At 35.7% G+C, this 230,877-nt stretch overlaps 20 protein-coding genes across 24 annotated transcripts; 16 read left to right on the forward strand and 4 right to left on the reverse strand.

The window, feature by feature from the left end:
- The first annotated feature begins 383 nt into the window (after positions 1 to 383).
- Positions 384 to 2,677, forward strand: LOC102233369 (adenosine receptor A2b-like). The gene is made up of 2 exons (XM_005814638.2): positions 384 to 1,283; positions 1,839 to 2,677. Exons 1-2 carry the CDS (start codon positions 1,134 to 1,136, stop codon positions 2,604 to 2,606), a joined length of 918 nt encoding a protein of 305 aa, XP_005814695.1. The 5' UTR covers positions 384 to 1,133; the 3' UTR covers positions 2,607 to 2,677.
- Positions 2,678 to 6,787: 4,110 nt separating this feature from the next.
- On the forward strand, positions 6,788 to 8,122 carry LOC102219116 (olfactory receptor 52A5-like). Its single transcript, XM_005797169.1, has 2 exons — positions 6,788 to 6,937; positions 7,355 to 8,122. The coding sequence occupies exons 1-2, from the start codon at positions 6,788 to 6,790 to the stop codon at positions 8,120 to 8,122; spliced, it is 918 nt and encodes a 305-aa protein (XP_005797226.1).
- A 2,403-nt stretch (positions 8,123 to 10,525) lies between these two features.
- Positions 10,526 to 18,034, forward strand: LOC102219377. Its single transcript, XM_023324545.1, has 6 exons — positions 10,526 to 10,708; positions 11,263 to 12,018; positions 13,504 to 13,686; positions 14,257 to 15,012; positions 16,498 to 16,680; positions 17,252 to 18,034. The coding sequence occupies exons 1-6, from the start codon at positions 10,526 to 10,528 to the stop codon at positions 18,032 to 18,034; spliced, it is 2,844 nt and encodes a 947-aa protein (XP_023180313.1).
- Positions 18,035 to 20,241: 2,207 nt separating this feature from the next.
- Positions 20,242 to 21,304, forward strand: LOC102219628 (olfactory receptor 52A5-like). The gene is made up of 2 exons (XM_005797171.1): positions 20,242 to 20,397; positions 20,513 to 21,304. Exons 1-2 carry the CDS (start codon positions 20,242 to 20,244, stop codon positions 21,302 to 21,304), a joined length of 948 nt encoding a protein of 315 aa, XP_005797228.1.
- Positions 21,305 to 24,415: 3,111 nt separating this feature from the next.
- Positions 24,416 to 25,455, forward strand: LOC102219880 (olfactory receptor 51B2-like). Its single transcript, XM_005797172.2, has 2 exons — positions 24,416 to 24,568; positions 24,667 to 25,455. The coding sequence occupies exons 1-2, from the start codon at positions 24,416 to 24,418 to the stop codon at positions 25,453 to 25,455; spliced, it is 942 nt and encodes a 313-aa protein (XP_005797229.2).
- Positions 25,456 to 31,357: 5,902 nt separating this feature from the next.
- LOC102220144 (olfactory receptor 2T1-like) lies at positions 31,358 to 32,887 on the forward strand. Its single transcript, XM_014475996.1, has 2 exons — positions 31,358 to 31,489; positions 32,096 to 32,887. The coding sequence occupies exons 1-2, from the start codon at positions 31,358 to 31,360 to the stop codon at positions 32,885 to 32,887; spliced, it is 924 nt and encodes a 307-aa protein (XP_014331482.1).
- A 2,251-nt stretch (positions 32,888 to 35,138) lies between these two features.
- On the forward strand, positions 35,139 to 37,054 carry LOC102220407 (olfactory receptor 2T1-like). Its single transcript, XM_014475981.1, has 2 exons — positions 35,139 to 35,267; positions 36,257 to 37,054. The coding sequence occupies exons 1-2, from the start codon at positions 35,139 to 35,141 to the stop codon at positions 37,052 to 37,054; spliced, it is 927 nt and encodes a 308-aa protein (XP_014331467.1).
- Positions 37,055 to 39,256: 2,202 nt separating this feature from the next.
- LOC102220671 (olfactory receptor 13C8-like) lies at positions 39,257 to 41,203 on the forward strand. The gene is made up of 2 exons (XM_005797175.1): positions 39,257 to 39,388; positions 40,403 to 41,203. The coding sequence occupies exons 1-2, from the start codon at positions 39,257 to 39,259 to the stop codon at positions 41,201 to 41,203; spliced, it is 933 nt and encodes a 310-aa protein (XP_005797232.1).
- A 2,998-nt stretch (positions 41,204 to 44,201) lies between these two features.
- On the forward strand, positions 44,202 to 45,676 carry LOC102220929 (olfactory receptor 4K15-like). Its single transcript, XM_023324546.1, has 2 exons — positions 44,202 to 44,315; positions 44,858 to 45,676. The coding sequence occupies exons 1-2, from the start codon at positions 44,223 to 44,225 to the stop codon at positions 45,674 to 45,676; spliced, it is 912 nt and encodes a 303-aa protein (XP_023180314.1). The 5' UTR covers positions 44,202 to 44,222.
- Positions 45,677 to 47,544: 1,868 nt separating this feature from the next.
- Positions 47,545 to 49,699, forward strand: LOC102221194 (olfactory receptor 51T1-like). The gene is made up of 4 exons (XM_005797177.2): positions 47,545 to 47,639; positions 47,757 to 47,895; positions 48,367 to 48,792; positions 49,448 to 49,699. The coding sequence occupies exons 1-4, from the start codon at positions 47,578 to 47,580 to the stop codon at positions 49,697 to 49,699; spliced, it is 879 nt and encodes a 292-aa protein (XP_005797234.2). The 5' UTR covers positions 47,545 to 47,577.
- Positions 49,700 to 51,715: 2,016 nt separating this feature from the next.
- Positions 51,716 to 64,042, forward strand: LOC102221457 (potassium voltage-gated channel subfamily S member 2). Of its 4 annotated transcripts, none has more exons than XM_023324482.1 (10): positions 51,716 to 51,957; positions 57,771 to 57,952; positions 58,037 to 58,170; positions 58,633 to 58,797; positions 58,894 to 59,065; positions 59,963 to 60,046; positions 60,132 to 60,293; positions 60,835 to 60,918; positions 62,731 to 62,823; positions 63,281 to 64,042. In XM_023324482.1, the coding sequence occupies exons 2-10, from the start codon at positions 57,782 to 57,784 to the stop codon at positions 63,722 to 63,724; spliced, it is 1,509 nt and encodes a 502-aa protein (XP_023180250.1). In that variant the 5' UTR covers positions 51,716 to 51,957; positions 57,771 to 57,781; the 3' UTR covers positions 63,725 to 64,042. The 4 variants fall into 4 exon arrangements, with proteins under 4 accessions (XP_023180250.1, XP_014331480.1, XP_023180251.1 ...); XM_014475994.2 differs by having other exon boundaries at positions 57,774 to 57,952; XM_023324483.1 differs by lacking the exon at positions 62,731 to 62,823.
- Positions 64,043 to 67,840: 3,798 nt separating this feature from the next.
- On the reverse strand, positions 67,841 to 93,928 carry LOC102225343 (serine/threonine-protein kinase 4-like). Its single transcript, XM_005797111.2, has 11 exons — positions 93,516 to 93,928; positions 88,525 to 88,605; positions 87,463 to 87,591; positions 87,219 to 87,333; positions 86,492 to 86,656; positions 86,078 to 86,245; positions 85,782 to 85,919; positions 85,281 to 85,412; positions 84,994 to 85,189; positions 77,137 to 77,288; positions 67,841 to 71,250 (listed from the first exon to the last, which is right to left on the reverse strand). Exons 1-11 carry the CDS (start codon positions 93,557 to 93,559, stop codon positions 71,092 to 71,094), a joined length of 1,479 nt encoding a protein of 492 aa, XP_005797168.1. The 5' UTR covers positions 93,560 to 93,928; the 3' UTR covers positions 67,841 to 71,091.
- Positions 93,929 to 94,156: 228 nt separating this feature from the next.
- LOC102225603 (cytochrome c oxidase subunit 6C-1) lies at positions 94,157 to 96,906 on the reverse strand. Its single transcript, XM_005797112.2, has 4 exons — positions 96,819 to 96,906; positions 95,563 to 95,677; positions 94,391 to 94,523; positions 94,157 to 94,274 (listed from the first exon to the last, which is right to left on the reverse strand). Exons 2-3 carry the CDS (start codon positions 95,665 to 95,667, stop codon positions 94,398 to 94,400), a joined length of 231 nt encoding a protein of 76 aa, XP_005797169.1. The 5' UTR covers positions 95,668 to 95,677; positions 96,819 to 96,906; the 3' UTR covers positions 94,157 to 94,274; positions 94,391 to 94,397.
- Positions 96,907 to 99,231: 2,325 nt separating this feature from the next.
- LOC102221719 (angiopoietin-1-like) lies at positions 99,232 to 165,354 on the reverse strand. The gene is made up of 10 exons (XM_023353420.1): positions 164,254 to 165,354; positions 112,636 to 112,791; positions 112,437 to 112,558; positions 108,579 to 108,663; positions 107,973 to 108,120; positions 107,772 to 107,884; positions 107,200 to 107,301; positions 106,928 to 107,094; positions 104,367 to 104,500; positions 99,232 to 102,410 (listed from the first exon to the last, which is right to left on the reverse strand). Exons 1-10 carry the CDS (start codon positions 164,650 to 164,652, stop codon positions 102,250 to 102,252), a joined length of 1,587 nt encoding a protein of 528 aa, XP_023209188.1. The 5' UTR covers positions 164,653 to 165,354; the 3' UTR covers positions 99,232 to 102,249.
- Positions 165,355 to 177,644: 12,290 nt separating this feature from the next.
- Positions 177,645 to 182,346, forward strand: LOC106700470 (CMRF35-like molecule 8). Its single transcript, XM_023324685.1, has 8 exons — positions 177,645 to 177,729; positions 178,122 to 178,361; positions 178,493 to 178,756; positions 178,837 to 179,142; positions 179,863 to 179,916; positions 180,185 to 180,280; positions 180,828 to 180,883; positions 181,033 to 182,346. Exons 1-8 carry the CDS (start codon positions 177,693 to 177,695, stop codon positions 181,312 to 181,314), a joined length of 1,335 nt encoding a protein of 444 aa, XP_023180453.1. The 5' UTR covers positions 177,645 to 177,692; the 3' UTR covers positions 181,315 to 182,346.
- Positions 182,347 to 185,715: 3,369 nt separating this feature from the next.
- Positions 185,716 to 187,932, forward strand: LOC111605794. The gene is made up of 6 exons (XM_023324550.1): positions 185,716 to 185,996; positions 186,159 to 186,476; positions 186,547 to 186,849; positions 187,208 to 187,240; positions 187,341 to 187,504; positions 187,810 to 187,932. The coding sequence occupies exons 1-6, from the start codon at positions 185,750 to 185,752 to the stop codon at positions 187,930 to 187,932; spliced, it is 1,188 nt and encodes a 395-aa protein (XP_023180318.1). The 5' UTR covers positions 185,716 to 185,749.
- A 459-nt stretch (positions 187,933 to 188,391) lies between these two features.
- On the reverse strand, positions 188,392 to 207,407 carry LOC102225863 (cullin-associated NEDD8-dissociated protein 1-like). The gene is made up of 24 exons (XM_023353503.1): positions 207,233 to 207,407; positions 206,502 to 206,645; positions 205,969 to 206,123; positions 205,718 to 205,841; positions 205,330 to 205,387; positions 203,329 to 203,527; positions 202,417 to 202,522; positions 201,231 to 201,370; positions 200,621 to 200,931; positions 199,420 to 199,561; positions 199,111 to 199,229; positions 198,758 to 198,913; positions 197,997 to 198,218; positions 197,700 to 197,906; positions 196,928 to 197,115; positions 194,717 to 194,876; positions 194,307 to 194,447; positions 193,900 to 194,039; positions 193,618 to 193,793; positions 192,482 to 192,577; positions 190,855 to 191,024; positions 190,617 to 190,781; positions 190,357 to 190,464; positions 188,392 to 190,223 (listed from the first exon to the last, which is right to left on the reverse strand). Exons 1-24 carry the CDS (start codon positions 207,298 to 207,300, stop codon positions 189,993 to 189,995), a joined length of 3,726 nt encoding a protein of 1,241 aa, XP_023209271.1. The 5' UTR covers positions 207,301 to 207,407; the 3' UTR covers positions 188,392 to 189,992.
- Positions 207,408 to 211,449: 4,042 nt separating this feature from the next.
- Positions 211,450 to 215,940, forward strand: sec13 (SEC13 homolog, nuclear pore and COPII coat complex component). Its single transcript, XM_005797116.2, has 9 exons — positions 211,450 to 211,602; positions 211,782 to 211,826; positions 212,971 to 213,086; positions 213,327 to 213,478; positions 214,086 to 214,219; positions 214,335 to 214,468; positions 214,880 to 215,000; positions 215,376 to 215,522; positions 215,630 to 215,940. Exons 1-9 carry the CDS (start codon positions 211,600 to 211,602, stop codon positions 215,738 to 215,740), a joined length of 963 nt encoding a protein of 320 aa, XP_005797173.1. The 5' UTR covers positions 211,450 to 211,599; the 3' UTR covers positions 215,741 to 215,940.
- Positions 215,941 to 217,512: 1,572 nt separating this feature from the next.
- On the forward strand, positions 217,513 to 224,699 carry LOC102226729 (deoxyribonuclease-1-like). Its single transcript, XM_023324454.1, has 10 exons — positions 217,513 to 217,754; positions 219,127 to 219,213; positions 219,308 to 219,402; positions 219,515 to 219,592; positions 220,666 to 220,778; positions 221,748 to 221,860; positions 222,311 to 222,465; positions 223,175 to 223,271; positions 223,401 to 223,530; positions 224,484 to 224,699. The coding sequence occupies exons 2-10, from the start codon at positions 219,133 to 219,135 to the stop codon at positions 224,585 to 224,587; spliced, it is 966 nt and encodes a 321-aa protein (XP_023180222.1). The 5' UTR covers positions 217,513 to 217,754; positions 219,127 to 219,132; the 3' UTR covers positions 224,588 to 224,699.
- A 228-nt stretch (positions 224,700 to 224,927) lies between these two features.
- LOC102226986 (enkurin-like) lies at positions 224,928 to 228,392 on the forward strand. Of its 2 annotated transcripts, none has more exons than XM_005797117.3 (5): positions 224,928 to 225,529; positions 227,145 to 227,290; positions 227,369 to 227,580; positions 227,874 to 228,011; positions 228,159 to 228,392. In XM_005797117.3, the coding sequence occupies exons 1-5, from the start codon at positions 225,456 to 225,458 to the stop codon at positions 228,348 to 228,350; spliced, it is 762 nt and encodes a 253-aa protein (XP_005797174.1). In that variant the 5' UTR covers positions 224,928 to 225,455; the 3' UTR covers positions 228,351 to 228,392. The 2 variants fall into 2 exon arrangements, with proteins under 2 accessions (XP_005797174.1, XP_023180460.1); XM_023324692.1 differs by having other exon boundaries at positions 225,471 to 226,171.
- The last annotated feature ends 2,485 nt before the right edge of the window (positions 228,393 to 230,877 follow it).

Genomic DNA, 230,877 nt, shown 5'->3' on the forward strand with positions numbered 1-230,877 from the left:
TTTCAACTTATGAATCATAACAGAAAAAGTTAAAACTTGTAGGGCCTACAGGTAGATTTAATAAATTCACTAAATTCAAACAAAAATCTAAACCATATTTCTTTTTCATAAAACTGTTGTTGCACATTCAAAGAGAGTTGGTTAAACTCTCTCTGAAGTCTTAAGCCTTATGGTTACTGAAATGTTATTGGTTGTGTCCTTGCTTAAAATCCAAAACTAACCGTTAGAAACACTAATGGCAAAAATAGCCCATGCAAAAAGTATTATAAGCATGTTCAAAACCCCTTACAACTTCTTTTAACAATACAATTTATTATGTTTTCTTGAAAAATAACATTAAACAGTTTTGAACAATGTAAGCATATTTCCTAAGATGATCAAAATTTACATTCTAAAGCAGGCCTCTGAAAAAAGCTCATAAAAATAAAAGAAACAAACATTTCAGAAAAAAATGCTTTTACATCAGAACTGACATGTTGAAGAAATTCGATGATGTACAGAACTGAGAACAGAAGTATGAAGTTTGAAGTAGAGTCTTATTTCTTCTTTCTATCATACCTAGAACAAGTATTCAGGATTTTTTAAATTGTGTCAGTGACAGATCAGTAAAATATTTAGATAATATATGGTAAGTTTTGTAAGTTTAGACATTTCATCCAGTAAAATATGCACACACACGCCTACACGTGCACACACAGAATAATGAGGGCTGCTAGTTTGTACGTGTGCACATGCACACCAATGAACCCTTAGACTGATGCCATCCAAACTATATAAAGAATAGAATGTCAGTATTAGTGTTATTTTAATCTGTCAAATATCCTGTAGACTTGGCATTAAAACAAGGGAAAACATAATATTCACACACAATAATAGCAAGCTGACTGAGTTGAATTGGATGTCTTTAGCACATTTTAACCTTCCTGAATAAGGTACAGGTGTATAAAAAAGCTAGCCAAAAACAACAACAAAAACAATACAAACAAAAATAATTTTAGCTGATGTGGTGATCCTGAATTCAAGGTTAGTGCTTCTATTTTACCTCTTGAAAATGTTTACATTTTCATGTAAAAGTCTATTATTTGTATAGATATTTAGTGGAATTCTTCTTTTCCCTTTACAGGCTTGAAAAGATGAATATATCCATTGCTAATATGACAGGAGTTCCAGATTATCGGGATTCCTTCACCAAGGCTGTGATTAAGAATGTTATTGTTGTGGTTCTTAGCATTTCCATCAACTACATCAATGCAGGACTCATTCATACTTTCTGCGGAAATCAGGTCATTATTTTAATCATATTTACTGCCTTCAGCATGCAGTTATTTCAGAATTAAGTTGAATATACAACTAATGGCAATGTTCAAAGTTTGTTGTACATTTAAATTGAAGCAGAATATCAAAGGCAGTGCCTTGCAAAAGTATTCACATATTTCAGTTTTACATGTTCTTTCATGTTAAAAACACAATATAGTTGGTTGTGGTTTAATTTGACAGACCAACACAAAGTAGTATAGAAAAGTCATGTGGAAGGAAAATGATACTTAGTGTTTAAAGTTTTTACCATTTAGTATTAGCAATTTATTAGAAAAGCCATCTTTCATTGCAGGGTTTCTAAAAAATGGTTTCTTCAGGCCTCTTTTCCATAAAGACCAGATTTTTGTAGTGTAAAATTAATAGTTGTCGTGCAACACATGCAACAGAAAATTTCTGTCACAACAGTATTGAATAAAACCTCAATTATTTAGTCTATCATTCAACATGAAATGTAAATTCTTGACTACTATAAGCAACACTACAATAATGTGCTGTTTTGCTGTTTTTTTGTTTTTCTCCAGATCTTCAACACAAATCCCCGGTACATCCTGTTTGTTCACTTGGTGATCAATGACATGATCCAAGTAACGCTGACTGTTGCACTTTTCATCATTAGCTACATCCTCTACAAGATCCATGTATTTGTCTGTTGCATCTTAATACTGACTGCCCTCTTCACCACTGAAAACACCCCACTGAACCTGGCCTGCATGGCAGTGGAGTGCTACATTGCCATCTGCATCCCCCTCCGCCACGCTCAGATCTGCACGATCAAGAGAACAAGGGTGCTGATTTCTTTAATCTGGATCACCAGCTTGGTGTCTGTTCTCCCTGATCTCTTCATTACCTTGGCCACGGAGCCACTGGATTATTTTAATACACAAGTGTTTTGCCTAAGGGAAACTGCTTTTCGAAGTCCCAGAATCATAGAGCGGAGAAATATTACCTATATTGTATATCTGGTTCTCGTTTGGTGCATTATTTTTTTCATTTATTTCCGCATACTATTTACGGCAAGAATAGCAAATAGACATGCTAAAAAGGCGAGGAACACAGTCCTCCTTCATGGACTTCAGCTTCTTTTGTGTATGGCAACATATGCAGAACACCTGGTGAAACAGGCTGTGTTGCAATGGCTTCCTAAGTATTACTCAGATTCTCTGTTTGTTTGTTATATAATTTTCCAAATACTACCAAGATCTATTAGTTCACTTATCTATGGCATAAGGGACAAAACCTTCAGGAAACACCTAAAAAGGTATTTATTATGTAAGGTGAACCCACAGTGATATTAATAGAGTATATACTGTATATCTCTCTCCAGTTTTTTCAGTCTTTTCATGTGACCTGTATTAATCTCAAAAATGAATATGGTTTTGTGCTTTCTCTTACTTTTTTTGTTTTTCTCTGCATAAACATATATGTCATTGTGATGTGTAATAGTTTAAACTCCTCAATAAAAAAAGAACGCCATGATCCTTCTAAGCACACTTCAGAATTTTGAGCTATAAGTTTAACACAATATGTAAACATGTCATGTTGAGTCTAGAGCAGGTATCAATAAGGTGACGTTTCTAAAAAATAAAGCTGCAGTGGTAGTAGTAACTTTTATAAAGATATGTTTTTTACATATTTGTTAAAAATGTCACTATGTCATCACAGTATAACATGAGAAAGATAATCTGTGGAAAAATTCAAGCTTCTCTGCCTCCTCCCTGTGGTCCTACTGCTACCTGCAAGACAATGAACCCAAAGCAACCCAAGATCCAGACAGTATCAATCCAATCAAGGAAATTACAAATAATCCAGGAGGTTCACTACTTGCACCTCAATAAATGTGACAATTTGTAAAACATGAGTTGTTTTACAAATTGTTTGATAGGGATGCCATGTAAAAGAACCTTCTCTGCAAAAAGAGAATTATATTTGCAAAGAACCAGAACCAACTTAATTTTGTTTGTACAAGCAGGAATTGTTGCCCTGCGACAAACTGGTGACCTGTCCAGGGTGTACTCCGCCTCTTGCCCGGAACGTTAGCTGGAGATAGGCACCAGCACCCCTCCCAACCCCACTAGGGACAAGAGTGTTAGAAGACGGACGGATGGATGGATGGAAGTGTAACCACTACTTAATTTAATTAGCAATAAATTCAGTAGGAAAGTTACTTTTGTTCTAGGGTCACACAGCAGGATGATGAGCATAAAAGTTTTAACAACTCAAGTTTATTTTTCTTTCCCCACAAAAAAAAAATAATCCAGGTAACACTAATTACCTTAATAAAATTAAGGTATAAAACTTAAATTGTCCACCCTTATATACAAATATCAAATTAATATATAGAAAATTGAGGGTAGTTTTTTTAAACAGTAGCTTTAAAGCTTATTTCAACAAAAGAAATTACATATTCCAGTTAGTCCTTCAATATAACAGTTCAGTCAGTCAGTTCAGTCAATGTGCACATAAGTTGTCCGTTATGAAAATGTTCATGAACAGATAGTTTGTGGAATAAAAAAAAAGATTTGGGGGCCCCCTTTTTGTTCAATAAGCTTATCTGTTGTCCAAGAAAAACATCCAGCTCCAGCAGCACCAGGCCCTCCGTCTTTCCAGGCTTCAGTCCGAGTCACAAAGATGGCGGCGGATCCCTCCTGCTTCTGGAACCACTGGCTCGTTCAGGTATCGGTCGTCCCAAAAAAAAAAATAACCTGCATGCAGAGCGTTAACCGATCATGCAGGTATACGGAAATCATAGAAATCTTTCAATTACTTCTCAGTGAAAATCAAATTAGCGTTTAAAATAAACCAAAAACGCTCAGTAATAAAGAAATTACTTAATAAACATCACTTCATCATAAACAGTCTCATTTCACAGAGCTATGCTACTTACAGAGCGACACTTTATACTCCGGTTGGTTTTTTTTCCCAGTTCGAAAAACACTGAGCAACGTTAGCTCCAGCTAGGTAGCCATTCTGCGTAAGTAAGCAGCTGAAAATAAAACAACAGACTCACCGGAGAACTCTCAGAACAGAATGTACATTATCCAGTTCAAAATAAACAGATTTCTCTCATATCACATCAGCACTTATGCGTAGTAACTTCTCTACTTCTGCTGAAATGTGCTAAGTCTGCCATTTCTTTTTTCTTCTTCCTCTTCTTTACTCTTCTTCTCGTACCGACACAGGAGAAATGTGGGTCTAGTGCCCTCTACAGGACATTCTAAGAACTAACAAACAAACACATTAAACATACAGACAGATCAGCATAGTTTATGGGGGTTACAGAAGCAAGATTTGTTTATGTCTTCTTAAGCAATTGATCAGGTATTAGTGATTTTTAAGTTTTCCGATGTCCAATCAATTACACAATTAGCTATCTATTATAAGTTTTGTGAGTCTGGAAGTTTCGTTCTGTAAAACCTGGACATCCGCTATACACATGCAGCATCCAGAGGATTGCTAATTTCTACTAATGCACAGGCATGAATACTTAGACTGAAGCCATTCAAACTATATAAAGAATGGAACATCAGTATTAGTCTTATTTGAATCTGTCAAAGTTTATGGTCCTCATGTCAGCCGCTTCACACTCGACTGCGAACCGCTCCAAAGTCAATGTTCCTCACATTCCCTGGGATATGTTCAAAGTTCTCCCGGAGGTGGGAGTTAAAGCTCCATGTCACGGAAGACTCTGCCAAACGTTCCCAGCAGACCCTTATAATACGTTTGGGCCTGCCAGGTCTGACCAGCATCCTACCCCATTACTGGAGCCAACTCACTACCAGGTAGTGCTCAATGGATAACTCTGTACCTCTCTTTACCTGAGTGACCAAGACATGTGGCCACGGGTTCAATGAGACTACAACAAAGTGGGTCAATGAACTGCTGCCTAGGGTGTCCTGGACATATGGACACCATAAGGAACATGGTGTTTGTTATGGACAATCCATGACAATAATGGCAAAACATTATTTCAGAGTTTATTTTCAATAAATTTGTAAACATGAACTCATAAGTCATACTAATGAAATATGACAAAGGGGTGTTGAGGCCTGGTTTCCTCCAACTTTTAGTTGTGGCCCTGGTCCAACACAATAGCAATCCAAGAGGTATCCAAGAGGATTGCTAATTTCTACATATCCACGGGCACACCCATAAGCCCTTAGACTCAAGCCATCCAAACTATATAAAACATGGAATATCAGTAGTAGTCTTATTTGAATCCATGATAGTAAATCCTGTATAAAGATCTGTCATTAAAACAACAGCAAAATAGTTAATGAGGAGGGAAACAACATTAGTAAGTCTTTATGAGGTAAATGGATTACTTAATATATTTTAACTGTCCTGCATGAGGAACAAGTTAAAAAAGGTTTGCTGGAAGAAAAAAGATTTTATCCAATGTGAAGATCCTGAACCTGAGGTTGGTGATTCTATTTTATCTTTAGGACATCTGCAACTTTTACTGTCTGCTGTAAATGTCTTTCTGTTTCTCAAAATTACATGGTGATATTTCATAACAGGATTTAAATTGTTTCTCCTCCTGTTTTTCAACTCATATTATTGTGTCTTAAGATTAATGATTCTGAAATCATCAAACTGAAATTGATTTTTTGCCTTACACGACAGGCTCAAAATGTAAAGAGGGAAGAATTTTTGTTACTTTGGTATCAGTTAGAAAGCAATAATGCAGGCACTGGGCAACTTTAACAAGGACTTGTGATTGTTGCAGCATTTAGTGAAGGTTAATGTATTTATAAGCATTCAAAGTGCTTTAGTACACCTAGGCATGTAAATATGCTTTATTCAGTAAATCATAACTATTACAAACGTGAGAAGGAGATGTGAATCTATTACCTCCTTTTTACGCACCCTGCACTGGCTCCCTGTTGCAGTTTGGCTTATTTAAGGTTTTATAGATTGCTTGTGAGTGTTGCCCCATAAACTTTATAGAGCAATTTTACATAAGTGAGCTGTTGAAGCCTTACATTTCATCCAGAGCCCTGAGATCAGCTGACCAGCGTTTGTTTGCTGTCCCTAAAACTAGGTTTGAGAAAAGAGGTGACAGAGCTTTCACTCTGGTAACTTTCACTTTAACAGTCTCTCTCGCTCTCTCTGTCAGTCGATCAGTTTAATTCCAGACTGAAAACATTTTTTTTTCTCTGGCCTTCAACACCAGTTAAAACACAATAGTATATTTTTGAATTTTGGGGAAATTGCTGCAACTGAAATTAAGTATGTCTTGATTTTTATTGATATTGTTACTTTACTGGTATTTTAATTTTGCCATATTTTATTTAACCAACATAATTTTAATTCTTATTTTATAAAATATCCGCGTATGATGTTGTAATTATTATAAAGCTTTTGGTTAGCTGAGGTTGTTGTAAATGTGCAGTGTAAATAAACTTGATTGATAAAGTTCTTCTGTAAAATAAATAATACTTTCTACTTTTCTCTTTACAGGCCTAAAGTAATGAATTTGTCTGCTGCCAATGTGACAGTGGTTGTACAATATGGGGATTCCTTCTCCAAGGCTTTGATTAAGAACCTCATTGTTGTGGTCCTCAGCATTTTCATCAACTACATCAATGCAGGACTCATTTACACCTTCTCTAAACACCAGGTCAGACTTTTTAATGACATTTACTGCCTTAATTTACTGCATTATTTTTGTTATTCAAAGAAGGAAATACAATCAGAAAAGAGGAAGATAGTAATTTAAACATGAGTTGAAGCAGCTCAGCCATCAAAAGTTAGGTTTAGAACACACAAAATATAACAATAATTTCTAGAAAATTTTATATTTTAAATAAAAATACGACTCTAAAACCAATGTCTAACCCAATATTATTTATTAATTACAAGTACTGTTTCAATGAACAGTGCCATACTTTTTAACTTTACCATATTTCAAGTCCCTTTCCATAGGTATTGCATAAAACCTAATTTATTATGTTGTCTGTCACTCAACATTATATATTATTTTTGACTTCTATAACTATTACTACTAACACATGTGCTTTTTGTTGTCTTCCTTTAGATCTTCAACACAAATCCCCGGTACATCCTGTTTGTTCACTTGGTGATTAATGACATGGTCCAAGTAACACTGACTGTGGCACTTTTCATCACTAGCTACATCTTCTTTAGGATTCCAATGACTGTCTGTTGCTTCTTTATACTGATTGCTATCTTCACCACTGAAAACACACCACTGAACCTGGCCTGCATGGCAGTGGAGTGCTACATTGCCATCTGCATCCCTCTACGCCACGTTCAGATTTGCACAGTTAAGAAAACACGGCTGCTGATTCTTTTAATCTGGGCCACCAGCTTGGTGTCTGTTCTCCCTGATCTCTTCATGACTTTGGCTACGGAGTCACAGGACTATTTTAAATTACGTGTGTTTTGCGTCAGGGAACGTGTTTTTCCAAATCCCAGAATTATAGAGAGGAGAAATATTACCTATATTGTATATTTGGTTTTAGTTTGGTGCATTGTCTTTTTCATCTATTTCCGCATAATGTTCACAGCAAGAACAGCAAGTAAAGATGCTAAAAAGGCGAGGAACACAATCCTTCTCCATGGGTTTCAGCTACTGTTGTGTATGGCAACATATGCAGAACACCTTGTAAAAGATATGGTGTGGCAACGGTTTCGTGATTATTATTTAGATGCTCTGTTTGCTTGTTATTTATTGTTCCAAATAATACCAAGATTTATTAGTTCAATTATCTATGGTGTACGAGACAAAGCGTTCAGAAAGCACCTAAAAGGATATTTACTGTATAAGATAAGCCCACAGTAACATTACTGAGGTATGTACTTTTGAATCTTATAATGATGTTTTAAAAAATTGACTATTCTCAAAAAATTATTTTACATGTATTTAAACAATTTATGAGGAAACTGGACTTTTTAGTGACAACAGGATGCAAGAAATTAAATTTATATTCTCCATTTGTACCTTCATTTAAACATAATGTAAACATCAAATTTATTCATACAATCCTTTATAAAAAAGAGCCAAATTGTTATATAGTCAATCCTGAAAGATAATAGATAAAAGATTTCCAGATTTTTGCATGCTTATCATACTTTGGTTTCAGAACATCAAACCAATAAATATTAACCAAAGACAACACAAAAAGTGCAGTTTTTAAAATGAAGATTTATTATTAAAAGAGAAAAATTCAAACCTACATGGTCCTGTGTGAAAAATGATTTCCCCTCTTGTTAGAATATAACTGTAGTTTATCAGCCCTGTGTTTACTGTCTCTACCAACACCAAAGATACAAAGAAATTCAGGAACAAATGAGAAAGAAAGTACAATGAACTTGTCGACCAAAACATCCTGATGGAGAATGTCCAGCTATCCTTTCTTGACCTCAAGCTGAAATGACAGTTGGTTCTGCAGCAGGACAATGATCCAAAACACGGCAGTAAGTTCACCTCTGAATGGCTGAGGAAAAACCCACTTCCACTCTGGCATGGGAGCTCAAACAGAACTCTGCTTCAGCTTTTCTCACTCAACAGTTTGCCTCAATGATTACAACCCACAGTCCACTAGAGATGTCCTCTCAGTAAACTATCCAGGGGAGTTTATTCCCTTACATGAGAAGGAGATGCAAGAAATTTCTAATACAATTAATCCTCCTGAAAATGACAATGATGGTAAAACATTTTTTCAGAGAACACAGCAGATAATTTTCAATAAACTTGTAAACATGAATTCATAAGGAGTACTGTTGTGGAAATTTCTGTCAAAGAAAGAGTTTGTTTCAATAACGAGAGAAAGATTAATCTTTGTCTTTATCTTTATTCGAAGGCAAAAGTACCCGTCTAACTCAACACAGTCAGTAGAAGAGCCCTGAACAACACAGATCACATAATTATATAGTCAGAGCAAAAAATAACACACCCCAAGTCTGAACTTATCTCCATTAGCAGGTGGACAACAGAGTCACATCTTTATCCACTGTCATGAAATTGCCCCTCACCTCATTGGAGGGAACAATTTTTAGTTAAGACTTTGCATTGGAGACCCACACCCTACATGTATGGCAGGAAATGAGAGCTGACAAGGATTCCAATAGAAACTTCTAGTTAATTTTTTATCAGTAACTCATAGTCGCAGGCTCTTTCACACTTACACAGTGGCAAACATTAAAGAAAAACATTCATCTACATAAAACACCATCAATCCTCATTCAGATAAAATTAAAATTAAATAAAGAAATGAAGTTAAGTAAATTAAGATGAAAAAAGGTTCAAAATGAAATTTTCTATTACAGTACTAATGAGTAATGACACACTGAAACAGGGGTTTTATTGTTTAAAACCCAGGTCTTGAGGCCTGGTTTCCTTCAAATTTTAGATCCAACACAATAGGAATCCAAGAGGTATTCTAGAGGATTGCTAATTCTACGTATGCACAGGCACACTCATGAGACCTTAGATTGATGCCATCCAAACTATAGAAAGAATGGAATAACAGTATTAGTCTTATTTGAATCTGTCAAGTAGATCCTGTATGAAGATTTGGCATTAAAACAACTGCAAAAAATAGTTAAAGAGGAGGGAAGCAACAACAGTAAACCTTTAAGAGCTAAATAGATTATTTAATATATTTTATCCTTACTTAATATATTGTATTGTACTGAAAACATATCTATTTTATCTGGGCTTCAACTGCAGTTATAAAAGGGGGAAAATAGTAAGTACATAAATACTGTACTTATGTACTTATGTACTTACTATGTATGTACAGTCAAATAGTACATAAGTACTAAGCACAATGTAAAATAAGCTCTTTAATCATGACTATTTAAAAAGTAATATGCAATCATAAGTGTCTTAGTTATATTAAAATGATCTTTTCCAGTATTGCTTTTTGTTAACTTATTTTCAGTTTACATTGAAAGATCTCTTAGGTAAAACTAAGTCCTTCATCATTGGTCACTTCTGATACATAGGTGTGTATGTTTTAAATACGATGCACAAATACATACTCAGGCTAGTACCCTATTAAATATTACATAGAGAACACCCACATCAACACAGATTACTCTCAACCCTCCTCTTTTAAGGTCTGTATTTTTAATCAAGAGGATTTCTATCTGTTTTTCAGGAACTTAAAACTTGATTTATGCACACATATATTTTTATGATCAGTTAAACTATGCCTTTTGTAATTTTATATTTTATCAGATGTCCTCTTCATCAGCTCCTGGAACAAATTTCACAGTTACTGAGGGCAACCTGACCGGACCTGGAGTTAATCTGGGCATGCTTTCTGTAACTGCTACTATTACCAGTCTGGTTGTTATTTTACTCGGCATCATCACCTGCTCCATTAATACGCTAATGATTCACATATTCAACAAACATCAAGTGTGTATATTCTTTTATATGTGTGTTATTGGTGTGCATTTCTGTTTCTCAGTAGTTAGGTAGAAAGATTACTGTGGAAGAGTGAATTTCTACTAGCAGGAACAGAAAAGGTGTTTTGTGTCCAGTTTCATCATCTTTTTTTCTAACCCACACATCTTTTTTGCTACAGATTGGATCTAACATGATAAAAATGATCCATATCTTTTTCTTTATTTAAAGTATTATTTAATGTTTTCCCTATATTTCAATGCTCAACATTGGACTATAAAAAGTGATTATTGTTGACATTTTAAACTGACATGGTGACAAACGGAGAGAGTTTGTGCATATTCTTTTCCATATTTTATAATTGTTGACAGTACAGCTGTATAATTAAAACAAACTACAGTGGTGTTTAATGTATTGCATAATGTTTAGGTTACTGAATTATTGGTATAGCAAAATAAACTTTTTATTTTAAGTTTTAAATCCAAACTGAAATGTTATACCACTAAGGTGTTTTTCAGTGTTTTCTATCAAATTGCCATTTAACTCTGGACTCATGCACTTCACAGATCTTCAGGGTCAACCCTCGCTACATCCTTTTCATCCACTTGGTGCTAAACGAAACACTCCAGTTGACAGTCAGCGCGTCCCTCTACCTCTTTGGCAATTCCTTCTTCACCATCTATGTCTCACTGTGCGTACTCATCCTCCTGCCGGCTATTCTCACCACCATGAACACTCCATTGAATCTGGCCTGCATGGCAGCAGAATGTTACATCTCCGTCTGCATCCCCCTCCGCCATGGAAACATATGCACAGTTAAGAAAACCTACATTGTCATTGGCATTATGTGGGTAATAAGCTTGCTCACTATTCTGCCTGATATATTTATTCTTTTGATTACCGAAGAGCTGGAATTTTTGAAAACGAGAGTTTTCTGTGAGAGGGACACCGTGTTCAGAAACAGCTACAGTAAAAATAAGAAAGATGCGTCCTATCTATTTTTTCTGGTGGTGGTTTGTCTCACTCTATTCTATACTTATTTCAGAATTCTGTTTGTGGCAAAAGCTGCAAATTCTGATGCTAAAAAAGCAAGAAACACTATTCTGCTTCATGGTTTTCAGATGTTGATGTGCATGATGCTGTATATGCAAAATTTACTAAAGCAGCTCCTCACATACTTGTTTCCTAAACATAGCATTTCCATACGGCATGCTATTTTTATATTAATCCAGATCATTCCTCGCTGTCTAAGTCCCGTTGTTTATGGGATACGAGACAAAACTTTCAGAATGTACTTTAAGAAGTTTTTTATATGTATGCAAGTAAAAGCAATAAGGGTACAAACCTAACAGAGATCCAAAAGTCTTGTGAAATATATTGAACATTTTCAACAAAGCCTGTTACCTTACCTGTGTGAAAATGGGTAGTGAGTAAGTAGTTATACATGAATATAACAAAGTGCAAGTAAACATGTCATTTTCATGTAGCATTTATTAAGGGCAATCTCAACAACCATTTCAATAGGTACACTTGCTAAATTGTTTAACACAAATGACAAATCTGCCAACTAGACAAAGTAAACTGTGCTGTACTAGACATGATGTCATGATCCTTGAGTGTTTGAGTTTTAAGTGTTATTTATGTTTGGAATTCTCTGTTATTGCTCAACTGCTTTTGCCTCACTTATATGGCAAGACTATGTCAGATGATGCCATATAAGTTTATTCCTTCTTATTTAGTCTCTGTATTTAATGCTATTTTAACAGTTGAATGCAACCTACTTCCGATTTTTTGCCCTCATGCCATTTCACTATACTATATATCCAATAGTTTTCAAAGCATCTGCAAACTGAATTGTCATGCTATATCATCTGACTTTTTAACCACTGACGTGCTTCCAAGGTAACCGTAATGTAGCATTAGCCCCTGGATTTTACTTTTTCTTCACTGGATCTTTCCATTTCTCAGTCCATTCTACCTGAGAGCCATAACCTGTCTTCTTCTACATTTACCTGTAGTTTTTCTTATTTGATTAAAACACTTCATTTCTATTACAACGTGTTCTGTGTTTGTGTTCTTTTGCAATCACATGTCATGAGAGACAAACTCTACTTGGCTGAGTTTCAAACTGAGCATCTAGATAAGTAAGAGTTTAAGTAACTTTAAAGGAGGGATGGTTGTTGGTGTGGTGCCAGACAGGCTGGTCTTACTTCAGAATTGACCCACAGAGATTTTTAAACGCTGTCAAACTTATTTGTATAGTAAAAAGGGAGCGTTGCATTTCTGCAGATGGCAGTAGGACCACAAGGAGGAGGCAGAGGAGCTCAATCTTTTCACATTATGTCTCATTATATTGTCAGGACACTGTGACAGCTTTCACAATTATGCAAACAATACATTTTTATAAAAGTTATTACTGTAGCTTTAAAATACAGCTTCATAAAAAGCAATATGCACTCAAAACGAAGTTTTGTTAATATCTCTTGCAATGTTACTTCTTGTTTCTGTTTCCCATTTACCCTGAAAGATATATTTGGTAAAAAGTAAACTCATACATCATTGGTCTGCTGGTACAAAGGAGGGCGTGTTTTAAATAAGGTACACAAATAAATCCTCAGGCTGGTATTCTATTATATAACAGGGAAGAACCACATCAATACAGATTACTTTTGACACTATTCTAAGGTCTGCTTTTTAAGGAAGTTGGAGGATTCAGTCTTATTAGTGTGTAACAAACTTAAAACCAGAGTCATACATTATTTTCTCATGACTTAAACTGTATCTTTTGCTGTTTTATGCCTTATCAGATGTCCTCCTCTTCATCTGCCAGCACAAATTTCACAGTTACTGAGGGTAACCTGACCGGATCTGGAGTTTATCTGGGCATGCTTTCTGTAACTGCTATTATAGGCAATGTGGTTGTTTTTTCACTTAGCATTGTCACCTGCTTCATTAATGCTTCAATGGTTCACATATTCAACAAACAGCAAGTGTGTATTATATTACTGTATGTGTCCTTGATGTGCATTTTTTATAACTCACTTAGGCAAAATGATTACTTTTGTGTCCAACTTACTCATGTGATTTTTCTCACCCACACTTTTCTATTTTTTCAGATTGTACCTAAGATAATGAAAATTATGTTCATATTTATATTCAAAGCTCAAAACCAACTCTATACTGCCCAATATGGCATAGGAACACATGCAAATAAGAAGAGTAATTATTGTTGACATCAAAACTGAGAGTTCAGTAGAATTTTTATTATTTTATGAATGGTAATAGGAAGACATTTTTTGTAATTAAAACAAATCAGTGTGTTGGTTAAATACCTAAAGAAAGTATTTTTAATGTTTAGATATGTGTTTTCTGATTCATTTTTACTCATTTTACAGCATGTAATGTAGGAGAATATTAGGTAAAAAACATGCATAATAAACTAACATGATTATACATTTTAAATCAAAACTAAGAAAATACATCACAGGAGATGATGTTTTACATGGTTTTAGTGTTTTCTATCAAATTGTCATTAAACTCTGAACTCATGCACTTCACAGATCTTCAGGGTCAACCCTCGCTACATCCTTTTCATCCACTTGGTGCTAAACGAAACACTCCAGTTGACACTCAGCGTGTCCCTCTACCTCTTTGGCAATTCCTTCTTCACCATCTATGTCTCACTGTGCGTACTCATCCTCCTGCCGGCTATTCTCACCACCAGAAACACTCCATTGAATCTGGCCTGCATGGCAGCAGAATGTTACATCTCCGTCTGCATCCCCCTCCGCCATGGAAACATATGCACAGTTAAGAAAACCTACATTGTCATTGGCATTATGTGGGTAATAAGCTTGCTCACTATTTTGCCTGATATATTTATTCTTTTGATTACTGAAGAGCTGGAATTTTTGAAAACGAGAGTTTTCTGTGAGAGGGACACCGTGTTCAGAAGCAGCTACAGTAAAAGTAAGAGAGATGCGTCCCACATATTTTTTCTGGTGGTGGTTTGTCTCACTCTATTCTATACTTATTTCAGAATTCTGTTTGTGGCAAAAGCTGCAAATTCTGATGCTAAAAAAGCAAGAAACACTATTCTGCTTCATGGTTTTCAGATGTTGATGTGCATGACACTGTATATGCAATCTTTACTAAAGCAGCTCCTCATATACTTGTTTCCTAAACATAGCATTTCCATACAGCATGCTATTTTTATATTTATCCAGATCATTCCTCGCTGTCTAAGTCCCGTTGTTTATGGGATACGAGACAAAACTTTCAGAATGTACTTTAAGAAGTATTTTATATGTATGCAAGTAAAAGCAATAAGGGTACAAACCTAACAGAGATCCAAAAGTCTTATGAAATACATTGAACATTTTCAACAAAGCCTGTTACCTTACCTGTGTGAAAATGGGTAGTGAGTAAGTAGTTATACATGAATATAACAAAGTGCAAGTAAACATGTCATTTTCATGTAGCATTTATTAAGGGCAATCTCAACAACCATTTCAATAGGTACACTTGCTAAATTGTTTAACACAAACGACAAATCTGCCAACTAGACAAAGTAAACTGTGCTGTACTAGACATGATGTCATGATCCTTGAGTGTTTGAGTTTTAAGTGTTATTTATGTTTGGAATTTTCCGTTATTGCTCAACTGCTTTTGCCTCACTTATATGGCAAGACTATGTCAGATGATGCCATATAAGTTTATTCCTTCTTATTTAGTCTCTGTATTTAATGCTATTTTAACAGTTGAATGCAACCTACTTCCGATTTTTTGCCCTCATGCCATTTCACTATACTATATATCCAATAGTTTTCAAAGCATCTGCAATCTGAATGGTCATGCAATATCATCTGACTTTTTAACCACTGACGTGCTTCCAAGGTAACCGTAATGTAGCATTAGCCCCTGGATTTTCCTTTTTCTTCACTGGATCTTTCCATTTCTCAGTCCATTCTACCTGAGAGCCATAACCTGTCTTCTTCTACATTTACCTGTAGTTTTTCTTATTTGATTAAAAGACTTCATTTCTATTACAACGTGTTCTGTGTTTGTGTTCTTTCGCAATCACATGTCATGACAGACAAACTCTACTTGGCTGAGTTTCAAACTGAGCATCTAGATAAGTAAGAGTTTAAGTAACTTTAAAGGAGGGATGGTTGTTGGTGTGGTGCCAGACAGGCTGGTCGTACTTCAGAATTGACCCACAGAGATTTTTAAACGCTGTCAAACTTATTTGTATAGTAAAAAGGGAGCGTTGCATTTCTGCAGATGGCAGTAGGACCACAAGGAGGAGGCAGAGGAGCTCAATCTTTTCACATTATGTCTCATTATATTGTCAGGACACTGTGACAGCTTTCACAATTATGCAAACAATACATTTTTATAAAAGTTATTACTGTAGCTTTAAAATACAGCTTTATAAAAAGCAATATGCACTCAAAACGAAGTTTTGTTAATATCTCTTGCAATGTTACTTCTTGTTTCTGTTTCCCATTTACCCTGAAAGATATATTTGGTAAAAAGTAAACTCATACATCATTGGTCTGCTGGTACAAAGGAGGGCGTGTTTTAAATAAGGTACACAAATAAATCCTCAGGCTGGTATTCTATTATATAACAGGGAAGAACCACATCAATACATATTACTTTTGACACTATTCTAAGGTCTGCTTTTTAAGGAAGTTGGAGGATTCAGTCTTATTAGTGTGTAACAAACTTAAAACCAGAGTCATACATTATTTTCTCATGACTTAAACTGTATCTTTTGCTGTTTTATGCCTTATCAGATGTCCTCCTCTTCATCTGCCAGCACAAATTTCACAGTTACTGAGGGTAACCTGACCGGATCTGGAGTTTATCTGGGCATGCTTTCTGTAACTGCTATTATAGGCAATGTGGTTGTTTTTTCACTTAGCATTGTCACCTGCTTCATTAATGCTTCAATGGTTCACATATTCAACAAACAGCAAGTGTGTATTATATTACTGTATGTGTCCTTGATGTGCATTTTTTATAACTCACTTAGGCAAAATGATTACTTTTGTGTCCAACTTACTCATGTGATTTTTCTCACCCACACTTTTCTATTTTTTCAGATTGTACCTAAGATAATGAAAATTATGTTCATATTTATATTCAAAGCTCAAAACCAACTCTATACTGCCCAATATGGCATAGGAACACATGCAAATAAGAAGAGTAATTATTGTTGACATCAAAACTGAGAGTTCAGTAGAATTTTTATTATTTTATGAATGGTAATAGGAAGACATTTTTTTGTAATTAAAACAAATCAGTGTGTTGGTTAAATACCTAAAGAAAGTATTTTTAATGTTTAGATATGTGTTTTCTGATTCATTTTCACTCATTTTACAGCATGTAATGTAGGAGAATATTAGGTAAAAAACATGCATAATAAACTAACATGATTATACATTTTAAATCAAAACTAAGAAAATACATCACAGGAGATGATGTTTTACATGGTTTTAGTGTTTTCTATCAAATTGTCATTAAACTCTGAACTCATGCACTTCACAGATCTTCAGGGTCAACCCTCGCTACATCCTTTTCATCCACTTGGTGCTAAACGAAATACTCCAGATGACAGTCAGCGTGTCCCTCTACCTCTTTGGCAATTCCTTCTTCACCATCTATGTCTCACTGTGCGTACTCATCCTCCTGCCGGCTATTCTCACCACCATGAACACTCCATTGAATCTGGCCTGCATGGCAGCAGAATGTTACATCTCCGTCTGCATCCCCCTCCGCCATGGAAACATATGCACAGTTAAGAAAACCTACATCGTCATTGGCATTATGTGGATAATAAGCTTGCTCACTATTCTGCCTGATATATTTATTCTTTTGATTACTGAAGAGCTGGAATTTTTGAAAACGAGAGTTTTCTGTGAGAGGGACAGAGTGTTCAGAAGCAGCTACAGTAAAAATAAGAAAGATGCGTCTCATCTATTTTTTCTGGTGGTGGTTTGTCTCACTCTATTCTATACTTATTTCAGAATTTTGTTTGTGGCAAAAGCAGCAAGTTCACATGCTAAAAAAGCAAGAAACACTATTCTGCTTCATGGTTTTCAGATGTTGATGTGCATGACGCTCTATATGCAAAATTTACTAAAGCAGCTCCTTATATACTTGTTTCCTGGGCAGGCCTTTTACACACAACAGGCTATTTTTGTGTTAATCCAGATCATTCCTCGTTGTCTAAGTCCTGTTGTTTATGGGTTACGAGATAAGACTTTCAGAATGTACTATAAAAAGTACTTCATGTGTTTCCCAGTCAAAGCAATAAGGGTACAAACCTAACAGAACTCCAAAAACTTTGGCTAAAGAAGTTTGTAGTATTTCTGAGTGTTGTTGATATATGACCTTAGCTTCCATGGAAGAGTTTTAACTTGCACTCGTAAATGTAGCGATGAACTGTGTTCACCGATGACAGTTTTCTGAAGTGTTCCTGACTCCATATGGTAAGAACTGTTGCTGTATGTTGATGTTTTTTAATGCAGTGCTGCCTTTGAGCATTCAATATTGATTTTTTTGGCATTTTCACTTACTGACAGAGATTTCTCCAGATTTTCTGAATCTTATTACATTATGAACTGTGCATGACAAAATCCCTAAATTCCTTGAAATTGTACATTCTGAAACTGTTGGACTATTTGCTCATGCAATTGTTCACAAAATGGTGCACCTTGTCTCATCTTTACTTGTGAATGACTGAGACTTTGGGGATGCTCTCGTTATACCTGATCATGACACCTGTTTCCAATTAACCTGCTCACATGTGGATGCCCAAACAAGTGCTGTTTGGGCATTCCTCTACTCTCCCAGTCTCAGTGAAAGTTGTCCCTGTGTCCCAACCTTTTTGGAATGTTCTGCATGTATCAAATTTCAAATGAATTAATATTTGCAAACATACAATAAATTTTATCAAGTTATACATTAAACATATTGTCTTTGAAGTGAATTCAACTTAAAATAGGTTGAGAATGATTAGCAAATTATGATATTCTGTTTTTAGTTATGTTTTACACTTCATTGGAAATGGGGTTGTACCAAATTCTGTTGCACAGAATCAAGAAACATATTTTAAATCAGTCTTGTGGATTAAGTTGGCTAATCTTTGCTCCATGGCTATAAATACAAATTATGCAATTTGCAATTATGCAAGTGTTATTTTTACCCATGAATAATTAGTAAGTTAAAATTAAATAAGTTATTAAAAACATCCCAGATGGTCAGATTAAGTAAAAATGTACAAAATCAAAAGAAAAAAATAAGGATAAATATAAAAATTTGGGGATTTGAAGGCAAAACCCCCAAAAGTTTCTACAGTTCTGTATCCCCCCCCCCTCAGTTTTTATTATATTTGACCTATAGTGTCTGTTGGTGTGCCAGGGAAATGTGCTTTTATAACAAGAAGGTTCAGTTTATAAAGTAAAACACAAAATAACTACTCTACACTGAAAAAGTCCGAGTTCAGTTTCCTCTGAATAACTAATTAATACCCAGAAGAAAATCGTATCTTCATCACATGTTGGGAAGCCTTAAAACGGCCATAAATAACAAAACATCAGCCATATTTCTGACAGTTCCAGACTGGACAAGCTGAAGTCTTGAGTATCCATCAGAGGTAGGATCACCTTTTACGTTTCTCCTCTGAACTATGCTCTTGTTTCACGCTTCATTCTATACTTTGTTAGACCTTAATGTGCTTATTTTACAAAAGACCAGCAGTAGTTCTTTGATAAAAATTGTATATATCATGCACAGCAAGTACATTTAAGAAGCTGTAGTAATTCATTTCATTTTTACATTCACTACATTACCTAGTACATAAATCCAGTGGGCTAATACATAAGTATTCCTCATTTTAGCGCTTATAGAAAACACTAATGTACTCACCATTTTTAGCAACTACAGTATGAAAAACATTTTTCTATGGCATAAAAAAATCTAGGTTAAACAAAGATTTTATATCAAACTACATTTTACTACTACTGTCATGATGCCTTTATTTTCTAAGAAACATTGTGAGTATCCAATGCTCTTATATTTATCTTCTAAAACTTTGTGTATGTCTTCTAAACAAAATATGTTTTTAAAATTGTTTTCTTAAAAGTGAATGGTCTAAGAGGTATTTGATCGTTAGATGACCATAGCTCTTTATATAAATAAAGATATGAAATGAAAAATTTTGAAAGCAGCACAGTTTAATTTCCTACATGTCTATTTTTTAAATGTTAATTATTTCCACTGTTTTCTTTCTTCCTTATTTGTCTTTTTTAGCATCAGAGAAATCTGGCTTCAATGGCTTTTTTCAAGGGAGTGTAATAATTTGAACGCAGAGTTTGAATTGTCATAAATATTTTAAAATTGCATTTAGTTGCGCAAAAATAATCTAAAATTTAAATAGAAAACATCACACAATGAACTTGTAAACATCAAAGCTGAAGAATGGCCATAATTTTTCTTATTAGAAATATCACTGCAGGGTTTTCTGGATCTACCAGATGAATTCCTCATCTTTAAACTTCACTGTGTCAAGCAGCCTGACTTATAGAGACTCTCCCAGCTCTGCTGTGGCTAAAAATGTGATCATCGTGGCTCTTGGCATCACCATCAACTATATCAATGGGACATTGATTCACACCTTCAGAAAACACCAGGTGAGCATTTGTCATCACTGTTTTGTCATGCTGAAATATCATTGTTGCGAAACCAATGGTTATCATCAGCAGCTTAAGGAGAAAATTAAAGGTGCCGTTTTATTCTCTCTTTCAGATTTTTTATTTGAATCCTCGTTACATCCTTTTCATCCATCTGGTGATAAATGACATGATCCAGCTGACTACAACAATCAGCTTATTTGTGTTTAGTTATGTCTTCCAAAAAATTAATGCTTCCTTATGTTGCTTCATTGTTACCTTTGCTGTTTTCACCACTCTTAATACTCCGTTAAATTTAGCTCTGATGGCGGTGGAGTGCTACATCGCTGTCTGTTTCCCACTGCGACATGCTGAACTTTGCACCATAAAACGAACATATTTTCTCATTGGCTGTATTTGGAGTTTAAGCATAGTATCAATTTTGCCAGATATCTTTCTTATCCTTGCAACAGAGCCTCTAAGGCTATTTTACGCTACAATATTTTGTGACAGAGACATTCTGTTCCAACATCCTATAAGTATTCAAAAGAGGGATGCTTCTTACATAATCTTTTTATCTCTTGTATGGCTCACCCTTTTCCTTACTTATTTAAGGATATTTTTTGCTGCTCAAGCTGCTAGTTCAGCTGAAGGAAAGGTGAAACGAGTCAGGAATACTGTCCTACTTCATGGCTTTCAGCTATTTTTGTGCATGCTGACATATGTTGCTCCTATGGCAAAAAACGCCCTGTCATTTCTGTTCCCGAAATATAATGTTCATATCCTTTTTGTCTGGTACATATTGGCCCAGATACTGCCCAGGTTTTTGAATCCTATTGTGTACGGGCTGCGAGATAAAACATTCAAACAGCATTTGAGAAAGTATCTGCTGTGCACCATCAGAACAGCCAACAAACTTTATCCTTGAATCCTTAGAGGTTTAGAGGGTACTTGTGCAGTAATTTAGATGAGATTAAAGAATAATGTTTGTATGTTATCTTCATTGTAAAATTTGTTATAAAAATTACAAACCATAATAACTAAAACTGATTGTTTGCATAATTACAAAATGTGATGTAAATGTGAACCTGCAAAGCACCCCCTAGCGGATACCACCAGGAAATTAGCTTTGTAATGCTTTTATTTTGAAGGCTAGCTTTTCTTTCTTTGAGGTCAACTTCCTGAAGGCCAGCTTCATGTAATGCACAGATGATGGCAGCTTGGAGCTTGGTGATGATTCCCTCCCTTCACTAGGAGGGAATTCCCTAATCATCCATCTCACTGGGATGGACCACCAGGGTTAATGTGGACTGAAAGTTTGGTTGTTGTTTTGTATAATATTTGTATAAGTTGGAAGCAAGTTGTGAGTGAGTGTGTGCTGAATAATTTTCTTTAGTAATTTATATAGATTTATTTGTAACTGTTTGTTTACCTAAACTTTAAATAGTGGTGGTCTTTATGTATGTAAGTAGGGTTGTATTTTGGGGATTTATGACGATGAGTTTGCTTAACAGCTAAATGTCTCCTGATCATTGATGATTTTACCCTGTACCACAACCTATAACTGGTGAGATGTTTGAAAAATAAAAAATAGTAAAAAACATTCAGAGCTCTGGAAAGCAGCTGAAGCCTTTTGATGCCCTTATCTACTTTTTCATGATTCCCATCCTGTTTGAGGGTTTTACATCACAAACTCCCACATGTTTGTTTCATAATTGGTTGCTGTATTGCATTCTTATGGTGTAAAGCACTTTGAAGTGCCTTGTTGCTGAAATGTGCTATACAAATAAACTTGACTTATATCCCAAAAAGCCCATTTGGATGCACCTTAAATCACCTCTGTGTGGACGAAACGTGAGAGCTGTGCCAGAATTTTTTATGTGGAATTTTTTCCACATTTATGGGGCGTGCCGTGGTGGTGTAGGGGGATAGCGCGACACATATTTGGAGGCCTTGAGTCCTCGACGTGGCTGTCGCAGGTTCCACTCCCAGAGCCAGCGATATTTGCCACATGTCTTTCCCCATTTCTTGTCAGCCTACTTTCATATAAGGCATACAAAAGACCCCCTGGAGGGGTAAAAAAAATGATGTGGAAAAATTATTTCTTTATCAAAATAGAGCTGAAGTGCTTGAATGTTTATAAGGAGGGATTTACATTTTTAGACTATTGCATTTCAAAATATGACTACTCCCTTTCATTTAGTTTTCAGGATAACATGAAGACTGAAAATTTATAGATTTGTGTTTTTCTTCCTGTAAAAAGGAATTACAAAAATCCTGGCCTTGATATAGCAAGTAGCAAGTGAATCAACTTGTCTTTTAGACATTTCCTGAGACGTTTCCTTTATCTCAGCATCTATAGCTCATCATACACTTTTGATTAGGTACAAAGAAAGGGAAGTAAAATGATTGAAAAGCTTTTACATTCAAAGAGAAATTTTAGAACCTCCCATGTAATCCTATCTCAGTACTGATCCAGAAAGAAATTACAAGAGAATCATGGATGCTTCTACCACTACATTAGTGAAATAAGTTTGTACAGATTTTGCTTGACTAACTCTGACAACTTAAGTAATACCCAGGAGAATATTATACCTACATTCAATGTTGGAAGGACTGAACCTTCATATAAAGCAATATTTCATACTCAGCTTCTGACTAGCAAAACAGTCAAGAGTGACACATCTAAGGTAGGACATCTTTGCACTTCTCATGTGAGCTCTATTGTTTCAACTTTGTATTTTCTGCACGATGGCTGTGGAATGGAAATTAAAGATATTTAGGGACCTAACAGAAATACTCCAAATATTAATGTTTGTGTTTTCGGCATTAAATCATATTATCAATACTATAGTATATGGGAAATATATTTATGTCTTAAATATTTGTTTCAGATTCAGTTGCTTGATGGTGAAGTGTATGGCATAATATTTTTGTTGTGAATGTGTTGCCATGTTTTTATGTTCAGAAAAAAAGAATAGTATAAATAATTACAAAAGTAAAAAAAAAAAAGGCAAGAATGGATTTTTATTTTGATTAATTTTAAAAACATTCAAGATATTACAAATTCAAATTGCTATGTTTTAATATGGCCAGTAGTAGCCAAGATAGAGAAATTTCTTTAAAGAGTAAAACTCAATTTTAGACTTGTCTTTGATAACAACTGGAATATCATATTTTATAGTCTGTTTTTAACCTTTCATCACTTTTCACATTATATTGCTACAGCAATGTAATTTTTGTCATATTTACAGGATATGATTTTAAATGGTTTAGAAAACCATCTCCTTTAAAAAAATTATTTTCTCTAAAATCTTAGCATACTTTTCTGTATTATTGCTGTCATCAGTGCATTTGTACATGGCATCTCATTATCATATGCCATGACATATGAGGATTAACTGTATGGAGTTGTTGGTCTAATCTGCTTTAATTCATGCTGACTCATGCTTTTAGTTGTGCCGTAATGCCAGGCTGGCCTGTCCTGACTCTGTTGCCCATCAATTACTTAGTGCATTTTCTTAAGTATTATAGGCAATGTTGCATCAAGCAAATGTTTTTCCTAAACGACAAAACAGGCCACAGTGAGGTTTTCATACAATAACCATCTGTTTTGCTACAAGTATCTCCACAAGCAACGAGAAAGTAATTGACAGAGTTAGGCAAGGAGTTCTCTTCTACTGCAATCAAAGCAAAAAAAAAAAAACAACAAAACCCTTAACTCAAAGAATCTACCTAGATGATCTGGTTGCAAAGTTCAGCTTGCTTATTTTTTTTATTTTATTAGTTAAAAAGTCAGAAAAAATACAGAAGAAATAAAAACAACATATACAAAATAGTAAGAACAATAACTAATATGAAGAAAAAAAATATTTATATACAGTAAATACTGTCTAAACCCTTCCAGAGATAACTTGTTCTAAGCACAAGAACAATGTGCCTTTAAAATTCAAACATTTAAAATACTATTGTTGTACTATACTAATGTAAATAATGTTGTTTGATGTCATCTTTTCATAGACATAAGCACAAATTGAAGATGAATTCCTCATCTTTCAGCAACATGTCAAGCAGCTTAACTTATAGAGACTCTCTCGGCACTGCAGTGACCAAAAATGTTCTCATAGTGGCTCTTGGCATCACCATCAACTACATTAATGGAACACTGATTCACACCTTCAGAAAACATGAAGTAAGCATTTTACGTCCTTAGCCATCTTTGTCAATTATTGAATAAAATCATATTAAATGAATAAAATCACTTAAAATATCCTTTTTTTTCTCTTACAGATATTTTACATGAATCCTCGTTACATCCTGTTCATCCATCTGGTGGTTAATGATATGATCCAGCTGACTACATCCATCAGCTTGTTTGTTTTTAGTTACATCTTCTACAGAATTAGCACTTCTTTCTGCTGCTTTATTGTTACCTTTGCCGTTTTCACCACTGTGAACTCTCCTTTAAATTTAGCTTTGATGGCGGTGGAGTGCTATATCGCCGTTTGTTTCCCACTGCGACATGCTGAACTTTGCACCATAAAAAGAACATATTTCCTCATTGGCTGTATTTGGGGTTTAAGCGCAGCAACGGTTTTGCCAGACATCGTTCTTATCCTCGCCACAGAGCCTCTGTGGTTGTTTAACTCTACGGTATTTTGTGAAAGAGACACTGTTTTCCGACACCCAATAAGCATAAAAAAGAGAGATGTTTCTTATATAATTTTTTTATCTGGAGTTTGGCTTACACTTTTATTTACATACCTCAGGATCTTTTGTGCTGCTCATGCTGCTAACTCAGCTGATGGAATGGCAAAGGCCAGAAATACTATCCTGATTCATGGTTTTCAGCTACTTTTGTGTATGCTAACATATGTAACCCCTTTGGCAAAGATGTTTCTGGTGTTTCTGCCTATTGCACAATATGTCCAAGCATATTTTTTTTGGTACATATTGATCCAGATTCTGCCCAGATTAGTGAGTCCTATTGTGTACGGGGTACGAGACAGCACATTTAGACAATATTTGAAAAAGTATCTTTTGTGCAGCATCGGAGAAGTCAACAAACTACATCCGTAAGCGTTTCTTGTGTCGGTGTAGATATCCTAAATTTGATCATTTTAAAATGTACACTGTGCTATCTGTAAAATTAGACAATGCATGTTTCTGATTCAAGCAAACAAAAATGACCTGTAATAAACATTATTGGATGTGTGACAGAAAACAAAATTAGATTCACCTTTGAATTAGTGAAATATTTTCTACTTTCATTCACTGTGCAGTCTTTCACTCAATGCAAATAAGAGACTTAAATTGAACTTTGGTGTATTGCAATGGAGTATATTAATGGTTCACAGATTACTTCTTATGTAGTCTTAGGACCTAGAGATACATGTTTAAGATACAATGTGAATTTTAAAAATATTGAAATAAATGTTGACATTTGTGTTTGTACTGCATTTAGATGAGAATTGTCTTAAATGAAAAAGTGTTCCATGTATACAGAAATGGTACAACTTGTGTATGATTGATGGAAAAACTGAAAAATTATTTGATATTACTCAAGTTAAAATTTTCCCCATTCTTAAAGCTGCATCATTAGGTAACTTGTGTTGAAGTTGTGCTGATGGAGAAAAAAACTCCAGTAAAATCCGTTTCAGGTGTCGGTCTTGCTAACTTAAGCCATAAGTTAGGCCATATAACCAGAGGCCTAAGAATTCACAGCAGACTCCTTTGTGGGAAAGGAGCTGTAGTGCAGCAGAGAACAGGGAGTAAGCAGTGTGCAGCACTAAGACCTTCCTGATTCTAATTGGTCATTTCACGGAAAAGTGTATTTCTGCAGATGGCAGCAGGACCACAAGGAGGTAGAACTCAATTTTTATTTTCACAAATGCCCATTGGGCAGTGAGTTTTCATGTTAAAATGTAAATTACCTACTGCAGCTTTGAATTGCTGTGCTGTTTCCATTAGCTATGTTGCTGAGAGTCAGTGGTAGAAGAAAATCAGAAAGCTTAAAATTTTTAAAAATGCATATGATCCTAATGACATACCCATTGACAAAACAGGATGTATATCCCATGAAACCCATTTCTGAATGCACAATGTTGCTCAGACTCTTTAAACTTCAGTGTGTCTCAAGTGATTTTAGCATATCAATACTTGTGTCTGGAAGGTTCATTCACTGGTTAATCAGTATTACCAGCTACCTTTGCAGCATGAAGATAAACACCAAGCAAATCAGATTACTGGAGAAGATGACTTTAAAAAAAAAGCCACCTTGGAATTTGCACCAGTAAGTGCTTAGGATTAAACACACCAATGAGAGAGACATGTGATTCCATGTGATTTAAAGTTACATTTATTATATCTAGTTTAAAAAATAAATAACTGTAAGGGGAGGAGGAAGTGTGCTGCACAGAGGCCTTCCAGCAGGAGAGGGCAGTCAAAACGAGGAGAACTGATTCCTAAACCAAGACGGAACAGATGAAGCCAAATAGGTCAAGCTAGTGATGTTACGTGATGTGCCGAGGCTTCGAGGAGGGGCGTTTGGAGGGGGCGTTTCCGCGTATCGAAGCTTCATTTAGGGGAGGAGCCGAAAACGATGACGTCCGAAGCCTCGCTGCCCGGCGGTACCACGTGACTGCTTCGGGAAGTGGCTCAGAGTTTGACAGCTTTAGAAACCCCACAGGCTCCATTCAAAATGTGGGTTGTTGTATTTTGCAGAAGAGCCATGAGATACTGCAAGAAGAGAATGAGCAGCTGCTGAAGACTGTGGAAAGTCTCAGGAAAAAACTCGAGCGCCTCATTAGAAATGATAAAGCAAGCAGATGGCAAGCAAAGAGCAACATCCTTGTGGAATCAAACGAATACTACAGGAACCAGATATGAAAACTTAATTCAGAATTGGACAAAGCAAACTCATCAGAACAGCAAATCAAACGTGATTTTGGTGAGCTGTTGAGCTATAGGGTGACACTGGAGCAGAAACAAGTAGCACTGAAAAAAAAAATTAGCGGATGATTTGAAAGAAAATAATAAAAAACTGGACTGGCTTAAAAGACAAAATAAAGAGCTCAATAAAGAAATGGTAGCTCTGCAGATAGAGCACGAGAGAATAAAATCCAGGGTGGCAGAAAAAGACAATGGTGATCCACAAAGAGCAGAGAGCCTCAACCAAAACCCACAGAACATACCGGAAGAGATGGCGAAACCATCATTGTTTCACAGAGTGGGCCGTATTTTTATCGACATGTACCAGTCGAGAACGTTATGCTATTGGGTGCCACCGCGGATTTTTTAAATACAGAAGAGGATCTTTGGGGGTGTAGAGGAATATAATTATATCATTCATTTCATGCAACATTTCATCAGTTCTCAAATTACAAGGATGATAATCAGATGCTCATGAGTTAAACCAAACATTTGGAGGTTCATATGTGAAACTGATTAACACACCTGGACATGTAAGTTTAAAGGACAAATTCTAACATTGATGTAAAAACAGCAGTTATAATGTCATTTTGGTTCAGGCTCAATGATGCTTTTGACATTTTATTTATATGTCTGAATGAATGTGGATTTACTTAATGAAGAGAAACAAGTTAAGACTTAACTGTGTCCCCATGGGTTGAATAAATTGACAATGAAGAAGGAAATCAATGAAACAAAAGGTTGTAATAATGGAAGGAAAGTTAGTGGTATCTGCAATTTGTATCGATTAGTGCTTACACTATAGGTGCACAAGTGGACCTTAATATTCTTAAAAGTTTAAAATAAGGGCAAGTTGTAGACATCAAATTACATGAGTCGACTAGCTGGAGAATTCAGTGTGCGTGGTAATGACATAATAGGTTATAACCTAAGTCTACTGGAAAATTATAAATTTCTTACTTAAAAAGTATGCAAACCAATTGCCCTAACAAAACCATTTACAGCAATATAAATAAAAGAAAGTTACATTATGGATTTATGTATTGCAAACTCAAAATAATTTTTTCTGAGTAGTACATTAACTAAGCAACAAAAACATGTTGATATGAATTAGACGTGATTAATGTACAGTACAGACCAAAAGTTTGGACAGCAGTTATTTCTAATTTCACAAATGAGCTGAAGTAAACAAACAGCCACATCTTACGTGGTTGAAACAGTACTTACTGAAGTTACTGGACCTGTGCACACTGCTGACCAAACAAGCAACAACTCATGCTGAGATGTGACAATGTCTGACCAGGAAAAAGTCTCCCTTTATACCCAGCTGCTGGCAGTTAATTGGATGTACAGCTGTTCTCAATCAATGAGAGCCGGTTTCATTCATTCAGCTACATTTGGGAGACACCAAACACCGCGCCTCACCAAAAACACACCTGGTGGTGGCAGCATCATCCAACTTGGCAGCAGGCCCTGAAAGGCCTTTAAAAATAGAAGGTAAACTGAATGTTTGCCAGATGTGATGACACATCTGTAAAATTAGTCTGGGTGCAAAATAATGTCACATGAGAAGTGTCACTCATTACAGGACTTTCTGTTCCACGTCTAATTTATTTTGTCACATTTAGACCCATCAAAAATGTGCCGTCTATGTCAATGTCCTTTGTCCACAGTTTGTACACCAACTCTGTTTTACGTATTTGTCAGAGCTAAAAATGTTTTACACTTTAGACCATACATAGAGTTACTTATATTTTACATTTTATTTTTGTTAAAAAAAATAGTAGTGGCAATTAACACTTAAAACAAGCTTTAAACAAATACACTAATTTCCATTCTCATCCCAATGCTATTGCAAGTCTAATATGCAGCTGCCCTTTGCCACAAACATACAACATACAAAAAGCAAAGCACATACATGCACCCCCCCCCCCACACACACGCCCCCTTGACTATTTTTTTTTTATCCCGATGACTTTTCTGCATATCAGTTATATATTGAGAAATGTGGAGCAGCCCTGACTTGTTGTCTGCAGCATAACCCCATATAACCATCACCAGGTGAGTTTGTGTGTACAGTTGTTTCTGTTTAAACAGTTGATGAGTCCTTAGTGTTACAGGTCCTGAGTGTCAGAACTGCTGTAACAGTGATGATGCAATCGTTAGGACAAACAGACAGGAGTCAGCAGTGGAACGTAGCGCTGCCTTTAGCATCCAGATTGCTTTTTTTATTATTATTATTTGTTAACACACAAAACCTTTGTATTATAACACAGTAAATCCTTTTACATTGCCACTGGTGTACTTTCATGACAGGCAAAAGTCAACCCCACACTGCTGAAGACAACCGCGGCACATACACCAAACAGGACAAACCAACTGCCGCAAAGCTTCACTGTAATTTTACTGTATTCCTTTTTTAAAAAAAAAAAACAAAACAAATAAAACTTCTCAAACACCAACACGTTAAAATATAACGGTCCTACAAGGAGACGTTATATTTCAACGGCCCCACATGAAGACGTTAAAACATAACGGTCCTCAGAGCGAGCCGGCACATTACCAACTACCCCCGTCCGACAATACTGACAAAACGGTGCATAGAAACCGCGACTCAGTGATACATCACGTCAATCAATATATACACATCTTACAAAGTTGCCTTGGTGGGTTTTTACCACTGTATACTGACCTAAAGGACAAACAGACAGGAGTCAGCAGTGGAACGTGCCGCTGCCTTTAGCATCCAGATTGCTTTTTAGGGCAGACCGGAAGACCATCCCAAAACCTACCTGGAAGCAACGCCCCCCAAACAAAGGTTCCGCTTCGCCACTACCACTCCCTTCGAAGTACACCCAAGTACACCTCGCTGCAGCAAACAGAAAGGGGCGGGGACGGACCACTGTCAGTCTCCTCCCGTCCCCGTCCTCATTTGTTTACATTAGTACTGCTAATGTAAGCAAATGAACTTGCCTAACTGTAAACAAAATGAAATTTGTTAATTTATTATTTTTCTTTTAGAAAATAGAATAAATTTTATCTGAAACTATTTCAAAATTAATAAAAAAAACTAAATACTGTGGTGACATTTTTCTTTTTTAGGTGCACCCTTTGCCACAAACATACAACATACAAAAAGCGAAGCACATACATGCACACCCCTCCTAACCCCCCACCACACACGCCCCCTTGACTATTTTTCTTTATCCCCATGACTTTTCTGCATATCAGTTATATATTGAGAAATGTGGAGCAGCCCTGACTTGTTGTCTGCAGCATAACCCCATATAACCATCACCAGGTGAGTTTGTGTGTACAGTTGTTTCTGTTTAAACAGTTGATGAGTCCTTAGTATTAATGAAATATTCTAGGTAAGAAAAAAATGCAACACGTAGTATATGTAAATTGTCATTTAGTAATTTTGTTATTTTTCTTCTGTGTTAGAATCATTGCATTCAGAAATAACAGTGTATTGTAATATGTGTTTAGATGTTTTTTGGTTTGAAGACTCATCGGTTGCAGCAGAAGAGAAAAAAAAGTAATTGATCAAACATATAAACTTTTACAACATAAGTGTTGTCAAAGATAACAATGTAGTGTGAAAATGCTTGAAATAAAACATATATTGTTGCTGTGATAAGGAATCATTACAAAACACATGCATCTGAAAATGCAAATTGTGAGTAAATGTAATATGTATTTAGGATAAGAACTGCTGCCTGTCATCTTTGATTGATGTGCTTGAAGTGAAAATGTAAATTTGCTTAAAATAATGACATGAATAATTTACAGGAACCATTCAAAAACTAAAATGAACTAAATTACACAATGTGTTAAAAACAAAATAGTATTATTAGTATTTCATAATCATATTTTTTGTTGAATACTTCTTGTATTCCTTTTAATAATTTTAAGTGTGCTAATCATCACTAAAACCTCAGAGTTTAAATGCTGTCTTCCAGCTTTTCTAAATTTTTATCAATAACCTGTTGAATATTTCTCCACAGTTTGGCACATCGTCAGATGATCCTCAAGCCCTCTAAATGTTGGTATGAATACAACCACTACTGTCAATCGGGACCCGCTTCATGTTGCAATCTTAAAGAATGTGATCACTGTGGCCTTCTCCCTCGCTATTATCTACATTAATGGGACTCTGGTTCATATATTCAGAAAACATCAGGTATCAATTTTATGCATTTTAAAAATAGCTGTTGTTCTTAAAATATTAAATTAGTTATTTAATTCAAACCATTTTACAGTATACTTGTTACTTGTAAAAATGTATAGACAGACAGATAGATAGATAGACAAAGAACATGTGTCTACACTGTAATGTCACAATACACCACCTAAGGTTTAAAATGCCTTTCTACAAAAAGTTTTTAAAAACTTCTTTTACTACAGATATTAAAATATTGTAACTCGGTAAGAGTATTAAAAAGGGATTGCTACATTATAATACTTCTATGGAAAATAAACTTAAAATTTACTGACTGATCCTCCGAAAGAAAGATGTATCCTATAAAAACAAAATTTGATTATTGCTTTTTTGCATCATTGCAGACAGGTTAATTAACATCAATAAAGTTCTTAAATTGACCTTGGGAGATATTTACAGAAAACATAGACTTCTGTAAATATGTTGATGAAACAAATACATAATTTAACCAATTGGGATCCATTTCCCATTATGAGTTTTAGAAATCAAAATTTAAAGGTAGACTTGCTAATGTATTGCACATATCTTTTCTTCGCTGTTTCTGAAAAAACTTGTTTTTTGTTACAGGTTCTCAACACAAATTCTCGTTACATCCTGTACATACACCTGGTAATCAATGATATCTTCATGCTCGCATTGATGATCCTCCTCCAAGTTCTTAGTTACATTATATATACACTCAATGTCTCATTTTGCATCATTATGCTAATGCTTGCCATAGCTACAAATCTAAACAACCCCTTAACGCTGGCTGCCATGTCTCTAGAGTGCTACCTGGCCATATGCTTCCCTCTCCGTCACCCTCAGATCTGTACAGTCAGAAAAACTTACATTGTGATCACTGTGATATGGGTCCTTAGTTTATTGACAATCTTACCAGATCTGTTCATAATTATTGCCACAAGACCTGCAGAGTACTTTCATTCCAGGGTCTTCTGCTTGTGGGCTAACATTTTTACAAGTCCGATTCTTGAAAAGAAGAAAGATGTATCCAACATTTTGTTTCTAGTCATTGTTTGGCTCATTCTTTTTTATTCATACTTTAGAATACTTTTCACTGCACAGGCTGCTTCAGTAAATGCAAAGAAAGCAAGGAACACTGTCCTACTTCATGGCTTTCAGCTGTTGTTATGCATGCTAAGCTATATTCACAGTATATCAATAGAGGGCCTGTCAATGTTGTTTCCAAAAGATACTTTAGCCATTCGGTATGTAATTTCTCTACTGATTCAGGTCATGCCAAGGCTCATAAGTCCGATAGTTTATGGCATAAGGGACAAAATGTTCAGACAGTACCTTAAAAGATACTTGCTACCTTTAAATTCAAACATTTATCCAGAAAATGTCCAAAAAAGTTAAACATATGGATATTTATATTTCAAGAACCTTTTTAAAGGCCCAATATGGTCTTTCTCTTTGTTCCTTTGTATTGAACTACATATAATAGTGTAAAATGAGAATACCTCAGTAAAAATCTACCCCCTAAAACAGCCTTTGCAAGGAGATAGCATTTTTGATATTACATCATAAAAGGTGTAAGTGCAAGAATTGTGATTCAGTTAAATTTCTGTTCAGTTCTGCTTCAGTTTTCTGTGACTTTCATTTTTTTGTCATGTTTTTTTCTCCATTTTTTAAAATCATTTCTGTATGAGCCGCACTGAAACTTTACCATTTAAATTCTAATCACAAAATGCAAATGATTAATCACAGATTGTCTAAATAAAAAAAAAATCATGCTGTTCTCACTTGTCATTTGTCTAATTTACTAGAGCTCCCTTTTCATTCACTATACTAAACTGAGTTTTGGTTATGTCAACAGCAGAGTAGATATTTTTGACAAATAAAATGGATTTGAAGAAAAGAAACCACATGGAAATTAGGTGAAACAAATAAAATTTTTAATGACTTTCAAAAACAATGAGGTGGCCTTACTGTTTTGCCTGTTTAGTAATGTAGCTTTACTATAGCAGAGGGCTTTGTTAGGGTGGACTTTAGCTTCAGCTTTACAGATTCAGGTTCGTTTTTGTTAGATTGATGGTGGGCTGCACAACACTGTAATCCTCAAAAATGCAGTAAATAAACAGTAACTCTATTAAACAAATTTGTGTTTTCCAACAGTTATGAGTAAAAACGTTAAGCCAATTAACTCAACCTGATGCAAAATTACAGCTATTGAGGAAATGTCTATAGGAAACCTAATAACTCTCATTAGCAGAAAACCTCTGTCATTCTGCCAGACCCTTTGTCATCTAGTTTAAGAAAAAGCATTGAAGCAAAGTCATTTAAGAGGTTTTGAAATAGTTTTTAGACCGTTGTATACCCTCATACTGGTACCAGCCCACGTAACTGTAACTCTGTAGCACACTTTGATCACCATTTAAACCAACCTGCCAATATTTCTTTAGGTATCTAAAAAAAAATGGTTTGCAGACAATGTATTTTGGCCACATCTTTGATGCTGATGTGCAAAATTAGGCACTTGACAACTTGCTTCTTAAACATATTTAGTACTCTAATAGCTGACAATGTTTTAAACACACTAAGCAAGACATATAGTTGTTTATGTTTTATGTTTCATTTATTTTTTTAAGCAGTCGTTTGGTGAAAGAGGATGGAAGTTAGTGTATTTGTCTAAAGGTTGAGCTTTAGATCTGATGGATGGAGGGATGGATGAAACAAACAAACAAAAACAGACAAATACTCTGACTTCCATCCTCATCCCAATGGACTTGCAATGCTAACATGTGGTTGTCCTTAGCTACATTCACACATTATGCAAAAGGGAAGCACCTACACACACACACCCACACGCATTAACACATGACTATTTTTTGTTCCCTTGACTTTTCTCCACTTTAACTATATATTGGGTTATGTCGAGCAGATCTGACTGATCTGCAGCATAAACCTGGTGAGTTTTTGTGCAGTTGTTCAATTTAAGCATTTAATGATTATTTAGTATTATTTAAAGATTTGTTTTTAAAAAATTGCAATATGTATGTCAGATGTGATTTACTAAATTTCTGTTTGCTTCTAGTGTTGGTACCCTTTGCAAAGAGTATTGTGTTGTGAAATTGTACTGTTTAATTTTTTCAGGTATTTGTTTTTTGTTCTGCTGGATTGATTGCAGCAGGAAAAGAAATATTTTTGATCAAAATGAATATTTTATTCTATTATTTATTGCTGTGATCATTAACCATTACAAAATACATCAATTAGAAAATGTAAAATGTGAGTAAACAAAGGACATTTTTAAGCTAACAACTACTGACTGTCATCTTTGATAAAAAAGCTTGAAGAGAAAAGACACAATTTGCTTTAAATGACTTTAAATTACGTGTGACCATTACAGAACTAAAATGAACAAAGTTGCACTGAGTTTTTTAAATACCGTATTATTGGCATTCTATATTATGCATATTAAAAACTCCTTGTATTTCTTTTAATAATATTAAGCATATTTATAGATACTTAAACCTCACAGTTTAAATTCTGTTTTTCAAACTTGCCTATGACATTAATTTAGTCAGTTTTAACAATAATATGTTGAATATTTCTCCACAGTTCTACACACTTTGTCAGATGACCCCCAAACTCTCTAAATGTTGGTATGAATACCACTACTGTCAACCGGGACCCGCTGTATGTAGCTATCTTAAAGAATGTGATCACTGTTGTCCTCTCTCTTGCTATTATCTACATTAATGGGACTCTGGTTCATACATTCAGAAAACATCAGGTATCAATTTTATACATTTTGAAAATAAGCATTTGTGTTTTTTGTGCAGTAACTGAGGTAACATGGACCCAGTTTTCTGTTGTTGCAAAACGTCCCCTTTCAAATATCATGAAGTTAAGTGGAAATTTTAGAATTGTTGTTTTTTAGCTGTTGTACTTGCAGTTTTAAAGTGACAAAATGAGGCCATTGGAAAATTTAAGGTAAAATTTGAGTTATCTGCCTTCTCTCCAGAAAACATCCAGGTAGGAAATTAGGTTCAACACTGCTGCTTTATTCAAGCAATTACACGGTCTACTTGTTAAATTGCTTTTGTCTTATATTTTTCTGAAAGTTGTATTTTTTATTTACAATTGTCTGTTGTTTTCATTAAGTATTAAAAAATACTTAAAAGTTTTCTGACAATAATGTCTGAATAAAGAACACATGTCCACAATGTACAGCTGCGAGACACCACTTAAAGTTTATAATGCTTAACCAGAAGAAATTCTTGAAAATTAATTTTACTCCAGCTGTTACAATATTGAAATGATAAAACTTGTTGCTATGAAATGTTTCAGGTTACATCTTTTACTAAACCTTTTAATTTGAATGTCTGTTTATCCCTGTATAAATTGTGACTTAGATGATTACATTTGTGAAACTAAAGTGCATGTAAAGTTTCAACTGATCAAGATCATTAATAATTTAAGTCCTTTAACAATTATGGACTGATTATCCTAAAGTAGGAGGTATCAGGTAAAAACATACATTTGATTATATGACTTTCTACTATCATTAGAGAACGGTTACATAGCACCAATAAACTGCTTTTATTGACCTTGGGAGATTGTGATAGTAACGAAAATATTTTTAAATTAAATGTCTGAAAAGAAAAAGAAACAATTTTAGTATTGATATTCAGATCATTTCACACTATGAACTTAGAAAGTCAAAGTAAAAAGGTCTGTCTTTCTATTCCATTTCCTGAAAAATCTTGTCTTTTGTTTCAGGTTTTCAACACAAATTCTCGTTACATCCTGTACATACACCTGGTAATCAACGATATAATCACGCTTTCAATGATGATCCTCCTCCAAGTTCTGAGTTATATTATATATACTCTCAATGTCTCATTTTGCATCATTATGCTAATACTTGTCACATGTGCATGTCTAAACAACCCCTTAACGCTTGCTGCCATGTCTCTAGAGTGCTACCTGGCCATATGCTTCCCTCTCCGTCACCCTCAGATCTGTACAGTCAGAAAAACTTACATTGTGATCACTGTGATATGGGTCCTTAGTTTATTGACAATCTTACCAGATCTGTTCATAATTATTGCCACAAGACCTGCAGAGTACTTTCATTCCAGGGTCTTCTGCTTGTGGACTAACATTGTTACAGATGCAATCCTTGAAAAGAAGAAAGATGTATCCAACATTTTGTTTCTAGTCATTGTTTTTCTCATTCTTTTTTATGCATACTTGAGAATACTTTTCACTGCACAGGCTGCTTCAGTAAATGCAAAGAAAGCAAGGAACACTGTCCTACTTCATGGATTTCAGCTGTTGTTATGCATGCTACACTATATTTATAATATATCAATAGAGGGCCTGTCAATGCTGTTTCCAAAAGATACTTTAGCCATTCGGTATGTAATTGCACTATTTATTCAGATTATGCCAAGGCTCATCAGTCCCATGGTATATGGCATAAGGGACAAAATGTTCAGGGAACACCTAAAACGATACCTGTTACCTTTAAATCCAGCTGTTCATCCAAAAAAGGTACAAAAGAGGAAAATATAAAGATATTTCTAGTTTAAGTACTTTTTTCAAGGCCCAGGATAGTTTTTAGGGAGCCATTCTTTATTCCTTCTTGTTCGATGACATCTAAAAGGGTGAAATTGTGGCTACTTTAGTAGAAGTCTATCCCAAAAAACAGTCCTCGTAGGCAGTACTGTTGAAATGACATCAAAGAACAGTACAGCTTTATAGAGGAAACATGCTAAGCTACTTCCTGGCAGTAAGTCTGAAGCTGCTTTGAAGAAGTTATGGAGTGAGTTCCATAAAAACTGAGCCACAAACCTCATTTAGTTTTGAAATAAATTCTTCCACCTAGTTTTAGTTTAAGTTTTAAACTCAATTTGAATTCATGACATGAATGGCTGTGTTAAACAATGTTTACAAAGAACATTAATCATTCCTGTTTTATAATTTAAGAGTAATGCTACTGTAAATTAGCTTATAATAAAGGTAAGTATAAGCAATATACTGAAATATTCAACCACTAACAGATGATTAGCACAAACATTTTTACATCCAAAATGCACTAACTTCACATCAGGTAATTTTCTGGAATAGATTTCTATCATGGTAACCTTACCTAGCCTTCAGTCCTCACTGGAAACGATGGGAGTGCAAGAATAGTGACAGAAAACTACTCTGGATCCTAAAAATATTTTTGCAGTGTAAGCACACATACATGATCCAGACAAGATTTAGGGTTTAGGACAATCATGTTCTGGGTTATAAAAGTTTATGGTAAGAGGGAGACATATCTTACAGCCCATAATTTTACATTTTCTCCAGTTTATTATTGTTTCTGTTTTGAATGAAACATACATAGATTTCACCTTTTAAGTTTTTACCGCAAAAATAACGTTGGTTGTTATTTGACATTTATTTGGTTGTCTGAATAAAAAATAACATAAATCAAACAGTTCACAGACTTGTAATTTCTTTTACAAGAGTTCATGTTTTCATACACTTTATCACACTAAGCTTTGGTTATGTAAGTCTCTAAAAACTGTAATTTGTTTCACATTTTTGTTTAATACCAGTCATCCATTCCAATGGATTTATGGACTTGTAAAACATTTAAACTCAAGTACATCTACATAGGAATAATTACTTCTTTCCTGTCTGACCTCTCTCAAGTAAAGGACACTAGAGCCAACAAAACCTTCAAAACAAACAAACAAAAAAAAGAATGAACTTTATCCATTATATTGTATTTGCCTATTCATATTCAGGTACATATGTGGGCAGGCCATTGAGGAGGACACTAGAAGATTACTGACCATGTCAACAGAAAACAAGTTGTCATGTTCAAGAAACTAACTTGAGATTATTTGTGCTCTGTGAAATGATCTGTTATCCTTCTGGAAGTAGTCATCAGAAAACTGGCACATTGTGTTAATAAAGGAATGGATGTGGTCACCAAAAATAATAATTGATACTGAGGTCACAAGAACAACAAAATTGTACCTTTGATCTGATATGGAAAATATTCACCTAGTAGTAGCATTTTTGTTGTCTGAATGGTTTTATTAAGGAATGCTATTTATTAAAGTTAATTGTGTGTGAAATCAGGCTTTGAGTCTGTGAGCAAGTGCTACTGCGCAGACAGATGTGGGTGGTTATACACACACAGATACAGAAACACTCGACTATTTTTGATCCCATGACTTTTGCTCAGCCTATATAAATTGAACCGTATCAAGCACAGCTGACTATTTGTCTGAAATATAACTGTGTGTAACCATCACAAGGTGAGTCTCCTTCATCCTGTTCTTGTGTGTAAACTTTGAGACTTCAGGGTAATTGCTGAGCCACAGGTTAGAGATGTTTCTGATTTACCTGATTTGAATCTTGTTGCTGCTGTCATTACCAGAGCTGAAGAGTTAATTTTTCAGCTCTACTATTTTTCAAAAATATTTCTTGTGATTTTAAGATAGATCATCAGTAAATTGGAAAAAAACACACATTTATCAAAGACTTGTTTTTATTAAGTTTTCATTAAGACATGCTTTTTTAAGCTGATGACAAATGAAAGTGTATATTAGTTTAAAGTGAATTATGTTGAACAAAATTCTACTCTTTCTAGCTGTATAAACTTGACATGCTGCTGTGTAAAATTTTGTCACTTTTATGTTATGTCTTTGATAAATATTTCTCTGCAGGTTGCCAGATTATGTCAGATGAGTTGCCAGTCCTTCATGTACTGGCATGAATACCACAGCAACCAGAAATAAGGACCCCCTGCACATTGCAATACTTAAGAGTGGATTCACTGTTGTTTTCTCTCTCTCCATCATCTACATAAATGGGATTCTGATACACATATTCAGAAAACATCAGGTATCAATTCTGTCTTATTCAGAAATTTACCCTGATTGCTTCAGTAAAAGACGATAGGTGACACAAAACATACTTATTTTTGCCGTAAAATAAAAGTTGAACAATAATATGTCATGAAGGATCTGGGTCTTTCAGCATAGAGTTTTTGTTGGTGTTTACAGTTGTAGCATTTATCATTTCAAAGAAACAGAAAGTTGTTTCACCTTGTCATAAATCGTACATGTCTTCAAGTTGCTGATTGAGAATTTGTTCTTTTCCTCATTGCATTTCTTCAGACTATGTGCTGGTCTCAACCAAAGTTGAAAAAGCAATATTTTTGTCAAAAGTGTGTAAGAGTGAGGAACATTTTTTAGATTCATTGTTGCATTTAATTTATCTTTTGACTGCTTTATTATTAGTATTCCTGGCATTTTATTAGAATGCTAAGCAGTGATGCATCAATCTGTGCACCACTGTGATCAAAAGACATTAATTATTACTAATCAATGATTGTTCAAAATAGACTAATGGGAAATCAGATATTAAGAACAAATTTGTTTCTGTTTCTGCTAATTATTGAAATAAATGAATCCCACTCTACTACATAATATTTATTTTAAAAATATGTTACTTCAGCTCAGATTATACAGTTCGAGTCATTTTACCATTTATCATGTGTATGTTTGTTTTTTCAAGCTCAGTGATTAACCTGAACAGTTCATTCTTTTATTGACATGGTTATACAACAGCGATGGATGTTGATATTTAAAAACAAAAAAAATTGAATTAATTGTGTTTTTATTTCTAATCCACACAGGGTCCAAACTATACACACAGACACATAAAAACTTAAAGTAATCTAAATCTTTTATGAAGTTGTGCTGAAGAGTTTGAAATTACATATTATTTTTTCATTCACTTATGAGCCTAAGAAATATAAATTAGTTTACATTATTTTAGATTAGTGTAACCTAATTAGTGATGACGCTAAAATCTTCCCCCCTCATTTCCTCAACGTTTTGTCTTTCCTTTCAGGTTTTCAACATGAACTCTCGTTACATCCTCTACATCCATCTGGTGGTCAATGACATCATCATGTTAGCATTGATGGTCCTCCTCATATTCCTGAGCTACGTCCTGTTCACAATCAATGTATCATTTTGCATTATCACGCTTATTATTGCCATAACTTCAAATCTAAACAACCCCTTAACGCTTGCTGCCATGGCTGTAGAGTGCTACCTGGCCATATGCTTCCCTCTTCGCCATCCTCAGATCTGTACAGTCAAGAAAACTTACATTGTGATCTCTTTGATATGGTTCCTAAACTCTCTTGTAATACTGCCAGATGTGTTTGTAGTTGTGGCAACAAGACCTGCAGAATATTTTAATTCCAAGATTTTCTGCATGTGGACAAATATTTTCACTTATCCACAGCTTGAAACGAAGAGGGACATATTCAACATTACTTATTTGGTGATTGTTTGGCTCACTCTTTTCTATGCATATTTCAGAATACTTTTCACGGCACAAGCTGCTTCTGCAAACGCTAAGAAAGCGAGGAACACCGTCCTGCTGCACGGCTTCCAGCTGCTGCTGTGTATGCTAAGTTATGTTCATAGCATAATGATTGAGGGCATCATAAAGTTTTTCCCAGGAGATGCTCTGATCATTCGCTTTGTGATCTCTTTGCTGATTCAAGTCACGCCTCGACTCATCAGTCCAATAGTTTATGGAATAAGGGACAAATTGTTCAGAAAGTACCTGAAAAGATACTTTTTACCCTCAAATAAGGCAAGCATTGATCCAAAAAAGATGGAAAAGAACCCAACATAAAGGAATGTTCTACTTCCTGCAGAGTTTTTCTTATTTATTTTAAAACATACCTGAGCTTCTTAATATTTTAATATATACTTATATAGAGAGAGAGAGATACAGAGAGATTTGGTTTTCCTCATATGCAATGATGTAATTTTGAAAATCTTATATTTATTTTATGTTCTTCAACATTTTGTAAAACAAATAAAGTCTTGTTTAGTAACATTTTCACACGATATGATGAAATTAGTTTTGTCAAACAAAATAAACTGATTAAAATGCATGTTTCCAGAAAAGTTAATGCTTATTCATGTGTTCCTTCCTTATTGGGAAACATTTTATTTTGTTTAGTTAACGTTTGGTAAAGTCTTACTTTAGCTTTTGTCTCATGCTTTCGTCCAATAATTTATTCCCTCTTATCAGTACATTTTCAACAGTTTTCAATGTTGCTTTTAACTACCTTGTTTTTTTTTATGTGTTTTTACACTTCAAAGAATATTATTGGAACTGTAAATTATTTCAGTAACTCAATTCACTAAGTGAAGCACATTATATTGGCCAATTACACATTGACTGATGTTTTCAGGCCTTTATTTCTGTTACTAATAATGGTTTCAGCTTATAGCAAATTATTATAACATTTATGTTTAGAATATTACATCAGACCAATAAAAATGATTTTTCATCCAGATAGGCAAGCCTAATAAAAAATATCCTTAATATATGCAGAAAGACTTTTTTCAAAAGGCATAAACGCATGACAGCGCATATACTAGTTTGAAGAATATGACTGTAATCTAATTACAGTAGCATGTCACTCATTGTCACTCCAGCTATTTGCAAAACATGTTTCAAGCTAAGACTTTCCATTAAACCATCAAGAGGATACCAATAATTAAAACTACATTTACTCATTTTTATGATAAAATAATATAGATTACATTTGTAACCTACATAATGAGTCTCACAATCAAACAGTAAATGGTAAATGGCCTCTATAGATATTTATCAAGTCCAGGAAACCCCGAAGCACTTTACACTACATTCAGTCATTGTCTCTCATTCACAACAGGTTCTCCTTGGTACTGTAATTCTTTTTTTAGTGCTCAAGTAGCCAACCTTACTTCATCAAAGCCATCTGGCTCTGACTCCACAGGGGATCCACCACTCTCAGGTCTGAAACCGGAGTCCAGACATTTTGTTTACACACGTCTTCCTCCAGAATGCTTCTAATCCACTGAAAAATAGGACAGTACCTCAGTATCACTAAAAGAAGATTAACAAAAACCAGAAATACAAACATCTGAAATCAAATGTCAGGCCCATCCTATATTTAAAGGAATCTCAATCTCAAGAACGATCTGCCCCCATGTCACTTAAACTGGATCTTAAATATAAGATCATTATCAGCTAAAGGTCTATTAGTAAATGACTTCATCACTCTGCATCCCCAGAACCAAACATGGAGAAGTATTATTCAGTTTATATGGACCACAAATCTGGAACAAACTCCCAGAAAACAACAGAACAACCGAAACACTGAGCGCTTTATAATCTAGACTAAAATCCATCTGTTTAGAGTTGCTTTTGAAACATTATTAATGACACATTAATCAACATTTGAGGTGTAACGGCGACACTTGACAATTGTTGTCTACAACTTTGCATTTTTTTTGTGTGAGTAAAACTGATGTAAAACTCTTTAAATTGCCTTGTTGCTGAAATATGGTATACATATAAACTTGTGTAAAATCTACTAACCTGGTAAGTCACCTGCGACAAGGGCATCAGTGACTATGAATCTTTATAATTAAATAGCATATCAGAACTCGGTACAACTCAGGAGGAGCAAGGGAAACAATGTGTTGAACAAAACACATATTTATTACACATTCTGACAAAAACACAAACAGAAAAAAATAGTCATTGTTTTCTTTTAGTAGTCCTAAGTAAAGTCAGTCAAGTTCAAGGGTTTTTTATTCCTTTGATTTGTTTTCAGTCCGGTTCAGTTTTCAGATCTGAATGTTATATTGTAGCTACCTGGGTAGTGTTAATATATATATATATATATATATATATATATATATATATATATATATATATATATATATATATATATATATATATATATATATATATATATATATATATATATATATATATATATATATATTTGTGAAAATAAAAATTAGATGACAGAATAGAGTAAATATATGTAGTAATAGATAACAGGATGAGAAAACTTGGAACTGATATCATTATTGTTGTTTCAATGTGGAATCACATCATTATTCCCATCACATTTTCCAGCTCACCACCAAACACTGCTGTCTTTAAAAGGCTGCTTCTTTTTGTCTGCGTCTCACTTGAGGTCAGGTAAGTATAGGTGAGGAGCTGAGTTTCTCGTTTACATTAGCAGATTTTGAAGAGTTTATATTTTACATCAAAACTTAAAGTTTTAATTAAATCAGTTTGTCACCCTTTAGATTTTTTTCATTTATTTACACTGTAATATTTTTGCCATGCAGTGATTAGTGTACAGTTGATCTTCCAATTCAAACAGATGTGGCTGCTTTCAAGTCTGTGTAATATGCAAAATCATAGAAAAATCTGTCTAGCTCTGTTTAAACACAGGAAAATTTTATCATCTATTTTTTGCTAAAGAAAGCCGTCTTTAGTGACAAATACAGAATGCAAATATTGTAGAAGTTTTTGTGTTTTGAACATGTTTAACTTGAATGTACCTTTCTCAACATTTACTGCCATCTTTCTTTTACTTAGTTTCTCTGTGGTGTTACAGTGAAGCATGAGCTCATTACTGAGCCTCACAAACAACACAACTTCCCCTTATCAGGTGTGTTGACAGAGAATATCACTGAAATATAACCTGTGGAAAACATTTTTCTTGTAATTTTGCTGTTCATTTGGTACAGTCTCCAAAGCTTGAGAGATGACATGTTTGCATAATTTCTGTAATCACTGTGACTTGTTTCCTCCTTTTTCTGATCAGTCTGTGCTATACAGAGATACTTTCACCATGGCCTTGGTGAAGAACCTGATTGTCGTGCTCATCTGGCTTGTCCTCACATATATCAACTGCACCTTGGCTGCCACTTTTTTTAGACATCAGGTACACACATCTACAGCTCAAAGCAATAAACTGTTTTTTAAAAAAAATGTATTTGCAGAATATCTTTGTAACATATTTATCTATAGGTTTCAGACAGGATGAAAAATTTGATGTTATGAAACCTGTGAAATATACATTTTAGATTTATTTTACTATCTAAAAGTCTAAAGCATAATATTGTAGTTCAGGCTGTATGTTGAGGGTCATTTCTCTTTTCTACTCTAATCTCTGACCAGTTTCTTTGTTACTGAAAAGGAAACCAAAAGGTGCATCGGAGTGGAAAAGACCAAATGTATGTGTGAAGCACAACTTTCTATTGTTTATTTGCCAAACATTTTTCAAAACTGATCAAATAGATGGTTGAAGATTTAGAGATTCAAATAAATTCTATTCATTTTCTTTTTCCAGGATGTTGATGTTGATGTTTGGTCATGGTTAGTCCATGATTCATGTTACACTAAATCAAATTTTAGTGTAATGCTAGATGATCTGGTAATGCATAAATACAAATTTAAGCCTCTCTGTTCTTTTTCTTCCAACAGACTTTCTATGCAGATCCTCGTTACATCCTCTTCATCCACATGGTGATCAATGACGGCATTCAACTTACTGTGACCTTCGCACTTTTCATCCTCAGCTACATTTTCTACAAGATCAACGTCTCGCTCTGCTGCTTCTTCGTCCTGGTGGCGGTCTTCACCACCAGAAACACTCCAGTCAGCTTGGCCGGGATGGCCATAGAGCGCTACATTGCCATTTGCAAACCTTTGCATTACTCTCAAATCTGCACAGTGAAGAGGACTTATGCAGTCATCGGATTGATTTGGTTTATATGTGTGGCCCCAGATATAACAGATCTGTTTGTGACTCTGGCAACTGAGCCAATAAGCTTTTTCCAACACAACTCTGTGTTCTGTTTGCGTGAGAGCGTGTTCAAAGATCCTATACTGGCTCAGAAAAGGAAAGCATTTGATATTATTTATTTTTCATGCGTTTTTCTCACTCTGGTCTTTACCTATCTGAAGATCCTGTTTGCAGCCAGGGCGCTCTCCACAGCTGATACATCAGCCCAGAAAGCCAGGAACACCATCCTCCTTCACGGTGTCCAGCTGGCCATGTGCCTGCTCTCCTACATCTCTCCAAGCGTGGAGATTGTTCTACACGTCATCTTCCCGGGTCGAATCCTAGAAATCAGATTTGCAAACTACCTGATTGTCTATATTCTACCTCGGTTCCTGAGCCCGATAATTTATGGTGCCAGAGACAAGAAGTTCAAGAAGTATCTCAGAATGGATGCGCTGAGATGCAGCTGCAAGTATAAAGGAAAGCCAGTGGTCCCACTGAACAAAGACAGAATGTGAAAATATTTTTTGACAATAGCATTAATAGATGTTTGGATTATGGACTTTTGATTATGCTTGCCAAAAATAACACTTTCATTCAGCTAAAAATAATAAATATTTACAATTTAAGTTTTGAAAAATTACAGTTAATTCTACCATTGTTATACAGATAACACTGAAGAAAAACAAGCAAACATTGGGACTTTTTACAGAAATTCAATTTTAATAATATAACACACGTTAATAAAATATGACACATATTGCTGAAACCAGAACTTTATAGACACTGCATTAGGAGATAAATAGCACTACTGCCTAAATCAGATTTTTGTTGTTATTGTTGTTTTAGGTTAAATAGGACTACCAAAAATATTTATATTTGCATAATGTTGCAATATTGAAACAACTTTGCATGTTTTTTCAGTGTCTTTACATTATTTATAGGCTTTTTGATAAACAGTGGAAATGTTCAGCCATCATACTGTTCAGGAAAGAGCCACACACAAACAAATTGAATATTAATGAAATGATCAAAGAAAAGGATGGGTTAAAAAAACATTGTTTTTTTCAAAGAAGGATGTTCTTTGAAAAACATCCTTTTTTCAAAGGAAAGATAAGACATCAAACATCTGTGGCCCCAGATCTGTTATATCTGGGCATACACATGTTTTAAGCAAAATTGTAAGGATTTCAAGAGATATGTTTAATCCTCTGCATTCAATGCATATTAGTTACTGCATCGATTAAATTTAATTCTTATTTCATCATGTTAGATGCTGTAATTATTGTAAAGCACTTTATCACCAAAAGGAGGATGAGAGACATCATAGCCATTTACAACAACTTCAGTTAGACCAAATATCCCATAAACTCTCTGTGGTGTTCTGATCAGGCAAGTTTGGAAAGCTGAACTGTTTAAAACACAAACTGAACCATGTTATGTCTTATTCCTGATTTTTTAATGCTTCAGAAAGCAAATTATGTCCACCTGCTCATCAAAAGGCACTTACAGCGTAACCTATTACATCATAGCCTTCATCCAACCCATATACCTGATTCATACTCAGAGACCAAAACACTGTCAGGTTCTTTATAAATGAGCAAGCAGAAATTTTTGCTTCTCATGAAGTCAGTTCTCTGTCTTCAGTTTATGATCTGTGAGTAAACAACTTTATGTTCCATTTGATAACTTTAGGATTCAGCTGACATTAATAGTACTGATAATTTGCTTATCTGTCATATCTTAAAGCCTTTTATACTTATCTTGTGAGTCTACTGAATTTGTCTATAAACCTTTCTAGTTAAGGTCATTTAAGAGTAGAACCTTTTATTAATTGTGTGAAAATAGTTAAATAACATGAATATTTTATGTTCATTTTGTGTATCTCTAGCAGTAATACTAGAAAACAGTTATATATTCAGATGTTTTATGTGTTTTCTAATACAGCTCTTTTGTGGAGTCTTCAATATGTATTACAGACGCCTTTAAACAAGGTACGTATTTGTGCAAAATCTATCCAATAGATCTTATCAATAGATCTTGTATATTTGTCTTCAGGTGTTTTCTAAAACAGTTCAATAATAATTTCTGAATGACAGCATTATTTTGAACAAGATTAGTTAAAAAACGATTTAGTCAAATTCTAATTACTATTAAAACATGTACCTATAACACACCAGCAATCATCCCATGTATATCTTTATTATTTTCATTAAATAGAACAAGAGTCCAAAAACTAAACACTAGATTGAATCTCTGTACTTCTTTAGTCAGACTGGAGGAGATTTTGGTGATGAATTCCTCCTCCATGCAACTGGCTCTTCTCTTGAGTAACAGCACATCAACAGAGACAGGGGTCAGTGTGGATCTACCTAAAGAGAGTTTCTCCAATGCTTTAGCTAAGAACATTGTTGCCGTTATGGTGTGGCTGGCCCTCAGTGTCATCAACAGCAGCATGGTGTACACCTTTCTACAACACAGGTATGGATGTTTAGTCAGACATAAAATTACAGACAAAAAATGCTGTCATGCTATGTAATGTTTATTATGGACATATAAGTGTCCATTTCTCTCTCAGCTCATTTCCTTTGACCTTAGTGTCTTTTATGAGAACTCCCGGTACATCATGTTCATCTGCATGGTGGTCAATGATGCTCTGCAGCTTACGCTGGTAACAACTCTCTATGTGGTCAGCTATGTCTTCAGGAAGATCCACGTCTCCATCTGTTGTCTTCTGGTAAATTCTGGCTACTTTTTATCACCTCAGCTGCATAGAACCTAGTCTAAAATAAGACAGTAAACTTAAATACTATTTTTTTTCTTTTTTTCACATAAGCTTCACATTTTAACACAAGTAGAGGGACATAAAAACAAAAAGGGAAAAGCAGGCAGGAAAAATAAGACAATTCGGTGTACAAAACTGCATTGTGGTATTGCTTGAATTCAATGTAGTCATTAAATAATAGCCATGAGAGTCAATACACAAATCAAGATCACAAGACAAAACTCAAAAAACACTCATAAAGTTTGTCTTAATAGTTAAAGTACAGAAGTTCCTTTTGACTGTGGCTTTTAATATGTACCAAGGAATATCTAGTTTTAAAATCTGCTGCATGTTTGTAGCCAAAATCAACAATGTAAACCATTAGTATTTTTAACCTTTGTATTATATTTCTAACCACAGCTACAATATTTGTACCATCTTCAGATAATAACGGCAGTCTTCACCACCCGCTCCACCCCTCTCATCTTGGCCGGGATGGCGGTAGAGCGCTTCATCGCCATCTGCTTGCCGCTACACTACAGCCACATGTGCACAGTGCCCCGCACCATCTTCCTCATCGGTGTCATCCTCATCCTCACTGCCACCCCTCCGATCACTGACCTCCTCATCACCATAATCAAGGAGCCTCCAAAGTTCTTCCACAGGGCCATATTTTGTGACCACTCCTTTCTCTTCTCTGATCCTTCCATCTATTACAAGAACTGTGTGTTTGATGGGGTATACCTCTCCTTCGTGGCGCTCACGCTGCTCTACACCTACTGTAAGATCATGCTGACAGCGCAGGCTGCCTCCACCAGCCTGGCGTCAGTGAGGAGAGCCAGGAACACTGTGCTGCTTCATGGAGTGCAGGTGATGTTTCATGGCCATTGAAAACAATACCTGGCATTTACCTGCAATAAAAACAGACATTGTTTGAATATCTATGATTTACAAATACAAACTTCAATACATTTCAGTTTTTAGTTAGTAAGTAATCACAGCTATCTCAGCCATCGCAGACCAATGTATAGGATTCTTCTCCATTTAGATGCTTTCAAGATAAGCATCTGTTTAGTCCAAATATATTTATTCAAACATATTAAAAATAATAGTCAGTGAATGTTGCCTTGTATTTTTTGGTCACTGCCTTTTATAACAATGTTGAAAGAATCAAAAAGTTACACAAGAGATGCAAAAAGTCTTTATGATTTAGATACATCTGAGAGTAACTAATTTGTTTGATAAACATCGGAAATATAAAGCACAGCTTCATAAATTGCTCATTTGTCCACTTTGTTTTACTAAAATCAATAAAGATGTTATTAAGTAAAATCTTTTGTACACAACAGATTGTGATGTGTTTAGTTTGTAATTTCAGGTATTTTGTTAAAGAATTTAGCTATCATTTGATATTAGAAGGATTTTACTGGCTTCAGTTTATTACTTTGTCTCTAACTTTCTTTGCACTTGTTTGAACACATGAACTCAACTTGTAATCTGATTTTTCTTCCTTCCTCCCTTTCAGCTGCTGTTGTGCATGTTGACCTTCGTGGTTCCCTCCCTCCAGGCTGCTCTGATCTCCCTGTTCCCCCAGCTCATCCTGGAGATCCGCTACGTCTTTTTCTTGCTCGTCTACATCATCCCTCGCTTCATGAGCCCAGTTATCTATGGGTTCCGGGACGAGCTTTTCAGGAAGTACTGGACCCAGTATCTGTCCTGGCCCAGACAAAGGGCCAGTGGGGTCAGACCTGGAGCCTTAAAAGACGCCTGCATATGAAATGAAGTCCTGTAGGAGGCATGAAGCCCACCATTTAATCAGTGAATTATGATGTGATTTCAGGATTTAAGACAAATGTGTCTGTTTGTTTCAAATTTCTGACTTTTATGACTTTTTGAACTGCTGGTTGGACATAATCGGAAATGTCAATCAAATTCTCAGAATACAAACTTAAAATCAGCAAATTCAGTGAATGATTAAAATGTACAATTTGTGGCATTAATATGACATTCTAAAAATTAAAGCTACTATTCATTACAAACATGACCACTAGGGAAGCAGCAGGGAATAATTACAACGCCAAACTCTAAGGCAATTAACCCCCCACCCCACAAAAAAAACAAGCATGCACTCACCACTTTCTTTGTTACATACACATTCAATTGTTTGTCTGTATAATGGTAAAGGCAATCACATGTCAGCAACTTTCATGTTATCAGAATGAGAAGAAAATAAACTCTAAATGATTTTGAAAATAGCATGGTTTTGATGACAAAGGCCAATTTTGAGTATATAAAAACTCATGAGTTACTGAGATTTTAAATTTCAAACATGTCTTTGGATTGCAAATAATGGTCCAAAGAAATATCCTGTTTTGTGGATATTGTTTCTCTGCTGACATCTCTAATCATAACAGGAGGAATGGCTCGAATAAAAATGCAGCAGTAATTCAAATAGACACTAATTTCTGATCACATTACAGCAGGAGATGACCAAAGTGGAGAGCAACCAGTTCAGAACAAAAAAATTCAAGCTGTTTTTTTCAACATGGCAGTGAAATTACTGCATTGAGTGGACCACACAGTCACCAGATCTCAATTCAACACAGAGCCCCATTGGACTGTGGTGGATTTTCATATTATGGATGTGAAACCAAGAAATTGGCTGTGACTGAATGCGGCTTATAATATCTCTAAGGACCAAATCTCTGAGAAAAAAGCCTTAGACATCTTATAGAATCCATACCGCGAAAAACTGCAGCAGTTCTGACGACAAATGAGGGTCCAACTGCTAATTTGGTAGCATGGGTGGGAATTATTATTTCTGTGTTTAAATAAAGAACTGAGTAAATATTTTTGTTCAAATATGAACATAAATTGTTATTTTGACCTTCAGCTGTTGAGAAAAGCAACACTTTGGCCACCAGATGGAGCAATCATCTTACTGATACATTAAGTTGCATTAAGGAAGGTCTTCTGTTTTGATGGAGAAATTGAAATAAATGGGCCATTTTTAGTAAATGCACCTACAAAAGAAGAACATATCACTGTTTCTCTGCCTTTAAATTATTTAGAAAAACATAACGGTTCCTCTGTTTTTGTTATATTATAAACAAAATAAAGAATTTTTAAATTAATATTCCAACAGTCCCTAATCATTAAAGTAGGATGTATTAAAACCTTATTTTACAATATGACTTTATTATTATATTGTTACATTCATAGTATTGTGGCCTTTTGGTCTTCTGGATGAAACAAACTAAATGCTTTAATGTATCCTTTATTGCAGCAACAAAAACAACTAAAAAGGACTCAAAATTCCTTGACTATTTTTTAAGCCAATTTGGGATTAAAGAGCCAGAAACCCAAATGAGCTCCTTAACATTTTGAGCTACCTACTGTTTTGCTTTAGATTGCAAGTGAAAATTGGTTAAAAATAAAGCTGGCACCTTTAGCTGTTTAATGAGCGCCAGTGTCAGATGACTAGTATGATGTAAACTTTTATTAAACAATAACAACAACAAAACATGATAATAAACTGATTAGTTTAGCTAACAAAATGATCAGTGCCAACTACTATATACACAAAACAAAACAAAAACTCTAGTTAGGAATAGTTCTATTAAAAACCACTGGGTGTCGCCAATATACCATGAGAAAACCTAAGTATAGCTTAGGAGTTTGGGAGGTAATGCTCTTTGGAAACGGGTCTTTTTTTTCCGGATTGTGACGGAAAAAGCCGAAGATTCCCCACCGAGCGAGACGGGAACGAACCGTAGTTCAGATGGAGGAAACCTGCACCCCTCCAGCTGAATGGGTTCTCTTCACAGGAGTCTTTAGCTGTAGATGAAGGAAAAGGCTCACTTTACTCAGAAGAACAACTCGTCTTGTATTCTTTTTTTTCCCCAACTTGTTTGAGATTTGATTGTTTTTGGATAAGTAAGAATAAAACTTACTAAACCATCATGGGGTGAATCTGACATGTGATGATGAGGACGTTATTCTGGTGATGAAGGAGCGTCGTCAGAAAACTCAGTAGTAAGTAACAAAGACTTTTTCTCAGTGAAACCAGGAGCTTTTTAGACGATCAATTCAAACATTATTAACACGGCTCGGTGATTGCTAAGCACTGATTCACCCGATAATAGTTTGATGTTGCAGCTGCTTTATTTGCACAGTTGAGTTTCAAGCAGAACTGCTGAATTATAGATCAACTTTATTTCTGTTTTCATCATGTTGAGCCCCACTGGGAGCTCAGCATAAGCTCATCATGTCATGCACGCAGGAAGATTCGTACTGCCCCACAGTTAATTGGCTTTGTTGGCTTTCCTGTTACAAATGATGAAACCAATAACATTTTCTTCTCAATTGTTAATAACAATACTGTAACGGTTGTAAAATTAATTGAGTTTTAATGAAAGCAACACAAGTGTAAACACTAATCTTGATGTTTCTCAAGATAAATCCTACTTTGGCACAACATTGGAGTGCTGCAACAAAACGAGCATAATACTGACATAACAGAGAAGGAATTACAAACTCGGGATTTTGGGTAAATTAAGTGATGAAAGGGAAAAGGTCATAATAATTTTTTTTGTTTTTATTTAAACAAGATTTTTTTAGGTTAAATAAAAGATTAATCTCTGCTAAACATTTTTACATGATTGCTTCATTTAGACTGCAATTGTTCAATGACTTTCAGGACATATCCTGACAGTGAGATGTGAACAGAAACAGATAAATACAGTTTTGCCTTGGTTTGTAGCAGACACAGGCTGGTTAACGATATCAAGATTTGAAAATGCAACAGTTTCATAAAGTCATGGGGTTCTTTCAATAAAATTGGCTGGCAAGCTGGCTGAAAAAAAGACTGCAACACTTTTCTCTGTCTTATAGATAATGGAAGTTACATTTATGTAGAGATTAGTAGAGTAGGGGTTCTAACAGAAAGTGAAGAAAAGATTATCCCCACTTACTAAAGCATTTGTTGCAAACCTTTACCTGTTTTTTTATTTATTTATTCTTCATTAAAGAGAAAAAAGAAAATACTTCACCCAACTTGTTGTCAGTTGATATTTGTATGGACCAAAAATGCAGGGAAAAATTGGAAAAACATCAACTTTTTTTCAGAATTCGACTGGCTGATCGCCGATCAGAGCAAAGGAAAATTGAAATTGCTGATCTATTAATTGGTGCAGAAGGTCAAGGTGAATAACTGTTAGGTCAAAAATAAGGAGTAAGTTTCTTTTCACTATATATAAACCAAAAGATTTTATTAAATATTTTAAATTATATTGTTTGAAACTGTTAAATCAAGTGGAATTGAATGTGTACAAAGTAAGTCTTTGCTTTTTTTGTTCTACTTTTACATAGAAACAAATAATTAATAAATATGCACCAAAGTTCTCAAATAGGATACAATACTTTACTGTTGGCAAAACATAAAAGAAATGTAAATGAATTAAAATATATAGATATGGCCACAACTAGCATGTCTACTGGAAGGAACACACTGAAAACTAGAAATTAATGAGCAAAAGGAAAGAAATAAAGGCTGGAAAGAAGAATTATTCAGCAGGGAATTGAACGTTCATAAAGTTCTTTTTACTGATTACAAATGCAACATATTAAAAGTTTACAGCACTCTCGGGACTTTAAATAAAGGGTTCCCAACGGAGGTAAAGAAACCTCAGAAATTTCAAAACAGCATTTGATCCATCAGCCTCTCACATAAGAATTGGGAGAAAAATAAAACACAGCCTAGTGTGGGTCAGATACGCAAAAATGATGAAAACAAAAACATGTATTGCCACAAAAATCTTGACAGGTTGTTCAAGCCTTTCCTAGTGGATCAGTTGAGCAAAATGTCTCACTGGTTCTGGTTGCGTATTTTATCTCTACCTCTCCAAACACACCTCACCTCTCTATGAGCTTCCAGGGAAAGAGTCACCATGAAGAACTTATTGCTAAATCAGAGGCAGAGTTAGGGAAGTGTGCGAAATACTTAATGTCTTTCCCTATAGAAGACAAGGATTTAATGTTTTTGCTTTTGATTTTGCAATTTATTTAGCATAGAGAGAGAGAAAAAAAGTCACCAAACTGTTTTTTGAATAAGACACTATCTATTAGCTGCAGCTGTTTTAAATTCAACATTTCAAGCATGTTATTGTTTTATTGAACAAAAAGATGAGCTCACATTCAGATCAATCAATAGGATGACACTCTGAGGTCAAGCTAGCCAATGGTGTGGGATGAGCGGTTGCTTTGGCTAACTAAACAACAAGGACAAGAAACTTAGAGGAAAGCAGTTATTGTGGGAAAAATGTCAATTCTAACATATTTGTATTAATTCTAAAAGTTAGACAAAGAAGCAAAACTTCACAAAAAATTATACAGTAAACAGAAAGAGAGAAGGCAAAAGAAGATGAAACACATTTAACAGAATAAAAAAATAGACTTAAAAAATGCAAATTAACAAAAATATGCAGAACTGAAACAAATGGACAATTAAAAAAAAAAAGACTAATCCTTTCCAATAAGAAAGAACCAAAAATCAAGTAAGGTGTTAAATTTTTTCAGCCACTGTTCACATCTATCATTTTAAAAACTAATTACGTGTCCCTCAAACAAACACACCGCCCACACAGAATTTTTACACCAACATGCTGATGTCAGTACGGTTAGCTGATGCCAGATCATGTGACCATATAACTCAGGAAGATCTGATTAAATACCAGCAGGAAGAAAGAGAAAGATTCAGGAACGAATTAAGTCAGATCACTGTGGCTAAAATACCATTACGCTCACATTAAACTTGCGCTGGAGTCCTCAGGCTGTTTTCCAAATTCACCAATTAGAGACTTTATAGCATTAGGGGATCACATCTTAGCTGCACTTTACTTGAAACTATGAGCACTCAGTGTGGACTCTGTAAAGCTCTTGTCAGTGCTGGAGTTTGGAGCTGCTCATCAAACATCACTCAGAAGTAATAGAATAAATGTGCAAAATAATACAATAAGTATTTGATATTGACAAGAAATATAAGGCAAGAGTATTGCTCACTTAACTTCACACTATCTTCAACAGATTTCTTTTGTGAAATCTTAGATTGTTTGTAAGAAAGACAGCTACTGAAACAGAGATCCAGAGACTCTCTGAAACTTTACCTGTTGCTAAGCAATGTTGATCGAACTGGATTGAATTACTTTTTTTCTATGGCAGTTTTACCCTTCACATTGTGAAAAGTATTTCAGGCAATAATGGAAGGAGGAAAATCTGCGAGTGAGTGAAAATGTCACAATCCTTTGCACAACTTTAAAGTTTGATATGAACGTTGTAATTAATTCATCTGGTGGGAGATCTCACTGCGTAGTTTTCACTGTCAGAGTGTATTTCACTGTGTGGGTGTTTATACTGGGAGTGCAGTAAATTAGCCTGTGTAGGAGTTATTGATGCATCTACTGTTTTGTAAAATTTTCTTGCAACCTTATCACCTAGAGAAAGTTACACAGTTTTGTTTACAGTAAAATCCTATATTAGCCTATTAATTGTACTGCTGCCATGCAAAGATTCAGCCATTCATCCTTTTTCTACCTGCTTATTCTTGCTGGGTCATGGGGGGTTGCTGGTGTCCATGTCCATAACAGAGCAACATAGAGACACGCCGGACAAACAACCAGACACACAACAACTCATACCTATATGGCAATATAGTGAGAGCAGTTGGAAAAACATTATTCCTTTGGACTGTGGGTGGAAGCTGGAGACAGAACCCATGCCTGCATGGTGAGAACATGCTAATTTCATGCAGAAGAACCCCAGGAAGGGATTAAAACTAAACCTGACTAAGGTTTACCCTAACCCTGACTTGAGTCCCTTTGTAAAAATAAATTAGGAAAAAACAATTGCGCAAATGTGTTGTTGCAAAACTGATGGAAACATTCCCAAAAACCCACAGAAAACTGAAAACACATGCACTCTGCACCTTTCAGATTTCTATCAGTAGTAAGTTTTGAAACACAACAATGTGCTACTCTGTGTTGGTCTATCGCTTAGAATCCCAATAAATTCTTTAATGTTTTTAGTTAAAATGTGAGGAGGCTTACAAGGTATGAACACATTTACAAAGCACCAAACGTTTTAAGAAGACACTTGGCACCTTAGCATACATTGTTGGACAATGTTAATTTAAATTATTTGTAGCATTTTTTATAAATTAAACAGTTCACATTTGACAGTATAATAAAGATGTGATGTGAAGTGGTAAGATTTATATTGTAAGACAAAGTCAAAAAATAATGAAACTTTACATTTGGAAAATTGTTGATAACAGTGAGTAGATTCATGTAGTATCATGTGTATTAAAAGCATCTCCTTGGTAACTGCATCTCCATGGAATAATTATATCAGTATAGTGATACAAATAAGAAGGTTTCTCACAACATAAATATTGTATATGGTATGTGTGTGACTGTTCCTTTTCGATTTTTGTTGTTTTTGATGTAGGTCACCTGGTGAGGTTTGAATTGCAATCCAAATGGTTTTATTTATGTTTATATTTGAAAACCTTTGTGGTGAGCGTTTCAATTTCTGATCTTCCTTTTTCTCTTAGAAAGTAAGATATCTCAAAATACTCTCCTTGGCTTCTTTAGGGCATTCTTATAAATGTGAATGCAAACTTCAAGGCTTATTATCAGACGACAGCAGAAAAAAAAATCCATTATTCAAACTTACTGTGAGGTTTCAGAGGTTTTCAGAGGTAAATAATTTCCTCCACTGAGTTTTTCTCTGAAAGTCCACCCATGCTCGTTTGTTTTGTCCTTCTTTCCTGCTGTGATTTTGAACCCAAGAAAGAAAAACTCCAAGAAAAAAGACAGCTCTTTAAAGTTTCTAGCTCTTTATCACATGCAGTGGAAACGCATCAAAAAAAGATCATTAAATTGCCAGTATGAAAAGAAGCAAAGAAATGACAACAAAGAGACAACCAAAAATATCTCATGGCTACCTCATTATTTTTTAAAGCCAGAAGAAAGACACACAAATGTCTCATCATCACAATGAGATGCTGTACCCATAAATGCAGCAGGAGACCACCATCACATCGGTTCCCTGCTTGTTTTCAGATGTTTTCTCTCTGAAATGAGTGCAGTCAGAGCAATGGGACTCATGATTGGACCGTATAGCAATAGCAAAGTGTTCATTTCTATTTCAGTCACAGCTAATAATCTTTCCAGTTATTACTTTCTTACTTCCCACACTATGCTTTGCTACATTTTGATGAAAATTACAAGCCAAGTCAGTTTTATTTGATCACTTTCAAACTTTCTTTAACCAATGTTGATTTTAAAGTTACTAATGGACCAGGTCTTACTGAGTTTTTACCAAAAAAACACAGTAGAAATGTTCATGTATTTCTTCAGTGCATTTAGCAGAGCTTGTACAAGTAGTATAAATTGGGCTAACTAACTTTTTAAGTATAGAAAAACTTTGAGTTTTGAATATTTTTATAGATTTTTGGTTTAAACTAGCTTATGTAATTTACAGTTAACGTAAATGTGAAACCAGAAGTTAGGTCAGAAATTTCCAACCATTTTTCATAAGATGATTATGCAATATGGCTGCAAAGAAGTCTGCTTTGGCCTTTTCAAAACACAAACCCTCAAACTGGGCAGAACCTGCATTAATGCGGGTTTATTAGTGCGCCCCACTTCACACCTACTCACCAAATCTGCTCTGTGAATCCGAGATAGCAAACAGACATCTGAATTGAAAGTGATAACAGACATCTCTTTATTGTAACTTTAATTTGTTGGCACCACTACTGTTTAATTCTAATCTCTGTTTTGCTTCAGCAGATTTCACCATGGTGAAGGAGTCCTTGCCCAGCTGGATCCATCAGGACTCTGAAGAGGGTCTTGTCCATGTGAATGTCGGTGGTCTGAAGAGGAGCCTCTGCTCCAGCACACTGAAGAAATTCCCAGACACCAGGTTGGGAAAATTACTGGCGTGTGATTCAGAGGAAGACATACTGCAGGTGGGTCCAATTCTTTAACAAATGAAATGACAAAATAATTAGACACAGAACTTAACCTTCATCATAGCCTCTTCGCTCCTCTAGGTGTGTGATGACTATGACGTACAGGAGAAAGAGTTTTACTTTGACAGAAATCCAGGTCTGTTCCCTTATGTCCTCCACTTTTATCAGACTGGCAAACTTCATGTGATGGAGGAACTCTGTGTGTTCTCCTTCAGGTACGTTTGATTTCACTGTGACATCATCCTTAATGTCGCACTAAAAACCTTCATGCTAATTTAATTTGCCTGCAAATTGCTCCACATTTTACCTGTTTTAATGAGGCGCCAAGTAGAGTGGTGCTGCATAAGCAATTTTAGCTACAGTAACTGAGATCTTCTTGCACATGCACAGGATTTGTGGTTTAGTATGGTGCTCTGTAAGCAAATATAGTGGCTGGTATTCTGTTAAGACTCTATTAATGTGTTTATTGTGTAACTGAGTGCCTTTACTTCTTCTTTAAAAACATCAGATTAGAAGTCAAGAAAAGTTACAAATCCCTGTCCTTAGAAACTTTACAAATGAACTAATGTAAATTAACATATTTTTAAAGGGATTCTTCAAGTTTTTTGAGGTTTTCACCTACTATTTCAAATATTTGAGGTATGGAGTTGATTCGGAGTGTTTTTCCCCCCACAAAGTCAAGAGATAGAGTATTGGGGCATCAATGAGTTCTTCCTGGACACCTGCTGTAGTTATCGTTACCATGACCGCAAGCTGGAGAGAGGTCGACACCGCAGTTGGGATGATGAGAGTGACGTCAGCAGTGTCGACACGTCTGTGGACGAGATTTCTGATTTAAACAAGTCAGACATTTGCAGTATATGTAAATTTTCAATCGGGCTCTGAAACTCTCTTTTTGCTGCTAACCTTTTAGTTACTGTCATCTTGTCTCCTCATAGAGACATGCAGCATTTCCAGGAGGTTCGCTACGGGAACATCAAGAAATGTTTGTGGCTTACACTGGAGAACCCGGGATACTCCATCCCGAGCAAGCTCTTCAGTCTGCTCTCCATCGGAGTGGTGCTCACATCTATTGCCACTATGTGCATTAACAGCATCCCAGAGTATCAGGTTGGTATGGAAGAGCGTCAAAGATTATAGGCTGTACCTATGATAAGAAGGCACTTATAGAATCATATCTGTTGACTTACAACTGAAACATTTATGCGGGCAATTGAAAAACGTATGTTCCTCAAAATTCTGAAACCTAAATCAAGTGGTATCTGATATAATCCAATACAAAATTCATACTTCAACTTCTTTCTGTTTCTTGGCGTTAATAAATGTGCATGCTTAAATATTATATTTGCCAACTATCTCAAGTATTCTTGATGCTTATGGTTGTAATGCACTGACAAGTTCTAATATTTAAATTTTCAATCCCCATTTGGTAGCTCTGAAGTGGAAACACACATAGAGGATAGCCTAGGGCAGATTAAGGCTTCATGGTAAATTTGTTCCTGGGGGAAAAGCACAGGATAACATATTGTAAACACATCTTTTGATGTTACTCAGGCCCTTTGAGCTTTAAGACTTCAGACACACTGTGATCTCATTTTCAATAAAAGGTAGGAGTGAGTGTGCAGTCTTCAAAGGGCAGCAAGTATTTTGCAAAGATAAAGCTGAAAATTCCCAATGAGTTCACAAAAGTGTAATTATCAATATTTCAAACAAACTGAAAGCAGCAAGCAATAAGTCCCACTACAGAAATATGGTACAAAGACCAAGAAAAAACAAAACATATATTGCTTTGCTAAGTGTCTGAAGCCAAAGTACACCAATGCAAGTGCTTGCTAAGATAGAAATCAAAGATTTTATTTTGCAAGAATAAAAAGAAAACAGAAAAGCAACAACTGTTTGGTATAATTTATCGAATGCTGTTTATTAGGTAAAATGGTAAATAAAAAAGAAAATTAAATAATATGCTTTAACAAATGGACAAGAGATCTTTCTTTTTTCTTTTAACAGACTTTTGACTCAGATGGAAAGGTGATCGAAGATAAAACTACCCAGGCTCTTGAGGTGTTCTGTACCTGCTGGTTCACCTTTGAGGTCAGGACGCACAAACAAAATGGTTTGTGAAGCAGGCGATGTGTGCTGGTAGAAACCGAAAGCTACAGTCTGTTTCTGATCTCAGGTTGTGACGCGGCTGCTGCTCGCTCCAAACAGGAAGAAGTTCTTCCATCACCCACTCAACATTATCGACCTGGTGTCAGTGGTTCCCATCTACATCACCCTGATCTTTGACTTGACCGTGGGATCTGAGTCTGAACTGGGAGACCTGGGGCGACTAATACAGGTTACTGGTGTACACCCATGCTTACTCTCAAATTACAGTACAGAAAAAAGTCAGTTTTGTGTTGGATTTGATTTCTGTGCAAACAAATTGGATGACTAATGTTAGGAAAACATCCTATTTTGAGCTTAACATTTTTAGACCTGTAAAGAAAAATAAGGTGGCATGTTCCTATCTGTAAAAACATTTCTTCCTTCTGGATCACCAAGGTGACAGAGAGATTGCTTTCACAAAGGTAGGGGAGGTGATCGCAACTCTTCTAATTCAAACCGCATCATTGCTTTTAGATTTCTGTTCATTTCAACCTGTCCAAAAACCAACATGATTTTTTTACCTGTAAAAATGAACTGGACTGTGTAGTACATGACACCAGCCTCCACAGTTGGCTCTAAATGTCCCTTAAGGTCACTGAAAGAAACATCTTAAAAATAGTTGAAACTGTAGGATACTGGAACTTGTAACATGGCCTCATTCTTGTTCATCTCTGCATTAAGTCACAGAAACATTTTCTTTCTATGAGACTCATGGCTTTTATTTCTCCCAGGTGTTCAGGTTAATGAGGATCTTTAGAGTATTGAAGTTGGCCCGACACTCCACAGGTCTGCGCTCTCTGGGAGCAACACTTCGGGTGAGCTTCTTTCATATGTTTGCAGATGCATCTGACAACATCTATTTGGCTCTTAAAGAAGTCTGATACATAATGAGGTCAGTAGATTAAAGTAACATTGAAAAGTTGTTTTTTAGTTAATTGAATTAAGCTTGAAAATCAAAATGGATGTTGCTTGCTCCATTGTTACTGTTATACTAAAATATAGATTTGTTATGTTTCAACCATTTATTTCTGTTCATTTTTAATTATAACTTGTAATAACCTGAAATTATGTTTCCATTTCAACAGCATAAACAAGTAAATACGAAGCTCGATTGTAGTCTTGTGTGGTACTGGACCAGAGGTTTCAGTCCAGCATAATGAGCTAATTTATTTGCGTTACAATAAAAAACCTTGAAATGTTTTTTTTTATTATTCTTGATCGGATTGTAATAAGCTGGAGCCAAATAAATTGGCTGCTATAGCACTTTGTAGTTGCTTTCAGTGTCATTCAGGCAGTCATTCATAGTTAAAACTGGCAGTAGTAATTACTGACTGAGATGAGAGAACCTCACATGCACGCAGTTCTGCAAGTCAAACAAGGCTAGTGCTGCTGCACAGGCTTCCCTGTGTACACAGGTTTAATCATTCACAGATTGGGTGGATTCATCTGACCCCAGCTGTTTGAAAGTCTGCTGCTCTTTCCTCACCCCAATTAGTGGCCAGAGCAGTGGATGATTTTTATGTAAAATTATGCAAGAAATCTTCCGGTTTAATTTGAACCTTCCTGAAACTAAAATATTTCTTATACGATACCACAATTCATATTTAAAGTCACTTTCTCCATATTTATCAACCTAATTGGAAATTCTCTGTGCGAACCATTGACCCCTAATGAAAAAAATGTTCATCTCTGTAAATCAAAGTGTTGTTATGTCTCCTGTCATTCTTCTATATAACCTTAAAGAAAACATCTCAGTAACACTAGAAAACGTACTGTATAGATAGATGCTGACTCTAAAGATGTTTTCAGTAGCTCACATTACAGTCATGATTTCTCCATCCGCATCAGGAAGAGAGGCTCATCACTGCAGGAAAGATCAATATTAAATGCTCTGAGATAACATTTTCTTGCAGAACGCAATCAATTTGGATGCATTCTGGTTTAATTTAAAGAAAGTAAAACTTTATCAGATGTTCTGCTTTATAACCAGCATCAACAGTTGTTGGGAGTTTAATTTAACTCAAATAGTTTTTATTTTCTCAAGCCATCATCACAGGAACAATATAAAGACAATCTAGCCCAGCTTTAGCCTTTTAACTTCAGCTTCCACTCATAGGGAAAATAAGAAAATCCATCAGCTATATTTAGCAGCAAGCGGTGCAACATTACTGCATCAAAGTAATGTACGAGTCCAAGCTGTATTTTATTTTTAGTTTACCAAATTGACTGAGGATGTTCTTCTGTGTTTTCCCAGGAGACAGACTGGATTACATGACAGTTCTAATAAAATGTCAGTGCAGATATCCTCTCATTTAAATGTCACTCCCATCATACTTCCATGATGCACAACATAAAAAATGTATTTCTGCTTTATTAACATACTATATCTGATGAAACGGCATTATGTCCTGTATATCTAAAACATTTCTCAGCTCCAATATTTTTGTCAATGTTGGCAAATTTTGAGTGTGGTTTTATAAACCATATAAAACTTTATCAATCAAAGTGTGTTGAGATAGTGTTACACACATAGAAACAGGAAAACCAACAGATAAACCTCTGCTGAAGTATCTTTTTAAATTATTCTACTGAGGGTCATTTCTAGATTCTGTGTGTTGTATCTGCAGCACAGTTACCGTGAAGTGGGAATACTGCTACTATACCTGGGTGTCGGCGTGTCCGTCTTTTCTGGGATTGCTTACACCGCTGAATGTGAAGAGGTAAAGTTTAAGTGATGCTTAGTAGTTTAGAATCCCTATGTAGCTCTTCTATGAATATACTGTATTTAATTTAGTTTATAAGAAAACTAATTTGTTGTTTAAACCCTTACATCGACAGTTTGTTTTTGCTTTGCTAGCAGGACAATTTATTTTCCTCATCCTCCTTGTTGATCCAGCCTGAAGTGTTTGTGTCATGGGGGTTAATGAGCGTCTCCAAAGGCAATCAGCTTTGTCAGAGTCTGCTATGCTATGACCTCTGATATTTGCAAAGTTGAAACTGGGGACAGAGAACAAAGTTCTAACATCTATGTTCTAATAAGAACTAATAAGCCAGTTCTTATTAGAGAGAACTGGCTCTCTAATAAGAGCCAGTTACAAGCATCATCAAACAGAGGATGATGTTTAAAACATCATCCTCTGTTTTAAACATCCATCTCTACCTTGTACTTTCTTTCAGGATGTAGGCTTGGACACAATCCCGGCCTGTTGGTGGTGGGGAACTGTCAGCATGACCACGGTGGGTTACGGAGACGTAGTGCCTGTCACAGTCGCCGGAAAGCTAGCAGCCAGTGGATGCATCCTGGGTGGCACTCTGGTGGTGGCTCTGCCCATCACTATCATCTTCAACAAGTTCTCCCATTTTTACCGCCGGCAGAAAGCTTTGGAGGCGTCGGTGAGGAACAACAACAACCGCAAGAAGATCAAAGTGAGCTGCGAGAATGAGCTGGAAGAGGATGAGGAATCGGATGGGGACAATCGCTACCTGGACGATGATGATATTGATGACATTGAGGAAGATGACATTGATTTTGAGGATGAAGGAGGGGTGATAAACTACAGCTATGTGGAGCATCTGTCTTACCCATCGACAATGAGAAAGCAGGAGCTGTATCAGCTGTAAGGTCTGAAACTTTATGCCAAATAATGTCAACTTAAACGTAATGGACTTGATACACCATGGGAACATTAACTGACCCTGCTTTGCTTAGATTGAGGTTTCAGGATCAATAAGGTGATGGAGACAGGTTGTAAGAGGGGATCACACAAGCTTTTTGGGTCTTCCATGACTTATTGTACTTTTCTGCCACTGAATGTGCATGTGGGCTGTTTCAGGACTGAACTTTTGTTCATTGGATTTGTAGCTCTGCTTGTGGAAAATTGAAAAAAAAGAAAAACAACAAAACAAAAAAAAAAAAACAAAGGACAATGGCACACAATATCAACGTCAATGCCTACACAGAACTGAATGTATGAGAAAAAGCATGCTGACCTGTAATGTAAATAAAAAATACCATAGAAATCTTTTTTGCTCTTGGCTCTAAAGCTACAGCTAGTAGTCGTTAAATTTGTTAAAGTTAAACCAGCTAACCTCGCCTGAGAGAGAAATTACAGAGCAGAAAATCCAAATAAAGATAGATATACATTAAGAAAACTAAAAAATACTGAATGCACTAAGATTCAACATTTTCAATTATATGCTTTGCACAAAAGCAAGCACAGTTGTTTGATTATTTTTTTGCTGTTGCAAACCTTCTAGACTTTAAATCTTTTACTGCTGTGAAAGCTGTTTATTCAGTTTAAATGGTACCACATTTGTAAGGAAAACACATTGCCTTGAGCAGCAGAGCTGAGAATGTGGGTTGTTCCCATAAAAAAAAAAAGGCAAATCGTTTGTGCTACCAACTCTTATTTTGTACGACTTACTACTTTAAATGAAGAAACAAGACAATTGGCTATTTGACAATTTATTTACTTAAAGGGGGAGTAATGTGTATTTTCTAAGTACATACTGCCATTTTATAGCACAATTAAGTAACTACGTTACCGTCAGGTGTTATAAAAATGCTGTGTATATCAAATAATGTGAAAGAAATTTGACTCTGCAGTTTGATGCCTTGAAATTGTCCTCTCTATAAGAAACTCATGCTGCAGATTTAAGGATTTCTCAAACATGTTGCATGAAAGAATTAAAGCAACACTCCCGGTAAGATTTTTTTTTTAAAAAAAAGAAGGAATAACATTATTACATAATTTTAAGCTAAAAAAATTATCTTACAGAATATCCTCCTTCAAACAGGGGCCACTACGGGGCAGGTTGGTAACACGTTGATCTGGAAAAGGGGTTTTGGCTTTGGGACACACTCAATGTTTCTTATGGGCACAACCTCCATGACACACAATAGACTTTCGTTACACTTGTGACAAAATTTAAGACGAAATGGACAGGAAAACCATCAAATGCAATCTTTTTTTCAAAATGATTCAGCTAATCTCTTTGTGTGAAAACTCTGCATTAAAAGGATTTGACTCTTATTAGGTACTTTATCCACCTGCAGGACACCCTAAATTTACTGCCAGTGCTACACAGACACCACTAAAACAACTTGTGAATGTAAAAGATCACCCAAAATCAGCACTGATAACATATTCTTCAAGTTTGCATGTTAAAAACAAATATTGTTGAACTATGTTATTGTTGCATTTTTATTTTAATTTATGGTGTATAGTTTTACATTTCTAATGCCATACTTCTGTGTATTCTGTGCTATGTAATTAATATATTTCCTGTATGTAATTTTAGGAGGTCATTTTGAAGAGTTTGCGGCATGTTTTTATTAAACTACCTCTTGCGTTATACACAGCAGCTCTCTTTTCACCTCTGCAGAAAATCCTTGTAGCAGAGCAGTGTGTTTTGGGAATAGGGTTATGGAGTGGTAATGCTCTACTCCTGAATGTGCTCTCTCTTCCTTATGCCAACACTCCCTTTTACCCGATGGCAGCTGCTCACCGATAAGCCTGGAAGAAGGTTGTCGTCTTCATTTTAATAAAGTTTTCATGATTTGCTCCTTTTCTGCTGATTTATTTAACTTGGGTAGGTGAGGAGGACACAGTCTCATTGGGGGCTTAGCAGGAATGAATGAAGAGGCAGCATAAAGGACTACAACTATTCCTCTGAGTTTGCCTCTATTAGAAAATCTCTGCCCAGTCTATTGAAAGTTTTCCTTTTGTGTTTATAATAATCATGATTTAGATTTATTTCACCGTACGAAGGCCTGACTACACCAGGAGGGTCATATTATCTTTAATAACAGTGAGAACCTCAGACTTCTGGCCTAGTCTAAGAAAGTTCACCATTTTCTCAAGTGGCATAAGTCCTGAAAGACATGAACAGGTTATGACCTTTTTGGGTTAATGCTAAGAATTGTTGTCTCTTCCTCTGCCATAATTGGGCAATTTAGAAATCAAAAAAGCTTTGAAGCGATACTTCGCAGCAGGTGATTGCGGTTCGTGGATCACGTAAACCCTTTCAACACAGAAAATTCACTTTCCAAAATCCATCCTAAAGACAAATGCTTGTTTGAAAGACTCCAAGATGAAACCTGAGTGAGTCTGAAAAGCAGAAATTAAATTATAGCCGTTCTGCTGCTGAGCTTATGCTTCACTTCATGGATGATTGAGGTTTTTATCCCATGCCGTCGGAGGGAAAATCTCTGCTAGAATATCTGCATGCAGAAAGGAGAAGTGTGGCTGCATCATTCCCAGATGGTTAAACCGTATCATATGCATGCCTGTCACAATAAAATTTTCTGGATGTTAAATTGTCCCAGTAATTTCTGTGATTAAATTATATCGTTTTAAAACTATTTCCAAGTAATAATGCAATTTCAACCTCTCAAAGACCAATAAACCTTAATTTAGTAAAGATTACTTAACACTGGAATGTATTTGAAATACCCAAAATAAGACATGACAGTCAAAAATAAGTAAGACATAAAAACCACACGCAACTGAAAATGTACAGTTGTGTGTGCACAACATTTTTGAAAATTGCCCTTCAAAAATGTTAATCAGAGTGGACAATTGAGCTCAGTATTATTTATCATGCAATTAAATGATTCATTGCTTATTGCAGCAAGCTTAATTCTCATAAGAGTATTTTACCACAAGAGTAATGTAGTGGCATCTCCTTGAGTCTTTGTTCTTCTATATCTGTAATGAATGTTCTCCTAGAAGATACTGTCAGGCATTCTGATCAGACAGCTAAAATCTCCTCAATGTTGCACGAAGACACCCTTCACTGAAATATAACCCAGATGTAAAATTAATCAGAAAGAGAAATTGTTCCCCTGTAAATGTCAGGATATCACCACAAATTGGTCTTGCAAACAAGACTCACTTGGACACAAGTGTTCGTCCTCTAAGCACACACATCTATCTAATTAGGGTTTAGAGAAGCAGTGAGCTTGCCGAACGGCGATGGGGAGTGAGATGAGATTTGTTGACGGCTGATTAAATATTAACTTCAACTATTTTGGCAGATGTAACTCAACATGGTGAGGATAAAAGCAGGAAAGGAAAGAATCTCAAAGGTTCAGCTGGGACAAGAAAAGGCTTTTAGAAAGTCAAGGGGACATGGTGCCTAGTTGCTCTGTCCGCTGTTCAAAGTTGAGCTAAAGTGAGAGGAGAAAATGAACCAACAGAGGCAGGAAAACGCATCCTCATGCAAAGACAAATATATGCTTCCAGCTTTTATTTTATAGTGGAATCTAAAAGGTTTCCTACTCCAATTCTTCAGAGCTGGTGCAGAAGCCTCATAAGTTATTTATTTGATTCAAGTGTTTAGAACCATAGGAGCATCTAAAACATCAGAGACCAAAAAAGGCAATTTTTACATCTTTTTCTCTCAAGTTAAAAGCATAAAAACATTCCAATGTGCGTCCATAGGATGGAAAAAAGTGACCAATTGTTAAAACCCGCACATGCACAGTTAGAAATTTAGGAAATCCAAACAAACAAAAACAAAAACGGTAAAGGTTCAGGTTAATATAATTTATAAACATCTATCTTTGAAGAGAATATGTTAATACATTTATGTTAATATTAAATAAATTTCTGGGTAAAATATACAATGTATTCAATGTTAACTCACACTTCTAAAATTAAACCACAGGTAATTTTACAAGGTAATTATTTCATAACGTTTCTGTTTAGGGGCAGCAAGAAAAACACAATCATGTTTAGTTTGTTTTTTTATTGAAGAAGCAAACAAAATACACAAACCAAATACCACTGACAGAAACATATGCTTGACCTGTACTGCATGCTGTACTTTAAGGCAGATACACCTCAGAGTAACGAGTAAACTCACATGCAGACAAGCTGTTTTGTACTTAGAGGCAGAAAAGGAAATAACTTCTAAACTCCTGATTTACTTATACTAAAAATCTGTCAGATTTTAATTGACTGAGCCACTGACTGAGCCACATACTTTCTAATAAATCCTACATCTATTCACAATTTAGCCTTTTTTTCCAGATGTTTAGTTATGAGGTTTAAACAGTTTCTAAAAACACTGCATTTTCATGAAAAGACATACAAAACTGAAAAAGAAACAATTCCAGCAGAATAGTGGCAACATAACATCAGCAGGATCACATTGTAAATTACAGTAATTAATTCCAATTGTACACGTAAATAATTTAAATAACAAATTAAATGACCCATAAGCTGCTTTAATAAAATTCATTTTCTCTTTCCACAGATCAAAAGTTTACTGCTACTGAAAACTTTTGCAGAAAGTTTTCTTTAAGGTTGTGGAGCTGCAGCTTCCTGCTGAGGTAAAGCCGACCTCCTTGCTGTTGTGAAAGTTAAATTGTTGCTTTTCAAACAAGACAAAAAAAAAAAAAACTTGCAACATTGCAACAAGTTTTATAGCAACCTTTGCCTTCTGTCTGTTCTCCAGTGATTTTGACTTCGCTCAGCAGAACTCATTCTCCAACTAAGTCAATAATATTAAGGCTACATTAATATTCAGGAGTTGCCCTTTTTCTGTGCTGTTGTTAACAAAAAGGTGAGGACTGGTCACAAAAAGAAAAAAAAAACAGTGCATTCAGAGTAATACCACTGGCTAACATAAGAATCCCTTTAGCTTGTAACAAAAACAGAAAATGAGTCTTATCACAGAAAACCATGGCATCCACAGAACAAGCTCAGTTAATTACAGCATATAGTTGAAGGGATTCCCTCCATCATCAAACACCCGAGCTCCTCTGCAGTCTAAAACACAACCACCGCACACGGCCACGTTTTTCTTACAGTACCTACGGACGTCATGCGGAGCATTTCTGAACAACTACAGTAGTTTCTCATCGTCATTATTTTTTCACCCCTGAGGAGTTCCACGACCTGAGAAGCTTGTTTTACTCTGACACAGTTCCTAAAGGTTCTCTTCCTTTCTGACTGTGTCGACTCTAAACCTACGTAACAAAAATATACTCGGTCCCTTTACTTAGTTATTTCTCTTCTGTGCTGGATGAGAAGCAGATATGTACGACATGCTGGCAAATCTTAGGAATGTTACAAGTAAAGCTGGATCAGATCTGGACTGAGGCCCTTTGGCAGCTGCTTAAAAGTTAAGTTGAAGAAAAAAAAAAGAAGCTGTGTTAAATCTGGTCTATATACTTGTCTAGTTGGGGTTGTTTTAAAGGTTAGTTTGGAAATATAAACACCACAGCAAAAAAAAAAAAAACAGAAAAACATTAAAAGGGCACTGGTGGTTAAAAAAAGGCAAAATTATTACAACATTAAACTCCCTTAAAAAAGTTTTTCCGCAAACACAATCATAAAGTTTTGTGATTCGTCACTTAATGACGTTTATAATCCTAGGAGCCACTAATGAAGAGCAAAGAGGGAAAAACAAATGAAACTGTTTTAATTTCTGCCTATTTAACATTTCAATGTGATGCAAAATAATGTGAAAATAATTTCAACCACCACAATGGAATAGGTGTAAGTAAATCTTTGAAGGACATTACTGTACGATGATTTAATTTAAACTAGAATTGTTGAGTTAAAATTGCTCAAAGGCAGTGTAAACATTGGAAAATTCCCCATCTCTGTGCTTTTAAATAGTCATATAACTTTTATGAGTGTTTGTCTTGTCTTAATTGATCCTAAGATCACTCTTTAAAGGAATGTCTACTAAGGCAACAGCAGACAAACACAAACGGTTCAGATACAAAGTTGAAAACCCAGAACATAAATTTAAAGTGAGGAAATCACAGAGGGATGCCAACGCTGCTGTGATAGAAAAGAAGGAAAAAGTGGGCTAATACTAACAGACATCGTCGTAGCAGTCGCATGTTTTCGTAAAATTGTGCAGCTTTAATTCTGGGCAAAACATAAAGCTAAAGATATTTGTGCCATAATCCTATAAGTTAAAACTAATAAATCTGCACAGTAAAAAAAAACCCCAAAAAACTTTTAGGAGAAGGCAACATAGCCAACATTATTCAGGCATGAATCATATTGTGAAAAACAGCAAAATAAATTCCTTAAAATCTCACTGCCTCCTGTCGAATGTTTTTGCATTTTGTCTCTTTAAAGCAACAGATTAGTGGAAAAAACAGTCATGTAATGAGGCACACAATGAAAGGGTTTCAGGTTTTCCTATGTATTATACAAAAACCCAGTTTTACATTCAAAGTTGAGGGTAAAAATTACAAACGAACCGAATTAAAGAAACTGAGGTTTCATTAACTATGTGACCAAGTAAACTACGTTGAGGAATAAAAAATAAGCTTAGCCTGTAAGTTTTAATTCTCAGCATTAATTTAGCTACAGCTGGTTGGGAAGGCCTCAAACTGGTTTGAATCCAAATTAATCTTTAAGATGTAAATTGGTCAAGCTGCATCCAAAGGGAGGCCAGTCGTATGCTGGGTGAAAATTTAAAACTCTGTTCTGCTCCCTAGTTTTTTTTTCTTGCTGAAATGAAGTTATTTGATCTGTTTCTTGGTTTTCACACTCTGAGGGTAGAAACACTAAAACATTTAGCAGCAACAATGTTTTTCCAGCGCTGAGAGCAAACCCTCATTACAAGTACCCACTGACAACAACAAAAAAAAACTTAAAGGGATGGTCTGAGAAAAGTCAGTGTCACTTTAGACAAAAGCGTGCAAGCTTAATATAAGATGAATAAAACCTCCAGATCAGGTGTTGAAATAAAACTCACTTTCTTCAACTGTCTTTTTTTTTAACTAAATGAGCTGTAAGAGTGCAGATTCTCTCAAATCAAACCAACATTTTGTTGCTGGAGGTTTGTTTGAGTTCAAGTTCCAGATCCACCTGATCCACAGCCTCCCAGATGTCACATCCAGCTGAATTAAAGCATGTCCAGCCATCAGGAGGAGACATCTGTTAAAACAGCAGTTAAGAAAAAAAGAAACCATCCTGTTGTGTTCGTCCTGTGACGAGCTCTGCAGATCCTTCTCAGAAGTTCTGGTGAAGTCGCTTTTTGGCCGCGATGGCGTCGAGGATGGGCTGCCGCTTGGCCTGGTACCGCTGGCGGATCTCCTCTATCTCCTGCTCCATCTGAGGATCCAGGGAGGCGAGCCTCACCCGCAGCTCCTCCACTGACCATGTACCGACCTGCACACAGAAAGACCAAACTTCGTCAACTCAATGATTATGTCATCGTCCGCGGGCAGCAACTGTCCAAAACAAATGCTTCCCAACACAAATAAATTTTCTGGTGGTATGTTGTAAATGGTCATAATAAATGTTTTTGTTTTACTTAAAAAGAGAACACTTGTAAACAAAATCTAATATGCTTCTATCTAATTCATAGTTTAGAAGCACCATCTAGTGTGAAGACTTCTTGGTAAAATAATCTGTTTTTTCTAAGATTAGTCTCTACAATATAAGGTGTTCACTGTTACTGATAATCTTGTTACAATATTTACAATATATGTAGAGGAACTCTGCATCATATATCCAGGGTGATCTGTGGTCAAATTGCCATTGAACATGGAATTTTATAACATGCTTTATAATCTAAAATACTCATATTGGCCAAACCCAGGTTGGATTTCTCTACACTAAGCAGAGAGTTAATAAAAACACAGTTTGTGATCTGTTATTTCACTGATAAATTTTGCATTAAAGACACCATAGATGAGGTTCATCAACACTGCAGTACTTACAAAGGTCAACCTGGATTGAACTGTTCTAGACTGGTCACTTATATATATATAAAAAAAAAAAACAGTTTGATTTACGGAATATCTCCCTTCTTTCTTTCTAAAGGCAAAAGAGCAATGAATAAAAAAAATCTTAATATGATTGAGCGTTCCTCAACTCACATTTAGTTGGAACATTAAGTCCCTTAACTCCACGGTGTCTGAGTGTACCCGTTTGAGAAATGGCATTTATTGCCATGAATTCGGCATCTCTTGCTGTTGCAGGTCTGTGACTGGGAACGGTGCCTTCTTTAGCTTTCCCCAGGAGGTTTCCCCTCTTAGCTTTTACCAGCAGCACATCGCTCTCAAGCTATTTATTACCTACGATCAATAGAGCTAAAATTACACTGATGTCCTAGTCCACTACACAGAGTCCAACGAAGAAACACTGGAAGGTCCTGCAACTGCGCGACACTAGGGTTTGAGATTTAGCTGTCACTGAAGGGTCGGTATCTGCATGAGATTTTCCAAGAGCAACCCAGAAGGATTATTAGAGCAACCCTGCAATTATATACAGATAAAATGAAGCAGAGTGTTGGTATACTCAATGAATTGTCACCTAGCGAGCGATTCATTTGTGTTTTCACCTTGAAAACATTCAAGGTTCTTTATCTTTTGATTTATACACAGTTTGGGTATGTCATGTTTTTAATCCAGTTTGAAGTGAGAGTTTAAAGTTTAAAGTAATAGAACAGCATAGTGTCAAGCTGCCATGGATTGTTAACGGTTATAACATAAATGTGCTTTACTAATCTGAATTGGAGCGCAGTGACTTGGCCATGCATCATGCATTGTAATTAAGATTTAAAATATTGGATTAAAGTCAGGCAGACACAAAACCTCGTCTGACAAATTACTTTGAACTGATCATCAAAAAGTAGAAACGCTTAAGTCTTAACTGAATCAGTGCATGCTATGCTATTATAGATGTGTTCATAAAATATTCCTAGAGACAGCTTTAATAATTTTTAATTAGTTTAAATAGAACAGAACTGTTTCAAAGTAAGAATAAGTGTAAATGTAACAATGATTGATTTATATGTATTAGTTAATGCTACTGTTTCAGGCACTTTAAACTCATATTCTCAAATATTTTGCTTATGATTGCCTGAGAAACTTTCACTTTTCTTAAAACTAAAATCATTCCTATTAAGGTGTAGATGATTGCTGTGCTCTTCCCAGCACACATGCCCTTCAAAGAGACACTTCATGGATGGTTTAACTGATCGATGAATTTTTAGCACATAGTCTGAGTCTATTTCCCAACACAGCATTACAAACATTTAAAAATATATATTTTATTTGCTCTTAAATGATTCATCAATTACCCAATCGATTGGGTAATTGCAATATTATGCAAATTGGATATTCATTTTGCATAATATCCAAAATGAAAAATCTTCATGTACAAGCAATCTCGATTGCTTAAATAAATAATCTTGACAAGTCTTAACTTTGATCCTCATATTTACTTTTCTGTCAGAATAATTACAAACAGCTCTGGTTTCACTGAGCCTTAGTTTTAAGGGTTGATCGGACTTTAGAGCAATAATAAAAAGCAGCGAGAGGAGAGGAGGAATGAGGGGCATGAAAGTTGAAGAATAAAAATAGACGTAAAGAGGACAGAACGGAGTGAGACACTGGTTCTTCTACATCTGCTTCTAATGAAATATTTAGGTTATAATGTTCAAAACAAATATTCTGTGCTGCATTGTCTCATCACTAAAGCTGCTAAATCAAAAACCTAAACAGAACCCTAAATAAAGAAAGACTTACCTGTAGATATTATGTAAACTGAAAGTCCTATTTACTATTATTACACATTTTATTACAAAAAATATTGTGATTAGTCAAATTAACATAAAGCAAGTCCTTTCAACCAGAAACCTCTAAACTCAGTTTTAAAATGTTTAAAAATATGCCTGTAAATAAATGATGCTGTTTTCAACCAGTAAGGTAACTACATGAAAAAAAAAGCCTGCAAACAACAAAAACAAGTTGACAAATCTGAAATAAAACGAGGCCAACTGGAAGCCGTCAAACTGTGTTAATGTATTATGGGATGTTTTTTTAATCCCTTCATTTGCAAGTCTAATGGAACAATACGTCTCACCCAGTAGGATTTATGTTAACTAGTAAAGCCTTTTTGATCTTCTAACACACCGACAGTTGTGGTGCTGTAAAAGTGATCGCATTTAATAATTTTCATCCATTTTCATAAGATGTTGACTAAAATAACTACTTTTAACAAAAAATATCACAAAACACTGTAGTAAAGATTATTGTGGTCTCTAATTTGTTTTTGTACTTAAAAACCTGTTCCTTACATGTTCTGTTCAATACATTAAAAAAAGACATTATCAACACCAACGTGTTGAGAATACTTACAAGATTAAGAATTTTAATGACAGGTATAGGACATGATACAAAAATTGGAAAAGCAATAAGTTAAAATCCACAGTAAACAAAAGTCACATAATATCAAGCCAAAGTTCTCCTAAAGAGAAGAAATGAGTTTTTAACCAAGATTTAAAACCGTTGTAGAGGTGGAGTGACCGTGGACATGGAGTTTGCTCTACATCATGGAAAAGGAACGATCACTTTTCCACCTCAAACAGCTGGTTGGAATAGAGAGAAGCAGCTGGTCAGTGATTATGAGGTGATAAGACGACTTAACTGCAATTATTCGCTTTTCAAATTTAAAATGAGGATGAAATAAAACTTTGATTATATAAGAAAATGTCATAACCCCCATTTCAAAGTGCTTTACATCATAACAAACACAGAAACACAAAGTCATCAAGTGCCCCCACTTGCTTTTGCATCCATAAAAGGTTTACTGGTTACACTCCTACTATGTTATATGGAACGAAATACCTATTGGTATTTTTATTCCCACTCACGCTCGCAATCACGCAGTTTAAAACGATGTAAACAGCCTTTCAACGGGCTTCCAGCACGAGGCTCCGAACACCTCTTTCACGGAATTTCGAGCAGGGACTCCGTCGTCCCTCACAGATTTTTGTGCAATGCTATGGTACCTGTTAGTGTCTTGAATTTACAGGGTTTCTGTTACCATCTGTCAGAGAGTAAGAATATCCTGTCACTAAGAGTGTGTTATGTGCAAACAACAGTAAATCTGACAGTAGGTGATACAGTGCATCTATTTAAGAGAATCTATGGGGAAAAACAAAATAAAATCTGGGTCAAGTTACCCATCACTGACAGCAACGGAAACAAAAACAGAAAACCTTCAAGCAGCAGAGACCTAAACCTCCAGAGGTACATGTAACACACAAACCGGCAGCTCATCAAAAAATTATGAAGCCACACATGCATGTTTATACCAGCGCACAAATATAGCTGTTCTGTTTTTAGACACAGACTTATATGGCCTTGAACAGTGAAAAAAAACTATAATTCTTTGTAATCATTAAACAACTACAATTATATATTGTAAAAACAATATCCCTGTATGTTTTCTATGTTTAATTCCACTTTTATTAACATTGTGCTGCTGTAACCCTGTTTTTGTTTACAAAGAAATTTAAGCGAAACTGATTCAAACACAAATATTTACTTATAGTTTCATTAAAGCTGCGCAGAGGAAGAGTGAGAAACAGCATTTGATGAACATGTAAAGGTGAAATGGCAGTCCTGTTAGAGAAACCATCCTATATTTAAAGGTCAAGTATTTAATATTTAATTCGAGTAGCAGCTGCTTGCTCTGTGTAAATGTCTCTGAGCAAGACAAACACCACCTGTATTTTCACAGTAATGTAACTTCTGAAGAGGTATTCATAACGCTGAAATACATTACTTATGTTTCCATCCAAATGTCCAGGAATTTTGAATTAACTTTTAAAATGTTCCAAAATAAAAGAAAAAAAAAGAAAATAAAAAATATGAATTAGATGTATTTCCATACTGATTTGGAGCGAATCAACTAGTATCCGCAAAGCGTAATTTTGCCAAATGTTGACATTAAGCCTGGCTGTGATACATAGGAAGTGGAGATTGTGAACTAGCATGGGCCACACATCTGAGAAAAATTAAGAAGCTGTCAGCAATGTTTGTAAAACTATATAAAAACATTTTAGGTCCTCTGATTTTTTCCTAACTTTTTTTGCCAACTACATATTTTTTTTGCCTGGGACAGTAAGTTGTTTATAAAATACAAAATACAATAAAATAAACAATATTCACATTATATTCCTTACATGTGTAGCGAATAGATTATTCAACTTATAATATTTACATTTTGCAGAAAAGGGTAATGAGTCACGGTAGCTTTACATCCTGCCATCTAATGTTGTACTGAATCTCTAAGCATGGAGCTTTACAATCAAACTAAAAGCTCATTTCCAACATTTTTCTATTTTTTAAATAAGCCTAAAGCTTCTTGTTTTGTCTGGTGCCAGAGAAAACTCCAACCGCATGTGATACTGTAATTAAAATGTGAACATTTCTCTAAGACAAGACAAAGATTTTCATTCTATTAAACTACTGTTTGTATTGCAGTAAATTTATTTCCAGTCTTAATCAGATCAACTCCAACATATTGCTTTCGTTAATTGGACCCAGTGAGAGGCCATCCAAAGGCAGAACGAGTTAACGAGCACTGAAGCAGATGTTCTAGAATCAAAAGCAAAAGAAATACTGACTGACAGGATATGCGGCACATACAGCGGGTGTTGGACCTCAGGTTCAGTTTCACACTATTCTGAACCACAGATGTAACTTAGAAGTTTCCCATTACTGTTGGGCATATTTGCAAACATATTGGTGAGTGATAAATGTGAGATAGCATGTGTTTATTTCTGAAACTGGGCAGAAATGTAGATCTGCTTATAGAAGAGCTTCACCAAGCAAAAATGTTTCTCTGCACATAAAGCTTGCCCACATTTAAATGAGGTATTGTAAAGGAATGCCTGAGCACATTTATTGGTATTTTTGACAATTACAACTTGAGCAAATTTCTTGAGATGCAAAAATAATTCCCTTCATTTTGATGGGTATCTTTGCTCCTACGTGCATTTGGTGCAATATGCTTTGTGAATTCAGAGCAGGCACAAAGCAAATTGTGGAAGCAGAAAACTTCCAAAAATAGAGAAGATTGCACTTTTTGAATTCCTCCCAGAGTGAGTTACAGCGTCATAAAAGCACAACCAGATACCCATCAGCTTGAGAACACTTCTGCCTCACAGGACACCGAGTGCTTGGTAAAGTTACAATAAACACCATGTTTTTCCCCCTTCTCTCTCTCAGCAGTTTGAAGAGTCAGTTTCATACTTACCATTTCAAGATCTCCTTCACCAGGGAGTTTGCGGTTGTCTGCATTGTTTTCTCCACGGCGTCCTCCATCATTGTGATTGTTTACCTCCTTCTCTTTCTGCTCAAAGTACTCCAGAAAGGACGGTTTGGCTGGCTGCATCGTCTCGTCTCTCCCTGTATGGCACATAACCAAGTCAACATTTATTTGACTGTGTAGCAAAGCTCAACATATCACATGCTTTCTGCTTTACATCATTAGCATAATGAAAATCTGGGGGGAAAAAAGTTACAATAGGCAACAGAATTGGTTGGATTTGATTCAAACTTAAAGCACCAGATGCTAATTCAATCATATGATGTGGTTATTGTTGCGTAACAAAGCAAAAAAAAAAAAGAAAATCACATTGTTGTGAAGTTAAAGTGAGAGTGGATTTAACAGTAGGTAAATTTGGGATATCTGGATGCAGCAAAACAAGACAATACTTTCCTGTATTGTCTCATAAACAGAATGAGAAGTTTTTTATTCTCATTCTGTTCCAATAATCATCTTTAAATCTTAATAATTACAGCAGAATTTCTGTTATAAAACAACTTATTTGACTATAGGTTTATATATATATTTTTTTAATCACAGTACATAGCATCCATTTAAGTAATTTCCTACATTGTATTGTTTTTAATGTAGAATGATTATTCCACATCAGCTAGTATTATTAAACTTGATTAAATTAATACTTTTCACAAAGTTTCCCCCCCCCAATCATGTTGAAAAACACGCTTATTCATGGATATAGAAAAAATAGTAATCAACATAAAATAAAACACTATACAGTTACATCCTAGAGCTAGAATCAGCATACAAATGAGGCTAGCACAATGCTCAGAGTTTTGATACTTTTAACTGCATGCATAACTCTTGTATGCAATTCCCCTAATCCCTTGATTAAGGGAACTACTGCAGGATACTGCTCACCAAGCCAGCATTACTGTTCCTACTTACAACAATTTACCTTCACAGGGATCAATTAAATGCTAAATTATTAAAGCAGCGATAAACTGAACCATAAAGCAACACGACAAATGTGATAATGTGGGGAAAAACCTAACCTTTAAGTCTTAAAAACAACAATTATGTTGAACAAACAACAAAACAGATTTTATCACTGCTTCAATAAAAAAAAGAAACATTCTGAGAGTGTAAACCAGATAAAACTAATAAATAATACAACAAAGTGTGCATAGTATGTCCATTATTGAACTGCAGGAAAGAAAAGCCGGCCAGTTATAGCATTTTATCATTATTAATAACATCCTTTTTGCAACATAGCAACTGAACAGTTGTGAACAAAAAGACACAAAAAAGAAGACAGAACATTGTCTGATATCAGTACTGATATGTTAATTAGTGGCCAACATCGACTGGTACCAATGTTAATGCCTATATGTTGTGCATGTTGTGGTGATGTGTGCATTTTAAAGCAACACATTTTTTTTCAAAGAAATTAATTAAAGATGGAGGCAAAAAATTACACTAATGTAGGGAGAAAAATAAGTCTGAGTAAGTGTAAATGTCAATACAATTTGAGTTGAACTTGTAAAAAAGTGTGTAAATGGGTCAAAAATGGGAGGAATCCTATGTAATCGTGCGCTGTATAAAAAAATTAGCAACACAGATGCATATATATTAGTTTCTTTGGTTGTATGGGAGTTGAAACAGCTGCACTAACTGTGTGTCACAAATTTTACTCGTGTGAGTGCACCAGTGGAATAAATCAGTGAGTGTAGTTCAGTGTTGGACTCATGGCTTTAATAAGCTGTGGTGTTATCGAGGGAAAACTCCCACGGCCTGCAAACATCAGAAAGAAACCACAGTGTGAATATTGTGAAAACCGTTCATGTTTCTGCTACTAATTTAGAGTTTTCATCGGAAATCCTTTTCACTTAATGAAATATTTAATTTCACAAAAGCATATTTTATGATGAACCTTTCAACATAGCATTATCCCACTGGAAAGAACAGGAAAACATAAAATTCACAATTGCACATAGGTCGATGTGCATTTAACCAGATTTGTGATCAATAATGCAATTAAAGAAATGGAAAATTAATACTTTGAAAGCCATACTCTTTCTTCAGTTATTTTAATGATTCAACACTCAATTAGCTCATGGCCCACAATGATGCTCAGCTTTTAATTACAAGACTTTAATAATAATATATCAGGGCTTTCTGCTGACTGAATCTAAAATAAATTCTGAAGAATCTCTTGTTTACTCCAGGTTGGACTTTATCATCATGGGAAATGCCAGTCCTTTATCACACAGTGGCAGTCAAGTCTAATTTAAATGTATTAAATAAATATTCACAGTACAAATACTACTAAGGAACCTGGTGCTTTTAAGATGTGTCGCAGAATATGTGTGATCAGAAAACAATGTTGCAAAGATTCTTGCATTACGCTAAAAGCAATCCTTAAAATATAGATGTGATGATCACCATTTGAACCTGAACAATTATTTTCAAAGTGATAGAGCTATCAAAGAGTCACCATGCACAGCTGAAATAAAATGACCATATACAGTATATAATTAATGTTAGTCTATTGATGTGTGAGTGATTTGGTCTCAGGTTGTAAAATGATTTTAATCTAAACTCAGATGTGCAAAACCACACTACAAACATTTATGAAACATTCAAGACAAAATTAAAACTTTAGTTTGGAACAAAAACAAATGCATCTTCTTAGACCCTAGATACCACATGAAAAAAACAAAAAAAGGAGATTAACTTTTAAGGGGTTATGTGTACTTTTTGCAACTTGCTGAAACATGTATTGCAACATTTTATGCATCTGTAAATAATCCTCCATTGGTGAGGAACTCTTAATATTCTAGAAGAGTACCAACAGTGAATTTAAATTGACATAATTAAAAATTTCTTTAAACTTTTTCTGCTTTATGAAATTGTAAATCCTCAGTTCTGTGAGGAACTAATAACAGCAGCTCAATAAATAGCAGACCAGAGTCAATATTATTGCCAAATATACCCAAAGCCTGTTTTTCATGAGAATATATATACATATATATATAAAACAAAAACATCTGAGGTCTTGTTCTGTCTGACAGGAGCTTCTCTCACTTATTCACACTGAGTTTAAAAAGTCCTAAGTTAAGGAAGCTTTCCATAGTTTCCCAATATGAAGATGCCACCCGCCCACCTAAAATAATCAGATAACTGAAGGTCAGCCCTATAAGAAATCATGATCTAATATCTTTTTAACTTTAGTTCACCATCTGCTGCTGTTTGGTAACTTCAGCAATTATCTGACTGTCCAAAATATTTTCAGCCGCAGCTTCATAGCCCTATAAAGTGTGACCTGCTGTGCTTTGTTGCATCTCCGTGCCAACCAAATGTGGAGGGAAGCAAATTAGTGAGCAGTATTAAATGCATCCTTTCTTTTTAAAGTTTTACAGAGACGTTTTGCTCTTATTACTGTTACTGTGAGGAAAACTTGGAACAGTGGCGACATAAGGAGAAAATTCCTCCAGCAAAAACATCAAAACGACTTAAGGACTCTGTTGAGAAAATGTTGTAAAATCAAAGTGGCTTACAGCAATCATGTACAACAAAACGTTTTTCAAAGACTGGCACAATGCCGTGCCTAAACAGCAAAAGAGCTTTTCCCTCTTTCTGCTCATCTGTTGAGCCTTTTTCTGACGCAATAGTTACAGTATGTCAACGTGGATCACCCCTCTGCCCCCCTCCCTTAACTCCTCCATCTTTCTTGCCGTTATAAAATAAGTTCATCATCAACTACTGTAATTACTGCAAAGCATTTAATGAACATTTCAAAAATGTAAGTTCTGCAGTTTAAACAAGTTAAGCCGTAATAAACTTTGCTATCGTCCATTCCAACCTTTTTATACACATTTAAGAATTTTACAGTAAGAAAACCATAGTAATGTTACATATATGACAATAACTTACCATACATTTCTTTAAAAAATTGCTCTATGAAAATTTTTTTAGTGCCCTGGAAAATTTAACTGTCTCCAAAATGTTGATGTAATGCACATGTTACATTGGGCAAAGGCTATGAAGCATTTGTTGTATGAGGCCAGAATGAACCAAGAATAATTCTAAAAATAACATCTACCCAAATTTCAATATGAAGATGAAATATTTTGGATGTACAACACATCAGCAATAACACCAGTATTGGTCAATGTTCGTCACTTATCAACATACTGATATTGGAACAGTAAGTAAAATTGTTAACCGATGTTTATGTCCATCTTGTTGTTTATGTACGCGTCCTGAGGGGGAGGGGATTGGTCGTGTGGTATTAATTCGGGCATGTGATAGTGATGCAGTGCATGACTGTGGTTTTATTTATTTATTTATTTTTTCACAATGGTGTTTAGAGGGTGGGAGAATATAGACATATAGCATATGAGTAATACTGGTAAATATTTGTGTTTGGCCATAACAATGTTGGATATTGATATTAACCCAAATTTTCATATTGGTGCATCTGTAAGAAATATACTTTTCCCAATAAAAACCACAAAAGTCTGAGACCAGAATAAAAATTTGGAAGCAAAGAGACATTTTAGGGGAGCTCTGTTGTAAGGAAGAAATTGATTCCTTTAATCCCAAAGTTCTACAAAGCCTTGCTTTAAACTTTTCGGTCTCTAATTGGGTGAAAAAATTCTCTGTATTACAACATTCTTTGTATAACACAAGAATATAAATACAGGAATGACTGCTTGCTTGAGCCCATCTTCATTATGAAAAAAAGATTTAGCAATGCTAATGCCACGAAAGTAGTACAGCTACAACTGAACTTGAAAATACATTTTATTTTTTCCACTTAAAATTAAGACTATACTTGGAAAGCTGACTGAGACAAAATTACTTTTGTTGATCACACTGGCTTGTAATTTAGATTTGAAATGAAAATACAAATCACAGATCCCTTTTCTGCTTTATAACACAATTTAGCCCTGCGCTAAACAATTGCCATTTAACTTGACATAAAACAAGAAAGATAGTGAATTTACATGTCTTCAACAGATTGATCTCTTTCAGCTTTTCCACTAAAGGGCTGCCACAGCGGATCATCAGTCTCCATTTAGTTCTCTACAAGAGACCAATGCAAATGAAAACAATCAGGAATCTGATCCAATTACTTGTGACAGATTAGAGTCAAATTTAATACAGTATATTTATATAACTAGATTAAATTGTAGTTTCTCTAAACTGAACAAAAATTTATTGAACTAAATTATTCTGTATTTAAACAGATTTAAATTGAAACTATAAAGCATATAGCACCTAAAATAGCACCTCTGGGGTTTGCTTGGCTATTCTTCTTAATGAAAACGTAAAATTATTGAGTTTGAAAAAAAGAATGTCAGATTTTAGGAATTAATTTTTAAGTAATCTGGTATGCAGTAAGCCTAGAGGATGACGAGGTACAACACTTTTTATGAATCAGTCTGAGGGTTAGTAGCTAATCAGTGTAAATAAAAAGGCTTTTTATTTTTTAGTACTATTAGAGGAAAATCGATCTCTGATCTAATCCTCTAAATCCTCCGGGCCCAGCACCATCAAATCAGAGTCATTAGTTTGGTGAACAGGCAGAGACAAACGCACACACAACATTAACACCAAAAATTAAAGAAATATCCTTGATTGCAGATGCAAAAAAAGAGAGATGTACACAGTAAAAGACACAACAGCAGCATGTAGCCTTGTGATGTAATTATGATTTCCTAAATGTTCCTGTGTTAATGCAGTTTAAAGTGCAAGTAGAAGGGATCCATACTAACGCAATGGTAAGAAATCAGATTGGAGAAGCTAGTGTTCGTGTGCTTGTGTGTGTAGAGCTTGCGTGAGTTCAAGATTTGTCATTGTTCATGAAACTTCGATGAGGTAATCCTTAAACATGGGCGTGTGTTCAATGGATTGACATTTTGGTCTCATAAATGATTGTTTCTAAAATGTCTTGCATCAGTAGTGTGTATTATGTGCCTCTAAAAACTCTCCACCACTTGGATAATAAATTATATTGATGTAATAACTTGTTTTTTTGGGGAAAAAAAGCAAAATAAAACAGACTTTGACAAAGTAATATCCATTAATTAAGAATATAAAAATAACTAAATGACAGCAAGTATATTCACCATTTTCTGGTTTGTGCTAAAGCACTTAGTGTAGATATGTCTCAAACAACTTTGCACATGTGAACACTGCATTTTTTTTCTCCATTCCTTCACAAAACAGCTTAAGCTCTGTCTAACAGGTTACTTGGGGACAAAGCATGAAATGTACATCAGACTGATTATCCTCCAGAATTTGGTAATATTTTTCTGTGATCATCTTTGCAAGCCTTTCAGGGACATCAGCTGAGAAGAAGCCCCAGATAATGATGCTACCACCACACTTTCCATTCTGTCTTCATGGTGCAGCAGCAATACTGATGAATTATAAACCAATGTTTTCACAACCACTTCACACACATCAGTTATTCACAGGTAGTGTCTGTTTCACTAAGTGTAAGGCTGCAGCCAATGTAATACCTTTAAGACTGCATAGGAACTCTGATAGAGATTCTTGTAAAAAAATGTTTAAAAAAAAAAATCACATTAACCATGACTATATTATGTGTCCTGATGTCAAAGCTGACTTTATTAATATTTTTAGAGAGGTAGGTTTGTCTGTTATTGACTCATCACACCTCTGAACATTTCTGGCCGTTCTGCAGCTCACATAAAAGAAACGCATTTCTGTTTATAATAGTAAGTGTTACAAAGCTTCTCTGAATTATAAAAAAGTATCATTGGACATAGTGTAGGAGGTTGTTGTATTACAGCATTAAGTTCTACAATAACTTGTATTTTTTTTTCTTTACACCTGAGTTTTTAAGACAACAGCATGCATTGCTCCAGTCATGCTTAGTCAAACTGCACACATTCACATGTGCAATGCTTTCATTGGGGTTAATTTTATGCCTATAAAAACAAATGAAAAGTCCACCCACAGACTCCCAGCACACACAAACAGAATGCAACTCTTATAAAGCCTCCTTGCCAAAAGTACCCAAGAGATCTAATGCTTCTCACTCCCACACCGCAGACTCTAAATTGATGCTGCACAAATATACGGTAATCCAGGCGGAACATGTTAGGATAAAAAGAAAATTGATAATTTAATGGCTGGAATAGCATATTCTTGTGTTTAAATAACTTTGTTCAAGTCTGACTGGAATAGTAATAATTCACAGCTTGCAGGATGATTTTCCAACTGCAAGATGTTAACAAAAAATGAAGGTTCAGGTTCCTGAGAAAACATGTGTTTGTAGTTAGTAAAATAAAAAAGCGCTTAAAAAAACCAACAATTATAAAGCACTAAACTCTAGTATAGAGTACAGTAACCTTCAGGATCATCATCATTCTGGAAACCATTTCCTTGTGAATAAAACATAACAGAAACATTTTTAGAAGTGATTAGATTGTCTTGTGGCAAATGTCTATAATAGACCAATTACCTGTAAGAAGAGTAGCAACTGGGACTATCTTGACGGGTACTTTACGCCCCCTGGTGGATAAATTACCTTAGTTCCACTGCAAAGGGACTCAAATTATGTATGAGAGCCATAGAGAATATCTATGAAAGTGAATATGTGCTGATGTAAGGAAAATGTTTTAATATTTTTATTCTTTGCCTTGTTTCTTGATTAGATTAACTGATGAAATTAAGGTATAATTTAAATTATTTCCAAAAGCTGCTAACTTTTTTTTTTTTTTAAATCAACCACGAAACAAAATAAAACAATTTTATGTATGTTAGTACAACTTGCTTAGAGAAACTTACTTTTCATGGTACCGGCCTCTTCCTCATCATCAGAGTTGATGACCATGGTGCCAAGCTGTGACTGCATGGTTCCTGTGTCCTCGTGTTCAATCATCGTACCGCTAAGCGAACCTGCTAAAGAACCAGCTGCTCGGATGGTCCCTGAATCACCTGTTCCGGCCCGAACCATCGTCCCCTGGTCAACCTCATCCTCATCCTAAAATAAACAGGAACTATGTTCATTTTACTGCATTGAAAAGAACGAACAAGCAAAAACAGTAGGAGTCAAGTTCCTCCAAAGCTACTACCGAATTGTTATCATCTTCAGCATCTTGTTCCGCCTGTTCCGCCTCCTCTTGTCTCTTTAGTTTGATCTCCATGGCATCTTGTATCAAGGCCCTTAAGACGGAATTGGGCTTGGCTGATTTGATAAATGGATGCTGTGGGGAACAAAGATGAAAACAAACATTAAGTCTGAAATTCATCCAATGTTTGTTTTCCTGAAGAATAAAAAGAGCTTATTGTCATTGTAGAAAGCCAAAAGACATTGTTTTTTAATCTTAAAGATGTTTAACAAAAACATTCATGATTACACGCAACAAAATATTTCCAAAAAGTTAAATATAAAATTATATGGACAACTCCATGTAAAGTGGTTGAACATATTTAACTAAGCCACTTCAAGACAACTTAACAAAAAAAAACTATCAGAATTAGGAAAAATACGCATTTTTACTGCTAATGAGCAATGCAACAACTTTAGATAACGTCACCTGGTCCTAGAATGTTGCATTAGTAGATCACTTTACCTGTAACAGCTGTGTTGCTGTTGCCCGGTTTTCAGGGTTTTTTATCAAACACTTTTTGATAAAGTCTAGAAAATCTGGTGACCACTGATCTGGATTTCGAAATGTTGGGGGAGGGTTGGTGGGAATCATGAAGATGGCCTGAAAGAAGAAAGACTATTAAGTATTAAGAAATCTATTCAAAGCCTCATACTAAGTTCAAATGCAAAACAAATATTTAAAAAATGCCTGTGTTCCAATTATTACTGTAGGTTTAAACTTTTTCTTCCTTCACATTTAGAAAACCAACAGACCCTCACCCTCATTGGGTGAATGTCAGCATAGGGCGGTTTGCCCTCAGCCATCTCTATGGCTGTAATTCCCAATGACCAGATGTCAGCCACACAGTTGTAGCCAATCTCCTGTATGACCTCTGGAGCCATCCAGAACGGCGTGCCAATGACTGTGTTTCGCTTTGCCATGGTGTCCTACAGAGGACAAAAACAAGATAGAAAAGATTTACGGTAAAATTAAAATACACTGTTTAAATAAGTTCAGTGACATCAGAGCAATAATTATAATCACCTATGATGTCCAAATACATTGTGTCTAATTACCAACTCTGCATAATCTAAATAGTTTTAAGCTATTATATAATATATTTTTTTTATATATTTTTTCAACTAATGTTAAATATATGACTAATTTGATTATGACTTTGGGTCTCTGCTTACTGTTAGCTGTCCAGCAACTCCAAAGTCAGCCAGTTTGGCTTGACCTTCTGTGTTCAGCAGGATGTTGCCTGCTTTGATGTCTCTGTGGATTTTCCTCATGAAATGAAGATACTCCAGACCCTTCAAAGTTGAATGGAGAACAGTGGCATTCTCATCTTCTGTTAACTGTAAAGCATAAACAAACACAAAGAGTGATTACAAGTAGGCCTGAAACAATTAGATTAATTGTGATGAATCAATTATTGTCAACTAATTTGGTAATTGATTAATTGTTAACTGGAATATACAGACTCAAATTGCTGAAAAGAAAAACAGACAGGGCAATATCTAAGCCAAAACTCTATAATAAATATATCAAAATTATTTTTCATTTACGATTAAAATCATTTTATCTGTAAATATGTTACACCCAAAACTCCTTAAGTGACATAAATTTTGCTTTAACTACCTCAAATTATGCAGAATATACAACATTTTCATAACAACTGATTATGTACCTGGAAAATAAACAATACTGTCCCTTTAAATATTAAAATGGACTTCTGAGGAGATAAAAAAATCTTTCTAAATTAAGTCATTAAAATCTTAATAGAATGAAACATTCATTCTTTGCTCTCCGACACTTGATGCAGACTAGTGCCCACTTTTTGTTGCACAAACAAAACCCAGGCATCTGCAGGTGTGTGTGTTTGTGTGTGTAGGGGTGAACGCTTGAGTGTTACATTACCGTCTTGTTACGTATTCGGATGATGTCAGACACTGATCCACCACCACAATATTCCATGACGATCCACAGGTCACGGTTTTTGAAGTAGCTGCCGTAGTATCGCACCACATGGGGACTGAACACAGAAATGTGGCTGTCAGACTTTTGTCTATCCATATGGACTATCATCTCATTAGGTAGCTCTATGTCACAGAGGTGATGCTGTTACTAATTCAGTGAAACACACAATCCATTATATGTATACCTGTTGCATTGCTGCATGATGGTGATTTCTTTGAGGATCTCCTGAAGATCAGACTCTACAGGAACTTGTTTGATGGCTACAATCTCTCCTGTTTCTTTGTGGTTGGCCTTAAATACACAACCATACGACCTGCAGACAGAGTTTATTCAGGACATTTTCTTTGTTGATCTTATCTGTAAAGATCTTTAAATAACTAGCTGGACAAGTAAACCCACATTATCAGTCAGTAAACAACACTTTCAAATCATCCTACAACATCAGATGATACAATTTGATTAATTCCTCTATTTTTTATATATGAAAACCTCAGAATTTGGCTCAGAAAAATTTGTCATGACATTTAGAGCAGTTAAAGACAGACATTTTTGTGTTTCTTAGTGTGTTCTGCTGCTAAATATTAGCTGTGCTTTGGTTTTTAGGTAGGAGGAACTAACAACTATCAGTTGTCACCATCTGTCACTTTCGAAGATCCGGTTGAACTGCATTATTGTCCACGTCGCTTCAAACACGAGTGTTTTCATTGTCTTTTTTGTCACCTTCTTAACTGATGGAAAATATTTCAAAAGCAAAAGCATAAATACACCACAGATGAACCTAAGTCACATCAACAAAGGTGCTATTAATGATTGATTTATAAAGATGAGGAAACAGAACACTAAATAAAAACTGGATTCCATGGAGATTCATTCAGTTCTGCCCCTCCCTGATGACACGACTGGCATCAGTTGTGACATATGCATACACGGAGTCAATCAGCTGAAAACAGGAAGAGCGTTGAGAAACAGGATATGAAGAGGCGCTGTTTAGACTGACAGGCACAACAGAAGGGAGGAGCTTTCTGGCGAATGAGGAGGGAGAAATAGAGAAATAAATGAGGCAGAAACACTGACAGACCTCGAGCGCGATGGCGTGACTAACAGAGAAAGTATAAAAGAAAATAGGAAACCAAAGCAGATTGCCAGCAGACCTTAGATCCCCTTTAAATGCAGGCAGATTTAGACATCAAGACGGTATCATTTATCAGGCCTGTGCAATCAGTTATCATCTTACTATGTGACTCACCCTTCACCCAGCTTCTCTAGGACATCAAAGACTTCCTCCGGCTGCTTGGTGAGACTGTCCTCACTCAACTTCTTCAGCTGTCTGTAAGGATAAGAGGGAGATAGATAATGGTTTGCTGCTGGCAAATTAAGAGTCAAACAATCAAAGCAGGGGAGCAACTGGAGAATGCTTTCAGCAAGGCAATAAAATATTTGTAAATTGTTCCTCTTAGTCATAAAATATAAGATAAAAATAGTTTTAAAGAATCAGATATCCAAGTTGCCACAAATATCTCTAAATAATTATTTTAAAAATTTGTTTTTGTTTTTTTTAGTTGCTACCCAACAAAAACAGAAATGCTTCTGAATCTATGGTCAAGAATCTGCCTCAGGAATCACACATTTTCAAACTAAAGACCTTCAGAGAAGAGCTGCAGAAAATAAAACTAATTGGTGTTTCATATCTCCAAAAAATAATCAAACTCTCAAAAAAAAATCATTATAAGCGCAATCAAAGTAATTTAAATAAAGGTTCAGTTGTCCTTCTGGCAGATATCTGAAAACTCTTTATCCGAGATAAAAATATCCTCAGCTTAGAGACTAAAATAGATCTGAACACTTCCAAGACACACCATGACGAGTCGATTTTCAGATAAAGCAGAGAGGCAGGAGGAAGTATCAAATTAAAATCAGTGCCAAGATGCTGAGTCGGGGCTCCTGTGATGTTGATGTGGGTGGATTAGACCACCTGCTTAACTCAACGTATCTGACCAGCCTCAGCAGTCTGTTGTGTTGGGGATTAATCAGCCACTGCTAGTTTTCTTCACTGTTCTTGGAGACTCTAAACCAAGAGTGTGAGACCAAAACATTAATGTATGTTTTTGAAGAATTGCAATTTTTTATACTTGTTACAAAATAGTCCTATTTTGAAAATATCATAAGCTACAAAACTCTCTTATTAAAGAGAGATCATTGCTCAGTACGTATTTGGTTGTTCTACGAAACCTCTGCACCATAATTCATACTTTATGAAACCCGTCCCAGGCTGAGGTCAAGCTGCTGTATGAACTCTAAGCCAAATGCAACAGAGAAACAGGAGCCCACAAGAAAATCATAATCTGCTTTTCAAGCGAACCCAGTGAACTCCCACTGAAAAGAGAGGGGACACTAAATGGTTATTTTTCTAAATTTAAAACATCCCCCCTCACCCGTTAGTCATGTCCATTTTCCTCCTAAAAACAAAGCTGTAACACTAAATGGGCCATGTAGCTTCAGCTACACCTTGTTCATGTTCTCTCAAATAAAAAAACAATCAGAAAAAAGGTTTGACAACCATTTTTAAGCTGGATTTCTGTTGGATTCAATAAACATTAATTTGTGCCTTTTGAGAAAGGCTAAATATCTGGCAATAAAATCCTCCCAATTTGGTTCATGGTGTCCTGCATTCTGGGCCTTGTAGTTTTATCGCAGCGTAATAACACTTCATGAACTACAAATCACAGAGCAAATGAATTAATCCAGAACAAAATATGGATGGAAACACAAACTAACTTGAGCATTTAAGATGAAGCTTGACACCTAGTATGGGACTTCTGGATATGTGATATTTTTAAAGGTTTTGTTTCTCTAGTGGCTGTTATTCCAGAGCAGAGAGAGAAAGGGAAGAGATGCAGCAGATGGCCAGGGGCCTGGAACTGAACTGAGGAAGAATCCATTGAAGACTGTAGCTTCTGAATATGGAGCATCTGCTCTACCACTGAACCCTGTGGCTCCCCTGGACATTTTAACATGTCTAAAATTCAGAAAATTAGAACCCTGGCAAACTTAATCATTGACATTGTGAAAAATGACATCCCATAATGTCAATCAGGCATAATGCCTTTTAGTGCAACAATCAATATTACTTTAAAACATTCATATGTACTGGTTCGAATCCTGGACTATTACATCAGGAATATAATAAATCAAACATTTTAAGCAAGTCTTTTTTAAATTATTGTCTTGTCAAACATTTTGTGCAAATTGTAGACTGCAATTGCTATGTAGCTTTACAATTATTTATTTATTTTTTTTAAAAAAGCTGATCAGTCTCAGTTCTAGTTCTTTACTCTTGTCAAAGAGACTCATAATTGCTGAATAACTTCACAAACTTCAAGCTAATACATGTCAAACGTGTTACTTCCAACGCCACTCTTGAATTGACTGGATGAGGAAACAGCTGATGACAGAGAGGACATGATAACCAGAGAGCTGCAGGTTTTTACCAGCATCATCCTGATAAGTGAGTAGAATAGGAACTCCTCAGTTCCTACTGCCAAACACACTCCGCAAACTAAGCTAAAAACTGGTTCCTATTCTAAACAAATTAATGCATCAACAAAAATTGTGTGTTGGTCAAAGAAAGGAACACTTCCATTCCACAGTTTTGTCAAAGGTCACCACCTTGGTTTAAACACTGCTGAGTAACATAAAAAGAAGAAAAAGAAACTGCATAAACCCCGTCAGTCTACTGCACTGCTGTTTGTATCAAGATAGTTTTTAAGCAATAACATTAGCTTAACATTATTCCTAACCATAGGGTGGAATACTTCGAACCTATAAGTGTTTTGTGTTTGGTTCTGTTAACTTCTAATAATACCGAATGCTTTTATAAATAAAGGTTAAGGGAGATCAAGCAAAGGAGGCTGACTTCTTCTGCTTAAAACTACAAAGACACTTTTCTGCAAATCTGAGCCACTCAATGAGAGACATTTGCATTCCTAAGAGGCTCAAAAATGGGAGCCAGAGTTGTGTTTTTATTGGTATCTGTCAGTTAGTCACTATTAAACTCATGTGACCATGTAACAGTGTCAAAGGCACCAGGCATGCCACCAGAACCAAAACCAACCCACATGTACACACAGGCACCAAACAATACAGGATAACAGCTACATTCACACACTGACTCAGTTGTTAATCTTCTGATCATGCTAATAAGTTGGTTGCACAACATTTATATTAACAGAAATAGTATTTGGCTAACAGCAGTATAGACCTAACAGGGTCAGCTGGTGAAAAGAGGAAACATCAACCAGGCCGACAACAAATAACAGAGTAATAACTAGCTAAGGGTGGCTCAGTTTGGTTAATAAATGTGACTACAACTATTTGCGTACATGAAAGTTGTTCATCAACTCATAAACTTAGCTTTGGAACATTTCAGCTGGCTTGTTAGCAGCTTCATATACTTCAGTCTTGAGAGCAATAATCTGAGCACAGCTAGTCTGTCACTTGTCAGATGTGAAGGAAGCTGCAGCAGCAAATACCATCTCTTTTTCATTGTGACATCACTGAAAACAATGAAAAACAAAGATCTACTGTACATGCACTGAAACAAACTAAATTTTTGTAAGTTGTGCACATTTAAACAGGTCAACATTTTTAAAAATTGGATTTCCAAAATGAAGTTGCATGGCAACATATTTACAAAATATGTAAATATGTCTTATTCGGATACCTGAACTAATACGCCTAACAAAAGTTCAGTTGTAGGAGCTAAAACAGTTGAGTCTAAGAGGAAGCTGTGGCAAAGCCCCAATGCTGCTAGCAGATATAATCCAGTTGGAGCACAAGCAAGATTCCAGATAACCTCTGAGTCCCAATCCAAAGCAATTAAAAATTATACAGTAAAAAAGAAAAAAAAAAGTTACCTGATCATGCATTATAGCAGTACATAATATCTGAAGTGATAAAATAATTATTCTGATGGTAGTCAACAATTTATTTCGAAACATTTAAAATATGGAATAATGACAGAAGCCTCATGTAACTCTGATTAATGCATGGACAGATTAATGTAAGTTACTTTTAACTAGAGTCCAGTAAATCTAGAGTCAGAATGAGATGTTCCATTCCTTCAGTGTTGATGTTCCTCATGTTTGAGACGTTTCTGTGCTTTAACACACCTGAGTCAAATAAATGGGTGGTCAGAATGCGCATCTATGCTGAGGAGATGATTACACCTCTTGATTCAAGTTTGTTGGACCAAGGACTTATCTAAAACAAGACTGGCTCTTAAGCACAGAATTTGTCAACCTCTTAAAGTTTGTGAAATTGTTTAATGTTATGGTTTGTAAAACTCTGGAAGTTAGAAGCAAGAGTGACATAATAGTTAATACAAAAAGCAGCATTTAAAAAGTGTAACAAAAAAAAGTCCCAACAGGGACTCAAAACCAGCAGAGATGACCAACTTTAACCCACTATATAAATAAACAGCACGTACTGGCCCCATTTTCTGCCACAAAACCAGTTACGGTATATGTTCTCTTATGCCTGACATAAATTACATTTCTCACCTCAAGTTTCAAATTACAGAACAAATAAATGAATTCTCTTAAACCAGTGCGGATTAAGGCAGCTAGGAAAAGATCCAAATAGAGTTAGGTGATTAAACTGGATTAAAGGGCTTCTGATAGCAGCAAGCCCTGAGATTTAAGACCAAGATCATAACAAGGTTCCTAAGCCAGTTCAAGCAGAGGACTGTGACAGTATTCCCGTTTAAAATGAGAAAATGACAAATTTTGCAACTCTTCTTCATGCGACAAAAGAACACAATTGTAATTCTTGGCTCGTTTAAATTTATCAGTCTATTTTTACTAATCAGCGAATAGTCTAAAATGAAATTAAAAAAATCAACAGCAGCTCATGGCCAGGCTGGTAAGAAACAGACCAAAGGAATAGCGCATTAAATCAATGGATGTTGGTATAAAAGACAACTGAGCAATTATAAATGCACCAGATAATTTGAACTAAAATATACAAAAAATATCTTTTTTCGACATTATACCAAGTTCTAAAGGAGTTGAAATTGATCATTTTACGTTATGAAATACAACTTACTCACAAAGTGTCTGTGGGTGGGTTTTTGGCAACTGATATCTGACCCAGCTTTGAACTTAGGCACACCAGGCTAACGCTTAGAAAGACAAAAATCATAGATACGCCATGTGTTTACGCCGTTATTATTGGCTTTACCTGCGAGGGTTATTCCTCATCTGCACTTTCTCTTTGTTCTCCATGTTGCCTCCTTCAGTTCCCCAGGACTCTTCTGATTCAGGTCTGGAGTCAAACTTGAACCGAGCTGGTCAACGTCAAGTAGATGCTAGCAGTAGAAGGTCGCCGTCTGCTAGTCTGCTAGCAGCGGCAGCTAACGCGCCGTTTCACAGCAGCGTCCCGGGTGACGATCCTCCCGCTGCTGCTCGGTTGCAGTAAAAAACGCCGCGTTGCTTTACCATTCTGTAAGACTGGGTTCACACGATAAAAACGTTTAGTCAGGTTGTGGTATCCTCGCCGCTAGGTACATCCTTTCCCTGTGCCTAGGCAACTTTAGACTTGTTTGGCAGCCGCTCTAACATCCACCTGAGAAAACCAGGAAGTGCTGAGAGGAGTTGGACAGGAAGGCGAAGGCGGCGCAAACAAAGAGTGCAATGCAGAGTTTCATCAGCAGGGGGCAACAATTACACATAAAACATTTACATTTAGACCTCCAGCTTAGCTGCAAGATTTCTCATGTATAGTATATTTTTACAAATGCTACATAATAAATACATAATCTTGGCAGCACTTTGATCTGCGAAAATATTTTGTTTCTCAATAAGTAAAGCACAGAGACAGCATTTCATTAATAGAATAGTTTATTTTGAGGAACAAACAGCAGAACAGTGTTCATATGTAATCAGTAAGCATCAAAGGGAAACCATCTTCAGGCCAGGAATGAATGACGGGACGGTGAAGCTGGAAGAAGGATATGCACAACTATTAGATACAGCTAGTTTCAATTACGATAATTTTGTACCAGCATATTGCTTGTGGTACAAGGCATACGATTCCTTTTCAATATCAAGACTTACATATGTATTACTTTCCAGCAGGACGCACACTCTCAAAGATCCCTGCTTCTCTCATGGCCTTGAACTCTTTGACAGCATCATAATGCTTGTAGAAATTAGCATATGCCTTCTTTCTGGGCTCAGTCACTGCAAACTGTAGCAAACAGAGAATTTCAATTTTGTTTCTATATAATCTAATCAGGGAAATAAACCCTGAGAAGTGGAAGGTAAAGTGCAGGATTTAGGCTAAACATCTGCTAAAATAAGACATTTGTTGGGCAGAAAATACAATGCACAATTTAATTCAACATGTAAGACCTAAACTTCTATACTATTTTATAATATTATAAATAATATTCATTTTTATTTAATAATTAAATATTTTGCAGAGCAAACACATGCAAAATAACTTTAATAAATGTTTTGCAAGTTGTAACATTTTCTTTTGTTGCAAGACTAATTTTGAGATTTAATGCTACAAAGTCAAAGGGGTTACAGACGTAATACTGTGACAGACAATGTGTCCAACACAAAGGTTCCATCAAACTGCTCCCTACTGAGCCAAAAGAAACAGATCACATTGCACAGACAGCAAACTTGTACTGCTACAACTCAACTGCAAGTCCCATGGTCACAAATAACGAGTTTTATGCTCATAGTAAATCTACAAACTTTTCCATCTACTGGGTTCTCACAAAAAAGAATGCTGCACATTTTAAGAAAATGTTAATGTTATTTTTTCTGCTATAAACATGTTATATCTAATGATTTGCAATTATATACGTTTAAAAATGTAAGTTATTGCTGCTGATTATTCCCGCTGTTTGTTTATAAAAATTATTTGTATGGTTGAAACAGACACATTCTCACGCACAAAAAGCATTCCCAATTACTCAGCTTAAATTTTTTAAATGAATGAAAATTTGCTTTTAGTTTAAAAACATGAAACAACCTTTACTATGTTTACCAAATGTTAACTCAAACATGAATGCTTTATGAACCTTTTGAGTTTATATGCTTTTATGATTCCAGGTTTGGTTTCTGTGTAGGGCTTGAACTCACCAAATATAGAGAAATATTTGTCTCCTTTTAAGAGACGCTGTATGTGCATATGGAACATTTTGAATTGTTCTTATTATAGTTTGTATTACAGTACTAGTCAAAGTTGGGTTTTACATGTCCCCTGTTCCCACCTTGTACAATAGAGCTGTTGTTATCGCAACTCCAAACGCGATGGGCAGATGGAACCTGAGGCGCTTCGCCAACAAGCCCCTCATTACCGGCTTTGGCAGCGACATGTTTAACCAGCTAGAAGAAAGAAAAAACAAACACAGAAAGTGACATGTTAACTTTACAAACCGACATAGTATGCCTTATTTTTCTCATAACATGTTTCATGTAATACATATCTACAAATAATCATCTGATATTTTATAGGTACACATACACACACAACACCGGATGATAATGTTTAGGTATTCAGTCCAATTTTGCACAACTGCACTGTGGCACACTTGCTGTACATATACATATCTGCATGTTTTGAATCTTGCAAGGACTGCTCTTAAGTTGCTTTTTATATTAACACCATTTTATATTTTTACAATTTATAGCATTTTATATTTTATTTTTATTTTATCTACAACTACTACTCAGTGGTAGTTGTTATTGTGTCTTGTCTCTATGCTGTAACTGCGAAGTAATTTCCCTGCTGGGATGAATAAAGTACTTCTGTTCTATTCTATTCTATTGATAGAAAAACGTAATGTCACACACTACTTGGAATGAGCTCCTCATAATTCATGTTTTAGTAATTTATTTGTGCAACTGAATATTGACCTTGGATGAGAAATTATCTTTATAAAAACGAAGTGATTATCAAATATGTTAACTTTAGGCAGGTCGCCATGAAGCACTGTTGCTATGTCAGGTCAGCACTCTTACTATGTCAACTGACATCTAGAGCGCCGTCTTTAAACCAGAAATTAATATAATTTTCAACAAGTATTTGAGCAAATTACTCAAAAATAAAAGCTATGCAACTGCTACAATCAAATTACTTAAAAATATAGTGAAACTCATCAGATCTGACTGAGACGCCGAGTCGTGGTAATAGTTGCTTGCGGAGAAACAATGACTTTGCTCACTATAATCAATCCAAGCCCATGCTATTAGGAAATGTCCAGTTGATATGTATGTATAAACATTAAGTAAGCAAATAAACAGTGTTGTTTTAATTTCGAAGCACTTTCTGGTTAGCACTTAGCTAATGGAAGATACGCTAATGATAGCTAGGTCAAAGTAAGCTAACGGCTAACTCAACCGCGTCAAGGAGGAAATTAAATTAAAGCCTGAACAATATTTACGTTTGGCCTCGTTGTTAAGGGCAATTTGGTATAAACTCCAAACAACGAAAAGTATTTAATAAATACATTTTCGAGATACTCACAGTTAGCACAGACGACCTTCAGAGAAACCGCTAACACACCAGAGTGGCGTTTTACTCTATCAGGAAGAGTCTCTACCGGAGCCGCGAGAGAACAGAAAGTAGTAAAGTTAAAAGGCAAAGTGAGCTACTGTTAATAAGAGGACAAACACAAGTAAATAAAATAGAATTTTAAATATTCAATAAAATATTATTTGCAAGCTTTGTTGTTGCCAAGTCTAACATATGTTTTGTTTGTTTGTTGTTTTACAAAATGGGCCATTTTCTTGCCTTTTAATCGTTTTTTTATGATTTGTCTTTATAAAACACTATATTTTGGTGACAGTCATTAAAGGTGCAATAAAAATGCAATTCACTTACCTAATTTCTTGCTTATTCACTATATATTTCACAATACTTTTTTTTCTGTAGGGATTTTATTAACATTAACCTTTTTTTCAGATCTCCATAGGCTGGGCATAAGGTTTGTGATACAAAGTTTGAACCACAAGAGGGCACTCTCAAACTATTGAAGTATTGATCGTAAAGAAACACCAAATCTAATACATGCGGTTACTTTCCTAAAACATTATTTTGTGTTTAAAATAGATGTGTTTGCATTTCCCCTGGTATTCTTGTTTTAATCCATTAAAACCTATAGTTTAAACCCGATATATTGTACGCCGTTAAACAAAATACTTCTTGATTTTGAATCAGACTAAGCTTCCTGTTTTATGTCACTTAGGGGGAAAAAAGGGTATTAATAATTGCTCAGATCTGGAATCATGTGTGAGATATTTTTTTATCATGTTAATTTTTCCAAAATATTGAATTTTACATACATTACCTTAATAGTTGTTAGAGTTATATTTTAAACTAAATGGTCAATCATTCTTCCATAGGCTTGTCTTAATTGTTTGATGCAATGCTGGCAGGCTCCTTCAAACAGACCGTGGGTAACTAAGTGTGAGTTGTAGGAAAACTTTCATGCACAGCCTTTCAGCTCCGGCCACAAACTTGACAGTATAGAGATCAAAGCTTTGTTGTTTATTGTAAAACATAGAGTTTCCTTCATGTCTTATTTGAACTATATACTTATATATAGTTCAAAGACATCCTTAAGCCTATAATTAAAACATGCCAATGATACCAGTAATATGAAATTCTTAAGTTCTGTAATTGTTTTCATAATTGTGGTTTTAAAATGCAGCTATTACTTATATTATCCTTTCATTGTTTCCATTTATATGGTTTTGCAACCTTTCATTTAGGTGTACAATGGCTTGATCAAAACTTGTTTGATCAAGCCCTTGTCTTATCAAGTCTTATCAAGTTTTCTTGATAAGACTTGTTGACTTCTGCACTCCTGGTTAGCTGTCAGCTGCAGACAGATATGCAGAAATGTCATATCCACTGATGCATGATAACTATTTTCCTCACAGCTGGGATTCTCACTTGGGCCAAATACTGCACATTTTGGGTTGGTTATGAAAATATGATTCAGCTACAATTTAGTCATTTTGCAGATGTTTTTATCGAAATCAACTCAAGCATGGAAATTATGCAACCTATAAGCATGCTCATGTCAAAAGGGGGGTTATCATTTTGCCCAGAGGCATATTGAATCCCCACTCTTCCAACTAATGTCAATCATTCTTTTACTAACCTTCCATTGCCCCAGAGTAAAGTGGGTCTTTTTGGCACTTAGATTTGTCCTCTTAACAAACTGACTGAACATTTTTATGAGGCTTTATGAAACCAAAATGAAATATTCCTATTTGAGCAACAAGTTCTTTTTAGGTCCATTACATTTCAGGACTGGGAACCAGAAGGAGCACCACATCCAGTTTTCTTGAAGCACTCATTAGAAACAATTGGTTGTAGAGGACGTGGTTAGCGGGACATGTGAAGGAGACACCAGTAAGCATACAGGGGGCCTCACACCGAGGAAGGAATCCCCAAAATGTAATTTTTTTTGGCTCATATTTCTGCAGCTGTATTAATAATGTCTTCACAGAAACTTAAAAATAATGTTTTGATATCTACAAGAATTCACAGTATCCCCTCTTTGCAAAGGAAAGTGCAGAGTCTAATTGATGTTTGGGAAGAAACTGGTGTTTTTAAAGGTGTTCATCCCAAACCTTACGTCACGGGTCAAAATGTCCTGTCCTATTACTGTTTCTGTTGTGTGTGGTAATCCTTTATTTTAGCTTCAATCTTTTAGTTTTGTCCAGTTTTAAAAATGATAATGCATGCTTACTAAAAACTGACTGCACTGAACTGCTCAGTTTTACACTGATGATCTGTGAGGTACAGTATTTGCTTTACTTTTTAATCATAGAGCCCCAAACTCATGTAATGGAGGTGTACAGATTAAAAGAGCAAAAACCCATCTCTATTGAAGAATTAATAAAACCATTACACTGAATAGAATAAATATGTTCTTCAACTTGTTTATTTTCTGAATGAGTGCCATGAAAGATTAATTCAGAGGCAATAATAAAATGCAGACTTCAACAAGAAACAAGAAAATATCCAGATCGTTTAGATTAGGAAAATAATCAAAGCAACATTTATTTGCTTCAGGATCTGGATGCAATCAAATCCCAACATCTGTCATTTATTTGCTCTTTTCTCATTTCATTGTCCAGATTTTCTACCTAACACAAAACAAGAGAAGAAAAAGATTGATTTGGATTTGACTCGTGTTTGCATTTAGTTAATTAGTTCCTTCCTTCTATCAATGTCCAGTAAGTGTTGCCATATCATTGATAATTGCATTAAAAAACAGCTTGCGTGCCTTTATTTTCTGAACAATAGTGAAAACCATAATACTCAGCATTTTTACAGCTGCAAGACTTACATTAAACCGCCCCTTAATTACTGATCAGTTTCCATTCATTTATAATATGTCTGCAAGTCCTTTTCTTTGCAGGAACTGTACACAATGATCAAAGTTTGAGATGTACTGATATTTGTCCATCAGTGTGTTTTTGGCATCTCAGAAGCAGCTCTCTGCAATTTTTGTTTGAGTCTTAAGAGCAGCAACACACTCCCCCTTTAGTCCTGCTGATTTTCATTTGGCTCTATTTCCAGGGCAATAAGAGCCAGCCACCTTCTGAAAGAAACCAGAGCACATAATGAGAACATCTTTGAAGAATCACTTCCTTCTGCTGGATGATCATCCGTTGCATCCTCCTGAAGTTCTGGCATCAGATCTGCTTGATCCACTTGAGCTTCTCCTCTCCCCTCATTGCTGTGACTCATTTTCTTTGTTACTGATGTGTTAAGCTATTAACTTCCCTCATGCCTCAAGTCTTCTTGTCAGTATTTTTGTACACTTTGTCCACAACTCTCTGGTGCCAATAAATGTGTACTTTTACTGTAGACACAATCACTTGCAGAAAATGCCACGGATTCATGCCACTGTTCACATCTTTTTTCGTCCATTAGTCATTTCTTTTGCTGCAAGATGCTCCTTGATTTTATGAAAGGTTTCTCTTTTAATACATTTAAAGACAATTTGACAAAATCCAATACAGTCTAACAGCATTTGCCAGCACATTATTTTCTCAAGGGATGACACAAACCTTTTAGCATGTACAGATGCATCTCAGTTAAGTATAATATCATTGAAAAGTTAATTTGTTAATTTCAAAAGTGAAACTCATATATGAAATAGATCTATTGCAGACCGAGTAATATATGTCAAGTATTAATTTAATGATTATGGCTTCCATCTAATGAATATTTAAAACTAAATTTAAAAAAAGATGGAAAGGACCAAATAAAAAAAGGATTTTAAATATAGAAATGTAACTTTAAAACCACATTATTGCTTTTCCTTTAATGTTCACCAGACATTCACTGACGGTGAGCCACAAAAGGTCATAGCTAAAGAAGCTGAGTGTTCACACTGTCTTTTTAACAACATAATAGTAAGTGTGGAAAAAGATGAGGTCAAAGAAATTGCACAAGCAACGGGGATAAGCCACAGCCCAGAGAGAATTATCAGGTTCAAGACTTTGGGAACAATTCATTAGACATGAATGCACGTACATACACAGGGCATGTAAATTCAGAGAAACATCAGGTACAGAGACCATGTTAAAAGGGTGTGTTGGAGTGAATGCTACTGTGACAAGACAGTCACAATGATATGTTCAATAGTTATTGTTTTGGGGTTTTATAAACAGATGAGAGGAAAAAAATTAAACTAAAAAAAATAATAATAATTGGTGAAATTTTGTTAAATGAGACCTTAATCCTTTCAGTGTGGTTGTGTTTTATGGATATACTAAGTCAACCTATGCTCAAAAAGGTTACAACATCGAATTACTTTACTTGCAGGATGTTGAGGAAAATGTTTAGATTTTCATTAGCTGTAAGCCATAATCACAAAATTCACAGAAAAAAAGGTTTTACTTTTTGAATTAACTTACACAAATAAATTAACTTTTGATGATATTCTATTGTTTTTTAGATGCATTTGTAGATAACCAACATGATGTTGGACCACATTGTCTATTACAAACAGTTCTCCTAGCATTTTGACACATACACAACAAATTGTTTATGTGTCAGTGATGAAAATACATCGTCCCAATCTCTTAAAAGAAGATTCAGACCACATTTTACATCCTCTCTTTTAACCATCATTATTGCAGTGATTCTTTAATTGGCTTCTCTTAAAAACTCAACTGACTGACCCCAGGCGGTACATAAATTAGCAGCCGAGCTCTTCAATAACATTTAAAAGCTCATAATTTACAAGGTACATGCTGTTTCTGGATTCATTATAGACTAAGGAAGAATTTTGATCAAATTAATGAGGTACATAGTTTCTAAATAAAGTGTTGCTCAGAAGCCATGGAACAAGCAACCAAGATTCTGAAAGAAGTTACTCTGTCTTCCCCAAACCTTTCACACATGGTTAATTTGAGTACATGTACACTGAAAATCTCTTTCCAAATCTGAAATCCAACAAACAGTCCAACCTGTCTTATACGTGTCAGATGTAAAAGACTGATGCCAATTTTTCTCTTAGCACTAAATATCTTATTTATCACAGTTCATGTCTTTGGGAATGTAGACAAACACTTGTTGCTTCAAAGACAACATACAAACATGTCCTGCTCTTATAACATCTAAAACAAGATCTCAAATAAATTGACATGATCTTGACATAGTCACGTTTTTATCTCTCATAGGTCTAGAGCTTGTGAGTTGAAAGCTTAGGCTGCAGAGCTTTTATGGTGGATCAATTGTTGGTCATGAACCATACTTAATCAGATCCCCAGGAGGCACCAGGTTTGCATCATGCGGCAGAAGCTGAGATGCTTTGTTGCAAGTTAAACACTATAAGAAAAGTTGTTTTGTATTTTTTGTAGAATCTAGACATATGTTTGTATGGTTGTTGCCAAACATCAGGAGTCTTGGGTGTGGAGGGGTCTTCTCAGAAGTCGTAGGGTCGGACCATCATTGAAGTGGAACGCAGGGAGTAGCTGGGGCCTCTGAAGTGGTGCCACTTAATGCCGTTGAGCTTCCTGATGTTGTGCCCAACTGTGTAGTAGATCCCATTAAGGTTGGAGAAGCCACAGGCATCAAACCACCAACCTGCATGGAGAAAGAGCACGATGATAAAGAGAATTAGGTACAAAGAGAAAGAAGAAAGATTTTTGCAAAGATTCTAATTTTGATGGCATAAAACAGAAAAAAATATAGATTAGGAGAGAAGGACAATTTTACTTTTTCATTGAGGACCACCGTGCCCTAATGATTACTTCTAACAAAGTCTAGATAGTAGCAATTAAGAGTAATTTATGCTAGGCAGCATAAATTGCCAAGCATAATTTATGGGCACCAATCAATCCAAGACCAAATGCCTAAGACTGAGGGAATTCAGTTCGACTGAATTGTTGTTTTTATTAGGAGAGGACTTTTTTTGTTTCATTGTGGTTCTTTTAGCTGAAACGTTCTGCGGGCACTGGAATCTGCCGGTCCACGTGCAGCACTTTGGCCAAATACAACATGAATACTGTTGCTTCAGCCCTAACATAATTTTGGTTTGGAATATTTGCAGGGGCCTACATGTCTGTCTTCATAATAATTTTAGGTTAGAAAGCAGCTCAGGAGTTGCAGTGGTCCATTAACACGGATGTGAGTGGTTAAATCCAGAGCGTGCCTATGGCATTATTATGTGCTGCTTGGGGGCCTAAACCATTTTCTCCTTAAGGACCCCATAAAAGCTTTGTCTGGCTTTGGTTTATTAAATGGCTCCATCTCAAAGGTTTATTGAATGAAGTACTTTAATAATGGCTGTAATCTCTTAGTGTAAAATAAAATCTTGAATCAATGGGTATGAGCTGAAAAACTTTACTCTTGCATCACTTTTTGCAAATATTGAATCTTTCTGTCTTCCTCTGTTTACATTGCTGTCCTTGTTTCACCCCAGTGATTCAATTTCACAAAGCTTTTCTTTTAAACTGAATGTTTAAAAAACAGATCTTTAATCAAGTGTTCTGCTTTCTGTTTTCCATTCAGGCCTGGTAAAGTTCAAACAACTGCATAAGCCCCACTTACATTTTTTAAAGAGAAGCTGCAACAAAGTTTAAAGAAACCAGACAATACAAGTTTTTGATGCTACATAATGCATCCCTAAAGCCACATTACTTGTCTCTTTGCATTTCTAAAGCAAAGAGTTAACAAATGCCTTACAGAATAGCTGGGAGCTTAAAACATGGAATTAAATCAAGTTTTATACAATCAATATAGAGTTGCAAATAAAAAGAAAATAAACTTTTTAAAAAGTCAGGCAAATTTTGGCTGATCCAGAGAGGCTTTTACTTTACCTTGTGACACGTGTCTGAAATTACACTGACATTTCTAAAAACAACATGTTTTTCTTTTGTTTTGTTTTTCACAAAGAGTACTCATTATTTTCAAATTGGGCGCAAATGTATTTTTTGCCTAAGGGGACTGATGATGGAGCTCTGTTTGTCTTTTTTTCATTTACTTTTCTTTGCTCTTTCCATCTCGGTCACTCTTTTTTTATTTTACTTTGTCTTTCTCTATAAAGTGCTGTGATTTGAAATGACTCACTGACTAACGGTCAGTTCTGGAGTCTTTTCCTTTGAGATCTGGAGGATTGCAGCCGAAACAATTAAGTTAATCTGTGATTACAAGCTATCGAGGGCAGGCTGAGGAGACCCAAAGAGCTGTTTGTGTTGGCGGTTGGTCAAGGTGAAAGTGTATTGACAGAGACAAATGTTTGACTGGCCAGACCTTTTGGCATAATACCAATAATTCTGATTCTTAACTAGTAAAAGGTGTGTCTTTTGAAGCACTTAAACATTTATACTGATTTATGGTAGAGATACACTCTTTGATGGAAATGTAATAAACTGTTATCTGTACTATTCCACCCTAGAAATACCCAATTTAAAACTATTACTTTTCATTTTGTCATTGATATGTCAATAGCTCAATTTTCAAAAAGATAATGTCTCTTACACATAATGACTACTGACCTGGAACCTGTTAACTCTAGTAAAAGGAGAAAAGAAAGTTTACCTCCAGTGAGCATCAAGGCACATTTGCAGTGGTCACAGTTGTCGTTGTCGTGATCTCGGGTGCTGAAGCCGGCACCGTGGGTGATCAGGCTGCTCTGCCTTCCTGCTGTACCACTGTAACCTCTCAGATACAATCTGAGAGAAAAGAGACAATACGATTTATAAAACACGCAAGAACAAGTAAAGCATTTCTCATTTTCTTTACCTTATTCTCTTTTTTTTGCAGACATAAAAAGTTAAATGCATTCCTTTCTACTTTACATACACTAAGCTGATTTGCTTGCTAATCTATTGAAGTTGTTTAAATTAGCTATTCTACAGGTTGTATGAAAGTCTTTCTAAGTTTTCATTCTTGCTGTTTATTTTTTACTGTTTTGTCCTTTTGTCTCTGAACTAAAGGTTATTGTCAAACTAACTCTCATATTTTATTATGAAAATAAAATGAATGAGTGAATGACAGATGCACATGGCAACTAACTAACTAACTAACTAACTAACTAACTAACTAACTAACTAACTAACTAACTAACTAACTAACTAACTAACTAACTAACTAACTAACTAACTAACTAACTAACTAACTAACTTTCCTCTGCAAAAAGAAAATACAGTTTAATTTATATATAAATTGTATGGTAGCTGTAGACATAAAACTTGTTCATCCATTGAGTTCTTGTACCTTCTTTTTCCTTAATGATTAATGATTGATCAATGAGAATAAAGCAGCTTAAAAAAAGCCAACCCTAAAAACACTTTTACTGACTTTCAAAGACTGCAAGAACATCTGGCTTGCAGTAAGGAAACACTGAGTTTGGGATGTTTGTTTTAGCGCTGATCAAAATGAGCATACACTTTGAGCTGCTCTCTGGTTTCAAACTGTTTCACAGGTAGGGAGGATAAAAACTGAGTTTGATTCCATCAGCACTCACTAAAGCTGTCACAGACAATCTGAAGGATCAGAATGTTTTGTAATCTCGAAGTAAATCAGAGATATATTTAGGCCCAAGGCCATTCAGTGCTTTTAAGAGAAGTAATTGTAATTTAAAATCTACCCTTTGACACAGGGGGAGCCGTTGTAGTGATTTAAGAACCGGTGGAATGCGCTCCACCTCAGCGGTGTTAGTGAGTAGTATGACAGCAGCACTTTGGACGAACTGCAGCCGTCCGAGTTATTTTTGTTCAATTGAGACAGATGAGGACACCTTTACCTTTATTTGGCCAGCAGGAAAATGACCTTTTTCCTCTATCTCTTCTGGACAAAAATTGTTTAACTCTTGCTCTGTCTTTTAGGATATCAAATGGCAATTTTTGACTATTGTCTTTAGTTGAGTGTTAAATTCAAATACCAAACTATATAAAGTGAAGATTTTATACTTATAGGTTTGAGGTGAGCCATAACTATAGATTTTCTAGTTGTGGTCTACATTTTAAGTATTTCAAATATATTAATTCTGATTAATATCTCAAAATCACATACCTAACATGTGCACTATATGTGCACTATTACACATTAAGTCAGAGTTGTGTTGCATTTTGTTTTATGTATGTCTAAGGACACAGTTTGTTTGTACATTTTCTTGACAGAAAATAAGCTGGTGACACAGACCAGATAGTTTCCATGTAAAGAATTCAAAGAAATCCAGCCACTGGAATGTGTTACATCGGTTTTTATGAATGATTAAAAGTTTTTGATTTATGGACAAACAAAATCAGAAAAACATTTTTGTGTTTTGGCTTATTAAGATAAAAATACTGTAATTACTAGCGATTGTCATAAATCATTATCTGTTTTCATCTACCAATAAACATGCAATCATTGTAAAAAGAAAGAAAGAACTTTCCAGAATTCTTAATGTGCACAAATCAGTGATCATCAAAACTCTGTCTGGCATTGATTCTTATAAATACTAAAACAAGTGAAAAATTCTAAACTGAGGTCAGACTATTAAAGATGGTATTTCAGATTCAGTGTTTTCTTCACTTTGAATTGGCTTATTAAAAATGAAAAGCTTCTAATCAACAGATACATAGAATTTAGTTATTAGTTTTCTTTACCTGGGTGTTTAGGTACTCCTCAAAAATCACAGATATTTATCAGCTGCATAAAATCTTAACATTTAATGTCGATATACTTTCTTGGGACATTATTAAATGTTTAGCATAAAAAAGATTTACTTTGTTCATTCCTGAAAAATAGCAATGAACATTTGTTTTTACTTACACATTTTGTAAAATCAAACAGCTGGTAAAAAAAAAAAAGAAAAAGAAAAAATATACAAATAAAACAAAAAATGCTTGATTAGGGCTAATAAGCATTTTAGCCAGTACAATGTTATATGGAAAAGTGATAAATTAGCCAACATTTTTAATACCTTTTTATTTTGACTTGATGTATCTGTTGTGTGTTTTATACACTTGGGGTTAGATGTAAATAATTTTGGAACCTCGCAGGCTTACGTTAAGGTACTGAATCTGAATTGAAATGTTAAATTCAAATGTATTTATTTTTTATAATGTAAATATTTCTCTTTCAGTAGGGTGGCATGTGTGCATGTGAGTCACCTGTACTGCTGTCTTTCACTGGCCATTGTAAACCGGTCATACTGGGAATGCGCAGAGATTCCCTCCCAGTCCTGTAGCTCCACTCTCAGAGAGTATTGACCCTGACTGGTTAGCAGGTATAAAACTTCATTACCCAGCCAGTGCTCCCCCGACACATCCCCAAAACCCTGCAGCAGGCCGAGAGGACAAGGAAATTAGGAGTGATGGTGAATGATGGTTTATTTTTAAAATTTCTTTTTTTTAAAACTGCACTCATTCTAAAACATGCTAACCATTTTGTACTCCCTCCAGCTCCTCTGAAAATCCACGCTGCCATTAAAACGCCGTTGGAAGACCGTCCAGCCGCCACCACTTGTCTCCATGTCACAATAAACCTTCAGGAGGAGAAATGAAAAAATTTGACTCTTACACAATGTAATCCAAATAGAAAACAAAACAGAAATTGGCTTAAGTCAAACTCCCATGGCATTCACAACTGCAAATACATTGTATTGTTTGATCATTATTACAAATGTGCTAAAAAATAAAAATGAAAATTGGAGCAAATTGCATATTTTTACCTTGTCCTTGACTCAGTAAACACATACTAAATGTATGTGTTTAGTAATTTATTTGGTTATTTGTCCCAACCAAATAAAAATATTACAAAAAAGATACGAAATATGAATGGCAGAACCTACCAACAGAAGTGGATATTAGTACTTTCTTATTATTATCCCAATACCCAACTTCTCCCTTCCTGCGCATCAAAAAAACACCCATATTTGATATTTTCACACATAAAATCATCTAAATGCTGAAAATTTCTTGAACCTTTTGTAACTCTTGAATATCAAGTGATTACCTGTACAGGCTCTGTCCTGTTACCGATGTAGATGAGATACAGACCACTGGCAGAATGACCAGCTTTGTAAGCATCTGCACAGTCCTTCCACATCTGGCTCCGAGGAGGAGACCCTGAAAGCAAAACACATGACATAATGCAAACCAATATCAAGTGTTAAGATCTTATTTCTAGATAATCTCTTAGTTTTTCTGGACGTACCTGTAGTCGTGGACACCATGTCGATGAGTGTATGGACTGACTCCATCAGCTGAGCCTGCTGCTTCTGTAGAGCCGTGTTGTTGCTAGTGGCGACTCTCAGCTGCCTCTCTAAAGACTCTATGGCCACCATCTGAGTCCTGATAACAGACTGAAGGAAACCAGAAGGTTATTAATGTTTAATTGTTGTCTGTGTATTCTTTGAGCAACTTACTGGTCTTTATTATTGCGAATTATTGTTAAGATATTATGCATTATTTAAAAATTTTTATTCTAACATTAACAACTGAGATTATTGTTCATACATGAATTTTTTTTGAAAAGGAAATCACATGAGGAAAATGGTTATTTGCGTGTTTGTGGATGACTTACATTTACTTCACCAGTTTTTAATGTGTGCATTTAAATTTTAATTTTTCGACTCTAAAGTGTGGTTCTACGGAGTCAAACTCTATGCTAAAATTATGATTAAGAGAATATAAACATCTGAGAGACCTTTCATGATTAATTTTAATTTTAATACATACTCAGACACCTGTCCAAACAGTCCTTTGCCAATGATGTTTCTTTACTATAATAACACACAGATGTTCCATTCATTAACTTTACCTGCAGCCGGTTCTTCTCCAGTCTCATGTCCTCCAGCTCTCCTCTCTGCTGAGACTCCAACAACTGAACTTTGCTCTCTAAATGGCTGAAAGAAACACAGAGAAAAGAAGTGCTGAAAAATCCCTTCACACTAAACATTTAACAGGCTTTTTGCTGTTAAATGTTAAATGTAATGAGAGGAAATCACATCATTTTTCGGTTTTCAGAAACTTTTATATCTCTTAGAAAGTGCTGTTAGGAATTAAAGCACATTACAGCACAAAAACTGTGGTGGTGAAACTTTTAGCAATATACTCAGATCTGTAGTTTTTAATTTTGGATCCCGATGCTACATTTAGTACAATTAATCATAGTTACAAAATATTCCACTGAGTCTGGGTTTCTCCGTCATCAAAAGTTTAAACTATGTGATGATAAAATGGCTGACTTACAAAAAATTAAGTCAACCTTCTAAACCATGAGCAGCCACTGGTACTACATTTTCACCTCAACCGTTAGATTGAGACAATCTTTCATTATGCATGCATCAACAAAATCCACAATTATACATTCACAGAGAAAAAATCTTTTTCTGTGGGTAGAGTAAAGATATTTTATATTCAAATGTTTTCATGGTTAAATCATAATCTCTGTTTGGAAAATCAGATTTTGTTACTGTGGTTTCGTTCCTCAAGAGATCGGCTACAATAGTTTTGTAGAAACTGGATTCTCATTATAGATTAAAAGCGCAGACATCCAAATGAACCTTTCACAGTTCAACAACGTTCCTGATGACTCCTCAGAGGATTTGCCACCAAAGTGAAAATTTATATAGAAATGTTTTCTGTTGAAATATGAGTTATTTATCCTGAATTAATATTCGAAGACACTTTTGGAAGAAATTAGGTTTTGATTGGTGGTATGTGTAGCAAAAGAAGCTCCCAAAGGTAGAGTGAAGGCTTAGCATCTGAACTACAGTTCATGATAATCCATCTGACAACAGCAGAAACACTGATATTAAAGTGATGATTTGGTTGAAAACCATGTGAATTATGGTTTAAAAATGACTAAATACTGTATATCAGCTGTTTAGTGGCATAAAAATACACAGTTTTGTAGCAAGGAAGGAATTTATGTTGTTTATGAAACATTATAAGTCTCTAAAAATCAAAATTGGCTTTCCTAAAGGTTAACTCAAGAAATGAAAGGTAACACCTGGAAAATGTAAACAAAATGCCTCATCATTCTGTGCTTCTGTTGCTCATTTATGAATTGGAATAATATTGTCCTACATGAACGTATGAGACTTTGGGCACTTTAACAGAGTTGAAATCCAGGATCAATCCCTGGCTGTGATCACTTCAACATGCTGAACTGCATGTAAATGTGAAAACAATTTTCACGCTGATGGAGACAGATTGACTGTTTAAATGTGCTGCGGTTTTTGAGGAACGCATAAAGAAACAAGTGTGGATGAATCCTCATTCATTCTGCAAAGTTGCAAAGTTATAGCAATGTTAATTTACTTTATTTACAAAATATAAGAAAGAAAAAGGTTTGGGTCTGTATTTTAAATTTCAAAATTCAAAAGAAAAATTCCTTATTATTTTGCTTAAACAAGTATGTTTTCAAATGTGTCAAATTTTAATTTTATAGAGACAAACCATGGACTTTGTTAGGTGCAGGTTGTTCTTTATTTGACTTTGGATAGGTGGACAAACTATTCTAAACTAGTCTAGCACATTATTGTTGGCAGCATACATTTTATACATAAATTCCCAATTAACAAAGACCATCTGTTTAATTTTCAAAGTCAGTCGAGTTCAAATACGTTTCTTAAACATGGTACAAGCTGTGACACAGCAACTGGTGTGAGAAACAACTCAGTTAACTTAAGCTAACCAGAAAAAACTAGTAACTGTATTTAGAAAACAAAGCAAAATGGAACCTTTTGTTTTTTAAAATGAATGCTAACATTATAATACTAAACAGGTCTAACAAAATATTGTGTACAATTTGTTTGTAAACACATTTAAACTTAGCATATTTGAGAATCTTATATACAACAGAACCAACTTCACCTGAAAACAAACTGAAGGCAGTTCAGACCACATTTAGTCTATAATTGGCATTTGTTGTAAATTATAAGATGCCCAACTGACTCATCTAATTTGAACAAGCTGTATAAAAATATTGTAGGAGGATGTCCAAATATTCAATTTTGGTTTAAAATCAAAGCTGAAAAAAAAAGTAAAAATAAAAGAGTGCTATCTGAAGACTGAAGTGTACAGAATCGTGCTCACACCAATTTTTATATCACATACATTTTGTACATGTCTCTAATGTAGAATCTATGTTTAAGATCTGCCTGAGTTATAGCGATTGCTGTATTTTGACAAAGACTTCAATGCTATGTTATGTTATGGTCTACTATATGGTCCAGGTCATTGAGCTTAACCTGGGATGTTGCAGAAACTTGAGCAGACCTAGGATGTTCTGTCCATTTCTCCACAGCTGGTTGAGAGTGAAGAAGCCTACATGTTTATTTGTACAAAGAAGCAAGATTAATTCACATGTGGTTTGTCAGGACCAATCCTTTTTACCACCAGATGTAATCTGATGCACATGAACTGTTGTCTTGTGATGGGATCTACATTATATGCATGTCAACGCTTCGACAGTCCTCAAATTTACAAAACAGTACAATGTAGGAATCGCAGAAGAAAAAAATACTGGTATGGTACAAGAAGGTATTGTAAAGTTTATTAGGTTATTTTGACCGATTGTTCAGCAAAAACACTTTAACAGGACCTGGAGAAAATATGTTTTTTAGGTAACAGGTCAAATCTGAGCTTCTGTATGTGCTTAACACAATGCATCACTTGGTTTTAATGTCACTTTTATACAGTGACATTAAAACCATGTCACTGGTTTTGACATGATTGCTTTTCACGTGAGACATAATAAATTGCATGGATCACGGGATACCAATCATGGTGAATCATCCGTGTAAATCTGCCATATGTTAGATCTGTGGAATAGTGGTGGTTAAAAAGAATAATAAAAACAAAACAAAATAATACTAGGAATTGTTTATTCTTTTTTAAATGTCTCCTATTGTTCAAATCAAGTGCACTGTTCCACAGGGTAATTGTTGGTAAATTTCTTGTAAAACCTAAGGTCATTTGTTATGCTTGAAATATTTGAGTTCTTTGTACTGATGTTTAATTTTAACATCCACAGTTTATTCAGTTCATTCACTTTTACTTCACTTTGTAAACAAATGTTGCTAATCAGTGCTAGCTACGTATATCACCCACTAAACTTGGATTGCGTGTTTCTGTGTTTATAAGTGTCAGAGTTTAGAAGGTTGCAAAACAAAGGAAATCTCTCACCAGCTTTAAAACTACTGTTTCCTCATCCCTTACATGCTGACACATATGTGTGCAGTCCAAGCCTTTCTGTTTGTGTTATATCGATTACTGTAAACAGAGAACATGCTTGATTATCACTGTGGGTTTCGCCACTTACTGCATTGTCCAAATTTGCTTCATAATGAAAAATACAAAAAATATTGTGAATCCAAATAGTGGTGAGTCTCTCAGCAACAACAGGGGACACATTTCCATTATTTCTCCACAGATTTGCTTAGATTTCAAATATTCTTGCTAATAGGTCAGCAGCAATCACATATTGTTCCCACCTTTTGTGTGTGTATGTGTGTGGGAGTGGGCATGTATGTGGGCGTGTGTTTTAGCATTTCTCACCTTGAATCATTTTTCCAACAAATTCTGACTTGTCACTGTTGCTATTTTATCAACATAACAAGAGTGAGGCAGAAATATGATTCATATGTTTCTGAATACCAACATTTATTACCTGTTCTTATCTCGCAGATGTCTTATCTCAGTGGTCTGGAGTAAGAGCTCCTTTTCCAGTTTATAGGTGGACAATGAATTCTCCTGAAGCTGGATCTCTATCCTAGATGTTTGATTCAGCACCTGGTGGAAGAACATAATCATAAATCACCCAGGAATTGTGAACTGAAGTAAAATCAAGATAAATTAAAACTCCTTACCTTGGCTTCCACCACATTGAGTTTCCGTGTCTGCTCTGCTGTCTGTGACAGGAGGTTCGTTCCAATCTCCAACATTGTGGCTGTTTGGTTGTTAACAACATGTGACTGTATATTAACAGCATCTCGCCTTATACTCTTTTGTATGAAGTTCTCCAACTGCAGAAATATAAAAATTGGAAATGCTCAATAATCTTCTCCTTCAATTTGCTGAGGTAAAAATTAAGCATGTCAAGTACCAGTCAAAATGAAACATTTTTAACATTTCATGTTCTACCACAATTTTGGCAAACACTTCCAAGCTTTTCCAAGCAACCAAAATTTATGTAAGTTTATCCTACTTATAAAAGTTGATTGTTTAAAATGGAATAAATATTAAGTGTGAAAGTTCCCATCAAGACAAACAGTAAAAGGGTTACAGGAAAAAAAAACAGCAGCTAAGCAAAAACACCTCTTACCACCTGCTAGGCATTGTTATGTAGGTATAGTGATTTAGAATTATTTTGACAATAAACTAATCTTCATACCAAAATTTTCTTGAGTGAAATATGAGCCCATCTGTCAGTTGAAGCGAATTGAATCTTCAGCAGAAAAATTCCACAAGCTGCTCAGTGATGTACCTGGTATTTTTTCAACCTATAGCTGCTACTACTCTTTCTACTTTGGCTTCTTGCTGCAATTGTTGCACCGTATAGTTTAGATTTATTTGATTTAATTTCCTTGTGAAGAACAGAACATTTCATATTTTCTTGAAAAGTAAAACACTGGACTTATCAAAGGATATACTTTTTTTCTTTTTCTTTGACAAAGAAAAAGACACAAAAGTATAGTTCTTCAGGAAAAGATGTATTGGACTTGTCAGAACAACCTTGAAGCTATAAAACAGGAATATAATGCAAAAATACTATTAGGTTGAGATTATGTATTTATTTTCTTCCCACAATGAATTTCTGAAAATCTGCAGCCAGTTGATATGATTTATGTATTAAAACACGTCAAATCCAGCAAATCAAACATGCATAATGAAACATATCACAAGGACTGGTATATAAAGAAACAGGTCACAGAATCTCTGGGAATATCAACCAATGCCAGCCCGCTCTGCCATGCTTCGACCTTCAACTGCTCGCAAATAAACAGTCTGTCCATACAGGCATCTATTCATGCCTCTGACTCCACATCCTCAGGATATCAGTGCCACTGAGAAGCACAGAGAGTTGATAAATATACTGCTGCACCAACAAACAGATTGGTCCCACTGGGAGAGCCAGTTAACCAATGAGGCAAAGTTCAGGTCTCAATGCCCTGACCACATTTTCTGGTGCAGATCGCTTTTCTTACAGGGATCCCATTGCAAAAAACTTCACAAGCAGTTTGTTTGACCAAGATCTCGGATGTGTGGACTTTAGATTGGAGGTGGGTGTTGTCTTTTGATTGTTCTTTTCATGGATGAGAGTTAATTGTGTATTTTTTAATGATTATCACGTGCCATCACAAATGTATTTAGATAACTTTGAGACCAATGGTGGGAACAAACTGGTGTTTGGAGCTTAGATTAAATCTAGTCCTCCATTTTTGAAATAAATTCCTATTTTTATATTTCCCAAGAGAATGAGTGCTTACTCAGCCATAAAAGAACTTAGTCATGTCCCTGGGAGGCAACATTTTCAACGATTTCCTCTTAGTCATTTTGGAGTATGTGAAAAAAAAATAAATAAATATTCAGAGCAATGCATTTTATACAGTTCAATTTGATATTAAATATCAGTTACCTTTATATATGATAAATCTTCTGTTTCCACCTGCTTTGCAGAGGTCAGCAGATGTCTTTATACAACAATTTAGGAATATTTGACTAAAATGGGAAATTATCAGCTATTACAATACATTTTCATTTAATTCCTTGCTGTGGTTTTTGGCCATTGCACGTGATTATCTAGTGATCTATCTATCTGATTTATGCAAAAATATCAAATGCAAGAAAGGAAGACTTGTTTAAAAAATATGTTTTAAGTTGGTATTGCTGGGACCATCAAATAGCTTCTTCAGTTTTAATAAATAGGATTTGGATTTTACTTTAGTCAGCACCAAAACCAATCAAAATACATTTAATCCATGCTGAAGTAAATCTTACAATGTTTCCAATTTTCTGGTAGAAAAGACAAACAGTGTAAATATGCAGCTACAGTAAGATTTTGTTCTTCAGGTTTTTTGAATTCCAGATCTTAATCTCACAAAAGAAAGTGTATCCTAAAATATGGCTAGTTTGAACACAGACTTGATTCTTTTATTTTTTCTGCCAAATTCATCACCAAATAAACCACAAATTTGTTTTGCATTTGCTAAAATATGCTGAATACTACAAATTTAACATTCCTGAAAACACAGTCCATCAATTATGGGTGCATATTAATGAAACATTCTTGAAACATAATGTTTGCCTTTAACCTAACAGTAAAACACAGTGCTTTTGGTCAAAAGATAATAAATCCTTCAACAACATTACAGTCCAATTCTTTAAAATAGAGTTTTCAGTGCTGATGGACTTTATCGTGTTCATCTGTACTTCTGCATTTGGACTGCAACCTGCTTTCACTCCCCAATTAAAGTTATTCAATTATTATTATGTTTAGTCTGCTTCAAGTCCAATTTACATTGAGCAAGTATCGCTTAATCAGACAATCATTTTATAAGTGAGGAGATGTGTATCGCAGCGGTCAAAAAAACCAAGAGGCCACTTTGAGGAACGTTGTGTGGGTGAGTAAATTGGGCTGGAAAAAGATCTGATGTTGTGACGCAGCGAGAGGTTATTTAAATAATCAAAAAAGGAGAAAATAGCTTGAGTGAGCTGGTTCATTGCTCCCTCCTGTTCTGCTTCCTGAGATGCTGAAGAGATCAACTTTGATAATAGTCAAAAATCATGACTGTGCATCTGCACTTCTTACCAGCACAGTCAGAGAGGAAGAATTCTGGGCACAAACAAGCTGCATGACAGATCTAAATATACAGCATATACGTATATTTTCAATGTGAATTAATAATGCATTGACTGCATCTGAAGGGATAATTGCGTTTTTACAGAAAAATATTTAAACATTTTTATTTTTTTAATTACAAGATCTTCAGAGACAGTGTATTGATTTTTTAATCTAACCTTACTTCCTAACCCACAACAGAAACACTCCCACGCAATACCTAAAACGTATTCTCTCAATCACAAAAAATTGCACAAAGAACACGCCTAGCTTTAAAAGTGAAATTGTAAACCGCACCAGTTCAGAGACACCAACAAGCTCTGTGAGTATGCGTACAAGCCCACATATAGAAGACGTAATGGAGAGATGCTAACTCAAACCACATGTTGGTTTTGCTGTGATCCAGCCCCTCTGTGTGACTTCTGAAGGGGTCGAAAGAAAAACGGAGGGGGGAGGGGCTAGTCACTCCGCCCCAAGTCCTCCCCCCCTCACAACACCCTAATACACACACAAACAAATGATAACAAGACAGAGGCACTGGCAGAAAGCCCCGATATCAATCTGGGGTAACAAGTGCAGTGTGTGTCACTGGACTGTGTCAGGATCTGAGCCATGGAGCTGGTAAACTACACAGAGAAAAAAAATCTTAATTTTTCAGCTAAAAACAACACATGATTACCAAAATGGAAGTGGAGTAAGAAGTCAGGAATAAAAAAAAAAAAGTATTGTTGCTGCAAATCAAAATATACTAAGTGTAAACAGATGACACTTATATTTGTTGAACTTTATATTTAGAAATTTAATATAGCAATTTTACAGCTGTAGTAGAAGGTAACAGTAATCCTGATATTTGTTCTGACAGTAACCATTGTTGAACTCAGTTTGGCCATTTTCAAATCCCAGACTGCAAACAGCACCAGCAAGCTTTTAGACTCTGAAAACATGTCCATGCTTGCTCCTATTCCATGTGGAGCATGAAATAACAGAAATATGTTTTATAAATCCAATGCAGTGTTAATAAAAGAAGGTTATTTTTGGGTTTATATTTTGTCTCAGTTGCCAGCTTTCATCGGTGTTCTCTTGCAATGTGTTATGCATTATGCAAATAATCTATTTTCTATCTATTTTCTGCCAACAATAGGAAGACTATTTTACAGCCGTTGCATAGGACTGCATAGCAAACAGAATTTATGGTAGTTGATTTTCTGCACTTTCCTTAGTTATAAGACAGCAGAAAATTTATCGTCAAGGGCGCCATTGAAACAGGAACCATTAGTGACACCAGTTGTAAATGCTTCTATAAGAAAAGAGCAGCAGAGTGGGAGCAAAATGACTGGTGCTTTGCAATTTCCCTTCTGTCCTCTGTATCAAAGGCTGAAAACCTGTGTCTTAGGATTCACATAATGGTAAACCTAAACATCTTTCAATGTTTAAAAAACATCCTGACAGATAATGAGCTGCTATTGTAAACCTAGGAGTGTTTGTGCATTTTAGGATATTTGATTATGTCTAGCCATGATAGTAAGTGCATCCTAAACTGGAAGAGTCATAGGATTCTAAAGCCATTTGGCTATAAAATTGTGTAACACTCTATTTTGACCATATTTAACAGGTCAAAAATGGAGTGTGTCAGAAGGGAAAGGAGAGCAATCTTGTTTTGATTAAAGATTAGTGCAGAATCCACTGACAGGCCTAAGCTTTATTTCTGAAAGTTTTTTTAAGTTTTATTCTTAAGGGAAATATCTGTCTGCTTGTTTCCTGACCGTCACTCTCTCTGTCTCACGTGTGAAACTGTCTTCCTACCAGTTTGTGCAGGGGATTGCAAACTGGAATCATAGCATACATCTTTGATTTAAAAAAAAAAACTCCAGCAAATGTGTGTATTTGCATAAACCTTTCTATATATTTGTGAAGATCTGTGTGCTTGAAGGGCTGATGAGTGAAGCTCTTTTTCTGCATGTGTGTGTCTGTGTTCTGACACCTGCTGAACCTCTGCCTGTTTGACACAGATGTGAACCCCTAAAGATCGTCTGGATGGATTTAATTTCCTCATAAAGCTCCACAGCTCCGTTTGTGCATCTGAAAAGAAACATGGTGCAGATAAGGAATAAAATGAGATAGGAATTTACCCCAGGGAGAGAAAGACAATGTCAGAAAAATAACACAGTAGCAGAGAACTGTAAAAAGATGAAAGCTCATCTTTCTCAAGAATATTTGGCTTTCAAACCTATTTCAAGAACATGTTACAATATACAAAGAAATAAAATACCAAATTATTTTTAACCTCATTTGCTGAGTTAGGCATCCCATAAAAAATGTTTGTCAGGAAGTTTCCTGAGCATCTGACAGTCTGTTGAATAAGTGAGTAGACAGACACAGAGGATGGTGGTAAAGCTGTATCACAAGCAGTTTATAGTGTAACAGTAACTGTTCCAATATAAACACTGAATGAGATTTTAGGACCTCATTAATTTAGTGCAGCTTGATTCACCCTGTTCAAGTTCAAGTGGATCAACTATTATTCCTGAAAAAGACCTTGTATGGTATTCTAGTTAAATACGGTGCTGACCTGTGTGCAGTTTTATCTGCGCTTTTCTGATTTGCTACAACATCACTATGAAAGCATGTTCTCTTTTTTAAAGTTCTCAACACAGCCAAGCTACATTACTGTCAAAATGTTTTACTTTAGGACTTTGTCATCCGTTTTTGTTGGTTGCCTTGTTTTTTATTGCTCATTATATAGAAAATTCAGGCTTCTTCCTATTTCTGGACAACTGAAAGGTTGATACTTGACAATCTCACATGTGAAATGTTTCCTGTTTTTACTTAGTTTGTGACAGTATTTGCAGAGTGATTTATAAAGTCACCAAAAAGCATTTGCAGTCTGTAGGAGCTCAAGGTTTTATGGTCATTGTTGGCAGTTTCAAGTAGTTTTACATAAAGTTAGAAACCAGAACCTCCAGGTAGTCAACCTGCCAGATGTTCTCATATTTCGACAATTTTATATTAAAAGACTGCGCTCTTCAATCCAGATCTGTACAAGGCACAGTATTAAACTTTATGAGGGTGAGGCACCTGCACTTGCTTTTACACTTCCAGTAACGGCACTTAATTCATATTTCACATGAATGTTCATCTTTGTAAGGTTTACCATATTCTTACATTTTGCAATCTATTAGTCCAAAACCCAAAAGTGGTGAAATCATTAGTAATTTGACAGAAACTGCAACAAGAAAGTCTTGAGTTTAGTTATAACTAAGATTTTCTTTCCTATTAAAGATGAAATAATGATTACCTTAAAATGAAACAACTCTTATTTTTATAACTGCTGCTCTAAATTACAATTAATTTAGATAAGAGGATTTATTTTCAGTTTTATGAGCCATATCAGTACTTAAATCATCTTTGAAACATAGGAATTTCCCTTTCTGGATAAATCTGAATTTATAATTTCAATTTATCTAGCATTCAATGAAGGGCTGCATAGTGTTCTGATAGATGATGACTGTTTTAATAAAAATATTTTCCTTGCACTTTTTTCTGTTTAATTAAAAACTAAACAAGAGTTAGTATTTTTTCTGCTGAACCAAGAAACCATGATCTGATATAAATTTGTTATGAAAATATTACTGATTAAACTTTAGCTTTAATAAAATAAAGCTACATAATTTTTAAATTTTAATCAGTAATATTTTTATAACAAATTTATGTCAGATCGTGATTTCTTGGTTTATGACAAGTTGTCATAACAAAGACATTTTAAATAATGTCAACATTGTATTAAAAGTGTCATGATTTACCGAATGACACTTTATGACAACAGTTATAAATATTCATGAAGACTTACTCATGTCCATGACAGGTGTTATGTCTTGTTTATGAGTGTCATGACAGTCTTATTCACAACCTGTCAAATAAAGTATTACTTTTTTTTTTTTTTTACAAAATCACAGGTTACATAATTATAGTTATTCCTCCTGTTGATACTTTGAACAAACCCCTGTACTCTTACACTCTGCTCAAGAGCAGAGTACAATGTTATTATTTACACTATTTTTTTCACTCATCGCAGTTTGTTTGGGATTTTGGCATCGAGGCCCAGAAGAGTTTAGTGGGCTTATATTTGATAATTTAAAAAAGTGAAATATGCCAGTGGTTACCTAGACACAAGTCAAAGTAGCAAAAAATGTGTTAGAAAGTAATAACCATCCCAACTACACTGGAACTTTGTATTGTTTGTAACAATCTATACTGATGAGAAATGACAGTTTTGTCATCCATATCAAGTAATGTGTAAGAGGATACGATAAGTTCTGTGATGTATCATACCGGTTTCACTTAATTTTATTTTAATAAAAAATCACAAGGAAACCTTGCAAAATCACATTGTGTGTTGGTGCCAGAAATGGTTACATTGATGGTTTTTTTTTATCAAAGAACAAACAGTGATAGAACAAGGTTGTCCTATTCATTTTCTGTCAGCTGTCATTTGCATGCCTTTTAAAGCCTTCATGGACCCACAAGGTTACTTGTTTTGGTAACACTCAACAGAAAATTTCCATGCGACACCATCCTTTTATTTTTTTTTTCTACAAACCGTTATGTGTTTATATTGGCAGCCTGCACAAACTGCCAAGCCTTCAAGAATCCCTGAGAGCAAACCCGTGTCAACTGCAATTGTGTATGATTTTTAAACGTTTGTGTAATGATGAGGTTTGAAGCTTTTATAGCATCTACTTGTGCATTTGTGCAAACATATTCTCCAATTTAGTGTAAACCATTGCTTCATCATTCTTACCCTTAGTCACAGTGGTTTCAGTGGCTCTGTTTTCACTTTGCTTACATGACTTAAACTTTACTAAGCAATTCCCCACAAATGTTGGAAAAATACTTATTTTGTTCATCAGTAACAAATTTAGAAACAATCTGTACTTTAAGAACAGGTATGCTGTTTACGGATATGTTCTAGTGTCTCTTTCAAGCTTGTGTGGAGAAATAAAAAAAATAAACAACAGATGTAAATTTAACTTTCACTTTTTCGCCTGTAGCTCTAAAGTCTTTAAAATCTTTTTCTGGGAAGTCTAAAATTGTGAAAGAGGTAGGAGTGGGAAAAACAGTGGAGAGGACCCAAGTTAGTTGTGTTATTTTGAAGCTTGTTCCCACAGGATGCCAAGAATCTGCACCAGCCATGGGATAAACACAAATAGTTCCCATTAAAATGAATTTAAACATGTAAGCCTTCAAACTCACAATTAGCAATAAGGGAGTTTCAGCAAATAAAAATACAAATTTTTTTCTTTTTTTTTTTTTGCTAAGTCTGGTAAAGATTTGTAAATGTGCTGTTTGCAAAAGAAGTGAGTTTCGCTCTAGAGGATCAGCATCTCAGGCCAAACCAAATGGAACTAAGGCGGAAATGTATGTCGACTCTTGTCCTATTTCTCTCTTTGTGTGAAGACTTTTCAAGGGAGGAAAATCTGTAAGGTGGTTTTAGCTTTACACTAGAGCCTGGGTCTGAAACTCCAGTCCTCGAGGGCCGATTTCCTGCAGCTTTTAGATGTGCCTCTGCTGCACCACACCTGAATAGAATAATAAGGTCATTAGCAAAGCTCTGGAGAACTGATCAACACAAGGAGGAGGTAATTAAGCCATTTCATTCCAGCTTTTTGTACCTGTGGCACATCTAAAAACTGCAGGACAGCGGCCCTTGAGGACTGGAGTTTCAGACCCCTGCACTAGAGGCACAATGCTGGCATCCAGCTTTCATAATCAATGTAAACCCTGGGGTGGCAAACAATTTGCAAAGAGAATGACTAACATGCAAAAGATGTAAAAGAAGATGAAACAATTACATTTATTGGAGAAGTTCTTATTACTGGACAAACACACACAGAGGATGTAACTTTATATCTTAACACCCCAAAATGCTTATTTTGTTCCTAGAGTGCATTAACATGGAAAACGTTCTACATGTGCACCTCACATTTCTTTGCACATTTTAAATGACTTTTGATGAGCAAATGTCTTCAAAACCACATGTAAAATTTTGACAAATTTTCAAGTAGCACTTTTTGTTTCTGTTTTGTCTGTTTGCTTGAAATTTTTACCTTGTCTAAACACTCACTTAGATATTTGAAAGTGGGAGAATATGAAGTAGTCATAAGTAGTCAGTATCTAACTTACAGGAAAAAAAAGTCAAAGTGAAAAGAACTTGTCTGAAAAAAATAAGATACTGGGATCAGGCAGGTAGCTACTAATTTTCTCAGATATACAGTACATATACACATGCAAACCAATTTGTGTAAGGACTGTTTTAATTCAAAAATGAAATGCAATAAAAGAGAAAAAATATCTGCCAGATTCTTTGATCGAGTTAGAAATATTGAAAATATTTTGATATTTAAAGAATAACCAAATTCTTACATTCATATGCTTCTGAACTTAATCCTAATCTTTATCTGAAAACATAGTTCACAAAAGAGCATGTGTTTATGGTTCAAGTTTTTAATCAATATTTGTCAATGAAAAGTCAAAAGCAATGAAACAATAAATCAAGAAAATCAGTGGACAAATGGTTTGTCATTCATAGTTTCTATGTCTCTCTGTTGAATCAGTTTACTAAAATGTCTTTGTCCTATAGGAACAACACTGATGACTTATAAGTACATCACAAAACCACAGATAAAAGAACCTTTCATCCATCTGCATGTTTGTTTCACACAGCTGTCACATTGTGAAACATATTTACTGTTTATGAAAAGAGTTTCTATAACAGAAGCCTTAGCAACGTACCTTATGGTCAGGGCTGAAACAGTTCCATGGATGATTTAATGAGCTGATCACACAAAAAATAGAGTCTAGGAGAATATCATTTTAGTCAAAAATATTGTAACTTTTAAGGAAACACAATCCAGATAGCTGTCAACCATTTCCTCTATCTAACACAGGTGTGACACAGATGATTAATAACTACCTGACAGAACCCCCTTAATAGAATCTGGGGCATTGTTTCAACTATGCATTCCTATCATCACAGATGCGTGGAAAGAGTAGCAAGTTATAAATATTTGCAGAATGGAGAGCTGGTGAAAATCCAACAATTCCATTAGTATGTATTTAACTTACAAAAACACTTTAAAAATATGCAGCATCTTAGTAGAGAGCACACAATTTCTACATCAAAACTGCACCAGCAGTAAGATCCACATTAAGATGAATTAGGTAATGAATCCACTAACTTGTAGAGTTTTAATGGTGCTTTAAAACATAAAACATAAATATTAGTTACGATATGTTTTATGCTTGCATGTAGGTTCATGTAACAGATCTATGGAATAGCTAAGCTAATGAGACTGTTGGTAGTTTTGGACAAAACAGCAAAAGATGAAAATCCAAATGTTGTAGAGAGGAAGAAAAGTAGATCTTCCTAACAAAAACTTTTGGTAACAATTCATTGGAAATTCTTGTAACTGGGGACTGAGTCACAGTCATGAAAACTCAACATGTAGTCCAGCTGTCACATAAATATGCACATGACAGGAACAGATAGGAAAAGAAAACAACATAAAAGAAACACTTCCTGAATCTGTTTAATATATAATTTTTCAATGCGCTTTATGTCTGTCGAAAACAGTTCTGTGCTGTGTCACTAATCTAAATAATATCCTCTAATGACCTTGTAGCTGTCTAATGCGCAGTGTGCGTATGAGTGGGTGCATGTCACTAAATCCATCTACAGTATGTACTTCTGTGTGTGTTTGTGTCTCAGTTAGCCTGCCGGGTCACCACTACGCCCCCACAAATGAGCCACAACAAATATCTCAATCATCTCATCACAATCAGGACCAGATGGGCTAAGTCAACACAACGCTGTGTGTACGTGTCCCTATGTGTGTGTGTTGATGAAGTTATGCAGATGTAAGGTTTTTAGGTATGAGAGGACGGCGCAGCCTTCAAGAGTAAGCATGGTTGTTCTCTGTTTTATAAAAAGCTTAAGACTTTAGCAGGGCTTTCCAAATAACTCTACAGAGTAAGTAATGGATGGCTGATAAAGAGGTTTTATTTTAAATTATATCCCTGGTTCAAGGCAATAACCTACCCTACTGTGAGTCTGCTTTGAAAAAAAGCCTCTGAAACGTGTCCAGAGGATCTCAACGTTCTTGTATAAAAACATAAGCTGGAGAAAAATGAAAACAGAGAAATTGGCTGATTTGGACCAAACTCACTCGAGCCTCGATTCAGATCTGAGATCAGGCTGTGACGGCTGCAGGAAAGGTGCTGCACAAATAAACAAGCTGGAGCAAAGGATTTTCAGCCCTCAGTGGCCAGGAAAAATCCATCCACTGTTAAATAAATGACAAGGAGAAAACATGCAGGTCTGTGCTGAAAGACCAGTTTTCAACATTTACCTGCACATCCTAAACTGCTTCCAATGACAATAAATAATATCATTGGTGCTGGTCTGTCTTGTGATGATGGGGTCATTCAGTGACAGACAATATGGCTAAAATTAGTTCATTAACTAAAAGAGAAAACAAAGTGATCATGGACTGCAGCACTGTTCAGAGAGCCTGATTTCATCTTTATAGTCACGGAAGCAGGCAATTCAAAGCAAAACTGTCATTAGTTGTCACTCCTTGTTTTCATTGAGGATTTGGGATTTTTAACAAATGCTGATTTTTTGGAACACAAGATGCCAGTTTTTGTGATTGTTGTAAATAAAACAGTTTTTCTTGTTTTGTTTTTTTTTCTTTTCCTTTTGGAAAAGCATTCCAGCCACAACACTGGGCCCACGAGTATTAATTTCACCACAATAAACAAAGTTTGATTTGTGCCTCATTTCTGTGGCAACTCATTTGGTAAACTTACAGCTAAAAATGTAAATCTGGAACAGGTTCAGAGTTTTTTAGTTGTCACCATGATAGGGTAACAAGAATCCAATAAAACTAAAGAAGTGGTGATAGTTTGGGAATGTTTTCACATTGTAGTATACTCAAATCTTCCACCGCAAAGCTGCTGGGCTTTCATCATAAATAAAAAAGCATATTTTTTTATATGAAATGTCTGGCTGTTACTAAGAGTTCCATAGGAAAAAGAAACCCATAGAATATTTGATGGTAAATCTTATTTAGAAGAGCCAGAATGGTATGGAACTGCATTTATATATGACAGAACATCATTATAAGTGACATCTTGGTCTTAAAGGGGGAAAAAAAGTGGTATGTGTGGGGGTTCTTTGCTAATAAAACAAGCACAACGTCCCATATTTGAATATTTTCCAGGGCTCTCCTCTTCCCCTCCAGTTCTCCCATCTTTCCTGTTTCTTGCCAAATGTACTCCCAAAGGTCGTTAGCGAATTTCATATTATATATGTCTGATTATAATCAGGCTTTTGGTTTTGGCTACCTGCTGTCCCTGAAGAACCGTGGAAGGAGAGATGAGTGTAAAGTTCACTCATTTTCGGAGCAATAAAAAGGGGAATGTGTGAGCCCCTCTATGGTTGTGGTGCTTGGCCACACTCCAGCATCACTGACTCTTTGTGTACTTATGCATCCATCCTTGCTGGGATGAGTTTTAGATCCAAGAGCTAAAGAAGGAGAAGAAAAGTTAAAGTGAAGGTTTGGGTTGGATCTCAAAGGACTGTTTCACATCTAATATGTTGCTTAACACTTGTTCTTATTATTTTAGATTTATTTCTAGGGAACAATTAGCTTAACATGCATCTGGCAGATAAATAAGTATGGCATAAGGTTGATATTATTTTATGATTTATATTATTTAAAAACAAATCAACATAAAAACCCAACCAATAACTGAACTGGCATCAAGTATTTTGAAAATACACAAAAATGAAAACAAACAATGAGGCATAGGACTGCACATGATGGTGGTTTCTTTTGTACCATAAACTGATGTCAGAAGTACTTGCTGGTTGACAGTTTAAGTCACTACAGAAAATATGAGCCAATTTGGCCACTGTTTCATTCTTTCAGTTTCAATTTGTTGACATTTTCTCTGAGTTTGTTGAAAAGCAACTGAACACAATGTGTCACCGGCTCATATCATTAACACTGACGAGGCCCCCCTCAGTTTGACAGTTTCTAAATAAATCCAACTTCCAGTGTGACTAGTGTTTTCTATTTGTCACTGATGCAACATTTACTTTAAAGCGTCTTATACTGCAGAAAATGTGGTACATTGTATGAATGATTAAAAATGCCTGAAGTGTGGAGGAAACAGAAATAGAAGCTATAGCTATAAGCTATAGCCATCTCCTGGCTTTTAAAGGATTAGTTAGTCTGGGTATTTCTGAAATGGATATTATTTCCTCTTCTCCAGAGAATTCCTCAAACCTTTAGAGTACATTTTACCAGTAGATGGTAACTTGTGTAAATATCATGTGTATTAAGCATGTGTGTTGTTTTAATCAGCCACTGTTCTAATAATTGCTTGGAGTCTAACTTAGATGCCGATTACATTACCTTACAAATGATACAGTGTAAGGGAAGGAAAGGCAACTCTGGAGCATTATCAACTTAAATCTGCACATCTTCCCAACTTTTCGTTTTTAAAGCAAACACTGATCCTATACTTGACTTTACTGAAACTTTGCTTAACCTTGAAAAGATTTTTGAACCACTTACAAGAGCTTTTACAATAAAAGAAGCACACAATGTACTGAATTTAAACACATATTTTTGAATGTTGTGACTCAACCAGACAGATAAACCAGACTTTGGACACACAGTTCTGGAGCCTAAAACATCAGTGTTAGCAGTGATAGCCATGTGATGAAGTTTGTTGTTGGATGGGCATTACATAAATAGAAAAACATCTAATTGTGAACATGTTTGCTCCAAATGTGTGTGGGAGAATGTGTATAGGAGAACAAGATAAGACTGAGAAAACACAATGAGAAAGTTTGCGTGGTTTCAGCCACACTGGCGCATACCCAGAACTTCCTGGGAATCTTGCTCTCTCATACTCATCCTTTCTCTTCCTCTTCATCACCCCTTTCACTATTCACACTAACTTTCATCTGTTATTCATCCAAAACCATGCCCACCGTCTTTCCAATCATTAAGACACCTACCAAGTTTTATCAGTCCTTCTCGGCATCATTCTCCCTTCTAACCTTTCCATTTCCCCAAAGTATGTCTAAATGTTCTCCTTCTCACCTCCCTCCCCTCCACCCCTGGCTTTCTCTTCATCTCTTTTTGCCCCTCTATCAGACTGTCCTCCCTTTGCCCTTTGCCTGTCAACTTCCATGGCAACTAAAATCTTCAGCTCACAGTTGTAGAGTGACAAATGGGTCTTTAAACTGGGATTTGAAAACAAAATGAGCCACAATTCACTCTCATTCTCTCAGTCTGACTCCCCCGCACATGCACTCATAGACACACACAATTCCACTGGAGGAGTGCTTTATCCACATCGAACTGATAAAAGCCTGTCTGCTGCACTAACAAATTTGGTGGCCTTTTGAACAAGAGATAAATCTCACTTCCAAGCTTTTTTCACAGTTTCCTCTTCTTGCATATTTATCATCGGATGTCCTGACTCTCTGTGTCTGGCTTGGGGCCCTGAACATATATCACAGACACACTAAATTGGGGGTACTTTTACCGAATAGCTAAAACTAGAACAGGAAACATCTAAACTTGTTGCAGGTTCCGCTTTTGATTAGAAGAGCTTTTACTTTTGGCAACGTCTCACTGAACTTCCAGTACCAATTAAGGACAACGCATCAGATTAGACTAAACTTTCCATCTTTTAGGTCAGTAAAGATTACCAAAATGATTTCTATTTGCTAAATTCCAGAATATTGAAATATGATGTTTAAAGATTTTTCTCCGAACACTAAGGTTTTAGGAAAACCGAGATGATGGTATAATAGTATTGTAAAAGCCATATAATTTTATAAAGTTAAAGGGAAAAAAAAACAAATAAAAAGAAATCAGCTATGATATCAGGAAGGGAAATGTGGATCTCCAAAAGTTAGGTTAGCTTGACTTGTAGAGCTTGAAGGACTAACCTGAATTCTCCTCTTCTAAAAACTAACTGTATGTAAACTTCTGAATCTCAAAAAAGCCACAAAAACTATTTATCTCTCACATTTTTCTGACATTATCATTTTGATAAGTCTCACAGACCTTAGGGAGGAAAGGGGCGTTCTGATATTAATGGGAGACAGAGAAAAAAAAAGTTCTGAGTATTTTTATATGAAGTATGTAAACATATGGTTTCAACTGTGGATCACCTCAGCAGTTATCAGTTAGTCTCTTTAGCATAACAAAACAGTATTTTGGATTGTTCAAAGTCAGGTCAGAGAGACAAGAACAGAAAATGATGTGCACTCAGACCACACAGCGCTGACTGATAGTTTTGTCATATGTAGAAATCCAGCTGTGTTAAATTTCTTTTTCAGAACACAGGAAACAAAAACATAAAACCTTCTTCTGAGATCATGAGTCTCAAGTCATTTCTCTACCCTGTGAAATAATGTTTTACTTTCATTTTATGACATTTTAAACAAAATCCTACAAATCTTGCTGACAGCCGCACATATAACCATGTGAGATACAGAGATTTCTGGACACAGTCCATAACATTTAGCGTTACCTCCATGTATTTTCGTTGTTTACTTAATGAGAGTTGTTATGATGACCATGAAAGTCACTCATCAAACTCTGCATGAAAAATGTTAAGAAAAAGCAGCTGTTTTTATGCCACTTGGAAGCTGATCTGCATTTAAGTCCTCACATTAAACATGAGACATGTGTTGATCTAGTCTGGATGTAAAACAGGACTCATGGCTTCATAAAGTACACCATGAAGGATGTTTCTCTGTAGGATCTGTCACACAAACCTGTGAAAAATTACATTTGCTACAGATACAGTAGTAAATATTGCAATGATTTAGTGTTAGGTCAGATTTGAACCACTCAAATGTTTGCAGAGGCACTCAGTTTGACTAGGATTGATAGGGCTGGATTAACTGGGACTGCATGGTAGAGCAGAGGTTAGCATTGTTACTTTGCAGTAAGTTTGAATGCTGGCCATCACATATTGTGTCTTTCTGCACAGACTTTGCATATGCTCTCTCTTCATCTGGACACTTTGGATTGCTGTCAGATTTCAAAGATTTCTGTGGTAGTTTAATTTGTATCACACCTTAAATGTAAGTTTGTGGATGCATAGTCCTGTCCCGAGTATTTTGCCCTATTATTTTGCTGGACAGGACTTGTGACCTGTCCAGCTGCAATGAGCCATATGTTGCCTATTGTCAGCTGAAAATGGGTATCAGACCTCCTGGAATTATGCATAGATAAGTGAGAATAAATAATAGATGCATAGTTTAAATAACTTATTCAAAAAAGTTAGTAGCAAAGTATTTGTTTGAAAATGTGTCTGGTTTAGAGCAGATAAATGATTATGTGTTACAATATCTGTCACCCTCTGAATTTTCTTTGTATTTTTGAGATTTCAAACTGTGACATTTGTCAAAAAAAAACATTGAAAATCAAAGAGGGTTCACTTATTAATTCATGTGATGCTGAGCAACCATGCCAACATGCACTGTATATTTAAAACTAAACTCTTGTTCAGAATAAAAGCTGAAGCTCACTCAGACTAAGATGTTGGAGACTGTACAGAACAGGAGATTAAATGAGTGACTACAATCTCAGTAAATGATGCTTTTAAAAACATCTTTATGACCAGAATATGCAATTATTATTATTTTAGTATTTTACTATGCGACTTAAAGTAACGGGTCAATATATGGTTAGATACTGTTGGTTCTAATTACTGAAGATAGTACCAAACTGGGTCAATTTGGCTCTATTTAGTTCAGTTTACCTCCATTCACTTCAGTTTAATTAATCTAATTCAATTTAATTCAGTACTAGCCAACATAATTCAAGTCGCTTCATGTGACATCTCAAATCACTCTTCACCAAATTAAATTCCCTTTAATCTTATAGAAATTATATTTGAAACCCATCAAAGTCAGGCTAATTATTTACACAAAATATTTGTAAGGAAATCAATTGTAGCAGTGCACATCTATTAGTACATTGCAGAACCAAAAACCTCTAATAGCTGCTGTCATTTGCTCACATTAATTAACATCAGATGACAAGCTTAATTGTGTAACAAAAGCTCCCCTGCTGAGCAATAGATTTCACTTCTGAATCTGAATGAAAGCTCTTTTAGTTGTAAATATCCCTGGTTCAGTTTGCACTGCATCTAACCCATCTGTAGTGGTTTCAGTCTTACAACTTTGTTTATGTAACACAAAACATATGCTACATGTAACTGATTTAAAAAAATGGCAGCTTCCAGAAGCAAGAAGATATGTTGTTGTTTTTTTCAGATAAAAACTAATAAACAGAAAAAAAATATACAGTTTCTTCTCTCTCATGGTTTTAAGAATCTATTGCTGTCATTAAAGGTGCACCAGGACCATTCTCCTGTCCTTGCAACCCAAGGTGGATAAAACATTTTATTTTAGAATTTTTAGGACTCCATTGGTGCTTATCTAATTAAATATGAACCTGACTTCACTGGGTTCTGGAAAATTGGGTATAAACTAAACCTGTTTGTATTATAAAGCATTTGAGAATACACTTATTATAATTCTTAGAACGTTATCTCTGAAGAAACATTATTACAAATAATGTCTAATAAAAAGAACTCTTAAGCAGCTGTGTCTGAGATGTGAAGAAGTAGGTTCTCCAAGAACTGAAGTGGATAGTAGGAAATTTACTGGTCACTTATCCCTTTATTATCTTTGTGCTTCTGCCTCAAACAGCTTTCCTTTGAAGCATCTTGTTTATTCCTGATTTACTCTTTTGATGTTGGTGGTCCTCAAGCCAGTGTAGGGAGAGTTTTATTTGCTTTACCACGATAGCCAATGACAAAGCAACATTTCTGAACCCTCACCTGCTCGGTGGATGCAGATAACATCAGACAACAAATCAAGGTTGGGGACCTGAAGGTTCAAGGATTTGTGAACCCTCAATTATGAAGGTGGTTTCAGGACAAATACTCACCTGTAATACAAAGATGAACTACTGTATATAATAGTAACATTTCATTTAATTGGCAGTTTCAGATTTTCCCATGTGGCAAGGTGAAAAGAAAGCTTAATCATCTGACTCCATGGAAATTTCACAGATACCTCAATCACCTGTGTGTATTGCAATTATTGCATAAAGATGCATTCAGGGCTGTAGTGATGCTTTTCTGTCAGATGAATGCACACATCAATTTGACACATTCTCTCCAGACTTAATCCCCTCAGAGAGGCTCACAGAGTAAAACACAGACACTAGAACTCTACAGTGTTTGTTTCCTCTCAAGACAAAAGCTTTCATTACAGAAAGTGCCACAAGCGAATCAACAAACCAAACATCCTGCAATACGCACAAAAATCCGACACACAATATTCTCCCTCCAGACGTGCTGTAAACACTTCCTCTCAGTTGTTTGTTCATGTGGTGCAACTCTGAGCAGAATCCCTCCCCCACCCCCAATCCTCGAAACATGCTTCATATTCTTTGTCCTTAACTGGTAATTACACAGAGGTGCAGGGTTAAGGCTACAGCTGATTGCGCCAGCAGATTCCAAACAATTAATTATGTGTTATCATAAAGTTAGACCTCAGCCTGAAGTGGATTTTTTGTTTTCTTTGCAATTCAGATGGTGCTGGCTTCCCCAAACTGGGCCTGAGTGCTTTGACCCAGCTGCTCAGAGGGAAAGAGCAGCAGCGGGCCAAAAGGAAAGATTCCTCTCTTGAGTTCACATAAACAAGCTGCGACTGGCCAATGGCAGGGCACAGAGAACTTAAGTGGGACAAATATAAAAGAAATGCCACTTCAGAAAAAGATGAACCAAGGACCAAGAGTAAATATTACACATCAACATGGTTTTTGCTATTTTTTGTTAGGCTTTAATTTATTTCTAATTACATTTTAAATTAAATCACTCTATAAATGTTTGAAAAATCTGGAAAAACTGTTAAATTGTAATTAAAAAACTTTTTTTTTTTACTTTTTAAAATTTTTGTTGCTGTTTTTTGTTCTCTTATCTGGTTATTTTACACTAATTTGTTGATCTGTAGTGTTTGTTCTGTGTGCACTAACTGGTGATTTAAAAGTAGGGAGCATTTACTCTGCTGGCAGCATCTGCCTACTATAAGTAATTACTAATATTAAAAATAATTTGTTCATGCACACATGTACTGTATTTAAAAAGTATGTGACTGCTCACAGCACCGGTGCAGGTGCTTCGGATCATTGTCCTGCTCAAAAAAACCCAAGTGCAGCTGAGCTTAAAGTCTCTAGCTGATGATAAGACACTCTCTTTCCAAATTTTCTGTGAGAAAGTTGAATTTTCTGTCAATTAAGTCAGTTGTTCTGGTCCTGCAGGTGTAAAGCAGCCCCCGGCAATCGCACCACCTTCCACACCTTTGCTCTTGGTACGATGTTTTTTTTTTTTTGTAATTACTCTTAATCAGACATTCTCCTTTCAATAGTTTTCATCTTTGAACTTTTCACTGGACACCAATTATGTCTGACTCCTATTGTTGAGTCATTAGCACTAAAATTAACTGAAGCAAATGAGGCCTGCTGTGCTTTAGACATTGCTCTGGGTTCTTTTGTAATGTCCCTAAGTTAACATGCTCTGGGAGTATTTTGACAAGCTAGTCATTCCTAAGAAAGTTCATCACATTCTGCTCTTTCCATTTGTGGATAACGACTCTCATTGTGGCTTACTGGAGTCCCCAAGCCTTAAAAATGATTTTGTAATCGTTTCCTGACCGATCCATATCAGGGACTTTACCAGACAGCATATGTCCTACATTTCTTTGTTTCTTGTTTGAGATCTTTTAGCCAATGTCATGTTGTCAGAAGGATTCTATTTAAGTGATTTCTTAACAATAAAAGTCTGGCACCAGTCTTGGGTGCAGCTTGGGAAACTTTATATAGCTTTTCAAGAAATGTTACTAATCTCAGTTCATTCATGATTTAAGAAGGGGAGGACATTGCCTTTTAAGAGATGGTCTGTTTAGGTCTGATGAATTACACATCGGTCAGATGAAATCATCCTTTTAAAGCTGCCGTTTTTAGGTTTTATTTGAGTGATAAGAAAATGTGTTTAATTATCTGAAGGATTTGAGTGAAATTGAAAGGCAATAACAGAAGAAATCTATATGGGGCAATTACCTTCTTCTGTACACAGTGTACACTCGTGACTGTGCAGCTATTTGAGGACCATTAGTACAATGTGTGAATTTAATACTTTAATGCGCTGTAAAAGAAAGATTTACGAGCAAATAGATTTTACTTTTGTTGTTCTTAGTAAAATTGGATAGAAAAGTAAAAAAAAAAAATCTGTTCCATCTACAGTATATAAACATTATAGAAGTGTGAATTCACAGCATGTTTATTTCTTCTACAGCAAAGATTTTCTCAGTGTGAATCTTGCTGAGTTGTTGCAATGCTTTAGCTATAAAACTCGGTGTGTTAAACTGTAAAAATAAATATGCAGTCAGTGACGATGTGCAGTCTAAGTGTGCTTTGGATTCAAAAAAGCTGCCCTTCAATAATAACGGAGGAAGAGCAACTGGCTGTAAACTCTTCCCTGCATCTGAGGGAGACATATAATTCTTTCAACCTGCTGAGCAAAATGGTGCATTGTTTCATTTGAGCATAAAATTAATAATACACCCTAAAGCTGCAGAATAACGTTTTAGCAGCTTATCATTGCAACATTCTGCAACAAGGAGACAACTTGAATTGCAACACTTCGGCTAAAGCAGTCATAATAATGTCCTAGTTGATATATTGCTTCTTTGCTTTTGGATTGCTGTAAACTTCCAGTTAAAGCCAGACGCCTCATTATGTTTAAGTGTAGGAGGCTCTCTAATGAATATGACTGTTACTTCCACTACAGGATGCTACTATGACAACTTTGCTTGTGCAGCAACATTAGAGAAATTACAAAGCTATTTAATATCAAGTGACAAGAACCAAAAGAGTTCACAAGCTTCTTTTTAAACTGTATTAAACAATAGATTCAGAGTCCAAAAGAAAAAAACGTAAACTGAAACGACATTAAAAAATAAGGAGTATACAGTATATATTTTATTGCTTTAACTTTTTAGGAATTAAAACGTATGAAACATTTGCAGCTAACACAGTGGCTATTCACTGCAGTCAGCAGGAAACACATCTAACATCATTCTGAACTGCTTCATAGTTGAGTGGGAAATAATTCTGGCATTCCTTACAGAGTGGATCTAACCTGTTCATTCAACACCATATTGTTATTTGACTCAAAAAAACAGTATTATAAGGGCTGCATGAATTAAATATTTGTTTTAGCATTGTTTAGTGAAACAACGAAAGCCGCTAAGATGCAAAGAAAAAGTCACATGTAGCTGCAATTTAGTGTCCCCTCTGACTCCCCCAGCCAAATCCAGTCCTTTAAATGTCTCAGGCTAGACATGGACAGACAATCTAAAAGAACCATGCAATCGATGTTAAATTCAGCTTAACCAAAGCTAAGGCTTTTATTTTGAAGAATTTTATGCTATTTTGAAGACAAGCACTATTGTGTCTCTTTTTGGGTAACTGCATTAGCTTACGGAAAAACTGACAGAGTTTTTAATGAGACATAGAGCTATAGTCCTATACCACCGTTATAGTATTAGTGGGTGCATTAATAATATTGCTCAGGACTGTTTGGAATGCATTATGTGGTAGTTGTTATTGCCAGTTAATATACACACTGCATTCCAGTGAGATATTCAGTCTGATGGATGGAGACTCACTGTAACAGCGCATGTATGATAGTATGATAGTAGCTCCAAACATGTTAAAGGTCACAGAGAGTGTTGGAAGAAGTTTTCTAACGTACAGTCTTACTCTAAAATATTTTTTCACTTAACTTACAAATAAAGCAATAACTGTGAAGAACAGACCTCTTATCTGAGTAATAGCAGTTTTAATTAACAAATCAGACTAAACATGCAATAAAACAATAAGAATAATGGCACATTAAAAAAAAAGCTATTGTTTGATTAAAAGATAAACATTTACAGTATGACAGTACCTTGTTTCAGTTAGTAGTATAACAGATTTTAGTATTCAGGCACACTTACTTGCTGATAAAAAGACTTGTAATTTTATCACATATATTGTGGAATAATCACCTTCAACAACAATCACAATTATACATAAGATCCTTTGGTCATATTTATAAGTTGTCCATCCAGGACAATTGAGTGAAAAGATTATGAACTGTGCCTTTTCTTTGTCTACCAAGTACAAGTGAGATTAAACCTTGCTGTGTTAAATAAGAAACAGTGCAGCGGAGGTGTTGCTTCACTTAAGTAAAAGAAACAAAACAAAAGTGTCTCATTTGTAAAACAAAAACATGAACATGTCATTAGTAATCCCTTAAAACCTATTTTATGAGTCGTGGAGCGCTGGTGCTTATCCCACCTGACATTTTGCAGAAAACAGACGGAGATTATCCCTCCATTATGCAGAAAAACAGAAAGAGACAAACACATTTGCTCATTCCTATGTTGTAAGTTTTAGGTGGCTTTAGATTTAAAAACTAACAGGCATGTATTCTTACTGCATGACAAGTACTATAAAAAAGAACCACACCAGAACCACCATCACACAAACAACAAGGCTGAAAGAAAGAGAAAACACAATAAAACAATCTAAAATTTCAGGAGGATCTTTGAAATCATCTAGACTCAATATCTCGAGGCTCCAATCATGTATAATTTAAAAAAACAGACTGATACACAACCTCTCTTAAGCTTGGAGAATTATTAGCAGTTCAGATGGAAAAAAAGACTAAAGAACTGGCTAATACTTTCCAATGACTTTCACATTGAATAAATAAAATACATTATGTAATATGTGACTAACAGCATTCAATAAACTGACTTTTCCTGTGTGTTCCTCTGTAATATAGTTTGTGGTTTTTATGTGTTCTGCAGCATTTTGAGTCACTTTGATGTTTTTGTGAGAATTAAGAAATTCTTAGAAATTATACTGTTTGCTATAAATGTTTTTTTTTGTGTGTGTGTGTGTGTACAATGCCTGAAATTTATCTGAAAGCAAGGTTCACTGTCCAGAATATCCATCTGAAACCAGGTGGCATTGTCACAGTTTTGACTTGGACCTGGATTAAGTACCCCATTAATGGAGTCTACGTAAATGTACCATCCACTGAAGTTGTGGGAAAATGACCACTTTAACAACTGGAACGTGCAACATGTGAAACTTCCCACTAAATCAACATGACTGAGGTAGCTGAAAGTGGTGGGGTGGGACACTTCAAAGTAAAGGATGGTAAACTCAAACGCAAAGTGCCTGTATAGTGTTTGGAGTTCAATAAACACACGCCCCTTTCGAACTGAGTTTTATCTTTGATTAAAGCATGATTAAAGCCACACATGTAAGCTCCAGCAGTGTGAAAGAAACGCCTGTTCCTGGAAACATTACACCACCTAAAGTCAACAACGGATTACTGTTTATCAATTTATGTAATTACTAAAACCTTATATGTAATCCTAAGGGAAAAGGTGTATTATAAATCATATTTATGAACTCTTAAAAATTGTAGAAATATATTTACATATGATTAAAAATGTATTGCCATTTGCACTCTGTCCCTTTTCAAGTCAGCATAACATTTTCGTTGGATCAGAGAGGTGAAGATATTTTGAAAGCAGTGAATGTTTATCAAAAGACCCCCTGAGAAAACCAGAGTAATGGCAAAATAATGCTTTTCACATCCCACCAGGGTTTGTTTGGATGGTTGTGTGATTATGAGTGAATGGTTGGCTGTGCAAGTACTTTTTTCTTTTGAGTCCGTGTGTGTTCGTTTGTCATTACTGGAGATCCTGAAAGCAACATGACATGGGTTCAGATTTCATGCTTGCCAAACACTACACCCCAAATGCACTGATGGATTCATGATCAATTGAGGAGATATATCAAATTGATGCTTCAAACCGTAAATGTTGTGTTTGTTTTAAATTCCATGCGTTTTTTGTCGCTACTCGAACTGAACACAGAATGCTCTTTAGAAATAACACCCTGGAACGACCAAGAACAAAACTTTTTCACTTGTTGAGTTTGATTTTACCCATAAACTATGTAAATAGTTTTTAAACAAGGCTGTTGTCAGGCTGGTTTGGACCAGGAGTAAAACCTTGAGCTAGTAGTTTGCATTTTGAAATCCAAAGAATTTACTCTGGGACTAAAAACCTGATTCGACAGCTGCATTTATTGTTTGCCAGACTAAAACTGGGGTTGTTTAATGTTAAATTCCGAAGAACAACAGATAAACTGAGTTTTGATTCCATTTTGGTAGCATGGGTAATGTTCAGGACTGTAAAACTTTTAATTTAAATAGTATCCATGTCTTCTTCTTTTCTTTTAAATTGAAGCTGAGCAATAGTTATCTGTGCTTTTGAATCATTTAATATTTTTTTTTACAAATTCAGACCATACTATATACCATGCTATTTACTAAACTGTTTTGTCTGGTATAAGTTCAACTAAAGAAATAGGGGAGAATGAAATGATGTATCTGAGATAAGCTTCAGATAACAAAGTGCCCACATATTTATATCTAAAATTGCTTTTAATGACTTGTCTATTATGCATTGATACTACATCAGTTAATTATTAGAGTTTGGATGATCTTCTAAGGTTTAAAAAGAATAGCTCAGAGTTAATTGGCTCAACAGACAAACAAAAAGTTCTTTACTAATTAAAAAGCAGACAAAGGTTCTGAGAGATTTAGTGACTTTCCTGTACAATTCTTACATTTAAACTAAACTAATGTAAAGAAATCAATGATAACTTAAGGCCTCTTCATTGAACAGAATAACGGCAACATAATTAGATATTTTTGGTCATAGCAACTTCTTTGACAATTACGACAAAAATAAGTCATTAACAATCTTCTCTCTAAATGTAAATGTTAATTTCCGGGGCTTGTATTCTGTGCATGTCGTCTGGCAAACATAATAGGGGCCTCCCGTGACCCCTACTTTGGGAATCACTTGTGTAGAACTAATGTAGTGGGCAGAGGATTAAATTATCATGGCCTACATGACCAACATAAATAGAGCCACTGTAGTGTCTAATTTGTCTGATCACAAAAGGAAGAAATAAATGCAGAGCTTGTGACTGAATAGAGGGCGTAATTCTAAACAAGTTGTCCTTCCAAAAAAAACAATTAAAGAGAAAAAGGGTAAATTTAAATTGTGAAGCTCATCCGTCAAATATTCAGTGGAAAAATATCAGTTTATGTAAGAAAATATCTTCTGGTCTAATTTAGTCAGTGTGTTATTGTAGATGTTTGTACATAAGTGGCTCCAACCAGATGCTGAAAGAAATGCATCCCTACTTATTTTAGTATGGATAACTTGTTAGTAATAGACCCCTTTAGCATTCTGAACTTTCTAAATTGTTCTTAGGTAGAACAAATTAGATATTTTAGTACATATTAAAATAATATCATTCTAAAAATTGCCCATCAAAATGTAAATCACCCTTTTTGCCAGATGCAAAGACTGGCCATTGGAGGCCAGTACAATAAATTCAGGAAATCAGATTGATTTGGTACAGTATCCTCAGCCGTCAGAGGATGGGTAAATTTACATATGAGATATAAAGATACGGGCATGGTCAGCAACAATACTTAGGTAGACTGACAACATGCATTTTGCACTTAGGTGTCTAAATTCAGCCAGAAAAATATCTCTACACCTTGAGACCACCATCTTCTTGGCATGAATCTATCCTGCCATTAACACAAGGCAGGATAGATTCCTGCTTTCATTTACACCAAATGCTGACCTTTAAATCTGAATGTTGTGGCAGAAATAAAGGCTCAGAACAAGGTAACGTTTTGTTCAATCTGCGTTTGGATATTTTAGTGAGTCTCTTCAAGACTATGTGAATTGTAGCCTAGATTTTCTGTTCCCAATTAACAGGACTGCCACCTGTTGTGGTCTTCTGCTGCTGTAGCTTAGAGGTTTGAACCATTATAAGTTCAGGGATGACTGGTTATTTGAACTACTGTTGACTTTTTTCATCTGTTCTACTTCTTCTCATTTGAACTTTGAGAGCAAAAAGACACCCAGATTCAGTTATCTTGGAAAATTCCTTGTAAACTCAAGATTGTTATGTATGATAATACCACTTTATTAATAATTTCTGAAATGCTTACAATTTACCCAGTCTTGTGACACCAAATATGCTAAGATTAAAGTATCTTAAGGCATAGCAGTCTTCACTAGGCATAGTGAAGATGACTTCAGCAAATCTTCTTCCCTACGCTTTACGACCTGAACGCATTGAGTTGTTGCCATGTGAAAGCTTAAAATTTGTCTAAACAAGTAATGAGACAGGTTTAACTAATGAAGTGGCAAGTGTGTTTTGCCATTTGCACATGTGTAATACCGATTGTTTCTCTCAATATATTAACTGTAGTGCCGTACATTCTGTCTTAAGCAGTCCTACATTAAAACACATATACAGAGAAGAAACTGCTGCGAGTCGAATGAAATAGAACTGATTTGCTTTGGCACACCGAAGGTTTATTCAACATGCTTTCGCAAAAGAACATGTAATAAGTTACGTGGGTCCAAACCACAAAGTATTGCACTTTCACAACAAAGACTGAAAAAAATGTATAATGACTACATTTTTCCACGCTCCTTTTCCAATGTAACTGTAACTTCGGTCCAAATGTTTTTGTTTATGTGGCACGTCTTGTGTCGACTGATCATAAGCTTTACATGTAGCCTTTCAGCCTTCTTCACTTGTCCATAATCAAAACACAATTTTTCACAGTGCATTACAGGTGGCCAAGCCAAGTGGCCAGTACAGTGCTTATAGAATATGTTCAGGAATTATGCTGTTTATCCTTGCTGTGAAGACTGAGAACATGGTGGGCCTTTGGAAGAATTTAAAGACTTCAACCAAGCCATCTGCAGCCTTGGAGAAGTCACTTCAAGGTTTTCTAAGAAAACAATTTTCTAAAGTATGTTTGTAATGATCGACTTGCAAACTGTGCTACATTTTGTACACTTCACACTTTTAATCACAGACTTTAGCAAGTTTTTCTCTTTACCTATGGTATAATCTCTGATACTGCCTTCAGAGAATCAGTAAAATTATTATTATCTTTAAAAAAAAAAAACATCATTATCTACTATTCAGATAATTGGGGCTGACAAAAGTTGGAGAAAGTCAGAGTTTGCAGCTGCTGGCATTGTTTTACAGCACGTAGCTCTAAGCGGACTCAACCTATGGCAGTAGCTTAAGCACTCAGTGACAGCTTGAATAATCATTATAAACATGAACGGCTTGTAACATTTTACTCCAACAACATTAACACACTTTTACAAAGACCCCACTGATGAGATATCAGTGTCCATCTCCAGTTTTGGCAGGCAGTGTGTGTTTGATACACTGCCTACATGTAGTGATTGAGTTCCCTTTCTTCAGAGAATATTTGGCCTACGGCATCAAATGAAATGTATTTCACCCAGAGTACTGCTGTAAATCATGACTAATTGACATATTATCTTTGTTTGGCTTGGCCACCTGTCACAGCAGCACAGGGGGATTTGTTTCTAACTGTAATTCTTTATCTAATTTGAAATTAAACTGAGTAATTTAATTCTGACATGAAGTCACAGCACCTCTACCAGAAGAGCTGTTGACCGGCTGATACTCAACAGGTCTATGTTTGGTCAAAGCAGACATCAGTGGGTGAATGCATTGTACAAACAAATCTGGGCTCAAGAATAATAAAACCAATTTTGTGTGTGTTGTGGCAAAAGACAACATGTAATAGTGGAAAATACAACTTGTCAGTTTTGTGTATTAGTGTGAAAAGCCTTTATGAGGTGAGACATTCTCACCAACGCAGTGTGATGGTATGGGATGTCTCTGTGGAGATAGGGAATGAAAGATTTGTAGACTGAGAAAATTATCACAATCAATGCAGTTGTCAAAGCTGCAGCACCAACCAATGCCAGAGGAACCGTTTGAGCCACAATCAAACTGACACATTGTGTCAGTCATACCTACAAATACAATGTGATCTCAGCTTACATGATGTGGTAAAGAAACATGTAAATAAAGAACTAAATTTGTTCCCAGGTTGGAGAAGTGTGTACATGCATTTACTTTCATTGTTTTTGGTTTTGTGACATGTACAAATAAACATTGGCGGTTGTAGAAAGTAGGTTGTTTGTTGAGACTGTTATCAGTGCAAAACTGAGGTGGTATATGTGGGCAAACAGAAGTAACCACCGGAAGTAAAACAACGGATTAAGGACCGCTATACATTGTTACATCTGGTTTTAACTTTTTCTCACTGGAAACTTTATGAAGTGCACTGTGACGGAGGAGCCGTCACGAGCTAAGACTTAATTATAGAGTCGGTATTGGCATGCGCGCACACCCGCACACACATGCACACAATCACTAACTTACTTTTTGTTGCAGTTTAACCTGATGCGGTTCGTCGTGGGTGCACACGCGATGTTCCTGCTTCAGTTAAACATTCATTCTAACCTGTTTTCAGCATTAAACGTTTTCCCGGTTCTGATTTCAAGTAGGGTGTTTCCGGATTGTGGCGTGCAGAAAGGGAGTCACATGAGGTGGTGATGTCATCAGAGCGCACTGGGTGTTGTTTATTAAATTGAGTATTGTATTTTGTTTACAAGTTTATTTTATTTTTCTTTCTTTTATTATTATTATTATTATTATTATTATTATTATTTTGTATACTTTAAGAGTTGATTTGAGTTAGAAGTAATTGCTTAGTATTTTTACTTGTTTGGATTTTCTGTGGGCGGAGCCTGTGGCTTTAAAAGCAGGGCTCTACTCCACAGGAGGTCAGTCTGTGATTAGACTCCTGAAGAAGTCACGCTGGAGGTGATGGACTGTTGCAGTGAAGGTACTGATGATTATTTGATTTCTAACCTGCTCTGGATATCCTTTGTGTGTGGTCTGCACCTGCCATCTTTGTGCGAGCTTAATAAATTCCTCTAAAACGATCTCCGACTTGGACCAGTCATTATGTTTGACTAAATCATAATAGAACCCTGTCACATACACCTTGTTAGTACAGGGGTAGACCTTCCTTTGCCATAGTCCTTTGCGATGAAGCATCAACAAGATGTCAGAATCATTCCTGGGAGATGCTGGTCCATACTGACATGATAGAATTGTTCAGATTTGTGGGCTGCACATTCATGATGATATTCTTCTGCCTTTCTACATCCAGAAGCTGATCAGATTGTACAGGCCTTTGGAATGCAATTATCTCAATGTCTTTATCAAGGAATCAGTTTGAGACTTTTTGTGCTGTGTGAAATGGTACATTATCTTGCTAAAAGCAGGCATCAGGAGACAGGTTTCCTATTGTGATAAGGGGACAGACGTTGTGGCGTAGGGGATAGCGCGACCCATGTTTGGAGGCCTTGAGTCCTTGACGCGGCTGTCGCGGGTTCGACTCCCGGACCTGACGATATTTGCCGCATGTCTTCCCCCTCTCCTTCCCCCTTTCCTGTCAACCTACTTTCATATAAGGGACACTAGAGCCCACAAAAGACCCCCTGGAGGGGTAAAAAAAAAAAAAGGGGGGGGGACAGACATGCTCAGCAACAAGAGTTAGGCATCGGTACTTAACCAATGCACAGTCAGAACTAAGAATTCTAAAGTGTGCCAAGAAAATATCTCTGATAATATGACACCACCCGCATTAACCAGAAACCATTCATACAAGGTAAGATGAACCCATTGATCATGGTGACACTATCATCTAGTTATTACAGTTGAAATTAAGACTTATCAAGTTTTCTAATTTGTTTTTGTCCAAGTTTGGAGAGCCTGTGTGAACTGGCTCTCCAATTTCTTGTTCTTAGCAGACATAAATGTGTTGTCTTCTGTTGCTGTAGTCCATCTGTTTCAAGGTTTAACACATAATTATAAACTGTATTTCACATACCTCAGTATGAAAAGTGCTACTTTTCTGAGACTAGTCTGTCCACACGGCTGTTCAAAGGATATTTTATCATATTTGAACCATTTTCTGTAAAACCTGAGAGGTGGTCATGCATGAAAGAGTTAGTACAGTAAATCTGTGGTTTCTATACTCTGACCAGTCCTTTTTGCTCCAACAGCCATGCCACATTCAGCTTCACATTGATCTCCTTTCTCATTATTTGGATGCTCAGTTTAGACTTTAACAGGTTGTAATCACCAAATATAGATGCCTGAATTTATTGAGTCACTGCCATGTGATGACTTATTCACCAGTTGAGTTCACAAGCGACTTAATAGATGTGCCTAATAAAGTGACTTGTAAGTGTCTGTTGTGTACATGTTCTGTCTTGTAGCTATTTTTGTTTCCAGTATTGGTTTTCTTTATCTTATGTATTTATGTCTGTCTTAAAAGCTTGAATGGGTTAGTACAAAGCAAGTTACTTCTCCTTACCAATAAAACAATAAATAGTTTGTCATTTTTGCAGAAAGTCATTGTCATCAGGACTCCACCCTCAAGCATGGGAAGTTTATGCTCCCTCTTTTGCAAGCACGTACAGCAGAGAGACGTACTAATAATCAAACACATGGTTTTTTCTACTTGGAGCATATCAACCTATGCTCACACAAATAAACATACAGGAGTACAGGCAGCTCTTAAAGCCAAAAATGAGGAAAGTTGCTGACTGTGTTTATTTCTCTCACAGCTGTTCTGCTGACAGCATCTATTCTCTGGGAAAATCTAATTGATAAATGAAGCCATTAAATCAGAAAGTCCAGAGAGAATCACAGCAGCTGATTAGACAAAGATGTTTTCTCTATCTTAGTGTGTGTGTTGTTGTGCACAATTTTTTTTTCAGAAATAAATCTATATTGATATGTTTTCATGTAATTTTCATGAACTGAAGCCTTTTGTCATATCACTGAGCATGTGTGTGTTGTTAGAAACCTTATGTTGAGTGTTTTACCCTGTTTTTATATGGTCATGTAATCACAGTAATTTATTGCACAATAGATCAGCTGATTAGAAAAGTGTGTTTATGTAACAAATCTCAGTATATGGGTTTACTTAAATGTTGTTATAAGGTCTCAGTTATTTGTTTAAAATCATACAAAAAAGGCCCCTGCAACACATAATTATCAGCTATTATTCTTTGCATTAAATTATGAACTTTGTATATTGTAGGCAGTGCACGCACATGCAAAAACATAAAGATTTTACTGTTGGAGCACTTTGCAGTTGAATAATGTATTTTGTTTAAGTTTGTTACCAATTGACCAGAACCAAACCACTAAAAATGAGCTAAAATTTAGGAGATTTTAGCTCCTAAAGTCCTAAGCCAAACATTAGCCCTGAGGCAGCTCTTTACACCAGCGAGCTGCAAATTTTTAGTGAGTGAGTTTTCACCTGAATTGTCTGAGCCAGTGACAGAACTAATGAAACTATTCACCACCACAATTCAGTTTCTGTCCATTCTGACATTATTTTGTCAACCAGTCACCAATATATATTAACTAATCTGCTAAGGGCAGGCACTCAGAGTCCCAGAAATAAAAATTCACCTGCTACCAGTGGAAAACCATCGCCTCTTCAATAAAGAATCAAGCCTCACGAATAAGATTTATAGAACAACAATGCATAACATCAACTCAAAAACAAATTAATACACTGATGCTTCATATATATTTAAGGTTAAAATGTGCATTTGCTGCTTAGGTGATTAGTGGTAAGAGCTGTTGTCTCCTGGCCAGAACTTTTTGAGTTTCAAATAAGGACATGGTCTTTAATTTTATGTTCACCTTGTAGGCTTCAGTGTATTGTATAGATTTTTATCTATAGTTCAAAGACATGCCTGTTAGGTTAATTATGGCCTTTTGGTTTAATAGTTTGTGTTCATTATTAACACGTAATAATGTGGGAAATATGCAAGATGGGTATAAAACCCCGACATGGCAGTGAACAGATGAAGGCATCTTGATCTGTAACCTTCATCCTCCTTATGAGTGAGTGCATCAAGACAAGAAACTAATATTTCCACACTGCCATGAAGTAATACATTAAATATTATGCTATATACATCTATGAAAAAAATCATTCAAATATTGATGTAAACTAAATATCTGCATGTCTGCTGTTCAATATGATTTACTTAACTATAAAGTGTTACAGTATGCCAGCTTGTTTTACCCATCATGGCACATTCCTCTCTGGCTCTGCTTACTCTGTGTTTTGCAGTTAAAAGCAAACACAGTAGGAAAGAAACCAAGTTAAGTGTCTGTTTGAAAATTGCTTAATGCAAACAATAAATACAATCAAGAACCTTTCTGTTTGCTTGTAAGTAAAACTCAGAAGGCTAAATTATTTGACAAGGTAATTAGAAGCTATTGAAAAGGATTTTTGAACTGTAGTAGAGCAAAGCTACCGTCTTTTCATGGCGCATGTACCGCTATTGAGCTTGAGTTCAACAGAATATGACCTTTACTCTCGAGAAAATCTGGATTTTTTTTTTCCAGAACTGTCCTTGTAAGCTTAACGAGTACACTCATTCAGAATTTGTTCCCAGAGAGCTACAATATATAAAGACATATAGACTGCCTCTTGGTCTTACTGTGTCACAGTCTGGTGGAATTTATTGAGCAAAGAAAAGTGGTAAAATCCTCTTTAATAGAAGGTAATAATTTCAGTCTGAGCTGGACTCCTGGGTAATAAAAAGCTCTGTCTCACCTCTTCAGATAGTGAACTGTGTGTGTGTGTGTCACAGCTAAGATGTTAAGCAGCTGCTGCACGGCAGATAAAGAGGCTGTGGTTGATGTGATGTCTTGCAGTAAAGTGCTGCAATCACTAGCTGTCTAACTCTTTGATTGAGAGGGAGAAAGCCCCCATGTTCATTTCCTTTGTGCTCTGTTGAAAAGATCTCATAGTTTTTCTCTTCAGTTCTCCTAATTTAATACATCGGACACACTTTACAAGCTGAAATGTCCCGTAACATTTGTTTAGAGCCAGAACAATTTGATAAAGATACCATTACTCTATGTTTCTGTATTACTTTATTGGTGAGATGTTTCAGCAGCTATGTATATAAAAAAACGTCATTGGTATCTCTTAAAGCTCTTTTAGAGACATTGAGGGTTTTTGTGAACAGATACACCTAGTGCATTAGATACTCGACAGGAAACAGTATAATTTATCTATCCACATTTTATAGAGATCGAAGAAATTGAAGAGAAAAACTTTTATCTTCAGTTGAGTAGTTTTGAAAAGTGGAAATGTTTGAGAAATTAAACTCATTTTTCTACATTAGGGCCTTTTAGTATTTTCTCTCTGCTTCTGTCTTATGTTTCAACATCCATTTGTCTCAGCTTACTCCTGTCTTGTTCTTCCCAGTTTTGCTTCCTTAGGTTCATTGCCCTGATTTATGGGTTAAATGGCCACTTGGACAGATTTGTTGAGCCATGTCTTCCTCTTTATTTAATTCATCTTTGTAATTTTTCCCAGCCTTCCTATGTATTTCTTTGTCTCATTTGTCTTTGCTATGGCAGCCAATACTCTTCTGTTTGCAATAAGTCACTTCAGATTACCCATTCTCAATATGGAAGAATTTTTCTAGGATCTTCTTTTTCTTTTTAGCAAATGTATTCTTATTGTAGAGCTATAAAACTAAATAATTTTTAATGCATGGAACATAAATAAATCAAATTGGATTTTTACAGACACCTACCAAAACCTTTTTCTATGTTAGAAACTATTTTTTTCCCAAGGATTATGAAACTGTTGTATTCTTGGATTTAAAGTAATACGGAAAATATGAAAACACACTACATGCCACAGCTAAAACACATAATAAGACATGGAAGTAATCAGCCAGCTTTCAAAGGTGTGGCTTATTACTCATGTTGATTCCTTCACATTGCTTTAACAAAATTATGCCTATTGTAAGCTCCAAGTCTTATACGTAAAAAAGAAGAGTTACAAAACTTAGATGACGCACCATTTAACTTTTTTGTCATTATTGTCGTCACTGTATCTTTTGGAGAAAAAGTTGCTTCCTTATTTATTATACACAAATTTTCATTTCTTTATTATAAACTTAATTAACCAATAACATAAACCTAAAATCTATTATATATATTGCTTGTTTGCTTGATAATAATATTTATCAAGCAAATGCTGTAAGACGAGCTGATTTTAGAAAACATCTTAAGTATTTAAATATTTCAGCTCATCTTTCAGGGCCTAATCAGTGTGGATCTTAACTGTGTTTTGACAGCTGCAAAATAATTTGCAAACGTGAATATCTGACTCTGTTCTCTTTTCGGACTGTTTTCCTTTTTTTATATCAAAACGGCTGCCAGCCTGTTTGAAGTGTTCCTCTGGCAGGCAGGCAGATTAATTGTGTTGATAACTGTCCAGTAATCAGCCAGAGCAGTTCAGAGGTCCAACCTGGCTCACACTAAAAGGAAACGCTCAAACAGAATGACAGAGAAACAAGTGCATTTCTCTTTCGTTCTTACTCCCTTGACTGGGCTGAAAAATCCTTTTGTAATCAGATCAGAAAACAAGCCACATGTGGTCAGAAAGCACATCCAGTGACTTAGGCATGTAGAGACAAAAGCGATTTTTAAAATGAGTTAGTCATTGGAGTTCACTCTGTCATTTGGTTCCCGTTATTATGGTGTTTGATTTCTGTATTTTAGAATTGTATCAAGTGTTAGGACCATCTTGTTCTAGTTTTTCAACAAGTTGTTTTCCCACAGTTTCTTCTCTACTTAGCTTCAAGGTTTTTACTTTCCTTTCACTCTGAGACTTCACTGCCAAATGAGAACACCTGCCCTTTTGTTAGTTGTTGGCCGCTGTAGTAAATATGTAGTCCAGTCTGTTGGTTGAGGTCTTTCTCTCTAGCTCTGCAGTCAACTGAAGCCACAGAAGCTATCAATTCCTATAAAACCTTGTATTGGAACATAGCAGATCCCGGGTCACACGGCAACATAATTATGGTGATTTGTGACCCAACCTTTCCCTTCCGACAATCCTAATGACACTCTGATTATCATGATGGCTCTAAAGATAATCTTATGAGATATTTCTGCTGTGTGTGGTGTGCTATGAGTGAGCTAGTCCAGTCAGAAGGACATCAGAACCTCTCCAACCTCAAATCGGGGTTATTCAACTTATCGCCGATATTTGGCCAAATATCCCAGCATTGGCCAAATGCCAATGAGCACTTTGTCCTTGTTGGCCATGATTGCTTACTCTGAACTCATGTTTGATTTCTAGAGGTTTTCCGTGTGATGTCTGAATGTTTGTCAGTTAAATCTGTTTGTGTGGTGTGTCATCTTTGATGTGTGGCTCTACACAACATGTTGCAGGGCCTGTGATAGCTATGATTTTTGCAAACTAGTGAAAATAAATAAATAAATGAACAAACTGTAACCTTTGTGGCTATGGGAAGTTTGTAGAAAAGCAGTGATGAGATAAAACATAATGAGTTGTATCATCTGAGTGAAGAATGTCTGGATTTGCAGAAGAGGAAAACAACTGTTAGCAATGGATTTAACATAGATAAAAATTACAACATTCTATACTTAAAAAAAAAAGGAATAACTAAATACATTTTGTTTTATAACATTTATTGCAGCATAAATGTTTAGGTTTATATTCACATTTTTATAATTTATTTTTTATTACAAATTTTCTTTGCTAGTTTTTTCAGTCAGGCGAAAACAGTATTTTGTGCATAAAAAGTATGAAATAATGCATGATACACCCCTTTCTTTGATAACGGTCATTCTTTGTTATCGCTTGGTTGAGTTTTATGTTATGTTGAGTGAGCTAACACAAAGAAAGGCCCAGCTGTGTTTAAATCATTTTCAAACTATACCCTTCGGCACTTTCAAATGTTCTTTGCCAGAGCTTTGTCTCATCTTTGTTCAAGTTTGCTTTATAAGTTCTCTCATGTCAGGTCTTGCTTTTGATCTCTCTTCTTCTTCGCTTTAGTCCATATGATTTTGGCAGCATCTTTTGTTTCTTCTTTGTGTAAAATCTTATATTTTGTTTAATCCACCTGTCAGCTTTTGCAGAACATATCCTATTGGATCCTCTTTCACAGGTTTTGTGACAAAAAATAAATAAAAACTTGAAAATATGTCAACATTAATTACTTCTATAGATAAAACTTTTTTTGTTTTTTGCTGATGAAAAAAATTTCTTCTTCTAACCAAAATTGTAGCTCCCCACACAAACACAAAAGGACCATTGAAAATTAAAACAACGTGACACACGGTGAATATTTAGGTGATTACAAACAAGCTCATACTTCCTTTTTCGTTTGCTCACTGTTCCCTGCAGCTTCACTTGAAAATAGTTCACCACAACAGAAAACAGTTGTTTCCAATGTAAAATGCAGCTGCAGGAAGCATAGAATGTAAAGCATGCTCACTGCAGTTGGTGTTGAATGAGAATTATCAAAAAAGATTGATTAGATTCCTTTATTAAATCATGAACTGAAGTCTTCAACCTTTTTCTTTAATCATATTATGTGCCCCATAAAATCATTGGAATTTTTAACTAATAAGTGTCTGACTTCTTTATTAAATCCATGTGAGTTACTGTAGAACTAACAATAAGTTGTGTTTGTAGGCTGGAAAGGAAGCTGTTCATGAAAAGACAACAAAGAGGAGTCTATCAGTTTCACCAATTATAAAACTCTGACCTTTAAGAAAAAAAATATATATTGGTAACATGTTTAAACACAGTTGGAATTTTTTTCCAACTGTTTTCCCTGAATCTTGTTTACTGATTCAGAGAATCTCAAACTTATTAATCTTCATTTCCTTCCAAACTACTTTCTACCAAAACATGACCTCTAACTTCAACCTAACCTTCATTATTCATGTCTTTGCTTTATTCTCTACAAACAGTGGTCAGAGTCACGTACAGTAATGTCCCAATAGACTGATACAATATAACTGTGTATCTAAATAGACTACAGCATGCAGTTTTGTTGTGCTTATGCAGATCATAATTTTATAAATTCAACTCGCTAAAGTTGTGTAAATAAATGAATCATTTATATTTTTCCTATCTATACAATAAACAGGTGACATAAAATGCAAGGAATATGGAAAAAGTTATTTTTTACTTTAAAATACACTGTCATAATTCAACAACCACACACTACAGTAATGTTGCCAAGGATTATCAGGTGTTTCCATATTTTTCAAGCTTGCTAAGCCTTTGCAGGCTCAACTGAGGTTAATCAGGCCCTTTGCTTGAGCCCCAGCAGCTATTTGCAGATCTGCCCCTTCAACCAGAGCTCACATTTTCTTATCAGTGTCTGCACTATCTCAAGTAACTCTCCCCTTTTCTCTTGTACCACCACTGCTCTGCAAAGCAGCTGGTCAACAAAGTCAACACTTGCATGCCTATTCAAAAACACATTCATAGCATCCAGCTCCTGTTTTTCTACTTTATTTTACTAGTGTTTTGGTATTCAAACGCACTTGTCCAAACCATGACATACAGTACTTATATATTTTAGACCACAGCAAAACATCAGTTCTGGATAAAGCTTAAAACTTATGAAACCTAAAGGAAATTGTAGATACTTCCTTACGTTAACTTTCATGTAAAGTCATTGTAGGGCAAACCAGTTCAGGCGAAGGACTCTGACCTTCAAAGGCTGAAAATCATAGTGGTATGCAAATTTGATCTGTTTTTGATGTCACCAGTCTATGCTGCACTGCTCCAACCACAGAGTGAAGGTAAACTACCAGTATAAGATAATAGAATAAACTTTCCTAACCCTCCCATGGTCTTGAGAAATGGGTCTAATTTAGACCTCAAGTTTTTTTTGTATGTATGTGGTTTCATCCAGAGTGTCGCACAAAACCGTGGGACAGCAATTTTCAGGACAACAATTTTCAGGACAAGTTGCTCATGCTGCAACTGGCCAAGACTGTTTACAGGATTTCACTAGCAGCAGCTCAAGAAGAAAGCATGAACACTTTGTAAACCTTATAGGTTATAAAGGGAATCTAGCTAAATCACCTTGATTCCTGAGGTGTTTTAAACAAGTTAATATTTGTTCAGTAGACATTATTTAAGTCAATATGGACCTAACCTCAAGTTTGTATTTAACTATGCTGACAGACATGCACTCTTCCACTCTTGATTAAAGGCACATCCTCTGTTCTACAATTTCCTTCAGTAGTTTATGTTTTTAATTTATTTTATTTATTGAAGTCATTTGAGATGTTATATGTTGTATTAATCAAATTTGAATTCCATAAAAACAGATACAGGGAAACAATAAAGACAGTAAGACTTGTAATGTGTTTTGAAATTATGGTTGCTGATTCATTTACCATAGTATCTTGATGTAGTGTCAAGAAATGAAAGAGCACATCATTGTCCTTCATTGTCAGTTCATAAACCACAAGCACATTTGCCAGCTGGCAGTCAAATCAGTTTGTTTAACCCGGCTCAATGCACTCCCAGCTCAGTGCTTCATATCTCCATAAAACACTTGGCTGGATTTAAAACATTCCTATCCATGCCTCCAGTTCTCAATAATCATTTCAAAACAAGTCTCAAATGGGGAGTAAACTAACAGAAATCCTTGAAAATAAAAAAAAATTACAGCCTTTAATTTCAAGATTGTGAAGGGCTTCAAAGCATACATGTGGAGATCACCACATACAAAATGTAGACGTTATTCCATGCCATATTATCAAGGACATTTCAGTTGGTATTGTAAAAGTTTTATACAGTTGAAATGTAACAACTTTCTCTACATTCACAAACAGCCTTTCAAATATTAATATCAAAATCTTGCGATTGTGCATCATTTTCTGATAATATAAAACTAACTTTGATTTTGCTTCGCTGGGATAAGGGAGTAAAACTGCAGGTTATTGAAAACAAAAGTAATTTGATGAAGGAATACATTTCGTTAATACATAAGCAAAACTTATCTCAGACAGTAATGACAGTAACGGCATGTACTCCATGTTATGAAGGGACAATGAATAATACAGAATTGAAAAATGAGCATTATCTACTGTACCAAGAGATTAAACTAAAATGGGTGATGTATGATAAATGGGTATGGCAATGTGTTTTTATCTAATGGGAAATAGACTAAATAGGAGTTCTGTCTGCTGTAATGTGAGTCTTGCTGCACTTTGTACTTGTAAAGAAAGAACTGAGCCAAGCAGCTACTGATTTACTGGTCCATTAATATTCCAACTTATCCATGTTTATTAGCTATGGATCATGACCAAAAAATATGATCCCAGATACACCTGGACAAAAGAACTTCCTTTGTTCTGGGCTCATCTTTAGAGAGTGGGATAAGCTCAGTCATCCAGTGGGAATTCAAAGTTAAAGTATTATTAGGATGAAGTTTCCTAAGCTGTTCTGAATGGAGGGGCTTCCTTCTCGTAAAATCAGCAACTTGCCTTGAAAATACCTTGTTAAATTTGACTCAAATCTAAAATAGTGCTTTACTTGGATGTATTTATTTCAGTTTGTCTTTTAGAAAAGACACATGAATTGTAAGACTGTAGGAATGTTTTTTTTAAACAGAATCTATTTCAAATGTTTCTACATTTTAGCAAGAATTTTTCTCTTCTTTGTAAAACTAAATCGGTATTGGAGCCAGAAATACACTAATCATAAAACAAACACATGAATGACCAACTTTTCATAATTAGAGTTAATTGCAGTTTTATCACTGGCCTGTATTTGTCTCTATGTATTCAAAAGTCAGATGTAAGTAAATAGGCGCTGAATTGTCAGCAGTTGTGTCAGCAGACTTGAGGAGGCTGATGGCTAGATAATGGCTGTCATTAGGCTGTTATTACTGCAGTCAGAGCCGTTTGATGTATTACTGTGGCAGTAGAAGGAGAATGGAGCAGCTCACAAACCAGGTGTTTCTATTCTGTTGACTTTACTCCTGGAACATTTAGCATTTTCTTATCCTGAAGCTCTCTTACCTTTCATCACAAGTTGGATTCAGAACACACTGTAATCTGCAAAAAAGCTTGTCATAAATTGCTTTCTGCTGCATGATCAACACCACCTGCTCATAAGCTCCCTGCGAAGTTCTCTGGTGAGATTTCGTTATCAACATGATAAACTTCCCAGCTGTTGTCATGTAGGCATGTTCATTCAAGTCGACTTAAAGTTGAAATCAACTTGTAGTACTTAGTAGAGTTCCCATTTGGGACTTGTAAAATGAAAACCTATGGACAAGATGTCCTTTTATTTGTCCGCTAGATATGAGTTATATCGAAATTGATTAATATACAGTACTAAACTTAAATAATTTAAATATAGAAAATACATATGACCAAAACATTAAATATGCTTTGAAATATTTGTCTTATTAGAACATTTAAAGAACATAACTGATTTTTTTTATCACCAAATTCAGTTCAGTTTTAAGCACTTATGTTAAAAATCTATAAATGTTTTATTCAAGATGAATTAATTAGTTGGTCACATGTCAGTATTGGCCACTTTTTATTCTATGTTATTTTTAATCAACTGGTCCAATACTGAAAAATCAGATTTTTTTTTTTCCACGTTCGCATCAAAATTAGGAAATCCCCCAATGTTGATTGTAGACACACAATTCAACAACAAACACTTTAAAGCTCTTTTTGTTTCTTCTAAATACTAAATGCACCTGGTTGAGGGAAATGTGCTTTCATGTACAAATAGGAATGGGATTGTAAATTATTCCTTTCATGTTGAATTCTAAACTACGTCAATTAAAGAACACCGAGCCTATCTTTTTGTTTTATGTTGTTTATGCCTTGCAAAAAAAATTTAATCAGCACTGTCCAGGGAAAAGTCTTATCATTCAATCGTGAATAACTTATTCTTTAAATCCAGAGATCTAGTCAGCAATTCTATTCAAAGGAATTGTTATTCATTATTTAAGATATTTATTTTAAGCTCAGCCAAGACATCAAGAAAAAAGAGCCTCTAAAAGTTGAGTTCTTATTTCAGTACAATTTCCAGATGCCTGAAGGTGTCAAGTTTACGCACTAAAACAATTATGTGCATGTGCTAAAACCAGTAAGGTTTCTAGTCTTCTCACTGTGTAAGAAGAAAACAACATCTATGTCCAGATATGAATGTGTTTTAGTGCTAAATGTTCATAAAACCCACATAACAGTGAGAAAGAACACTGAGATTCTTAGAACAAATGACTTGTTCAAATGACCATGATCTACAGCCAAGTTTATTGCAGAGGTCAATGTTTTAGAGTGGTCGTCAAAAAGCCTCATTGCTAATTTATGCTGAGGGCTGAAAGGTGTGTGCAAGCAAACTGGGCTACAAATTTGACTTAATTACACCAGCTCTGTCATGTGGAAAGGGCCAGAACTCCAGCAAGCTGTTATGAGAAGCTTGTGGAAGAAAACCCAAAAATGTTTGACTCAGGTCATAAAGTTGAAATCTAATTATACAAACTACTAAAGAAGGGTGTGTTAACTTTTCATCTGAAGCAAGTAAGAAAATAATCTTGGCATTTCTGTCTGGCATTTTGTAAAAAGAAACAGCTTCGATAATCCTAAGTCATTTAGCAAGCGGGAAAGATTAGCTTGACTTAATATTAGACAATAAGAAAAAAAGTTAGGTCTTTGTACAGTGCATGTAAATCTTTGATCTTAATGGTTTATATACAAGTGAATTGTAATTTGTAGATCACTGATAAATTGTTTAACAACATACAAAATGAAACAAACTGATCAGGTTATTTTTCTTCCATTAACGTATCATAATTTTTTTAATTAAAGTTCATATTGAAATCTAAAATATATACCGCTACTGAAATTAAGTTGGTTCATTAGTGTGCAAAATATTTATTCTGATAAAATGAGTTAATGAGTTAAACAAAAGATTAACTTGCAATAAATTTGCCTGTCATACTGATTAATTTCAAGTTCATCTCATATTGAATCACTCAAACAATAATCAAAGTTTGCTTCCTCAGTCAGCTTTATGTCGTCTGAAAATATTCTTAACCTGACACATAATCACAATTTGTATATGTAGTTCTTTTAAATGTTACTGTATGCGTCAGGACAAATGTCAAGCTCCAGCCAAAGAACACAACTTATGATAAGCACCCTGTGATGTGAATAAAAACCCTAAAACACATTTTTCATCTTATTCCTTCAGACTTTCCTCCTTTGTCTCACTCTCTTCAGAGAGGGTTATCGTAAGCACAACCCCTGACCACATCAAAGCACTGTATCAGAGCGGCCTCGGTTGATAGCCAGGCTGTGATCCAACCACAGTGACTTTCCTGTTTCCCTCTTTCAGTCTCTCAGGCACAGGTCCATTTGAAGTCAGTCATTTGGCAGAAAACTAAACAGCCCCCCTGTTAACTACCTCACTTACTGCTGTTTACAGGCAGTCTGTCTTAAAAACCACAAACTGCTGCAGAGACCACAGAGACCAGTGAAGCCAGAAAGAGATTGAGTGGTAAGAGCTGACGGAGACACATTGCCTTTTACTGCTGAGGTTAGAGATAATATGCAAATTACTTTAATTATCTAAAAAAAACAAGACAGAGGCACCTTTGTTTATTAATACAACTGTAAAGGTAATGTTCATGAGGTTTCGTAGTCTTTATAAGTAAGTCGCAATTGATCAAGTTTATTTTAGCAGGAAGCATTACTTTTAGTGGAAAACGTAACTAATGATACTACTTCTGTTTTCCTTCCTGAGCTTGCTGTAGAGTTCAGCACTTTTCGCCCTCTTACTGTTTGTTTTTACTTTAAAGCTTAAAAGCAGTGCGAAGCAACTTCACTAATGCCACAGTCATCTCCATCTAGTTTCAGCCAGACCAAAACTTTGACCCTGGCTTAAATCTTTGATTTGTGATTTCCTGAGCCCTGAGAGAGAGCACATGCCACGGGTGTTCACATGAGAAACAAAAATACTAAAATAAGTTGGAACAAATCAGGATTACTCCACTGGAGCCCTGACTTAGACATGAGACAGCTGTGACTCTTTAGTTTCTAGCGCTGTTTTAGTATTTTAACTAAATCTTTGGTCTACAGTTTGCATTGTGAGCCTGTGTGAATCTTTATTTTTAATAATGCAAAATGTTTTAGTGTGCAGTGTTTATAAGCCTATAGAGTTGGATGATACATATTGACATTAGTTATATTACTGGAAGGATTTTCCAATTTCTTATCTTTCCAGATGTTGTAGCTAGTTACCTTTGCTACAAGTAATTTTAATGCAACCGTGATTTTGAAAATATCCCATCCATCCATTTTCTGTACATCCGTGTTCCTAGTGGGGCTGGGAGGGGTCCTGGTGCCTATCTCCAGCAAACATTTCGTTCGAGAGGTGGGTCACACCCTGGACAGGTCGCCAGTCTGTCGCAGGGCAATTTTGAAAATATTTGTTTCATTAATTAAGATATGTTATTCACCTTTTTATTGTTAACCATTAATAAAAGTTGATGCTTAAAATGGAGAATCTGTTTGGTTTAATTATTTGATCAGATTTGTTTTCTGGTTTGTTTGGTTTAATTTTTTTCACAATTTATAACAATTCACTACATTTTTGTTATAATTCATCTTTGTACTGTTTCTGTGTGTAAATTGTAAACAAAAAATAAGTTCACATTTTTATATTCAGCAGAACCTTTGAATACTAATTTAATTTATATCATGAAAGGCTGTATGCAGAAAAGGGTAAATGGACTGAATGTATATAGTTGTTTTCTATTCCTAACAATCACTCAAAGTCCTTTAAATTAGAGCCACATTCACCCAACACTCACAGACATGCAGAGCAGCATGCAAACAGTGCTTGAGTGCCTTGCTCAGAGGTAACTAGATGTGGCGGGAAAAGTTGGAAACAAACCAGATTTTGAACTGTAAAACCATTATACTTCTCAATGTAACTCCAACAGTTGTTTTGCATTATAAACATAGACAATTTTATTAATACTTATTAACTTCCATCCACATCCCTTCAAAATGTTTATACTCCTTAAAATCAGAAAGTCAAAGTTTTTTTTACCAGATAATAAATATAGTTTGTTTGCATATGAACATGGGAGAATTGGACACTGAAATATTGCTGAAGGTGGGAAATCTAAAAAAAAAAAAAAAATCTACTGATTATGGACATAAACATATCTCTAACAGTGATAAATGCTTATTAAGACTTAGAAGAAATAAAGTTCAAACTCCCAGCTTTATTTGTATGCTTTTTTACAGTGACACTGAGTTTCTGTTTCTGGTTTGTGTTACTTGTATTTATTGTTTTAATACCATTTTCAATGTCGCCGTGGCCTGGCTTCCATTAGAACGGAAATTAAAGTCTTTACAGAGTAAATACAGGCAAAAAAAAATTTAAATATGAGTGATTAACGGCTACTTAAAAGACACTGATACTTTGGCTAACATTCATGGGGATTAATATTTGTGTAGGAAATGTAACCAAACTATAGGAGAGAAAGAGAAACAATGCTAAAGTCAGCAAAGCAAAGCAAAGAAGACAACAACTTTTATCTTTGATCTAAATTGCATTAAAAGTATGTTTAGATGGTGAAGATGTTCTGTAGAAAGACACAATTATCTACTCATAGACTGACCCTGACTAAATGCCAAAGGTGAAAGGTCGCCCTCTGTCTCCTGTTGGGATGCTGCAGACATCAGCTCTGGATCTGATCCACGTCTCCCCTGAGATTTAACAGTGTGGGTGGTAATTACATCCCAGCTCACATTCATGCTCACACACAGACACTTGTATACACATCGCCCCAACACGGACACACAAGCACACTCCTGCACGCCTTGTTAAAAGTGCTGGTAAAATCTCAGTGGTTTAATCCAGCGAAGCACTCTGAGAGATTAAAATCTTTCCAGAGAGTAGCAGAATCCCTCCTTCAGCTACCACAATGAGGAAATCAGCAGGGGTGGGCAGAAGGAATAATGAGAATTTTATACACTCCATTTACACTGGAATGTATCTTAACCCATGTAATGTTGCAAATGGAATCACATTTTACAATGGCATCAAGCCACTGTAAAAAAAAAATGTGGTTCATGGAAGTTTCCTTTTTATTTCCTTCAGCTGCAAAGATGCAGACCTCAGATGCTTTAGAAAGTATTTAATGTGAATGAGGCAGAACAGCACCAACAGATGGAAAAATATACATTTGGTTAAAAAAAATGAAGAAATGAATACAACCGTTTCCAACTCCTGCTTTCCCGAAATGAGAATTGCTCAGAATCTAAATGTGAAGTTATTATTTTTCTCCTACCACAGCTTGCTACACAATCTGATTATCTGGGTGAGTTTACACTTAGGTCTTACCTAAAGGTAGATGAACATCTGTGCATGTGATTTGCTGGAAATACCAAGTAACCTGTTAGTATTTTCACTTTGCTTTAACAACAATTTGTATATGGACTTGGAATGGCAAATATTCTGTATGCTACACAAACGTATCTGCACTTTAAAAAGGTTGGATTTAAATATAATACAAAGATGTGGACACAGTTTTGATACACTAAAGGTTTAGACAGAATATCTGCATGTTATTTTTTGCCAAATGTTTGTCTTGTTTAGCTCAGGAATTGTGGGAATGTATTTGGGGACCTGGGGCATTGCAGAATTAGGGTTGAAGTGATTGCATCATTACCTCAAGCAAGATGTCAACAAGATGACAACAAGAAAATTATTGATTATTATAGTTTTGTTTAAGATTAACATTTTACTTTACTATAAAATTGTGTAAAATTTCAAGTTTGAAGTGTTTTGAGTATAATAAATTCAGGGTAAACTTAATTAGTCCAGTTCCAAGTACCTTTTAGCTTAAAATAGTAGACCAGATGGTTTTACATTTAATTCTTTATGAGTTTCTGTGAAGTTATCAGTACGTTTTTATTTTTTTATCTGGATCTCCTAATCTATCTCCTAATTTAAGCGACTTTGGCCCTTCGAGATAACAGAAAATATTCATATCTGACAATTTTATACTTTATCATATTCACATAGAAAATGTTCTTCTGACAAAACAGCAACAATCTTTATAATATTCCCTCGCAAATTTGCCGATGTTTATCATGTTTTATCCAACGGATTTAAACATTTGCAGTTAAAAGACTTTTAAAACAGTTGCTTGAAATCAGCCAGAACTTGGTACGTCAGTCAAAATGTTCTAAACTGAGATAATTGTGGCTCCTCTACTGTATGTACCTCACACAACCCAACTTCGAAAAAAAGACTCTCTCTGTATGCTTTACATCCATTTACTTTACATACCAAGTAGAACATGTAAGAAAGTGTAAAGAAACTGAGTCAGACAGATTAGGGTTGTTAGAAGATAGTAGAAGATAAGGTGGTCTTTGAAGAGAGGAGTCTTGAAGGTAGAGATGTATGCTCCTGCTATGATAGCACTTGGTAGCTCCCTTTCCCATTAAGGTGCCACAAACAAGAACAGTATGGGCAGAGGGTGACTGAATTGTAAGGCTTGAGCCAGATAACATTCCTGAGAAAATCCCAGGGATTGAGATAAGCTTTTACATCTGAGTTTAAAGAACTGTGTTCAGATATAATTTGTGGACAACATTTTATTTTATTTTTTTTTTAATGATTTCAATATGAGCAGCTATGGGTTGGTAAAGGAGATCAGTAAATAGTTTTGTATCCTTGCAATGGAGGATTTTTTATGATAGATTTGGTAATTTACAGGGGTTAATGTCAAAACTCTAAATGCGTAGTTTTGGTTATTTAGACTCTGCATTTAGTTTCACCAAATATATGGTTATTATATTGTAGACATACGTCCTGCCTACAGAAACATTTGAAAATAGAATGAAAATATCAGAAGAAAAATTTAGACTACAAACAAACAACAGGCAGGTTGAAAAATCTAAGTATCTGAAAGGAGATAAATGTTGAAGGTGAGAACCAGAATGAGAATCACATTTTTTCTTCACACAGTTAACAAAACAATAATAATACGTTTTCATTGTTGAAAGATCTATAGTTTTAGGTGTTCGAATAAGGATTTCTACTTACTTGGCTTAACTGTGGCATTAATTTGACACGTTAACACTTTATAAAGACACCTGATGAAACAACTTGTTTATGACAAGTTTAAGCAATTTAAAAACCCTCCTAAGTAAACAGAGCATCAGACTGTTTAAACTTCATGTGTGTTGTGATAACTTAAGATGCAGAGTTTTCCTTCATCACATAATTAACAGCGGGTGTAAACTTTCTATGAGCTATGACAGGTGCAGCCAGCAAGCTCAGGCCCTTCAGCTGAATAAATCTCTTTAACTCAGAAGAATTATGGTTGTGAAACAGGAGCATTATTCATGCTGCCGCTCTCATCTGCAACACCTAAACGACTCTAATGATGATGAATGGGGGCTCCCTGCCTGTAGATTCCTTTAAAAAATGTTTCCTTTTGCTAATCTCATTTAATGGATCAACAGCACCTGCTGCAACTAAATCATTTCAACCTGCAAATCAGCAGGAGGGGGCTTACTGCAGTTTTCACTGCCGATGTTTAGGTGTGATGGTAATACAGATCTATGAGCTTGATGTGTGTTTGTCTGTCCACTTTGCCTTAAATTTAGTAAGCTTGAATACTGCACATATTTTTGTGTAAATCTAGTGATTACTTGAGTTATATTTCTAATATAAATCAAAGGCTAATAATCACTGTCTCAAAGGTGAAAAAAGGGTTGAGAAATCTGGGGAAGTAAACAATTTTAGGGTATTTTGAAAAGCAAAAAGTTCATTAACTGTGGAATTGTGTCTTGTGATAAATCTAATGTGCTTTGAAAACAGGACAGAGTCAAATTCCACAAGGCAAGTTATTTATTTGTGGTAAAACTGATCTCAGGCTACTGTGACCTTTGGGTTTGTCTTTTGAGGATTATCTAGTTGAAAGTTTTCTTTTCTTAGACTTAAAATTTGTCATATGTTGTTCAATTTGACCCCAAATGTGAGATTGATTTTAATTCTAGTATATTTTAAATGTTTTACTCTTTGGCTGTAACACTAAGACAGCAAATATTCTATAATTTCAAAGATAACTCTACTTTTTACAGTAAAATGATTTCAGTTGGATAGTTAGGGGATCTTTTGAAGCAATCCCATGAATCTTTGGCATCCACAGCCTTTTTTTAAGACTTCAGAGAACTCTTTACATCTTTGTAAGATGGCATCACATCCTTTTGAAGTACAGATAAAGACAGAACCTTGATGTCAAAGGTTTAGATAGGACATAGCTTACCTATCATGCTAAAGCAAATTCTAATCATTGGCACCTAATCTGAAAAAGATTGCTCTGTTTTTACATTTTTGAGGATGGTTAAAAACACAGCAATTCACTCGTTAAACTACTCTGACAAAAGCAACTTTTACAAAATATGCTTTGCTATTAACAAAGACGAGTTGTTCGCTGCGGTGTCTGGTTGCTCACAGATCTCAAATGAAGTTGATGATACTGAAGCCAGCTGTGCAGCTCTGCACATAAAGAGTTACACAGGAAGAAAAAAAGGTCAGAAAGCTCCTGGAAGCTCATTGATGGCATGTGACAACTCCAAATTTTTTCCTGTCAACACCATTACTCCTGTGGACTTGGCTGAAGTCCAGGCATTTGATCTGTCACAGTGTACTTCAGTGTGACTTATTTAAGGTGTATTTGTGGCAAGAAATTATGCGACCCAAAAACATATCACACTGTGCTGATTTCTGTCTGTTTATCCCGTTTAATCCCCTCCAACTGCCGTCACAGGCAGAAATAACAAGAAATAAATGGAAAAGAATGAAAGATAAAACTGATTACTTATGTAGGTCCTATCAATGTAATACATTTTATTTTTGCTGATATTTTAAAGCTTCCACTTGACTCTCCCATGAAAATCTTTACATAATTCTCCAAACCGAGATCACTTCAAATGTGGTTTGCTGTAAGAATTGTTAGATAACATCAACCTCTTTCAGGTCAGATCATATTCGTTTGGGTGAAAATATTGTTGAATTTACATCACTACCCTTCAAACATTTCACAGTGTACTGAATGTCTATCTGCCATCCATTGTGTGCAAAACTTGCATCACACTCCTTCTCTTGAATAGCTCAGCTTTGTCAGGGGAAATGTTTTGACACATATTTACTTAAGACTTCTTAAAAGTTCTACCACCTCACAATAAATCTAGTTTCTGCTGTAACATAATAACATGTTTATTTCACAACATATATATTTCATATTTTTTCAGAGTCCAAATCTTCCATCCACATTGAAGCATTTAAACATATAACCATTCCTTGTGGCCTAGATCAGCCATAGAAAATAAGTGATGGAGATTTCTCATATACTAGTCTGTTTCTCATTGCTCCACACTTTGAAGTAATTTCTTTCTTCAGAAAGATACAGAAAGGAAGAAGGAAAGAAAGAAAGAAATGTATAGCTTTCCATGCAGCAGCTGTGTTACACAAAATACAGCAGTTTGAGGCCATAAATTAATTGTTCATTCTTCTTCTCCTCAAGAAAAAAAAATCGCTTCACCACCCATCAGACAAACTGTATGCATGAGTGTTTCTCGTGGGAGACATTATGACAGGGACGAGACAATGCTGGGGCCAGAATTGAAACAAAGAGTAATCCTTGGAAGAATGGGCTGTCAAATGTCCAGCACTGGAGCAAGTTCACTGTGACCATGCTCTACAACAGTTTAATAGGTAAAGTCCCATAAGGTGGCTTTCGTTCAAAATTTGACCAAGATGTTTGTCTTTCTGACAAGTGTGACACTGGCTTTTGTGTTCTTATTGGTGTTCATTGGTGTTCATTTTTTGTAATTCTTTCATAAATGCTATTTTTTCCTAATCTATTTTGTGTTCTTCAAATTGATCCACTCTTGAAGTAACTTTTGTAGGCTAACCAATCCTGGGAAGGTTCACAATGGTTCCATATGTACTCCTTTTGTGGATTTTGGCTCTCACTGAATGTTCCCCGATGTCCCAAACCTCAGGAATGGCTTTGCAATCCTTTCCACACTGATAGATGTCATTGATTTGTTTTCACCGAAGCTATTAAATTTCCTCAGTCACGACAAGATACTTTTTAAGGTCTTTTTGTCAACTGCATGTTGTCAAACATCCTGTTTGACAACTTAATTGTCATGCAAATGAGTGCACCCGATGAACTCATTTGCATGAGTGCATTGGCGTCATCATGACAGTTAAATGATTAAGAGATATTTTGATTGTACATTTAGCTAGTGCTGAGGGACTCATCTCTCCAAAGAGAGTAATTCATCAAAATTAATTCAACAAAGCAGATTATTATATTTGTACTTGGATTAGGCTAGTTTGGATAGATGTGTTCCCTTATTAAATGAAATAACCATTTATAGTTTAATGGTTATAGCACTGCAACCATTTACAGCACTATAACTCCTATAGGGCACCAGTTTAAAAACTTTTGTTTGCAATTAAGGTAAAGCAGCAGCAAATGTGGAGACTGGAAAATAGTCGGTGATTAAAACACAGGGACTATGTGACTATTTGCTTCAGACACCTACAGTAAAGATAATTTATAAGAGCGTGAATTAATCCACTTCTGCACTTAGAAACAACAAAACTTGTTTCACAATAGCTCATCTGGACTTTATTGCAGGGGATTGTGGGGTCTCCTAAAAAATAACTCCCTGTCAATAAAATTCATAGGTGGCAGATGAGAAGAATTGGCTGTACGTCATAGGTGGAGTATTGGAAGACCTCAGCATTTTAAATTGTAGGAAAAAAATTTTAAAATCAGCCATGAAGTCGGATTGTTAGAGATTCAGATCTGAATTATTTAACAGTGTGAGACTTTTGTGAGTAATGGCTTAGAGGGAAATTATCTTTTGCACAACTTTTATTGCACAGTGCGCAGTCAAGAATCCAGTGAAAATAAGACAGGTTACTTTTGGAAGAATAATAGTTTGCTGAATCAACAGCAGGGGGACACAGTGCTTTTCTCCTGATTGAAACCAGCTGCCAGTCATCTAGAACCATAATTTAAAACTTTGATCCATAACCCACAAATTACCACACAAGAAATCCACAACTGCCTCAGTCCAGATTTGCTCCATCACAGAAACAGAGATGCATTTGATCCGAGTGGAGAAGTGAAGACACATAGTTTCACAAAAAAGCTTTTTTTTTTTTTTTTGGCAGTTTCACTTCTCGGTGTTAAATGGTCCCTGACATGGCTAGACTCAGCTGGATGTTGTAATTCACACCTTTTTCATTTTTAATGAGTAATACACTCACTGATGTACCATCTTTGGCATTCAGCATAATGTGTGATATAATGAGACAGGATTCATGCACAGAATTTTACCTTTTATCTTTGATGAGCATTGCTCTCCCTTAGAAAGATACAAACATCTGTCCAGAGAGCATGCATGCTTTTCTCTGACAGTTCAGTCGGTCGTAAACAATGAGTTTATAGCATACATTTAAGAAAAATGAGTTCATCCCTTACCTTTTGCAGCCACAGTGTGTTGTTCTCCATTATGCTTTCCAGGTGCTGCAGTTTCTGATTCGACCATTCGCCGTCCACGGGCGGTGAGTCTCTCTGCACAACGCTCGCCCCGCCACGAGAACCCCCGTAATGTTCACCCTGCGACATGGACCCTCCGCTCTGACATCCGTCCACCTCTGGAAGGACGAAGGTGTAGCTACACTGACCATGCTGGATGCGATGAAGTCTCTTTCTCTTCTCTGCACCTCCTCCTCCTCCACCACCAGTTCCTCCTTTTCTCTGGCTTCTTCCAGCTCCCGTTCGCTCTGTGCCTCCAACGCCGGCTCCATCACTGACTGTGGACCAGGTCCAAAGCAGCAGCAGCACCAGCAACCACCGGCTGAGATTCAGGCCTTTCATGACAATGCTTTCAATATTTTAAAGCGTTATTCCTTTAACAGGGTCAAGGCAAGATTGTTCACACTTTGACCCCAGTTCACCTTAGGAGGAAGCTTGCATAAGCCTCTGAATGTAACAGTGAAGCCATGAGTTCAGTTTTTCTGTTTCCTTCACAATGGTCTCTTCAGTTTTAAGATTTGTCTTCTCTTGCGGATCAAAAGAGCAGCAGAAAATGACACCTGTTGATCTTGGAGGTAGTTGCTAATTTCCTCCCCCACTGGATGGTGGTACAGATGCCCACCTCTGTTTACTTTTCCAACAGGAATCTTAGTTTGGTTTCTTGTGGTCAGTTTTCTCTCAGATGAATACATCCATCTGAATGATATCAGGTTCCTCAGGTTTTGTCTCCTGCTCTCATGAAAGCAAAAGTTGAATTTTCAGATCCAAACAGGAAGAAAAACAGGAGCTGAAGATAATGAGAAAACTAAGAAAAATTAAGTAGAAATGAAATTTTAAAAATGCAAGATTTAAAAAAATCTCTTAAGCATTCAAATATCCAAAAACTAATCAAAACCTAATAAATGGTAAATATCTGGATTTTACTTCCACTCTTCTCTGGTGGCTGCAGCTTTAGAAGTGACTGAAGAGAATTACTTCTGCCCCCTTCTTATCTGGGAACGGCTGAAAAAAGAAAAGGGGGAAGGAGTGAGTGTCTCGGAGAGCGAGAGAGAAAAAGAGAGAGAGAGGAGGGGGGAGGAGTGAAACGATGGGGGACGTGAGGGAGGTCTATTAGAGTGCCCTCGAATTTGCAAGCCGAGAGGAAAGGAAGAGAAGAAGGAATGGGAAGGAGCCAGAAAAAAAGAGGGAGATTAACAGACTGAGAAGGAGGACAGAGAGAAAAGTAAAGAGAAAGACAGGCCGATAATACAAAGAACTGGAGCCTTAACTGTTGACACACAGAGGAAAGGCAGAGTCATTGATAGGAGAAACAGATCTAAAAGAGGTACTGTGGTTGCTGTAATCTTTCTCCTGTCTGATCTTTCACTTCTGAAGTAAATGCCAAAGCCTTCTATGGTCATTCACACTGACTCAAAGCTGGAGCTTTTGTCCAGCTGTTCTCTGGGGCATCGTGGGGGATCAGCAGCTATGACGAACCATGTAGTCGTCAAAGTTCAGGTGAAAGAAAAAAAAATCTCTGTCGTAGGATGCATCTCCTCGCTGCTTCTCATCCGTCCCGCTGTGCTTCCCTCTGCATGGAAATACATACAAAGATTAGTTCCAGATAGATGGCTCGGTCCCAGCCTTATGAAACCCAAGCTCTACATGTGAAGAGACAATACGGGTTGACAGAGTTTATTTGTGCGGTGATAAAATGTTCTGCAAAAATTAAATGACACAAATACAGAAAAATATCTGATGAAGGCCATGAGAGAAAAGATACTCTCATAGATTTTCACAAGGAGATATAATCCAAAAATGTGCCAGTAGTGACATTTTGAATTAGAGTTATAAAGGACTAAAATGAATGTTTCTGTTTTGAGATTCTGTTACTGGATCATCCTCTTCTGGTCACAGAGGAGTTGAAGATAAAAAGCTTTTCTAATCCTCTCCTCTTATTTATTTTGACAAAATGCCATTTTATTTTCATCTCGACCTGACCTCAGTCTACTGTTACCGCTGCTGCATACATCTTAATTTTTGCTGGACTGGGTCGCTCTCTTAATGTTAGTCAATTGGTCCCTCGGGAGTGAGCAGAAAGGTTACACAGTGGATGGCTTCTGCCCCAAACAGACATCATTCTCATGGGAACGGGCTGGACTGGGAGTCCAGGGTGCAGAGCGTTCTTTTTCTTAACACAGCAAAAGAACGCCGGAGAATACATGGAGTATGCATGTGGGACGCACATCTCCAGATATATAGATAAATCCACAAGATCAGCTTTCTTTTATGGCCATTAGAGGTCTAAGTGATAGAATTAAGCTTTGGGATGAGGTGAAGAGATGGAAGCATAAGAGAGAACCAAGGACTCCGGGTACTTTCTGAAGAAGATTCCTCTAAAAATGATGAATAAATGTGACCCTACACTGGTAACTGTAGTACAGATTATTTAATGTTTAGTACATAGTTTCTATTTTTTTCATTGCTGAACAAATATTATTAAAGGTTTTATTTTCACACTTTCTAATATACCATACATGAGATTATGCTTCTGCAATTTGGCTAAATGTATTTTTGGGCTTCATTTCCTGACCCCCCACGTAGATACACTAAGGAAACTTGGGAAGGGATATGGTAAAAGGTTTATTTACAAAAAGACAAAAAATATTGTTCCATCATCAGTAGTTCGGCAGTTTTGTTCCAGGGTTGAAGCGAGCAAGAAGGGGATAAATTAAGATCCTGTCTTTAGGTTGTGGAGGCATGCAAGAGAAAACTTGCCCAAAACCAGAGCAGAAGATTTGAGATCCTGGACATGAAATAACACAGTATTTGGAGAGCAGGCAACTGCTGGAGATAAAGGAACTAAAATAGACTTCCATGGAGCAGGTGAGTCACCAGGAGAGGAACAACTGAAGGATGTGGGCTTGGTGTGGAAATCAACATAAGATCCAACAACAAAAGCCTGATCATCAGACAAAGACTGACTGTTTGCAGACAGGTGTTTGCAATCTACACCAAGTCAGTCAAGCCCTCCAGCAGAGATCTTCTGTTGGGAAGAGTCTCACACAAACTCACATCCACAAACATGATCATATTTGAGCTCTTAATACAACTACCAGAATTGGTAATAAATGTTTGTTCAGCAATGATTCTGATACAGGTTGCTGTATCAGAATCCTAGCTATCATTGTGTGAATGTTAATGAAATGTAAGATGGTTGGTAAGACTTGATTGACATGCTCTGAGATAGCTGTCCTCATCATTTCTCAGTGTTGGTGGTCTTTGTCATCTCATTTTTATTTCAGGAGTAACAATGTCATGAACCAGCCCTTTCACCTTTCTTCCATGGGAAACAGACAACGGAGATGAGGATATGTTTCTTAATCCAGGATTTAATTTTAACTATGGTTCTTTTTTTCTTCTCCTTTCTAAACTTAATCTCTGCCTTTTTTATCTGAATTCTTGCATCTCTCTTGTTGTTAGTTATAAATATATTTTGTCAAAGGCTGGCAATTTTGGTATCTGGTGCCAGTTTTTCAAATGCAAGTGTTCTGTTTCTTGTGAATAAATGTTTTATCTTCTGCATGAAGCCATGTGTTGGAAAAACAAGCCAAAATCCTACAGTTGATACACATTTTTCATTCTGGGAAAATATACTGACCAAATCTGTGAAGCCAGTGGGAAAAGATAAAGTAGATTTTTGCACGAGTGTTTTGTCTTGATTTACTTGGTCTTCATGATTTACTTTTTTTTTTTAATTTCAAAGGATATTTTACAATAATATTCCTCTCCAATTTAAACAATACAAAAAGGATTACTGCAGAAATCAGGCAAAAGTATTGAGGCACTGTATGATTAGTACGAGAATAAAAATGGAGAAACAAGAGACGAGAGATTTAGTTAAAAGCTTACAGACAAACACGAGAGAGGACAGAAGAGAATCTCCTGTCTCAAGGTTTCCGATGGTAAGTCTCAGAAAGAGAAAAAGACATTTGGCTCAGACGTAGATCAAGTTTGAATACAGCCTGTGGAATCCAACACATCCCCAAAGAGAAAAAAAAGGATGACATTGGAGATGTTCCACATTTCATGTTAACACTGAACATTTCTCTCTTTTGACAAACTTGAAACACAATTCTTAAAATGTGAAGTAAATTTTAGAAATTTATTCCCAGCTCACAGAATCTTACAAATACAGGCATATATTAGTGGTTCTGTGGTGACTGCTGGGTGGTTGGTGGCAAGTGAACCTTCAAATCAAATTCTGCTTTGGGTTTTTTATTCCACACTGAGCTGGCTCAAGCTACCAAAAAAGAGATGCACAACCTTTTTCTCACAGTGTTAGGTGTGCTGCACTTAGATGTTAGTGTTATAAAGGACTTATGTTTTTTTCCACTAATATCCACTGTGCAAAGTCTATTCTGACAGTTGAAATGATATAATACATAACACATATTTTTGTTAAGCAGAATAAAAAAAAAAAATACGGAAAACTTCTGAAATATATATATTGACCAACAAAAATGTTTACAATAAATGTGTTTGTATTGTTCTTTAACCAAACTTTTAAACAAACACATTTAACAAATTGTGCCAGTCTCAGAAATGATATTTGAAGAACATCTGAATTTGTTTAAGAATACAAAATTAATTTCTGTTGTAACATTGTTGTAAAAATAGAGGAAACTGTGTTGCCACCAGCTAATTTTGTAAATATTTACTGACTTTTGTTCCCTTCTGTGTCATAATGTTGTCTTTGTGAGTCCATGTTGATTTTAAAAAAAGTATATTAAGTTAGACTTCTGTTTAAATCTTGCATAAATTGTGAAAATATTTCTTTGTGATAATATCAGGAGAAAGGCATACCAGAATACATGTAATAATGCTAAAACGTTGAGATCTAACATCCCCATTATCCTGACATAAACTGTTCCAAAATGCCAAAGCAGTGAGGCAATTTGACTGTACTATCATTCACCACTATAACACAAGCTGTGTATAAAGACCTGATTACACAACGTAATTAAAAGAAGAAAAATACATAAATAGAAAACATGCAACATAAACATCCTACCTTGCATGAGATGGTTCAGTCCAATAAAAGTTTAGTTCAAGCTGATTTCAGTCATTTTCCTGTAGCATCAAAATTCTGCAACCGATTTTTGCCACCTTATGCAGCCTTTTAGCTGTCTTTCTTCAACTGTTATATAAGTGGGATGGCGTGACCACATAGTATGCAGCCAAAGTCTCAAAGTTGCACAAAACAAGACCTCCAGATGGCTTCGGTTGTTAGGGCAATGCGCAAACGTGGCAACCAGTATAAAAGGAAAAGAGGACACAGCTAACTATCAACTGTATGTTAGAGCCAAGCACCTTTATTTGAAACCTGACTAAAAATAACCCACTAATGGGAAGATTTACCAGACACAGTCATTGTGGCTGAATGCTTGCTCATATCTACAGACCATTCATGCATAAAAAAGCAAACATGGTTGGAGTCTTTCCCAACTTTATAGAAGTTCTGTTCAGTGGAACTGCCACAGGATTTTAAATGTGAAACCTAAAGGTTTTTGTGGGTTCAACATCATATCCTTCAGATCCCTCGGGAAATCTCCATCAGTATGTAGTGTAGGTGAAGTATAGTAAACACTATACGTAAACACAGTCACTGTCAATCACTTTCAGCACCTCTGACATGGAATAAAATCAGAACCTGATGGTGTGACAGCATTTTGATGGATGAGGGCACGACCCTCCTTACACTTTTTAATACTCAGCACCTGCAAAAACACTTGTTTGGTTGTAACCTGAGATTATTTCACATAAACAAACTAAATGAATGGATGAAGGGATGACAGGATTAATGGATATTTTGTGCCTGTGCAGTAATAGACACATTTTTTGGAGGGCAGACACTTGATACTTTAAATAGACACTGTGTTATTTTCAAGGTAATCTTCAATGGATCATCTTGTTAATTTCCTGCAGTTTTGTACTTTTTCTTTTTTGGAAGCCAATGAGGTAACTAACTTTATTAGTATTAATACTGAACATTAAGCTACATAAAGCTGAATGGTAACTTGTGTTAGTTTTAGGTTAATTGGCCTATCAGCACATGTTTAATTGTCTCTTCTTTGGACCCAAATTGTATCTTAATTCGCTCCATTAATGATTGTTTAAACCTCAGTACCCCTAAACAGGACTAAGCAGGTATATAAAATAAAAGAATGAATTACAGGAAATATGCTTGATATGTCACGTCCTATCCATTTGTGGCCACTATGCAGTAGTTTCTCAAATTAACTCTCTAATCCTTTCTTTCTACTTTGAAAGGAGGCTACTGAAAATTCACACAGAAAAGGGATTACAGTAACATGTGAGGTCCACAATCTCTCTTAAATCTGTAGTAGCTTTTTACCCACTGAGGTTGATTAGAAAAAACAATCAAAATAAAATAATGTATTTTGTGTGTGCATGGAAGTTAAATGCTTTTACAGCTTTGAGAATCAAAACATTAAGCTCTGACTTTTGGAGCAATTTTATCCAGGTCAAATGCAGCATGTTTTCTTTCTTTGCCTGGAAACCTTTATTCTGGCACAACTTTATGCTTAAGTTTGAGGGCATCACTAGTATATGCAATATGTTTTTATTTTAACAGCATTATAGATCTGTCATCTCTTAAGGTGATTTCTCCCAAAGGCGGCACACAGCATTTCATCTCCTCCTTCTGGCAACTCATTTATATGAAACTGGAATTCAGACACTGCAGATTTGATTTCCAGCAAGAAAGCTGTTAAAACAGATTGGTTTAAGATTTACTCATTCATTGTTATAGGAAAACAAATAATACTCTGGAGGGTTGTATATTTTTAAACATATAGATTTATTTCTTTTTCAACTTCTAGAAATATAATTTGATATCTTGGCAATATGGCTCTCAGCTGAGTGTGCAGAGTGCCATAAAAAGCCTTCTTTTAAGAAATTGTTTTTCCAGCAGGTATTCCTGCAGGTAGGTTATGAATTCAATTAAGATAGCCAAGTGTGCCAGAGTTCAGTGTGTTAAGACTCCCACAGTGATATGATGGAGGAATTACATTTATAGACAGAAGATCCATGGGAGAGATTAGAGAAATCTCTCAGTCTCAAAAGCAATTTTCAGAGCAGATTCGTACACATAAATGTATATTTGTAACTGTTGAAATGATCATTAAGAAGTAGCAAAGCAAGGAAATGTTTAATCATTAATTCATTACCAAAGTAATTCTCTATAAGAATAAGATGGATTATTCATAATTCTGCTGTGTTTGTCAAACTATATGTGATTTGTTGTGTTGTATTGAAAGGATCCAAAATGCTTCTGGACAAGCAGTCATATCTGTAAGGCTTTTTCCAACTATGGGAACAAGAATAAATAAATAAAACACATGAATTACTGTTCTTAAGGCATCTCAAGGTCAGACAAAGCAAAGCTTTTAAAGAACTGAGCATAAAAAAGAGAACTATAAATTTTCCAACTCCAGTCAAAGAACTCTGCTTACATGAGTATCATATATTAAAGACTTTGATAAGTTCAACGTTTCTTCCTCTAAGAGACTCAAGGAAAGACAAGAATTGTTAAAGGAAATGCACACTGATCTCTGCAGAAATTAACCACTGGGGGTCAGCATTTTAGCATAAAGAGCCGATATGAAATATTAATGACTGTCTACAGCTGAACATGTCCTAATGAATTCAATTTTTGCCCATTTAAACCTTTAAATATTACATTATCTCAGATTACACATTGTTTGTTACCTCTGTGTAATGTATCCGCATTTACAACAACTAAACTAGTTTTAATCAAAAATGTTTTACACATACAAATACAGATTTATTGATAAGCACAGATCTGTAAAGTAATTAGAAAATAAGTGCTTATTTTATTTTATTTTTTATTGCAGACACCTAATATCACACAAATATTTAAAATTCAACTTATTTGAATTTAATTTATTCAAATTTCACTTTCATCTTCAGAAATAGTTTTTAGCAAAGGCTCCATGGGTATGATTACTAGAATCCTTAATAATTTCTTTATATAAAAAAATCTTCAAATTATACTTTAGATTTTAAGATAAATGGGTTTCTAGGAACCTTTAATTAGTACACATGGCTTTATAAACTGCAAAGTAAATAAATAACACAAGAGGTAAATTTTTTGAAGCCACTGGTGTCGATATAGAACAAGGATACATATTTAGCTCACAATGGTGAACTGGATGGTAGTTTAAAAGATTGAATAAAACTTGATCTTGCTCTCTATTAGATAACAGCAGCAATGGGTGTAATGAAGTCTCCAGAAGATCCATCAAAATCTACCAACATGACAGAAGGTGTGTAATAAATAAGTCTTTGGGTTTTTTTTCTATCATTTAACTGTGGTAACTGCTACAGGACCTTAAGAGCACTTCTACTAGGAGATTTCCTAGCACTTTAATTAACTTTGCAATTTAAGTATTAATGTACACATCATTAACAATTTGCACACATAAAGTTTTAATTATACATCTAATATTTGTTGAGGATTTTAACAACTGGCGTGTGTGTGGATATTTTTTGTGTGTTTTTACAACAGTATAAGATTAAAATATGAATTAGTTATGAAAAGTAAATGGTAAAACATATATGTTTATATTTATTAAAATGTATATATGTGTAGGAGGATCTAATTGGGTAAACTACATTTAAGTAAATAATCAGTTAGTTCCTATACATCTGAGACTGTCTAAGGCTGCCATTTTCTCAATTTTAATTTTTTGGAAGGCCATCCACTTATTCTCTCAACTCTGCACCAAAACACCTCACAAGCAGTGTTAAGTTTTGGACTGTTTAGTTACTGTTTACAACACTTTTAGTAATATGCCAAATATTTGTCCCAATATTTTATTTTTTGTGCAGGGACTAAAATAAGGAAAATCTATGGTTTCTGTTGTATTATCCCAAAGTGCAAATGTCTGCCGACAGCTGGTAATTTTCATAAAGACATATTTTCTCTGTGTGTAGAGTCTATATTATACAATACGGGAAAAAAATAACCATTCATGTTTCTCTTCAAAGGAAGAAAATGAGACAAGAATGATTTCAACAAGGGAGTTAAAGCTTAAAAATAGTGTTGAGAATTTAAATTAACATCTGTTTTTAGGAAAGCCTTAGCTGTTTAAAGATTCCAAAAGGAAGATTTCCCACCATTAGAGATTATAGTGTTTATACAACATTATCAGCTTCATTCTGACTGTATCACCAATGTCTTTCAAAAAACCGATAAGAGTTAAAAATGACTTTTAGTGACCTGTATGAAATAAAACATGTCCAAAATGATTGTTAGTTATTTATTTATAAAATAGTTTAACACATATTTAACCAGTTTAACATCTTCTGGGTTTATTGGTAACTAATGACTGCCCAGGCACTGATCTGGGGGTGAGGTGCATGTGTGTTTGACAAGAACAGAGCAGAGTTTGTCAGAGGTCAAACTGAAGCCTTGGGTTACTGACAGGCTTTTAAATCCCTGAGTAAAAACACGACAGCTCCCCAAACTCCAGGCAAGATTAACCTTCATCAGTCAAACCTCACTACATGCTCTCTGACTCTTCAGAGGAATATTATGTGATGTATGTGCATTAGACAAAGGCTGATACAAAACCTTTATTCATAAAGCATGCTTAAACATGCTAATGTTTAAATATAAACTCATTTGATTATTTCTCTGTACACCTGTGATTATTCTTCTATCCACCATTTTAACTTTTAAAGGGGAAATATTATGTACTCCAGCAACATAGTCCCATTTTATAACACAATTAAGTAACTATTTTGACTTCAGTTGTTATAAAAGTGCTACATATATTAAATACTATGTAAAACAAATTGACTTTGTAATGTAACTCCTTGAAATTGGGCCTTTGTCTCTTTAAAAATTCCTGCCATTTCTGAAACTCCACCTTCAGGAAGTCATCATAACATTGTTCCTCTATTAACCCTTTAATAGTAAGTATTGCACTGAGAAGTAGCTCATATATTGAGCTCAGAAGGTGTGCAGTTCCACCAGGTGTTTGCTAATTGCTCCTGACTAGTCTGAAGGAGCTGATTGGGGGAGTCAAGGAGGAGGGTCACTCTCTAACAAGAAAGCGTGGAAACTGCAGCATCGAGGAGGAGCTGCGTCTCGAAGGTGGCGCTCGGTCCACCCAGGTGTTTTGCACAGCTGAACAGTTGCCATGGGAGATTCAAGAATTTCTCAAACATGGATGAAAGAATCAAAGCAACACTCCAAATGTGTTGTTGATGAGGGAATAACATTGGAACATGAACACAAAAAGTCAATTTTACATAATACTGACCCTTTAATATGTTTTTAGCAACTCTAAGTCTGCTCTGTCATATTTAATACGAAAACACAATCTTTTCTCTGCACTCAAGCCTTAGTGAAGTTATAATCTTTTCACATCTCCCTAATTTTGTGTCTCATCAGGTCCTATTGAGTGTTTTTACACATCTCATGCATGTTTATGAGAACAAGAGAAAAACAAATTCCTCAATTATCATTTAAAGTGAAAAAGAAATCCATAAAACGATTACATATTTAATCTCAAGGACATTTTAAACATAATCTTTTCTGAAGTTTTACTGATTCAGCACTGAAAATGTTCTGCTGTAAATATATAATAAATCACAATAGATTGAACCCTGGGTCTTATAAACACAAATCATCTCTGCATGTGTTTAAGCACTTGGTTTTGGTCAAAAAACTCCAAACTGTATGAAATTTCTATCGTATCTGTGTTTTCTTTTCAGATTAGCCAGTGGTCTCGCTGATGGCAAACATTGTATAAAAAACATAATCACACAATGGAGCCATCGGTCCGTGTTTGATTTGGAGCAGTTAATGTTGTTATCAGACTCTAAAGCCACTGGCCAAAAGTCATTAGACCTCTTTAACACAAGGCTGGTGTTTCACCCAGGCTACACACTCACATACACTTGCTAGAAACAATGACTTGTGCCATTAGTTTTCACAGACAGCTTGACATTGCAGAAAAGAGCCCAGTCAGCACAATCTGGTGGTGTATTTGGAGGTCAGTGTGAGGCTGTTTGTGTTCAAAGTGTGCATAACAGCAATACACTTTTATTAATTATTATTATTTCATTTCCCAGTGTTTGAAAATTAGCCTGCCTCAGTCATGTTGAGGAACAGTGTGATTTATCAATGCTTAAAATACTGAATTAAAAATTGGACCAGATGGTTATTCAGTTGATTATTTGGTGCAGAACTATGGTGTGTGAAAAATGCAAGTAATTTCATTTAATAATATCCTCTTAACATATTTATTATTTTTCTTCTTTCTTCCTTTTACTTTTCAAAATAAATAAAAATAAATAAATTTGTGGGTCTTGATAATTATTTCAACATCTTTCCCATAAAAAATAAAAACATTAGACATTTGATGACACCATTAATACTTACTGTGTTACATTACAACCACAGACTTTGATTTACTTTTGAAGGATTTTATGCAGTAGATCAGCATAATGTGTCATGAGCCATGGTGGTGTAGGTGGTGAGGAAAACGCAGCAGGTTCGGGATGAGATGAGAAATGGTGGTTTAATGAAGTAAATCCAGAATTAACAGTCCCATATCATCCAAAATGCCTGCAGCACGACTGAGCTGAAGCCAGGGCTCGACGCCGGTAGCAACCAGTAAACGAAGGATGAAACAGACTGGGCACACGGAAACGGAATGACAGGACGCCAAGTGCGGCAAGAAACGACAAGGACCCGACAAAATCACAGAGACACAGGTGAGACTAAATACACAGGAGGTAATCAGGGAACGAGACACACCTGGGAACTAATCAAGGGGAGACAGGACAACACGGAGACACAGAGAACTCAAAACACATAGAAAAACACAGCTCCTAACATAATGTAGTTAATTGCAGTAGAATGGTGTATTAAAATTTTCCCCAAAAAATCCAAGGATGTTTGTTGTTGCGTTGTTTTGTATCATTCAACCAAAATAAGTACATCAAATGTAATGGGATATAAACCCAAAAGGTACAAACTGAAAGTTGCAGAGGTTAAAAAACGTGAATTTTATGGATTACAATTTTTTTTTCAATCTATCTATCTATAGTTTGACTTCATGCTTAATTTTAGTCTAGATCTGCTTCCTTTTTTCTCTAATAGGTTATTATGACTCACCAGACAAATTGCTGCGATGATAGTAAAGTTGCGGGTCATAAAAACATTTTATACTGAAGTAGTAGGCACTAGAACTAAAACAAAGGGGAATGAAAACCCAGAACACTGAGCTATTTATTAGAAAGAACAAGTAGAGCAGTGGAGTAAATTAGCAAATAAACATTTCAGTAGGATGTGGCTGGAGGGGAGATTTGATGATCAAGAATGGTTAGAGCGTGCAACATTTCTATTTTGGTTTGGCAGCTTGAGCTTTATGCTGTGATTCTTGTGAGAATGTTTATGCATATGATGCATGGTATAATGTAGCCCAAAAAGACCAAAATAATGACTTCTCAAGTTTTCTGTCAGAAAATGAGCAAGAGAAATCATTAAACATGACAGCCTAATGAAAAATCTGCAACAACAAACAAAACAAAACAAAACATTAAAACTTTGAAATAGTAAGCAATAAAGAAAAAAAAACTTAGCTTGATATGCAAAGTTGTAGGTCATAAGGATGCATACATTTACAAAATAAAATGAACAAAAAAAAAGTAAAAAATAATGTAGATAATTCCTGAAAAACAAATGTAGGTGAGAATGATTTCTTTTATTTAAGCGCGTTTTGATTTTTAGAGTTGATTTTCTTTAATCATTTCTTGTTCACTGTTGTAAAAGCTACAAAAATATATTTTTATTTATACACATGTTTCTGTGATTTGTTACTGTGTTAATTACTGAGCTATTCAAACAACTTTTCTCCTTCAAAATAAAATGGGCTTCAATACGGACCAGCTCTTCAGAAGCACCGTCAGCTAAATGCAGACAAATAATCATAAACTTAAAATGTCTCTAGAATGAGAACAGTACACAGATTCCTCAATCATAAAGCTCCAGAAGAATATGGTGTTTACTCGTTCCCTTTTTTTGACTGATGACAGATAAAGAATCATACTATTATTCTTACAAGTGATTAAGAAAATTTATAGCATAGTTTTATTTACTGCAAGTTTTTACAGTCTTTAGTTCGTTGTTGCAGCCTCGCTACAGCACCACCGCATAGAGAATAAAGGAAGGACATGGGTGGAGAAGTTGAAGATGCTTTAGACTGCATACTCAGGAAATGGTGGAAGACGACTAGACATCATACAATTTCAACACATGATAACAGTCCAGGACCTGCAAAATGAAGAACATCTTTCTGCTCATCATCCTGATTTCAGGTAAAATTTGGGTTCTCTTTTTCTCTGTTCTCCTTTTACATCTGAGGTAAAACTGTTGTTGCACAATTTTAGTTACTGTTTTCACATACTTGAGGAAGCATTACACTTACAGTCTCATTCGAGCACCAGACCACAAAGGAAAACTAATAAGTCAAATCTATTGAATTGTATTTAATGTAACCAAACACAATTTCTGTTCATAACTTTTGAATCCACTGGCATTTGATTTCACATATAATTGGTAGTTTTGATTTTGCTTTAAAGTTTTCCTTTAGAATTTAGAAAGTATTGAAAAATTACACAAATCACAACAATTCCGTAGTGTTAAATTTGTTTCTTAGCTGATGACCTGCGTGACATCGTCTGAACATTTTTATGTGTCTGATCTACAGATTTTGAGGTTTCAGTTGAAACAAAAGGATGCCTACAAAATGGGACTGAATTTACCTGCAAACTTCAAAACAATAAAAATGGGAAAATATTTATTTCCACAACTAACTCAGAGCAATACAATCATAATGATGCATGTAAAGAAAGATTTAACTCCCTCCTGTTCCAATACAAAAGCAAAAACCGCAGTTTGACTGTAAAGTCAAAACGATACATTGGTAAAATAATAGAAGTAAAAACAGGTAAACTACACTCAACTTTTAAATTGCAAAAATATTGTCAATAATTAACTGTATTTAAGTGTACAGTTTAAGACATGTATTTGCTGAATAAAATTTTGTCTGTTTTAAATATTTATCTTTCTGATTTGCAGACAGCTGTAACTCACCAGTTAAACCAGCTAAAGAGCACACAATATGTCATTATCCAAATCAAAACCGGCCAACAATCCAGTTAAGGTGCAGGTCCAAGGATTTTGTCTGTAACAAATTTTCCCCACAATCTTCTCAAGTTTCAAACGGTGAATTCACAGAATCAATTCATAAAGAGTCTCCAAACAGTGCTGGTCTTTACTCATGTAAAATGGAGGAGAAAAACACAGAAAAACAGCAAGCTGAACTCATTCTACGGGTTCCAGGTAAATAATACTCTTGTACCTACGTTATGAAATTTCATTCAGTTAAGGTAACCTAATTTTCTAAATCTTATTTTTTACAGATATTGTAACTTTCACAAAATCATCAGTTATTGGAGAGAACCTCAACTTCTTTTGCAAATATGATGACAAAGACCAAGACCTTATAGACAAATTTGTCTGTAAGGGAGAAGAGCCGACCAAATGTGAGGATGTCATAAGCACCAAAACTGCAGATGAAAACTCTAGGTTTACAGTGGAGAATAAGAAGAAAGGTAATATCACTATAACAATGAAAGACGTAAGCACCATAGACTCTGGTACATACTGGTGTGGAGCAAGAAAGAAGCGGCTGCAAATATTCATAAGCCGACTCTTCTTGGATGTAGGTGAGTCTAATCCTGATTTGAGCTGTTGTGGTATTATTGAAAAATGTATAATTGATTGCAAGGTCAATTTAATCATTATGATTATTTTTTTAGTTTCTCAGGTAAGAACCTTGTTCTAATGACAGTTAGATGTATAAGCAAAGAAATGTTGGTGACGATATTGAGGTGTTTCTGAGCTGAAAGGGAGGAAATACAGGAAGTGGTTGTATTCAGCAGCCATTAATACAGGAAGCACAGGCACAGCATGTGGTTTAATGTGTTGATAACATTATCATTTCCTGTTGGCAAAGTACACTTGTGTTAAATCACAGATCTTTTAATTAATCACCAGACATACTTGTTTAGATGAAAAGACAGAATTATGTGTATCTATTTCTTTTTATGATTTATGGCATTCTAGGATGCACACTGCTGGCAGTACAGTGTTTTTGATTATAGTGTTTTCATTGTATTTAAATTTTCTTGTAATCAGACAGAAGTTGTGACAATTAGAAAAAAAAACATCCGTGACAGTCAGCATGAGAATATAACTGAAGAGTAATTTCTAAAAAGAGAAACTTTGAGTGTCAATCAAGCAACAGGATGCTTGATTGCCATGGGGACAGTAATTGGTGATAAACAAAATCATGTTTTATCATCACTCTTCAACAGATTTATAGTTCAAAACCCTTTCACATGCATCATAATGTATGGTTTTATCTCCATGCTTTTCATATCTAGTCACAACACCCACATCTCCTCCTACTTCTCCAACTACATCTTCAAGTATTTTTGGTAAGATCACATCTTTACATCAAGACATTTATTTGCTGAACATGAGTAATGGGGCACAAGCATTTTTTGGTATTGATTATATGCATAGCTTTTTTTATTTGTTGTTGGGTTTTTTTAGTAACAGTATCAATATACTCTGCCTGTAGGAGAACATCATGCTTACCAACCTTTACAACATTTTTACTTTGTTTCTGTAAAATCTATTTTAGTTTCTTTAAAATTTGGGTAATCATGCTAAGACTGTTTCAAACAATGCCATTTCTTTCAGGTGGCTTGAGTTCGGGGGCGAAAACATCAATCACCATGATAGCAGTTGGAGGGTCGCTGATTCTTTTGGTGGTAGTTACGTTTTGTCTGTACAAACGTAAGAATTTACATCATTTACTGGCACAACATAAAATAAAGGTTCTCATGCAGACAAAATTACATTTACAAACTGCAAATGCCATTATGAATCCTAATTCTAAAACATGGTGAATCGTGTCAAGATTCTCACCGCTATTTGACAATGACAATAATTTTGAAAATAAAATTCAAAAAAACAATATTTCACCTGAAATTATTATTCCTGAACAGTCTGGAATAATATTTCCTTTCAGTCTAAAACTGGAAAACAAAATGAATTATGAAAAAAAATATGCTTGACAACAGCTTATTTTGTTAAAGCACTAACTCCAAAATTCTGTTATATGATTATTCACTAATTTACTGATTTTGCTGATCATGAAAATCATACTGTAAAATTATAATCGGCTTTGTGCAATAATGCCAACTGTGGCTACAATCCAGTAGCTGGTTACCATCATTGTGTAAATGTGAGTGTGACTAAGTGAATGACTGAATATAATTTTGAAGTGTTCTGGGATCCTCTGGATTTGATAAAGTGCTGTTTACCGTTGTGTTTCTTATAGGATGTTTTTGTTCAGATAAAGCAGAAAACAAATCTGCAGAACAACATCCCACAGAGGTTAGTGTTTACATGGAAAGATATTGATGTATTTCATTTGTTCACTTTTAACGCCATATTACTATAGTGAAAAGAGTTGGTGTTGAATATGCATTTTATTTAGACTAAATGGAAAAAAAAAATAATTTTTCAACATTTATTTCTTAAAGGACTGCATATATGAAGAGATACCAGATGGCCTGCAGACAAAAGTGGACGATGTTTATGCCACAGTCAACTTCTCACCTAACGACTCAGCTTCACTGCATTATTGTACTATCAATTTTCAAAGTGGTTCCACCAAAACCACTGATGGAGGAGCTCAGATCATGGAACCCTCCTCACCCTCTTGTCAGTATTCTTTCCTAAAGCTCAGCCAAAACTCAGGTTCCCTGAGTGATCCACCAACCAAATCTACAGGCGAACCGCTTTACTCAACAGTCAAGAAGTAACAATAGAAAATAAATAAATATAAAACAAAGAAGTAAAAGATTGGGGGACTTAAGTTTTATTTGATCAGGGCAAACATTGTAAATACTTTCAAGCTGGAATCAGTTGATCTTTTAAAATATGATATGTGACATCTGATGTGCAGTGCAATGATGGAGCTCAGTATTAAAGTTTGATTTCTCTGTTCTGTTAGATTTGTCATATCACAGAATGCATTGTGACATTATTTTACGTTTTTGACAATTGCACTTGAAGACCATCAGTAGTACAGTTGTATTATGCTTGTTGTTATGTGGTTTTATCTGTTTTGTATTTGGTTACTGTTCATATCATTTTTTTTGCTTGCTGCATTGTTTTTATACCAGAAACAAAAACACCTTTGCCAATGCATTTTATGAAACGGATACAGACAATTCGGAACCCTCAGTTTAGCTAATTTTTTGTTTAAATGCAGAGTTCTAAAATACGCATGAAATATATCACAAAACTGCAAGCTGAACACATCTGTCCACAGGCAATAGAAGGGTTAATGTCCTCTTGTATTTGTACAGCATGTACCGATAAGTCATGTCATCATTTACCCCTATGTGTTGGATACAATGGAAAAAATAATAAAATACGACAGCAATCTTATAGCAAAAATCTTACAGCAAAAATAATTTAATATCTTCTGTAATATTATTGTTGATAGTAGTAGGAGTAGCATTAGTAGGGGTATTTGTAATAGTATTCATTATAGTTGTAATCATTTTATTAGTGGTATTGTATGTTTTTCCTTCACTCATTCTGTTTCAGATTTTAATGTTGCAAAATAACAGAGCATCCACTATATGTGAGCTAGTTTAAAGTACTTGCCCTAATAATAATACAAGCATTTAAATGTTTCATATGTATTTTTAAACAATGCTTAGGCACAGAAAATAAGCTACAAAGTTGTTGTCTTCATTCATTTTCATTGTTATATTTTAGGGTTAACGCTTCCATTCGGTTCTGTACTTTTATAAACTCTTATTAAAACAGACTTTTTGACAGAACATTGCCTCCAGAACTAATGAGACCTATTGATATGTAAATACACACAAGTTGTTGCAAACCTATAATAGAAATTCAGAAAAAGCACAAGACCATGGAAATGAAAATCTTTTTACTCGTCTTCTCAGTGATGACAGGTAAAACATCTATTGGTTGTTCATTCCCATTAATATTCACTGTCATTAGTAATCTTACAAGTTTCTTAACATTCTGTTTGGTAGTTTTATTCTCTTGAGGTTTATGCTGTATTACACAGGGCCTGCAAGTGTCCTGTGTAATACACAGGCTGGTCAAATGAATTAACTTTTCAATAATATTCTAATTTACTGGTTGTGACTGTATATAAAGATATGTACTCTCTACATATCTTGTGTTATATACAAGTAGTTGATCAGCATAACAACTTAGTTCAATTTATGTTTAGCTTTATTTTATGTTCAGGGATCAAACTTCAACTCTTAAAAATGAAAATGAGCATCATGCTTCAGATTTGACAGGGAACTTAACCAAGAGTCACTGCATTCTCGGTCGTGTGCTGCGGTTCCCAAAGAACCCTTTATCTGTATCCTTTCATGTTTCTGAAAAGATCGTGACAATGTTAAAAGTCATGACGGAGGCCCAGATACCTCATTGAAACGGGGAAATTCAGCAGATCTTAATAAGGTCAGCAACCCTGAATAAACTTTCTACAAGAGCCGTAAGTTTAGTTTAAGTTTAGTTGAAATAATTTCTCTAATATCTCATAGAAAATGTTTTAGTTTGAGGATCCAGATTACAAGAATTAAATGATTGAAGATTTTATTATTTAATTTAGTATCTTTGTGAAGCAGTTTTGCTGATGCATGGAAGCTGTTCATCTTGCAGTGGAGAATCACAAGTTTTTGGAAAAGCTGCAACTACAGAGCATACCTGTATTGTGAGTGCCACTCTGAAGTGGCAATCACTAGAGTAACTAGATTTCTGGTGGCTAGAGTAACCAGAAATGTAACTCAAATCAGAGTAGCAACACGGTATGATAATAATACTATAGTAAAAAATAAAAAGTACAGTGCAGTAAGGGTATTTTCAAACCTGATAGTCCAGGAGACTTGGTTCGATTGAGGACCAAAACACTGCACTGTCACAAACAATCCAAATTAATTGATAAACCAGCTCACCACCTCACATGTGTTGGCACTGCACGAAGAATTAGCACAGGAAACAAGAAAACTTCAGAAGAAGATATGAGGGCAACTTCCTCCTTCACACACAAGATGTAAACAAAAATAGAGTAGCAACAAATGTTAGCGTTTAAATGGTTTCTCCTTTGTCTTTGGTAAAAGACAATGAGCAATTTCTCCCTCTAGTGTTAGACTCTTGCATTTGTTTTGATTCTATAGACCCAGAAAGCCCTGCTCTACAGTTCGCTTCTGGCTTTTGGAGCAGTTCTCCATTTTAATCAAACCAGGACATAGGTTTTTAGGTGGATCAGAGTTAGCTTTTTTGGTCCACGTCTACATCATTGTTTGATTGCACATTCACACCTCCCCACATGAACTGTTCTTAATCTAGACAAACACACTAGAGTTTGATTAAAGCGAACTAACCAGGGCTGGTGTGAATTCACCCTTAGGGTGCATTTGAATCTCCTAAGCAGGAAAATAGGGTTCCAATGTCTGCATAGTGTAAAACCTAAGCAGGCTAAATAGGGATTTTGTGAATGCAGCCCTGTTTAGTCTGCTTACTGTTTGAGGCCTGTTGACTAAATGTATCAACAAACACTTACCAATGGAAATTTGTCACCCTCCCTCTCTGTCATGTTGACTTCACTTGTTGACACAACACTCTGTTAACATTTTTGAAATGCCTAAAAAGGAAAAGATAATGATTGACAATTGGTGTGCTAAAAGAGTAAATGTCTCCACCTCCAACCACTGAAGAATATTTTAAGTATTTCCTGACTCAAGTAGGCCACAGTCAAAAGACTAATTTAGATATAAAATACACACGGAATGAAGACATAGGAACTGTGGACAAATAAAATGATTTAAGCAGTGTTCTAATTCGACAAATCATAAACCACTATAACTCAGTGTGACCAAACTTCAAATGCCTCAGAGAACCACTCATCTCATCTTCGTCTTCATGCTGCATCTGACCCAGATTTTGCATCCAGGAAGCACCTAAATCAGACCTGACTTCTAGGTGGATAAAATTTGAACATCTGTGACTCCGGCTCAAGCCCTCCAACATGAAGAGCATCTTTCTACTTATCCTCTCACTAATAACAGGTAATTGAAAAGCTTCTAGTTGATTAAATTGCATGTCTTGCATCTTACATCTGATTTCAGACCATACTCATATAGGGTTTAGAAAAATATGGCATATTTATTGGTTATTATAAGTTTTCAGGCCAAGCTGCCTGTTTGCCCATTACAATGCAAGCTACTGAGTCCTTTCAACCTGAAAACACAGATTTTCTGCACTCCCTTTCCTTTAAAGTTCACTAAAAATACATTGTCATACGTATGATTTTAATCTTTGTAAGTTTTAAACTGAAATAATGAAATTGATTGAGGAAACCAGACTTACTACTTTTTATGTTGTCTGAATGAATAGTTCTCAAGGCTGTGAGTTTATCAAGCTTTCATTGCTTTCAGTGATTTTATTTTTCCTTTTGCTTTGATTTTGGCTGCTGTGTCATTGGTTTTTAATCCAGTGCTTATACCGGACCATGGCAGCAAATTGTACGCTATGTGCTTGATAGGTATGAACTGTGAACAAATGATCGAAGGATTTTATGTCACGATTGTAATACTACTTCCAGAAGAAGGTCTCTGAAGGTAAAGTAATAAAATCCAGAATAGAGCTGTTAGGATCATCTGCAAACAGTTCATTTCCAAAGATTGCAGAAATGCATGGCTCCTTGCAAACTGAAAATGTGTGCATGGAAAAGGCCAGAATTATCATTTTGCATAGGGTTTGTACTGCTATTGTTTTAAGTATTAATTTTGTGTTTCAAGAAATTACAAAAGCCCTGAAAAGTGTTGCATATAAGCTTTAATTTAGACTGAGCTGACCAATATTTGCCATGTAATTACGTACTAATTTAACATTATTAAAGCTGCAGTATGTAACTTTTATAAAGAATAATATTTTTGTGCATATTTGTCAAAACTGTCATGCTGAGCTCAATCTTTTTCCACTGGTTATCTGTTTCATACAATACTGTCACAACATTGTGATATTTTCAACAAATATATAAAACAATATATTTTTTAATAGTTACATACTGCAGCTTTAACACCGGGAGCTGGTTTGAAATAGTTCTCTGTGTTTCGTAGATAACTGGAGTCACATAAACTTACTCTTTCTTCTACAGGAACTGAGGCTTCAACAAAGATAAAAATATGTCTGGAAGGATGGATGGAAATGACATGGAAATACCCTTGTGATGAACAAAAATATGATAAACTCAAAGTAATTTTACCAACTAAAACCATACAGATCAATCAGACAGACAAATGGGAAAAAAGTGGCAAATATTTTTTTTACCATGATACATTGGAAAAATATCTTAGACTACAGGTATGGCCTTTTAACTCCAAGGACAATGGAACTTATGGATTTAATTGTGATGAAAACGCAAAAAAGAGTGAAGTAAAGATTGTTGGTAAGTGGCATTCCGTTGGAGTGAGTACCAGAGGAAAAAAAGTAAAAACATCTTACACTGCCATGTAGGCAGATATAATTTTCCAAAAGTAATTAACTCTCTGTCACATCATAAATCAGCAGGAACTTTTCACATATTTATTGAGGTTTGTTCTATTTACAGAAAAAACACACTGCAAGACACTCAATCAAACTGCTTACCGAACAGCTAAAATGACCATCAAATGTGATTATTCACATATGTATCTGTCCAAGACCAAGTTCATCTGCAAAGAAAACAACTTTACTTGTAAGAGTATCTTAACAACAAAATCATCTAAAAATTCAACAGGAAGATTCACCCTGACTCATACCAGCAGTAACTTCAATTTGTCAATTAGTCCTGTGTCTTTAAACGATGCTGGTGTTTATTGGTGTGGAGTGATAGAAAGCAATGGCAGTTACCAAGCTGGAATCTCAAAAATACAGCTGGAGGTTAAAAGTAAGTGAGTTACATATTTGTTTTTTCACTAATTATTGAACAAGGCTAAAACAACACTTATTTTCCACAGATATCACGATGTTCCCAAGATTGAGAACTCCAGGACAAGATTTAAAATATTATTGCAAATACGGAAGCAATTTCTCTAACCTGACAAAATGTATCTGTAAGGGAGAAAATCAAGATGAATGTCAGGATGTTGGAAGCACCACAAACAACATGAGTAGGAGGTTTATGATGAAGGACAACAAAATAAACAACACCATCACCATAGAAGTGAGAAATTTAACAGTAGCTGACTCTGGAACTTACTGGTGTGGAGCCAACAAGGACAACAGCAAAATATTTATTCACAAGTTAGCCTTGAAAGTAGGTGAGCCATTTTGTTCCTACCCTGATTCAGACAGCTTAGGTGTAGTTTGACAAATATGCAGAAACCAGAGCAGTAAGTAAAGTGGTGAGCATTTTCAGACATGGATTTAAGACACCGAACACTCCTAGACATTCCTAGATTACCTACTTTTATTGGTAATACGTCTAACACTGACCCACAAGTCAATTTGTGCATTACCATATATTTGAGTATTATAGAAAAGATTTTTATCTGTAATTCATTATTATGAGATCAATGCATGTCAAGCATTTATTTATTTTCATTTGCTGATTATGGTTTGCTGTTAATTAAAACTAATATTGCATTTTTTGTTATCCCACACATCATTCTCGCTTAGATAACTCAGCAACTTTACCTGCAAATACATTTGGTAAGAGACTACTGTATTTTTGTTTTTAAACTGCTTAATAATCAATTAATTTCTCTGTGTTGATGAGTGCTTGAAACAAGACTGTGTCTGTACATTGTAGGTGACATAAAGACATTTCTGATCACTGGTACAGTTGTGGTGATACTTCTGCTTTGGACAGCAACTTTGATCATTATATACAAACGTAAGAATGTTCGTATTTATTTGAACAACAGAACACAAGCAATATTATTATATAAAACCACATTCTTACACTTTACATGTGTAGATTAAATCTAAAGAGCCACAATAGGATGACCATTTTTGCTGATTTATCAGACATTAAATTGTTTCTTCTAAAAAGAAAGATTCTTAGATAATAGTTTTCTGTGTTCTCATTTATTTAATTTTTTGTACTCTTCTTTTTTTGAAAAGGAGATTCAAATACAAAAAACACAGGCCGCAGAGAAGCAGAATATCATCCAACAGAGGTTAGTTTTAAATTCTACACTTTCTGTGTTAAAGTGTTGTCGCACCAACACATAGATTTTGTTATGCCAGTAACCAGATTTATATTATTTCTCTGTTAGGAGCATTTCTATGAAGAAGTGACAGAGCATAAGAAGACACTGGTGATTCCTACCTATGCCAACACTCCTACAAATGAGCCAGCCCTGCTGCCGTACTCTATTGTCAGCTTTCAAAGGACTTAAGAGAATAACGCTGACACAGAAGTTCTGCCCCTTTAACCCACCTCTACTTTGTGCAGCTGAAGCTCAATCTTCCCAACTGATCAGCCATCCAGATCTACAGACCAACCCCTTTACTCAGCAGTTAAGAAGACAAATGCAAAATGAAAAATAAATAAATAAATAAAAAATAAATAAATAAAAATAATATACAGTATATATACTGATATATATTATGACAGACAGACAGACAGACAGACAGACAGACAGACAGACAGACAGACAGACAGATAGATAGATAGATAGATAGATAGATAGATAGATAGATAGATAGATAGATAGATAGATAGATAGATAGATAGATAGATAGATAGATAGATAGATAGATAGATAGATAGATAGATAGATAGATAGATAGATAGATAGATAGATAGATAGATAGATAGATAGATAGATAGATAGATAGATAGATAGATAGATAGATAATGTGTGTGTTTCACCCCTTAACTTTTTTTTTCTGACCAGGAAGATGTTGAATCAATCGAGATCTAATTTGGCATTGTACATTTATGTGTTCTGATGTTTATAAGATTCAGCTAATTGAAGATATTTTGCTTCAACTGGAAGTTATTTCCAGCTTCTTTTTACAACTGCTTAGTGTATTTTTATACAATTATAATCATAGGACTGCTTATATTTAGTTCTATTACTTCCTGGTTTAATGAAAAAAAAAAATCTTGGCTCCACAATACATCAGTATGTATAGTACATTGCTTTTTTATTACTGATTGAAATATATTTATCTGATTTGCTTCTTTTATTTATTTTTTGCATAAAGTCCTTCTTTATGTTAAAGATGAAAAAGTCACATCTCTACACTGAACAGTTATACCTTAATTGAATAAACATTGTCATGATTACAGGAAAGATGAAATTGGGTGTGTTAGGGCATCAGATTCATTTGCTCCCTTTTCCTCCTCGGTGTGTTTTCCCTTTTTTCCTTCTGTGATGTGAGGAGGCGTCACCAGTCTGCGCTTCATGCTGACGAGAAGCACCTGTTGCCTATCAAATGTCAAGATACAGCTTATAATAAGGCTGGTTCCTCCAACCACATCTCACCAGTTTGTCTAACAGTTTTCCACTGGCCACCAGCTATAAGTAAAACTCAAGTCTACTATTTGTCAGGTTTGCAAGATCAGCTAACTTTGTTTGTCATCTCAGGAATCTTGCTCTGCTTCAAGTATGCTAATAGATTCAATAATCCCCCACTGCAGTTTCTGCCCCCCTATAGTAAACCAAGACCGGTACTGTTGTAATTAAAATCATTCCAAACCTTCAGATGTCTGCCTGTCTTTCATAAAAGGGTGGAAAATACTGGATTCAGGAACTATTCAAACACAAGAATTTCTGGCCCTAATTTATTAAATGCTTGCCACATAGTGACACTCAAATCAATCTTCCACGATTGGCAAGACCAAAGAACTGTCAAAGGATGCCAGGATAGATATGACATCACCACAAGGTTGGATTTAATAAAACAATTTTTGTCTTGGCCACTTTCTAATTGTAACTTTTTAAAAATAAAAATCAAACTTTTCTGAAGCCCAGGTGCATCTACAAACACATTCAAGAGAAGAGGACATTAGGACGAGTTTCATTTGTTTCAATGACAATGCAGCATTCTCTCCAGGTCATAAAGAGTTCAAACTGGCGTATTTTCTGTCTAATAAAATTATAATTATATTCTTTGCAAGATGTTTGCTCTTTGTAAAATGGCACTTCTATAGTGAGGCTTAGTAAAAACACATTTAACTCAGTTTAAAATGCCTGAATGGCAGAGTTTATCATTTTAACTTAATGTGGAAAAAGCACTATTTTCAGAAGAATATATTTCAATATTTATTCAGAACACACTGACAGGATGTAATTAATAAGATCCAACAAGGCAGAAAAAAATTCACACAATTAACAAAGCATCAAATGTTAGATCAAACATTGGCCTGACGCTCTAAAAATACAAAAAAAAAAACAAAAAACAAAAAAAACCTGAAACTATTTTCTCTTCTAAGACACTTAAGGAGTGCTTAGCTCATATCCATGCTCTCTGTGGGGCATAAGCCCCCTGCCTCCCCTCCCTGAACACTCTGGTAGATGGACGCCATGTCAGCATTGGATCTAATCTGGTTGGCAAATTCAGCCATGCTGGGACTTCTCTCCACCTCTGGCACAGCCAGCAGGGCGGCGACAGCGCGCATGGCTGAGCGCCGCAGTTCCTCCTGCTTCTCAAACTCCTGTTTTACAGAGCCGGCCTTTACCTGTAGATTATAGGAGATGCCACAGAGTGTAACTCGTGTTTGGTGGGCTATCTAGTTAAGCTTCAGGTCAATGAACTGGGTCAAATGTCTCATATTTCATTATTTCAGTAATAATTTCAAAATGTTTCAGTACTTTGGTGGTGCAGGTGGCTTTAAGAGGTTCCACCAGTCGGTCTAGTCTTTGGAGAACACCAGCAGGACACAAAGAAACCAGTCTGGCCAACATCAAAAAGGTCAACATCTACAGCCCAGAATAAACAGAAGTGATAGAAAAAAGGTGGTTTGTTCTTTAATGGTCCAGAAAGCTGAATTGATGTTTTCTTACATTACATGAAGCAAGCTTGACATTTATTTCATGCAATTATTTCATTTTCAAATAATATTCCTGCTCACCCTGATATCATAGTGGTCTTTAAGTCCTTCCTCCACATGATCCAGAAACTGCAGGACGTCCAGCCCCTCTAGGCAGCTGTCCAGCAGAGTGTACATACACTCAAATGCTGCTTTACGCACATCCAAACCATCATCCACCGTGTGTTTGAAGGGTCCCATCTCCACCTGCAGCACACATGCAAAGCATTACATTTGCACAGATTATCATTATTTGCAGAGTGTCCATCAGCTAGCACACCTCCCTTATGAGGTCCTTCCTGATCTGGGTTTCCTTGTAAAGGTGAGGCAGGATTGTTCCCAGAAGGCCTTGGACCAGAGATGGTTTGTTATGAGCAGCAGAGTTAAACATCACCAAGGCGACACGGCGCACGTTGATGTCACTGTCCTGCAGGGTCTTCAGAAAGTCACCTATTAGAGTAAAAGAAAGAATATCTTTGTATCACCATTAACAAAGTGTGGAGCCCTCAACAAATATGGCAAAAAGCTGCTAATATACTAAAGAATTCTAAAAATGGTTTAGGATTTCAAATTTAAAATAATCTATTTTTCTATACTCTTTTTGTCACAGTAGATTCACAAACATTAATGTGTCTCATTAGAAATTTATGGGACAGACCAAATAATAGTATTGCATATTGTAAAGTTGGAGGAAAACAGCACATAATTTTAAAAGTTTGTGAAAAGCAAAAAATATATGCATACATTTGTATTTATCCAACTTGGCCTAAAGGTAATGAAGCACCACCAACTACCTTTAGAAGTTACAAACTTAGTACATAAAATCCACCAGAGTAATTTAACTTCAGCATAAATGCAGCTGTTCCCTACTCGCCTTTTAAGGTCTGGTAAAGAACATAAGCAAACGCGCATTATCAAAAAGACCAACGAACGCATCAGACAAGTAAGAGCCACTATTAGTCATACACTAAATATGATCTTTGTGTTAATGTGGCAGGAAGGAAGTCACTGTTTAAAAAAGATAAGAATTTCCTGCTGCAGCTTGCCACAAGTAGCAAAAAGGAAACAGTAAATGTGGATCTTATTGGCTTTCATGCAAATTGTTACATGTGGGTCAAAATGAAGACATTACCTATAATCCTAAACACAACAACTTCACCAGGAAACATGGTTCCTGGTGAGGTTATAATGCTGTTGAAATTCTTCCTACTTAGTAAAATCCACAACTTTGTATTGGTCTTTTACGTGAAAGCTAGGTAAATACATTGACGTTTGTAATTGCAACACAACAAATGTAAAAAAAAGTTGAAGGACTATAAATATTTTTTGCAAAGTATGATGCTAATGAATGCTAATACAGAAACATCATGGTAGCTGAGTTCACCACTTTGGTGGCTAAAACTAAGAGAAAGTTGAGATTTACTGAAATATTTACTTGGAAAATCATCTGCAAATTAAAACAAATTGTGCTTGAAGTTTATGGGTTGTGACAACAGACGCCTATCTCAGTAGCCTGAGGCTTCAGTAAGCATATACTCATCACAGCTGAAGAGCTGAGGCTACAATCATCAGAATGAGTCCAAAGCAGCAGTATGTCTTGTTTTCTTTGTGCCCATCGGGCCTGTTTAATGTACCCAATCCAAGTTTGAGTACTTCTGAATCAGATACTCAAATGACATAAAGTTTTATCACCAGAAACTATGGTTCATTGGAATATAACTGAGGCTGTTCTGAGTGAGAACATGGTGCACTGAATTTGACGTTTCCCAGGAATGTTGAGGTTTGATTATCTTAAGTCCATTCACAAACATTTTTATGCGCAATCATATGGCCAGTAAAACATTGTTGTAGAATTTATATTGAAAATCTTTACTGAGAGTAAAGATTTACTGCTAATGCTGTTTTACCGATGCTGTCTTTCAGCAGTGAGTCTATGGGAGCTGGATGGTCAACAATGGTGAACTTTACAGCTGTCACCACTGTGCTGCGAGTCAGAGGAGAACCTGTAAGACAACAGGCATGAGTAGAGTGTTAAAACTTGATTCTGTTTTATGAGGTGGATCAAGTTCTACAAGTTACCAAAAATAATTCTACAAATGAGAATTTAAAGTAATCCATTTTTAATATTAAATTTCTGGGATCTGAACTAAAATAACTGAGTTTAAACTCCATGGTTTTGCTGATATGAGCACAGAAACACTTCAGGAAAAATAAATTAAGAGAAATGTGTGTCCCAGTTGCCATGGACATTGCAGAGAGATAAAAATAAAGCTGGTTATGTTATACTCAGGAAAGAATAAATGGCTTGCAACATGAATAAACTTTGTTTTTATTGTACCTAAATTCCATAAAACACTTTGTGTCTCCATTGGCCATTTGAAATGTGCTTTGATTATGTTTTATTAATAAGTGATACCAAGATGATTACCTTTTATTTGTAAAGAGATTTTTGCTCTGGTTTTAACTGTGGGAGAAAGCATTATAACCTTTATCATTCAGCTAGGATATATTGGACTGATATGTTTCTTGATAATTATTTCATTAGTGCAGCTATTAAAGAACAAAAACACCACTTCAGATTCTTGAAAAGTGATAATTTCATCCTCTTTATCTTTCTATTCTATAAATGGGTAGAGCTCTTTATGATTCACAGTAGTTGCATTTCCATTAAAAATGTGTGCAAAACTTTGTTGATACTTTGCTATCAATTTCACAATTGCATTTTTTCCATAAAATAAGAGAAATAACACAAGTTGATGATCATGTGACCTGTGTGATGCGAAAAAAAGTATTTGATTTACAGTTTTGTGAAACAAACCAATATCAGTACATATTAAAAAAAACACTTCATCCTGGCAGCAAAACTTTTTATCAAAAAACTTTTTAATTGGCATGTTCCCATTAAACTAATTTATTTTCAAAATGTCAAGTGGGGAGTGGAAATGCTGCTAGTGAGGTGTCTAAATGTTTAAATTTTATAGGTCAAAAAAGATCCAACATGATGAGCTAGGGAGAGAAAAAAAGAACTTTGCCCCCACTGTACCAGCTTTAAGTTGTTGTTTTAGTCTGGGCAGAAGTTGTGCAGGGTTGACAAAGGTCAGTTTTCCCAAACATTCAGCCACTAGGTTCCTGGTCCCCTCCTCCTGACTCTCACAGTGCTGAAACAGCAAAGCCCAGATCGACTCCACATGAGGTGAGAGACTGGAGGCTGGACATGCGCTGAGCAGAGAAAGAGAGAAAAAGCTTCAACAGAGATACCTCAAGGGACAAAACTTGCTTGGCTTATAAAACCTTTGACATAAAGTATATATATATGAACACCCACCTGATGACCTCTTTGAGGGAGTGAAGCAGCAGGTATTGTCTTCGTGGTTGAGCTGAGATCTCCTTCAACATGAAAGGCAGAAACTCATTTAGGCTGCCGACCGCCATGCCTCCTAAAGCGCAGGATGCCGCTGTTTTTATCTGGGAACACAGAAGGGATGATGCCTCAATGACTGTGAAGATAATCTGTGTTGGCATATTTTTACAACAACAAGCTGTGGCTTTAAGAAGAAACAGAGATGAAGTTGCTCAATGGGAACATTGTTTTTTAATTCAGTGTTTTCACTGAATACAGTATGTGAGCTCAACCTCAATCCAATGACTGTGAAATATTTTTTTGTTTTTCTTTTGTTTTATGCCGGTTTGGAAGAGCTATCAAGCTTATATTTTTTATTATTTGTGTCCTACCTCCTCGTTGGTTGAAGAGAAGGCCTCCAAGATGACTCCCTGAACCTCCTTACTCCCTGCCAGACCGCCGCTCCTCCCCACCTCCCCCAGACACAACAGAGACAGCACCCGAGCCGACTCTGGGGAGCTGGAGTTCTTCACCTGAGGGAAGAGAGAAGTGAGCTTTAATAAGACAAACACCGAGGATTACATCGTTAAGAATCAGTGGTACCATGTTTCACAAAAATAATAAGAAAGGGGCAGTGTTAATACTGTAGAAGGTATTAGTAAGATATCCATTTTTATTTGACACATTACAACCACAAGTGTCTGAGGATTTCACTGGGATTTTATGAGACAGACTAGAACAAATAGTATCTAATATCTTGAGAAAAACTTTTTCGATATAACTGAAAAGAAGAGTCACACACCTGCTGTATGAGGCTGGTCACAGTGCCAGCCATCTCTTTTGGAGAAGCAGAGGACAGAGCAGCCACACAGCGAGCCACAGAGTGGTAGGACTGTCTGTGCAGGACGTCCGCAGAGGACTTGGAGCTTTGAAATGGCTCCATAAGAGACTTCAGCAACTGACTGAAGAAGAGAGGAAAATATAGAAGTAAGAAGAAAGAAAACGCCTGTCCTTATGTACAAGTGTTGATACATCACAAATCACTACACAGTGCAATAACGCTGCTAAATGAAACATAATCTATATTATGTGGTATTAATAGTCATTGTAAAAAAAAGTAGACACTTTTGCAGTTCTAGGGTTTTATTTCTTAGGGGCACAACAAAATGATTGGGTTTTTCACAGAATCTAAAATGATGTGAATCTGACTTCAAATACACAAAAAAGTATGAGTTCAAACCACAGGATGTCCTTGCTGCTTTCTTTGTAATGAACAGGAAAGGTAGCATTCAGATGCTGATCATCAACACCTCTAAAAAGCAGCAGTTTTGGGAAATCAGTTATCTGAAGCACATTCTGTACATCCATCATTCAGCATAAAAGTCTCCCCAAGAGTGGCAACTTCAGATAAACTTTGGGTTTATTTTATGTGTTGAAATAAACCCAAATAAGCTTTTGGGTTTATTTTAGCAAATAAACCCAAAAGCTCAAGACTCAACAGGCCAAAATAATATTAAATTTTAAAGTTAATTACAGTACAAATGGGAAAAAGGCTAAACATGTGCAGGTTGTTCAGGTTGTGATGGAAAAGCGTTTTTGGTTTCAAAACATAATAGCACTCCAACTTTAGTTTGCAAAGTTGCATCTGAAAGAATCCCAAGATTACTAAAACAGTGTCCTTGTCCATAATGAACAACTGCATGGTGCATGAAGAGCCTGCATAGCATATCAGCACCACAACCACATAAAGCATGGCGCTTGCGGGTGATGGCTGATGATGTTTTGCAGGGGTAGGAAATGGGTAACTTTGTAGTCATTGAGTCGATCATATGGGAAAGCTTTAAAGTGGGCGTTCTTACTTTTCAACGTGAGTGTAGTTAATTTAGATGTTAATGTCAGAATACTTGCATTATAGTCTAAAGCAATGCATATTGCTTGAGTTGGTTACATATATTTCAGAAGCATGGAAAGCTGGAATCAAAATTCCTCAACCTGGCCCTCTTCTTGCATCTTGTCGCTACAGATGAGAGCATTTTTATCTTTTTATCTGGAGTAGGTTGATGTCATTGGGAGGAAATACGTTCCACCTTTTTGTGTTGCACAAACAGAGACTGTTGCTGTCCTGTCATAACAGAGCCACTGATTAACACACAAGTTTTACAGAAGTCTTCAGAGCCTAATTGCATCTGACATGCCATCCTTATGTCACTGAAAATGTCCCCCAAAAGAAGCTGGAACCCTCCAACCAGCAGATCAGTTTTCCTTGCCACCACATAAGGCCAACAATTGAGGTAAGTTTAAGTGTAGGATATTTTATAGTCAGGTCATTTATCAGTTTTGGCACTGGTTAATGTTCTCCATACGTCAGCTTGGGACAACCTTAATTTTGACAAAGTTCCTGGAGAGCCACAGAAGGCATTATACGTCAGTTTTACCAGACTCAGTATTACTGCCTGTGATTAGCGAAGTGATCTTTATCAACATAATTTGTGGAGTTCCCCTTGAAAACAGTAATCACATCATTATTGATTTCGTAGAATAACAAAGCGGGCCTGACTCAGTTGTGACTCAAGAGTGATGTCCACACACTGGAGACGTGATTTAATCTGGACCGGTGACGTGAGGGGAGCTCTGATCAAGTTTCACTGTTTTTATTTTCTGTAATATAATATAATAGCTTCTAATCAGCAAAGGAGAGTTTGACATTGTAGGTTTTGGAAGGTTTTCTCATTCCCTGATGAAATAACAGCTGTTTACAAGCCTGAGGGAAACACCAAATTTTTGCATGATTGTAATTTTATAGAGCTGGCAAAAAGATATATCCATTTGCAACGTCAGCTCTAAAATTACCTGATTCTTATCTGCAATTTTTAACCTTTGTTGGTCAACATCTCATTGGTTGCAAACTATTAGCAGTTATTGGTCCTGAACGACTTTCCCATCAATCTGTGTTGACCCGAGTATGGCACTCTTAGTTTTCTAGATGTTGGGACAGTTGAGCTCACCAGCTTACCTGTAGCCCAGGTTTATAGCCTTGCTCACCACCAGGGCTTGGAGGAAGTCCAGTATAGCCAGAAGTGCTCCACCCTGCAGCAGTGGGGAGTGGACGAGCTTAAAGACTCCAGACAGCACAGATGAGCTGATTTTAGCCAGAGAGGAGGGGCAGGCTTTGGCCATGCAAGTTAACAAGGTAATGGACACCTAAACAGAGGAACGCATAAAGTACATAAAGCATTTTAACAGCAAAAAACAGCACCAGAAGTTTGGCCTAAAGTCATGCTTTATGGTTCAAATCCTGATTTTACTTTCTGTAGTTGGCAGTAGGTTTAGGTTTGTAGGTTTTACAGTGAAAATTAACTAGGAAGGCAACGACTCTCCACTATCATCATGGTGTCACCAAGATGCAGAGTCATAAATTAAAATTAGATTTATAGTTGATATAAACACAACCTAGTAAAAATTTATCTATCAGTGTGGTTCAAGAATTCAACAGTAGTGAACAAGCAAGTCTGATCCAAGCAGCAACTTGCAGGACTTAAAGCTCCTAAGACACAAAAGTAAACCTTTAGTATTGTGCTGAAGTCTGTTTCTAAATGGTTCATGGCTGTTTTGGCAGCAACAAACTGTTAAACAGGTGGCCATAATGCTATGTCTGATTGGTGTATTTTCACTGTGACAAATTAATCTCAAAAATGTTCAGTGACTTAAGTGATGCAAAGATTTTAGTGTTTTACAGATGGAAAAAAAAAATCTGGTTTTAGAAAGAGCATTGTCGGTGTGAGTACCTGTGATACATGCATGTCGCTCTCATCCACCAGAGGAGGAATCTCACTTAACACAGGCTCCAGAGCAGCTGGCTTGATGCTGGCAGCATGATGGGTAACTAGCGCTGTGAGACACGCCAACGTGCTGAGCTTCAGAGTTCGCTGGTTTTTCCGCAAGAACGAGCCCAACACTGACAAAGCCTCCGGCAGGATGGATGTCATGTCAATCTGGAGGAGCGAGGAATGTTGCTTTCATATTTTAAAAGAAAGTCAAGTTTTATTTTTGTAAATTCATTAAGAAAAAGTTTCCTACTGAACCTTTAGTGGAGATGCAGAGATCAGGGTGAGGGTCTTCACTGCTGTCAGTCTTGTTATCTCATTTTTCAACCTGTCCAAAAAGATCCCCAAGACTCCCTGCAGCTCGGTCCCCAAGAGGTCGCCAAGATGACACACCATGTGACCCATACAGGAAATAGCTCTCTCCTTCACTTCCTGGTCAATGTCGGTTGCTTTGAGCCTCTTCATTGTTACTGAAAACACCTGGAGGAAAGAAGATTTAATAAAGAACAGGTGACAAAATAAAACACATCTGGAGCGAAACAACTGCTAACCAAAAGCAAATAAACAAAAGAACCAAAACAGGAACAAATAATAAATTAGAACAAAACAATGTAAACAACAACAAGCTTATCCAGTGAAAGAAAATAATCAGTGAAATGAGACAAAGCAAGGATAAATGTTTCTTTGATATTCTGGAGGAAGCAGAAACCTAATTTTTACTCAACACAAATAACACAGCTTTCCCAACTTATTTATGTAAGCATTTTAGATTTCCCTGTGTTTAAAGGTAAAACACAGAAGCATGGTAGATTCCTACAAGCAGTACAGGCAAAAGATATGTGGATGTTTGCTGTACATAAATCAAATTATTTTTATATCTTAAGTATTATATCTTTAAAGTAGACTAAACAGTATTTTTGATAAACTGAAGCTGGTTTTCCTCTCCTAAAATAAACCAAAAAAAAAATTCCAACTCCAACAATGTACACTGAGTATAACATTTAAAAAATAGGATATACCTCCTGAATGAAAGGCTTTGGGTCAAAACCTAAGGATGTGGTTGTCTGCCCCTGTGGCCTCATCACTTTGATTAACTGCTGAGTGACCAGCAGCGCCTCCGAGGTGATCTTATAGAAAGTGTCCTCAACGCATGTTAGGATGGCCGGCAGCAGTGTCTGCAGGAGCGAAAGAGAGGATAACTATGAAAACGTTGAGACGTCCAGACACCCGTTAATGGTTCAAGGTGATTTCCAAGACAACACCAAGATAACTGAGATTGTTCTGGCCAAACTTTATCACTTCCCACAAAATGCATGTCCACTGTTTTAGTTTAAAGTCTTCAGAGCAAAGCATTAAAGGAGGTTTGAACAACCTGCATGTGTGGCTGAAATGCTTGAGGATGGTGGGAGATCAGAAGAACGTGGAAGAACGAAAGAGCATCAATCCTCATGGTGGAGGAGGTGGATTTATCAGTCAGGGAAAAGACAATGCCTGGAAGAAGAAAAAAATCAGGAATTAAGAAAAAAAGAAAGCAAAGGAAAGTAAATTAAAGAGAAGGACTAAGAGATAGTTTCAGTGTGAAAAACTGAAAAAGAAAAAAAAGCTGACCTTGAATAAATTTGAGATTTATACCACATTAATAAAGATAATGGGTCAATGACACAATGTACTGTATGTGTACCAGGTATAAGGACGGGTATATGCTCTTCCAAGGCTCCAGGTACTGTGTAGGCTAGCTCTGTGAGAAGACAGAAGCAGCCCTGTCGAGATTTAAGACTCTTCTCCTTTAACTGTTTATGGAGAGCCTTCACAATCACCGGCACCTGAACGGAGATGAAGACACATATTAAACATGAATATCTCAAAACAGGAGCCCATTTGAAAAGACACGGTTTCCTTTCTTGACAAGAAGTGTAAAATGTTTTTTTTTGTTTCTAAAATACAGCACTTGTTGACCTCATTTAGTGACACCCCTGGTAAGGATGTGCAGTAGCATAATGTCAATATAGAATATTAAAAATATAACACTTTGAAATCAAATTATTCATCAGGGATAGAAATCTCATGCTAGTAAAAAGTTGTTTTCAACAGTCACTGTGTGCTTTACATTTCCTAAATAATACACATGGCTAAAAAAAATTATTTCTACTTTACACTGCATTGCCTTCAAACATGTCTTTCTATTTCCTTTGGGCATCACATAGACTTCTTTTATTTTTCCATTTTTCACAATACAAAAAAAATTTAAAACAAAAACACGCTGTTCATGTACAGTAGATATTTGCTAAACTCCATAAATCTAAAAATAGCTACAGGAAGATGTAGCTATATTTAGCTTATAATGTGGATATTAACTCATTCACATCCACATTCAGGGTAATAATCAAATAAATGTGAAACAACTGGAACTATCAATTATCAGCTATCCAAGATTATCCTATCAGCAGCAGAGCATTAAAGTCAACCAAGTCCCCATAGCAACTATTAAACACTATCTATGTGCAACCAGTGTTTCCAAGGAAGTCTTTTTTTTGCCTTACCGTCACATCTGTAACCATGTGTGATTTTCTAAGTATTACTAAGCTTGTAACTAGAACAGTGTGCTTTGATCAGATAATTTTAAGTTTGAGCTTTTCTGTATCAAACACACCAAATGAGGATGGTATAAAACAGTGGGGAAGAAAAACATTCTTGCCCACTGTTCACATAAAGAAGGAATACATTTGTGGATCTCAATTTTAAAAAAATTAAAGCTGTGTCCAAATTTCAATAAAAGTATGGGAATTTCAATTTTAACAATGTTTCATGCAATAATAAAAGATTCAGTTTTGGAGGCTTAATTTTTTCTTCTGGCCTCAGGTATTAACATCTGTTTTCAGCACCTCCTTTTTCAGCAAAGGGACCGCTGGTTCTTCTTCCTGGCTCTTTCCTGGCTCTGAACTGGCCGTAATGAGGCTGTGATGACTTGAACCGCCTCGTGTTTGCCTCAGGAGAGTGGAAAAGGCAGCAAAAACGTCAGCCTTCACGTTCTCCTCGCGCTCCTTGAATCGGGCCAGCAGAGCCGGGCAGATGGAGGAGTAAAAGGAGAGGAGAAGGTCTCTCCTCGTGCAGATCAACGCCTCCAGACACTTGATGGCCGAGCGGCGAACCTTCCAGCTCATGTCGTCGTCATCACTGTACTCATCATCTGATTCTGTGAGAAGTAAAACCAGGATACTCCTTCAGAGAATCTTCAAGATTTATTCAAATTTATTTCAAATATGATGTTTTGACAGTGGTTAAACTGAGAACTGAAGTTTTGGACATTTTAACTTTTGATTAAAACTCAGATTTTTCTCTTTTTTGAAGACCCAAGTCAGAATCTTCATTTTTTTAATTTTGACATAAGAAACACAATTCATTAATTTATGTTGGTGAATATCAGATTTTGATATTTTTTAAATCTTAATGTTCTGCTCAAGAAAAACAGCAGATAAAAACCTGATAACAAACCTTCATCAGCTCCATCCTCTATGTCCATGCTGTCTTCATCTTCCTCGTTGTCATCATAGTTGTAGTTAGGGTCAAAGGTCATGAACTTCAGACAGAGCTTAGTCACCGTGGCAACATGAGGTGACATCTCCTTTGGACATCTAGTGAACAAACACAATGCGAGTACTAGACAAAAGTACACAATAAAGAGCAGCAAAATAGAATTATTTGCATCTTTATCCTTATCAACAGGTTACTTTGAAGTTTAGACCTTCTTGGCTAAATTTATAAATTTCAGTTTCCAGTTATGTCCTCTAAATCCCAGTAAACAGTGTTATTTGTTTTATTTGAATTTATTACAGCTCAACTCTCAAAGCACAATCTTTTCAAAGAATAATAGCATTTTTCTTAATATAACACATCACCCTTAACATATCAACCCCATTGTAAAAGATGGCGGTGGCAGCATCATGTTCTGGAGATGCTGTTTTTCAACAAGAAAAGGGAAGCTGAGCAGAAGTGACAGGAGGAAAGATGTAGCCAAAAACAGAGCAACCCTGAAAGAAAACTTGTTGGTGATATCATGATTCATACAATACTATTGTCATATTTTTGAACTATGTTGTATTTAAGCATATAACTATTTTTTAAATGAGGGCAATGAACTAATGCACGGAGGACATTTTCCGGAACATCTTTCTGAATAACACCTGTTTACAGATATCACAGTGTTTGACAGTTAGCTGTAATTAAAACGGAAGGATAAGGCAAACAAAAAATGCAAGCTCAAACAATTCAATGTAAATAAGTGAATGAAAAATGTTCAATAAAATTCATGTGATTGTTGTAAAGAACTTTTACCAACAAACACCTAAAACTGTGACCCAACCAAAAGCGTTTTTGATCAGAGCCAAAGAATGCATCTTCTTCTAAACAGGTGATCAGGTTACTTTTCTAACCTGTGGTGCACTGAGGTGCACATACAGGCTTCACATTATCAGCCAGTTTGTTTGTTTGTGACTCTGTGTGTAATTTATTCTGTTCGTGGTGAGATTGTCTAAATTTCCCCAGATAATTAACCTGTCCAGTGGTTTGGGGTTAGGGTGAGGTGAATGTCTGATGAGGAGCATTAATGAATGGAAAGGAAATGGGAGAAATTCAATATAATGTTTTCCTGAAGTGAAGGAAGCAACGTGTTTGTTTGTACCTTCGTATAAAGGCTTCAAAGGCCTGGAAGCAATACTCCCTCAGCTCATCGTCCTCCACACTGGTAAACTTCACCACCATTGGGATCAGTTTCTCTAAATGCTCTCCTGCAGAAAAACAGGAAAGAAATCTAAAGTTACAATAAATTGCGACACATCACTTCAATTTAAACAGTTATACCAGTCTATAAAATGTTTCTTATGAAAATACAAACCTGTTGCAGCAACCACAAAAGTTATGGTTGCAATGAGAGCAAGTATAAGTTTGCAAACCATAGCATCGTAGAACACCATAGAACTTGCATTGAACTTCCATTGCTTTCATTAAATTCACACACTATATAACCATTATACAACATAGAACTTGCATTGAACTTTCATTGCAACATTTTAGGGACGGTTTTCGACAATTAGCTATTTTTGAATAGTAAAGGCTGCCAGAGCTACAAATGATTAATTTCTTTGTTTTGTGCAACCATAGTGTTATACCTGTGAGTGATATGAACTTTTTTAATTACACATTGTGGATGTGTAAATGTAATTGTCTGAACATGCACAACTACTTGCTAGATAAGCTACACTTTTGAATATGGGAAACAATGTCTATACATCCATTTCAATGAATAAATGTGAAAAAAACGTGTTTTTTTGTTTTGGATGACATTGGGTATAGAGAGGGAGGAACACCAAAGAGGCTAGAACTCATTCAAAAGGACAAATATGTATGCCTAAGCCAAAAAAACTAAAAGTGCTAAAACGGAGTCAGAAAATTAGATGTCATCATTATTTCATTTCTATTAGATTTTATAGGAACATACTGTTATAAATATGATGTTAACACATTTGAAACATACCCATTATAAAATTTCATAAAGAAAACTAATTGTACCCTGAGAAAAGAGAAAATTTCTCACCAACTCGATGGCCGCCTTGCCGACTAACAGCTGCCAAGCACTGGATGTATGTTCTCATCAGTGATGTTTGCGGGTTCTTTGCCAGTTCTTTCAACAGGTGTTCAGTCAGCTGAGAGAAGAGGGCGGGGCTACAGCAGGGCACCAACTGGCCGAGAGCCAAGATGGAACGCTTCCTCACCGCCATTCTGGAGCTGGTAAGCTGGATGATGAAAGTAAAGAATAAGCAGTAGAACAGACAAAGAAAGATCGATTTCAAGATAAAGCCTTCAAAATGGCTATAAAGTAGTCTTCCCAGTTTCAGCAGCAAACAACCTTACTTATGGTCCATATTATGAACGGCCACTACTCACAGAACACTTTATTTACATCTGTATTTCAGATATATATTTAGTGTACTGGAGTACAAGCTAATTTTAAATAAAAAATATTAATCAGTTTGTTCAGCACCTGAGGTTGCAACATTAAATTCAGTGAACCTTCTCCCCTTAGCACTTGAGTTACATGTACTCCAAGACAAAAGTATAATACACCATCCAATGTGTTTTTATAGACTTTCAAATAGTTTTGTTTAGACACAATATGCTAAAAACCACAATCTTATGCTGAGATAAAGACTATCTGATAGATTTTCAATTTCCAGTGTGGGTTGTTGTGAAAAGGCAGGCTGGAACTGGGGACTCTCTCCTGTTGCAAAAATGCTTCAAAGTTACTGAGATCTTTTTGTATGTACAAGTGATCTTGTACAAACTCTTCTCTCAAAAGAAAGAGAAGTGGAGGAGTGTTGTGCGACTTATTTTTTGCTTGTTTTAAATACAAAAGGGCACATACATTGTGTTAAAGCAACAAGAAGGTATTTCAAACTGTCTATTTCAAAAAAGACATAAGTTGGAGTCCAGCTCTAACCTCAGAGCATACTTGATCTCTTACATTCTTTATTTGAACAGTATGGCCTTTAATGTTAAACTCTTCTGGCTTATTTCCCAGTTTCCAAATGCTCTGATGCATAGCATTTAATTAGTTCCATGTTTTATATTTACTTTTGTTGTCCCTTTGTTGTGCATCAGACATTTTGTTTTGCTTGTTTAAATTAAATCAGCACTACTGTGAACAAGTTCAGCCCCTGCACAAATTTGCAAATTGTTTGCAGTCATGATGATATAATTGAGATTTTACGACATACTCTACCACAAATTATTGAAATGTGTCAAGACAAATGTAAACATGTTCTACAAGGCTTCAGTTTACTCTTTAAATATCATCTAGTCCACCCAACTGCTGTCAGAAGTGACGTAATTAGTAAAAATAGATTCTTCCTGTCTGCAATATATCCCAATATGAATCTAGCTGTTTTGCAAAGGCTTCGACAGTGTCATTATGACAAAGCAACACATTAGAAATGTCAGGATAAACATTTTCAGAGGTTTAAATAAAGACAAAAATATAAAATAATATCCCAAGTTTTGCATATCACACAGATCGTTGTTTTATTGATAGTTTTCAAACAGAACAAGTATGGGCCAACGACAAGCCTGGCAAAAAAGCTGTAAACCAGAATTTTGCTATTTATCATACTTGAGTGCGAGTGTTCTGAATTGTAAAGACATTTTCCACAAATCTAACCTATATGAAAGAATGGCATGAGACATAACAAAAACTAATTTGTTCTGGTCAAACAATAACAAAGTCAACTTTTTGGCCTCTGTAGAAAATGCTATGTGCGGAGAAAAAAAAAATCTGCTCATTACCCCAAACACTGTCAAATACAGTTGTGGTAGCAACATGCTTTTCTTCAGTAGTGACATGGACAATGACCAGAGTTGATGAAAAAATGGCTTGAGCTAAATACAAGACAATCCCTACAGAAAACTTGTTAAAGACTGCAGAATGGTCGATTACATAAAATTAATTATATTATTATGCATGGATGTTTTGTGGTACTTTTTTAAGAAGTTGTTTTTTAAATAACACTCCAATTAGAGTTTGTTTTCATCAGTTTGTTACCTGAGGCAGCAGGCTGGAGAGGAGAGAGCTGTGAAAACCAACCAGAGCGCCACCCAGCCTGCAAGGGAAAACAAAATGCTTAAAATACACAACAAATGCTTAAAATACTTTAGTTTATCTGCTTGTATCTGTGTCTGTCCATTTCTGTTCTGATAGCATCAAATATGTCTAAGATACAGACAAAGTGCTTTGCAGGTGTGTGCTGCTAATGCACTGACCTATAATTGAAGAATAATTACCCTTAAGCAGTTGTTTGCCCCATATGTGGTCTTACTGATTAATGATATCTTGCCTCAACAGTTGCAACATACTTTCAATAACCTTTTACATACTACCTCATTTATTTGATTAACACCTCATGTGATTTTTAAAAGAGACTTATATTTACCTTCCTAACATGTCACACAGAATGTCCAGAGCCTCTAACTGAACGGACACGTCTTCTTGTTTCCCCAGGGCACCAATCAGCTGAGAGGTAATCTTCTTACACACACTAGCTGTGAGACTCAAACCTGCCAACATCACGGAGAAATTTAGGATGAGGTATCATTCCTAAAATCAAAACACAAATCTTATGGACATTCATCCAAAATTTAACTCTTTATTGGCTCTTCTGGCGTACAGCCAACCAGCCCTCACCTGAGGCAGACAGTGGCAGCTCAGCGATCACGGCCTTGAGTCCCATGCTGGAAATGTCTCTCAGCTGCTCCTTATCTGACGTCATGTTGGTACAGAGTATGTCCACCATGACCTCCACCTGAGGCTCCTTCACTTTACTCACCAGAGGGGCCAGACTAAAAGTCCAGAATAGTGTACCTCAGTTTATGCCTTCACAAAAGTTTGTTTTTAATGCAGACATATACACTTATATCTTATTTCATTGTTCCATTGAAATTAAAAGAGACTTCCAGTATACATGTTTGTCTATCCCAAATAAACAGTTTTTGGGTGTGATTTTTCCTTCTGATATAGGCCTAAGTTAATTAAAATGCAAATAAAATGAAACATTCATCTACAAGAAGTCATATTAGTAGATGGATATTTTTCATCAGTAAGTAAATAGTGAATGAATTTCATATAACTGATGTATGAAAACACTGGTTTATGTTTAAGTGAATTACTTTTCAACATATTCCACACCGTTTGAGGAATACATCTGTTGTAGGTTTTACCATTTTACAGCCAGGTTTTGCACCTCTCCGTTTTTGTCCTCCAGCAGTCTGAGCAGCATGTTTACCACCTTTCTCTCACTGTCCTCATCCAGTTTAATGCTGTCTTTCTGCAGTTCCAACATCAGGTCATTGGTGGCCATAAACCTGGTTGCACAAACATACCATAGAGCAAATGCAAACTCAAACACAGGTTCAAAAAGTGAGATTGTCAGATTAAGACATAAATTTTATTGAAAGAATTATACAGTGAAATGCCAGTGAGAGTAAACCGACTAAGATAAAGCTATGCTGTATTTAGAGAAGACTAACAAATTTGAAGCAATATTAACAAGTTATCAATTATTAGCAATGTTTTGTTCCATATTGTTTCCCTGATTAAGTTGAAAGCAAACATTTCAAGTTTGCCAATAAAAGACAAGGAGTAAAGCCTTTATTTTTTACCATTAAATATCCACCATGATAGTTCTGTATTTTATGTATTTGATTTGACTTTTTTAAACATTTCTGGAAAACCTTAAGTTTTTCCCCCCCTTATATTTAGTTAACTAACGGCATTACGAGACTTGGTAAATAATATGAGTTGTGTGAGCAACTTATAGAGTCGGTAAATATGAAAAAAAAAATCACAAACAAATAGGTTTTACTTTGGAAAGAGGTGGCATTCCCATGACATCAGTCAAACTAAATGTGTCATGTCACTTTCAGAGGGTGCTGACAAACTCTTACTTTACCTGAAATCTTTGTCAGTTGATGTCATTTTCTCCAACAAGCTGGAGATGTGGTACGAAACACTCGACATGGTGGTAATCTAACCGCTGACACCGTAGCTATGGAACTTATTATCTGTGGCAAAGCGGTGAAAGTGGAGCAAAAGATTTACTCTGACAACATGGCGAGGCTGGTGGGCTGAAGGGAGAGCAAACGGTCGGTGGAACCTGACACCTAGTGGGCAAAGATAAAAATAGACGATAAGTCAGAGTGTAGTGGTTTTTGTCGCCTCCATGTGGACTTAAAATGTATCACACCTAAGTCTTTCATGTGCAAGAATAGAAGAATTGTAGTATCTAGTTACTATAGTTGAATAGATTTTTCAGGTATCTGTACTTTACTTATGTGTTTATCTTTCTGGTGACTTTTTACTTTTACTCACAACATTTTAAGAGAAATACCTGTGCTTTCTTCTCACATTTTCACATATGTCTTGCTACTTTCATGATGAAAAAATAAATAAAATAATGACATGGAGTCCTATCAAATTGGAGCAAAAGTGACATTCCATGTTGTTGGCTTAAAGAACAATTAGTAACAAATTCGCTGTTTTTTATGCAATCTAAATTGTCCTGACCTGACTGAGATTTGAAGAAAAACTACATCATAGGTTTTTTTTTGTTTGCTTTGTTTTTTTATTTCTATACCAACACATCTTGTGAGCAAAAGAAAACAAATAATGTATTTTGTATGACAAGTATTTTAGACTTATCAAAAGTCATTTTGTATTCTTGGAGGTAAATATTACTTTTTATACATTTCAAAACTTCATTTTTTTTACTTTTACTTGAGGAAAACCTATACTTTTACTAGAGTATTTTTTCATACTAGTATCTGTAGTTCTACTCAGTGGCTGTTTCTGGTGTGTGTGCGACATGGGCAACTGCCCAGGACAGCATCTTGTCAGAACGGTCGTCCGATGTTTAGCATTTAATATTATCCAGGATATTTAAGTTGTTTTTTTTATCTCTAATGCTTACCGGTATCCTTGATGTTTAACATTATTGCCAATGTTTATCGTATCTCGGATGTTTAACACTGTCCCTGAAATCAAGCGTTATCTCCAGAAAAGTTTCCTACTACGTTGAACTTTGGAGATAACATTAAACATCTAAGACATGATGAGCATCAGCAACATCCTTAAACATTAAGGACAATGTTAATTGGAGATAAAATAAAAAATTGGGGACAATGTTAAAGATCCTGGACGACGTTAAACATTGGAGATAACATTTGAGATAATATCAGTGATGGCGTTGTACCCGATGTTTAACATTGTTCTTTTTTCTGTCTTATCTCAAAGAAATCATCATGTCCAACCTCCATATTAAGAGATAATTTTCTAGGATTTTTCAGTTTTATTTATTTTTATTTTAGCAGACAGACAGATTGTGAGAACATCCCTGTAAAGAAATCAGAAATGGTCATGTAACTCCCAGGAGCTGATGGGAACTAGGATGGATCAATGGAACCATAATGAAGGGAACCAGGATGGATCAAGGGAATTATAAGATGGATTCAGATTTAGCTTAGCGGTTCAGTTCGGACTGAAAGCAGCTTCACATGAGGACAGCAGAGTTAATTTCTCTTTGTGAATTCTCTCCTCCAGCCTCCACCGGCTCAGTGTGATTAAGCAACTCAAACTGTGAATAGGTGAGGTCGTTTTTAGGCTGTTTGATCTCAAACCTCCCCCATCAACGGTGCCTCAGATGAGTAAGTCATAGGGACATGACGCCGACCCATGTGCCTCATTACTGATGGTACCGGAGTCTAATTGCATCAAGCTGCTGTGGAACACATGATGAAAGTCTCCCACTGCTCAGACAAATAAAAAGGAGAAACGAAAACACAGTTTAGAGATGAATTATTTTCAGCAGACTCTTTGTTGTGGAGATGGAAAATAAAAACCCAGCCAAGAAGAAGGAAGCTGCTCAGTGGAGGACCGGAGGGAAGATTCATCTTCTTCTGGTCCTAACAGGAAATAAAACACTGATAATTACGTAAATGAAAAGATGTAATGCCAGAGACAAGCCAATCACAATAAGCAATATATCAGTTAATCACATGATGAATTAAAACAAGCTCAATTTCCATTTGCATGATCGTTTCTATTTTCTCTTTAAACATAATGACAAAAGTATTCCATCTGGTGATTTGGTCTCAACTAGCAATTTTTGAAAGACTTTTTTTCCCCCCAGAGACTTCATAATTTGTTTAATTGATTTATATATTTTTTTCTGTTGTTTTGTTTATTTATTTGGGATATCTGAAGCAAACCGGGCAAAGGTCAAGCTGTTGTATTTCTATTCCCCCTCAGTGTCCCACTAAATAAAAGAGAAAATAACCTTCAGTTTTAAGGTCTGGAGAATGAAAAGTTAAACTCGGTTTCTCAGACGTTTCCAGCCAAGGTAGAGACATTTGGGTCCTTTTCATCATCTGCTGTAGCTAAAAACACTCAGATATTTCTGTTCTGCTGTAAAGCTGGAGCGTCTGACTCCACAGATACAAGACTCTAAGTAATAAAGTTTTATTTCTCTCTCAGCAGAGGAAGGATACCTTTTCCTAACAGGCAGCTTATGGGCTCTCTGCACATACCGCGCTGACCTCATATCCGCATGAGCGAAATGCGGCTCTCTTTCTTCCGCTTGAGTTACCATGACAGCTAGAAAAGACAAAGTAGTATTTCAGAAGCAAATAAAGCAATACCATGAACATTGCTGTCTTCCAAATATAATGGGCTTTTTATGCTTTCATGGATTTCCAAACGATCCTGAATTAAAAAGACAACTGTTATTTTGAAAATCTACACTTGGCAAAAAAAAAAAAGTAGTCAAAATCCAAAAGACTTTGACTACTTTTGTCAAAGTGGTGGCTTGTAAATATTCGTCGCTACAAGTTAAAGCTAACGCTGCACAGCAAATTTTGCAGCCTTAGCTTCTTTAGCCTAAAACTACCGGGGGGAGACGGATGGTAAATAAAGAAGCTGTCCCTGTGTTATTTCCATGGAATCACTTCTGTATTCAGCCAGAAAGAGCTCATGGGAACGAGTGAGCAGACCAGAGCCAGACAGCCGAGCAACTGATCTGCCTGTACACACTGTAAACACCATACTATTTGAGTTCTTCACAAGAAGCATGCAAAAGTAATAAAACAAAATAACACGGAGACCTTGAGGAACACGGCCATATTTTTCTAGAAGCAAAAACTTTGAACCTAGACAGTGAGCTGAACTTGAACTCCGACACCAGTGCTGCCCCACTTTTAAGATATGGGGCTTGATGTGCTTCCTCATGCTTTGGAAGCAAAATGCCCGAACCGTAATCTCCCCCGTTACTTGGTCTCTGTTTGACATTAACGACAACAAACACACATAATATGCTTGAAAATAAATACACAATAAGGTAAAAACATTGAATGGATTAAAATATTTAGATACTTAAATAGCACATTGTTATAAGAAAAATGTCTGAGAATATTCTCTACTAGCATAAGCTAAAGTTAATGTTAGTCACAAAGTTTAAAGAAAGTAAAACATACCTTCGTATCTGTGAATGCATAACGAGGCGTACATCTTAAAACCTTTCTCCAGTTTACTTGTTGGGGCTTCGGATCGAGGTGCATCATTAATTGTCACCTTGGGCAAGTCCTGCAAGCACCTAGTGTAAAATGCCATTTTCAATAAACAGGGAAGTCTTCAGAAACCATGAATTAAACACAGTTCATCATTAAAACTCAGAGCTTGTTAGTAAGCATAAATAACCAGAGACTCTGGATAATCTACTGAAGACACTTTTGTTCCAACCTGCTTCTGAGACTTGAGAGAACAAAATTGGTGTCAAACTTTTGTGCAGCAGAAATTTTCTTCTGAATCATCCATCCATCCATTCATTTTCTTACAGTCCTATCCCTCTGGGCTTGGGAGGGGTGTTGGTGCCTATCTCCAGTGTTTGTGAATCATTTTAAAGATATTAATAAATGTCTCCAAAGGTCAACCAGCCCCGCCCCATTTACAAATTATAATCAAGCAAACTGAGCAAAACCCCTAAGTAGCTCCAAACACACACGCACACACACACACGCGCACACACACACACACACACACGCACACACACACACACTGTTCTGACACACTTTTAAGAAAATTGCCTGAAGCTCTGTCTTGTTAGGTGGAACCGTTCTCCGTCATTCGTTGTTCCACCCGGTAGGGAGGAAGGCGGGACTCGGTGGAAGCGGTTTTATACTTGTTGCCACGTCGGACTGTTTGGTGAACCTGGAGAATTAATTTGACATATACTTGAGTAAATATTTTTAGGAGGACTAAATAACAGTCATGGTGAGTTTGAGTACTTATAAACTTAGCTGCTGGTCAAACTGCTTCAGGACAACAATGATACTTATCATGAATAAGTACTGACGTCCTCGCATAGTTAGCAATTCGTTAGCACAGTGGCTAAAGAGAGGAGGCAAATCTCTGTGATTTGTGCTTAATTATGATCTTTCTGTGATTTAAAGGTTTCTGTTATTAACACAGTGGACACCTCGCATGAGGACATGATAGTGAGTATTTCTTTTTTTTTCATTCCCGTAATATGTTGTTGTTGCTCGAAGCTAACATAAGGGGCTAGTGTTACGAATTATCTTTATTGAAACGTTGTTTTATATGTTTTTGGCAATATACATTTTATTTACAGAAATGTATATTGCCCATTTATAACATTTATCTGTTTTTATCACTTATAAAATACGTGGGAGATGCACTTTGTAATCAAGAAAGCATCTAACAGTAATTATGAACATTTGTTTACTGTAAACGTTTATCAGAAGCACATTACTGTATATTAGGGTTATTATTGTATTTTACAGACATGTTTATTTGAGAAACATGAAACTGCAATTAATTTGTATACGAAAAATATAGTCTTTTTATTACTTTTTATTTGAAATAGACACGTAGCAGCAAAAACACAGTGATTGTTATAATTGCAGTATTCGCAGCATTTTTTGTAGATGTAGTTTAATTTTAATACTTAAGAAAATGTGCATCAGCTACATTTGGAAGTCAGCTTGACTGTCAAAATAACGTTCATCAAGAGTAATGGGTAGCTCTGGCACTTTGTCAGGCATCTCATTTTAAAAAGAACTTCAAATCATGGGGAGTCATCAGAACGTCCTTGTAGTTTTGGAACCTCATATTTTTACAGCCTTTGTATGCCTCTGTACAAGTATGCAAAGACCCATGTCATATTTAATTTAATTCAATTTAAAAAGTAGTGTATTAGTACAAAAGTAAAATTAAAATAATTATTTAATAACTATCTACCAACTAAATGATTATAGTAACATAATGTTTTGCTTGCTTGTTCTTTTCTTTGTTTTTCTTTTATTTTCTAATTATCTTTTAGTGCTTTGAATTACCCCACTGCTGAAATGTGCTAAGCAAATAAAATTGTCTTGCAAAGTGGTGTGCAAGGGAGTCTGTTTTAAAACAGACTAATTTATGTTTTGGTTTGTATGATTAGCCTCGAAAGATACAGAATGTAGTTTAAGATACAGAATTGTCTTTGAAAATCCCAGAATCTGAAATTTGGTTCTGGTAAAAACTGGTATTCATTTCTTCAGTTTCATGTTTTGAGTTTTTCAGCTTGTGTCACTGGTAACCAATCATGAAACAGTGGAGCATTCCTGGTTGTGTTTGTTTCAGCACGATGCCCAGATGGATTACTATGGGACTCGGCTTGCCACCTGCTCCTCTGACCGCACCGTCAAGATCTTTGATGTCAGGAATGGAGGACAGATTCTGGTGGCAGATCTCAGGGGGTAAGAAACAGAACCAGGAGGACTAAATCAACAACAAGAAAAACTTTTACATACTGTCAAGATCCAAAAGTAAATAACAAGCAATATTTTTCCATTGTTCCTCTGGTCACAATTATTCTTTTCTTTTATGCCATGTTGTTTTTTGTCATTTTAAAGGTTATATTCATTTATTGTATTCATTGTACTTAAGTGGAATTGAAGCCATTTCTTATGTTGAATTCCAATAATTGTTCTTTTTAGACACGAAGGCCCCGTGTGGCAAGTAGCGTGGGCTCACCCGATGTTTGGCAACATTCTGGCTTCTTGTTCTTACGACCGAAAAGTCATCATCTGGAAGGAGGAGAATGGAACCTGGGACAAGATGTACGAGTACACTGGACATGAATCGTCAGGTTGGTAGATAGCCTTGAATCTATTTTCCTCCTCCTGCTTAGCTGCTGATTCTGTGGAGAAGAAAACCAATCCTTGTCTGGCTGCAATGTTTTTGTTAATATTTGAACTACTGACCATTTGTTTCCCTTAATGAATAACAAACTCAACAGCAAGGTAGTTCATAAATTGAAGTGCAGGCATATATCAAGTGCATGTTTAATATAATCAGTAGCACTATGTAAAACTGTAAAAGTTTTAGCGCGTGTTAAATCCATCTTCCTTTTTATTATAAAATAATACACATTTTCCATTTTGTATTGTAAATAAACTGTTTATTTTTTCCCAGTGGTCCTTATATGTTGCTGTTAAATGAATTTCAGCATTTTCCCACTTTTTTTAAGCATTCATCGCTTATTTTATTGGTCACGTGGCTTAGAAACTAAAACATCTCATTTATAGGGATTGTACAGTTTGCATTTAGGAGTATTTCCTATCCCTTTAGAGCAACCTGTGTCCATATTTCATGACAGACTTCAGTCATCTAATGATGAATTGGTTCCGAGAGAATTTTCAACATTCTGTGAAGACGTTGATCTTGTTCTTTTCGCTATCCCTCTGTGTCCACAGTGAACTCTGTTTGCTGGGGTCCATATGAATTTGGTTTAATTCTGGCCTGTGGAAGCTCAGACGGGGCGATTTCTCTACTCACATTTACTGGAGATCAGCAGTGGGACGTCAAGAAGATTAGCAATGCACACACTGTGAGTCAAGTGGTAGAAGTAGTCTATGATTCCTGTCATTGTTTTGTTTATTTTTATTTGCTGTTCATTTTGAGGAGTGCGTTTAGTGTAAATCTAAGGTGTATTTTTGCTGCAGATTGGCTGTAATGCAGTCAGTTGGGCTCCTGCTGTAGTCCCAGGCAGTCTGATCGATCAACCATCTGGACAGAAACCAAACTATGTCAAACGTTTCGTCTCTGGAGGCTGTGACAACCTGGTTAAACTTTGGAAGTGAGTCTCTGTTGTCCAACATATCTGTAGTGATTATGCTTTTTGTTTAATTCTTATTTAAGTAGATAGTTTAATAGTGATTATAAGCCTTTTTTAAGATTCATGCTAAGCGTTTAAGTAATTTGTTTTTGCGTATTTATGATTTTTTTTACATGCTAGTTCTTTCTGCAAGACAAAGAATGCAGAAATTTCATATTTGGTTAATTTTAAGCATTTTTTGTTACATAATTAAACTTCCTTTAATATTTTACAAATGTATGTCCTGCTAGTAGACTTTCAACATCTTTTTAAGATAAATAACTAATACCTGGAAATTCTTATGTGAACAATTACCTGTTAGTCAAGTATTTATTTTTGCATCCGCTTAAAAACCCAATATGTTATGCTTTAAGTGTTGCTTCCTCTATGCAGAGAGGAGGACGGTCAGTGGAAGGAGGACCAGAAGCTGGAGGCGCACAGTGATTGGGTGAGAGACGTTGGCTGGGCTCCTTCCATCGGTCTTCCCACCAGCACCATTGCTAGCTGCTCCCAGGTAAAGTTTTAAGGTGTAAATCCCTGTGGGTTTACTAGACTCATTTTCTAAAACATAGTTATTGTTTCTTTTATCCCTTATAAAACACTAAAGAGAGTGTAGTACTTTGCTTTGCACTCAATTATTTACTTTTACCACTAGGTGGAGCCATAAAACTATAATGTTTTATAGGTGGTTCGTGGTTTTAAAAAGAAAAAAGTTATTTTATTAAGATTTTTCTTTTTATGGCCAGGCTAAATTAAGTATAACTGCTAATAGAGTGTGACCTATTGAATGAGTTTCATTGCTGTAGCTACATTTTGAGTAAGTTAAAAATAATTATTGAAGGGGTTTCATCCTGTAAATATAAACATCTGTTTTTTATGTCACTTCCAGGATGGGCGTGTGTTTATTTGGACGTGTGACGACCCTGCTGGCAACACCTGGACGGTCAAACTTCTCCACAAGTTCAACGATGTGGTTTGGCACGTCAGCTGGTCCATTACCGGAAATATACTGGCAGTTTCTGGTGGAGACAACAAGGTAAAATATACCATCGCGTTCTTAAGAGTCTTGATAAGTACAAATATAAATGTGGTTGAGATCTAAAAGCTGAAGGTAAAGATTTGTGTACCTTCTTGTGCCTGTAGGTGACACTGTGGAAGGAGTCCATGGACGGTCAATGGGCGTGTATTAGCGATGTCAGCAAAGGCCAGGGCGCCGTTTCCACCATTACAGACACTCAGCAGAATGAGCAATGACAACCTTACAGCAAAGAGTACAGCTTTAAGAAATTGATTAACAAACATGCTGGACATTTGGACTGACAGCAAACTGCTGTCCAGAGTGGCTGAGTTCAATCGGATCTGTTTTTGACTCTTGGATGTCTGCTAAGACAAGGAAAATGTTTCAACATGAGAAAGATTGAAGAATAAATGTTTTTTTATGTTAAAAAATTCAACCATGGTTTAGAATTTGTTTTTGTAGCATTCACTCCAATCTCAGTATTTTAGTTTCACCAACTCACACCGCTTCCTCCTGAAAGCTGGTCCAAATGAAACTTTAGTTGCAAAAATATTCTGCTTTTCCTATTCAATTAGCTCTTTTTTTAAACATTCTACTTTCATCGCCAATAAATCATCAACCCACAGGTGACATCAACTTTCTTAAAAGCCTGTGTTAATCCACAGTCACTGTTGACTGATTCCCCCAAATAAGATCTGAGTTGAAAAGAAATATTCATGCATGTAAATTTTTTTTTGCATTAGTTTTCTGATAATTCAGCTTCTTATCTCAGGCTGTGAACAGATCCCTGTGTTCTCAGACTGCCAAATTTAGGCTTAATCTCTTAGACTAAAAGCTGCTTCAATCAGTTTCAGATATAAGTTAACTGAATGTTGCACTTTGTCACCATTGAATGCAACATAATTCTAAACAGTTTGGTTTGTATGATTAGCCTCAAACAATACAAAAAGTTTGGTTGTTTTACTTTTATGATTTCAGACAATAAATGATGAGATTGTTTTTCACATTTGATGTAATTAAATAACTGTTAGTGTTAAAAATCTTATGTCTTTGCATTCATTATGTTTATTATTAATCTAAAAATAAAATGTGAAAAACTAGATGTTTTTGTCAGCTGAAATGAAAATCATTTTTCTGCATTTATTCAGTCATCTTTTAATTTAGGCAACTAAATTCTTAGTTAAATTGATTTTTAGCAGAAAATGAATACTGCAAAGCATTCTGAGTTTGTCCACTAGGCTAGAAGTGGTTGAATTTCGGCTTCTTTGCTGCAGTATTTCTTCCTGTCATTCTTCTTGGTCACTGACAGGAAGTCTGACTGATAAAGGGCCATCCCTGGAAATCAGCTAAATGGATGTGGTCAACCTTTTAGCTGTGCAGTTTCATGTTGAAAATACTTGTCTCTTAAAAGTTTAAGTGTCTTTTGGTATAGAAGTGCTTGGAAGAAGGTACTTGTAGGATATTTATTCTTTTACTTTCTTTTTTTAAAGGGATTTTATTTATCTGAATATGAAACTTCTGCAATAACATTCCATGTTAAGAAGTCAAAATGTCTGAAAATGTTAAAGAAGAAGAAAGCAACAAAGCTGGTAATGAATTGCCATTAATGAATTTTTAACTCTGTTTACAAACTAACAGCAGGTGGACTGTGCTCTAACTGATAGATCTCAGGTCACAAAAATTACACAAAGGGGAAAAAGAGGAAGTATTTGTTGTCTCTCACGTCCTGATGGATCTGCAGCTGCTTCACTTCCTCTTTTTTTATCTGCTCTCTCATTCCTCTTTCAAAGCACCACTAAATGAATGAAACCATATTTTCAGAGGAAACTGCAACTTCAGATAAAGAACCTCTAATGAGGAACCTTTCCTCAGAGCCTCATGGGAAAATCCCCGTGAGGAAGATTGGAGAATATTGTCATTGAAAAGAACTTTGCTCTTCCTGGAAAGTTACACAAACTCCAAATGTGGGAGTTTGTGGGAGTTAATTTAATCAAGCTGAATATTTCTTTCTATGTTGAACTTTGGTCCCTCTGATCTGTGATGCAGAAAAGTGCCATGGTTCTAAATGCTTGCACAGAAGCAGGACGCTTGTTATTCATCTGATAAGATATATGATGCTGGGCGTACAAAGGTTCATATGCTTTGAGGTTGTGGGCAACAGAGACACTTCCTGTATTACTGCAGAGTGAAGCGTCTGTGTGCAGACATAACACTGCAACACTTCCAAAGTCGTCTGATTTATCTCCAACGGTAAGAACTTTCTTCTACTGAGTTCACAATCTTTTCCTTCCTTTATTAGTCAGTAATTAGTCAGTCATTTGGTGATGTTAGTTTCTTTTTAGAATCTATAAAATAAAACATCCTTTTGTTTCATTGCTTTTGACAGTGTTGAGACTGTGGAGTTGTGCTTCCATTCATTACTTCAATCAATTATTGTCATCCTTTTACTCCCACACATTGAAGAAAGAAACATCCAAATGCTGCATGAACAAACATTCATGCAAAACATGTCTGGCGGTTTAACTACATTTCTTATCTTCCATTTTAATAAACACTCCATAAGAGTTATCAGTGAGCTGCAGTTGGCAGCATTTCCAGCGCATGACCCATTTCTTTGACTTGATGAAATATGCTTTGTCAAAATGTAGAGGACCTACTCTAAATTTGTCTTTTAAAAATTTATTTTAGTTTAAGTGTTCACCACTTCGTTTTTGAAGCGCTTTCAAAAACGAAAGCGCTTCGTTCAAAGATGAAAGCGCTTCGGGACTTGACTACTTTTTTTTTTTTTTTGCCAAGTGCAGATTTTCAAAATAAAGTCACCTCTAACCAACCCACAATTCACTCATAGATAAAAAGGCTTCAGCGCTTACAAGAGTGCAAGCAGTAGTTGACGAATTTAAGAATAATGAACCCAATTTTCACTGGGTTCTTTTGTTCCTGTTTACAGATTTTCAGATACTGTTCTTTTGAGAAATTTTAAGGCCTGCCAGTGTTTTGACAACTGTCCTGTTTTTAAAAGACTATACAAAGAGAAGCAACATCCATCTATCTGATCGGAGGTCCAAGGTGAAGTGTGCGCAGTCAGGATATCTCATAGCACTTCCTGCTTCCCTCTGCTGACATGCTTTATGGAGATGTTGAATTCATATTACAATAGGACTTAAGCCTTGTGCACATTCCCAAACATCTAACTACTATTTTGGTTGGTCAGCAAATTGGCCTGACCCAAACCAAACTACAAACTAATCATCTCCATGATGCACTCATACTGAATTTCATGAAAAAAGTGCTCCTTCCTAGTATTTAGTGCAAATACTATTCAGTACATTGACATACTTTCCAGTAAATTACTATTTCTGCATCAAAAAATCATTTTTTGTGTTGGAGTTTTTGAAACAATACTATAAGGATTTTTTTGTTGTTTTCTGTTCACAGTGTCCTGTTAGTTGGGGTATTTTGACCGTGTGAAACAGACAGTTGCTTTATACAACACAGTTGAGCCTAACCACATAGCTTCTCTGTGGTTATGTTCTTGTTTCACCAAATTCCTCCTGCATTTGTGACTTTTCTTTTTTTTTCATTTGTTTATTCATTTAAATGATCTTTTTTTGTTTCTAAACAGGCCAAAATGAAAGTCGCAGCCTTTAATGTGAAGAACTTGGGACATCAGAAAGTCACAGACAAAATGGTTTCCCAGCACCTTACTAAGGTAATAGAACTATTTTCATCTTTACAGCATTTAATAATGAAATATATGATGCAATGTAGACATATATTGTTTACCTGGTTTGTGTTTCTCCCAGATAATCTCTCAGTACAGTGTAATTGTGATACTCGAGGTGGTAGATAAAAGCGGCAAAGCCATGGAGACGTTGCTTAAAAAACTCAATTGTACTGCGTAAGTGTAAAGTACGAAATATCTTAGTGTAGACAATGGATAAAACCCTTGACACTCATAAAAGCATTATGTGTCATTATAATGTCTTCTTGTGTTGCATTTGATCCAACAGAGATCATCCGTATAAAATGATCTGCAGCTCCAGTCTGGGCAGAAACACCTACAAGGAACAGTTTGTTTGTTTCTACAGGTGGGGAGAGATTTACTGCTAATAATGTAGAATTAAAAATTAAACGTTCAAGTCTCTGTTAAACTAATGTGTTATGCTTTGTTATATTGAACAATGAATGACATAAGCAACTTCATGTGGTGAGGATTTAGAAACTCAAAATCTAACTTACATCAAAAGCAAACAACACTGTCCCTTTATAGAGGAGGCAATTTTGCTTATGTATTGTTAGAAATAGGACAGAAAGTAACAGCTGAAAGTAAATCTCCTCTTATTTATGGCTTAAAAATGTTTTTTCTCCCAAAGATTTGAGTAATAAAAAACCAACAGTAGGTCAGATAATCATCAAACCTTCAAGCAAATGGGCTACAACATTTATCACTCCAACAAGCTACAGGAAGCTGAGACAATAATTCTCACAGATTCACCAAAACTGGACAATAGCAGGTTTAAAAAAGCATCTCCTTGTTTAGCTGCACATTAAGATTGAAGGGTCACAATTAGGAGTAAAAAACATGAAAACATTGATCTATTCTACCATGTATCAATGTTTAAAGCTGCTGCTGGTGGTGCAGTAGCGTGGGGTATTGCTTCCTGGCAAACTCTGGGCCCCATATTATACAGTTATCTGAGTGTTATCCTCCAACCTTGCTGACCATGTCCATCCCTTCATGACTACAGTTTTCAATCTTCTGGTGGGTTATTCTAGAAGGATAATGCATGATGCCACTTAGGTTAGGTCATCTCAAACTGATTTTTTGAAAATACCACCAACATTAAACTCCAATGGCTTCCACAGTCAGCAGGCCTCAAGCTAATAAAATACCTTGAGAATGTTATGGATTCTGGGATCCTCATCTTAGACGTACATCTGACAAATCTTGACCAAAATGTTTGAGAGATGTTTCTGATGCCCTGTTAAATCTATGCTATAAACAATTAGTACAATTTCATGAAGTTTCTGTTGCACTCTGAGCGATAAAAATCTACAAATCCCTCCAAAAATTTGACTTCTCATGTACTCAAAAAGCTTTAAAATTGTGTTCACAAAACAGTAACAAACTTTTTCATTCTTATTATTGTTTGTGTTTCAGAGAAGATGAGGTCAAGCTTACAGCTCAGTATCAGTATGAAGATAATCAGGTTGGAGATGTAGATGCCTTCGCAAGAGAGCCCTTCATCCTGCGCTTCAACTGTCCCTCCACAGGTGTGTGCTGTTCCGCATTAATGAAACGTCAGATCACAGCGCACAAGTTAACATATAAATAATGAAACAGTTCATCAGACAATTTGCCAGGATATGATGACTGCTCTTTTTGCCAGTCTTCATATCCTACCTTTCAAGTCTTTATAATAGTTTAATTTAACTCATTCTATGATAGATATGTTGTAAAGGTCATGATGAAACCCTTACTCTCACTACACTAAAAAATACAATATTATAGTTTTACTTAGAGGTTAGGTTATAAAATATTACAACATATTCTCAGCTAAATTCTTTTAAATCATCAGCAACAACACAAGGTCATGGTTTCACTGCAGTCAAACCACTGTGGTTTATCTTTATAAGCCTGCAACATTTGCTTCATTCAAATCTGATGGTGTTTCATGAAAAATGTTCTTGTAATGAGCACTTCATAAAAGTCATACAGTAATGAATATATATGGTGCTGTGCTGCACCAGAGAGAGCAGTTTATCATTACTAAATATTACCATATTTCAGGGTTTTTTTCACAGTGAAATGACAGGGTTTCTACACAGTTTGGAAACATATGAAATTTGACTAAATATTTTCCAAATGTGTATAAGTATGTATGAAGAGAATGAAAGCTACTTTTATGCACATACTTTGATTCCTATATTACTGCATACAATTATCATCCATCCATCTGTCCGTCCAACCTGGTATGTGTAGCAGTTTTTGCAGAGTAAATACTTTATGTATAACTGTTATAAATATATCTGCTATGAATGTATGGTCAAATGTTGTGTTTTATTTGGGGCTTACAAGGACTGAGATCATGTGAACCAGGAGAAATTTTGACATGAAATATGTGAAAACACTGAACTGAGGCCTCTAATTTATTTTAAACCTAAAGATTTATTTGAGCTCCCATCTATTTAGGTGCACTGTGGATCTGGGCCTATGTTATTTGCTTTTACGTCCACTTTCAGTTGTAGAAGACCTGGTCCTGATTCCGGTCCACACCAAGCCAGAAGACTCAGTAAAGGAACTTGATGAGCTTTACGATGTGGTCGAAGCTGTCAGACAGAAGTGGGAAACTAATGTAAGTTGCTACATTTTATATAAAGATATGCAACTTGAAAATTGGAAGGTAATATTAGAGTTTTCATTAATAGCTTTGCTAAAATTCAGCCAGAAGTTAATCATTTCAGCCATCTCTTCACTGTAAGTTAGAGGAGAAACTCTTCAAACACCAGGTGTCACTGTCTTGTTAAAAATGTGAGTGAGATGTTGGATAATGTGTAACACCATGATTTCTTTCATTTATTGTGGATCTTTTCTGTTATTACAAACAGTAAGAGGTCAGTGGGCTCTTTTTTAATGTCTTTTAACACTAAAGTAATTGAGAAGGCTGCCAATGAAGGAAATCTTGGGGGAGCAGGATAAAAAGTAAAACTGCATTTTTGCTTACAAACACTAACAATCATCACTACTCTAAGTACTTGTGTACAGTAATTTGTGGTTTTGACTTTTATTTTTTTGTCCTTGGCAGAATATCATGATATTGGGGGACTTCAACGCAGATGGTCGATATCTTTCCAAGAAGAAAAAGGAATCAATCCGCATCTCTTCTGATCCCTTCTACTGGTTGATAGATGACGATGTTGACACCACGACTAGTAATCATAATGACCACACCTACGACAGGTGAGATACATGTTAGGTGTCAAGGACAAACATCTTTGTTTCTACAACATTAATAAAACAGCAGATTGTTACTTTTAACTTGAGGTTTAATGAGTCAGGACAAAATAAAAATGACTTTGTCTTGGAATTAGATAACGAGTTTACATCACAACATCAGTTTGTCATCAATACACAGTGCGCACATTTTTAGCACACTTTGAATAAAAATAAATTCTTGATATTTAATTCCTAAATTGAATTAAATGAATTAAATTCAATAAATTGAAATAATCACCTTGCTTGAGAAGGATGTTTTAATATCCTTGTTTCCAAATTTGTCTAAGCTTGTTGAAGTTTGCAGGTAGGTTACTGTAGTTAATTACCTGCCATGAATTACCTTGATTTTTATACATTTTTTTATCATGTCATTTTTGTTATAGATCCCCTCATTGTTATTTAGTATCGGACCCTGGTGACCTCTAGGATTGCACCTTGCCTCATTGCGTTAAACTTAGATCTTAAAAATAGTGTACTTTCTTCTTCACCTGACTGAATCTGCATGGTTGAATTTTATTCCCTCTAACAAATTATGAACTGCAAAACATGTCTACTGTTGCTTAAAGTACTATCTAATAATAGTATATGTAAATGTAAACATGTAAAATGTCTTTGCATGTATGTTGAAAACTGCACCAATAAAATGCATTGTGATACTATCTTCTTCAAATAGGATTGTGGTGTATGGGAAAGAAATGCTGGATGCCATTGTTCCTGACTCTGCAAAGTCTTTCAACTTTCAAGTGGAGTTTGGGCTGACAGATGAAGAAGTATGCTTTGTTATTATCATTATTATTGTTTAGCAATGCTGCATCTCAGAAAAATGGTTGACACTTTCAGACATTTTAGAGCACAGAATAGGTGCTAAGATTTATAATTTCATGTTTTTACTCTCCAAGGCTGGAAACATCAGTGATCATTATCCTGTGGAGGTGGAGCTGGAGACTGTCCAAACAGCAGCAAAACCAAAGAAGAAGGCTTTACCCCAAACAAGAAAAACATCCCCTAAAGGAAAAGGTCCAAAGAAAGGTATCATTTATTTTATTGACAACAGAAACTTAGAAAATTTACTCTATATAATTTGATCAGTTAATCTTATTTAATGAATCTGGATAACTCTGCTCAACTCAAATTTGAATTTATTTGAATTTTCACCCCTGGAAGAAAATTCCAGGGGTGGAAGAAAATTCAAATAATTTCAAATTTTCCATTGCAGCCCTGGCTATATGGTTAGGGTTCCCCTGGTGAAAGGTGAACCCAGTTTGTAGTCTTTTAGAATTTTATTTTTTTTGCCCAGGATTATCCTCCATTTACCTCAGTATCTTACTGTCATTCTGACTTGCTCCCCTTCCTCTGATGAATAAAAACATCCTCACAGAATGTTTGTCTGCCACCATTACTTTCCACCTTAGGCATATTGCTTTCAGGGTGTTAGTTTCCTACCCCACATAATCTTCAGCAGGTCTGGTAAAAAAAAAAAAAAGTTCAGTTTAACTTGCTGTATCTCCCACACTAGTTGTGGAAGAGGGATTTTTTGGCATGCTTTCAACAACTGAACAACATTGCCATTTTTCCACAAAGGCCAGGTTTATGGGTTACATTAACAAATTTCTTGTCCATGCATTCCCCCACCTGAACAATGAGCATCTGCAGCTCCTCAAGAGTAAGCAGGAGCCCTCAAGTTAATCTAATTGATGCTTAAAATATACACACTGGCTCTACACTGAAATCAATTGGTTGTACTGGATTTTATTTGGGGGCATTGTTAATGAGTACATACACACAATACACAAAACTCACATTTATATTAGTAAAAATTATGTTATCTTCCTTTTACTTTATGGGCATGCACTGAAAAGCACATTGAAGATATTAAAGTTTATGGTTTGTTGAGGACTAAAACGTTTGAGTGCATATCACTTTTTGTCATTTTTATATTTAATTAACTGTAAAATTCAGTCTTTGTTCATTTCAACCAACAGGATCAGAAAATAGGACCAAGCCATCAGAATCCAAGACTTCAGGGGCAAAAAAGAGAAAAGAACAATCACTTGCATCCAAGACGGCAACAAAAAGGAGACGTTGAGCCACTTTAACCAGTCATTACCAAACTCATTGTTTATTATAGGTCTTTCTTCTTCTAGCCTATATTTTTGTAGAAAACTCAATGTCCAATAAAGAAAACAAATATAAGTCTACAACTTAATTCTCAGACTCAGATGAAACTTGATATTAAATAAAAAAATTCAGAAATTGAACTCATGAGTAAAATTTATTTTCATATATATATATATATATATATATATATATATATATATATATATATATATATATATATATATATATATATATATACTTTTTTTTAAGAATAATGTAGAAAACCAAACACATCTATTTCATAAAATGATCTTTATTTAGCTATTTTTATGTGTGTGTTTTTTAAGATGTGAATCCCTAAACTGAGACTGGAGAACAGAAGTTACTTTGTTTAGACATTTTAGAGAATATATCCAGAAGTCATATATTCACACCATTTCACAGCACTTTTCAGTATAATGCCTTATCAGTGGGATATACTAACGTCAGACAACTTCAAGCCAGAAAATATGGCCCTTCCCGCATTCACAGCTGCCTAATTTCTAATCTGTCCAGCAGATCCATTTAAATGATTACAAATCTCCATAATTTTAAATACAAATAAATTTGTCTATTTTTACAAACAGTGTTTGAAATAAACTGAAATAAATCCTATTTAGCTTTATACAGAATTTTAGGTGTTTGAATTATAATAGAATTTTACATATTAATATAAAATAAGTCACATTTTGTTTTGGACAGAATTTGAGATGTTTGAATAATAATATACTAGAATTTTAAAGACTTGTTAGAAAGTTACCTAGCAACAAGCCAGGTAGGTGCTTTAACGTTTTTTGAAGTGTGTTCACAATTTTGCGATGTCTGAAGCGATCAACGCAAAAGGAAGCGTTCAAGACTGGATCTCAAAGGACCCCGGACAAAAACCACCAAGGTGAGTTGTACAAGTCACTTAAAAAATAAAACGAAGAAGAATTTAACCCAGGTTTTACAATGGAGTACCGAACCGATTAAAAACCGATACGAGACGCAATTTGTTCCGTACTAAATATCCGATAGACATCTGTCACACATAAACACTGAATGCATCAATAATGAACACAATAAAACACTGGAAATATTGAATCAAGCCAAATTGTCGGTTGTCATCAGGCAGCACGGTGGGCTGCCTGATGACAGACAACCCCGATCAGGAGAAACGTTGCAGAAATGTTGCAGACACTAGGCCCCGTTTACACGACAGCAATTTCTGGAGAAAATGGAAGAGTTTTGTTGCGTTTGTACTGTACATTTACATGAAACCACCGAATGTTTTCTCTGACAACGGCACAGATTGAAAACGGGTTCCAGAGTGCAACGTTTCTGGAACGTACCGGTGTCCGTTGTCTTGTAAACAGAGTAAATGGATCTTTTCTGTCAGGGAATCCCTAGCTCATGCATAGTATGACGCAAAACATAGTTGCTTCCTACAATCCGCAGAAGAAGAAACTACTGACAATGCTGGTGTTATTACAATTCGTGTTTTCCCATCAGATACGGTTCCCTCAGCGTCTCTTCACCGCTCCGCACCGCCCAGGTAGCAAAATACGCGTGTGCTTGTTCAGCGCTCACAACAAGCACTCGCTTGTTAAGCGCTCTTATCTAGAGAACTACGGACACCGTGAAAGGTCAAACAACGTGTTTCAGCAAAGTTATCCCACTTTTTCCAACCGCACCCTAATCAGAGGCACATAGTGCGTGTTTTTCGTGGCGTGGCGAGAGCATTACACGTTTTCGATGTGTACCGTTACTGTGTAAACAAAGACTGTAATTAGAATGTCTTCATGTAAATGTGTTAACAGAAACGAAACAAAAATTCCATTTTTGTTGGATCATTGTCATGTAAACAGGGACTAACTTACAACAACCAGGCTTTGGTAGAACCTTTTGTGTAATTCATTTAGAAATGCAGACCTTTTTGAGGAATATAGTTTTCATTGATCATATATATTTTTTTCTATTAGTGTGACTTGACCGTTGGATGATCTGACTTTCTTTCAAATCATAATACAGGCAGCAGATGTTACATTTATTTAACTTTTTTTTAAGCTATATGTGTGACCAGAGGTGATTAGAAAGTAGTTATATTTACTTGAGTAACTTTTTGAAAGACAAACAAACAAAGAAACAAACAAAAAAAAACTTTTAGGAGTAGTTTTCCTATGCCATAATTTTTACTTTTAATTGAGTAACATGAGTATGAAGTATTGCTACTTTTACTTATTTAAAATTTCAGAATGCTTTATTCACTGTGAGTGACTTCACTTTAAGCAGCAACCATCCCATGAGAATTAGCGACCTGAACCATAGTGGTCATTGCCTCCAAGACGCCGTGGTGGGCGTCTCTTATTTTCATTTATGAAAGGTGGTAACCATACAGTTGACCTCTAAATTTAGAATACAGAAGTGGGATTTTTTTTTTTGTCATTTAAAACCAGAATTCTGTTTTATTCCTTTTTGTTGTTGTTTTTCTCCTCAAGTGTTATTGAAGATATTCTATGTTGTGATAGGTATGTACCCAAGCGCCTGGCAACTATTCTGCTTGATCAGAAGCCAAACAAACAGGCTTGGAAGACGATGGGACCAGCAAAACTTGAATTGCCTTCTCCATCGAACTACCTCAAGAAAAACGCAAAGCGCCCCAAAGCTCCTGAGAGTAAGTTCCTCAAACAACTGCATGAGGATTTGCTTTTGTACTGTCAATATAACCCACCTGATATTTGCTTTTCTTTAGGGACAGGGACTGAAGGCATCCAGAAAACCAGTACTATCACTGCAGTAAGGCCACCACTCCACGTACGGGCCAACTACCCACTGAGTCCAATCAAGAGGGATGTCATACAGACAGCTGATGTGAAGCCTAAGCCCTCTCATGTAGACTTTGCACAGACACACAAACAGCTTCTCCAAAGCGCTGGACTTACCCCCAAATATGTCATGAAAAAGGTATTATTCTTCATCCTGTCACTTCACTCTGTGGAAAGTGTGGCTAATGCTGACAAGTCCTGGGCCATGAGTGCTATTTTTAACCTTTCTAACCTTTCAGTGACTGACCAACAGCACCTGGATGTTATCTACTTTATGAATTGAAAATGGAATAATATTCAGAATCTCCCTAAGTCCAACGATGCTGAACCAAGCTTATATTCCTGTTAACTGCTACATTTTCCATGTAGGAGCTCAGTTGAACATTTGAGCAAATTATAGGTGGACGTGAAGTTTCTTTTTCGTTCCTGCAGGATTTTGGTCAGGTACCCATGTACTTGCAGCAGCGCCGTGCAGCTGAACAGCAGGCTAGGGATGACCTGGAGAGACTTGAAAAGGAGAAGCAGGCCACACGACAAGTGTCAGAGGACGAGCGAAAAGCTGCCCTGGAGGTATGCTGCATTTGTTTTCTTTAACAACAGACATCTAACATCTAAAACCTCTGGTGAAGTAAATACAATTGGACAGAGAAAGTCAAAGAAATGTAAAGATAGAATAATGTCTGATGTCAAGTTCCCATGTTTGCATTTTCTTGTTAGGGCTTGAAGAAGAAATGGTATGAAGTGCATCATGAATATCAGGGCCTTCCTTTCATCCTATACACCCCATCGCAGAAAGCCCGCAAGATCCACATGGAGGAGCAACTGACTGAACTGGAGAAGCACATAAGACTGCTTGAAAAGTTCAAAACCATCTACATTTCTGATGCAGATGCCGGTGGATGTCCTTAACCCCTGAGACTCCAGATGTCATATTAAAAAAATAAAACGTTCCATGTTTATTTCAGGTTTTATCTGTGATCTTAAAAGCTTTTAAATTAATCTTATTTTGTAGTTTTATTGCAGTGAAAACATTCATATATTGATATTAATTTTTACAATCAAGAAAAAAAAATTGCAAAAGAAAATTGTAATATATTTTCATAAAAGTATTTTAGTGAATTTAAACTTATTTCAGGGACCATTGTGGACTTTTTTGGTCATTAACAGAGGAGGTATTTTGTCCATGGGTATATTTTCTCTTTACAGAACCTCAGTTCAAAATTCAAACCATCCATCTTAGGGCTCCCAGTTCTCTTTATGCAAATCAACTTTCCCCTGCAGTTCCATCATCCAGCAGAGCTACTTCTTCCCTGATTCACAATTTTCAGACAACAACATGCAGACTCAGGATCTTCTAGTTGTGGGTTACAGAACAAAATGTTTGAAGCTCATAAAACCACAATGAGACCTTAAAAAGCAGTATTTTTGAGTTTATAGTCCAGTTTTAGCATTAACAGAATGAAAAGCAAGCCTTTTCTCCTGAAAGGCAAAGAGAAGTTAAAAAATTCATACGCTGATCATTTAAGAACAAAAATAAAAGAAAGAAAATCTTTCAGTTTTTCTCCAGTGTTCAGCCAAGGGTGTGTTAATTTTTCTAAAGCTCGTTAGTTCAGTAAGCTCTCCAGATAGTTTTCAGATATACTGGGACAAGGCTTAGTGCAGCGATGCTTCACAGTCATTCAGGTTACTGTATACTGCTTCTATTAATTTGTACATTTACATAAAACGTATGGAATGCTTGTTTAATCTGACCCTTTTATTCCAAAATTAATTACTGAAAATAATCAGTCTAAAATTATGTCTATTCATGTTTGCATCAGGCTACTTTTGTTTTTTTTAATTCACCAATGACGATATAGACATGAGAAAGACATGCAGTACTAAAATCTACTTTTAAATCATAATTTCACCATAACTCAACCTTAAACAATTAGTTTTCTCATAACAGAGGCTTTTATTTTGACTCAGAGAGAGCACCTTGTATGTAATATCGTTCTCTGGCTCCATCACCAGATAGCCTGAAACTGAAGACTGCTGTTCATCAACCAGGGAAAAAGTTATTTGATCAGACAGAATAAATAAATAAATAAATAAATGAGGGTCACATATTTTCAACATTATCAGGTCAAACAAGGTGTTTTCACACAAAAACATCAGTTTATTAGAACTACTGGATTTTCTACAAAATTGTGAAGCTTTTGATCATAGTAGAAAAATAAAACAACACCCATCCACATCAAGAATGGAGCTTCATGGTACTCCTACAGTAGTTTCACTTGAATCTGTTGGTGTTTTCAGATCATTAGTTTGTTCATTATTATAACTCTCAGCTTCAAGTACACCAGCTACCCTGCCAGAGCCAGAACCAGCACAGCATCCACCATATCTAGGATCGACCAATAAGACAGCTCCTCTGATATGCTTTGCTGACCTGCAAGGTAAAACAACTTGTTTACTTTGCTTACTCATTTTTGAGCATACTTCAAAAAGTCATGCGTTCCCACCACGTCACAACTATTTCTCAACAGAACTGTGATATCAATGGGATAGGCTAACGTCAGACAACTGGCTCAAGCTGGAAAAAATCCAACCATACATCAGGTTTTGTGAGAACATGCATGTGCACATGAATTTGCACAAATTTAACCTTGCTTTTATAAAAATACTCTCTATATATGCTTTATACGAGACTCTTTTTGTATGATTACATTTAAAATGTCTTGACTGAGAGCAAAGTAGAATCAAAGTCAAATTCCTTGGTTGTGTGCATGAACTTGGCAAATGAAGCTGATCCTTAATGAGATACTTGTTTACTCGTTGTTTCCAGGAACAGAACTAAGTGAGAGGATGTAACATCTTGTTTCTATGTTCCCCGGCTCTGGAAAAGCTCCTTAAAAACCTGAAATGTCCAGAAGCTGCTGGCAGCAAGTTTCGATCAAGGATCTCTCATGAGCAGTTACTTTTCCAGATACTTTTCAGATTAATGCAATGATATTCTGGAGGAGTTGTTTCTTTGGAGGCTGCCTGACTCAAGAGTAGAGGGACAGATCCCAAACTATTTTGTGTTTGGGATGGTAGTGTGGGGCTATTCCCCACCACTGCAATGACAAGTATAGTCAAAAAGGTTTTACTTAACTTAAATATAAGGCTTATATTTTTCTTCAGCAGCAGGCCTAGTTTGAAAACAATATTCTTGTCCACAATTAGATAGTGTGAGGGCCAGGTTCTGGACTTCCCTTCACCCCAGGACCGGTATAGCAAACCCACTAACCCCCAGCCCCCTTTTGGTGGTCAAATGGGGGTAAAAATATTTTTGCAAGGATAAGAGATTTTAGTGTTTATGCTAAAACCGCTACCAAATGCCAGTGTATTTGATAATGCTTGTGAAATACATTGATGTATTTGGCAAGCAACACTATAACTCTTTGTTTTGTTT

This window comes from Xiphophorus maculatus, chromosome 20 (genome assembly GCF_002775205.1).
Source record: "Xiphophorus maculatus strain JP 163 A chromosome 20, X_maculatus-5.0-male, whole genome shotgun sequence".
Taxonomy (NCBI): Eukaryota; Metazoa; Chordata; class Actinopteri; order Cyprinodontiformes; family Poeciliidae; genus Xiphophorus; species Xiphophorus maculatus.

Bases quoted from the DNA above. Each gene is read 5' to 3' on its own strand.
- LOC102219377 (XM_023324545.1), top strand. From the start codon at position 10,526: ATGTCCTCTTCATCAGCTCCTGGAACAAATTTCACAGTTACTGAGGGC. The intron at 10,709-11,262 runs GTGTGTATATTC...TGCACTTCACAG, and splicing joins ACATATTCAACAAACATCAA to ATCTTCAGGGTCAACCCTCG. The intron at 15,013-16,497 runs GTAAAAGCAATA...ATGCCTTATCAG, and splicing joins AGTATTTTATATGTATGCAA to ATGTCCTCCTCTTCATCTGC.
- LOC102226986 (XM_005797117.3), top strand. From the start codon at position 225,456: ATGTCTGAAGCGATCAACGCAAAAGGAAGCGTTCAAGACTGGATCTCA. The intron at 227,291-227,368 runs GTAAGTTCCTCA...GCTTTTCTTTAG, and splicing joins GCGCCCCAAAGCTCCTGAGA to GGACAGGGACTGAAGGCATC. The intron at 228,012-228,158 runs GTATGCTGCATT...TTTTCTTGTTAG, and splicing joins AGCGAAAAGCTGCCCTGGAG to GGCTTGAAGAAGAAATGGTA.
- LOC102220144 (XM_014475996.1), top strand. From the start codon at position 31,358: ATGAATACAACCACTACTGTCAATCGGGACCCGCTTCATGTTGCAATC. The intron at 31,490-32,095 runs GTATCAATTTTA...TTTTTGTTACAG, and splicing joins ATATATTCAGAAAACATCAG to GTTCTCAACACAAATTCTCG.
- LOC102221194 (XM_005797177.2), top strand. From the start codon at position 47,578: ATGGTGTGGCTGGCCCTCAGTGTCATCAACAGCAGCATGGTGTACACC. The intron at 47,896-48,366 runs GTAAATTCTGGC...TACCATCTTCAG, and splicing joins TCTCCATCTGTTGTCTTCTG to ATAATAACGGCAGTCTTCAC. The intron at 48,793-49,447 runs GTGATGTTTCAT...CCTCCCTTTCAG, and splicing joins TGCTGCTTCATGGAGTGCAG to CTGCTGTTGTGCATGTTGAC.
- LOC102221719 (XM_023353420.1), bottom strand. From the start codon at position 164,652: ATGAAAGGCCTGAATCTCAGCCGGTGGTTGCTGGTGCTGCTGCTGCTT. The intron at 112,792-164,253 runs GTAAGGGATGAA...ATATTTCTGCAG, and splicing joins ACACACTGTGGCTGCAAAAG to TTGGAGAACTTCATACAAAA. The intron at 107,885-107,972 runs GTACGTCCAGAA...TTTTGCTTTCAG, and splicing joins CATGGTGTCCACGACTACAG to GGTCTCCTCCTCGGAGCCAG.
- LOC102219880 (XM_005797172.2), top strand. From the start codon at position 24,416: ATGAATTCCTCATCTTTCAGCAACATGTCAAGCAGCTTAACTTATAGA. The intron at 24,569-24,666 runs GTAAGCATTTTA...TTTCTCTTACAG, and splicing joins ACACCTTCAGAAAACATGAA to ATATTTTACATGAATCCTCG.
- LOC106700470 (XM_023324685.1), top strand. From the start codon at position 177,693: ATGAAGAACATCTTTCTGCTCATCATCCTGATTTCAG. The intron at 178,757-178,836 runs GTAAATAATACT...TATTTTTTACAG, and splicing joins ACTCATTCTACGGGTTCCAG to ATATTGTAACTTTCACAAAA. The intron at 179,143-179,862 runs GTGAGTCTAATC...TTTCATATCTAG, and splicing joins CCGACTCTTCTTGGATGTAG to TCACAACACCCACATCTCCT.
- LOC102225343 (XM_005797111.2), bottom strand. From the start codon at position 93,559: ATGGAGAACAAAGAGAAAGTGCAGATGAGGAATAACCCTCGCAG. The intron at 85,413-85,781 runs GTAAAGTGATCT...TGTTCCCCACAG, and splicing joins CAGCAACACAGCTGTTACAG to CATCCATTTATCAAATCAGC. The intron at 85,190-85,280 runs GTAGTAGCTTTG...TGTTTATTTTAG, and splicing joins CTGAAGATGATAACAATTCG to GATGAGGATGAGGTTGACCA.
- sec13 (XM_005797116.2), top strand. The intron at 211,827-212,970 runs GTGAGTATTTCT...TGTTTGTTTCAG, and splicing joins CCTCGCATGAGGACATGATA to CACGATGCCCAGATGGATTA. The intron at 214,469-214,879 runs GTGAGTCTCTGT...TCCTCTATGCAG, and splicing joins AACCTGGTTAAACTTTGGAA to AGAGGAGGACGGTCAGTGGA.
- LOC102219628 (XM_005797171.1), top strand. From the start codon at position 20,242: ATGAATTCCTCATCTTTAAACTTCACTGTGTCAAGCAGCCTGACTTAT. The intron at 20,398-20,512 runs GTGAGCATTTGT...TCTCTCTTTCAG, and splicing joins ACACCTTCAGAAAACACCAG to ATTTTTTATTTGAATCCTCG.
- LOC102225603 (XM_005797112.2), bottom strand. From the start codon at position 95,667: ATGTCGCTGCCAAAGCCGGTAATGAGGGGCTTGTTGGCGAAGCGCCTC. The intron at 94,524-95,562 runs GTGGGAACAGGG...TGTTTGCTACAG, and splicing joins CAACAGCTCTATTGTACAAG to TTTGCAGTGACTGAGCCCAG.
- LOC102220929 (XM_023324546.1), top strand. From the start codon at position 44,223: ATGGCCTTGGTGAAGAACCTGATTGTCGTGCTCATCTGGCTTGTCCTC. The intron at 44,316-44,857 runs GTACACACATCT...TTCTTCCAACAG, and splicing joins CCACTTTTTTTAGACATCAG to ACTTTCTATGCAGATCCTCG.
- LOC102219116 (XM_005797169.1), top strand. From the start codon at position 6,788: ATGAATTTGTCTGCTGCCAATGTGACAGTGGTTGTACAATATGGGGAT. The intron at 6,938-7,354 runs GTCAGACTTTTT...GTCTTCCTTTAG, and splicing joins ACACCTTCTCTAAACACCAG to ATCTTCAACACAAATCCCCG.
- LOC102220407 (XM_014475981.1), top strand. From the start codon at position 35,139: ATGAATACCACTACTGTCAACCGGGACCCGCTGTATGTAGCTATCTTA. The intron at 35,268-36,256 runs GTATCAATTTTA...CTTTTGTTTCAG, and splicing joins ATACATTCAGAAAACATCAG to GTTTTCAACACAAATTCTCG.
- LOC102233369 (XM_005814638.2), top strand. From the start codon at position 1,134: ATGAATATATCCATTGCTAATATGACAGGAGTTCCAGATTATCGGGAT. The intron at 1,284-1,838 runs GTCATTATTTTA...GTTTTTCTCCAG, and splicing joins ATACTTTCTGCGGAAATCAG to ATCTTCAACACAAATCCCCG.
- LOC102221457 (XM_023324482.1), top strand. From the start codon at position 57,782: ATGGTGAAGGAGTCCTTGCCCAGCTGGATCCATCAGGACTCTGAAGAG. The intron at 59,066-59,962 runs GTTGGTATGGAA...TTCTTTTAACAG, and splicing joins ACAGCATCCCAGAGTATCAG to ACTTTTGACTCAGATGGAAA. The intron at 62,824-63,280 runs GTAAAGTTTAAG...ACTTTCTTTCAG, and splicing joins ACACCGCTGAATGTGAAGAG to GATGTAGGCTTGGACACAAT.
- LOC102220671 (XM_005797175.1), top strand. From the start codon at position 39,257: ATGAATACCACAGCAACCAGAAATAAGGACCCCCTGCACATTGCAATA. The intron at 39,389-40,402 runs GTATCAATTCTG...CTTTCCTTTCAG, and splicing joins ACATATTCAGAAAACATCAG to GTTTTCAACATGAACTCTCG.
- LOC102226729 (XM_023324454.1), top strand. From the start codon at position 219,133: ATGAAAGTCGCAGCCTTTAATGTGAAGAACTTGGGACATCAGAAAGTC. The intron at 219,593-220,665 runs GTGGGGAGAGAT...TTTGTGTTTCAG, and splicing joins CAGTTTGTTTGTTTCTACAG to AGAAGATGAGGTCAAGCTTA. The intron at 220,779-221,747 runs GTGTGTGCTGTT...GTCCACTTTCAG, and splicing joins CTTCAACTGTCCCTCCACAG to TTGTAGAAGACCTGGTCCTG.
- LOC111605794 (XM_023324550.1), top strand. From the start codon at position 185,750: ATGGAAATGACATGGAAATACCCTTGTGATGAACAAAAATATGATAAA. The intron at 185,997-186,158 runs GTAAGTGGCATT...TTCTATTTACAG, and splicing joins GAGTGAAGTAAAGATTGTTG to AAAAAACACACTGCAAGACA. The intron at 187,505-187,809 runs GTAGATTAAATC...TTTCTCTGTTAG, and splicing joins CATTCTTACACTTTACATGT to GAGCATTTCTATGAAGAAGT.
- LOC102225863 (XM_023353503.1), bottom strand. From the start codon at position 207,300: ATGTCGAGTGTTTCGTACCACATCTCCAGCTTGTTGGAGAAAATGACA. The intron at 194,040-194,306 runs GTAGGACACAAA...CTGTGTTCCCAG, and splicing joins TCTCTTCAACCAACGAGGAG to ATAAAAACAGCGGCATCCTG. The intron at 190,465-190,616 runs GTGAGCAGGAAT...TCTGGGCTGTAG, and splicing joins AAGACCACTATGATATCAGG to ATGTTGACCTTTTTGATGTT.